General features: G+C 38.7%; 4 protein-coding genes, 1 non-coding gene and 1 pseudogene across 19 annotated transcripts in view; 4 read left to right on the top strand and 2 right to left on the bottom strand.

Moving 5' to 3' along the window:
- EIF2AK2 (eukaryotic translation initiation factor 2 alpha kinase 2) overlaps positions 1-8,031 on the top strand; it is a 54,350-nt gene extending 46,319 nt beyond the window's left edge. For both annotated transcript variants that reach the window (XM_023216343.2, XM_023216344.2), the window contains exons 15-17: positions 3,904-4,005; positions 5,661-5,714; positions 5,793-8,031. In XM_023216343.2, coding sequence (XP_023072111.2) covers positions 3,904-4,005; positions 5,661-5,714; positions 5,793-5,915 — 279 coding nt within the window. In that variant the 3' untranslated portion in view covers positions 5,916-8,031. The remainder of the gene's footprint in view (positions 1-3,903; positions 4,006-5,660; positions 5,715-5,792) is intronic.
- Positions 8,032-13,021: 4,990 nt separating this feature from the next.
- On the bottom strand, positions 13,022-30,223 carry GPATCH11 (G-patch domain containing 11). 4 transcript variants are annotated; one of them, XM_026454763.1, is made up of 9 exons: positions 30,105-30,223; positions 26,255-26,326; positions 24,831-25,057; positions 23,977-24,018; positions 22,668-22,788; positions 22,449-22,539; positions 19,971-20,084; positions 18,524-18,605; positions 13,022-13,957 (listed from the first exon to the last, which is right to left on the bottom strand). In XM_026454763.1, the coding sequence occupies exons 2-9, from the start codon at positions 26,311-26,313 to the stop codon at positions 13,944-13,946; spliced, it is 750 nt and encodes a 249-aa protein (XP_026310548.1). In that variant the 5' UTR covers positions 26,314-26,326; positions 30,105-30,223; the 3' UTR covers positions 13,022-13,943. The 4 variants fall into 4 exon arrangements, with proteins under 4 accessions (XP_026310548.1, XP_026310546.1, XP_026310547.1 ...); XM_026454761.1 differs by lacking the exon at positions 13,022-13,957 and adding an exon at positions 14,868-17,817; XM_026454762.1 differs by lacking the exon at positions 13,022-13,957 and adding an exon at positions 14,868-15,653.
- Positions 30,224-30,321: 98 nt separating this feature from the next.
- Positions 30,322-138,822, top strand: HEATR5B (HEAT repeat containing 5B). Of its 6 annotated transcripts, none has more exons than XM_023216346.3 (36): positions 30,322-30,419; positions 31,269-31,416; positions 34,874-35,085; positions 37,319-37,427; positions 39,024-39,173; positions 42,643-42,814; positions 44,817-44,974; positions 46,255-46,504; positions 49,261-49,416; positions 50,191-50,441; positions 53,117-53,228; positions 54,413-54,565; positions 56,083-56,182; positions 56,538-56,647; positions 57,952-58,115; positions 58,808-58,983; positions 61,876-61,981; positions 65,611-65,801; positions 74,935-75,094; positions 75,706-75,895; positions 78,542-78,711; positions 83,656-83,800; positions 88,316-88,555; positions 89,064-89,315; positions 96,730-96,911; positions 100,252-100,320; positions 106,138-106,317; positions 112,248-112,485; positions 113,780-114,034; positions 115,642-115,769; positions 117,725-117,869; positions 118,829-119,095; positions 120,809-121,036; positions 128,426-128,577; positions 130,392-130,605; positions 138,031-138,822. In XM_023216346.3, the coding sequence occupies exons 2-36, from the start codon at positions 31,291-31,293 to the stop codon at positions 138,333-138,335; spliced, it is 6,216 nt and encodes a 2,071-aa protein (XP_023072114.1). In that variant the 5' UTR covers positions 30,322-30,419; positions 31,269-31,290; the 3' UTR covers positions 138,336-138,822. The 6 variants fall into 6 exon arrangements, 4 of the variants coding, with proteins under 4 accessions (XP_023072114.1, XP_023072116.1, XP_023072117.1 ...); XM_023216348.2 differs by having other exon boundaries at positions 30,332-30,419; positions 128,429-128,577; XM_023216347.2 differs by lacking the exon at positions 30,322-30,419 and adding an exon at positions 30,453-30,851 and having other exon boundaries at positions 138,031-138,819.
- Positions 138,823-154,212: 15,390 nt separating this feature from the next.
- On the top strand, positions 154,213-285,257 carry STRN (striatin). Of its 5 annotated transcripts, XR_002732433.3 has the most exons (21): positions 154,213-154,598; positions 194,351-194,454; positions 203,247-203,320; positions 214,525-214,603; positions 217,434-217,601; positions 220,281-220,416; positions 225,278-225,413; positions 237,273-237,383; positions 239,817-239,903; positions 240,344-240,487; positions 246,375-246,511; positions 254,405-254,580; positions 256,259-256,306; positions 262,775-262,896; positions 265,989-266,156; positions 268,610-268,750; positions 272,899-273,006; positions 274,176-274,262; positions 276,379-276,437; positions 281,494-281,583; positions 282,171-285,257. XR_002732433.3 is itself a non-coding variant. In XM_023216353.3 (20 exons), exons 1-19 carry the CDS (start codon positions 154,365-154,367, stop codon positions 276,411-276,413), a joined length of 2,295 nt encoding a protein of 764 aa, XP_023072121.2. In that variant the 5' UTR covers positions 154,213-154,364; the 3' UTR covers positions 276,414-276,437; positions 281,494-285,257. The 5 variants fall into 5 exon arrangements, 4 of the variants coding, with proteins under 4 accessions (XP_023072121.2, XP_023072122.2, XP_023072118.2 ...); XM_023216353.3 differs by having other exon boundaries at positions 281,494-285,257; XM_023216354.3 differs by lacking the exon at positions 276,379-276,437 and having other exon boundaries at positions 281,494-285,257.
- On the bottom strand, positions 213,500-214,177 carry LOC111545394 (annotated as a pseudogene). The gene has a single exon (XR_002732435.3). The product of XR_002732435.3 is annotated as a 40S ribosomal protein S8 pseudogene (transcript).
- On the top strand, positions 256,620-256,721 carry LOC111545448. Its single transcript, XR_002732462.1, has one exon. It is a non-coding gene; the product is annotated as a U6 spliceosomal RNA (small nuclear RNA).
- Positions 285,258-288,358: the final 3,101 nt, after the last annotated feature.

Below are 288,358 nucleotides of genomic sequence, written 5' to 3'. Positions count from 1 at the left end.
AATTGTCATATTTATGAATACTTTCTTTATTGCTGCAAGGTTTCTCATTTTTATTTTGGAGGCTTCTACTACAAGATTATGAAAATATTTTTTGGTTTTACTAACATAAAATTAACTGCAATTTGAATTAACTTTTGTGTATGTATGAGAAAGGAATATAACTTGATTTTCCCCCTGTGAATATACAGTTGCTTCATCACTATGTGTTAAGCAGTTCATTATTTAAATGCTATTTTAAGGAAAATTTATAGAGACAGAAAGTGGAACAGAGGTTATCGGGAGGAATGGGAACTTCTTGTTTAATGAGTATAACTTCTGTTTGGGATGATGAAAAGCTCTGGAAATAGATAGTGGTGATGGTTATACAACATTGTGAAGGTAGTTAATGCCACTGAATTGTAGGCATAAAAATGGTTAAAAGGGTAAATTTTATGTTATGTCTATTTTACCACAATATTATTTTATGATATATAAAATTCCCACACATTCATAGGTGTGTTTCTGGACTTTGTTCTGTTTCATTGATTTATTTTTTATTTCTCTTTTTAATATTATGCTATTTAGATTATTGTAGCATTATAAAATAGGCTTTAGTATTCAAACAGCAGGACCTGCCATATTATTCTTCAATTTAAAAATGCTCTTAGCTGTTCACATTTACAATTCCAAATGAACTCTAGAATCACCTTGTCATCTTCCGTAACTGGTTTTGAGGTTTTGATAGCAATTGCATCAAATTTGAGGATTCAGGGGAGGAACATTGATATCCTTATATATTTGAGACTTCTCCAAAATTGGTATTTTCCCTCACTTATTCAAGTCATCCATCAGTCAGCTTTTGCCAGACTATGCTGTGGTAACAAATGACCCCGGTTTCTTAGTGGGGCAAAAAATACCAAGGGTCTATTTCTTGCTCACATGACAAGTCGGCAGCAGTCTGCCTGGCTTCAGTTTTGCTCCGCGTGTCTCCTTCATTCCAAGACCCAGGCTGAAGGAAAAATGCTATCTGAGTCACTGCCATCCTCAAGGCAGAAAGCAATGGCAGAACCTTGTGATGGCTTTTACATGCTCTGCTCAGCGGTGGCATACATCACTAAACATCATTGCCCAGAGCAAAAAGCATGGCCCAGCTCAAGGCAGTGAGTGAGGGTGGGGAAGAGTAATCCTCTCACTAGGAGGCCAGCACAGAATTGAGGGCAATCGTACAACCTACCTCAAAGCCACTTTTATACTCTTCAACATAGATATAATTTATTACGCTATATATATGCTCTCTCTATCTCTCTCTCTCTCTCTATATATATATATGTTTTTTTTTTGTTTGTTTGTTTTTTTTTGAGACAGGGTCTTGCTTTTCACCTAGGCTGGAGTGCAGTGGCACCATCATAGCTCACTGCTGCGCAGCCTCAACCTCCCTGGCTCAGGTGATCCTCCTGCCTTAGCCCCCTCAGTAGCCAGGACTACAGGCGCAAACCACCAACACCTGGCTCATTTTTTTGGGTATATTTTGTAGAGACTGGGTTTCACCATGTTGCCTAGGCTGGTCTTGAACTCCTGGGCTTAAGTGATCCACCTGCCTTCGCCTCCCAAAGTGCTAGGATTACAGGAATGAGCCAGCCACGGCGCCTGGGCATATTGTTTATATTTTTGAAGCTTTCTCCAAATCTGTATTGCATTTTGCTATTAAAATGAGATCCCACGCTTGAATCCGGGAGGTGGAGGTTGCAGTGAGCCAAGATCACGCCACTGCACTGCAGCCTGGGCAATAAGAACGAGACTCCATCTGAAAAAAAAAAAAGAAAAGAAATTCCATATCTCTAATTTGTTATTAGTGTAGCCGTTAATTTTAAAAATATGTATCTTGATTTTTAATTGTGGTAAAATACACAAACATAAAATTTACCGCCTTCACCATCTTGAAGTGTATGGTTTAGTGGCATTAAATGTGTTCACATTGTTGTGCTTTCATCACCACCATACATCCACAGATTACTTTTCATTTTGCAAAACTGAAACTTTACACCCATTAAAGAACCCTATTCTCCCCTCCCTACAGCCCAATCAACTACCATTCTACTTTCTGTCTGTATATTTGACTGTTCTAGATGCCTCATATAAGTGTAATCATGTAGTATTTACCCTTTTATTACTGGCTTCTTTTACTCAGCATAATATCCTCAAGATTTATCCATGTTGTAATATGTCAGAATTTCTTCTTAAGGCTGACTAATTCCATTGTTGTGTACACCATATTTTGTTTATCCATTTATCCATCAATGGACACTTAGGTCGCTTCTACCTTTGGACTGTGGTGAATAATGCTGCTGCTGATGAACATGGGTGTACAGCTGTTGATTTTTAAATATTTGTCTTAGTATAGTCTCACTATTTGAATGTGGTTTTTTTGGGGGTTGATTGCTTTTATTTTTTACCTTTTGGGCTGTTTATCCTATTTTAATTTCTGATTCGTAAATGCCCATTAAAGACTATTTTGCTGATAATACAGCTTTCAAAATACGTCTACTATTTTGTCATCCAAGAATAAATACACTGAGCTATCTGATGGTTTGAGAGTCTAGAATGGAGAAGGCACACACTTTTTCCTTTTGGGGGGCCACTTGACCTAAAAAGTATAGAACACTAAAGAGAGCCAACGGCTCTCTTTAACCTCCCACTGCTTTCGATTATCTCCTGCATCCTATATTGCTGCCCTCACACTATTTGGTTAAAAACATTCATCATTTTACTTTAGTTTTTATTGTGTGTGTGTGTATGTTTTTCTATTTAAAAACCTTTTGTTGGCTGGGTGCAGTGGCATACGCCTGTAATCCCAACACTTTGGGAGGCTGAGGTGGGCGGATCACCTCAGATCAGGAGTTCGAGACCAGCCTGGCCAACATATTGAAACTCCATCTCCACTTAAAAAAAAATACAAAAATACAAAAATGAGCCAGGTGTGGTGGCATGTGCCTGGAGTCCCAACTACTCTGGAGGCTGAGGCAGGAGAATTGCTTGAACCTGGGAGGCAGGGGCTGCTGTGAACTGAGATCATGCCACTGCATTCCAGCCTGGGTGACAGCAAGACTCTGTCTCAAAAAAAAAAAAAAAAAAAGCAACATTTTGTTGAGGAACAATTTATACACCATAAATTGCACAGATCTTAAGTGTATATTTTTCCGTTTTGACAAATGCGTACACCTGTGTAACCTATAAGCCTATAAAGATATAGAACATTTTGCTCTTTCAAGCTCCTTTCCAGTCAATGCCTCCTCTCCACTGATCAGAAGCAACTAGTGTTCTGAGTTCTATCCCCATAGTTTAGTTCTTCCTGTTTTTAACCTTCATATGAATGGAATCAGACAGTAGGTACTCTTTTGTATTTAATTTCTTCATTCAAAATAATATCTTCTAGAAAAACTTTATTTGTTGCTCATACCAGCAGAGAATTCCTTTTTATTGCTGAGTCGTAGTCCATTGTATGAATATGCCACAATATGTTTATCCATTCTTCTGTTGTGGTCTTTTGAGTTGTTTCTAGTTATGAAATATTGTGAATAAATACGCTATGAACAGCTGCAGTGCAAGTCACCTACGGGGGGTGCTATTTTAACTGCTTTATCTGCTGCATCTCATTTACCCTCACAATTAAACTCTGTGGTTGATACTGTTGTTATCCCGATTTTATAACTGAGATTATTCCCATGTTAACCGTTAATTTACAGAGAGGATTCAGCTATTCGGCGGGACAGATTTGAACCTAGGCAGTCGGACTCCACAGATCTTGCTAATAAATAGATGTTGTGTGATGTAAGATGTTTTGGTCAAATAACGTTTTTGGGCTTTAGAAGGCTGGATATTTATGTAAGGAGTGTAACAAAGGTAAATCTATTTTGGTCTCTTTAGATTTCTTTGCAAGACTATGGAAAGGAAGTGGACCTCTACGCTTTGGGGCTAATTCTTGCTGAACTTCTTCATGTATGTGACACTGCTTTCGAAACATCAGAGGTAAAATGATCTCAAAGAAAGAATTAAATAAGAAAAATTATTGACTACTACCTTCAGAGTGCTGCTGCAGACAGTTCTTGGTCTCACGTGAGGATGGGCTTGAGTATATCAGTATCTGACTACATATGAAATATGAACTTTCTGTCTTTCAAGGTTTGGCAAAGACCAAACACTTTGTTAAAAACCAGAAACTTTGATCTTCCCTGGAAGGTAGCACATCTCATAAGACTCGTAAGACTTGTCAGTCAGTAAAACTTTATTGATTGACTGCTTTGTGTAAGACACTGTGCTAAGTGCTATAAGGGTTGCAAAATAAACAAGCCTTGGCCAGGCACAGTGGCTCACCCCTGTAATCCCAGCTTTGAGAGGCCAAGGCGGGCAGATCACTTAAAGTCGGGTGTTTGAGACAAGCCTGGCCAACTTGGTGAAATCCCATCTCTACTAAAAATACAAAAATTAGCTGGGTGTGGTGGCACACACCTGTAATCCCAACTACTCAGGGGGCTGAGGCAGGAGAATCGCTTGAACCTGGGAGGTGGAGGTTGCAGTGAGCCAAGATCACACCACTGCACTCCAGCCTGGGTGACAGAGTGACATTCCATCTCTAAATAAATAAAGAAAGCCTTGTTCTCAAGGAGCTTATTTTCTAAAATTGAAGATAATATAAGAGAATGCCGTAAGCATTTTAGGAGAAGGCATGAAGTCTGTGGAAGCAGCTGGGAGGGAGATCTTTCCAGCTGTAAGGACTTAGGTTTCATGGAGACATCTAAGCTGGGCTCTGAAGGATCTGTTGGCTTCTCATAGTCCAAAACAGAACGGGTGATTCTAACATGGAGGTGGGAATGTACAGAGTGTATTTGGGGACAGCAGGCAGTGTAAGTTGTATTGGAATATATAAGTTACAAGGAAGTAGTAGTTGGTGAGGCTAGAAAGATAGGTTAGGCTACCTTGAGGAAAAAATGTGGACTTTCTTGCTTAGGCAGTGGGGAGTCACCATAGGCCATAGGCAGTAGGCAACCGGATATCCCACTCTTTTTTTTTTTTTTTTTTTTGAGATAGAGTTTAACTTTTATTGCCCAGGCTAGAATGCAATGGCACGATCTCGGCTCATTGTAACTTCTGCCTCCAAGGTTCAAGCAATTCTCCTGCCTCAGCCTCCTAGGTAACTGGGACTAAAGGCATGCACCACCATGCCTGGTTAATTTTCTTGTATTTAGTAGAGATGGGGTTTCACCATGTTGGTCAGGCTGGTCTCAAACTCCTGACCTCAAGCGATCCACCCACCTCGGCCTCCCCAAGTGCTGGGATTACAGACGTGAGCCAATGCACCCAGCTGGATACCCTACTCTTAAGCTCAGGAAAGGGAACTTTCCTGGAGTCAATAACCTTATCCTCTGTAAAACAGTTAGAAGTACCTATCACTTAGGGTTCCAAAACACATGAAGGTAGATTGTGAAGATGATGCACTTAACACTTCACGTCATAATGCAAGGATGGTTATTAGATTGGGGGTAGGGTACGAGACAGGGAATCCTGCTTGCTTCTTGGCTAGAGACTTTCCCAAAAATCTGGAAATATCCTACATTTCAGGTCTCCTCAGCCTTTAGCTCTGTTTGTTTTTCCTAATATATACCTATCTTTTTTTTTTTTTTCAGTTTTTCAAAGACCTACGGGATGGCGTCATCTCAGATGTGTTTGATAAAAGAGAAGTAAGCACTTGAAAATCATCAGAATTTTATTTATTTCAGTGTTTTATTTCTTACTGTTGACTCTCACTGTCATTGCAGAAAACTCTTCTAGAGAAATTACTCTCAAAGAAACCTGAGGACCGACCTAACACATCTGAAATACTAAGCACCTTGACTACGTGGAAGAAAAGCCCAGAGAAAAAGGAACGACATACATGTTAGAGCCCTTCTGAAAAAGTATCCTGCTTCTGATGTGCAATTTTCCTTAGATTATCTAAAATCTGCTAGGGAATATCAATAGATATTTACTTTTTAATGTTTCCTTTAATTTTTTTACTATTTTTACTAATCTTTCTGCAGAAACAGAAAGGTTTTCTTCTTTTTGCTTCAAAAATATTCTTACATTTTACTTTTTCCTGGCTCATCTCTTCGTTCTTTTTTTTTTTTTTTTTTTTAAGACAGAGTCTCACTCTGTTGCCCAGGCTGGAGTGCAATGATCCAATCTCGGCTCACTGCAACTTCTGCCTTTTGGGTTCAAGTGATTGCCTCAGCCTCCTGAGTAGCTGGATTACAGGCATGTGCCACCCACCCAACTAATTTTTATATTTTTAATAGAGACAGGGTTTCACCATGTTGGCCAGGCTGGTCTCAAACTCCTGACCTCAAGTAATCCACCTGCCTCAGCCTCCCAAAGTGCTGGGATTACAGGCATGAGCCACTGCGCCCAGCCGCATCTCTTTGTTCCAAAGATGGAAAAAACACCCCCAAATTTTCTTTTTATGCTATTAATGAATCAATCAACTCATACCTATTTATTAAATTTCTACTGCTTTTAGGCCAAAAAAAATAAGATCGTACTCTGCCTCACATAGCTTACAAGCCAGTCGGAGAAATATGGTACTCATAAAAAAAAAAAAAAAAGTGATGTACAACCACTTTGGAAAACAATTTGGCATTATCTAGTAAAGTTGAATCCATGTATATCCACAAAACTGTCAATTCTATTCCTACATACATCCTTACAAGAATGTCCATAAAACCCTGTTTATAATAGCCAAAAGAACAGGGAACAACCATAATGCCCATCAAAAGAAGAATGGATTAAAAAATTTATATTCACACACAGGAGTACTATATAGTATTGAAAACAATTGAATTACAGTTAAATGTAATAACGTAACACAATACAACTCTCAGGAACATAATGTTAAGCGAACAAAGCAGGTTTTCAGAAAATATATGCAGAATAATTCCATTTATATAAAGTTCCAGAGCATGCAAACCAAATCATTTTGTGTAAGAAACCCAACAAATGTGATGAGACAACAATGGGAAGGAAGGGAATGAGAAATACTAAGTTCTGGATGGTGGTTATCTTTCAGGACGGGGAATTATGTGATTGGGGAAATGGACTTTCAAAGGTAATGGTAACTTCCTTAAACTGGATGGTAGGTCCACTAGTGTTTGCTGCATAGTTACACATTTTATCTTAAATACATTTTGTATCTATTTTATCAACCGCTTTAAAGACAACTGTGCTGTAAGGCAGTGGCTAAAAACAGAAAATAGTCCATCGGGAAGGGTGAGATGGCTTTCTACTGAGCACATTGCTAGAAGTGACAGCCCAGTGGGCCTTCCAAGTATATGCCAGGGTGTTAGATGAGTAGAGAGGAGACCACCCAGGAAGTCTGGACAAGGGGCCTGGCATGAGCTCTGGAGAAGATATATTTGAGGAACACCGGGTGTGCTAGTTTGTTGTCCTGAATTGCTGTAGAGAATGCTGAAAGATAATTTAAATTGCATCTTAGAAGACCCTGAAGGTTAATTTCAACTTAGGGCAATTGTTTTAGTTTGTTTTCTTATTGCCATAAATGGATACTTGAGGCTGGATAATTTATAAGGAAAAGAGATTTCTAAGACTTACGGTTCTGCAGGCTATATGAGAAGCATGGCACCAGCATCTGCTTCTGCTCAGGCTGCTTCCACTCATGGAGGAAGGTGAAGGACAGCGGATGTGCAGAGATCATATAGCAAGAGAGGCAGCAAGAGAGTGAGGGAGAAGGGCCAGGCTCTTTTATAACAACCAGCTCTTGAGGGAACTAATAGATTGAGAACTCCTTGCTTCCCCTCCCCAGGATGGCATTAATCCATTAATGAGGGATCTTCCCCCATGACCCAAACACTTCCCATCACACCCCACCTCCAACATTGGGATCAAATTTCAACATGAGATTTTGGGGGACAAACATCCAAACTATAGCAGCAACCAACTACCATTCTAAAACTGCCATGTGAGTTTAGGATTTTAAAAAAGGGCCACATTTAGGTTAAGCAAAAAGTGAAAATACAGTAAGAGAAAATACTTTCATAAAGGCTTTAAAAAGTGTTCATAAAAAGCAGTTCATACATTTTTCACATAAGATTCATCAATAGATGCTAAAACTATTGGATGAAAATCTGTTGTGGAATAGGAATCTTCACAAGGATTTAAATATAATCCTACAGAAGATATATCAGTTATACAGGGGAAAACGTACCTTTGCAATGATCACCACAATAACCAAGTGATTCAATTTAGCAGCACCCAAGGTGGAACACCCTAACATTATGCCCCTCCTGATGTGATTTAAGAATTTTACCTATTTAGTTTTCTTGCACAAAGTGTTAAACTGGAATTTAATCATGAGGAAATTATTAGACAAATCCTGAATGTAGTCATTGTATAAGATGATTGACTTGGGCTTCTCAAAAAGTCAGTGTCATGAAAAAAAAAAGAGAGAGAGACTTGTAAGATCTAATGACCAAATGCAATGTTTGAATCTTCATTGTATTATGGATATTCAAAAAGACAAAAGCTGGACGCAGTAGCTCATGCCCGTTATCCCAGCATTATGGGAAGTCAAAATGGGAGGATGGCTTGAGCACAGGATTTCGAGACTAGCCTGGGCAACACAGTGAGTTCTCATCTCCACAAAAAATCAGAAAAAATTAGCTGGGCATGGTAGCATGTATCTGTGGTCCCAGTTACTTGGGAGGGTGAGGTGGGAGGATCACTTGAGCCTAGGAGGTCAAGGCTGCAGTGAGCCATGATCATGCCACTGCATTGCAGCCTGGGTGACAGAATGAGATCCTATCTAAATAATAATTTTTAAAAATACAAAGAAAACAACAACCCAGCAAACAGCTATAAAGACATCTTTGGGACAATTGAGAACATTTGAATATAGGCTGTGTATTAGTTAACAATGCCAAATAACTGTTTTCTCAGGTGTGATAATAGTATATGCAGAAAATGTTTTGTTTTGTTTGTTTGTTTTGAGACAGAGTCTCACTCTGTCGCCCAGGCTAGAGTGCAGTGGCGCAATCTCGGCTCACTACAACCGCTGCCTCCCAGGTTCAAGTGATTCTCCTGCCTCTGCTTCCTGAGTTGCTGGGATTATAGGCACCTGCCACCACTTCAGGTTAATTTTTTTCTATTTTTAGTAGAGATGGCATCTCACCATGTTGACCCAGCTGGTTTTGAACTCCTGACCTCAGGTGATTCACTTGCCTTAGCCTCCCAAAGTGCTGGGATTACAGGCATGAGTCACCGCGCCTTTCCAAAACTGTTTATTTTTAGGCAATGCATGCACAAATATTTAGAGGCCAAGTGTGTCATGATGTCTGCAACTTTCAATGTTCAGCAAAAATCAACATGGAGAGAGAAAGAGGACACACATGTGGCAAAATATTAGCTATTGAACAATTGGTAAATCTAGATGACAGTACACAGGTGTTTTTGTATTATTCTTTGAACTTTTCTGTAGATTTGAAAATGTTCTGCGTAGAGAGAAATCTTTTTTTAAGAAAAAAAAATCTGGTTTTAATGAGGCTATATTCAAAAGAAACACTAAATGATGTGGCCAGTTAGTGAGAATATAGCCTTATCTTTACCTGACCTCATTTTAATATTCCTACTCTGTCTGGGCATGGTGGCTCACGCCTGTAATCCCAGCACTCTGGGAGGCTGAGACGGGTGGATCACCTGAGGTCAGGAGTTTGAGACCAACCTGGCCAACATGGTGAAACCCCCTCTCTACTAAAAATACAAAAATTAGCTGTGTGTGGTGACGGGTGCCTGTAATCCCAGCTACTCGGGAGGCTGTGGCAGGAGAATCGCTTGAACCCAGGAGGTAGAGGTTGCAGTGAGCTGAGATTGTGCCATTGCACTCCAACCTGGGTGATAAGAGTGAAACTCAGCCTCAAAAAAAAAAAAAAAAAGATATATGTATTCCTACTCCTATGAAATGAATATAGCATTTCTTAGCAACTTCTATTTATCTGTGAGTATATATTTTCTTGGCCTCAAAATTAAAGTAAAAAATATCCTCTTACTCAGAGGAGGACAGGGGCAAGAGCCTGGGATCTTATTTGCTAATTAAAATGCACACACACACATACACAGAAATTTTGAGAGCCATTTTAATGTAATTGCCTTATTAGAAACATACCTTTTAGGGAATGTTTGTCACTAAACCACATATTATTTAAATATGTACATGTTTAACATAAATACATACATAAAATTCACATGCATACTTAACACTTATGTTAAATATATTCACTGTATGTACATATGTACACAATATATGCATATATATGTGTGGATATGTGGTATGTGTGCATGTGTGTGTATGGCCAGCTACATAATTTGTGGGACTAAGGGCAAAATGAAACTGTAGGGCCCTCATTCAAAAATTAGGTGTGGGATGCTTCTAAGCACAGTCTTGTGTAACTGCACAGGTTGCATGTCCATGAAGCCATCCTGTATGTGTGCATATATGTGTGTGTGAATATATATTTTATATGATACATATATATGCATTTATGTATCTGAGAAGAAATATTTAAAAGACTACATACAAGCTTTTCCAGGTCTCTTACTATCTGTTAACTAACTAGAGACATAACTCACAACATCCATTGCCCGCTGAGTGTTCACCATAATTTGAGATTCTTGGCATGTTAACTTTTCATTACGGAATATTGAATAATTTCAATATTATTCATACTTATTTAATTTTTTTATGTTCAAACATATACAAAAATAGAATAATGAAACTCTACCCATCACCCAACTTCAACAAATGTCAATACTTTACCTTTCTTAATACATCTAACCCCTTACTTTTTGTTTGTTTCTTTTGGTGAAGTATTTAATTGTAATTTTTTTAAAAAAGAAACAGGATCTCACTCTGTCACCCAGGCTAGAATACAGTGGCATGATCACAGCTCCTTGTAACCTTGAACTCCTAGACTCAAGTGATCCTCCTGCTTCAGCCGCTTAAGTAGCTGGGACTACATGCATACACCACATACCCAACTAATTTTTAAATTTTTTGTAGAGATAGGGTCTTGCCATGTTTCCCAGGCTGGTCTCAAACTCTTGGTCTTGAGCGATGCTCCTGCCTTGGTCTTCCAAAGTGCTGGGATTACAGTGTCCGGCCCTACTGGAATATTTTAAAGTAAAGCTCAGGTGTTATATCATTGCACTTGTAAGTACTTTAAAATGTATCTGTAGCAGATAAAGTCTTTTTAACAAAACCACAGCATCATTGTCACACTCAAAAAATTCACAAGATTTCTTTAATTATCATATAATGCTCTGTATTGTTTCTATCTCAAAAATACAATTTTCTTTGTTGTTGAAATATAGATCCAACATTGCATTTGGTTGATATGTCTCCTTTACTCTGTAACATTTACCCCTGCGTTTTAGTTCTTCCTGGCTTTTATTTGTCCTGTGGAATTTCCTCCATTCAAGATTTGACTGATGGTATCCCCATAGTGTCCAGTTAGACCTAGAAGCTGGATTTGATCCTGGTTCATTTATTTTCTCCCAAGAATACTCCATAGGTTATGCTATGTACTTTCTCTTGCATCATTTCAGGAGGAACATGATGTCTGATTGTTCCACTTTCAGTGATTTTAATATTGATAAATGGGTTCTGGTGGTACCACCTGCTACAAAGTTTCTCATCAATCTTTAACCTGATGGTTTTAGCAGCTATTGATGATTGTTGCCTGGATCCATTATTTCATGTCAGGGGTTGTAAAATAGTGATTTTCTGGTTCTGTCAAACCTCTTGCATTTATCAGCTATGATTCTTCTTTAAGAAACTTTCTCTAAATCTGAATGGGAAAGATGGGATAAATATTTACAATTTTTAGAGTGAGTTAGTGCCCTAGCAACCTCCAAAGTTGACAAATGAGTATTTCTTTAAATCAAGGTATGGCCCAACCAATACTTTGAAACCAGCATGTTTAGAATGGAGCAGGAAGAAACTACATTTGAAAGGTCAGAAAGTGGAAAGACTAAGAGGGCCTGAACAATAAGAGGACAGAACCAAGAGGAGTTGGCAACTAATTGGATGTGGGGATTAAGGAAAGGTAAGCATCAAAGATTACCTCCAAGTTTGTTAGAAGGTGAGTAGTAGGATTCTGATGCCATTAAAGTAAATACAGGTCTCAGTCAAATGAACCCCAAGTGAAGGGGTGGCCTGCCCCTCCACACCTGTGGGCGTTTCTCGTTAGGTGGAACAAGAGACTTGAGAAAAGAAATGAGACACAGAGACAAAGTATAGAGAAAGAAAAAGTGGGCCCAGGGGACCGGCGCTTAGCATGCAGAGGACCCACGCTGGCACCGGTCTTTGAGTTCCCTCAGTATTTATTGATCATTATCTTTACCATCTTAGAAAAGGGAAGTGGCAGGATAATAGGATCATCATAGGGAGAAGGTCAACAGTAAGACATATGAATAAAGATCTCTGTGATATAAGTTTAAGGAAAAGTGCTGTGCCTTGATATGCATATGTAAACATCTCCATAAACCTTTTTAGTGCATAAAGAGCAGCATTGCACTAGCAAGTCCCACCTTCAGCCCTAAGGTGGTTTTCTCCTTTCTCAGTAAACAGAACATACAATCGGGTTTTACACCAAGATGTTCCATTGCCCAGGGATGGTCAGGAGACAGATATTTTTCTCTATCTCAACTGCCAAGAGGCCTTCCTCTTACACTAGTCCTCCTCAGCACAGACCCTTCACGAGTGTCAGGCTGGGGGACGATCAGGTCTTTCCCTTCCCATGAGGCCATATTTCAGACTATTACATGGGAGAAACCTTGGACAATACCTAGCTTTCCTAGGCAGAGGTCCCTGCAACCTTTGGCATTGTAGGTGTCCCTGGGTACTTGAGATTAAGAGAATGGTGATGACTTTTCACAAAGCATACTGCCTTCAGGCACTTGTTTAACAAAGCATACCCTGCACAGCCCAAAATCCTTTAAACCTTGAGTCACCACAGCACATGTCTCTTGCAAGGACAAGGTTGGGGGTAGGGTCACAGATTAACAGCATCTCAAATACAGAACAAAATGGAGTCTGTTATGTCTACTTTTTTCTATATAGACACAGTAATAGTCTGATCTTTCTTTGCCCCACACCAAGAGCCACATGTATTTGAGGGGTAATTTATTTGTCTCACACTTTTACCTGTTGCATGATTTTCAGTAATTTAGAACTTAAGCGAGTAGTGGGGCCCCTGTATATCTATCAACGTGGTGAGGTAGAGCACGTTTGGGAGGGAAGACGTTGAATCCCATTTGGTGATGGTGAGCTTGAGGTGCTGCCAGAACATTGCACGGAAGATAGGAGGAGACTGTAGAAAATGCAAGATAGGAAAGGTCTCCACTTACGTGTTAACTGTTTCTCTCTAAATGGCCATCCAGGCCTCAATGTCTGCAGTTCTTGATCTGTGATTATGACATATCCAAATCTTACATTTCTTAAAAATAGTCATAGATGAAGGGATCACAGTAGATAGATATATGGTGACATTATTGGCTTAAATTCTAAATAACTAGAAACTGTGTAATAGGCAAAACTGAGGCAAATAAAATGCTTCTCAAATATGTATGGCTCTTATGGGGTTAATTTGATTTGGACATGTATTAATTTCTTATGGCTGCTATAACTAACAAATTACCACAAACTTGGTGGCTTAAAACAACACACATTTATTCTCTTTCTGTTCTGGAGGCCAGAAGTCTAAAATGAGATTCACCGGGCTGCAGTTCACTGGGCAAGGCCATGCTCCTCTGGAGGCTTCCATGATGCTTCCCATATTCAGTGTTTCCTGAGTAAGCTCCTCCCACGCAGGTCTGCAGTTTTACCTCACCAGGCTTTTGCACTCAGTGGCTCTCTTCTGTGGTTTCTACCTGAAATTCTCTTCATTTTTTTAAAATAACAGCTTTATTGGGATATAATTCATATGCCATATAATTCACGTATACAGTATACGATTCAGTAGTGTTTACTATATTCAGAGTTGTGCAACCATCACTTTTCTCACCCCCAAAAGAAACCCTATACCCATTAGTATTCACTCCATTTTCTCACAACTCTAGGTAACCACTAATCTACTCTCCATCTCTATAGATTTGCCCATGCTAGACATTTCATATAAATAGAATCATACATGTGGTCTTTTTCACTGAGTATAATGTTTTCAAGGTGCATCCCAGCTGTGGCATGAATCAGCATCTCATTCCTTTTTATTGCCAAATAATATTCTATCATATGGATATGTCACATTTTATGTATCCATTCATCAGCTGATGGACATTTGGGTTGATTCTACTCTTTGGCTACTATGAATAATGCTACTATGAACTTTTGTGTACAAACCTTACGTGGACATGTTTTCATTTCTCTTGGATGTATATTCCTAGGAGAATGGCTGGATCATACGGTAACTCTTTCCTCATAACTTTGCATATCAAAATTATATCCATCTTTTTAGAACCCAAATTCAGTGCTATTTCCAAAGTGTTCAAACATCTCCCACTCAAAATGAATCTTCTCCCTAGTACTCCCATTTAGTACCTAATTATTCTTACCAGTTTGTCTTAGAGCTCAGTGATTCATATATAGCACTTTTCTTCATTATACTGCTAATTTCATTAAACTGTAAGAATGGGGACAAGCTGTCACTCTTGTATACCACAAAGCAATGAGTGCACTGCTGTGAAGAAAGCAGGAACTCAAAGTTAATAATTTTGAATGCTTGAGCCTGTAAACTGTGTCTAATAAATAATAATGTTCATTTTCAAATTTCAACAATTAAATGTTTAACAAATAACAATTGAAATAAATGTTTGTTAGAAAAACCAATTTGGTATGTTAAAGTATTTATTTTGAATTTCTGAAACTGCAGTATTCTGGATTTTTAATTAAGAAAATAAGACATTTTAGAATTTCTAGATAGGACTTTGAAAATAGACATAGCACAATATATACAAACGTAAACGACAACAAGACATTTTACATTGTTTTGCAGTTTCAAATTTCATATGAATGTTCTACAACAAATTTTAAAATTCTTTTCAATGTTTTGCTTCCCTCGGTGTTCATTATTGCCTATTTATAAAGTCATAAAAGGCCTAAAAATAAGTTTTTACTCATATTGAAAACCTGATTTTTTTTTTCTCCTTAAGATGGAGGTCTCTCACTGTGTTGCCCAGGCTGGTTTCAAACTCCTGGGCTCAAAGGATTCCCCACCTCAGGCCCCTGAGTAGCTGGGACCAAAGGCATGCACCACCGCACCTGGCTGAATGCCTGTATTTTTATCCTTCAGTGGACAAGAATGGAGGGATATTTCCCACTCTGTAAGCTGGTCTAGTTCTAGTCCTAGGCCTGTAAATGGAGACCACAATCCTGGTGAAGTCATGGGTTCCATCGGTGTTATTCTGGCATTCGCAGCATCATTGTCATGAACATATTTAAAATATTTTAGGCCACTGAGCAGGTGTGGGTTGTCCTCATAGTCAGTAAGAGGAGAAAGGGAAGCCAGTTCCTGTCTAACTCCATTCCATCTGAAATTATCCATTTGGCTTTGGGATTTGGCTGAATGTTGGTATGTTGGCTGAAATGACACCAAAGTATTGACTGTAATTGCAAGGGTAAAATGTACTCCTCTGTTTTATTAATAGCTACTAATAAAATTACATATATATATATGTATATATATTTTTTGAGACAGGGTCTTGCTCTGTCACCCAGACTGGAGTGCAGTAGCATGATCTCAGCTCACTGCAACCTCTGCCTCCCAGGTTCAGGCAATTCTCATGCCTCAGCCTTCTGAGTAGCTGGGATTACAGGCGTGCGCCACCACGCCCAGCTAATTTTTGTATTTTTAGTAGAGAGGGGTTTCACCATGTTGGCCAGGTTGGTCTCGAACTCTTGGCTTCAAGTGAGCTGCCTGCCTTGGCCTCCTAAAGTGCTGGGATTACAGGAGTGAGCCACTGCGCTCAGCCAATTTTATAATTTTTTTTTAAAACAAAAAAGTAAGTATTAAACAATAGCATCCAACCATATAAACTTAAAATATTATATATATATATTTACATTCATAAAAATAATTAGTTTTCTGGAGACTGAGGCCCAGAAGTTAACTAGATTAGTGGCTCAAGCTAGGCTGCATTTTAGAATCAAGGGCAGTGATGCCCAAGTCACAGTGACTAATGGCATCAGAATCTCTTGGGATGGGACCCTTTTATTATTATTTTGTAAAGCTCCCCAAGTTAAGCTTGAAAAGTGAATTAGGTAATATTAAGTCAGAGATTAATACAAGTTGTACTAAGAGATTAATACAAGTTTTACTACTGATTATCTTACCCTAGCAAGTGTAGGTTAGTTTTTGCGATCTTCTTATGTATGCTGTTTCTAATAAAAGGGGTTGTTCTCTTGCTCAATCCAACTAAAAGGTGAGCTATAAAATCACACAGGTGATCACAACTCTATCCAAAGAATGGTGGTGCTCCATACTTAATCTCAGCGCTAGTTCTTATCCTCAGGTGCTTATGACTCATTCTTGGGACTTCAAAATAAATACAGACATCCAGAACCACCTTAGACTAGATGAATCAAAATCAATCACTAGGAGAGACACCTGAGCATATGAACTTTTAAAAACGTTCATGATTTTGATGCCTCACCCTGGATGGAGCTCTTTCATAGTATGCCACATGGTATGTCAGCTGTATTCAGTAAAATTACAGGGAAGCAGATTTCAGTTTAAGAGAAAACAATGAAAACAATTTAGAGCTACCCAGTAATGGAATGGTTTTAAAGCAGTGAGCTCCCTGTGGCTAGAAGAATAAAGGCAAAGGTTGAACTATCACTTGCTGGGAATGCTATCAAGGGGTTTCCAAATTCAGTAAGTACTGGAATCACACGATATTTGAGTTTCCTCACAATTCTTAAGTTTCTCTAGCCAAAACTTCCAACAGATCACATATAATGGATGCAGACATTGTCATGAAAACTCATGATTTTACCAGAAATTATCACAGTTATTTTGTTTGTAAAATGGATTAGAATTTAGTAGTACTGGTGGAACATTGCCTCTGACATCAGCCTTATTGAGGGGAATACTTTTCCCCTCCTCGCCCTTTCAAAGCAAGAAGTGTAGGAAAAAGCTCTCTGAACCCTCATTCATTCCTTCCCAACAGAGAACTGTCTCATCCCACAGGTGATAAAAGAAGGAACTAAGCATCTGTGGTCCAGTCCCTGGTGGTTTCCCTGACCTTGAAAGCTAACTGGTCTCAGAATGCAAAGATGGGCTCTGCTCCAACAAGACAGAGACCCGCTGTTCTCTCCAATCAGGGAGAAATATTAGAGTGTTTAACTGGAGAAAAAGTCAACCTTCTTCTCTATTTCAGTTTATTCACTGATAAAGTGGATATTTTTCTCTTCCTCTGGCTCCCATTTCTTATCTCTCAATTTGTTCTAAAGTGAAGAGGGGAATAAGATGGTTACCTGTTGGTGTCCTTAAACCCCTCATGTATCACAATACAGCAATAAATTGTAACTATCCATCTCTATGATACTTGTGTTCTGAAATGCCATTGCATTATTTTTTTCAAGTCAGTGAACACTCATATTCTAAGGTACAAAAAGAACAAAACATTATATAAAGTCCCTCTTTCTTTACTGGCATAAAAAAATTCTTCTGCTTTATTGGGGATAATCTTAGTCATGATCTGCAGAAGTTGGTCCTGGACAATTTGAAGATAGGTCTTCTTTATCTGTAAGTTATGTGGGGGAAATGAAAGATCAATACAACTTCTCCAGTAAACTATTCTAGAATATTATTTCAACGTAACATGCATTTTTTGATCTGATGTTTTCTACTTATTCTGCTAAACAAACCAGAAAAGATAAAAACAACAATAACCAAAAATGCTTCACTCTCAAGTACAAAGTTCTTAAATACAAGTTAGCAAAGGTAGCTGGGGAAAAGGTGTTAGAAGGAGAAACACTTGGCTCTCTAAGACACCTAGTAAGTGTAAACCATTTCTATCCTTACAATGGAAAAATAAAATAAAAAAAGGAATGGATTTCAACATATCTGATTTCTATGGTTTAGGGGTAATATTCTATCTGACCATATAAACAGTAGCTCTTAAAAATTTAATATAAATTCTTTCAAATATCTGTAGCCAAAGAAAGAATCTTTAAAAATAAAGCACAAAACATTCATCATCCTCAGGTTATTCTAAAATTATTTCTTTTGAAACAAAACACTGAAAAATTCCCTTCCACACATTCAGTTTAAAAGTTAAATGCAATTTTCATAAAGCCTCAATTATTTCTATATCCACTATTTAAGACATTGGACCCACATTGCCATCTGAATGGAATAAGAAATTTCCATTGTCAGTGGGGGAATGACTTTAACTAAAAATTGGAGAGTATTCATCTATTTTTAAAAAGTATAAAGCATTTTCTTACCTTCATAGGCTGTTCCACACCAAATACAATACAGATGTTCTTCTCTTAAATAACTAGTCAATATTTGTAATTTTTCCAGTACCTAGATTTAGGATACAAGCACATTAATACTTTACATTGAACAGAACCTTGGTTTTCTGGCTCTTAGATCATGCTGAATTAGCTCAAGGCTGTAAATATTCTGCTATACTCTGGAATAGTTATCAGAAATGTCAAGGGCAGAACTGATATATTTGAATGTGTTCCAGTTCATTAGCCACCCTGAGATTTTCACAAGTCTGCCAGACACAATAGAGACTGCTTGTTAACATTGAGAAAATAGTTTTTGGGTGGCCTTATTATCAGCATCCTTTAAAGGCTTTTTCTACTTTCAAGGCATCTACCTCCCCCAGATAAGGCGAAGGTGAATATTGCCTCCTTTTGCCATAAAAGTGGTCTCAATTGCCATCAGTGGTCTCCCAATTAAGTGGAATATAGATTTTTCAAATTGTGAATGTTTTCTACAAAATTATTACACTCAAGAGAAACCCTATACATTAGTATTCACTCCATTTTCTCACAACTCTAGGTAACCACTAATCTACTCTCCATCTCTATAGATTTGCCCATGTTAGACATTTCATATAAATAGAATCATACATGTGGTCTTTTTTTTTTTTTTTTTTGAGACAGGGTCTTCCGTTTTTTTGTTTTTTTTTTTTGAGACAGGGTCTCGCTCTATCACCTAGGCTGGAATGCAGTGGCATCATCTCACCTCACTGCAACCTCTGCCTCCCACGCTCAAGTGATCCTCCTGCCTCAGCCTCCCAAGTAGCTGGGATTATTGGGTGCCCCACACCTGGCTAATTTTTGTATTTTTAGTAGAGACTAAAATACACCACCATGTTGGCCAGGCTAGTCTTGAACTCCTGACCTCAACTGATCCACCAGTCTTGGTCTCCCAAAGTGTTTGGATTACAGGCGTGAGCCACCGCGCCCGGCCTCCATTTCCTTTTGATTGTGTTTTTTTGTTGTTTATAAGTAGGCGAAAAAAGTACACATTAGAATCACTTGTAGAAGTTTTGCAGGAAATAAGGTATAAATTAAAATAATTTACATTTGTTGCTAATTCATCATCCAAACTGAAGCTGAGATGAGAGGACAAATGGAAGCTAAAGGGAAAAATTATATGTAAGTTTTCATTTGGGGTTAATAAAATAATCCTGCAATGCAGTACCTCTCAACCAGGGGTTATTTTTCCCCTCGGGGACATTTAGTAATGTTTGGAGAGGGTTTTGGTTGTCATAAGCAAAAGTGCAACTGGTATCTGGTGAGCAGAGGCCAGAGATGCTGCTAAACATCTTGCAATGAACGGGACAGCTCCCCACAACAGTGGATTACCACAACTCAAAGTGTTAATGTTGCCAAGGCTGAGACACCCTATGAAGGAAATGGTGCCAAAGCATACGCTTAAATCTTCACTCTTATATTCATCTTCATCCTGTTCTTTTTCTTCTTCATCTTCTTCAGTCTCCTCTTCAAGCCTCAACCAGTACCATGCTTCCCTGGGAACCTGAATATTCTGAAAATACAGAAGTATTCTCAATTAAACATACTAAACATAAGAGCATGACAAATATGTTCATGTCAACATGAATTCATTCTTTCAATACGTATTCACCAAGTGTGGCCTTAAGAGTAAAAACACTGGGCCGGGCATGGTGGCTCACACCTGTAATCCCAGCACTTTGGGAGGCCAAGGCGGGTGGATCACAAGGTCAGAAGATTGAGACCAGCCTGGCTAATACGGTGAAACCCTGTCTCTACTAAAAATACAAAAAAATTAGCCGGGCATGGTGGCGGGTGTCTGTAGTCCCAGCTACTCGGGAGGCTGAGGCAGGAGAATGGTGGTGAACCCAGGAGGCAGAGCTTGCAGTGAGCTGAGATAGCGCCACTGCACTCCAGCCTGGGTGACAGAGTGAGACTCCGTCTCCAACAACAACAACAAAAAAAGAGTAAAACCACTGGCTGGGTGCAGTGGGTCATGCCTGTAATCCCAGCACTTTGGGAGGCAGAGGTGGATAGATCACGAGATCAACAGATCAAGATCATCCTGGTCAACATGGTGAAACCCCGTCTCTACTGAAAATACAAAAATTAGCTGTGCGTGGTGGTGCGTGCCTGTCATCCCAGCTACTCAGGAGGCTGAGGCAGGAGAATCGCTTGAACCCGGGAGGTGGAGGTTGCAGTGGGCCAAAATCACGCCACTGTACTCTAGCCTGACAAGAGCGTGAGACTCCATCTCAAAAAAAAAAAATAAGTAAAAACATTATATCATGAACTATGGGGATGCCAAGTCCAATTCTTTAGAATTGTCCAGTTGTCTCTAAGTTCCTCCTGACAGTCTAGCAGAAAGATAGGCTATGGGTACAAAATAATATATATATGCTACAAAATCATAAGTGCCATGAAATACATTCAAAGTAAAGTAATACGTAAGAACAGGAAAGTGAGAGATTGATTCCAGTAATCAATACATAATGGAAATTTTACAAACCTTTTTGAGACTTCAAATGAAGTCATTTTATTTATTTATTTATTTATTTATTTATATATTTTTTGAGATGGAGTCTCGCTCTGTCGCCCAGGCTGGAGTGCAGTGGCCGGATCTCGGCTCACTGCAAGCTCTGTGTCCCGGGTTTATGCCATTCTCCTGCCTCAGCCTCCCGAGTAGCTGGGACTACAGGCGCCCGCCACCTCGTCCAGCTAGTTTTTTGTATTTTTTAGTAGAGATGGGGTTTCACCGTGTTAGCCAGGATGGTCTCGATCTCCTGACCTTGTGATCCGCCCATCTCGGCCTCCCAAAGTGCTGGGATTACAGGCTTGAGCCACTGCGCCCAGCCCTCAAATGAAGTCATTTTATTGTTATAGTACTTGAACCACTAAGATAAAAGCAAAGATAGAATTTATTATTATTTTTTTTCTTTTTTGTAGAGATGGGGACTTGCTATGTTGTCCAGGCTGGTCACAAACTCCTGGACTCAAGCAATCCTATGGCCTCGTCCTCTCAAAGTGCTGAGATTACAGACATGAGCCACCATGCCCAGCCAGAGACAGAATTTTTTAAAAAACCATTCAAATTTGAACTAGATAGCATTCCACCTTGATTTTATTTTATTTCTGAGACAGGGTCTCACTCTGTCACCCAGGCTGGAGTGCAGTGGCACGAACATAGCTCAATGCAACCTCAACCTTCTGGGCTCAAGTGATTCTCCCACTTCAGCTTCCTGAGTAGATGGGACTACAGGTGTGTACCACCACATTCAGCTAATTTTAAAATGTTTTGTAGAGATGGAGTCTTGAAACGTTATCCAGGCTGGTCTCAAACTCCTGGGCTGAAATAATCATCCTGCCTTTGCCTCCCAAAGTGCTAGGATTACAGGATTGAGCCATCACCTCTGGCCCACCCTGATTGTAATAGTTAGACACATATTAGATACTGAATAGGAACTGAAAATAGGCTATTCTTGTTAATCAAATATTATAAAGAACAGAATTTCTGCACATAATAGTCGTAATTGACATTCAAATAAGCAGAGAACAATTAAATGTAAAATTTCATTTAACCCTTTTTGTTTTACTATAGTTACTATAAAACTATACTTACTGTAAAACCCTCGGTTTCATAGTAACCTAGACAACTCAGGTTACTATAGTAAATAAGGCATTTTTATATAAATTATCACAGATCAGAAGTGCACATTACATGAAAGCTTTAATGAGTAGACAAACCAGGCTTGGAGTTCTTAGTTTTTAAAAAAATATATATATACGCAAATATAAATATATATACGTGTGTGTATATATACACACACACACACATATATATGAAATCACAGTGGGTACAAAAACACTTTACTAAACTGAAAGCTGGTAAAAGGCTTACTTTCTGGGCATCCAATTGTTGACAGGCTCGCTGGCTTCTTCTGAGATCTCCTTCTAGCTTCATTTCATCTTGCTTATTTTTAAGTCGCATTCTAATTGAAAGGAAAAATTTTACACTGAAGGTCTACATTCTCTTTCACCATTTTATATGCTCAAGTACCAGAGAACATACCACAATAAAGAGGAAATAAAACCAAACCCAGCTCAAAAATAGCTTTACCGAAACTGTTCTGCAGCTTCTTCTTCAGCTTGGTTTTTCATGTGTATCTTTTTTCTGTAGCTTTCCAATTTTTCCTCTGCTTTCCGTTTTAATGATGCCTCGTGACCAATGCCACTTTTCCCTATTCAAACCGAAAATTCTGATGAGAAACATACTGACTTTGTGCTTCAAAACAAGACAATGTATGTACAGATTAAATGCAATTCTCACTTGAGTACTATCACTCACAAATCATCTGAATACACTAATAGTAGAAAACACTAAGGTTTTTAAGCCCAAAACATAATCTGATTTTTACAAAGATTATTAATCTTATAAGATAGTAATACTAGAAACAATTTTTCAAATCAGAAAAATAGTATTAACGGTTATAGTTTTATTTAAGTATGATGAATAAAATATATCTTTTTCTCTTGAATTCATCCAATGTATTAAGCAAAACATTTGGTAGGTAAATCTGTCTCAGAACACTTTTATTCTATTTTATTTTTATAGAGACAGGCTGGTATGTAGTGGCACAATCATGGCTCACTGTAACCTTGAACTTGTGGATTCCAGGAATCATCCCGCCTCAGCCTCCTGAGTAGCTAGGACTACAGGTGTGTGCCACTACACCCGGGTAATTTTTTAAATTTTTGGCAGAGACGAGGTCTTGCTATGTTGCCCAAGCTGGCCTCAAACTCCTAGCTACTTTTTTTTTTTTTTTTTGAGATGGAATTTCACTCTTGTTGCCCAGGCTGGAGTACAATGGTGCAATCTCGGTTCACCGCAACCTCTGCCTCCTGGGTTCAAGTGATTCTCCTGCCTCAGCCTCCCGAATAGCTAGGATTACAGGCATGTGCCACCATGCCCGGCTAATTTCGTATTTTTAGTAGAGATGGGGTTTCTCCATGTTGGCCAGGCTGGTCTTGAACTCCCAACCTCAGGTGATCTGCCCACCTCAGCCACCCAAAGTGCTGGGATTACAGGCGTGAGCCACCATGCCCAGCCAACTCTTGGCTTTAAGCAATCCTTCTGCATCGGCCTCCCAGAGCCAAACAGTTTTAAGACATTTCAATGGACAAAAACAGTATTGCACATTCAATGGTTATAATGATTTGTTCTTCCCACATTTGTGTAGTTTAAATTTTATTTTATACTCACTAAAACTTATTTCTTTTCTGGTTGAAGATGTTTAGAAATTTAACAAAATTTTACTGAACTGTAACAGTACCATCATTTCAAAAAAGTATTTATTGAGCAAATATATGTGGTAGATCTAAGGGTAAGTTATTATTACTGGCAAATATGCTCCAAAATAATTACCTACCTGTTTTGATATTGAGAGGAATCGGTTCAACAATACCACCCCCTGAAAGAGAATGAAATACAAACTACTTTAGAAAATCTTCCTCAAACTACAGGACAGTATAAGTATGCAACTTTACAATGCTCTATGCATATGCCCTCCTGTTTCAATGATATTCAAAACTGAAATCTGAACATCAGTATTCTATATATAATCAATTACTTCCCTTGTCTTCAAATACCTGCTCATCAAAAAGGCTGATTCACAGCCTCGTATGCCACCTGAAGGTGGAGTTTTAAGAAGGAACAACACTGATATTATTGCTGCAAGAGGGTTATAGCCTTAAGTGAAAGCAAAGCAATTACGATAAAGGAAAGAAAAACTGTTTACAGAGGTTACTATAAATATATAGCCTCTCTATCTTAATAAGCAGTTTCACTTCCTAGAAAGAGAGGTGAGAATTGAGCCTCTCCAACTGGACTGTCACTCAGATGGCTGCCACAGGTACAGAGCAAGCAGGGCAAAGTCTTGCCATCATCCTCAGTGTTGTTTCAATGTCTTTAGCCATTGCACTTCTCAGCCCATCATTTATCACCATTCTCTGTTGCTTCTGTTGTAAGCCACATCCATCTCAGTTGTTAGTGCCTTCAAGGCTAAGCTGGGCTGATAAGCAGCTCTTGATGGCACATGTGGTATCTAAAATGGATGCGGGATGATGAAAGTTCTCCATAAGGCTTGTTAATACATAATAGACTAAAAAGCCTAAGTTGTCTTAATTTCTACGTAGATAAAGATTAAAGCATCAGCTTTGGTCCTCATCCATAAGTCACAATTAGGTGTTAAGGAATACCTGTCTATTTCCACTTGTGACTTACCACTCTTGCCAAGTGCCTGACCACTTTTATAGCCCATCTTTTGCAGCAACGCAAACCCTTTGTTTTCACAGCCTAGTGCGTTCTTCAACCCAATGTCACGTCTTTCTTGTTCTTCTTCTTTTAAACTCTTCTGCCTGTTTTTCAAATTGGCTTCCTGTTGCTTTTCTTCTTTTCGACGGGCTTCTCGGATTTGCCTTAGCATTGGCAATCCTGGTCTGATATCTTCTCTGAATAAGGGAAAAGTTTTTTTAGATGACTCCATAAAGTTTTCTTTTCTTTTAATTTTTTGAGATGGAGTTTTGCTCTTGTCGCCCAGGCTGGAGTACAATGGCATGATCTCAGCTCACTGCAAACCCCACCTCCTGGGTTCAACTGATTCTCCTGCCTCAGCCTCCTGAGTAACTGAGATTACAGGCGTCCACCACCATGCCTGGCTATTTTTTGCATTTTTAGTAGAGAGGGGGTTTCGCCATGTTGGCCAGGCTGGTCTCGAACTCCTGACCCCAGATGATCCGTCTGCCTCGGCCTCCCAAAGTGCTGAGATTACAGGCATGAGCCACCACTCCTGGCCAAGTTTTCTCATAACTCTGTCACTTACTCACCCGACAACAGTTAATATTTCGGCACTACCTATATGATCATCTTTGTTATTATGACATTAGAGCATAATCAGTGACCTCTAAGAATGGCTGTTTTAGTAGAAATGATGAAGGCTGGTGCCAGATCATAGGAAAATAAGGAAAGCACAAAGTTGAAGAAATCAGATATAGTAAGTTTAGACTTACTATGTTTCTAGGATGTTGGCAATAATGAAGAACAAAGTTGTATATAATAAAGAACAAAGTTGTCCCAACTACTAGAAGAGACAATATGATGAAATAAAGGAAAAGAAGTAAATTTCCTTGGAAGAAGGCAATAAAAAGGATCATGGGCAAAAGTAAAATGGTTAGCATTAAAAGGAGGAAGTGGCTTCTAGTATCTTTGTACGGAGGCATAGGAGGTATTTCCATAAAGCAAGAAGACTGACTTTCCAACCGCACATTTAAACTCAATGTCAGGCCGGGCACGGTGACTCATGCCTGTAATCCTAGCACTCTGGGAAGCCAAAGTCTGACCTCAGGAGTTGGAGACCAGCCTTGGCAACATAGTGAGACCTTGTCTCTGCAAATAATGAAAAAGAAGACTTAGCTGGGCACGATGGTGCAGGCCTGCCAGTCCCAACTACTTGGGAGGCCGAGGCAGGAGAATCTCCTGAGCCTGGAGAGTTTGAGGCTGCAGTGAGCTATGACTGTGCCACTGCACTCCAGCCTGGCTTACAGAGTGAGACCCTGTCTCAAAAAAATAAAATAAAATAAAATAAAATGTCATTGCTTAATCTACACATCTTATACATATCATTGCACTGGGTATGCACATTTACTTACTGGACATTAATGAAGGAATCAGACATATAGTCCTCTTCTTCTGCCATGTTCAACTTCATATGGCTATAGTATCTACAAATAAAGTAATAATTACTTTTTTTTTTAGTTTATCAGAATGGAAACAAACCTTTCTGTATCTGCAGCCACGAGCTGTCTCTAGAGCTCTACTATATATTCACGTGCCCTTTGGACATCTTTATCTGTGGACGTTTCAAACTCAACAATCTAAACAACTCATTTCTTTCCCCTCTCCCCAGCCTTCTACATCCCCTGTATTTCCATATTAATGTCATCATTATCTCCTTCTTCCTGACCTCTTATGAAGCTCTGTCAAGTCTTCCTTCATAAAACTCCTCACAGATGTTTTTTCTACAGTTGCGACCACTGCTTTAGTTCAGGCACTTTTTTTTTTTTTCCCTCACCTGAACTATTACAACAGCTTCTTAACCAGCTTCTTAGTTGGTCTCCTCTTCCAGTCCATCCTCTGCACCCCATCCAGAGGTTTTTTGTTTATTTGCTTGTTTGTTTTTAAATACAAGTCAGGTCAGGTTACTAGCCTGTTTCAAATCCTTCATTAAACCTGACTCTGTAGGCAGTGGGGGACCAGTCACTTTTGCAAAGCATGAGATGTCCTTCATAATCTGACACAACTGTCCCTAAGGATTCATTATTCAAGCCCCATGGCTTCTCACTGCCCTCTGAACACAGCATAGACATTTCTTCCCTGTAGGCCAAGGCTACCCTCCCTTCAGAAACCTGTCCTGACCACTCCAGGCCTTTCTCTACAGCACTTTATGTCCAAGCTGCTCATTTGGAACTCGATATAGTTAACAACTCACTTATATGGAAATATTTTTGAGGGACAGTTTCTATCCAAAATAGTTAAAATCATGTAATTACTGGCCCTTAATGGGTTAAAGTAATTATCTGCAAAAGTACTACTCAAACTTTATTGTGTATACAAATTGCACTGAGATCTTCTTAAAATGCAGAATCTGATTCTGAGGCTGGAACCTGAGGTTCTGCATTTCTAACAGGTTCACAGGCAATGTCAACGTTGCTAGTTCAGTTGCTTTTAAGACAAAAGTGTAGTCACTTGTTGTGGTGCATATATACTGTTTTTTCCTGCGTACCATCTTTTCCTTTGGGAACCCAACCCTCTGCCCTTCATGTGGTTCTAGTAGAAGGTGGCAATGTCAGCATCCTGTATTTCCTTGGGCACAAAGATGGTGAATTATAGTACCCCATGTCCAGCAACAGGGGACGAGATGACCCAGGCAGGGAAATAACCATCTCTTTCCTTACATTATATGAATATACGGGTTGTCGGGGAAAGAAAGTCTTTTACGGGTGTTTCTGAACTGGGAGAATGTGAAGCTGGGCTGTGGATGGCCATCTTCTTGGCCACATGAAGGGATCTTGTCTGAAGAATGAAGCCAGATAGAGAAAATGAGCCTAGTTTTCAAGGCCGTGGATTCTTTGATGCTGCGACTTAGCATTCTACCCCATTACATAGACTAATACATTTCTGCATTACCTAAGCTTGCTGAAGTAGAGGTTCTGTCAACTGCAGCCAAGTGTCTAGAAAATTACACTGGATGAAAAAAGGATTACTATACTAATTTTTGATGGTTTTCTTTTTTGTTTTTTGAGACAGAGTCTCACTCTGTCACCCAGGCTGGAGTGCAGTGGTGTGATCTCAGCTCACTGCAACCTCCACCTGCTGAGTTCAAGCAATTCTCGTGCCTCAGCCGCCCAAGTAGCTGGGATTACAGGCATCCACCACCACACCCAGCTAATTTTTGTGTTTTTAGTAGAGACAGGGTTTCGCCATGTTGGACAGGCTGGTCTCAAACTCCTGGCCTCAAGTAATACACCTGCCTCACTTGGTCACCCAAAGTGCTGGGATTACACGCATGAGCCACCATGCCTGGCCTGATTTTTTATATTTTTAATGTATATCTTCTCAACTAGATAATGTATGTCTTGTGTTAAACACAAAAATAAGTCCCCTATATCATCCCTATCTACCACTGCATCCCAAACATAAATGCTTAATAATTGTTTAGCAACAATGAGGACAAAAAGGGTCTTTAATATTTGTGATTTTGTAACTTTATCCTATGTCAACATGTCATTTTTAAACACTTTTTAAATAAGTACAGAAAACACATAAAACACACAGCTTAATACATTTTTGTGAGTCAAACATTCTTGTAACCATGTGGTACCCTCCAACATGGCTCCCAATCATTCTTGCTGCTTGGTTTTCTACATCCTTAGTGTAGTCTCCTTCCACAGTGAACAGGATTAATCTGTGTAACCAATAGGATTTTGTGGAAATGATGGAGTTGATTTATTGGTCATAACTGCAGCTCTTGGGTCATTCTAACTTTGAAGTTGGATGACTCACTTGAAGGAAGTCAGCTGTCACATAATAAGGATACTCAAGAAGCTCTATGGAGAAGGTCACACAATTGGAATCAAGTCCTCCTATTAAAAGTCAGCACAAACTCATGAGCCACAGGAGTGAGCTACCTGGGAAATGGATCCTCTTGCTCCAGTCAGGGAGGCCTTCAAATGACTCAGCCTGGGCTGGCATCTTCACTGCAACTTCTTAAGAAAGTCCATGCTAATAAACTAAGCCAAGCTGCTAACAAATTCCTGACCCATAGAAACTCTGAGATAACAAATGATTGCAGTTATCTTAAGCTGTTACATTTGGGGATAATTTGTTATGCAGCAAAAGTTATCAGGAGGTAGAACCTTATCAGGCACCTGGGAGCCCTCGTCCCCTACCCAGTTGCACCTCTCTTTTGGTTCTAAGAATAGTCACTATTCTGGTTTTTATGGCAATCATTTCCTTCATTTTCTTGGTAGTTTTGTCATCCATGTATGCATCTTTAAACATTACAGTTTAGTTTACCTATTTTTATTATCAGTTAAAAATGTGCACTATTATGTACAGCATTTATGATAATTCACCCACTCCCTCTAAACCTCAGATTCTTCATTTGTAATAACAGCATTTTTACACATAATGGTTTAACATTTACCCAGTATGTCACACATTTTTATCACACTTAACCACCACCAACAACTCTACAAGGCAGGAATTGTTTTTCCTATTGGAGAAATTAAGGTTCAGTATGGCTAAATGACTATTTCAAAACCACAAAGAATCTAGGTCACAGTGCCTTGCAAATAGGATTACATTGTTTTTAAGAGACCTATTTAAAGTGCCAGGCACATCTGAATGGGGTTACAGGTTGCTTTTAAAGCTCTCTTTCTAGTGGTAAAATATACTTCAGCATTATCCATTTCCATCAAACATAAGCATAAACGTCACAAGGCGATACCCTGGCAGAGATGATGGAGGCTTGGACCAGAGTGATAGCAATGGAAGTGGTCGCATTTGGGGTATACCTGAAGGTAGAGCTTACAGGATTTGCTGATGTTGTAGGTAGTATGTAAAGAATGATGTCAATATAACGCTAAGTTTTTGGCCTGAATACGTGGAAGGAGTTAACATTTTTTGAGAGTGGGAAGACTGTAGGAGTAGGTTTGTTTTTGGTTTTTTTTAGCGGGGGTAGTCAGGAAACATATTGAGAGTACTATTACATATAAAAGTGGAGAGATGGACCTACAGTATAAATGTGACAAGAAATGTCCCACTCTCAACACTACGCTCAGGAACCGCTGATCCCTACCCTCCCGCGTTCCTCCTGGCTGCAAGCGCCCCACAGACGCAATCACCCACGGATGGAAAGGTGGCTGACGGTATGATATGGCAGTCACGGCCAGCGCACGCTGCCTTTTATCATTCTACCGGCGCTCCCCAGACCCTTACCTGACAGCTCTCTTATCTGACAGCTCTCTACTCGCCCGGGTTCAGCTCCGCGGAGAACGCGCTGCACATGCGCTCACCAACCAGCATCGGACTTCCGGGCCTCGGCTCACAGCAGTTTCGGAGCGCAGACTCAATTGGAAACTTGCGGTGGGTGATAGGAGGACCTGGTGACTGCGCTTGCGCAAGACCAGCCCTCCGCGCAAGCGCTGTTCCCTTGCTTCCTGCAGGCAAGAGTGCGGGAGGTGGGGCATCCGGGTCTCTTGGTGGCTGCCTCGGCCCCCGGGGCTCAGCTGATCTGCCTTTCCAGACTAGGAGGTGAGGTCGCCGAAGCATGCATGTTGACAGGCACGGATTCCTGTCCCACGTACATTTTTAGACGGGTGGGGAGGAAATTTGAGTTCGTACTGAACATTTTCCCTTCTCTGGCTCCCTGCACAGTTCCGAGCCGCCGCCTCGTGCTATTGACAGCCTGCGGAACCCCACGGAGGCTTGCGGCGGCCTCTTGCGTTTCCCCGGGGCCGCCGCTTTCGGTTTTTGGAGTAGCCGGGTGAAGCCAGACCCCGAGCGCGCGAGGCTTCTCGGGTGCATTCCTGACCGCCCGGTGTTGTCACTGAGGCTTTGGCCGCCGGGACCTGGCCGCCCCACCCATCCCCTTTGGAAGAGTCTTGGAGACCTGCAGTTCGGGATGTCTGTGCTGGGTGTTTTGACCTCAGTCCCCCTGATCAGATGCAGCGCGGGAGGGTAAAGGTGCGATATACCGAGCAGTGGACGAGAAAAAGAGGAGGAGGGTTGTCAAGCCCGGCTGGGGTGTTTGATCTTAGTGCTTCAGTTTTCTCATTTATTGAACGGGTAAATGACATATGTGTTGCTGGACATATTTTTTCTGGAATAATGCTTCTTTTTTTGGGCAATAATTTATTTTAATTTTCCTTTCACTCCATGATTCATTCTTCCTTATACCAAGCAGTTTTCTTTCGCTTTTTTTTTTGTTTGTTTGTATTTTTGTCCTTTAAAAGTATGTTTTCAGGTTTTGCCTCAAAGAAGTTGAGTTTTTCCCCAAAATAAAGGAGTAGTCATACTTTTCTTAGTGGGTATATTCCATAAAGCTTGACTTTCAACATTAAAAAAAAACTTACAAGTATTTTTTACTCTGTTCAATTTAAGGTGTGGATTTAAAACTTCAGTGATGGAGTTAGCCCACAGTTTATTGCTAAATGAAGAAGCTTTGGCTCAAATCACTGAAGCAAAAAGACCGGTTTTTATCTTTGAATGGTTGCGATTTCTTGATAAAGTCTTGGTTGCTGCCAACAAGGTATGGTATTGCTCTTTTTTCCCAGTTGCATTAATGTAAAGAGATTATGTGGTCATGATTCTTAAGAAAACATACATTATGTTTTGGAAGGTTTGTGGGTCACTTATGGAACTTGAGAATATTGCACGAATGGGAATTTAGTGGCAAAACTCAAACCTCGTTTAAATCCAGCTCATTGCCTACCTTCTTTATATCTCTACCTGAGCAGTTCATTGTAACTGGAGAAAAACATGGCTACATGATTGGTGTCACTTTAAATTTATCATCACCCACTGCAAGTGATCTCTCTATGCAGCCTAACAATCCCAGTGTCTTCACTTATCTCTCTGAGGAGTCAATAATAGGCTTTTTTTTCTTTGTTTTCTTCCTGCATAGTCTCGATTCAGCTTATTTTTTATTGTCTGTGTATTTTATATTCTGTCTTTAAAAGTAGATATGGTCCGGCGTGGTGGCTCACGCCTGTAATCCCAGCACTTTGGGAAGCCAAGGTGGGCGGATCACCTGAGGTCAAGAGTTTCAGACTAGCCTGGCCAACATGGTGAAACCCCGTCTCTACTAAAAATACAAAAATTAGCCAGGCATGGTGGTGGGCGCCTGTAATCCCAGCTACTCGGGAGGCTGAGGCAGGAGAATCACTTGAACCTGAAAGGTGGAGGTTGCAAGGAGCCGAGATCGCACTATCGCACTCCAGCCTGGATGACAAGAGTGAAAACTCCATCTGAAAAAAAAAAAAAAAGTAAATGCTTCCCTCAAATGTCTGATGATCTTTGACTGCCTGCTCAAATTTAAAAGTGAGTAGTAAAAACTTTTCTCAGCAGGGCCAGTCTTTTAAACTGGACTTCACTGTAGGCTGGTCTGGTTCCTGACCATAGTATTTCAGGTTTCTGTAGGCTGGTTATTCCCCAGAAGATACTTTTCTACTCTCAGGTCTGAAGAGTATATGGCTAGCTGGCTATGTTCTTGGAATTGTGGGAGAAGAGTGGAGACTTTAACATTCAGTATGTGTACTTTCACTACATATCTCTGTTTTCAGTGCAGTTTTCCCAGACCGCAACTGTGCCTGGGGGCTCCTAGTCTAGACATAACGGTATTTCACTCTTCCCAGAGAATAAGGTTTCAGTCTGCTTCCATAATGGAGAAGAGGAGTCTTACTGCTTCTTAGACTCAACCATTCCCTCTCTCTCAAGGTACAACTTTACTCCCACCTCCAAAAGCACCTAGGGCCTAAAAATACCACGATCTCTTAGGGGGTCCTGTGTAGTAAGTTAGGTCATTTCCTAGCTTTCCCTGTTGGGAACACTTGGTTTCCAAATATTGTGCTGATTCTTTTTCCTATTTTCTTTACCCTTTGGATTTGTGCTTTGTTGTTATTGTTCCTCTTGTTGCCCTTTAGTATGGTTTTAATGGAGGTTCTATAGAAACAGTTAATGCTTGACCTGATGTAAATGAGTTAATAGGTGCAGCACACCAACATGGCACATGTATGCATATGTAACAAACCTGCACTTTATGTACATGTACCCTAGAACTTAAAGTATACTAATAATAGCAACAACAACAAAAAGAAACAGTTAATGCATGGATTCACTTGTAATCTTTAACTAGAAGTATCTGTTTTCTCTTAAATCCCCTGCAACCGGGGATTTACTTCCATTCCACTGAAACAGCTCTTGTCCAGCCATCAGTGGTCTGGGCAATCAGTGGTCAGTATTCTGTCTTATTTGATCCATCTCCATCTTTTCACCTCGAAACACTTAAAACATCTTTAATTTTGTTGTGAAATTGATAAATACAAGAGTATATAAAACATAGTTACGAAACATAATATGAATATCTGTACACCCTCCACCCAAATTAGAGAATAATATTGTTTTCATTGCTTTGCACAGTTTGTGTGAAGTTTTCTTCCTGTTCGTGGCTTCCCAAGACACTGTTAGGTTTTGGTTCCTCTCCCACTTCACTAACTACTACTTGTTCTTTTTTAAGTCTTCCTCAGTTCAGGGCATTTTTTAAAAATCTGTACATATTGCCTCAGTGATATCTAATTGTATGATTTTTACTATCATCTATAAAATAGTGATTCCCAGGATAATGTTTACTCTACTTCTTTCTTACCTAAGTGGCATCCCAGAGTTTACATACCCAAACCAAATTCTTGATTTCTCCTCCCAAACCTGTCTTTTCCCCTATGTTCTCTATCTCAGGGAATGACCATTTCATCCTTCTGGTTGCTCAGGGGGAAAAAATCATAGAGTCATTTTTGACTTCCCTCTTTTTCTCAAATTTCATGTCATATTCACCAGCAAATCCTATGGTTTCATCCACAAATAAATCCAGAGTTTACTTGTCTCCATGGTTACCACTATCATCTCTCATCTGGATTATTGCATCTGCTTCCTATTTGCTCATGATGCTTTCCATTTATGGACCTTATAGAGTATTCTTAGAAGTCAGAGTGAGCCTGTTAAAACATTTAGATCATGACCCTCCTCTACTGCAAACTCTTACTCAGAGTAATATACAAAGTTCTCTTACTGAGAGTAACATACAGAGTTCTATAGTGGGGTACAAGAGACTACCTGATCTGGCCCCTTCTATCCTTCTGACTTCATCTCTTACTACTTTCTCTCTCTTACTCCACTCCAGTCAAACTGGCCTTCTTGCCGTCTTCACGGATGCTAAGAATGCTCCAACCTCAAGGCCTTTATGCTTGTTCCTTCGGCCTGGAATGTTCTTTCCCTGGGTATCTGCCTGGCTCACCCCTTCACTTCTTTTCAGAGAGAGGCCTTTTCTAATTAATCCACATAAAATAGTAAGCACCCATACTATTCATTTGTTTGTTTGGTAAACTCTATCCCTCCCCACTAGAATGTAAACTTCATGAGGGCAGGGACTTGTCTATTTTGTTCACTGTTGCACCCTAGTACATGGCATACATTAGGTACATAATAAATATTGTTTGAATAAATGAATGAATTCTAGGTATTGATTATGGGTAGAGCTGGGTATTTTTTTTCCTGTTGCCTAGGGCTCTTCAGTTTCTTTTGGTTTCATTTGCTGGCCTATAACTTTATGAACTGCTGACTTTGCTTTTACATGGGAAACCTATCTGGGTTATAAGACATCTGTTGTCCATACACCCAATATTTTGCATCCTTCGGCTGCTGGTTTATTTCTCAGTAAGTTGATCTCATAACTTTTTGAATCAGAGTCTTCACTTTTATTGGAGCTAATCTTTTGGCTTTGGAAGAGAATGAAGGAGAATATTTAATGTAGGAAGGAATGGCTCATTTCTTACTGAACTTTTCCTTAACTTGAAAATTCTCATGGTTTATGTTTAATACAATACAGATTTTTAATTATTAGAGTGCCTTAAGCGTTAAGTATTTTTTATTTTGATTAAAAGGTAACAAAAAAATTTTTTAATGATGTTCTTTTAAAACTGTTTTTGTAACAGACCGATGTAAAGGAAAAACAGAAAAAACTTGTCGAACAATTAACTGGATTAATAAGTAGTTCACCTGGACCACCTACACGAAAATTGTTAGCTAAAAATCTCGCAGCCCTTTATAGCATTGGAGATACTTTTACAGTTTTTCAGACACTTGATAAATGCAATGACATTATCAGAAATAAAGATGACACTGCAGCCTACTTACCAACAAAATTGTAAGTACTTACTTTAACAGGGGCACTTGAAGTTTTATTTTTTCTTTCAAGGAAACTTAGTAGGAGACTATGGACCACAAAAACCCCCAGGTGGGTAGAACCTGTGACATGCTGCTAACAATGAGAGCTCTAAGTGGATCGGGTTGTGATGGGAAGAAAATGAGTTACATTTTAGGCATGCTGATTCTGGAATACAAATGGGAATGTCCAAATGACAGTGTATAATAGATAGTTGGAAATTCTTGTTGGGATTTTAGAGATTTGTTGGGAATGTAGTTTTGGTGAGTAGGCTGAATCCTTTGATATGAGTAAAGTTACCTTGGAGGAGGAGTATATTTGAGAAGAGAAGAGAAGGAGTATATTTGAGAAGAGAAGAAGGAGTATATTTGAGAAGAGAAATTCTTGTTGGGATTTTAGAGATTTGTTGGAAATGTAGTTTTGGTGAGTAGGCTGAATCCTTTGATATGAGTAAAGTTACCTAGGGGGAGGAGTATATTTGAGAAGAGAAGACGGCTAGGGATACAACTCTAGAACGTCAACATTCAAGGGGCCATGGCCAGTGTAATAGCTTACAGAGGAAATAGAGAGATTATTCACAACCTGGATTCTAATTTTTAGGTCTACTTTTAGGTAGTTACCTGGTATCACTAGGTAACTACCTAGATACATTGTGATTAGATTTTGTGTTTTGTTTAGGATAGATGTAAACCTCAAAAGTTTTAGAGGAGATTAGACAGTTCTAGTACTTCCTAGTTTATTTTGAAGTTTGAAGCTATGTTCACTGCTACTTAGCAAATACACACATAATTTTATAGTTCTGGTTAAGTAGAATTGATTATACATTCATATGTATTTCCAGTGGATCCATGGGTCCTATTTAGGAAATCTCCAATGTATGCTGGCATGTGATGCCAGTCATTTAAAATTTATTATCAGCCTACAGGGTATCAAAAAGCATGAGATTTGGAGTTGAAGAGGTGAAAGTTGATTCCCTGATGCTACTGTTTATTATGTGTTTGATTGTGAGCTAAATTTAGTTAACCTCTCTTATCTGTAAATTGCTCAGATCACACAGCTTTTATTTATTTTTATTTGTTGGAGTGGGAGTGGCTTGCCTCATGGTGGACCACCTGCCCACTTCCAAGATCCAACTACACATAGCTATTAGATGATGGGTTCTAGGATTTAGGCACAGGTCTGCCAGACTCCAAAGCATCCGCTCTTAACCACCATGTCCTATTTTTGCGTTTAAGCTAAACCCACAGCTATTCACTTACTATTGACCTAAGTGACAGTGGGGTCATTTCTTGCTCCTGAAGAATGTGTTGCTATTAGTTTATTCTTCTGAGTGTTCTGTTAATGTAATTTAGATTAAATTTTACAGGTTTACAAATAGTATAGTAGTATTTGTAAATTAAGAGGCAGACACTGTGAGCAATGCAAATGTGTGAGATATATTCCCTGTTTCTGGAGTTTACATTTCCACTGGCAGGACAAGATAGAGACATATAAAATGGTCAAGTTACAACACAGTAAATGATATAATTTTGTCAAAATGAGTGATTGACATTAGTGTTATATATAATGAAAGAAGAGAGGGATTGTTGAGGATTGACATAATTTGGAAAGTCTTCATAGAAGCAAAGCTTAGGGGCTGGGCGCAGTGGCTCACGCCTGTAATCCCAGCACTTTGGGAGGCCGAGGCGGGCAGATCACCTGAGGTCAGGAGTTCGAGATCAGCCTGGCTAATGTGGTGAAACCCCATCTCTACTAAATATACAAAATGAGCTGGGAATGGTGGCACGCACCTGTAATCCCAGCTACTTGGGAGGCTGAGGAGGGAGAAGGGCTTGAACTCAGGAGGCGGAGGTTGCAGTGAGCCAGGACCATACCACTGCACTCCAGCCTGGGTGACAGAGTGAGACTTTGTCTCCCCCTGCAAAAAAAAGAAAAGCTTGGATTTCTTCCCAAATAACGGGTATGATTTATTATGTAAATATGTAGATTCTTTTGTATTTTAACAAGAATACAATTTATAGTATTTAACAAGAATACAGTGTAAATATAGTATTTGTTGCAGTTATGAAGGATAAACAAATTGTTTTCGATAGTTGAAATTAAGGATTATAGCCAAATGTGTCCTAGACAAATGCAGATTGATTTCTGAAAATGAGAAAAGTATAATTGTATCATTAACCTGAACGATGACCAGTGAAATTGTCACTTCTCACAGGGCTGCAGTGGCTTGTGTCGGAGCATTTTATGAAAAAATGGGGAGAATGTTGGGCAGCGCATTTCCAGAAACAGTGAATAATCTATTGAAATCTCTGAAAAGTGCAGAGGTAAGTTTTACAACCAATATTATTTGAATATTTGCTTGTGGCAAGAGTTAGATGTCAGCTAAAATATGTTTGTTTCTTTTTCTGTCACTGTGGTACTCATACTGCTTAACAAGGAGGTAATTTCAAATTATTGTCCCTTCTTTTAACATACATCGGGGGAAGAGAAAGAATGCTTTTCTTTGACAATGAATAGGTTTACGTGTTATTTTTTATTTAGTCCTGTGATACTTTTGGATTGGCCTTTTTTTTCTTCTTTTTTTGGTGCCATAGCTAATGTGTTAATTTTCTGGTTGCTGTAATAAATTACCTTAGACTGGGTGGCTTAAAACAGCAATTTGTGGCCGGGCGCGGTGGCTCAAGCCTGTAATCCCAGCACTTTGGGAGGCCGAGACGGGCGGATCACGAGGTCAGGAGATCGAGACCATCCTGGCTAACACGGTGAAACCCTGTCTCTACTAAAAAATACAAAAAAAAACTAGCTGGGCGAGGTGGCTGGCGGGTGCCTGTAGTCCCAGCTACTCGGGAGGCTGAGGCAGGAGAATGGCGTAAACCCGGGAGGCGGAGCTTGCAGTGAGCTGAGATCCGGCCACTGCACTCCAGCCTGGGCAACAGAGCGAGACTCCGTCTCAAAAAAAAAAAAAAAGAAAAACAGCAATTTGTTGTCTCACAGTTCTGGAAGCTGGAGGTCTGTGATAAAGTGTCAGCAAGGCCATGTTTCCACTGAAGGGTCTAGAGAAGAATGCTTCCTTTCCTTCTTACCTTCTAGTGGTTGCTGGAAATCTTTGATCTTCCTTGGCTTATAGATGCATCTCTCCCATCTCTGCCTCCTTTGTCACATAGCCTTTTCCCTGTGCCTGTGTGTTTTGTGTCTAAATTATTTTCCTGTTCAGTGATACCTGTCACTGGACTAGAATTGGATACCTCTTCTGGGAACTATTTGTCTATTCATTCACTAAAAAAGAATTGATAAAATATTATTTGTCAGGCATTAAGCATACAAAGAGGGTCCTGACCTCAAAGAACTTACAATCTAGTGGAAGAGATCTAAGTGTGAATAAGCATTGTGATACTCTGTGATGAGTACACTGTTAGAAATAACAATAAGCACTATGAGAATATGAATATAAGAGTTTGAGTTAGTCACAAGAAGATGAAGGTTTGCTGTATTTCCGACACTTTTTTTAAATGTGTTGTTTTCTGCTTCCTCTTTTGTATGGTTTATATATTTTTTTCTTAACTATTTTATACTTAATATTTTATATTCTGAAAATATTTTATATTCTGAAAGTTTGGATCGTTGAGCTGTATTGAAGCTTTTGAGTCTGTCTTCATGTTCTCAGTATATTGTATGTACTTCAGTAAGTCATAGAAACATTGGAATATATTTACTTATCACCTAATTTTTAAGAAATATATTATTTAATGGAATAGTCTTACTTTCCAGGATACTTAATTTTGTTGTACTTTTCATTATTTACTGTTTATAATTTGGAGGTAAGACCATTAGACCCAAAGAACTTTTGTCTTGGTATGTTCTTATTTAAATATGGAATTTATTTTACAAAATCTTTTTTTTTCCCCCCTATACATGTCTAGTCTCAAGGGCGAAGTGAAATCTTAATGAGTCTGCAGAAAGTTCTAAGTGGCCTGGGTGGGGCAGCAGCTTCCTCTCATCGTGATATTTATAAGAATGCCAGGTCTCTCTTGACTGATAGGTCAATGGCTGTTCGATGTGCAGTGGCCAAGGTTAGTACTTAACCAATTTAGAATGCTGCTCCTTATCCTTCTTGCTCTTAAACAGTCAATGATTTTTTTTCTTTTAAAATTTTAAATTATGTTTTGTGTTCCAATGGATTAGTTTAATTTTCTAGAATTATATATAATAGTATCACATCCTGAGATACACTTTTGTGCGTATGTGTATTCTGGCTTCTTTCAGTTGGTATAATTATTCTGAAATTCATTTATGTTGTATATGTATCCATAGTGCATTCCTTTTTATTGCTGAGTAGTATTTCCTTGTATGGATATGTCACATTGGTTTGTTCACTCACCTGTTACAAACATTTGAGTTGCTTCCAGTTTTGATTATTACAAAAAAAGCTTCTGTGAACATCTGTATATAAGTTTTTGCAAGAACATATGCTTTCATTTCTCTTCCGAAAATACCTAGGGATGGAATAGCTGGTTCATAGGGCAGATTTAGTTTAACGTTCAGATAACTACAAAACAGTTTTCCAAAGTACTTGTGCCATTTTACGTCTCTACTTGCAGTGTATGAGAATTTCACTTCCTCCATGTCATCACCATTGTTTGTTACTGACAGTCTTTTTAATTTAAGCCATTCTAATGGATACATATCTCATTGTATCTCATATCTCAATGGTATCTCATTGTGGCTTTAATTTGCATTTCCGTAATGATGAATGATAAGCATATCTTCAGGTGCTTATTTGCCATCCATATCTTCTTTGAAGAAGGATGTGCTCAATCTTTTGTCCATTGTTTTACAGGGTTGTTTTGTAATTACTGACTTTTGAGAGTGTTTTATAGATTCTTTATCAGATATGTGATTTACAAATATTTTCCCAATTGGTGGCCTGTCTCTTTATTCTCTAAATAGTGCCTTGTAAGGAAAAGACGTTTTGAATTTCATCCAATGTATCTGTTTTTCTTATATGAATTGTGCTTTTGGTGTTGTATCTAAGGAAACATTTTGTAAACCAGGGTTTGTCCTGTGTTTCCTTCTAGAGGTTTTATAGTTTTATACTTAGATATATGATCCATTTTGAGTTAATTTTTGTATATGGTGCAAGGTTGGAATCAAATTTTTTTGTTTTTTGTTTTCAATATGGATATCCACTTCTTCCAGTGCCATTTCAAAAAGCCTGTCTTTTCTTTGCTAACCTCCCTTTGCTCCCTTTGTTGAAAATCAGTTGTGTGTATATGTATAGGTATAATTTTGGACTCTATTCTGTTTTATTGATCCATTTGTCTATCTTGATGCCAACAACACTTTTCTTCATGACAGTACCTTTATAATAAGTCTTGAAATCAGGTGCTGTTAGTCCTCCAACTTTGTTCTTTTTCAAAATTGTTTTGCCCAGTCTAGGTTTGTCAATGTCTACAAAAAGACCATGCTGGGATTTTGATTCAGGTTGCATTGAATTTGGAGAGAATTGCCAATATCTTAACAATATTAAGTCTTCCACCCTATGAACATACGTGATAGATCTCTCCATTTATTTTGGTCTTTAATTTCTCTTAGCAAAACATCTTGTAATGTTAAATGTACAGATCTTGACAGAATACAAATAAGACTGGGAAAATATGAATAAAATCATGAATTATATCAATGTCAACATCTAGGCTGGCGTGGTGGCTCACACCTGTAATCCCAGCACTTTGGGAGGCCGAGATGGAAGGATCAACTGAGGTCAGGAGTTCGAGACCAGCCTGGCCAACATGGCAAAACCCCATCTCTACTAAAAATGCAAAAATTAGCCAGGCGTGGTGGCATGTGCCTGTCAAATCATTTTTCAGCACCTGTTGAGATAATGATTTGTTTTTTCTTTTTTAGTTTGCTACTGTGGTGAATAACATTGATTAGTTTTACAATTTTAACCAATATTGCATTTATTTATTTATTTATTTTTTGGAGACAGAATATCCCTCTGTCGCCCAGGTTGGTGTGCATTCTTCTGCCTCAGCCTTCCGAGTAGCTGGGACTACAGGCACACACCACCACACCCGGCTAACTTTTTTTTGTGTTTTTGGTGGAGACAGGGTTTCACCATATTGGCCAGGCTGGTCTCGAACTCCTGACCTTGTGATCTGCCCTTCTCGGCCTCCCAAAGTGCTGGGATTACAGGCGTGAGCCACCGCACCCGGCCCAATATTGCATTCTTAAGATAAATCTCACTTGGTCATGATATATTATCCTTATTATATATTATTGTATTAGAGTTGCTAGAAGTTTGTTTAGAAATGTGTATCTGTGTTCATGAGGGATATGGGTATGTAGTTTCTTTTTCATGTAGTGTCTTTGTTAGGTTTCACCGTCAGGGTGATACTAGCATTATAGGATTAGTTGGAAAGTTCCCTTCAATATTCTGGAAGAGTTTGTATAGAATTGGTATTATTTCTTACCTGAACATTTTGTTGAATTCACTGGTATAGCCATCTCCTAGAGTTTTTTTTTGAGGGAAAGATTTTGAAGTACAGAATCAAAATTTAACATAGATATTGGGCTATTCAGGTTATCTGTTTCTTGAGTGAATTGTCTATTTCCTCTAAGTTGTCAACTTTATTGGCATAAAGTTGTTCACATATTCTCTTTCACTTTTAAAACATGTTGAATCTGTAGTGATTTGACCTCTCTCGTTTCTAATTTTGGTAATTTGTATTTTTACTGTTTTGTTTTTCCTGATCAGCCTGACTAGAGATTTATCAAATTTATTAGTCTTCTTAAAGAAGCAGCTTTGGTTTCATTTCTATTATTTTTTAGTTTCCTAGTCATTAATTCCTTTATTGTTTCCTTTTTCGGCTTACTTTGTTGAATTTGCTCTCTTTCATCTAGTTTTTTTTTTTTTTTTTGAGGCAGAGTCTCGCTCTGTCGCGCAGGCTGGAGTGCAGTGGCCGGATCTCAGCTCACTGGAAGCTCCGCCTCCTGGGTTCACGCCATTCTCCTGCCTCAGCCTCCCGAGTAGCTGGGACTACAGGCGCCCGCCACCTCGCACGGCTAGTTTTTTGTATTTTTTTAGTAGAGACGGAGTTTCACTGGGTTAGCCAGGATGGTCTCGATCTGCTGACCTCGTGATCCGCCCGTCTCGGCCTCCCAAAGTGCTGGGATTACAGGCTTGAGCCACCGCGCCCGGCCTCATCTAGTTTTTTAAGGGTGAAGCTGAGATTATTGATTTGAGACCCTTCTTCTTTTCTAATGTGGTAGTTTAGTGTTACATGTTTCTTCATAACTGGAAACTCTCTCAAAGCAGTAGGCTGGGACAATTGTAGGGTTCATCTTGTTTTTTCCTCATCTCTTAAGGGTACCTTAAGATGCTTCATTGCCTGAGGTCCAGTGTCTTGAAAACTTGTTTCATTTATTTTGTCAAGTGTTTTGGTTATCTCAAGAGAGGCGGTGAGTCTGGTTCTTGCTATTCCATCTCTGGAAGCAGATGTTGTAGGATGTTATTTACGTTTTTGTTTTTAATTCCAGTGTCTACTAGAACTACAGAATGAAGCTGTATTTATGTGGACTGCTGAACTAGAAAATATAGCCACTCTCTGCTTTAAGGCTTTGGAAAACTCAAATTATGGGGTACGAGTGGCAGTGTCTAAACTTTTAGGAACAGTCATGGCCACAGCATTAATGCCAAAACAGGCAACAGGTATTGTGTTTGCCCTTGATTTAGACTATAACAGACCTATTTAGTTATTAACATATAGGCAGGTCACTGTAATGGATTTAAATTTTTAGTTATCTTTGTCTACTTTTTCATAAAATGAAAGAACCTGGCTGGGCGTGGTGGCTCACGTCTGCAATCCCAGCACTTTTGGGAGGCCAAGACGGTTGGATCATGAGGTCAGGAGTTCAAGACTAGCCTGGCCAAGATGCTGAAACCCCGTCTCTACTAAAAATACAAAAATTGGCCGGGTGCAGTGGCTCACGCCTGTAATCCCAGCACTTTGGGAGGCCGAGGCGGGTGGATCACAAGGGCAGGCGATCAAGACCATCCTGGCTAACTCGTGAAACCCCGTCTCTACTAAAAATACAAAAACTTAGCCGGGCGTGGTGGCAGGCGTCTGTAGTCCCAGCTCCTCGGGAGGCTGAGGCAGGAAAATGGCATGAACCCGGGAAGCGGAGCTTGCAGTGAGCCGAGATTGCGCCACTGCACTCCAGCCTGGGTGACAGCGCGAGACTCTGTCTCAAAAAAAAAAAAAAAATACAAAAATGTGCTGGGCATGGTGGTACGTGCCTGTAATCCCAGCTACTCAGGAGGCTGAGGCAGGAGAATCGCATGAACCCGGGCAGCAGAGGTTGCAGTGAGCCGAGATCGCGCCACTGCACTCCAGCCTGGGTGACAGAGCAAGACTCCATCTCAGAAAATTAAAAAAAAAATAACAACAAAAAACCCAAGTGGCATTTTCCTTGATATAGTCACATTTTTTGTGATGATAATGTACAGGATATCTAGCAATTATGCTGGACATATAAGCAAGATTTATGAAATGATTTTGGATAATGTATAAAGTACTGGAATCTGGTACTTTATTTGCTATTTATTTTCAGTCTCTGATGAGTAGATCCCCATTTGTACCACAGTATTAATTTTTAATTTTTCCTGATTATCATTATAAACAGAATCAGAGGCAGCACTGAGTTTTCAAATTACTCTTGCTTTGCTTCACAGTTCCATAGAGATATCTCAGGGATGCCTGGGAGCAGATGCTGAGTGAACTTTGCCCCAGTCTTGTCCTCACCTCTACCCCACCTCTGTATCATAGAAACAGAACCAGATGTTTTAGGTTCAAGTCCTGTCTCTTGTATTTATTAACTGTGAAACCCTATTTCACTTCTTTGAGCTTTGATTTCTTCATCTTTAATGATAATTATTTCAGTAGATTATGATGATGATGTAATGTTTTAAGGTGCTGACTATGTGCCGGGCACTGAATTACGTGTATTACAAAATTTATGCCTCCTAAAAGCCCTGTGAATTATATGTACTGTTGTTATTACTGTTTTATAGATGAGGAAATTGAAACTTAGAGAGATTCTGCAACTAATTTTCTAAAAACTGTTCTGTGTTGGAAATGAAATTCATATCCCGGGCAGCCAAATACCAAAGCTTGCATTCTTAGCCATGAGCTTTATACCTCCTCTGCAGAAGTTTTGTGAGGATTGCATTTGCTACTATATGTGGAAGGACTTCATAAAATGTGAAACTCTATACCAGGGATGCTGATTCAGTTGCATTCCCAGTAACATTTTCATCTATTGGTAACTGCTGTGTAGAAAGCACTGTGATGAGAAAAGTTTTTTGTGTCCACCTCAGACAGGAATGAGAACTGAGATCAGTTAGTAGTATTTGCTGTGGGTACGCTTTGTCCTTATTGTGTTACACATAGTATTGTTATTATTATTAGACTGTTTTGCATAGATTTATTGAATTGCTTTTATTTCTAGCTCTTTCCATTTTTCTGAGCATTTTTTGCTTTGGAATTGAATTCAGGTTCACAAGTACATTGAAAGTTTTAAGAAAAAAATTATAAGGAAACTAAACCATTTCCCCATTGTAGTAACATATCCTTAAAAATAATTACTTGAATTATTAAGCTAGAGTGCCGCAGAAATATATTTGCTCATACTTTTATTTTTCTTCCTGAAAGTAATGCGTCAGAATGTGAAGCGAGCAACATTTGATGAAGTCTTAGAACTCATGGCCACAGGATTTCTGCGTGGAGGGTCAGGTTTCTTAAAGAGCGGTGGAGAAATGTTAAAAGTTGGAGGGTCCGTTAATCGTGAAGTGAGAGTTGGAGTTACGCAGGTTTGTAACATATATGTGTAAAATAATTTTGGCTGGGCGTGGTGGCTCATGCCTGTAATCCCAGCACTTTGGGAGGCTAAGACGGGCGATAGCCTGAGGTCAGGAGTTTGAGACCAGCCTGACTAACATGATGAAACCCCGTCTCTACTAAAAATACCAAAAAATTAGCCAGACGTGGTGGCACACACCTGTAGTCCCAGCTTCTCAGGAGGCTGAGGTAGGAGGATCACTTCAACCAGGGAGGTGGAGGTTGCAGTGAGCCGAGATCATGCTACTGCACTCTAGCCTGGGTGACAGAGGGAGACTCTGTCTCAAAAAAAAAAAAGATTTTGTTCATATCACTTATGAAACTTCATGGAAGACTGTTATGAAGTAACAGCTAATGGAGAGATTTTTAATATTGTCTGGTTTCTTTTGAAATGTTTGTTTTACCAAATGAATGAGTTACATTCAAATTCCAAATTACATGCTTATATGGAAATTCAGTAGATATTTAATGACACATAAATAAACCTGTGTCTACTATATTTGTGTAAATATCTTTAAAGTTCCTATGTTTTGCTTAACAGAAAATTATATATAAAATAACTCAATTTTCATTGAAACTGTATTCAGGTAGCTTGAGCATTTAGATTTTAATATTCTCCAACAACCCTGTACCTAAAAATATTGGTTAAGGCTTTGATTGGATTTTCTATCAGTGTTTAATCACCAATGTAATTATAAGATTATATCTGACTTGGAATTATAACTTTTCAAATAGCAACACCAGATACGAGGTTATGGTTAATGATCTAATAATACTTAACACCTAATAAGATGAAATGGTGATCATAGTCAAAATCATGATTTCAGTCAAAATCATGACTGTACCTTGATCCCGGAACAAGTATAAAATATTAGTAAACAATGTTTTAACTTACAGAGAAAGTTGTAAGTAAGATTTTATAGCTCTTTAGGATGTTAAGGTTTTCTTGTTTCTGTAACCTGTTACCTTCCCAATCACTGGGGTAAATTCAGCTTCCCTTCCCTCTCACTGCTGTCCCTTTGTGTTCTTCATGAAGTTGTTATCTTAAGAACTGTTTTTTAGTCAAAGATACTTCACTAATAATTCCTATTCCGGAAGTAGTAAAAAGATCTCAAGTTTAAATTTTCTCTGTTTTAGTCTCATGTATAATTTATTCTGCATGCTGTTATCATTTATTTTTGTAGTTGCTTTATCTTTGATTTCTGTTCAGTAATGTAAGTATATCTGAAGTCGTCCCTTCCTCTATTTATAGGCGTACGTTGTTTTTGTGACAACATTGGGTGGTCAGTGGTTGGAGCGCAGCTTTGCCACGTTCCTGTCCCATGTACTTGATCTGGTTTCCCATCCTCGGGCAACACAAACACATGTGGAGGCTGTGTATTCAAGACGATGTGTTTCCTTTATCCTAAGAGCTACTGTGGGCAGTTTGCTAGGTGAAAAAGCCCAGATTGCAGCTGCCAAAGAAATCTGCCAAGCTATTGGAAAACAAATGAAAGCCGTAGGTAAGAATTGGTATCATTATGTGTGTTGATTACCTTAGTCATTTAGTTCTTTATTATTCTTCTTAATAAATATCAGTGGACTGATTAGTTTATCTTTCTATGTGTTTTCATACTTATTTTTATTGACTACTCTTATTTGATATTAAAATCACATAATTACAGTGAAATAGACTTTTTAAAGATTTGGGTGGCATGTTGGTAAGATTGTGTTTTCTGTTTTATTTCTAGCACCTTTGCTGATTTTATAACTTTCCTGGCATGCAGCAGCACAATGGTTGCTGTCTTCAAAGAATAATTATTGTGATCTTTCTGCTTTTAGAGCTGTTGTTTTATAAACATGTATTTTTATTGTTTCTTTTCCTCCCCTCATAGGCTTAATATGAAAACTTAGAGAGGAACAATTGCAGATGGTTATTAGCCCCCATAAGATGCACTGTGAAACCTCGGTTATACATAATTACAAGAAATTCTTTTCTAAAAAGTATCAATTTTATAAATTTTTCAATTTAACAAGTAGTTACTGAGTGAGATTTGCAGAGCAGTAATTTGGGGTTTCAATAATGAATGAGATAAAGTGTCTGCCTTCATGGAGCTTTTAATCCAGTTATAAGCTAAATATAAAAGCAAGGCAAAATATAAATTCTAAAAGACAGTTTAATTTTTTCACTATTAGAAGTGTATACTAACTTTAATAAGGCAAATTATATTGCCTAATAGAGGTCTTTTGGAATAAGGATTTAATGAGTAAATATCGTCAATAATTTATTTTTCAGATATATATGTATTAAATGTTTTATAAAATTAGTGAAAAAAACACATAAATAGTTGTAGTTTTTGTTGTTGATAATAGCTTACTTAGTAAACTAGTTTTATTTTTTGTTTTATATGATTTTATTTGAGACAGAGTGTAGCTCTGCTGCCCAGGCTGAAGTGCAGTGGTGCGATCTCAGCTGACTACAACCTCCGCCTCCTGGGTTCAAATGATTCTCCTGCCTCACCCTCCTGAGTAGCTGTGATTACAGGCATGTGCCACCACATACCCTGCTAATTTTTGTATTTTTAGTAGAAACAGGGTTTCACCACATTGGCCAGGCTGGTCTTGAACTCCTGACCTCAAGTGATACACCTGCCTTGGCCTTCCAGAGTGCTGGGAGTACAGATATGAGCCACCATGCCCAGTCAGTAAACTAGTTTTAAATGTATAGAGCTAACTGAAAATTATGAATTGTGAATTAAAGAGTGTTTAAATTAATGAGAGATCATTCCTTAGATATGCTAAAATAGTCATCTGTCTTAGATTCACAACTTAAAGAATAATTTGCACGTTGATTCACTGAGGAAATGTTTAGTGCCAGAAACACTGCGCAAAATGGAGTAAAATAGCAAGCCAGATGCATACAGCACCCGTCCACAGGGAGCTTAAACTTTCGCAATCAAAAGCTAGAGTTTATGCTTTTCCAAGTCCAGAAATACCTGAAAATAAAGGAGTTATTTGGTCAGGCATGGTGGCTCATGCCTATAATCCCAGCACTTTGGGAGGCTAAGATGGGTCAATCACTTGAGGCTGGGAGTTCTTCGAGAACAGCCTGCCCAACGTGGTGAAACCCTGTCTCTACTAAAAAATACAAAAATTAGTTGGGCATGATAGCATACCTGTAGTCCCAGCTACTCAGGAGGCTGAGGTGGGAGGATTACTTGAACCCAGGAGGCAGAGGTTGTAGTCAGCTGAGATGGCACCACTACACTCCAGCTTAGGCAACAGAGCAAGGCTCTGTCTCAAAAAAAAAAAAAAAAAATTTAATTACAGTCCTCAATTTATTAATCTGTTATATATCCTGTTATTCTGTATTACGTATTTTATAGTCTGTTAATTCATAATGATGCAAAAAAGAAAGTTTTTACTATCATTTAAAGCTTCTTAATGTTAAGGTCATAAATTTGTTATTTGATTTTTTTTTAAGTCCCGAAAGCAGAATTAAATATAATGATACATATTGGGGATTTGTGGGCCAGAATGTATTCTCAATTAGTAATTTGGCAAGGGATCTTTAATTATCTCTTGTCAAACACATTTCAATTCTAGTGGAAGCTGAAAGGTTGGGTTAGCGGGCAGGAAGGCTAATGGAACTTTCAGAAGCATTCCAGTAAGAAGTTCTTAAGTCATTTTCCTTATAGATCCGTTTTCTGGTCAGTAATTTGACAGATACCTCCAATATATTGGAACACTTAAAGTAGCAATGGTAATAAAGTAATAATAGCTGCTAACATTTATTGAATGTGTATTATGGGCAGCATTGTGTTAAATTCTTTATATGCACTGACTTTTTAATCACCACAGTACCATTTGAAATAGGCATGTAAGCCCATTAACAGATAAGGAAATTGGGACAGAAAAGTTGAATATCTTGCCCAATGTCACAAAACTAATATAACTAGTGGAATTGGGATTTGAACCCGAGTCTTGTTTCTGCAGTATCTGTGCTTTTGTACAAACTGGATTGCTGCTGCTCACTAAAATTAGGTTGTATTCCTGGAAGCAAAGGTATATCTCAGTATATATTTTAGCATTATTATAAAGCCATTAAACAGTGTTTTTAAGTCACTTCAGTGTTTAGTTCTGCAAGTTTTCCGCTGAGAAATAACTGCATTGTTTTTAACACTGAGACATCAACTGGTATGGCTAAAATCATAAATTGTGTAGACCAAAAAAAACCATTCAGTTCTCCTATGTCAAAGACATGATTTTGTGTTTCCAGAAGCAGTAGTGAATGACACAAGTGGAGAAAACAAATCTGGTGCAGCAGACATTGCAGCAAGCCAGCATGTGATGGTCTGTGCCCTCCAGGAACTCGGGAGCCTGGTACAGAGCTTGAATGCCACTGCATCCCCTCTTATTCAAGAAGCGTCTATAGGTTTGACATTCAGTTACTTCCTAGCATGTTTTTTTCACTTTTTTCAGTCGTAAGTGTGATTGATATTTAATTCCTGATTAGTTGCTTATCATCATCATTAGCACTTCAGATCATCAGGTTTTACTTAAATTAAGATTCATTGTGATAGGCTGGGCGCAGTGGCTCATGCCTGTAATCCTAGCACTCCTGATCACTTGAGGTCAGGAGTTCGAGACCATCCTGGTCAACATGGTGAAGGTCTGTCTCTACTAAAAATACAGAAATTAGCCAGGTGTGGTGACATGTGCCTGTAATCTACTTGGGAGGCTGAGGCAGGAGAATTGCTTGAGCCCAGGAGGCATAGGTTGCAGTGAGCCAAGATCATGCCACTGCACTCCAGCCTGGGGGACAGAGCGAGTCTCAAAAAAAAAAAAAAAAAAAAAAAGATTCCTTGTAAAGAATATTGAATTAAATGGTTAAATAAAGTTTTGGAACAGAAATCAAAAGCAATTGTGGTAGTTTTTTAATAAAAATTGACTAAAATTTGTTGAAGACTTCTATTAAATTTTACATCAACATTGGATATAATTGTACTGTGTTCTTCTTCATAGAAAATGTTCCTTTGAAGTGCTCTACTATTTATGAATAATAAATGTAGTTTTAGGCAAAGTTATGGATCTATATGGGTGAAATCACGGTGATTGTGATTTCAGTTACTGTTTTTTAGATAGTCTTTGAGTTTCTGAAATCATTTGGCTTTATTAAAGAGTAATATTTTGAGCATTTCTTTTTTAGGGCTTTTGGAGATTGTGACTTCAGTGCTTCTTCATCCAAGCATGGCTGCCCGACTTGCTGCTGCATGGTGTTTGCGCTGTGTGGCTGTGGCATTACCTTTCCAGCTGACACCATTTCTAGACAGGTGTGCAGAACGGCTCAACAACTTGAAGACCTCACCAGAAGCTGTTAGTGGATATAGTTTTGCAATGGCTGCTTTGTTAGGTGGAGTACATCAGTGTCCTTTGGGCATTCCTCATGCCAAAGGAAAGGTATGACAGAGATCCTAGATTTGTGAATGCTGTCACATGGGCTTTGGTCTTCATAGGAATGCTGCTGTGTTTGATGTTGAATGGGATGGTCAAATAACAGTTTTACTATATTAACATAAAACGTAGTGTTCTTACTATAGGGTTAGCAGACCCTAATTATAATTTGATATTTAATTCTGATGTAAGGATAATAGATTTTGTTTAAGTGTAGTAACATGTTATAATTTATTTTAGAGGGAAAGAATAAAAAACAGCCTAGGCAACATAGTGAGACCCCTTCATTACAAAAAATTAAAGTTAGCCAAGCTTCGTGGTCCTAGCTGCTGGGGAGGATGGGTTGGAAGGATCACTTGAGCCCAGGAGTTTGAGGTTACAGTGAGCTATGAACATGCCACTGTCCTCCAGCCTGGATGACAGACTAAGACCTACCCTGTCTCTAAAAAAAAAAAACCCAACCTTATACTAATATAGTAATTATTTGAAAGTCAGAGCTTTTCTTTCAGCTTTTCACATTGCTATATATTCAAAGATGTTAGGAGAATATGCTACTGTCATATTTAGCATTTTGATAATGTTTAATAAAAACTGAGTGGTTTTAATAAATCGTGGCTGGACATGGTGGCTCATGCCTGTAATCCCAGCACTTTGAAAGGCGAGGCAGGTGGATCATTTGAGGTCAGGAGTTTGACACCAGCCTGGTTGACATGGTGAAACCTTGTCTCTACTAAAAATACAGAAAAATTAGCCAGGCATTGTGGCCCATGCCTGTAATCCCAGCTACTTGGGAGGCTGATGCAAAAGAATCGCTTGAACCCAGGAGGCGGAGGTTGCAGTGAACTGAGATTGCACTACTGCACTCCAGCCTGGGTGACAGAGTAAGACTCCGTCTCAAAAAATAAAATAAAATAAAAATATGAGTAGCTTTTTTTTTTCTTTCTTCCTATTTATGCTACTATCACGGTTTTCTTCTCAGTAATCTTAAGTGTTTATATAAATATGTGAAACTTTACATAGGCAGATTGGGGCTAGAGTTTTAAATTTTTATTTTTTTTCTGAGACATTAAGCCCAGGTCCATTCATAGGAGTTACATAGCTACCGATGAAATCCAGACTTCCCTCTCACTTTGTCAAACAGTTGCTTCCTCATTCTCATTTTACTTAGACTTTCTGTCTTCCCCACACCTGCCATCTTCCTCACACCACTTTCATATTTTACATTTGCCTAGAGACCCTTAGGGACTACCCAGTACTCAGAGAGTAAAATATAATCTCCTTTGTCTGATAAACTGCTATCTTATAATTTGACTTCATTCCGTCTGTTCATTCTAATTTCCTGTTGCTCTGATTAGACTAGCTATCTTGCTTCCTTCTATGGCCTTTTTCAGCTTAGAAGGCTTTGCTTTGCTAACCTTGTAGTTTCATCTCCCCGCTTATTCAGCTGTACCAAATTTAAGTCTATACTAGCCATTCCGTGCGGATGTATACAGCAAAGCACTCAGAACAGGTCTAGCCCATGTGGCCACTAAATAAATGCTATCATTATTGGCACTATTATTCGACATTCAAAGATTTGTTGAACTCCTATTATGCATCTCCCATTGAGCTAACCTTGCCTGGGCGTGGTAGCTCAGACCTGTAATCCCAATGCCTAGGGAGGCTGAGGCTGGAGGATCACTTTAGGTCAGAAGTTTGAGACCAACCTGGGAAACATAGCAAGACCCTCTCATACAAAAAAAATGCAATTTTTAAAATTAGCCAAGTATGTTGGCATACACTTGTAGTCCTAGCTACTCAGGAGGCTGAGGTAGGAGGATCCCTTGAGCCCAGGAATTCCACGTTACACCAAGCTATGATTGTGCCACTGCACCCCAGCCTGGGTGACAGAGTGAGACCCTGTCTCTAAAAAACAAACAAATAAATAAACTAATCTTTTGGAGCTTACAGTCTTAGAAGACACAGGAAAAATGAGAAGTGGATTTGTCGCATGATGAAATGACGAAAGTAGTAGCACAGATGCTGTGTTAACTAACTTATTTTATCCTTGCAAGGCTGAGATAGGCATTCCTATGATTTCTGTTTTTACCAGTGATGGAACTAAGTTGTTTTAGATGAGAATGCGAGTAAATGGCAGAGATGGCATTTGGCCCTGGAGCTTGTCCTTAACTACTACACTGTTCTGGGTCTCTTCAGAGTCATCATTTCAGTCAAGACTGACCAGGTCTTGATGTCTTCGAAACATGCTAATAACATGAAAGGACAAAGTCTTCTTTTGTGTGGTTTTTTTTGTTTGTTTGTTTTGGAGGCAGAGTCTCACTCTGTCATCCAGGCTGGAGTGCAGTAGTGCGATCTTGGCTCACTGCAACCTCTGCCTCCCCAGTTCGAGCAATTCTCCTGCCTCATCCTCCCGCATAGCTGGGACTACAGGTGCCCGCCACCATGCCCAGCTAGTTTTTTTGTATTTTTTAGTAGAGACAGGGTTTCACCGTGTTGCCCAGGCTGGTTTTGAACTCCTGAGCTCAGGCAATACGCCTGCCTCAGCCTCCCAAAGTGCTAGGATTACAGTCATGAGCCACCGCGCCTGGCCAACTTCTTTTAAGTAAAGTATGCTAGTTATCTGTGTCCTTATTTAATTTAACTTCTTTGAATTAAAATCCAATTCTAAACTTTTCTTGCAGATGGTAGTTAGTATTGCTGAAGATCTTTTACGAACTGCTGCCCAAAATAGCAGGCTATCTTTACAGCGCACCCAAGCTGGCTGGCTTTTACTTGGAGCACTTATGACTTTAGGTATAATTATATTTGAGTAGGATTTTGTCACACTATAACCGTCAGTAGCCTGTAAAGTAAATTTAATTTAAAAGTATTAAACTTCACATTCTAGATTTTCATTGAAGTTGTAAAAATGGTAAAGCTGTTTTCCTCGTCATTTGCTAGTGGATTTCTCTTTTTGGTAATTATTGCTTAAGTACATTTAATGAAAAAGTTGTTAGCAAAGTTTCACTTTTACCGTCAGAATAACCTTTGTCTACCTGATGAGTTTAGTGTTTAAAAGAGACGAAAATAGGAGGAAAAATTCCATCCCCTAAGTGAAAGCAGCAATGTGATTTTAGTAGAGTGGTAAAGTCACATTTAATTGGTATTGGTATTTTCTGGGGTAACGCTTAATGTGTTTCACTCTTAAGTAGTATGACAGATCTGCAGTACAGGCAAAATTTAACTTGTACATAGTACAAAAATACCTATTATTGTGATGGGGCATGTTCACATTTTAGTTCATATGTTTAGCTGCTGCTGTAAAAAGTGTGTGCATATGTGTACTACAAAGTTATGATACAGATCTAAGCATCTGTCTATTGGAAATTATAGTTTGACCTACTTTTCTCTTCTGAAGAAAATAAAAAGTTGCAACTCATTTCCAGAAGTTTATGTTAAGTGGTATGTTAAATGAATTATTTAGCAGTGTAAATATAGATTCCTAGGTCTGAATTTATTACTTCTCCATGAAACTAAATTGACCATATAAATTACCCCCAAAACTGAGGAATATGTATATGTATGTGTGTGGGAGTGGGTGTATCTGTTTATATACATATATATATGAAAAAGACCTCATAGAATGTGTCCCAGATATATTTTATTGATAATATGCAATCCACCATTCTCAATACAGTTGGGTAATCCTTTAAAAATTGCTTTTTGTGTATTTTATGTTTGGATCCCAGAAGTATTGATAGTTTAAGGTGAATTTTATTATGCTTTGATCTATATTTTAATCAGTGAATAAAGTTTGAAAATAATGTAATTTTAGAGATCAAAATAGAGTGAAATGACAGATACTGTTAAATATCAGTATTTTACTCTATTTTCATCTCTAAAATTACGTAAAGTTTGTGTTGGGCTCATTTTCTTTGACACCTGTTTGTAAGGTTTGTTACATATACATGGTTTTGTATTCTCATTTTCTTGGTTAGGACCATCTGTTGTTCGTTACCATCTGCCCAAGATGTTGTTATTATGGCGAAATGTTTTCCCACGTTCCTTAAAGGAATTGGAAGCTGAGAAGGCCCGAGGCGATTCTTTTACCTGGCAGGTAACTTTGGAAGGTCGTGCTGGAGCCCTATGTGGTAAGAACTGAAAGGATTGTGCTTTCATAATGTTAGGATATTACTAAAATATTTGTAAAGTAAAAGAAACTAGGTCATGATAAATTCATAGGCTTTTAGATTTTAAAAAAGCTTTATAAATGATCCACTTCAGTTTGCTAATTTTGTAATAAAATTGAAGGGACTCTGAAAAACCGAGACTCTGAAAAAGTGTTTAGACCCGGTGGTTAGACAGGAACTAGAACCCAGTCCTCTTATTCCCACTTGTTGCTGTCTTACCTGTCAAAGAAGCACTGAGTCACCATGTGAAAAAAAAAAAAAAAAAACCCAGCAGCTATTTAAAGAAAAAGAAACTCAGAGTTACCAAAGTGATTGCATTTGCAGTTAGTCTTTTCATAATGGAGAAACAGCTGTTTTTTTACATCCTTATCAAATCTCCAAACCTTAATATATTTTTCAGATACCAACATTACAAAAATTACAGATACAGTTGTTTTTGTCTGGGAGTTACAGGAAATGCTAAGGTTTTGTTTCATTTGAGAACTAGAATGACATTGGATGTCCCAGTTCTTTTTTGGTTTATCCCAGGGTGAAAACTACTTCTTTTTCCAAACTGGGAGAGAGATACATGTTTAACCACAAGGGCAGCCAGTCAAGGGGGCACCTTTACTCACACATCTAGGAGGTGTTTTAGTCTTGGCTCTATTGCTGAAGGGCCAATAAAAATATTTTTTCTCACTGGACCATTTTTGTTTGTATACATATATATTTATGTAAATATATGTAAAAATTCAAAATGCAAAAATATATGTAGTGGCCGTGTGTGGTGGCTCATGCCTGTAATCCTAGCACTTTGAGAGGCCAAGGCAGGTGGATCACTGTCAGGAGTTCTAGACACGCCTGACCAATATGATGAAACCTCATCTCTACTAAAGATACAAAAATTAACCAGGCGTGGTGGCGGCCACCTGTAGTCCCAGCTACTCGGGAGACTGAGACAGAATTGCTTGAACCTGGGACATGGAGGTTGCAGTGATGTGGAGGTTGTAGTCAGCCGAGATCCCGCCACTGCACTCCAGCCTGGGTGACAGAGCGAGACTCCGTCTCAAAAAAATATATATATACATATACACATGTATACATATGTATCTGTAAAAATTGCAAAAATATATGTAAAAATTCATGTAAATTTTAAGGCATTGTTTATACACATAAATGGATATGTTTATAAACAGTGCCTTAAAATTTCTTTCTTTGTAGTCATCTGAATTCCTATGGGATTATAGTCCTCTGAATTTCCACCCACAGAAATCTCTCTAACCAGTACCTTCTCTTCCTCCATTTTTCTGTCCACCTTTTTTCTAGCCTTTTCCATGATTTTTCTTTGTAGTTGTTGCAAGTTTTCCTTTTGGTTCGACATGGTTTCAGAACCTTATATGTTGTAATAATTAAATATTATAACTGCCTTTATATTTATACAATTTTGTAAATTCATGTTCACAAAAGCTACCCCAAATTTGTCCTTTTAAACATTTTAGCCATGAGGAGCTTTGTTGCACATTGTCCTGAGCTCCTAACTGAAGATGTGATTCGAAAATTGATGACCCCTATTGAATGTGCCATGACCATGATGTCACAGTAAGTAAGCAATTAGGACAAGTTCACATCCTATTTTATATATTAAATATATAACAAATTATAATATATAATTAAATGTAATACTTCTCAGCCATGTTTTGTTCTTCTAGAATCATCTAGGAAACATATAAAACTGTATTTTTGTAATATAACTTTACAAATTACAGCAATGATGTGGACTGAAATGCAGTTGTATCTTAAAGTGTTTTTGTTACAGTGAAGATCACAACGTAAGCCAAAATGAAAATGTTTACTTATCAATGTACTTTGACAGTACATTGATACGTTGCTAAAAAAATGTATAAGTAATACTTATTCTGGTAAGCCAATACCAACTATGTTTTTGATATTTTAGCATTCCGTCTGTAATTAAAGCCCATGGAGCTCATCTGAAAGCCAGTGCTGCAATGGTCCGTTTAAGACTTTATGATATCTTGGCTTTGTTACCTCCAAAAACTTATGAAGGTAAATTAAAAATTTGTGGTATCTGATAAAAATTTTTCTTTACAGTTCTTCACTGTGTTATAAAGTCTGTCCAAGGCTTTCCCGCTGACTTACTTTGCAAAGGAAGGTCACCATTTTATTTTTCTTCATGTAGAGTAGCTAACGCTTGTTGACTGCTTACTGTGTTCTGGGTCTCATTTTTATCCGTTTGCATGTATTAGCTTCTTTGACTCTATTGCAACTTATGAGGCCATTAGTCCTATTTTATAGATGAAGAATCTCAGATTGAGAGACTTAAAGAAACTTAACTTACCCAAGACTTAGAGGTAGTTAAGTGGCAGAGCTTGGATTCAAATCTAGCTGGTTTATCTTCAAAGTATGCACTTTTTTTTTTTTGAGACGGAGTCTCGCTGTGTCGCCCAGGCTGGAGTACAGTGGCCGGATCTCAGCTCACTGCAAGCTCCGCCTCCCAGGTTTATGCCATTCTCCTGCCTCAGCCTCCTGAGTAGCTGGGACTACAGGCGCCCACCACCTCGCCTGGCTAGTTTTTTGTATTTTTTTAGTAGAGACGGGGTTTCACCGCATTGGCCAGGATGGTCTCAATTTCCTGACCTCGTGATCCGCCCATCTCGGCCTCCCAAAGTGCTGGGATTACAGGCTTGAGCCACCACGCCTGGCCCAAAGTATGCACTTTTAATGCTTCCTATATATTGTAATATAGCCAATATGCTTCCTGTATATTATAATATAGCCAATAATTCAAGGATCTGGAGGGAGAAATCAAATATTATATAAAACATTAATAGTAAGTAAACCATTGATTTCTTTCTAGTATCATCATGCCTAGGAATTTTGGTGTGCTATGGTTCATTGTTTATACATTATTGGGCAATAAATAGTAAATAATCATCATATCACATTTAATATATTTAAAATAAAGTATCTTTTTGTGTGTGTATGTTTCAGACAGGGTCTTGCTGTGTTGCAGAGGTTTGTCTCAATCTCTTAGGCTCAAGCAATCCTCCCGCCTCAGCCTGCTGAGTAGCTGGGACTACAAGCATGCTATGGCGCGCGCCTCTCTTTCCTCTATTTGAGTTTTTTGGTTATTTTAAATAATTTGGGCAAAAAGACACAATACAGTATATGAAAGGAAGTACCATTATTGTATATTAAAACCAGCATTTAAATAATAGATTTTTTTAAAGAAGAGAACAGAGACTTAATTATTTTATTCCTGTTGAACATGTTGCAGCTCTTTGTGGGCAATGATTATAATTTTCACAAAAATTATTCTTTTTAATCTGATCTGAAGTTCTGTTTTTTAGGATCTTTTAATGCACTTCTTAGAGAACTGGTAGCGGAATTCACTTTGACTGACAACTCAGCCAACACAACTACTTCCCTCCTCAGATCCCTCTGCCATTATGATGATAGTGTTCTTCTTGGTTCTTGGCTTCAGGAAACTGATCATAAATCAATTGAGGACCAGGTAATAAACCATACAGGGAAATGAAATACTGACTTAATCTGAAACAATGGTCCTATTATACATTATCACTTAAAAACAAAATAGTGTATAGAAAGGTTTAATCCTTCAGTGTTCTTAGACACTTACAGATGGCATCCTGATGGTAGTGAAAAAAGCTAAACAGGAAGAGTTAGAATTTGGCAAATTGTCTTTATTTAATATTCTTTGTATTTAGATACCTTGTGGTGGCTATGATAAAGATGAGTTTTAATTGGCTTTTTGGTTTTTGGTATTTTGTTTAAGTTTTGTTTTGGAATAGGTTGGAAAGGAATAAGTTAGTAGGTTGAAGATTTAGAACTTTTGCCCACTGAATATATTATTTGTTATGTACTTTTTTAAAAGACTGATTAAAGCCCCGTTTAAAATAATTGTTTGTGGGATTAAGTTATTGCTTATATTGTTCACGCAATAAGGTGGGTAGTGTAAACATGTTTTCAAATGAATAAAGCTTTTCTTAAAATTGTAGAAGGTGTTACTGATGATTTTTTAATGACCAAATTAACATTTTGGTCTGTTTTCAGATGTTCGGATCCAATCATTCTTTTTTTGTTGCCTTTTCTCCTTTTTCCTCTGCTGTAATCCTCATTCCTAATGTTTAATAAGTAGATTTCCTAAAGTAGATTTTGAATAATTTTTATTTCACTCTTTTGCAGCTCCAGCCAAACAGTGCATCAGGAAGTGGGGCTCTGGAACATGATCCTTCCTCCATTTATTTACGGATACCTGCTGGAGAAGCAGTACCTGGTCCCCTCCCTCTCGGAGTCTCAGTCATTGATGCCTCTGTGGCCCTTTTTGGTGTAGTGTTTCCTCATGTTTCTTATAAACACCGGTTAGTATAAAGGCAGTCAGGTAATTTTTGTTAAATACATATTATATTAAACAAAGAGTAGATTTTCTCATCCCAGTTAACTCTGCAATAAAGTGAGTTATTATAATACTTAAACAGTACTCTTACAGATTTACTAACATAAGTGACACATACATGATGAAAACAGTTGCATGCAAATTCCATATAATTTGAGACTGTATGTAAGATTTGACCCTGTGAACTAGCATCTGATATCCGTTCCATTGTGAACTGTGTATTCCTTAACAAAATTTTCATTATATATGCTAGAAATGACAGCTATTGGCAAAAAAAATGCATTATAATAGTTCGTTTGATAGTTCATAAGTAGGTCTTGACTATATCTTTAATTAAAGACGTCAATTTGCTAAGCCTGTTGACTTTGTTGTTGAAGAAGTAAATGGGTGAAAATTCCACTCCCTAATAGCATTTGTGAGATGATTCAAGTCTAGAACTTGGAAACTAACATAATTGGTTCTTTTTGTAATAGAAGCATTTTGGTTTGCTATATTCTATATCCATAGACACTATTCCTAGCTTTAGTAGGCAGTTTGCATGTTGTGATTTTCCCAAAAGGAAAACAGAAATGAATTAATACAAGACCATCACAGATAACTTAAAAGCTTTACAAAATTAAAATGCCTTAGAAATATTGTTGAGTCTGGTGTGGTGGCTTATGTCTGCAATCCCAGCACTTTGGGAGGCTAAGGCAAGAGAATTGCTTGAGGCCAGGAGTTTGAGACCAGCCTGGGAAACATAGTGAGACACTCATCTCTACAAAAATTACAAAATAAAAAATGTTTTTAATATGTAGGTTACTTGATTAATTGCTTTTTCATTTGAGGAGAAAAAATATATCTTTAAATATGTAGGTTACTTGATTAATTTCTCTTTCATTTGAGGAGAAAAAAGTTTAAATATGAAACTGTACCCTACCTAAATATCTTTAAGAACATTTGGTTGCCACATAAATGTTAAATGATGTTAAAGGTGGAAGAATCTTATAAAGCATCTATTTTAACATTTTGGTTTTAAATCTTAAGGAACTCCATATCTAAGAGTTTTTGGTTTACCCAAGGTTATACAACTAGTTATGAAAGTTATAACTGAAATCCAGGATTATCTTAATTCTATATGATTGCTTTTATAGAATAAGATGAAGTATAAATAAATAAATTCTATTAAAAATATAAACATAATAACATAAATATCCAACAGCAGGATAAGTGAATAAATAATAGAAAGTCCATTTGTGTAGAAACAATGTTTTGATAGAAGATGCTCATGATACAATGTAAATTAAAAAGGTAAAAAGCTATAAGTGATCCTACTTTGGTTTTTAACCAGCAGGCTGTGCAGCTTAATATATTTACTGCTGTTCTTAGTGCACTAAAGGTACTTACTTTTAAAAGTTTTTTAAAGCACATCAAAATGTGTGTGTATACACTTACATCTGAACCTATATCTTCATGTGAGTTTTGAAGAATGCTTTGACCTGAGACCTGTGGACTATTGTAAATTGAGCTTTAAATCCATAATTACAGCGACCTCAGGGAGATTTTATTACCAACTTTAGGTCATAATTGTCTTAGTACTAAATCCAACTTCCTTGGATTCTTTTGTTTCACATCATTTCTTTTTAGAAGAATACTATCTCACTCTCTTTTTATCAAAATCTTCTGAAATGGGCCGGGTATGGTGGCTCCCACTTGTAATCCCAGCACTTCGGGAGGCCAAAGTGGGTAGATCACCTGAGGTCAGGAGTTCAAGACCAATCTGGCCAACATGGTGAAATCCTGTCTCTACTAAAAATACAAAATTAGCTGGGTGTAGTGGTGAACACCTGTAGTCCCAGCTACTCAGGAGGCTGAGGCAGGAGAATCATTTGAACCCAGGAGGCAGAGGTTGCAGGGAGGCAAGATTGTACCATTGCACTCCAGCCTAGGCAACAAGAGGAAAACTCAGTCTCCAAAAAAAAAGACAGGGCGTGGTGGCTCACGCCTGTAATCCCGGCACTTTGGGAGGCCGAGGTGCTCAGGGCGGATCACTTGAGGTCAGGAGTTTGAGACCAGCCTGAGCAACATGGAGAAACCCGGTCTCTACCAAAAATACAAAATTAGCCGGACGTGGTGGCACATGCCTGTAATCCCAGCTGCTCGGGAGGCTGAGGCAGGAGAATTGCTTGAACCTGGGAGGCAGAGATTGTGGTGAGCCAAGATTGTGCCATTGCACTCCAGCCTGGGCAACAAGAGCAAAACTCTGTCTCAAAAGAAAAAGAGAAAAATCATCTAAGGTGGCCATGGATTTTTTTTTAATAAACCGATTCTTTTTTTTTATATTAATACAATGAACAATTCACTTCTGGTTTTTTAGATTTTAAAAAGTTAGCCAAAGCTAAATCTTTTTTGAACTTTCTCGAAAGCTTTGGAGGCTAGGACATGAGGTACTATTCTAAGAGTATTTTTAAAAAAGGAAAAAGAATTATACTACATTAAAAATTTTCTAACTTAAAAATCTTCCACAGAGTTACATAATTAATGATTGTTATCTGTACAAGAAACCTTGAGCATTTACTAGATGCCAGGTGCTTTGTTGGACACTGCTGTTAATGTTGAGGACCACTGCAATTATGACCTTATTTTGTTAATTGAAACTTAATATCTAGTCTCTTGTCTTGTTCCATTTAATAACCGCATGTCTGTATAATAATTTGGGAGAAGGAGATCTGGTTTGGACTAGCTGTGGGAATGAAATAGAAAAGAGATAGCGTGGGGAATTATTTGCTAAACAATTAACTCGTACTCTTCTTATCGGTTTTTGAGCCATATTGGAATAAAATTTGTCTCTAATGTGATTTTTTTCTTCTTGTTATAGATTACAAATGTTGGATCACTTTGCTGAATGTGTTAAACAAGCTAAAGGTGTTCGCCAGCAGGCTGTGCAGCTTAACATATTTACTGCTGTTCTTAGTGCACTAAAGGTATTTACTTTTAAAATGTGCTATTCTGAAATAAGATTTTAATTAATGCATTTAATAAGCCAGATATAGCAAGATTATTATAATGTTTATATGTATATCACTTGGTAACTATGCCTTTATATTAGCTTAATTAAATTACTTGAAACTTTATGTTAAGGCTCGGTGTAGTTAAATAAGCGTTTTATATTTTAATGTTGTTAAAGTTTATGTTTCAGTTTGAACTTCAGATTTTACAAGTGCCAATAAATTCTTTCAGAATTTTCAAAGATGTTTGATGAATGAAATCTGATATTCTACTGAAGGTTAACTAAATAGAACTGAAGCTTGATTTGTGGTTTAGGCCATAAATCATGTGAGGCAGTGTTATATAGTTGAAAGAATGTTGCATTTAGAGATTGTGTTCTAGTTAAGCTGCTGTAGGTTTGTGTCCAGAGTAATTTCCTTAACCTTTTTAAACTTTTTTTGAATTGTAGTTTCTACAGGTATGAAGTAGAATACAGTAGTCCCTTCCTTATCCACAGTTTTGCTTTCTGCAGTTTCAGTTACCTATGGTCAACTGTGGTTTGAAAATACTTTAAATGGAAAATTCCAGAAATAATTTATAAGTTTTCAGTTGTGCAGCATTGTGAGTAGCATGATAAAATCTTGTGCAGTCCTGCTTCATCTTGCCCTGTCCTGCCTAGGACGAAAATCATCTCATTGTCCAGTGATTCCACACTTTCTGCCCTACCTGTCTGCTAGTCACTTAGTCACCATCTGTCTCAGTTATCTGATGGGCTGCTGCGGTATGGCAGCACGTATGTTCAGGTAACCCTTATTTTACTTCATACTGGCCCCAAAGTGCAGAAGTAGTGATTCTGGCAGTTTGGATATGCCAAAGGGAAGCTGTAAAGTGCTTCCTGTAAGTGAAAAAGAGAAAGTTCTCAAGAAGGAAAGAAATAATATCATGTGCCAAAATTGCTGAGATCTACAGGAAGGACAAGTCTTCTGTCTGAAATTGTGAAGAAGGAAAGAGGAATTTGTGTTAGTTTTGCTGTCCCATCGCAAATTACAAAAATTACGGCCACGGTATGTGGTAAGTGCCTAGTTAAAATGGAAAAGGCATTAAGTTTGTGAGTAGAAGATGTGAACAGAAACAAGTTCCCATTGACAGCAATCAGGTTCCTAATCCCATGGTCAGACATCCAAGGTGGTCCTTGGAATGTGTCCCAGAGGGGACCACTGTTACAAATATTTTGCCTATCTCACGGAGTTCATGCATCATATTAGGCACTCTATCATAACATATTTGAATACTTTTTATATTATTTAGCACTAAGCTTAAAGTATTGTTTTAAAGTAAAATGGTAACAAATACGTGTTTGCATGAGCATGTCTTAAGCCTGACTTAAGTCATGTTTTGTAAACATCAGGGGAAAAGGGACATATATAGGCATTGATTATAGAAATAAAGGTTTGGGGCCAGGCATGGTGGTAATCCCAGCACTTTGGGAGGCCAAGGCGGGGGTATCACCTGAGGTCAAGAGTTTGAGACCAACCTGGCCAACATGGTGAAACCCCATCTCTACTAAAAATACAAAAATTAGCCGGGCATGGTGTCAGGCACCTGTAATCCCAGCTACCAGGGAGGCTGAGGCAGGAGAATCACTTAAACCTGGGAGGCGGAGGTTGCAGTGAACCGAGATCATGCCATTGCACTCCAGCCTGGGGGACAGAGCAAGACTGTCTCTCAGAAAAAAAAAAAAAAAAATACAGGTTTGGACCATTTATATAACCATTAGTATATACTCTATGAAGAGACCGTCAACTAATTTGGACCTGTGAGTTTTTTAAAAAAGGAATGGGGTGGTCATGATCTCCTTCAGTGATTGGGAGAATGGTGAACCAACTGTAATGTTGCTGTACCGATTACACTTTTCTTCATAGATATGCTAATGCCTCTGTTGTAGTTAACATTTTCCCCATGCAATGTGACATAGATTTTTGGTCTCAAATAAGTAAATTAAGTTCCAGGGTGGTAAGTACAGTGAGAACAAAGAGAGTGACATTTAATATGATGAACAAACTACTTCATTCAGTTACTGATTATTTTTTTTTTTAACCATCTTTTTTTTTTTTTTTGAGATGGAGCTTCACCCTGTTGCCAGGCTGGAGTGCAGTGGCGTGATCTCGGCTCACTACAACCTCCGCCTCCTGGGTTCAAGCGATTCTCCTGCCTCAGCCTCCCGAGTAGCTGGGATTACAGGCACGCGCCATCATGTCCAGCTAATTTTTGTATTTTTAGCAGAGACGGGGTTTCACCATTTTGGCCAGGATGGTCTCAATCTCCTGACCTCATGATCTGCCCCCCTCGGCTTTCCAAAGTGCTGGGATTACAGGCGTGAGCCACTGCACCTGGCCACCTCATTTGTTTATTTTATTTTGTTTTGTTTTGTTTTGTTTTTTTGGAGATGGAGTCTCGCTCTGTCGCCAGGCTGGAGTGCAGTGGTATGATGTTGGCTCACTGCAGTCTCATCTCCGCCTCCCAGGTTCAGGCGATTCTCCTGCCTCAGTCTCCTGAGTAGCTGGGATTGCAGGCACATGCAGCCACACCCAGCTAATTTTTTTTTTTTGTATTTTTAGAAGAGACAGGGTTTCACCATGTTGGCCAGGATGGTCTCGATCTCCTGACCTCATGATCTCCCCACCTTGGCCTCCCAAAGTACTGGGATTACAGGTGTGAGCAACCACGCCCGGCCTCATTTTGTTTTTAGATATATGTTGATTACACTGTTTAAGTCATATAATTGTCTTCTGTGAAATTTTTATATAAACTATTCGAAGTTTCATACTCATCAAGAGTTTTCCTCTTTCCAAATATTTGCCGTTGATTCTGAAATCACTTTTTTGTTAAAGATGTCTTAAAAGATAGAACCAATCCGTTTAATGGTTTGTGCTCTATTTCATAACAGGTGAAATAGGAGAATGTTTCCTTAGAGTGATAAATTTCAGTTAAATAATGGTTGATTTAGTAATACAGTGTCCTTAATATATGTAAGCAACTTTTAAGTACTAGTCTTTGAATAGAGACACTCTTTGTAATTAGGGAATGTTTTATAGATCATATTCTGAAATCGTATTTAGGAAAGTAATTACCATGAATTTAACAGTTACAGATTCTAGGCGTTAGTACATACATGTGAAAATTGACTGAAGACAATAACTTATGAAGATGTATGTATATTTTAGAAAGATTGCAGCATATATTTTTCCTTTATTTGATATGAATTGCAACGCCAGGTGTGCCTATAATCCCAGCACGTTAGGAGGCTCAGGCAGGAGGACTGCTTGAGCTCAGGAGTTTGAGACCAGCCTGGGCAACATAGTAAGACCCTGTCTCTACAAAAATTTTTTTAAAATTAGCCCAGCAGGCTAATTTTTTGCAGGCACGCACCTACAGTCCCAGTTACTCAGGAGGCTGAGGTGAGAGGATTGCTTAAGCTCAGAAGGTCGAGGCTGTAGTGAGCAGTGATTGTGCCACTGCACTCCAGCCTGGGCAAGGGAGCAAGACCTTGCTTTAAAAAAAAAAAAAAAAAAAATCATGAATTATGAATTGCTGTCTTTTTTTTTTTTTTTTTTTTTTAATGTAGGGCTTAGCTGAAAACAAAAGTACTTTAGGACCTGAGGAAGTTCGTAAATCTGCTCTAACACTGGTTATGGGTGCTCTGGACAACCCAAACCCCATCCTACGTTGTGCGGCAGGGGAAGCTCTTGGAAGAATGGCTCAGGTGGTTGGAGAAGCAACTTTTATTGCTAGAATGGCCCAATATAGCTTTGACAAGTAAGTGAGTTTCTTTACTAACAAGTTTCATATGTAGGCAAAGATGTCTTTTAAATAATAATTAACTGGAGTATATGTTTTCCACATGGTATATAACATATGCTAATATTTTGTGGGTTTTTTTGTAATGATGTCAATTTTTAATTTAGCAGTTGATTCAACTCTAGAATCTGGGAAAGTTGTAATATGTTAAATACTTTCTGTGTGGAGAGGGCTTCTAATCCAGCTCTTGAATGTTACTTAATGGAATCAAGAAAAATGTTAATAAGGACTTCTCTTAGTTACGTGTATTCACTGAAGAGGTCCTCTGAAGTCATTGTCTCTTCTCCCTGCCTTTCCTTGTCCCTCTTTATTCTTTCTGTTAATTATCCACTTTTTGGGATAAGCCATTCTTTTTCTAACTGCTACCAAGTTTTCCTCTTAAATTATGACTGAAACAGAATAGTTAAGTATCAAGTTTTAAGGATTTACTTACATGTTAATTATAAAGAGTGATCTCAGAGACCCAAATAAGTATCATTAAGGTGATGAGTTGCAGTTATTAGTGACTGTCGAGTTGTTAATCAAGTACATAAGTAGAGAAATTAAAAATCAAGGATTGTCAAGAATTAACACTGTGTTATGTAAATTATATCATTCTTAGCTATCGTGTATATTGAGTATTAAATATACCAAACTACATCATGATCATTAATAAAAGAGAAAGAGTATGAAGCAGTGGCTATGAAGTAGTAGTTCTGAAGAATATGTATTTGCTGAATTATTGCATATCTGTAAATAGCTTTCCTTGTCTTGACTTGTGAATGGCAGTTTGATTGGTTATTCGATAATGCCCTAATGCACTAAGGATAATATGAGCAGGCAGAAAACAGTTAAAATATAACCAGACACTTAATCTTCTGCAGAATGATTGCTGCTATTTTCTAGCAATAGATTAGTTTTCCTCTTTCCAAATATTTTCCATTGATTATGAAATAGCTTTTTATTAAAGATTTATTAAAAGATAGAAACAATCTTAGTTATCCATTTAATGTTTTGTGCTCAGTTCATAACAGGTGAAGTAGGAGTATGTTTCTTTAGAAAGCTCTTGAAGGGTATCTTTTTTTTAATTACAAGGAGTTTTATTTTGTATGTCCTTGGCCTGGCGCATTGTCTTCTGCCTGTAATCCCAGCACTTTGGGAGACTGAGGTGGGTGGATCACTTGAGCCCAAGAATTCTGGATCAGCCTGGGCAACATGGTGAAACCCTGTCTCTACAAAACATACAGAAACTAGCTGGGCATGGTTGCCTGTACCTGTAGTCCCATCTACTTGGGAGGCTGAGATGGGAGGATCGCTTGAGCCTGGGAGGTGGAGGTTGCAGTGAGCCAAGACCATGCCATTACTCTCCAGCCTGGGTGACAGAGCAAGACTCTGTCTCAAAAAAAAAAAAAAAAAGTATGTGTCCTCAATATCTGTAGGATACTGTATTTATTTTGTACTTTGAAACACAAGGGCATTTCATTTATTCATACCTGCCCAATTTAGTGGTTTACAAGTATTATCAGTGCTTGCCTTCATTATCTTTTTCAAATCCTTAATTGTGATCTAAAATAATTATTATGAAGATTTTGTTACTCATTTTTTCACATTTTATTTAAAACTGGGATTTTTCTTAAATTTTGTATGAAATGTCATAATATTTGGCAGCATTTTAATTCTTTTATACTGCTATGTAAAGTAATGGTACATTTTTAAAAACTATGGTGTCTTAGATTTGGCAGAATCTGGCTGTATTTTGGAAAAACTTGTCTTTCACAGCCTCATTATATTAGACTGTTTTCATCAACAATCATCTCTTGCTGATATAATATCTGACTGTGAAACGCTAAAATCACCTATCGCTACAGGTCTGTCATCGATATTTGCACATTGAAATCTTATGCTAACTTAGCATTAACACAGAAATTCACAGAAATTAAAATAGGAATCATTCTGTAAACCATCCTAAGGAAGTCAATAGGGAGTACCTTTCAATTGCTTAAGACCCAGTTCGGATAAAAATAAAAATCTTTGATAGTTGAATTTATTTCCATTCAACTGAAAGTCACTTTGAGACCTCTGAGAAATGTATATTCTTATATCTCAGATTATTTACTGTGAATAGATGATTATCACTGTGAACATTGATTCTACTTTGTAGTTCACTAAACTGTTACTTTTTGAGAAGTAATAACACAAAGGTAACTTTCTAATCTATATAATGTTTTAGAATTCACAGATTGCATTTATTCTTAACTTCTTTATTCCTCAAAACAACTGCTCTTTAGTAATAATAATAATTTCACTTAGATAAAGAAATGGAGGCTTAGAGAGGTAAAGATTACTTAGCCGAGGATAGATATATGTTAGAAATACTGTTACGGATAGACCTAGTTTACTTCATTCATTGCTACTTTTCTTTTTTGGTTTTTTCTTTTTTTTTGAGATGGGATCCTGCTGTGTTGCCCAGGTTGGTCTCAAACCCCTTGGCTAAAGCAGCCCTCTCACCTCAGCCTCTTGAGTAGTTGGGATTTCAGGAGGGACACACCACACCCAGCTTCATTTTTTTTTTTTTTTTTTTGAGATGGAGTCTGGTTCTGTCACAGGTGCAATCTTGGCTCACTACATCCTCTACCTCCCAGCTTCAAGTCATTCTCTTTCCTTAGCCTCCCATGTAGCTGGGATTACAGGTACACACCACCATGCCTGGCTAATTTTTGTATTTTTAGGAGAGACAGCATTTCACCATGTTGACCAGGCTAGTCTTGAACTCCTGACCTTAGGTGATCCACCCACCTCGGCCTCCCAAAGGGCTGGGATTACAACCATGAGCCACTGCACCCAGCCTGCCACATTTCTTAACATCTGTTCTGTGACAGCACTTAGAATTTTCTGTTGTTTACAATAGGCAAACTGGCCAACTAGAGTCTTGGGGATGATGATTCATCTCTCGATTTTTTTTTTTTTTTTTTTTTGAGACTGAGTCGTACTCTATTGCGCAGGCTGGAGTGCAGTGGCGCAATCTCAGCTCACTGCAACCCTCTGCCTCCTGGATTCAAGTGATTCTTGTGCCTCAGCTTCCTGAGTAGCTGGGATTATAGGCGACCGCCACCACGCCCAGCTAAGTTTTGTATTTTTAGTAGAGATGGAATTTCACCATGTTGGCTAGGCTGGTCTTCAACTCCTGACTTCAAATGATCCACCCACCTTCGCCTCCCAAAATGCAGCGATTACAGGCATGAGCCACTGCGCCTGGCCCATCTCCACCTTTTTTTTTTTTTTTTTTTTCCAGTAGAGATGGGATTTCACCATGTTAGCCAGGATGGTCTCGATCTCCTGACCTCGTGATCCACCCGTCTCGGCCTCCCAAAGTGCTGGGATTACAGGCTTGAGCCACCGCGCCCGGCCTTGACTTTTATGAGGTTGTCAGAAGTATGGTTGTGGATAGCTTATTGAGAGTTTTAATAAAGTTTTGAAAATACAACCAAAATTGCTTTTTAGGCTGCTTTGTTAATTTAGTTGCTTTATTCTTAGTAGTAGTTTGTTCTGTTTTCTAATAGTAGTTGACTGTACTGGTGCGTGATTATGAGTCATAGTATTTTATGGCTTAAAAAAGTATTCCTTCATAGCTCCTTTTATTTGCTCCTTTCCATTGTTTAAAATGAGGTTTATATGTTAGCTTCATTTCAAATCTCTACATTACTAGTTAAATATGAACAAAATGATGAAATCTGTTCTTTCAGATACACATTAAAAGAACATACAGGACTTTCACTGCCATTAATGGTGGAGAAACAGGGACTATATTTACCCTTGTGTCTTAAACTGCTAGAAAAACAGATAAATAAAACAACAGTTTTGAGACATTGGACAACAGCCAGCATAGGACAGTGATTCCTAGGGATGGGAAAGAAACAAAGGGAACACTAACATTGCTCCAGATTACTGCTTGAAGAAAGTTTCCAGCCTTAAGTACAGAAATAGGAAACCCAAACTTGAGGAGAGAGCATTTGCAATTTGGGGAGGCAAGGTAGCTAGAACGTGTAAGGTGGAATAACAGAGAGGAGAGAGCTGCACAGGGAGAGAGCTGTGAACGGAAGGGTCATCTAAAGTCTTTTCTGAATACTGATATGTGCAAGAATACAAGGAAACTACCCAAGACCAGGGAAAAAACCACCAAAAGGGAATAGGTGAAACAGTGTTCAGAACTCACAGGGCTGAGAATATTTTGTGTTCCCACTATTCAGAATAGAAAGACCTCCTGAGGTGAAGCCCTCAGAACGATAATTGCTTCAGTAATGGGAGCAATGTCCCTGACCCACCCTAAAAAAGCTTAAAAGCAAACCTTGAAAAAATGAAACTGATTCTTAGTAGTAGCTTAACTATATCCCAGAACAAAACTCAACAATATTTAAAGGAATACAATAAATGGAGCAACTCAGCATTGTAAAATTCATAATATCCTGTATCCAATCAAAAATTACCAGACACATAAAGAAACAGAAAGATAAGAACTCTTACTTGGAGAAAACATCAATCGATAGAAACAGGCCCAGAAATGGAAAAAAAAAAAAAATGATGAAATTAGCAAAAAATATTAAAAGAGCTGTTATAAATATGCTTTACATTTTCAAGGAAGTACAGGAAAACCTAAGCATGATATGAGAAAAAGAATTTGTAAGAACAGCCCAAAGGAAACTTCTAGAAGTGTAAAATGTGTGTGTGAAATGAAAAAATACGGCTGGGCATGGTGGCTGACGTCTGTAATCCCAGCACTTTGGGAGGCCGAGGCAGGCGGATCACAAGGTCAGGAGATTGAGACCACGGTGAGACCCCGTCTCTACTAAAAAAAAAAAAAAAATTAGCCGGGCGTGGTGGCGGGTGCCTGTAGTCCCAGCTACTCAGGAGGCTGAGGCAGGAGAATGGCTTGAACCCGGGAGGCAGAGCTTGCAGTGAGCCAAAATAGCGCCCCTGCACTCCAGCCTGGGCGACAGAGCGAGACTCTGTCTCAAAAACAAAAACAAAAACAAAAAAAAGAAATGAAAAAATACACTGGATAGGATTTACAGAGGATTAGACAATAATGTAGGAAACAGCAGGTCAGTCAGCTGTATTTGTGTATTGACATCTTACACCAGCTTAGAATTAAGACTGAAATTCACAGAAATTGAGAAAAGAATCATTCCAGTAATGTTGAAGACATAGAAACTATCAAAAATGTGGCACAGAGAGAAAAAAGACTGGAATTAAAAATGAACAGAGTCTCAGTGACTTCTGGGACCAATATCAAGCTGTGTAACACGCATGTAAGTGAAATCTCAGCAAAGGGTAGGTCAGAAACTCTCAGACATTGCCAGTAGAAATGCAGAATGACACTTTGGAAGATTGTTTGATGGTTTCTTATAAACATAAATATACACTTCTGTTTCGCCTAGCTGTTCTACTTCTAGGTATTTACCTAAGAGAAGTGAAAATGTGCGTGCATACAAACACTTGTACTCAAACTTTTATAGTAGCTTTATTTATGAGAGCCAGAAACTGGAAAGTATCCACAATTATCGATGGTTGAATAGATAAATAGTGATGTATTCATAAATGGAATATTGCTCAGCCATATAAAAAGAGCAAACTACTTATACAATAAATTGGATGAATCTTAAAAGCATTATTCTATGTCAAAGAATCCAGACCCCAAAGACTAGGTACTGTCTGATTTCATTTGTATGAAACTGTATAAAAGGTAAAACTATAGTGATAGAAGACAGATCAATGGTTGCCAGGATGTTGGGGGAAGAAATATGACAACAAAGGGACCTAAGGCAACTTTTTGTGGTGATGAAAATGTCCTATATCTTGTGTTGTCAGTATGGCAACCACTACCCACATACAACTGTTGAGCAATTGAAATGCATTTTGCCCAAATTGATACAAGCTATGAGTGTGTAATACATACTGGATTTTGAAGACTTAGTTCAAAAAAAGAATGTAAAATATCTCAATGATTTGGTATATTGATTACATCTTGATATTTTAATATTTTGGATATATTGAGTTAAATAAAATTTATTGAGATTGATTTCAAGACAGGAGGATCACTTGAGGCCAGGCGTTTGAGACCAGCCTGAACACTAAAATTTTCAATTCTGTTAAAAAATAATAATAATTTCACCTGTTTCCTTTTTGTCTTCTGGAGTGTGGTGACTAGAATATTTTGAATTACATATGTGATTTCTATTAGGGACTTCAAAAAGTTCTTGGAATAATAGAATGAAAAGGTACAAGTAAAAAATATAAACTTTTTTCTTGACATAAGCTCCATCAGGTTCAAGACACTTTTGTAAGTGATGATACCAGCCATTTAGTTCATCCTAAATAACTGAGAATCCTGGGAATTTAACCATGTCAGTGAAGTCTTTTTGGCATTATTAGCTGAAGAAAAATGAGCACGCTTTGAATATTTTTTTTAAGATTAGGAGACAAACAAACAAAAAGTCATAAGAAGCCAAATCAGGACCATAAAGTGGTTGTCTAATGACTTTCCACTGAAACTCTTGCAGAATTGCCCTTGGAGAAGAACTCTCTAGTGAAGCTTTCCCAGTCATTTTTCCGCTAAAGCTTTGGCTAACTTTCTCAAAACACTTTTATAATGAGCAGATGCTATTGTTCTTTGGCCCTCCAGAAAATCAAGCAGCAAAATGTATTAAGCATTCCAAAAAACTGTTGCCATGACCTTTGCTCTTAACTAGTCCACTTTTGCTTTGACTGAACCACTTTTACCTCTTGGTGTCTGTTGATTTGATTGTGCTTTGTGTCAGGTTCTTACTGTTACAGTCATGTTCCATCTCCTGTTAACAGTTCTTGAAAGAAATGCCTCAGGATCTTGATCTCACTTGTTTAAAATTACCATTGAAAGTTCTGCCTTGTCTGCAGCTGATTTGGTTAGAACAGTTTTGACACACATCAAGTGGAAAGTTTGCTCAACTTGAGCAGTCAGAATTATGTTAGCTGAACCAGTTGAGATATGTATGTTGTTGGCTGTTATTTCTGCTGTTAATCATCAATACTCTTCAGTTAGGGCACAGATAAGATGCATTCTGCATTATTTTCTCTCAAATTGATGGGTGTGGTCTTCAGCCGTTGGACTTCATCTTCAACATTATCTCATTCCTTGTCTTCTTTTTTTTGAGACAGAGTCTCACTCTGTCGCCCAGTCTGGAGTGCAGTGGCGTGATCACGACTCACTACAACCTCTGCCTCCTTGGTTCAAGTGATTCTCCTGCCTCACCCTCTGAAGTAGCTGAGATCACAGGCACAATGTGCCACCATACTCAGCTGATTTTTTATTTTTAGAAGAGATAGGGTATCACCATGTTGGCCAGGCTGGTTATGAACTCCCGGCCTCGAGTGATCCACCCGCCTTGGCCTCCCAAAGTGCTGGGATTACAGGTGTGAGCCACTGTGCCCAGCCTGCCTCATCTCTTCTTAAAACGAGGTATTCATTTTCATTTGCTGATATCTTTGAGAGCCTTGTCCCCACAAACTTTCATAAAGCATCGGTGATTTCACCATTCTTCCACCCAAGCTTCACCATAAATTTGATCTTTGTTATTACTTCAGCTTTAGCAGAATTTATGTTTTTCTGATAGGGGCACTTTTCAAACTGATGTCTTATCCTTCTTAGTGCCTAAAACTGGATCCTGTTCAAATGTGTTATAACAAGTTAGTACAAGTTTGTTTTGGTACCCCAAAATATTGAAATCCATGTATACTTCTTGCATAATGCGTAGTTTCCATGAACTTTTTGAAGACCCCTCATATTCATCTTGAACATCCCTGTTCTAATGATTATGCCGTGGTTACATACTGTATACTTATCAAAACTCATTAAATTGTATATTTTTATATACATTTAAAATGTAATTGTATACCTGAAGTTGGTGCATATTGTATATGAGTCTCAAAGCTTGTTTTTTAAAGTAATGTTCATCTCCTTTTATGTATTTGAATTCATTTAAAATATATTTCATGGGCCGGGTGTGGTGGCTCAAGCCTGTAATCCCAGCACTTTGGGAGGCCGAGATGGGCGGATCACGAGGTCAGGAGATCGAGACCATCCTGGCTAACACGGTGAAACCCCGTCTCTACTAAAAAGTACAAAAAACTAGCTGGGCGAGGTGGCAGGCGCCTGTAGCCCCAGCTACTCGGGAGGCTGAGGCAGGAGAATGGCGTGAACCTGGGAGGCGGAGCTTGCAGTGAGCTGAGATCCGGCCACTGCACTCCAGCCCGGGCGACAGAGCGAGACTCCGTCTCAAAAAAAAAAAAAAAAAAAAAAATATTTCACAAAGAAAAAAGATTGACCTTTTTAAAAGAGGTTCAAATCATAATTATAGGGTATTTCTTAACTGTAAAATATTTTATGTAATACTGTGAATACAAATACCTTTTTACTATTTTTAAAACCAAACCCAAAAGTTATTATTTTATTTTTTAAAAATATAAAAATTTTTCAAATAAGTCTTGGCTTTTCAAGGAATAATTAATATTAAAAATGAGTTGTCAGATTTTCTCTGAAATTAAAATAGGCTTTATTCAGTCAAATGTATGTTTTTAACCTATTATTATTATTATTATTATTATTATTATTATTATTATTGAGACAGGGTCCTGCTCTGTCACCCAGGCTGGAGTGCAGTGGCGTGATCCCAGCTCACTGCAGCCTCAACCTCTCAGGCTCAAGCAGTCCTTTCACTTCAGCCTCCCTACTAGCTGGGCTTACAGGCATGCACTGCCATGCCTGATTAAGTTTTTAATTTTTTTTTGGAAATGGGATTTTGCCATGTTAGCCAGACTGGTCTCCAACTCCTGGGCTCAAGTGATACACCGGCCTCAGCCTCTCAAAGTGCTGGGATTACAGGCATGAGCCATCACACCCAGCTGCAGTTATTTTAAATGGAAGTTCTAACTCCTGTTAGGGAGTACAGAGAGAAAGAAGTAATTGATTGTAATCTTTTCTTATTTCCCCAATAATTCCCTGTTTCTGTGTGACTTATAAGGTTGTTGTTTTTATAGGGAAATAGCAAAATCAGTTCTTGAAGCATAATCTTTTTTTCAGGTTGAAATCGGCTCGAGATGTTGTATCTAGGACTGGTCATTCATTGGCTCTTGGTTGTTTGCATCGTTATGTTGGTGGAATAGGCTCAGGACAACATCTGAAGACCAGTGTCAGCATTTTATTGGCTCTAGCACAAGATGGGACATCTCCTGAAGTCCAGGTATAATATTAATTGATTTTTTTATTACAAAAGTTTAGAAAATTTTTGGAAAAGTATTTGCTCTGTAAAATAAAAATGACTGTGGTAAGTTGTTAGGACAAATGTATTAGGGTTTGTTTTTGTAATAATGCACAGCAAGATTTTGTTTATCAGCCTAGTCTTAAAGTCTGTCTTATTCTGAGAGTTTCACCCATTCACGTACATTCCTTCAAACATGTTTTCTTTTTATTATTATTCTATGTACTTGTTTCCTCTTTTTTTTGAATTTCCTTAGATTTGTTAGATTGATCAAGTTATTTTTTTAAATAACCATCCTTCTCTGTCTTCCTGTAGTACTCCAACCTAGGTCCTGGGTCATTGGCTGAATCTTCATGTGGACCCTTTGAATATTTTGTTTTTGTTGTTTCTTTTTAGACATTATTATATTTAAGTAAATATAACTACAGTGAAGATGGAGAGTGTGTGTGAAAATATCCTACAATCTTGATTTGCTACTTCACATTGATGTGCCTCAAAATATTAAGAGTATACCCATGTAACAATTCAGTATACTCAATTCAGTACATTCGAATTCTTCCTTACAACTAAAATGAAATTCTATTTTATTCTAGACTTGGTCTCTTCATTCACTTGCTTTGATAGTGGATTCTAGTGGTCCGATGTATCGTGGCTATGTGGAACCAACATTATCTCTAGTTCTTACCTTGCTGTTGACAGTTCCGCCTTCACATACAGAAGTTCATCAGTGTTTGGGTCGATGCTTAGGTGCTATAATAACTACTGTTGGCCCTGAACTACAAGGTAAGTAAATCATCTGAAATTAAGGAACCTAGACAGATAATCACTATCTTTAAATTTCCTGACTATCACCATCACATTGCTTGAAGAAATTTTGTAATAACAATTGCTATGTACTGAATACTTGGATTTACTGAAAGCCTGGTGCTCAGCTTTTCACATGTGGCATTTTGTTTAATCCCTATGAGAAACCTATGACATGATAATGTTTGTTGGAGTTTTGAGCAGAGAAAACATTTTAAATGAAATTTTACTTGGAGTCCCATGAAAACAAAGTTAAAAATGGAGTTCCTTTGGCCTAGAGTGCTATCCACTTGTCTTCATGGACTTTTGCTTCACTTTTTTTTGAACTCTAAGGATTAGGAACATAGCTTGAAAAACCACTGTCGTAAGGTAAATATTATCTAAATTTTGTTTTCTTTTTGTTAGAGGAAAAAGCTATTAGATAATTTTCTATGAGGAAGTAAACTGGGAGAAGATAAATAACTTGCCTAGAGTTAGTCAACAATGAGTGGCACATTTATGATCCTAAAGCCTATGTTTGTACCACTTAATTCTACTGAACTAATTCTACTAATGGTTAAACTCCCAAGTCAGCAAGTTATTGTAAAGATATCGTGCATACATAACCCCCTTTCAGAGTTTTCCTTTTCTCCTTTGTCATTTATTATGTATGTTTTCAGAGGGTTGAGCTTTTAACATACATTATTTAATTCTGTTAACAACCCAGACACTGATATTATCTCTGTTTTATAGATGAAATATTGAAGCTGATAGAGGTTAAGAACTTTTGTTGTGGGTTTGTTTTTTTTTTTTTGAGATGGAGTCTCACTCTGTAGCCCAGGCTGGAGTGCAGTGGCGCAGTCTAGACTCACTGCAAGCTCTGCCTCCCGGGTTTATGCCATTCTCCTGCCTCAGCCTCCCTCCCGAGTAGCTGGGACTACAGGCTCCCGCCACCATGCCTGGCTAATTTTTTGTATTTTTAGTAGAGACCAGGTTTCACCATGTTAGCCAGGATGGTCTTGATCTCCTGACCTCGTGATCCACCCGCCTGGCCTCCCAAAGTGCTGGGATTACAAGTGTGAGCCACCGTGCCCAGCCAAGAGGTTAAGAACTTTTACAAGGTTTTGGAAACTAGTGAGTGGTTGGAGTAAGAAGTGAAGCCCAGATCAATCAATTTCCGATGCTTGCATTCTTTTTTTTTTGTTTTTTTTTTTGAATCTGTTACCCAGGCTGGAGTGCAGTGGTGTGGTCTCAGCTCACTGCAACCTCCGCTTCCTGAGTTCAAGCGGTTCTCCTGCCTCAGCCTCCTGAGTAGCTTGGATTACAGGTGCCTGCCACTACACCCAGCTAATTTCTTGTATTTTTAGTAGAGACGGGGTTTCACCATGTTGGCCAGGCTGGTCTCGAACTCCTGACCTCATGATCTACCCGCCTCGGCCTCCCAAAGTGTTGGGATTACAGGCCTGAGCCACCATGCCCGGCCTTTTTTTTTTTCTCTTTGTTTTGTTTTAAGAGATGGGGTCTCGCTATGTTGCCCAGGCTGTTCTCAAACTCCTGGCATAAGCAATCCTCCCACTCCCATCTCAGCCTTGCAAAGTGCTGGGATTACAGGCACGAGCCTCCCCGCCCAGCCCGTTGCCTGCATTCTTAATCCCTATGCTGTGTTGCCTCCATCTTGACAGGTATTTTTAAAAAGAGAGGAAAAAGAAAAAGACTTACAGAAAATGCTAGAAATTGAAAAATATGTGATTTTTTTGTTTGTTTTTCTTTTCAGGGAGGCAGAGTCTTGCCCTGTCTCCCAGACTGGAGTGCAGTGGCATGATCTCGGCTCACTGCGACCTCCGCCTCCTGGGTTCAAGCAATTCTCCTGCCTCAGCCAACTTTTGTATTTTCAGTAGAGACGGGGGTTTCACTATATTGGCCAGGCCAGTCTCAAACTCCTGGCCTCAGGTGATTTGCCGCCTTGGCCTCCCAAAATGCTGGTATTACAGGGAAAAATAGGTGATTTAAATACGCCTCTTTCTAAGACCCATTGTCCTCCTTGGGAAAGTGAGGATAGTTCTTCCTGTGAATATCACAGGGATATGAAGAGGATAAATATGTGCCTTTTATTAAGCATAGGTGTTTATCAAGTATTTTCTAAAGTGATAATGATAAAGCAATGCATATAAACTAGAATGTAGCTCTTAATGTGATTTTTATGATTTTCTTGCTTACATATAAAGATATGCATATAGGCCAGGTGCGGTGGCTCATGCCTGTAATCCCAGCACTTTGGGAGGCCGAGGCAGGTGGATCATTTCAGGTCAGAAGTTCAAGACCAACCTGGCCAACATGGTGAAATCCCTAAAAGTACAAAAATCAGCTGGGTGTGGTGGCACGTGCTTGTGACCCCAGCTACTCCAGAGTCTGAGGCAGGAGAATTGCTTGAACCTGGGAGGCGGAGATTGCAGTGAGCCGAGATCACGCCACTGCACTCCAGCCTGGGCGACAGAGCGAGACTCCGTCTCAAAAACAACAGCAACAAAAAAAAACTGAATAATAATTGGATAGAATGGTTATTTAGAAGATAATTGTTTACTAGGAATATTTTTGGTGGTACTAATAAAATAATTATATTTTATATTTTCTTTCAATTTGCACTAGGAAATGGAGCAACAATTTCTACAATTCGTTCCTCTTGTTTGGTGGGTTGTGCAATAACACAGGACCATTCAGATTCTCTTGTTCAGGCAGCTGCCATATCTTGCCTTCAGCAACTTCACATGTTTGCACCACGACATGTCAATCTGTCTAGTCTTGTTCCTAGCCTTTGTGTAAGTATAGAGCTATTTCATTCATTGATTTTTAAGTTCTATTTTATTTTACATTTAAAATATTTCTATGGGTACATAGTAGGTATATATATTTATGGGATACTTGAGGTATTTTGATACAAGCCTGCGGTGTATAACAATCACATCAGAGTGAATGTGGTATTCCTCACCTCAAGCATTTATCATTTATTTGTGTTACAAATAATCCATAGTTATTTTAAACTGTACAATTAAAATTATAGTCACCCTCTTATGATATCAAATACTAGATCTTTGTTTTTTTGAGCTTCAGTTGTCATTTTATGACTTCATAAATTCAGAAATATCTTGATGAACTGTTTATTTTCTCGCTAAGAATATATCACATTTGGGCTGGGTGCAGTGGCTCATGCCTGTAATCCCAGCACTTTGGGGGGCTGAGGCAGGCAGATCACGAGGTCAGGAGTTCGAGACTAGCCTGGCTAATATGGTGAAACCCCATCTACACTAAAATACAAAAATTAGCTGGGCATGGTGGCACGCACCTGTAGTCCCAGCTACTCGGGAGGCTGAGGCAGGAGAATCAATTGAATCCAGGAGGCAGAGGATGCAGTGAGCCAAGATCGCACCACTCCACTCTAGCCTGGGTGACAGTGCAAGACTCAGTCTCAAAAAACAAAAAAGAATATATCACATTTTTAGTTTTTCCTACTCAGAATTTTATTTGCTAAAACTTGATTGATACTTCTGAGTATCTGTTGCTATCATTATAATTGTTAATTTATTCATTCATTAAATACTTACTGATAGCCTGTTATATGTCAGGAACCATGCAACATACTGGAGATAACATTTGTGGATGAGACAAGATCAAGTCTCTGTCATAGTAAAGTTTATAGTTTACAAAGGAATATGGAAAAATATTATTTACAAATAAGTACTATAAAAGCCTGGAGGAAAGCATAAGAGAGCATATAGCAGGACACCTATCGTAATCCTGACATTCAGAAAAGATTTTCATTAAAAAATGGTATTTAAGGCCAGGCGCAGTGGCTCACGCCTGTAATCCCAGCGCTTTGGGAGGCTGAGGTGGGTGGATCACCTGAGGTCAGGAGTTCGAGACCAGCCTGGGCAACATGGTCAAACCTCATCTCTACTAAAAATACAGAAATTAGCCAGGGGTGGTGGCAGGTGCCTATAATCTCAGCTACTTGGGAGGCTGAAGCAGGAGGATCACTTGAACCCAGGAGGCGGAGGTTATAGTGAGCCGAGATCACGCCATTGCACTCCAACCTGGGCAAGAAGAACGAAACTCTATCTCAAAAAAAAAAAAAAAAAGATATCTAAGGTTTGATTTGCAGAATAAATAGGAGTTGGTTTGCAAAGGGCATGATATTGAAGTAGACAGCATTTACTTTTAGACAGGAAGAAAAATATGTGCAAGGCCCTAAACTGGGAAGGGCTGTCAATACATACATTTAAAGAGCCAATTAGTTAGTGTGGTTAAGGCTGAGATTGAAGAGGGAGACGTGGGGTCCAGAGGAAATGATGAGGCTGGACAACTAACCAGGTGACATACTGCACAGACTTTCTACATGTATAAAACCTTTGGACTTGATTCTACAAGCAGTGGGAAACCATTAGAAGGTGTTCTCTGCAGGGGAGTGACATAATCAGATTTGCACTTTTTACATTTTGTTCTTCCTGCATGATAGAGATTAGACTCTACAGGGTAAGAATTGTGGTATTCTCAGAAGTTAATATCTATTTGTCTAAGTAGTAAGTGAATGAGGAGAAATCAGTGGATTTGGGTAATATTTAGGATGAAGTATTTGTTCATTAATTGGCTCTCAGTGGGGCATAGTTGAGGAAGAGGGTTAGAAGGATATGGCCTAGGTTTTTGACTTGAGTATAGTAATGTAATTTCCTGAGATTGGCAACATTGGAGGAGGAGGGTTGGGAAGAGTGGATATCATTAATTCAGTTTTAGACACGTGGATAGTTAGTTATATGGGCCTGGAGCTCAGAAAAGAGAGGTCTGGTTAAAGAGGTAAATTTGAGAGGCATAAGCATTTATATGGAAAACAGAGACATAGGAGTAGATGAGATCACCAAGGAGAGAGTCCTGATTGAGGAACCCAACTTAAAAAATTTAGAAAAGAGAAAAGGAGTCAGCAAGGAATATGTAGAAGCAGTTAAGAGAGATTAAAGAAGAAATAGAGGTTGTGTTGTTCACAGAAGCTAAATGGAGTAGAAGAGTGGTGTTTTTGGAAAAATTGACAAGCTGGTTCTAAATTTAATAGGGAAATGCAAAGTGCTGATAAAGATCAATGAAGTTGGAAGATTTACTATACTTACTATCAAGATTTACCATAAGCTCCAATGAGAAAGACAGGGTAGTATTGCAAGTATACACAAGTAGACAAATGGAACACAATGGAGTGTCCAGAATTGAATTCACACATACACAGTCATATAACTTACAACTTTGGCACATGTTACCACTACAGTGTGGATAGGATTATCTTTTCAATAAATACAGGGACTGAAAGATACCATTGATTGTACTTTACAACTCTAATATCACAGATGTTAAAATGAAAGAGAGAAGTACACCTGAGAATAACTGCAGTGGAGTTTTTGAAAACACTTTGTGAAGTGTTTTATTTCTTTCACTTAGGCTTTGCCAGTCAACATTTGTTGAATGTATTTTCTGAGCTACAATTCTCTGTAATTGTTACTAAATTAAAATTTTATGATGTTCTCCATATATGTTTTATCACTGGATTCTTACAGCAGTTGTGTAAGATGGGTGGGTTGGATGTTGTCCCCACTGTAAAAATAAAAAGGCAGAAACTTCAAGAGACTAAGTGACTTGTTCTTCCCATTTGATATGACCATGCTTGAGCTTTCTAATTAATTATGGAGTGTTTGAAATTTCCAAAATGTCTTTATTTTCAGGAAGAAGAGTAAATAAAATCCCAGTGCTTTGGGAGCCCAAAGCGGGCAGATCACTTGAGCGCAGGAGTTTGACACCAGCCTGGGCTATAATACAGTGAGACCTTGTCTCTACAAAAATCAAAAACTGAGGCGAGAGGATTGCTTGAGCCCAAGAGGTTGAGGCTGTAGTAAGCTGTGATTGTGCCACTGCACACCAGCCTGCGTGACAGAGTGATACCCTGTCTTAAAAACAAAACAAGCTCAAGCCTGTAATCCCAGCACTTTGGGAGGCCGAGACGGGCGGATCACGAGGTCAGGAGATCGAGACCATCCTGGCTAACATGGTGAAACCCCGTCTCTACTAAAAAAAATACAAAAAAACTAGCCTGGCAAGGTGGCGGGTGCCTATAGTCCCAGCTACTCGGGAGGCTGAGGCAGGAGAATGGCGTAAACCCAGGAGGCGGAGCTTGCAGTGAGTCGAGATCGCGCCACTGCACTCCAGCCTGGGCGACAGAGCGAGACTCTGTCTCAAAAAAAAAAAAAAAAACAAAAAGACAAATAACCCAACTATTTTGTTGATAAAAATCTGTCAGATTTTTTTCTCCTCATTTATAGTTTATTTTTATTAATGCTTGGTATAAATTTCATGGGCTATGATTTTATGCAAGTATATCTTGAGTTCCAAATGCTCTATTAATAGCCTAAAAATATACTATCTGGCATTGTGAAAGGAGGTATATTCCATACACCTGTTCTCCATCCCCATCATTTGTGTCTGGGATTCTTTCTAAAAGATTACTTCCTTGCTTAAAAAGCAGCACATGGAACATAATTTAATATTTTCTTCATGAGTCAGATTTATAGTAACAATTATAATAGCTTACATTTACTGAGCAGTTACCATGTGCTAGCCAGCATTGTAAGCATTTTACTTATTTACACCGTATTCCTGTGAAGAGTTAATATTCCCACCGTACATGTGGGCAAATCAAGGCACAGAGGGGCTAAGTAACTTGTGTAAGGTGTCACAGGAATAAGTGACAGAGCCAGGATTCAAACCCAGTTTGGCAGCTGTGCCTGAATTCTTAACTTTTATGCCATGCTGCATCTTATACTTTTATGTTTTAGAGTGTACTATATTCGGGGACCTTGCAGATGAAAAAAAAAGTCTGTAGCAAAAGGCCCCATTTTGCAATTTTTTCAGGTGATTATGTTTGCTTGATTTGGTTTTTTCACTTTACTAAATAACCTCCTTTGCTTTCAAGTGTTATGGTGTGCTCTGCCCCTTAACTTTTCATTCACTACATCTGATCTCTATATACTTAAAACATTTAGATGACAAAGTTGAGTAGGACCATGTGTAAAATAAGATGTGCAGAAAGTCCTTCTGGATTTTTCATCTAAGTATATTGTATGAACTTTAGAGCAAAGATCTTGGGACAGTTATTTTGGCAACTAACATATTTTTCGTATATTTTATTAGTAGTAGTATTTTGTCAGAAGGCCATCATTTGACTGTATTTTAAACAACTGAGGTTGTTAAATTAAGAGCATCTTCAGAAGTAAGATGTTAATATATATTCATTAGGGCCGAGCACGGTGGCTCATGCCTGTAATCCCAGCACTTTGGGAGGCTGAGGTGGGTGGATCACGAGACCAGGAGTTCGAGACCAGCCTGGCCAACATGGTGAAACCCCATCTCTACCAAAAATGCAAAAATTAGCCAGGCGTGGTGACAGGTGCCTGTAATCCCAGCTACTCAGGAGGCTGAGGCAGGAGAATCTCTTGAAACTGGAAGGCAGAGGTTGCAGTGAGCTGAGATCACGCCACTGCACTCCAGCCTAGGCAACGAGTGAAAATCTGTCTCAAAAAAATATATATATATATATATGTGTGTGTGTGTGTGTGTGTGTGTATGTATATATATGTGTATGTATATACATGCATATACATTCATTAGACAAATAAGGTTAAAGAATTACAGCTTTTTTAAGAGAAATTGCCTAACATTGTTATGGTTTACAGGTTCACTTATGTAGTTCCCATTTGTTACTTCGACGAGCAGCTGTGGCATGTCTTCGGCAACTGGCACAAAGAGAAGCAGCTGAAGTTTGTGAATATGCCATGAGCCTGGCAAAAAATGCAGGGGACAAAGAGAGTAGTAGTGCCAGTAAGTTATATTATTGGTCAATATTCTTTTTTGTTTAAATACTTCTACATTTCAAATAAGTACTGTTTATCAAATAACATTTTTGTGTTGAGATGTGGCCAGATGTCTTATTCTTTGAAATAAAACCATTACCACTTTAAAAATTCCAATGTGGTTTTCTTGGTAATTTTGCATTTTTGCTTTTTAAAAATTTTTGCAAGTCGGGCATAGTGTCGTGTACCTGTAATCCTAGCTACTCAGGAGGCTGAGGCAGGAGGATCACTTGAGCCCAAGGGTTCAAGGTTACGACGAGCTGTGATCACACCACTGTGCTCCAGTCTGGGTGGTAGAGTAAGACCATGTCTCCTAAAGAAAGTGAGTAAATAAGTAAAAAGTTGGGTGTGAACGACTGGATTTAGAAAAAAATTATTTGTAGCTTAAACTGAGTAATATTTAGTATCAGAGTATTTCTGCCATTTCTTGAGGATGTTTTAGGGGCACTTGAAGGTTTCCAGTTCTGGATGGTAGTTAGCCTTTTGTGATGTAATTTTTCCTCTAAGAAGGTAAGACCAAAGTAGCCAATAAAGCTATGAAATATCAGTAGATGTTTGGTAGCAAAAGGTTGATTTTTGCTTCCTTTAGTTCTTTCTGCTTTTTGGACGGTTTTAGGTATAGCTTAATTTCCTAGCTGGTCTTCTGATATCTGGGTGTAGGTCGTTTGGAAACTTTTTAAGAGTTTAATTGACAGAGGTATTTCCCCGATTATGAGGGAAAATTTTTACTTATAAAAGTTTTCTAATGCCTAGAATCCACTTGGATACAAAGAAGCAAGATACAAGAATAACTTCAATTTTAGCATAGCATAAGAACTTTATTAACAGCCATACAGTATTGTAGAATATTAAAGAAGTTTATTAGGCTGGGCACGGTGGCTCACGCCTGTAATCTCAACACTTTGGGAGGCCAAGGCGGGCGGATCACGAAGTTAGGATATCAAGACCATCCTGGCTAACTCCTTCTCTACTAAAAGTACAGAAAAATTAGCCAAGTGTGGTGGCGGGCGCCTGTAGTCCCAGCTACTCGGGAGGCTGAGGCAGGAGAATGGCGTGAACCCGAGAGGTGGAGCTTGCAGTGAGCCAAGATCGCACCACTGCACTCCATCCTTGGTGGCAGAGCAAGACTTCATCTCAAAAAAAAAAAAAAAAAAATTTATGATAAAAATCTAACAGTAGACATTATTGCTTTTTGGAGAGAAAACATCACCAAAAGTAGTTACAGACCTCTTCTGAATACATAAAAATTTTCAGAACTTCTACAAGTCAGTTGCCATAAACAAAATTGAGACTACTTGGAAGACTGAGACAGATCCCTTGAGCCCAGGAGTTCAAGTCCAACCTGGGCAACATAGTGAGATCCTGTCTCTTAAAAAAAAAAGAAAAGAAAGACAGCTAAGATAGGGAAAAATATTTGCAAAATATATTTTTTATTAACTAATTTTATTTACTAATGTGCTTATTTATAAAAGTGTTTAGGCCGGGCGCGGTGGCTCAAGCCTGTAATCCCAGCACTTTGGGAGGCCGAGACGGGTGGATCACGAGGTCAGGAGATCGAGACCATCCTGGCTAACACGGTGAAACCCCGTCTCTACTAAAAAATACAAAAAAGTAGCCGGGCGATTTGGCCGGCGCCTGTAGTCCCAGCTACTCGGGAGGCTGAGGCAGGAGAATGGCCTAAACCTAGGAGGCGGAGCTTGCAGTGAGCTGAGATCCGGCCACTGCACTCCAGCCTGGGTGGCAGAGCGAGACTCCGTCTCAAAAAAAAAAAAAAAAAAAAAAGAAAAGTGTTTAAAGCTTTTACAAATGAGTATGTTTGGAGTCCCCAAGATCACCTCCAGGTTTGATGATTTCCTGGGTGGACTCATTGTATAGGCATTTTCCTGGCTGTGTTTATTATGACAAAAGGAAGAAAAGGTGTGTAGGATGAAGTTAGAGGAAACCAGGCACAAGCTTCCCAGAGCCCTGTCCCCATGGAGTCATACAGATTGCAACCCAGCAATGGGTTGTGACAACATGCGTGTAATGTATTCTCCCAGAGAAGCTTATTAAAGACTTAATGCCCAATGTTTTTACTGGGGGCTGATCCCATAGGCATGGCCTGCCTGGCACATACCAAAAGTTCAGACTCTCAGAAGGAAAGCAGATGTTCAGCAGAAGCCACAGTTTAGGTACAGCAAACCACTTTTATCAGGGAATTAATGGGAAACCTCTAGAAACCCAATTCCCAGATACTAGCCAAGGGCTAACCTTGAAATTAAGTCTTACTAAGGTAGTGTTAGGCCTGCAATGTTAATTTGTCTTTGCACCTTGTAAAAACCACTAGAGCACATTTTATAAAGAAAAAATAACAAGTATCTTTAACCTCCAGTGATTTAAAAATTGTATTATACTCATAAGATAGCATTTTTCTTCTATAAAACTAATCAAGATTAAAAATAATAATTATAACCAGTGTTGGGAAAAATAGGAATAGATCTTTCTTGTACTACAGATAGAAATGTAAAAAATCATGCACGTTTCCTGGAGGGTTTTTTGGCACTATGTCCTTGAAGTTTTCAAAATGTGCTTACTCTTTGACCTAGAAATTCCCTTTTAAGGAATTTGTCCTCTAATCAGTTAATTTTCTTTTAAGGAATTTGTCCTCAGTGATTAATCAATTAATTTTATCCTAATTTATTGGTTTGCTGTGTAGCCATTAACATTCATACTATAGAAGTGTAATTACTGAAATGGGAAAATATTCACTATGCACTGCTAAGTGAAAGAAAAGTCTCTGTGCCTAATCTCTTTCTAATGTTCTCTTTTCTTGGAACCTTTTCATTTAACTTTTTCTATTGTTTTAGAATTTCACTCACTATGGCTATTTTCTTCAAACCTCACTGTATTCTGTATTTGGGGTGATACAACAAAAATAGTTACCTTTCAGCTCCATTCCTCTGTCTTACTCCCTTCAGGGTTCAGAGGGCTCTAGACTTCAGAGGGCATAGTAATACTCATTCTTAAAGCCACCAGTTATATACTACTGCTGTTTACAAGAATGAAAAGATTGGCCGGGCGCGGTGGCTCAAGCCCGTAATCCCAGCACTTTGGGAGGTCCAGACGGGCGGATCACGAGGTCAGGAGTTCGAGACCATCCTGGCTAACACGGTGAAACCCCGTCTCTACTAAAAAATACAAAAAACTAGCCGGGTGAGGTGGCGGGTGCCTGTAGTCCCAGCTACTCGGGAGGCTGAGGCAGGAGAATGGCGTGAACCCGGGAGGCGGAGCTTGCAGTGAGCTGAGATCCGGCCACCGCTCTCCAGCCTGGGCGACAGAGCGAGACTCCATCTCAAAAAAAAAAAAAAAAGATTTTCCGGTGAAGCAAGAAATTTAACTAATATTTCATGACATTACTTTTTGGTTGTTGTTAGTCTTTGAATTTTCCCACTTTTTATTTATTTTTTATTTTTATATTTATTTATATATTTATTTATTTATGAAACAGAGTCTCACACTGTCACCCAGGATGGAGTGCAGTGGCACGATCTCGGCTCACTGCAACCTCCGCCTCCCAGGTTCAAGTGATTCTCCTGCCTCAGCCTCCCGAGTGGCTTGGATTATAGGCACCTGCCACCGCACCCGGCTACTTTTTGTATTTTTAGTAGAGGCAGGGTTTCACCATCTTGACCAGGCTGGTCTTAAACTCCTGACCTTGTGATCTGCCTGCCTCAGCCCCCCAAAGTGCTGGGATTACATGTTTGAGCCACTGCACCCGACGGAGTTTCCAGGCTGGAGTGCAGTGGCACACTCTCGTCTCACTGCAACCTCCGCCTCCTAGGTTCAAGAGATTTTCCTGCCTCAGCCTCCCGAGTAGCTGGGATTACAGACACCCGCCACCACACCCAGCTAATTTTTGTATTTTTAGTAGAGACGGGGATTCACCATGTTGGCCAGGCTGGTCTCGAACTCCTGAGCTCAGGTGATCCACCCACCTCCGCCTTCCAAAGTGCTGAGATTACAGGTGTGAGCCACTGCGCCCGGCCTTGGATTTTGCCAATTTTTAAATGAACTGTTAGGATACAGTCCACTTAGAGTTTGGGTTCTGACTTTATAAAATTTTTAAAATCTGAACTATAAGACTAAGTTTCAAATTATTCTTCTAACAAACAAAACAGTTTTTTAGTTTGTGAAATATATTTAGCTGTATATCTCTTTCCCACACTTTTTCTTATTAGAATCAAATGTTTATTGAGCGTTCCCTGAGACTTGTTTACAATATCTCAGAATAATCAGTTTTACAGTTCAAGGTTTTACTCTAATTGCCAGATTAAATTATGATTCCAAAGATAAATAAACTAGAGGCCATAGTTAAATTGTATATAGCTAGCTGGTTTTGTGGCTGTTGTGAATTTATATGTAAGACTTGATCTTTATCATAATTGTTACCTATAGCATACACCAAAAATCCCATACAAATTCATTTGTAAAAATTATCTTTCAGATGTCAATCCTTTTGCACCTGGGGTTAGTTCTCGAAGTGATATCCATTGCCGGCACCAAGGTGTTAATATAACAGAAACTGGTCTTGAGGGACTACTTTTTGGAATGCTAGACCGGGAGACAGATAGAAAATTGTGTTCTGATATTCATGACACTTTGGGACATATGCTTTCTTCGCTGGCAGTAGAAAAACTTTCTCATTGGCTAATGCTTTGTAAAGATGTCCTGGCAGCTTCTAGTGGTAAGTATTTAATATGTGTTCTTAAAATAATGGAAATTGTTTTACTTCTGATATATACATATAGATATATGTATAAAGATACATACATGTAAATCTGAGCTTATGTTTAAAAGTAATAACTTTTGATCTACAAATCCCTGTCAAAATGTTGAAGGTTAAATTATGTTATAAACAAATGAACTTTTTTATATTGTTGGGAAAATGTATTTCAAAATTTTTTGGAACTTCAAACTAAATTTTCATACATAAAAATCCCGAGTTACTCTAGAGTAACACATAGTATGTAAAACTATTGAAATATGTAAATGTAGTTTACATAAAAGTAATTTATGTTATCCTTTCCTTGGCTTTTGATTGTTTAAAAAAAAAGTTTGCTAGTTTTGCTGTTTTCCAGAAAGTAAGAATTTAGTCTTTTTTTAAAATTAAAAAATTTTTAATAATAATAACTTTTTAAAGGATCATTTTTGCTTATGTAAGGTTATTATGATATTCCTTATTCTTGTTATAGATATGAGTACTGCAACTCTCTTAAGTAGTGGAAAAGATGAAGAATCTGAAAAGAAGGATGAGATGGATGATGATACCATGTTTACCACGTTAGGTGAAGAAGATAAATCAAAGCCTTTTGTGGCCCCTCGCTGGGCTACTCGGGTATTTGCTGCCGATTGCCTGTGTCGAATCATCAATTTGTGTGAGAATGCAGACCAGGCTCACTTTGATCTTGCCTTGGCACGTTCTGCTAAACTTCGAAACCCTACAAGTAAATTTAAAATCAGTACTTATTCTCCCCAAAGCATTTTTACAGCTTGAGATGTTTTACTGCTATGAGATATTTTACTGCTATGGATATAGTGTGCTTTAGAATGTGCCATTTATTTCTTGTAAGTTCTCTTGCATTTCATCTTAGTATTCTGTCCCCTCTACGTACTCTTCATCCTATTCATCTTCTGATTCCTATTGGGAAGATAAGTTGAAGAAGGTGGTCCACAAGATAGATTGATCTGTGTGTCTGTCTCTTTAATCATTTGCCCAAAGGATAATCATGGCAGTTACTTAGATTTTCTTAGTACATTGTCCTGGATTTTAGCATTTCAGCAGAAAGGGAATGGTAAAATTTTAAGGCATATAAATAAAGTGAGCTTTGCCATCCCCAGCCATGGAGAATGTCAGAATTCATGAATGCCCTGGTAAGAGTGCAAACTCTCAAATTTCAGAATTGCTATTAGGTATTTTTGAAAAGGTGAAAATTGTTTATTATGGAAACAATTTTTATCTCATTATTTTTTATCTTTTGTAAACTTTTTATACCGTGAATCCCCTGAATCTGATATTATAGGGAATTTACAAAGAGACCATTAGACCCAGTACCTTCATTTCATAGTTGAAGAGACCCAGAGAAATTGAGAGGTGATAGAGTAACAGATTCCTTATCCTATAGTTTGTTGTCTCTTTATCACCCAATCATTTTTTAAATATCTGAAGACAAATTATATGTATTAACAATATTGACATCTATGAATTGAAAATGCCTTTTAGGTTATTTCATTGTGTATAAGAAGCAGCAGAGCTCACATTCATATTTTTAAAACAAACAGGCTGAGTGCAGTGACTCATGCCTGTAATCCCAGGACTTTGGGAGGCTGAGGCGGGTGGATAACTTGAGGTCAGGAGTTTGAAACCAGCCTGGCCAACATGCTGAAACCCCCATCTCTACTAAAAATACAAAAAATTAGTGGACATCCTGGCACGTGCCTGTAGTCCCAGGCACTCGGAAAGCTGAGTCAGGAGAATCACTTGAACCCGAGAGGCGGAGGTAATAGTGAGCCAAGATCACGCCACCACACTCCAGCCTGAACAACAGAGCAAGACTCTGTCTCAAAAACATACAAACTGTAAAATAGTAGTACAACGTGTATAAAATGAGACTCTGAATATAGAGTGTCAGCAAAGCACAATACATCATGAACACAGTGTTTTGTTCATGTCATTATTCAGCAAATATTTACTGCATCCTATTTTTTGGTATACAGTGGGGATACAGAGAAGAAAAAAAGATAGTCCATACCCTGGAAGAACTTATAGCCTAGAAGACAGAGAGACAGACTTCTAGGTCAAATGGTTGTGGCGTGTCCTAATAGTATGTTAAAGTACTTTGAGAACATTAAAAAACATATAGTATTCGTTTCCTATAAAGCCAGGGAAGACATCACAGAAGAGGTTATTTTGAAGTTTTAAAGGCAGAGAAAGGGTTAGAAGAGACTGGTGGCATTAGTTTTCTATTGCTGCTATAACAAATGCCCACAAACTTGGTTTAAAATCACACAAGTTTATCATCTTACAGTTCTGGAGGTCAGAAGTCTTCGCTGGGGTAACATCAAGGCGTCGGCAGGGCTGTATTCCTTTCTGGAGGCTCTAGGGGGCATCCCTTTCCTTTTCTTTCCAGCTTGTATATGCTGCCTGCACTCTTTGGCTCACGGCTCCCTTTCTGTCTTTTCAAAGGCAGCGGCGTTAAATCTTTCTGTGATGCCTCTTCAGTCCTCACATGTCTCTGACTGCAGCCAGGAAAGGTGCTCTGCTTTTAAGGACTCATGTGATTAGATTGAGTCTGTCGTGATAATTTAGGCCAGTCTCCATGTTTTAAACTCCATAACCATAATCACATCTGCAGAGTCCCTTTTGCCCTGCAAGGTAACATAGTCACAGGTTCTAGAGATTAGGAGATTTGGGGGTGCCAGTATTCTGCCTACCACACTGGATTATTAGAAGTGGAGGGATTCAACATGAAAAAGCCGATTGCCAAAAAATAAATAAATAAAAAGAATCAGAGGAAGTAAGAGAATTTGTAAAGCCATGGAATCATAAGTGTGCGTACTACATTTAGCGAATAGTGAAAATCCTTAGGTAGGCCTTTCTTTCTTTGTAGATCTTAACTGTTGTTTTTCTTCCTCATTGTGTCTTGTCCTTTTTACCTTAGTGCTCAGAGATCCTCACAGGTTTTTTCTTTATACATTGATGTTTTGCTTTTTTCAGCCTTCATTAATAATCTTAAGTCTGCTTTAATTTTTTTAATTTTCCTGTAATTTGTCTACATTTCTCCCACTTCCATTGTATCATATCCGTTTTACTCTCTAAGATTTTCTGTTTTTATACCATAGCAGCTATGATTCTTTCCATCCTGTTGAGGATGCCACATGATTTTTTTTTTTAATTTTATTCTGGTTTTTATAGAAAATTGTTTCCAGAGAGTAGCCATTTCTCTGAATCTTCAGAATCTTTCTTTTCCCTGGTTGCATTTTTCTTTAATAAACTTAATTGTTTATATATTCTTGAAAGAGAAGAATCCATATTTGAAATTTTCTCTCAGTGTGGAGGTGGATTGCCCGTGTTCTTTGTTGTTCATGTATTTCCCATCTGTAGTTGGATGGTAAGCTGCTATAACAGCTCCCACCCAGATTCCAGTGTCTGGCATATTTTGCTCTGGATCCTTTCTAACAGGATGCTTTCTAACATCACCGCCTGCCATTCTGATTCCTAACAGTCATGGCAGAGTATATGAAAAAGTATAGACCCAGTAAATGTGCTCTTCAGGCTCTCCTGTATCATCTTCATCTCTTCATCTTCCTATCTCCTCTGCTTTAATTGTAGAGAATTACTACTCCCCGCATATAATAAACCCCCTAATTATCTTTCTACTTTGAAGTTTTTGTTCAGTCCCCTTCTCATACCCACCTTTTCAAGAGTTCATTTCCTGGGATTTAGAAAAAGACAGAGGTCTTGCTTTGGAAGGGTAGACATAGAGATGGGCAGAGAAGCAGCAGCACTCTGGTCGTTGGGGAAAGTGGCACCCTCGTTACAGAAGCAATTGCCTAGATTTTGGTTTGGTAGATTGATATAGTCCTAGACGTTGTAAATTAGGTGATAGAGTGCAGGAGGAATAATAGGTCTTTTTATTTACTTTCAGGTTGGCATAATATAAGTAGACCCATTTTAATCTACTTCCTATTGCCTTGGGAATTTTCTCCCAAATTTTGGCAATAGTTTATTATACCTCATTCTTGTTTGTTTGTTTCTCAATTTTTTTGTTGCAGTAAACTACATGTAACATAATAATTATCATCTTAACTTTTTAAGCTTATCACATGGGCAAAATTTGTTTAATTGACTTACAAATATATATATATATATATCTTGTACAACAAGATGTTTTGAAGTATGTATACATTGTAGAATAGTTAAATCTAGCAAATTAACAAATGCATTACCTCACCTAGTTATCATTTTTGTGTGAGACCACTTAACATCCACCATCTGCATTTTTCAAGAATACAGTGTATTGTCATTAACTATAGTCACCATGCTATAGAGTAGATCTCTTACACTTATTCCTCCTATTTAACTGTAACTCAATATACTTTCACTAACATATCCCCATCTTACCCTTAACCACCCAACTTCTAGGTAACCACCATTCTACTCTCTACTTCTGTTAGATTAACTTTTTTAGATTCCACGTATGAGTGAGATCATGTGGTATTTTTCTGTGCCTGATGTATTTCACTTAACCTAATGCCTCCGGGTTCATCCATGTTGTCTCAAATAATAGGACTTTATTCTTTTCTATGATTGACTAGTATTCCATTATGTATTTATACTGCATTTTCTTTATCAATTGATAGATACTTAGGTTGGTTCCATATCTTGGTTACTGTGAATAGTCCTGCAGTAAACATGAGAGTACAGATACCTCTTCAACCTACTTAGTTCAAAACCTTGCTTTTGGCCAGGCGCGGTGGCTCAGGCCTGTAATCCCAGCACTTTGGGAGGCCGTGGCGGGTGGATCACGAGGTCAGGAGATTGAGACCATCCTGGCAAACACGGTGAAACCCCCGTCTCTACTAAAAATACAAAAAAAATCAGCCAGGTGTGGTGGCGGATGCCTGTAGTCCCAGCTACTCAGGAGGCTGAGGCAGGAGAAGGGTGTGAACCTGGGAGGCAGAGCTTGCAGTGAGCCGAGATTGCGCCACTGCATTCCAGCCTGGGCGACAGAGCTAGACTCTGTCTCAAAAAAAAAAAAAAAAAAAAACCTTTTATTGGTGGTATGTTTTTGCTTCCTTTAGGTGAGGAAGCACTGTGGGCTTCTAGCCAAATGTTTTCCCTTCTCTGCTTGCCTCCCACCCACAAAGCAACAGATATTCTTTTATTTTTATTTTATTTATTTATTTTTTTCTGAGACAGAGTCTCGCTCTGTCGCCCAAGCTAGAGTGTAGTGGTATGATCTCGGCTCACTGCAGCCTCAGCCTCCTGGGTTCAAGTGATTCTCCCGCCTCAGCCTCCCGAGCAGCTGGGATTACAGGCACCCGCCACCATGTCCAGCTAATTTTTGTATTTTTAGTAGAGGTGGAGTTTCACCATGTTGGCCAGGCTGATCTCAAACTCCTGGCCTCAAGTGATCTGCCCGCCTTGGCCTCCCAAAGTTCTGGGATTACAAACATGAGTCACTGCACCTGGCCAGATATTCTTTTTAAACTCAAGATTCTAAAATTAGTTTTTTTGGTAGGCACATGAAAAAAAATTGAAGGTACACATCTTGTGACTTTGACAACAACAATAACAACAAAAACTTATTTAAATAGGAACTGTTTGGAGATCAGGCTGAGCCATAGAATTGTCACTGCTTCAAAAAGACTTTGTGGGTTTTGAAGCCTCCTGAAGAACTTTATAAACCTTGAGCTTAATAATTTCTTTAGATAATTTGTGTTGCTATGTCTTTTAAGTTCACTGATCTGTAGTATTTAATCTCTATTAATTTTATCCAGTGTAGTTTTCATTTCAGATATTTTACTTTATATCTCTAAATTCCCCTTTGTGGTTTTTTCTACCTTTCGTTTCTCCCTTCATTATTTTCGTGCTTTTATTTTCCTTTTTTTGAACATAGGAAACATATTGATAATAGCTATGTAAAGTTCCCTGTCTAATTCTCTTATCTTTTTCATTTCTAGACTTGTTTCTATTCATCGTTTTTTTTTTCCTCTCTCTCTCTTTGTTGTGAGACATATTTCCCTACTTTTTACATCCTTGGTAATTTTTTATTAGATGTCAGACATTGTAAATTTTATGATATTAGTGCTGGATTTTGGTGTGTTCCAAAATAATTTTGGACTTTGTTCTGGGATGTAGTTAAATTACTTGGTATCATTTTAATTATTTTGAGACTTGCTTTTAAACTTGGTTCTTACAGATCCAGGACAACTTTTACTCTAGGTCTAAAAGGAAAAACATTTCCCTTTTCCACATCTTATTCTTATAAAAGTCTTTTCCTTCTTATTTTGTAGATTTAAGTTTCCTGACAAGGGTTTTTCTGAAGTAGAGATTGGCAGACTATAGCCTACTGTCCAAATCCAACCTACAGTCATTTTTGTAAATAAAGTTTTACTGGAGCACAGCACACTCATTTCTATGCGTATTGTCTGTGGCTGCTTTTGCACAGTAACAGTGTAGCTAAGTAGTTGCAATGGAGATAATATAGCCTGAGACCAGGCACACTGGCTCACACCTGTTATTCCAGCACTTTGGGAGGCCGAGGTGGGCAAATCACAAGGTCAGGAGTTTGAGACCAGCCTGGTCAACATGGTGAAACCCCGTCTCTACTAAAAATACAGAAATTAGCTGGGCGTGATGGTGGTCACCTGTAATCCCAGCTACTCAGGAGGCTGAGGCAGGAGAATCACTTGAACCCTTTGGGGGCAGAGTTTGCAGTGAGCCAAGATCACACCACTGCACTCCAGCCTGGGAAACAGAGCAATACTCCATCTCAAAAAAAAAAAAAAAGATAATATAGCCTACAAAGTGTGAACCAAAAAGTGACTGAAGCAGGTATCAATTGATAGAGGCTTATTAGCCAAGGTTGAGGATTCACCTGGGAAAAATCATGGGTAACAGGAGCATCTGTGACCCATGTTTTTTCCAAATTGGGTTTTGGGAACTTCGTTATTTAAAGAAGAAAGAACAGCAGGAAGGGAAAAAAAGGGAAGGGAGGCTAAGCAGTGAGGTAAATGGTTATTATCTTCCTGTGAGGCTTTGATTAGCCTCAGTAAATGGTTTTTTTTTTTTTTTTTTTTTTGAGACAGGGTTTCACTTTGTCACCCAGGCTGGAGTGCAGTTGCATGATCTCGGCTCACTGCAGCCTTGACCTCCCAGGTTCAAGGGATCCTCCCACCTCAGCCCCCTGAGTAGCTGGGACTACAGGTCCACACCACCACGCCCAGCTAATTTTTGTATGTTTTGTAGAGATGAGGTTCACCATGTTGCCCAGACTGGTCTCGAACTCTTGAGCTCAAGCTATCCACCCACCTCAGCTTCCCAAAGTGCTAGGTTTACAGGCTGAGCCACCTCACCCTGCCTAGCCTCGGTAAATCTACATTTTATATGTGAAAAGGGGGAATACAGGAAAAAGTCAGTTATGCACTGGCCTCAGCGTAGAGAGAGGGATGATTTCTCATATTGTCTTTGTCCTATACCTGTGAAAATAAGCTGGTAATTGACATTGTCAGGGTGAGATTCAACAGAACTTGGTTTTAGTGCTGGTTCTTAGCAGGTGATATGTATTTGGAAAGATGCCTTGTGAGCAATTTGTGAGAGGAGGCCATTTGGGAAGATTTTTGGCCTTCTGTCATTGTGGGAACGTGGCTTAAAATGAGGCAGTGACACACAGTTGTGAAATTACAGCTACCTGGGAGCAAAAGGAAGGCAGTATTGCAAGACTCAGTCCGCAAGCTTCACTTTTTCTTTGGCGTAGTGAGTTTGGGGTCCCAAGATTCTATTTTCTTTCATAAAGTCAAAAGTATTAACTATCTGGTTCTTTACCTAAAAAGTTTGCCAAGCCTTTGTTCTTAAAGAATTAGAATCTGATTTTGGGAAAGTTATGTTAAAAGTATTTTGCATCAAATATCATTGTACATCCTATAACATCATCAACATTACTGTATTGTATATCACTATTCTTGAAAGATTGATATGGAAGTTGTCTTGAAAGAATATAGTATCTTTGCTATTTTCAAAGTCATGAAATATATGGATTGTGTTTTTTATCAAAACTTTATTTCATTTCATATTTTTATGTTATTACACTTATTTTTGCAAGAGTTTTCATTTTTGCATTCTATTTTTATTTTTAGATGACCTCTTGGTACTTCATCTCTCTGACCTCATTCGCATGGCATTCATGGCTGCAACTGATCATAGCAACCAGTTGCGAATGGCTGGGCTCCAGGCACTTGAAGACATTATCAAGAAGTTTGCGTCTGTGCCTGAGCCAGAATTTCCAGGTCATGTGATACTGGAGCAGTATCAGGCCAATGTGAGATTTTCTATTTGTTTAAACACTTAAAATTGATCTTTTGAAAGACGACTGAAGAAGTGCAGACTTCCTGAAGGACTGCATTTGGAACTGCCATCTGTTTATTTCTGTAGAATGCGTCTCTTTATCTCCATTGTCTGTTACCTAGTTTTAGTCACCTCACAAATGAAGAAATAAGTGTCAAGCTGTTGTCACTATTTTTAAGTTGTGATAACATATTAGTGATAAAACTAGAATAGAAATTCCAGCTCAGTTTTCCAGTCTTGTGTTTAGATATTTAGCCCTGCCCTTTAAGAGATAAAAGGAACCTTCAAAAGAGTGTTGTGGATTTGCTGCCATTATTTTTATATGGCAAACTTTCATAAGCATTTTTAGAAATAGATAGCAGTTGCCCCTTGTATAATAAAGGATAAATTAACTCTTAAGAACAACAGTTAAAAGTATTACTGAGGTCAGGCACAGTGGCTCACAACTGTAAACCTGGCACTTTGGGAGGCCGAAGCAGGTGGATCACGAGGTCAGGAGATTGAGACGATCCTGGCTAACACGGTGAAACCCCGTCTCTACTAAAAATACAAAAAATTAGCCGGGCCTGGTGGCATATGCCTGTAGTCCCAGCTACTTGGGAGGCTGAGGCAAGAGAATCCCTTGAACCCAGGAGGCAGAGGTTGCAGTGAGCTGAGATCACGCTACTGCGCTGGGTGCAGTAAGATTGCCTGGGTGACAGAGTAAGATTCTGTCTCAAAAAGAAAAAAAAAATGTATTGCTGAAAGAGTTAGACACTTTCAAAGTTTTTTGTTCTGTTTTGGAGACAGTGTCTCGCTGCGTCACCCAGGCTGGAGTGCTGTGGCGTGATCTTGGCTCACTACAAGCTCCGCCTCCCGGGTTCATGCCGTTCTCCTGCCTCAGCCTCCCGAGTAGCTGGGACTACAGGCACCCACCACCACGCCTGGCTAATTTTTTTGTTTTTTTAGTAGAAACGGGGTTTCACCATGTTAGCTAGGATGGTCTCGATCTCCTGACCTCGTGATTCACCCGCTCGGCCTCCCAAAGTGCTGGGATTACAGGCGTGAGACACGCCCGCCCAATTTTTTTTTGTTTCATTCAAAAGAGGGATCTGCTTGTTGCTCCTGAGATTTATACCTGTACTTATGTTATTCAAATGAGGCACAGCAAACTAATCCTAGCAGTGGGGGGTTATATAAAGGATAAAAAAATTTTGTTAACAAGGAAATAACAGTTTTTTTTTTTTTTTTTTACTGTGATTATGGCAAAATCTTTGCTTCAGTACACTATACCTCATCTAAAAGTTGTGCTTAAATATATAAAAAATTTAAAATGTGAATAATGTATAATCTGTTGTTTTTACATCTTAAGTGAAGAAGTTATAGCTTCTAGCCCAACTGGCTATAGAAAACCTGTATACAATTGTTTACTCCCAAATACCCAACCTATTGGAATGGTGGGTTTTTTAAAAAACTTTTTATTTAGAAATGATATCGCCAGCTGAGGGTGGTGACTTATGCCTGTAATCCCAGCACTTTAGGAGGCCTCCATCTCAAAAAAAAGAAAAAAAAAAAAAATGCTATTGCTGGGCGTGGTGGCTCACGCCTGTAATCCTAGCACTTTGGGAGGCCGAGGCGGGTGGATCACCTGAGGTCAGGAGTTCGAGACCAGCCGTCTCTACTAAAAATACAAAAATTAGCCAGGCATGGTGGCACACACCCATAATCCCAGCTACTTGGGAGGCTGAGGAAGGAGAATCACTTGAAACTGATAGGTGGAGGTTGCAGTGAGCCGAGATCCCACCACTTCACTCCAGCCTGCAGGACAGGAGAGCAAGACTCCGTCTCAAAAAAAAAAAAAAAAAAAAAAAAAAAGAAATCAAATTTACAGAAAAGCTGCAAGAATAAAATAAAAAACTACCTTACAACCCATATTCATATTTGCCAATTGTTAATTTTGCCTCATATGCTTTAACAATGATTCTCTCTCTCTTTCTTCCCCCAACACACAGTTTTTTTTCTAAATCATTTAAAAATAAATTATTTAAATCATGTGCTTTTACCCTTGAGCATTTTAGACTATATTTTCAAAGGACAAGAACATTGTCTTATATGGCTACAGAATAGGTAACCTCAAGAAATTCAACATTGATATACTACTTTTACATAATCTGTCATATTCCAGTTGTGTCAGTCAACCCAGTAACCTATTTCATATAGTATTCTTTCTCTACCAGTACAGAATCCAATACTGGCTCACATATTGTGATCAATTACCATCTGTCTTTAGTCATAGAGAGGGAGTCTCGATTCATTTCCTAACTACTATCGATACACCTGACCAACTGGATCTCTGTTATGAGGGAAGAATATCTCAACGTAGGAGCTGACTACATCTTACTCCTGTATTCAACTTATACTTGTTGTATCTAATATAGCTAAGAATCTATGACTGATGTGGGCTTATTTAAAACAAAAGCTCATATTCCTCTACTTATTAATATAACAAAAATGCATAAATTAATATTTTTGAGCAGCTTTTTAAAGCATCTCCTTTTGAGGTTAAATGACCTCTAGGGTCATGGAGTGACTGTAAATCTTTAGTACTACTCAGTTATTTAAAGAAATTGATCCAGATAGGAGATTGACTCATAAGGTAAATACTGTTAGAAATAGGTTTAGAAAAATATAGACAGAAAAAAAATCTAACAATAGCAATTTTTGGTATGTCTGATAACATGACTTTGTCAGAAAATCCTGTTTAGTATGAAACAAAAACGAGAAAAAAAACAAGATTATTGTCTACTTGATATAACATTCATATAGATTTGATAATGATAACCTCCTGGAAAGCAAAAGAAAAAGGGTATGACTGAGTTTATTATAAATGAAAAGAAATAAGGGAGAGGTCATAAAAAGGAAAGGTACATAGAAGTGTTTTTGTGTGTTTTCATCTCCAAACACACAAGAGGCTTTATGTTTACTACTTACCTTTAAAAATAAAATGCCTTGGGCCAGGCGTGGTGACTCACACCTGGAATCCCAGCACTTTCGGAGGCCGAGGAGGGTGGACCATTTGAGGTCAGGCATTCAAGACCAGCCAGGCCAACATGGTAAAACCCTGTCTCTACTGAAAATACAAAAATTAGCCTGGCAGTAGTGGCACATGCCTGTAATCCCAGCTACTCAGGAGGCTGAGGCAGGAGAATTGCTTGAGCCTGAGAGGCAGAGGTTGCGATGAGCCAAGGTCGCACCACTGCACTCCCGCCTGGGTGACAGAGTAAGACCCTGTCTCAAAAAATAAAAATAAAAAATAAAATGCTTTATTTTTCTAGGTGGGAGCTGCTCTAAGACCAGCCTTTTCACAAGATACACCATCAGATATAATAGCGAAAGCTTGCCAGGTAAGGAGAAAAATGGGACTTTGTATAGTTGTCTTCTATAAATTCATAGATATCTTAGAATTTAACTTGTATGAAAGAATAGAGAAAAATTTGAGAGACCAACATGGGAGGATCACTTGAACCCAGGCGTTTGAGATCAGCCTGGGCATCATGGGGAAACCCCATCTCTACAAAAAAATACAAAAATTAGCTGGGCATGGTGACATACACCTGTAGTCCAGGCTACTCCGGAGGCTGAGGCTGGAGGATATCTTGAGCCTAGCAGGTCAAGGCTACAATGACCCAAGATTGCGCCACTGCACTCCAGCCTGGGCAACAGAGCGAGACCCTGTCTCAAAAAAAAAAAAGAGCAAAACTAAATAATATTTTTATCTTGGAAATACCACAGTGGCAGTTTTCCTTTTTATTCTGTATGAAATGATGAAATAATAATTAGGTAATAAACATTGTGGTTGAAACATTGTTTTTGACCAAACATTATGAAAATTTTGCTAGTTTGTGGGTATTAAATCATCCTAAAGAGAATTTCACAATATAGACATTTCATTGCAAAATTAATCCCAGGGAATTATTCTCACCTTATTATATCTGAGGAGGCTCAAAAAAAATACCACCAAAAAATGACACATTTTCTTTTTTTTTTGGAGGCTGAGTCTTGCTCTCTCGCCCAGGCTGGAGTGCAGTGGCGTGTGATCTCGGTTCACTGTAACCTCCTCCTCCCGGGTTCAAGCAGTTCTCCTGCCTCAACCTCCTGAGTAGCTGGGATTACAGGCGCCCGCCACTATACCCAGCTAATTTTTGTATTTTTAGTAGAGACAGTGTTTCACATGTTGGTCTGGCTTGTCTCAAACTCCTGATCTTGTGATCCGCCAGCCTTGGCCTCCCAAAGTGCTGGTATTATAGGCATGAGCCACCACACCCAGCCCCCAAAAAACGCGTATTTTCTTATGCCTTTAATCAGTTTCTCTTTTTCATATGCTTCATTTTGAAAAAGGATTCATGTATTAAGCTCTATTCTTTTAGGAAATCAGGTTATTTGTCTGCTTACCTAAAGACAGAAGAGAAACAACTGTCTTCTTCCTAGTTTTCTGGAGCGCAGTGCTGTGGTCCATCATTTTTGCTTAGAATCCATGGCCAAGCTTCATGTAACCTCTATGCAGAGAAGATTCTGCAATAATAGGTTTAAAATTCTGACTTTATTCTCTCTGTAGCTGAATAGGAGTTTGCCCCTTCCTTCCAGTTTTGAGATTGATATCTCTGAAACCTTAATGGTAGGCAGTCTTCAGAGAAATTAACTCTTTTCACTGACAGGAGACCAGAGAGAGAAGAAACGTTGTTGATAAGAGATAGGTCTCTGGATCATGGTGCACACCTTCAAGTTCGACTAGGTAATTTGGTTTGGGATACTGCCACACAAATATCAAAATATTACTGTCCATATGTAAATAAGCGTATCGTGATTATGTTTCAGAGCACAGCATTTAAGCAGACAAAATCTCCTACAATGCTCCTGACCATTAGAAAAGCAAAGGCTATTAGAATTTTATCTTGTATGTGAGTATTGAATTTGCCTTAAACTTATTTCTTTTGTGGCCCTAGCTGCGTTTTTTTATAAGAAGTTTCCTTTTTTCTAGTGGCAGGCTTAAATTTGTGACCTCCTTTCCTTCTATTGCTGGGAGGAAACCTGGTTTCCTAACAGGTAAAGCTGTAGGTTACAATTTCCTTTCCTTAAAGGAAAGTAAGGAGTTGGGCTACATGATATCCTCGCCTGTTTGTTAGAACAAATGTCATGTTAAGAAACGTTAAAATCAGGGTAACTCTTCAATTATAGGAAGGACCTTCAGTTGTCACACAACCGGGTACAGTAATCAGTGGATCAATCAAAAATTATTTAAAGTAGGGTCAGATCATGAACATAATGCATACTTAAATATTTCATTTCAGCATAAAACTTTTAAATGTACATTCATTCAGCAGTCTTTTGATGTAGGGCAAAGTCTTTTCTCTGAATATTATTTTACTAATTCAGTGCTATTTTGTCATTCTTCATAAACAAACTCCATAATGCATTATCTGTGATTCTAGTTTCAGATTTTTTTTTTTTGAGACAAAGTTTTGCTCTTGTTGTCCAGGCTGGAGTACTGTGGCTTGATCTTGGCTCACTGCACCCTCCACCTCCCTGGTTTAAGTGATTCTCCTGTCTCAGCCTCCTGAGTAGCTGGGATTACAGGTGTACCCCACAATGCCCAACTAATTTTTTGTATTTTTAGTAGAGATGGGGTTTTACCATGTTGGCCAAGCTGGTCTTGAGCTCGTGGCCTCAAGTGATCCACTCACCTCAGCCTCCCAAAGTGCTGGGATTACATGTGTGAGCCACCGCACCTGGCTCTTTTTTTTTTTTTTTTTTTTGGAGACATAGTCTCCCTTTGTTGCCCAGGCTATAGTGCAGTGGTGTGATCTTGTCTCCCTGCGACCTCCACCTCCTGGGTTCAAGTGATTCTCCTGCCTCAGCCTTCCAAGTAGCTGGGATTACAGGTGTGTGCCACTGTGCCCAGCTAATTTTTCTATTTTTAGTAGAGATGGGGTTTTGCCATGTTGGCCAGGCTGGTCTCTAACTCCTGACCTCAGGTGATCCACCCACCTCGGCCTCCCAAAGTGCTGGGATTACAGGCATGAGCCACCGTGCCCGGCCTAGTTTCTGATTCTTTAATATGAAGAAAGTACTTAGGTTTTTGCAAAAAAAGGTTAGTGCCAAATTCCTAATCTTTATAATTTTCCCCAACTTTTATATTTCTACCAAATTTCACAGAAATATTTATCAAATCTTCCCCATATGTTCTTTAGTTTCCTTAGGAGTAACAACTCTTTCTTTTCATATTCATATTTAATTTCTTTTCACTTTAAATTTAATTATTTTTCAGCAGTTTTGACTGGCATTTTAAATTTTGCCATCAGTATGTCCTTAATTGGTAACAATCAGTTAAAAATGTCCTTATTAATTTTATTAAAATTAGTTTTGAATTCTTTGAGAATAAAATTTGATATAAATACTTACTCTTAACTTTTAAAACATTTTCAATGTAGGAACTCAAGTCCATTAGCCATGATTTGAAACCCAAGCGCTGTGAAAACCAAAAGCTTCTTTTTTATCATTTATTTGGCAGCAAAACCTGAGCTGACTTGTACTCATTGGCTCTGATGTGAAGCTAGTGAGATTGTAGCATTGGTTGGTTAATCTTTCTTATTGTGATTTGTAATACATTTTGTTGCAGATACATCTATGTGCTAATTATGGGGTGCTGCCACACATCTTGCTAGGTGTATTCTTTAATGAGGTTCAGGTACCTTATTACCTTTTACCCAAAAGTTGTGAACTCTGAAAAAAATCTTGGTCCAAGGATTTCAGATAAGAAAGTAAGGGCATGTAATTATTGTTGATAAAGTTGACACTATGAGACCACCCCTTCCTTCCTGAAATTCTTCCCTTGGCTCCATTGGCACTGCACTTGCCTGCTTTTTCTTTTGTTTTTCTGGTGTTTTCTTTTCAATTTCTTTATTCTTATTCTACTTGTCCCTTAAGTGTAACTATATTCCATCTGGTCTGGCTTTAAGGCTTTTTTTTTTTTAGACCTGTCCTTGAAAAAAAATTAACTAATAATACTTTAGTTATCACCTTTGTGTGGGAATTCCTAGGGTTATGTAATTACCTTTGAACTTGCTCCTGAAATCCAGACCCAAGTTTTTAATTGCCTGCTGAATATCTTTTCACAAGTCTCTTAGTGGCACTTTGAACTCAGCATGTAAAAATGTTCAAAATTAAAATCATGCTCTCTCACTTCTCATCTCCACTTAGTTTCCTTTGTTCCCCTATCATCCCCGTAAAGCAGTAGTATCACCTTCCTTCCATTCAAGTCAGAAGCTTCAACAATCAGCATTTGGCAATTGTTGATTCCTTACTCTTTTTGTATCTCCTTTCACCCTTCCCCTAAAATAGCTAATTGGTTTCCATATCCTGGGATTTCTAACTACAAGTCTGTCTCAGATGCCTCTCCTTTTTTATTCCATTCCCAGTTTGATCCATATCCTCTCTGTTCTATGGTATTGTTGAAGACACTTAACTGAACATATTACTTACTATCTATATACATTTTTTCTTATACATAAGTACTGGAACAGTTTTCCTAAAGCACAATTCTAATAATACGATCCTCCTGTCCAGAAGCCATAGAAACTCACAATTGCTTACAGAATGAGTGTGAATTCATTTTCCATGGAATTTAAATTTTACCTTAATCTAATCCCAGTTAACTTTCCTAATCACATTTCTTCCTCATGTAACTGTCCTATGTCTATACACACAAACCCCCTTAACACCTAAACATTCCCATTTCTCCTGCTAGAATTAATCTCTCCCTTGTCTGTTTTTAAGTGTCGTATTACAGTGGTAAAACATTCCCGTGTGTTCATTCAATCTGTGTTTTCTTACTTGAGGGTAGGGACTAGATTTTTTTTTCCTCTTCCTTTTTATTTTTTGAGATGGAGTCTCACTCTGTCACCAGGCTGGAGTGCAGTGGCGTGATCTCGGCTCACTGCAACCTCTGGCTTCCTGGTTCTAGCGATTCTCCTGCCTCAGCCTCCCGAGCAGCTGGGATTACAGGCATGCGCCACCACTCACACCCCCAGCTAATTTTTGTATTTTTAGTAGAGACAGGGTTTCACCATGTTGGCCAGGATGGTCTCAATCTCCTGACCTCGTGATCTGCCTGCCTCGGCCTCCCAAAGTGCTGGGATTACAGGCGTGAGCCACCACACCCAGCCTCTTTTTTTTTTTCTTTTTTTTTTAAGTCCCCTTCATAGCAGCTAGCATAACCCTTTGCCTGTGGTAAGCAGAAATTTTGTTGAAGAATTATTCAAGACTGAACTGCTTTGGGTGGAAAATTATTTCTGTTAACATTTTTGTTAAAGTACACAGTGGAAACATGTTAAGTAAGTACTATTTTGTTGTCTACATAGGAGAACAATAAAATCTGTGCTTACCATTGATATAAAAATATCAGCCGGGCACGGTGGCTCATGCCTGTAATACCAGCACTTTGGGAGGCTGAGGCAGGCAGATCACAAGATTAGCAGATCACGACCATCCTGGCTAACATGATGAAACCCCATCTCTACTAAAAATACAAAAATTAGCCAGGCGTGGTGGTGGGTGCCTGTAGTCCCAGCTACTGGGGAGGCTGAGGCAGGAGAATTGCTTGAACCCGGGAGGCGGAGCTTGCAGTGACCCGCGTCACTGCACTCCAGCCTGGGTGCCAAAGCGAGACTGCATTTCAAAATCATCATCATCATCATCATCAAAGCATAGCATTGGGTAGTTTATTTTACTTCTTTCTTTGGTTTTCTTTTGTGTTTTATCTGCTAGGAAAAAAATTATTTATTCCATTTTCTTATACAGTGTTAATTTTTTTTTTTTTTTTTTTTTTTTTTTTTTGAGACGGAGTCTCGCTGTGTCGCCCAGGCTGGAGTGCAGTGGCGCAATCTCGGCTCACTGCAAGCTCCGTCTCCCGGGTTCCCGCCATTCTCCCGCCTCAGCCTCCGAGTAGCTGGGACTGCAGGCGCCCGCCACCACGCCCGGCTAGTTTTTTTTGTATTTTTAGTAGAGACGAGGTTTCACCATGTTAGCCAGGAGGGTCTCGATCTCCTGACCTCGTGATCCACCCGCCTCGGCCTCCCAAAGTGCTGGGATTACAGGCTTGAGCCACCGCGCCCGGCCAGTGTTAATTTTTTTTACACAGAAGTTTTTGAATTCTCTTTGTCTAGGTATGTAGTACATGGATTGGAAGTGGAGTTGTCAGTGATCTCAATGATCTCCGTCGAGTACACAATCTTCTTGTTTCTTCTCTGGACAAAGTTCAGGCTGGAAAAGGATCTTCCAGCCAGCTGTACCGAGAGAGCGCCACAACCATGGAAAAACTGGCTGTTCTCAAAGCTTGGGCAGAGGTAATGACTAAACCGCAACCTGTTGTTTTTGACCCATTTATTCATCCATGAGAAAATGTTCCCCTACTTCTGTTGGTAAAAAAAAAAATTTGTTTTTTAAAAATTAACCGGCTGGGCGCAGTGGCTCAAGCCTGTAATCCCAGCACTTTGGGAGGCCACGACGGGCGGATCACTAGGTCAGGAGATCGAGACCATCCTGGCTAACACGGTGAAACCCCATCTCTACTAAAAAATACAAAAAACTAGCCGGGCGAGGTGGTGGGCGGCTGCAGTCCCAGCTACTCGGGAGGCTGAGGCAGGAGAATGGTGTAAACCCAGGAGGCGGAGCTTGCATTGAGCTGAGATCCGGCCACTGCGCTCCAGCCTGGGCGACAGAGCCAGACTCTGTCTCAAAAAAAAAAAAAGAAAAAAAAAAATTAACCCATGATATGGAATACATTTTGAAAACATATTAATCAGTTTACTGAAAACCTCTGTATTGAGGAAGGGCTGTCCTACATAATATGAGGAAATTAGGTAGGAAAAACTCAAAAATATAAATAATAGAAAATATTTTATGCCAAAAATCTTTTCTTTGATTAAATTTCAGGAGACTTGCCACCTTGATATTGAGGCCATAGGGGTTTTGTTTGTTTTTTTTAAAGGTAGGGTCTTTGTGGTCCAGCCTGGGCTTGAACTCCTGGGCCCAAACAGTCCTCCTGCCGCCGCCTTCTGAGTAGCTGGGACTGCAGGCACGCACCACAGTGCCCAGCTTATTTTGTTTTTTAATAGCTAGTTTTACCTTTTTCATTCTCACAGTCACTTTAAAAAATATATAATTACATTGTTTTAAATTCACTTTTCTAAATTCCTTCTGCCAGTTGCTATAGAATTCTTATCATCTGCCCTCCAGTGTTGAAGTAACTAATTCCTTCCTCTACCAGCTCAGTATCTCACTTCCCTATTTTCGTGGTATTATTCAGCAACAGGTAACTGAAACCACAGAAAGTAAAACCACGTTTAAGGGAAGACTATTGGAATCATAATTATTTTAAGCTTTTCCGCTAATCTAAGACTAAACTTTTCTCATTCCCTTACTTCCCACCCTCTGATTCATTCAACAGAGTGTTATTTAGCTTCAGCTCTGTCTGGTTAGCAGTTGAGAGTACGGGGGTGAGATATACTACATTTGCTGAGCAACACAAACTGGTAAACAAGTAGATGCAACAAAGGGTAAGGAGTATTATCATAGGAGAAATACGAAGTGTTTTGAAACACATAGCAGAGGCACTTACAATAGACTGGAGGCTCAGAAGTAGTCTTTTTGGAGAAAACGATGTTTACACTGAAACATGGAAGATAGGAGGAGATACCAGTTAGGCATGAGGGTGAGGAGGAGGCTGTGTGAAGCTCAGTGCTGTCAGCTCTTCCTCTTTGAATCTTCAGCACCTTCCTCTGTACATCCTCTAAAACTGCATACATACGCCAGGCACAGTGGCTCACGCCTGTAATCCCAGCACTTTGGGAGACTGAGGCAGGCGGATCACCTGAGGTCAGGAGTTTAAGACCAGCCTGGCCAACATGGTGAAACCCTGTCTCTACTAAAAATAGAAAATTAACCTGGCATGGTGGCACATGCCTGTAATCCCAGCTACTTGGGAGGCGAGGCAGGAGAATTGCTTGAACCTGGGAGGCAGAGTTTGCAGTGAGCTGAGATCGTGCCATTGCACTCCAGCCTGGGCAACAAGAGTGAGACTATGTCTCAAAAAAATTAATTAATTAATTTAAAAAACTGCACACATTTGTCGACGACTTTATTCTCAGGAATATTTAAGGATATGCACAAAAGTTCTGCTACAAGGGTATTTGTTATGGTGTTATTATTCACAAAAAAGTGGAAGTAACCTAAATGTATTTCTTGATCTTGAAAGATGATATTAAGTGACTAGAAAATTGGGGTAGGCCGGGCGTGGTGGCTCAAGCCTGTAATCCCAGCACTTTGGGAGGCCGAGATGGGCAGATCACGAGGTCAGGAGATCGAGACCATCCTGGCTAACATGGTGAAACCCTGTCTCTACTAAAAATACAAAAAAAAAAACTAGCCGGGCGAGGTGGCGGGCGCCTGTAGTCCCAGCTACTCGGGAGGCTGAGGCAGGAGAATGGCGTAAACCCGGGAGGCGGAGCTTGCAGTGAGCTGAGATCCAGCCACTGCACTCCAGCCCGGGTGACAGAGCAAGACTCCGCCTCAAAAAAAAAAAAAAAAAAGAAAAGAAAATTGGGGTAGAAATTATACACACACACACACACACAAACACACGCATTATTATGTAAAAAACTGTGAGTATGTTTACATAACTGTCTGGACTGTTAACAGTATTGTATCTGAGTAGTAGGATTATGTGTGGTTTTAATTTTCATTTTGCTTAGGTTTCTGATTTTTCTCCTTTTTTGTGTAATATTTATAAGAAAAATAAGCCTAAAATTTATTTTAAAATAGATCTGAAAGATATATTCTCATATTGCAGGTAGCAATGTAAAATATAGAACCTTTTTAGAAAGCATTTGGCAATGTCTATTCAGAGTCATAAAAATATTTGTAAACACTGACCCAGTAATTCCATTTCTGGGCCTATATTCTAGTGAAAAATATCCAAAATATGGAAAAGAGGTAAGTTTACAAAAATGTTTACTTGCAACAGTATTTATAACATGAAGAAATGAATATCTTTTGTCTTCAAAAGCTGTATTTCATCTTTCTAAGATTCCCAATGCTAAGTATAGAATGAGAAGTAAATATAAAATTTCAACTGTGGGAAAACTGGTGGATACATCATGGGTCATCCACTGTAAGTCATTAAAATAATGATTATGGACCAGGCGCGGTAGCTCAAGCCTGTAATCCCAGCACTTTGGGAGGCCAAGACGGGCGGATCACGAGGTCAGGAGATCGAGACCATCCTGGCTAACCCAGTGAAACCCTGTCTCTACTAAAAAATACAAAAAAATAGCCGGGCGTGGTGGCGGGCGCTTGTAGTCCCAGCTACTCGGGAGGCTGAGGCAGGAGAATGGCGTAAACCTGGGAGGCAGAGCTTGCAATGAGCTGAGATCCGGCCACTGCACTCCAGCCTGGGCGACAGAGTGAGACTCCGCCTCAAAAATAATAATAATAATAATAACGATTATGAAAACTGGTATTCACGTGAGAAAACCCTGTGACATGTTTATCAGTAAAACTAAATACGGAATCTCTACACAAAATTACAACTTACAAAGATAGAATATAAAAACCCAGAAATTGAGGTTATGAGGCATTTTTAACTCTTATTTTCCCAACTTTTTATAGCATGATTATTAAAATAAAATTATGTTGAGGAAAAATGCATACATAGACCTTAAAGTCTTACAGTGACACCCTTGCTTCCCCATTGCCTGCAGAGTAAAAACTTCAACTACTTCCAGCTTATAACCTGTGCTCAGTCTATATGAGAAACTTGCTCTTTACTTAGATTACCATGCAGTTTCCTATTTCTGTGCACTTGCTCTGGCTATCCCTCTGCCTGTAAGCTCCCTTTCCATCTTTGCCTGTGAGCAAGTGAACTTCTGTCCTTAAAAACTGTCTCACCTTTCTGACACTCCCAAGGCTAAGATGTGTTTATCTGTGATGTTCCCTGAGATTCATGAATTCATTGCGTAAACTGCCGAGTGTTCATTAGGTACCAGACACTGCCTACGCACTGGGTAGAGTATACTAGAAGATAAATCATTAAAAAGATTATCTTTATAGAAGATAAATAATTAAAACCAAGTATTTAAAAGTTTCTTCTTTTAAGCACTTTTTCACTTCCCTCTCATTATAGTATTAGCCTGTGAATTCATGGAAAGCAAAAACTATGTATTATTTGTTTTTGGTTTTTTTTGCTTCCAGTCTTAGAACAATAACAAATTCAAGGCAAAAGGTGCCTACCTAGTAAGGATTTGATGAGTGAATGGCTGGATATACTTAAGAGTGCTTATCGTGACATTTTCTTAAAAATGTTAGTGTTTGGGCACTTGGGGAGGCCGAGGAAGGTGGATCACCTGAGGTCAGGAGTTTGAGACCAGCCTGGCCAATATGGTGAAACCCTGACTCTACTAAAAATACAAAAATTAGTCGGGCGTGGTGGTGTGTAATCCCAGCTACCCGGGAGTCTGAGACAGGAGAATCACTTGAACCTGGGAGGTGGAGGTTGCAGTGAGCTGAGATTGCGCCACTGTACTCCAGCCTGGATTACAGACCGAGACTCCATCTAAAAAAAAAAAAAAAGTGTTATAAAAAATTTAGGGGGGAAAACAAGCGTGTAATCACTAGAAGATATGACTATGATATATTCATAACTTTGGAGAGCCAAAGTCCCTATTTTAGAATTTAGTCAATTACTGTATATTTTCTCTGTGCTATAAGTCTGCTCAGTGTAGGAGTAGGGGTAAGACACAGTGCTTCTCATCAAGAAACTTGCAGTGTGCCTATACGGATACTGTACTTAGGCTTTCTCGTTAGATACAATGGACATAACACTGTGGAGGGAAGACAGTTTTCTCAAGATGTTTATCTAGCGTAATTCTTTTCTTGCTTGCTGTCATTCCTTTGTTTTTTGTTTTCTCATTAATACGCTATTCAGCTTTGTATGTGCCAGTTGCCAAAGCCTAATGTATTATAAAAACAAAGGAAAATAAATATGATTCAACAAAGAAGAATCTTTGAAATTATATTTTAGGAAAGTTGCTTTAATGTCTTTTTGGCTCACAAACTAGAGAGAAAGGATATATGTATGTGACTAGCAGATTATATTGGCCAGGCTATCTGTTGTAAAGGCTAGATTGCAAAGTATCATTTAAGGCCTGTGTAAGGAGGAGTTTAGAAGGATATTTATGGAAATCCTTTCTGATGTCTCTTTTCACCTCTCAGCTGCTTACTTTGAATGCCTGGTTGTCTAATAAGTCTAGGAAGGTGGAGGCAGAAAAAGAGTTATACCCTGTGGCAAAAAAAAAAAAAAAAAAGTTGGGGGGTTGCTTTGTCAAGTAGAATGAGGGAAGCCAGAAAAAACTCCGAGAAGCCTACTCAAGGAACATGCCATCAGAGGAAGTCAGAAGTCAGATCAGTTTTTTAAGAAAAATACCTCCAAAGCAAATGGAATTATTCTTTTGTGTTTATCAGGAAATCGTGGAGTTGTATATACTTTTTTTTTTTTTTTTCTTTTTTTGAGACAGGATCTCAAATCTGGTGCCCAGGCTGAAGTGCAGTGGCATGATCATAGCTCACTGGAACCTTGAACTCCTGGGCTCAAGTGATCCTTCTGCCTCAGCCTCCCACGTAGCTGGGACTACAGGCATGTGCCACCATGCCTGGCTAGTATTTTTGTTATTTTTTGTAGAGATAGGGTCTTGCTATATTGCCCAGGCTGGTCTTGACCTCCTGGCTTCAAGTGATTCTCAGCCTCTCTAAGTGCTGGGATTACAGGCTTGAGCTACCATACCCAATCAAAGTATATACTTTCTTTTTTTTTTGAGACGGATCTCACTATGTCGCCAGGCTGGAGTGCAGTGGGGCGATCTCGGCTTACTGCAGCCTCCACCTCCTGAGTTGAAGTGATTCCCCTGCCTCAGCCTCCGGAGTAGCTGGGACTACAGGTGCCCACCACCATGCCCGGCTAATTCTTGTATTTTTCATAGAGACAAGGTTTCACTATGTTGGCCAGAATGGTCTGGATCTCTTGACTTCATGATCCACCCATCTCAGCCTCCCAAAATGCTAGGATTACAGGCGTGAGCCACCGCACCTGGCCAAAGTATATACTTTCTAATATCTATACCCAGTTATCTTTGATGATTTAACTGTATTTTTATAATAACTTAAAATATCTTACTGTTTTATCTTATGCCTTGTTATTTTGTCCTCCTAAATATCATCTTAGGTATATGTGGTTGCTATGAATATTAAAAAGGAAGCAGAGTCAAAACCAAAAAGAGCAATTAAAAATACTGATGATGATGATGATGACTATGGTACCATCGATGAACTGCCACCAGATAGTTTAATAACACTGGTACAACCTGAGCTGCCAACACTCAGTCGCCTGTGGTTAGCAGCATTAAAAGATTATGCACTCTTGACTTTACCAGCTGAATTTTCTAGTCAGCTTCCTCCAGATGGTAAGTATTACATTCTGAGTTTACTTTTATGGAGTTCAAAGTAGTAGTTAAACAAAATAGAGACGGTATAGGCTAGCAACAACAGTTACTATAGTAACACTTTAAATTCTGTGACTTAAGTTTGATGTCTCAGAGTACGTACTCTATATTGAATTTGTAGATGGAAGATATAGCATAGAGCTTTTTTGTTGGCTGAAGCAAACATATTAGCAAGCACTGTTACAATAATAGCTGTGTGAGCTAGGGTATTCTAAATAGCTATGGATAACAAGTCATTATGCATAACCATAGATGTATATTGCTGTACTGTTCAATGTGTGTATTTTCATATTCTATTTCAGATTCCTAGTGTGCCAATAAATTATGTTCCTAAAGTGCTTTGCAAATTGTACTTTAGTTTTCTTATTGAAATCATTATAGAAACCATCAACATTTTTTTCTGTTTAGAAAGTGTGTTATCAGTTCCTACTCGAAGAACCCCTTCTCCTTCCTGTATATTAATGATAAGAATAATGGAGTTTCCCCTACCCTCTTTTTTCCTTCCTTAATCCATCATAACAGCAAGGAGTGATGAGGAAGTCCTCAGTGTTAGTAGTGGAAACAACAGGAGGTGGAGAGGATTAGCAGAAGAAGAAAGAAACAGAAGGAAAAAATGGAGTTCCCTGGTTATGGTAGAAAGAGAAGACGATAGGGTGTTAGGAGCCACTGGTAGCAATGCAGAGGTAAATTCTGTGACAATAGGGTAAGGAAAGGTAAGAATACTTAGTGAAATCAGCAGTAGCAGAGGAAAGGCTGGAAAACTAGCATCAGTGAGGAAGAGACAGGTATTCCAGTTCATCAGCTACAGAAAAGGGGTTACTTTTGGTGACTTTATAAAGAGGAGAAGCCCTTTGGCTAGATTTCTCTTTTATATGTAATAGGTATTTTTGTTAGTGGTTCATAAATTAGCAAACATTTATATTAGTAATGTTTTGGCTGGGCGCAGTGGCTCACACCTGTAATCCCAGCACTTTGGGAGTCTGAGGTGGGTGGATCGAGAGTTCGAGACCAGCCTGGCCAGCATGGTGAAACCCCATCTCTACTAAAAATACAAAAAATTAGCTGGGCGTGGTGGCGATGCCTGTAGTCCTAGCTACTCAGAAGACTGAGGCAGGAGAATTGCTTGAACCCAGCAGGAGGAGGTTGCAGTGAGCCAAGATCACACCACTGCACTCCAGCCTGGGCGGCAGAGCGAGACTTCTTCTCAAAAAAAAAAAAAAGGTAATGTTTTTAATTGATTTGATTGGTTTTACAGGTGGAGCATTTTATACCCCTGAAACTATTGATACAGCTAGACTTCACTATCGAAATTCCTGGGCCCCAATTCTCCATGCGGTGGCACTTTGGTTAAATAGCACAGGATTTACGTGCTCAGAGTCTACAGAAGCAGCAGCAATATCTGGTTTACAAAAACGTTCTACATCTATCAGTTTAAACCAGGCATCAGGAGCAGTGGGTAGTGCTAAATCTTTGCCAGACATTAACAAAGACAGAATGCATCTGATTTTAGGTAGGTCTGTTATATTAATATATTTCAAGATTTATCACTTCTGAAAATTAATATCTTTCATTTTAAAGCTATGGAAAGATTTTGTACAGTATTGCACAGTTCAGAGAACGAAAAGTGAAAGGATTTTTCACCTCACCTTATAAATTGTTAATTGAATTTTTAACCTAAAAATTAAATTATTAAACACCACTGAAACTACTTAGCTGTCTTGTTCATTCACAGAGCAGTATCTAATAATTTTCAGTAAAAAAACTTAATATGTTTTTTATTCAACAACTCGTTTTCGTTTTACTTGGCACTTAACCGGTTATCCTATTAAGAAAAAAACGTTTAAGCAGATTTCACTGAACCCTAATGTAAAATTGCTTTATAGATGCTTTTGTTTGTTTGTTTGTTTGTTTTTGAGACAGAGTTTCACTCTTTTGCCCAGGCTGGATTGCAATGGCATGATCTCGGCTCACCGCAACCTCCACCTCCTGGGTTCAAGCGATTCTCCTGTCTCAGCCTCCCAAGTAGCTGGGATTATGGGCATGCATCACCACGCCTGGGTGATTTTGTATTTTTAGTAGAGATGGGGTTTCTCCATGTTGGTCAGGCTGGTCTCGAACTTCTGACCTCAGATGATCCGCCCACCTCCGCCTCCCAAAGTGCTGGGATTACAGATGTGAGCCACTGTGCCTGACTATAGATGCTTTTTTAACATTTAAGAATTTATACATCGTAGCCGGGCGCGGTGGCTCAATCCTGTAATCCCAGCACTTTGGCAGGCCGAGACGGGAGGATCACGAGGTCAGGAGATTGAGACCATCCTGGCTAACACAGTGAAACCCCGTCTCTACTAAAAATACAAAAAACTAGCTGGGCGAGGTGGCAGGCGCCTGTAGTCCCAGCTACTCGGGAGGCTGAGGCAGGAGAATGGCGTGAACCCGGGAGGCGGAGCTTGCAGTGAGCTGAGATCTGGCCACTGCACTCCAGCCTGGCCGACAGAGCGAGACTCTGTCTCAAAAAAAGAAAAAGAAAAAGAATTTATACATTGTAATGAAGCTTTTGGTGATCTTATGTTTTCTGGGGTTGAAAAGGAACACAATTAATAAAGTGTAATTATGGGATTCATCAGTAGGTCTCATAAGTGAAAATGTGAAAAACTTCCAAAACATTAACTTTGCCCTTATGTAAATTAAAAGCAGTTGTTTCCTATGATACCCATTGTGCCTCTATAACTTGCCATTTAAAAACTTTGTATACATGAAAAATTATTTGGCTACCATTTAATGAAAAGCAATTTTATAATGTTTGTAAATTTATTTTTTTAATGTATTATTTTAAAAGTCCTAGAAATAAAAACTTATTATCTTCATAATCAACTTGATGGCACGGGAATTCCTTCTTTCACACATAGCTAATTTGAATATTAACCTAATCGCAAAACTACAACCTTGTGTTGAGCTTGGCTGCTTAAGTTGGAAACCATTTTGAACTCTAAGGCATTATTACATAAATATACGTTAAGGTAATCTGTAAAAACATAAATAGAGAAGAAATATGGGATCAAACAACATAAAGTGTTTTATAAGTGAAAAAACATGTTTTTATTTTGTGCATTTCAGGTGTGAGTATACAGTTTCTTTGTTCCCCTAGACCTGAAGAGCCCATTGAACATGTTACAGCATGCCTACAGGCCTTACATACCTTGTTAGACTCTCCTTATGCTCGAGTCCATATTGCAGAAGATCAGGTACAGTGTATTGCTATGACAGATAATTGTGTGTTTTTTCCGAGTATTGCTTTACAATGGAAAAAAGGATGGAATTTTTTTCTGTATTGGATCCTATTTTAACATGATATGAGTACACTGACTCCCTGTATTTATTCACCCAGTTACTTGTACTGTGTGCCTGGTCTGCCCCAAACATGGTTTGAGGTTATAGATAGTGAAAGCAGTTTCACTGTGCCTGAATTAGGAGGTAAGTACAGTGTGATAAGTGCTATTTTAGTGCATGTAAGGCTGAGAATAGAGAGGAGGAGCCCGATGTTGTGATAGGAAAGCAAAGGATGGTTTCTCAGCGTGGGCAATGGTTGAATCAAATCTTCAAGAGGAATTCGTGAGGCAACACAAGCAGGATGGGTTTTCCTCTCAGAAAGAATAGCGAATACAAACACTAGGAGGCATGAGAGAACACGGCACGTTCAAGGGCATTGCCATTTACTATGACTGATATGAATGGAACATGAGGTTGTTAGATGAGGCTGGACAACAAGGTGAAGACCAAATCATGAAGGTTTCTCGATGACGTGTAGAAGAGTTTGAACCCTATCCTGAAAGTGATAGGGAATTATTAAAAATGTTTAAGTAGAGGAATGATGTCACTAACTTTATATTTCAGAAGGATCATTCCGTCAACCCGTAGAGGTACGTTGCTTTGTAAGAGATGCGAAGGGTGACAGAGGCCAGCTCTGAGGCTTTTTTCATAATTCCAGAGAAATAACAAGTACATTAGCCTAGGAAGGCTGAATAAAGGAAGAAGAAAAGAGGACCAGGATTGGAAGCTTGAGGATAAATAGCATTTAAAGATTGAGAAGAAGGGAATAAATCAACAGTGGAAACTACTAGAGAGGTTGGAGGAGAACCAAAAGAGAACAGAGTTATCAAAGACAAGGGAGGAGTTTCAAGAAGGGTAGACAGTCTCAAAAGAAAGAATAGAGTAAATAAGCACAGAAATGAATCTAGAGGAGGCTATTGGTGACCTCCCGCAGAGGATTGTTTGAGGTGACTAGTAGCCAGATAGTAGGAGGATCAAGGAGTGAATAAGACAGTAAAGGAAGTGGAAGCATCTAGGCTGGGGAAGGAAGGAGCAAGATACATAGAGGAGGACATGGGGTAGATAAAAGGATCTGGAGGCTGGGAGTGCAGGGGGGACATTAGATTAGAAAAACTTGAGCATTGTCATTATACTGAGAGAGTAGCCTAACTAGAGAGAGAAGTTGAAAATATTTGAGATATGATCAGAGCCCTTGAAGAATCCCTAGGAAGTCAAATAGGATAGGATAGGAAATAAGGAAAGATTAACCTCAGATTAAGGAAAGATTAACCTCAGATTAAGCCCCAGATAAGAGGCTGAACACATGATCTTAAGGAAAGAGGTAAAGGTGGCTTTGGTTGCAGTTAAGCATTTTCCCCCTCTTTGAAATTTCAGTTAGGTTCATTGGATGGATTTGATGTGTAAGATTGTGAGTAGAAGCTTAAGGTGGGTGGTGAAAGTTTGTAGTAGTTACTGAAGTGAATAGAAGAGGAACTTACCAAAAATTTCTACAATCTCTGGTAAGCAGAGGTTGTAGAAATTCTTGGATATTCAGCTCATTTTAGAAATTATAAATTTTAGCCGCATTGGACTCTGCAATACTGTTTAGCTCAATTATTTCCTTCCAATACGAGAATGATCATCTTTGAATATAAAGCATATTTAAATATGTAGATAATAAATCATTTGTTGCTTGAAAATATACATCGGGGTAAAATGTGACCATTTCTCAAGATTTTTACAATGTTCTTATTTGTTACATAGTCCTATATTTTAATTTTAGCTACCCAGTTTCTTTTTTTTAACATGTGTATTTTCTCAGATTTTAACAATATAAATTTATCCTTTGACATTGAAATTAATTAAATGTATTTGTATTTATTTGTATTAGCTAATAGGTGTTGAGTTGCTGAGTGTTTTGCACCGCCTCCTATTGACCTGGAATCCATCATCTGTCCAGCTGTTGGTTACTGGAGTTGTACAACAGATAGTAAGAGCTGCTCAGGATTATTTGCAAGAAAAAAGAAACACTCTAAGTAAGCAGTAGAAATTACACGAACTTGAAGTAAATCTTATTTTATACTGAAAAAAAATTTTTTAAATATTAATGCCAGGACATATTTCTGTAGTTTTTATTGTCTTTTTTAGAGACGGGGTCTCATTCTGTCACCCAAGCTGGAGCGCAATGATGTGATTATAGTTCAGTGTAGTCTGTAACTCCTGAGCTCAAGATCCTCCTGCCTTAGCCTTCTGAGTAGCTGGGACTATAGGTGCACTCCACCAAGCCCAGCTAATTTTTTTTTTTTTTGCGGGGGACAGTCTCACTCTCAAGAGCCCAGGCTAAAGTGCAGTGGTGCAATCTCGGCTTACTGCAGGCTCAAACTCCCAGGAGCTTCCCACCTCAGCCTCCAGAGTACCTGGGATTACAGACACACACCACAACGCCCAGCTAATTTTTGTATTTTTGGTGGAGACAGGTTTTTGCCATGTTACCCAGGCTGGTCTTGAACTCCTGAGCCCAAGCGGTCCGTCCATCTCGGCATCCCAAAGTGCTGAGATTACAGGTTTGAGCCACAGCACCTGGCCAGAAGTTATTAATTTTAAAAAAATAATAATCATACATTTAGAAGATTTGAAATTGATTTTATTTTCATTAGAAAGGACCAAATGAAATTGCTGAGAGTCGACTGTTTTTCACCTTTTGTCAGTTTAATCTGGTTCAACCTAACATATGTGTTATTTCTATTACAAAATATATACCCAATAAAAATATGTGATAAAGATTTTCCAAGTGAAAAATGAACTGTCTGTTACCTTTAAGGACAATCAATGCACAGAATTCTAGGAAAGCAGAAAATGATACAGAAAAAGACATGTGACATCAGTTAGACATTTGCTTGTAAATTCTTTTGAAGGAATTTCCTAAATATACTTGTTGTGTTGTTTTACGTACTTTTTTTGGTTGGAAATTTCACCAAATTATCTTTTACCTCAGATGAAGATGATATGGAAAAAGAGGCCTGTACTGTATTGGGAGAAGGAGGTGACAGCGGTGGTCTCATTCCTGGAAAATCTCTTGTGTTTGCAACTATGGAACTGCTGATGTTCATTTTAGTACGGCATATGCCACATCTCAGTACCAAGGTGTCAGACTCTCCAAGTCACATAGCGACTAAAACTCGACTATCAGAAGAAAGTGCTCGTTTGGTGGCAGCCACAGTAACCATACTCTCTGATTTACCATCCCTTTGTTCACCCGCTGGTACGGTATTGATCGGTATTTGGAAATGCATTATATTACAATAGGCAAAGATGAGCTTGCCCTTGATTTTAAGCGCTGTAATAACTTAGTTTCCTCTTAAATCTCAAATGAGAAATAAGAAGCTGGTCTTTTTTTAAGGTTTCGTCTACCTTTAGGAGCCTATGAAGATTAAAGATTCAGAAAGTCACAAACCTAAGGTGCTCTTTCCAGGTGTGTTTCAAATAAGACATGGGACTACAGGTTGAGGAAAGACAGTGTCAGCAGATAGACATAAAGTGGAATAACTAAACTCTATTTTCCAATCTGGTTGCTACTCTTGAGCAACACAGAAAAACTCAGGGCTAGGCGCGGTGGCTCACGCCTATAATCCCAGCACTTTGGGAGGCTGAGGCGGGTGGATCACCTGAGGTCAGGAGTTCGTGACCAGCCTGACCAACATGGTGAAACCCTGTCTCTACTAAAAATGCAAAAAAATTAGCAGGGTGTGGTGGCACATGCCTGTAATCCCAGCTACTCAGGAAGCCGAGGCAGGAGAATTGCTTGAACCCAGGAGGCAGAGGCTGCAGTGAGCCGAGTTCGTGCCATTGCACTCCAGCCTTAGCGACAGAGGGAGACTCTCGTCTCAAAAAAAAAAAAAAAATGAAAGAAAAAGAAAAACTCAAGAAGGTCAGAGGAGAATGACAGCCAACTTTAAGGAACACTGAAAAATTATGGCTGAAAAAAAAGTAACAGTTGGCTGCAGATATTGAAGAACTGTTGAATGTAAAAGTAGACTTTCCCTCTGTTTTATCCAGAACAAGCTTGTCCAACCCACCGCCTAGCATGGCTTTGAATTTCACCAACACAAATTCAAAAACTTTCTTAAAACATTATGAGATTTCTGCGTGGACTTTTTTTTTTTTTTTTTTTTTTTTAGCTCATCAGCTGTTGTTACTGTTAGTGTATTTTATGTGTGGCCCAAGACAGTTCTTCCGGTGAGGTTCAGGGAAGCCAAAAGATTAGACATTCCTGATCTAGAAGGTAAAACTGGTATCAGTAGATAAAGAGGTAAATTTCAGCTCAACACAAGGAAGACCTTTCTACCTTTTAGAGTTACCCTACATCTTTGAAAATAATGACTTCTCCATCATTGGAGTTTTACAAGCAGAGGCTACAATGGCTGCAGGTCAGAGTGGTGAAGGGATTTTTTCCTTTTGTGGGAAGTTGAATTTTCATGACCTAGAATTTTTAGTTGCAAATTCTAGGATTATTTCATTTCTTCTTTCCTTGCCGCAATAGTCCTTTTACTTTCCTGGCTTGATTAGGTTGACTTTAGTACACTGAGGATTGAATATATGTCTTACAATTGCTGTAAAATTCACCAAGTTACTCAGATGCTTCTCACAGTATCTGGTAGTGTTTTTTTCCTGTTTTTCTGTCTTCCTTTTTCATTTTCATTGCAAAGGGCATGAAATATTAAATAGGTGAAGTATTAGAAGTAATAAAAACAAGGCTAGCTGAAAAAAGAAAGAAAATACCAATTCTGTCTTTGAAATGCTATGACACTTTCTTATTTTCTTTTTCAAGCATTGAATTATAGTATTAGTAATACAGTAAATTTTGTATAAAGGCAAGGAAAAACCACCATCAAATGCAAAAAATATAAGCAATGGAAACAACTATACTATGAGAACTGAAATAGTTATGAGGTAATCTAATTTGTTTTTCTTTCAGGATGTATGACAATCCTGCCCACAATTCTGTTCTTAATTGCAAGAATATTGAAAGACACAGCAATAAAGTCTGCAGATAATCAGGTTCCTCCACCAGTCAGTGCAGCTCTTCAAGGGATTAAAAGTATTGTGACACTTTCAATGGCCAAAACTGAGGCTGGCGTTCAAAAACAATGGACAGCTCTGATTCGTAGCACGCTTGCATGCATCCTGGAATATTCTCAACCAGGTAACCTATCAGTTTTAAACATTTTAATCAGTTAGGATATCTGTTCCCTAGGTAATGAATTAGTTGAATAAGCTTATCAGAAAACTGCTGTATAACAATCAACTCAGAGAGATACGTTAGTCATATCTTTCAAATGTGACCTTTAATACTCTTTTCTGAATTGTTGACTCTAAATGCCCTTGTGTTAGTACTTATAAACATGTTGGGGCCAGGCATGGTGGCTCAGGCCTGTAATCCAGCACTTTGGGAGGCCGAGGCAGGCAGATACCTGAAGTCAGGAGTTTGAAACCAGCCTGACTAACACGGTGAAACCCTGTCTCTACTGAAAATGCAAAATTAGCCAGGTGTGGTGGCATGCACCTGTAATCCCAGCTACTTGGGAGGCTGAGGCAGGAGAATCGCTTGAACCCGGGAGGTGGAGGTTGCAGTGAGCTGAGATCACACCACTGCACTCCAGCCTGGGCAACAACAGGGAAACTCCATCTCAAAAAATCAGGGCCGGGCCTGGTGGCTCACGCCTGTAATCGCAGCACTTTGAGAGGCTAAGGCAGGCAAATCACGAGGTCAGGAGTTCAAGACCAGCTTGGCCAACATGGTGAAATCCCGTCTCTACTAAAAATACAAAAAATTAGCTGGGCGTGGTGGCAGGCACCTGTAATCCCTGCTACTCAGGAGGCTGAAGCAGAAGAATAGCTTGAACCTGGTAGGTGGAGGTTGTAATGAGCCAAGATCGTGCCACTACACCCCAGCCTGGCAACAGAGCAAGACTCCCTCTCAAAAAAAAAAAAAAAAATGCAGAATTTAGCTGAGCATGGTGATGTGTGCCTGTGTTCCAGCTACTCAGAAGGCTGATGTGGGAGGATCACTTGAGCCCAGGAGGCAGAGGCTGCAGTGAGCCCAGATCACACCACTGCACTCCAGCCTGGGCAACAAAGCAAGACCCTGTCTCCAAAAAAAAAGAAGCATACTCTTTAGCCTTACTGACCAAAAAATTATGTTCAAGGTTATTTATCATCTATTATATCTTACAACAATGAAGATGTGTGATAACTATATCTGGCAATGGGAAGAATTATGAAGTACATGTTCATATATTCATTTGGATAATATATCCATTATATCTAGTAAGTATCATGTTTATAACCAACTATATAAATTAACCCAGACCCAAAGAAATTAAGCCAAAACCTAGTAATTTAATTTAATTTTAAACTATTACTGGGTGGTAGAGTTACAAGTTTTACTTTCTCTCCTATACTCTTTTTATATTTTAAACAATGAATTCGTTTAAGTGAATATGTGACTTCTAAAAAATTATAAGGGATAACTTTAGTTTTATTAATGTTATTAAAATTATTTTAGCTTTATCAAGAGCTGGTATTTTGTTTCTTAAGGTAGATTTTAACGAACAAGAAACATTAAAAGCCATATTTATATGTGTATATGTGTGTATAGATAGGAATAACAAGGGCTGGGCATGGTAGCTCACACCTGTAACCCCAAAGGAGGGCAAAGTGGGCAGATCATGAGGTCAGGAGTTCAAGACCAGCCTGGCCAATATGGTGAAACCTCATCTCTACTAAAAATAACAAAATTTAGCAGGGTGTGGTGGCATGTGCCTGTAATCCCAGCTACTCAGGAGACTGAGGCAGGAGAGTCACTAGAATCCAGGAGGCAGAGGTTGCAGTGAGCCAAGATTACACCACTGCATCCCAGCCTGGGCGATAGAACAGACTCCATCTCAGAAAAAAAAAAAAAAAAAAGAACAAAGAATAACATGAAGAAGAAATACTTAAGAATTTGTTTAAAAATAATTGATTTAATTTTTGTTGAAGGGGTCCAGAGTCAGTATTTTTGAAATTGTTCATTAAGGGAAAGTTTTGATATGTTATCAAGCTAGTTCATTCATATGAGGTGAATTTAAAGGTCTGATAATAGAATTAACTTGCCTGAGATATTCTCTCTGGAACTAAATTCCGAGGAGACACAGTCAGTTATGGACTACAGGAAACACAGTCAGTTATGAAGTAGGGATCAAAGCCACAGGCATATTTATATTTGTATATCAAGGCAAGCAGATCCCTTGGTTAACAAGCAAAGTTTTAGGCCGGGCGCGGTGGCTCAAGCCTGTAATCCCAGCACTTTGGGAGGCCGAGACGGGCGGATCACGAGGTCAGGAGATCGAGACCATCCTGGCTAAAACGGTGAAACCCCGTCTCTACTAAAAAAAATACAAAAAAAACTAGCCGGGCGAGGTGGCGGGCGCCTGTAGTCCCAGTTACTCGGGAGGCTGAGGCAGGAGAATGGCATAAACCCGGGAGGCGGAGCTTGCAGTGAGCTGAGATCCGGCCACTGCACTCCAGCCCGGGCGGCAGAGCGAGACTCCAGTCTCAAAAAAAAAAAAAAAAAAAAAAAAACAAGCAAAGTTTTATAATAGATTATTTCCATTATAGAAATCCTATTTCCTGTTATAAAATCTGTCATCTTTCACTTTAAAAAGTGTATTATGCATGTGAACATGCACAAACAGGTACAGAAATCTTGGATCTAATGAATCACTCTTGATTGCTGCAACATTGTTTTTCGTTTTCAGACCCTTTGACTTTGAAATAAATTTCAAACTTTAAAAAAAGTTACAAGAATAAAATAAGGAACTCCAGCATACCCTTCTCCTAGATTCACCAGTTGTCAGCATTTTGCCACACATGGTTTATTACTTTCTCTGTAATCCACATATCATTATTGTTAATATTATTATTAATTTTGCTAAACCATCTGAGGATATTAAGTCACCATGACTCTATTCCTAAATACTTCATGGATATCCTAAGAATAAGGACATTCCCTTCCATAACCACAGAAGAATTATCAAATTTGGCACTACTTGTCCTGATAATGACCGTCATAGAGCCCTTTTTTTTTTTTTTAGTTATTATATTGCCTTAGTCTCCCCTAATCTGGGGCAGTTCCTCAGCCTTTGTCTTTCATAGCATTAATGTTGTTGAAGAATACAGGCCATCTATTATGTAGAATGTTTCTCAATTTAGAATTGTCTAATTTTTTTTTTCCTCTCAGGTTAGATTCAATGTATGCATTTTGGCAGGAATACTGCATAAGTAATGTTATGTCTTGGTACATCATATAACTAAGACATATTGCTTTGTCTTGTTGCTTTGTCCCATTATTGGGAATCTTAACTTTAATAACTTTTTTAAGAAATTGTCCGCTGTGTTTCTCCACTATGAAGTTGCCATTTTTCCATTTTATAATTAATAGGTAATCTGTGGGGAAATACTTTGAGACTTTCTTACTTGTCTGTTCCCATCAAACTTTCTTTTTTTTTTTTTTAAACAGAGTCTCACTCTGTTGCCCAATGGTGCGATTTTGGCTCACCACAATTCTCCTGCCTCAGCCTCCCAAGAAGCTGTGACTACAGGCGCTTGCCACCGTTCCTGGCTAGTTTTTGTTTTTTTTGTTTGTTTTTGTTTTTGTTTTTGTTTTTGTTTTTGTTTTGAGACAGAGTCTGGCTCTGTTGCCCAGGCTGGAGTGCAGTGGCCGGATCTCAGCTCACTGCAACCTCCGCCTCCCGGGTTCACGTCATTCTCCTGCCTCAGCCTCCCGAGTAGCTGGACCACAGGCGCTGGCCACCTCGCCCGGCTAATTTTTTGTATTTTTAGTAGAGACGGGGTTTCACCGTGTTAGCCAGGATGGTCTCGATCTCCTGACCTCGTGATCCACCCGTCTCGGCCTCCCAAAGTGCTGGGATTACAGGCTTGAGCCACTGCGCCCGGCCAGTTTTTGTATTTTTAGTAGAGATGGGGTTTCTCCATGTTGGCCAGGCTGGCCTCGAACTCCTGACCTCAGGTGATCCCCCGACCTTGGCCTCCCAAAGTGCTGGGATTACAGGCGGGAGCCACCGCGCCTGGCCCATAATTTTTTTAAATTCACTGGGTCCCTTACTGTTACTTCAATGTGGCCCCATTATTTCTTGAGCACTTCCATACTTTCTAGCGCCAAGATACCGCAGACTGAGTATTTTCTGCCTCACTGTTCTAGAATCAGCCCCTTCTCTAAAAGCCTTGATTCCTTTTAGTAGAAAATCATATTTAGATGCTCAATCTTCCTTTTTTTTTTTTTTGAGACGGAGTCTCACTCTGTCGCCCAGGCTGGAGTGCAGTGGCACAATCTCGACTCACTGCAAGCTCCCCCTCCCGGGTTCCCGCCATTCTCCTGCCTCAGCCTCCCGAGTAGCTGGGGCTACAGGCGCCTGCCACCACGCCCGGCTGATTTTTTGTATTTTTAGTAGAGACGAGGTGTCACTGTGTTAGCCAGGATGGTCTGGATCTTCTGACCTTGTGATGATCCGCCCGCCTCGGCCTCCCAAAATGCTGGGATTAGAGGCGTGAGCCACCGCGCCCAGCCCCCAATCTTCTTAAAATCACAGTTTAAAAATAAAATGGGGCCGGACACCTTGGTTTAAACCTATAATCCCAGCACTTTGGGAGGCCAAGGTGGAAGGGTTGCTTTAGGCCAAGAGTTCGAGACTTTCCTGGGCGATATGGTAAGATGCTGTCTCTATAAATTTTTTTTTTTTTTTTTTTTTTTTTTTTTTTTTTTTTTTTTTTTTTTGAGACGGCGACTCGCTCTGTCGCCCAGGCTGGAGTGCAGTGGCACGATCTCGGCTCACTGCAAGCTCTGCCTCAGCCTCCCGAGTAGCTGGGACTACAGGCATGTGCCACCACGCCCAGCTAATTTTTTGTATTTTTAGTAGAGATGGGGTTTCACCCTGTTAGCCAGGATGGTCTCAATCTCCTGACCTCGTGATCCACCCCCCCCCACCCCCCCCACCCCACCCCACCCCCCACCCTCCCAAAGTGCTGGGATTACAGGCGTGAGCCACCGCGCCCGGCCTCTATAAAAAAATCTTTAAAATCAGCCGGACATGGTGGTGCACACCTGTAGTCCCACCTCCTCGGGCAGCTGACGTGGGAGGGTTGCTTGAGCCCAGGAGTTCAAGGCTGCCTGAGTTATGATCATGGCACTGCGTTCCAGCTCTTTCCAGGGGGAAAAAAGAAACAATAATAATTTTTTTAAAATGAAAATAAAATAATTTTTGACAAATTGCTTGCAGCATTGCCAACTCTTAGTAAGAGATTATATTAATTCTACATAGAATAAATTCCCTATGGTGGGGTTTTCAGGGTTTTTTTGTTTTAGGTTTTTTGTTTGTTTGTTTGTTTGTTTTTGAGATAGGGTCTTACTCTGTCACCCAGGCTGGAGTGCGGTGACATGAACACAGCTCACTGCCACCTTAACCTCTGGGGCTAAAGTGATCCTCCTGCCTCAGCCTCCTAGGTAGCTGGGACTGCAGGCATGCACCACCATGCCTGGCTACTTTTTTTGTTTTTTATAGAGACAGGGTCTCACCATATTGCCCAGGCTAGTCTTGAATTCCTGGGCACAAGCAATCCTCCCTCCTCAGTCTCCCAGAGTGCTGGGATTACAGGAGTGAGCTCCCTAGTCTGGGTGAGTTCTCAGGTTTTTAACATTTGTGACTCAGGTTATTATAAACTGGTTAAATCCTTCAAATTTTACATCTCTTGTTTGTTTTCTTGTTTGTTTGTTTTGAGACTGAGTCTCACTCTGTCACCCAGGCTGGAGTGCAGCAGCACAGTCTTGGCTCACTGCAACCTCCGCCTCCCGGGTTCAAGCGATTCTGTAGCCTTAGCCTTCCAAATAGCTGGGATTACAGGCGTGCACCACCACGCCCGGCTAATTTTTGTATTTTTAGTAGACATGAGGTTTCACCATGTTGTCCAGTCTGTTCTGGAACTCCTGACCTCAGGTGATCCGCCCATCTCCGCCTCCCAAAGTGCTGGGATTACAGGTGTGAGCCACCACACCCAGCCGACATAACTCTTTTTAAACTTTATTTCTTTACATTAAGTTAATGGACTTTTTCTAGACTATTGTTCTTAACCCATTATTCCATATTACAAAAAGCTTGTACCCTTATTATGAGATAATGTTAGCATGTCAAATGTATATGTTCGTAATCCTTCTAAAGTACTGATTATCACTGGGTATTTACAGTTGCCAAAATAGCTCAGATTTACACAAAAGGTGGGGATAAGTTTTACTGAAGAAATGATAATCACAAAATGTTTGGAACTCCTATTTTATATGTTCAGAAGTATTGTTCTTTAGAATAACTGTTCATATTTCTAGTATTTCTTTTTTTTTTTTTTTTTTTTTGAGGCGGAGTCTTGCTCTGTCGCCTGGACTGGAGTGCAGTGGCCGGATCTCAGCTCACTGCAAGCTCCACCTCCCGGGTTTACGCCATTCTCCTGCCTCAGCCTCCCGAGTAGCTGAGACTACAGGCGCCCGCCACCTCGCCCAGCTAGTTTTTTTTGTATTTTTAGTAGAGACGGGGTTTCACCGTGTTAGCCAGGATGGTCTCGATCTCCTGACCTCGTGATCCGCCCATCTCGGCCTCCCAAAGTGCTGGGATTACAGGCTTGAGCCACCGCGCCTGGCCATTCCTAGTATTTCTAATTATGTACTGTATTTCTGTTCAAGTTGTATCTATTCCTGAATAAATGTAATGGAAAGAAATTCCTTAAAATTCTTAGAACACTGTCTTCAGGAAATTGTCTAAGTTTATTTTTTTTAATTTATTTATTTTTCTGAGACGGGGTTTCGCTCTTGTTGTCCAGGCTGGAGTGCAATGACACGATCTCGGCTCACTGCAACCTCTACCTTCCCAGTTCAAGCAATTCTCCTGCCTCAGCCTCCCAAGTAGCTGGGATTACAGGCATGCACCACCACACCTGACTAATTTTGTGGTCAAGCTGGTCTCGAACCCCCGACCTCAGGTGTTCCGCCTGCCTTGGCCTTCCAAAGTGCTGGGATTATAGGCATGAGCCACTGCGCCAGACTGATTTTTTTTTTTTTTAATGGTTGTATGGAATTTACAGGTTTTCATATTTACTAAATTGAAAGGAGATATCACTTAAAAAGTACTCTGAATTTTAAAATTAATTAGAATATTTTATAATCATTTAGCATTAAACATAACTGTATACATTTAACTTTATGCATAGAACTTCTTACAGTTGTCTGTGGACTGTGTTAGATTGAGGCAAATACTACTATAAATGTTGCGGGGAGAGAGAGATGATTGTTCAAGATTAAAATTCTGGCTGGGCGCAATGGCTCACACCTGTAATCCCAGCACTTTGGGAGGCCAAGGCAGGAGGATCACCTGAGCCCAGGAGTTCAAGACCAGCCTGGACAACATGGCAAGACAACATCTCTCTCTACAAAAATAAAAAAATAAAATTCCAAACGTTTTAGAAACAGCACACTTCTTTCATTTTTCATTTTCAGAAGACTCTGTACCTACACCTGATGAAGTCAGCATGCTAACAGCAATTGCACTCTTCCTGTGGTCTGCTAGTAGTGAAATAATAGGAGTCCAGTCATTACAGAATGGCTGCATGAACAGATTTAAAAATGCATTAAATTCATGCGACCCATGGGTAAGTTACACTTTTTAAACAGACATAAATAAAAACATTTCCCTTTATCAGCAAAATGTCAGATTGATTCATTAAAATATGTGATACATAATTAAAAGCTAAGTATTTGCACTATGGCTTTTAAATGGAAAAACCAAAACAAATCACTGGGTTTAAGCACTAGAGCACATGTATGTGTTTATTCACATATGTAGAAATTCTCCAATATCTGAAATATTTGATTAACCCTGGGGCATACTGGTAGAGACAAGAGTCTATGATTATGTTTTCCAGTGTTTATTTAAATGACACTAAGGACATTAAAGGGGAAGTTTACATTATTAGACATTTTAATGAACCTACTAGAACCTCTAGTTTGTCTAGAAAGTAAGATTTTTTATTTTACAATGTCAAAGTCTAAACTTGTGATTCTCAAGCCTGCTGCACGTCAGAAATTTTAAAAAGCAGAAAACATTCTTGAAGGCCAGGCGCAGTGGCTCACACCTGTAATCCTAGCACTTGGGGAGGCCAAGGCGGGCAGATCAGGAGGTCAGGAGTTCAAGACCAGCCTGTAGTGAAACCCCATATCTACCAAAAATACAAAAAAATAGCCGGGTGTGGTGGCAGGCGCCCGTAATCCCAGCTACTTAGGAGGCTGAGGCAGGAGAATCGCTTGAACCCAGGAGGCAGAGTGAGTCAAGATTGCGCCATTGCACTCCAGCGCAGGCAACAGTGTGAGACGCCGTCTCAAAAAATAAATAAACAACAAAAAAATAAACATTCTTGGACTCCACCACTGTCTTCCTGAATCTGAGTCTCCGGATTGGTGGCTCCAGGATCTGTATATTTAAAATGTTCTTCAGGTTTTTCTTGTGTCTAGCCAGATTTAGCCACTTGTGTTCTACCAAAGCACTGAAATAGTTTTATTCCACTCTGTCCCATATATTGATGGGTCTTCCCTCCCTCTCTTCCTTCTTTCCTTCCTTCTTTTTTTTTTTTTTTTTTTTTTTCCTTTTTAAATGTTAATCTGAAGCCTTTCTAATACAAAGTGGAGCCAGTAAGACTTTATTTTCTAAGTCTGGAAACCTTACATTGTTAACAGTCATTTCCAGGGAATCAAATGGTTTTGAGATATCTAAGCAATGTATTCTCATAGCTTTGTTTCAGATATTCAAATATTAACTTTCCTTGCTAAATATATTTGGTTAAAATGGGAGGGACAATTGTACGTTAAAGGAAGAGTTAAAAACAGAAGTGGGAATAACTGATTTCTAACATATTTCACAGTATAAAAATATGAGAATGGGCCAGGCACGGTGGCTCACACCTGTAATCCCAGCACTTTGGGAGACCAAGGTGGGCAGAGCACGAGGTCAGGAGATTGAGAACATTCTGGCCAACATGGTGAAACCCCATCTCTACTAAAAATACAAAAATTAGTTGGGTGTGGTAGTGCGTGCCTGTAATCCCAGCCACTCAGGAGACTGAGGCAGGAGAGTCGCTTGAACCCGGGAGGCAGAGATTGCAGTGAGCCCAGATGGCACCACTGCACTCTAGCCTGGCGACAGAGTGAGACTCTATCTCAAAAAAAAAAGAAAAAAAAAGAAATACAGGAATTGTATAAGCATGGTGATTTGATCATTAAAATATATGAACATTTTTTACTAATTTTTGTCAGAAAATTCTATTCTACTCCATTTCTCTAAGTAGAAAATGTAATTTCCATTTTCATCCTGCAGTATCACTTCTTTTCAGTACCTAGTAAGATGCAATGTGATTGTACAGCAAATAAGAACTATACACATGTTAATTGATAATATATTCTTCTTGTACAGGTTCAAGCCAAATGTTACCAGCTTCTCCTCTCAGTCTTCCAACATTCCAATCGTGCCCTTTCAACTCCTTATATTCATTCATTAGCTCCAATAGTGGTTGAAAAGCTAAAAGCTGTTGAAAGAAACAGACCAGCCAGTAACATAGAGCTTTTAGCAGTTCAAGAAGGAATAAAAGTTCTTGAAACATTGGTTGCTCTTGGTGAAGAACAAAACAGTAAGTATATTCTTATAAAAAGCTACTAGTTCAAAATGAAGATCTGTATTATATATAAATCTTATTTGATATTAGAAACAGGCCTGCTGGGCGCAGTGACTTACACTTTGGGAGTCCCAGCATTCTGGGAGGCCGAGGCAGGTGGATCAGGAGGTCAGGAGATCGAGACCATCCTGGCTAACACGGTGAAACCCCATCTCTACTAAAAATACGAACAATTAGCCGGGTGTGGTGGCACGCGCCTGCGGTCCCATCTACTTGGGAGGCTGAGGCAGGAGAATCACTTAAACCTGGGAGGCAGAGGATGCAATGAGCTGAGATCCCGCCACTGCACTCCAGCCTGGCAACAGAGCGAGACTCCATCTCAAAAAAAAAAGAAAAGGAAGAAAAAACAGACCTTTGCTTATGTTATATAATGTAGTGAGTTGATTTTTTTTTTTTTTTTTTGAGCAGGAAGTTAAAATGAATTGCCAGTGGCATTTCAACACACTGATTTTTTTTAATTTTCTAGGAATGTAGGCATCCCTTAAGATCTAGGAAAAATATAGATGTTTAATAGGGCTTTTTTTTTCTTTTTCTTTTTCTTTTTTTTTTAAGACAGAGTCTCGCTCTGTCACCCAGGCTGGCGTGCAGTGGCACCATCTTGGCTCACTGCAACCTCCGCCTCGTGGGCTGAAACAGTCCTCCCACCTTTGCCTCCCAAATAGCTGGGAATGCAGGCACATGCCACCATGCCTGGCTAATGTTTGTACTTTTTGTAGAGACAAGATTTCGCCATGTTGCCCTGGTTGGTCTCTGACTCCTCCTGGACTCAAGTGATCCACCCGCCTTAGCCTTTCACAGTAGCTCACACCTAGGATTACAGGTGTGAGCTACTGTGCCTGTTTCATAGGGTTTTAAAATAATAACCTTCTAATCTTCGTATCAGAGGAATAAAAGCTTTATAACAAATATCACCAGTTAAGTATTAATACCAAACATCATTATTAAAATATCTCAAAACTTGTTATTTAGAAATTTTTTTAAATTTAATGAAAAATTTAATGCATACATCCATTTAACCAGAGACTTATGCAGTTTAATATATATTTTCTTTATTCCCTTAATACTTAAGCTTTGATTTTATCACAATATAATATTTGTCCTTCAAAATATGATTTTTAATTGTAGAGAGACTGTACTTTTTAAACTAGTATCTTATGATTGAACATTAAGCTGTTTTTAATTTTTCAAGATCAGAATGAGCATTTTTTTTTTTTTTTTTTTTTTTTGAGACAAAGTCTTGCCCAGGCTGGAGTGCAGTGGTGCGATCTTGGCTCACCGCAACGTCGCCTCTGAAGTTCAAGTGATTCTCCTGCCTCAGCCTCCCGAGTAGCTGGGATTACAGGCATGCGTCACAATGCCTGGCTCATTTTTGTATTTTGAGTAGAGATGGGGTTTCACCACATTGGCCAAGCTGGTCTTGAACTCCTCACCTCAAGTATTCCACCTGCTTCAGCCTCCCAAAGTGCTGGGATTACAAGCATGAGCCACTGCACCTGGCTGAGATGAGCATCTTTATTCTTAAATTATTTCTATCAGATTCCTAAGAGTGAAATTACTGACAAGAAGGGAATGCACATTTTAAGACTTTTAATTGGCCAGGCACAGTGGCTTATGCCTGTAATACCAACACTTTGGGAGGCCAAGGCGAGCAGATCACTTGAGATCAGGAGTTTAAGACGAGCCTGGCAAACATGGTGAAACCCTGTCTCTACTAAAAATACAAAAAATTAGCTGGGCACGGTGGCTCATGCCTATAATCTCAGCACTTTGGGAGGCCAAGGCAGGCAGATCACGTGAGATCAGGAGTTCGAGACTAGCCTGACCAACATGATGAAACCCCATCTCTACTAAAAGTACAAAAATTAGCCAGGGTGGCATGTGCCTGTAATCCCAGCTATTCGGGAGGCTGAGACAGGAGAATCGCTTGAACCAGGGAGGCAGAGGTTGCAGTGAGCTGAGAGTGTGCCATTGGACTCCAGCCTGGGTGACAGAGCGAGACTCCGTCTCAAAAAAAAAGACTTTTAATCTATATTGTCAGATTGCTCTCCACCTCTATAAACGGTACCTTATTTTCCTCTTCTCTTAAAAACATTTCATAGGAAATTGGAAAAGTAGTAGAGATTTTTGAAAAGCGATTGCAGTAGCTCCTTTATAAAATAATAATCCAGAACTACGCCAGTAGAAGAAAAGAATGCAGAGGAGAAAGTGGAAGAAAGGTTTATCTGATTTGATGATTAACTGGTTATGGAAGGCAAATGAAAATAAGCAAATATTACTGTGTGGCATGAAAACAACATCAAAATTGGGAAAGTCAGAAAGGGCAGTGTTTGAAGAAGTTGATAAATTTAGTTGAAATTAGTAACAATATATGTTATTTAGGCAAAAATTTTATGACTGACATGGCCTATGTTTGGCAAATCAAAATTTTATTTGTATTTTTATTTTACTAATTGTAAATTCCATAAAGATGAGGACTGAATCTTATTCACTTTGTAATCCCAGCACTAAGTTTTGTTGCCTTCTAGTATTTAAAATATTTTTGAGTTGACTCTTGGGATAAATTCCTGTACAGGCACCCTAATTTGGAATTAAATTTAGCATGAGGACAGATAGGGAAGGGAACCTTTTTGTTTGTTTTTTAATTCCATATTTTTTTTTTGACAGTAAAAATATATATGTCTTTGTATAATTTAGTTTAATAGCTAGTTAGACTTTAACAATGGCCTTGAAATAAATGACCCTTTTTCAGTTTAAGGTATAAAACAACCAAAGCATTGTAATTTCAACTATCAACCAGACCAATTTGTAGTGTTATTAGTGAGGTGTATCAATGATCAGCACCATCTGTCAGGCATGGTGGCTCACGCCTGTAATGCCAGCACTTTTGGGAGGCCAAGGCAGGCGGATGATGAGTTCAGGAGTTCAGGACCAGCCTGGCCAATATGATGAAACCCTGTCTCTTCTTAAAAAAAAAAAAAAATTTTTTTTTTAATCTCAGCACTTTGGGAGGCCAAGGCAGGCAGATCACGTGAGATCAGGAGTTCGAGACTAGCCTGACCAACATGATGAAACCCCGTCTCTACTAAAAGTACAAAAATTAGCCAGGGTGGCATGCACCTGTAATCCCAGCTACAGGCGCTTAGGCAGGAGAATCACAGCTACTCAGGATGCTTAGGCAGGAGAATCGCTGGAACCCAGGAGGCAGAGGTTACAGTGAGCCGAGATCGCACCACTGCACTCCAGGCTGGGCAACAGAGTGAGACTCTGTCTCAAAAAAAAAAAAAAAAAGCACCGTCATGATTTCTTCATTTTTTTAATGGACTGCTTCACTCAAATAACAGATGTTTTGCACTCTAATAAGACTTTTAAGAGGTAGAATAAGCAGTTCACCTGTTTTTAAAATTAAAACTAAATCTAAGGCTAAATGCCATGCAAAAAGTAAAGGCAGACAAATCTTATTAGTGAAATAAGATGACATTCATTAGGAGGATACCATCAAATAAATGAATGGATGTAAATCATATTCATTTGATGGCAACATTTTTATACTTCATATTTTATATGGTTACATGATTCCAAGAGGGTAAATTTTCAGCTTTTGAATTTTAAGTCACTCAACTTTTTTCATCTCATTTACAAGTGTTAATTTTGTTTTCAACTTTACAGTATCCAGTATAAGAATGGGCCGTATATGTTTTCTCACCCTGCATGACCAAGGTTATAAGCTAAAAATATTAGAATTATATTTGACTCCTTGTTCATCATCTTTATTGACTCTATTATTCAAATCTTCCCTATCTCTTTCTGAAATTTCTCTAGGATTCAAGAGAAACTTGTACCTTAGTCTTGTATCTAATCACCTCCTAAATGGATAACTATAATAGTTTTCCTAGCTGATATTCCCCATCAAATTTACCTAAAGTAATTTTATCTCTCCTTTGCTTAAGAATTTGGAAAAGTTGGCCGGGCACGGTGGCTCAAGCCTGTAATCCCAGTACTTTGGGAGGCCGAGACAGGCGGATCACGAGGTCAGGAAATCGAGACCATCCTGGCCAACCCGGTGAAACCTCGTCTCTACTAAAAAATACAAAAAACTAGCCAGGCAAGGTGACGGGCGCCTGTAGTCCCAGCTACTCGGGAGGCTAAGGCAGGAGAATGGCCTAAACCCTGGAGGCGGAGCTTGCAGTGAGCTGAGATCCGGCCACTGCACTCCAGCCTGGGCGACACAGCAAGACTCCCTCTCAAAAAAAAAAAAAAAGAATTTGGAAAAGTTTACTCTTTCCTTACAGCATCAAGTCTGAACATCTCTGCTTGCTTTTCAAAATGTTTTTTCTGCTCCCCAACATGTACCTACTAACCTGACCAGATCAGTTTCCTTCCTGTGCTTCTTTTAATCGCTTTACATTGTTCATACTATTTTCCCTTTCCTCAGTTGTTGTTTCTCTTCTTCTTATACAAATCTATTAAACCTACATTAGATCTTTTCTTTGAGGAATATTGCCTAGTTACTTCTCACTCTGATCTTACCCTTTATATAATTTATTTGGTATTTGTAACCAACTAAATAAAATCTCAAAGTATTCTTCAGCTTCATGAGTCTCTTGGTGAATTCTATACTGAAATGCTACCCACGTTTTTTAGCACTTAGTACTCTAATTGTTCTATGTGCTGTCTACCGTTTTCATTTAGATAACAAAAGTGTCCAGGTAGAAACAAATTATATAACATTTGCTATAATACTTGCGTATTTCTCGATATTTGATGAATACTTAAATAACTTATAATTTTTCCAGTTATATTTTAAAATTGTTAAAACCCAAACCTTAGTTTTCAACCTACTATTGAAAACCTATTGAAACCTCTTCCGATTAGCAAGCCAGTACACTGAAGATAGTTTTACATATACTTTATAATTCTCCACTTTATTTTTTATTATGAAAGCCAGCTTTTATAATACTATTAACATTTTTTTTTTTTTAACATTTTATTTTGAAAGGGAGTCTCGCTTTGTCACCCATGCTGGAGTGCAGTGGTATGATCTTGGCTCACTGCAACCTCTGCCTCCCGGGTTCAAGCAATTCTCCTGCCTCAGCCTCCATCGTAGCTGGAATTACAGGCATGTGCCACCACACCCAGCTAATATTTTTGGGTTTTTTTTTATTTTGTTTTGGTTTGTCTTGTTTTTTGAGACAAAGTTTCGCTCTTGTTGTCGAGGCTGGAGTGCAATGGTGCGATCTTGGGTCACCACAAACTCCGCCTCCTGGATTCAATTGATTCTCCTGCCTCAGCCTCCCAACTAGCTGGGATTACAGGCATGTGCCACCATGCCCGGCTAAGTTTTTTTTTGTTTTTTTTTTGTATTTTTAGTAGAGATAGGGTTTCTCCATGTTGGTCAGGCTGGTCTCAAACTCCCGACCTCAGGTGATCTGCCCGCCTCGGCCTCCCAAATTGCTGGGATTACAGGCATGAGCCACCGTGCCTAATCAAATTTTTTGTATGTTTAGTAGAGACAGGGTTTCGCCCTGTTGGCCAGGCTGGTCTCAAACTCCTGACCAAGGGATCCACCCACCTTGGCCTCCCAAAGTGCTAGGATTACAGGCATGAGTCCACCGCACCCACCCCTATAATACTATTAAAATTCTACATGAGGCCGGGCACGGTGGCTCAAGCCTGTAATCCCAGCACTTTGGGAGGCCGAGACGGGCGGATCACAAGGTCAGGAGATCGAGACCATCCTGGCTAACATGGTGAAACCCCGTCTCTACTAAAAAATACAAAACCTAGCCGGGCGAGGTGGCGGGCGCCTGTAGTCCCAGCTACTCGGGAGGCTGAGGCAGGAGAATGGCGTGAACCCGGGAGGCGGAGCTTGCAATGAGCTGAGATCGGGCCACTGCACTCCAGCCCGGGCGACAGAGCAAGACTCCGTCTCAAAAAAAAAAAAAAAAAAAAAAATTCTACATGAGGGAAATTAAACTAAATCTAGAAGATTGGAGGATTTACCTGGGACTTTAAAAATAACCTTTTTACCTTTCTTCTGAAAACTTAATATGGAAAAAAATCCAATTAATTGGAAACTTCTGGGTAGCTGCCAAGAGAAAGAGTGTGTGTTTATTCATTCAAAGGATAGTTATTGAATGCCTGTGTACCAGGTAGTGTTCTAGGCATTGAGAATTTAGCATGAAATAAAACAGGCAAAGGTCCCTGAGCTCATGGAGCTTCCATTTATGGTAGGAAAACACTGACAGTAAACATTTCTCGTCCCCTATACATGTGTGTGTGTGTGTGTGTGTATATGTGTGTGTGTGTGTGTCTATATGTAGACATAGTCTTTGTATAATTTTATATAGTGATGAAGATGGATATATCAATTTTAGATGTAGATATAACATCTATAGTTAGATGCAGAAATTGATAGGAGCTGTGAAGAAAAAACATACAGCAGGGAAAGAAAATAGGCAGTAAGGTCCAGGGTGGCACTGGGATTCTGGAAAGGCTTAGCTGATTTTTATGACTGTCCTTGCTGACATCAGTGAGTGTCACACATTCTCTACCAGATGCTACCTGCTGCCTTACAATTGCATCAATTGTCATTCTACAAAAATTAACAGTAATGAAGGGGGGAGAAAACATAATTCTCAATGTGATTATAAGAGATGTTATACACACACACAATTACATATAAAGGTTAATTGTTAGAAAAACATCACCTTTAATGAAACTTACATCTCAGGATGGAGTTGCTAATAAGTAAAGACAAAAGACTGACAAAAGACTACCAAAAGGAGATGAAGCCTCCAAATAAATCTTTTTTTAAGGACTTGAAATTTATATCCGTCAGACATAGGTTCTTGTTTTTTTGACCCTAAGCTTATGTATTCCCTTAGTTTTGAGGAATTTCCCCTCACTGTGAGTTCTGGGGGATGATGAAATAGGAAAAAAGTTGTATTGTATTTCTACTTAAAGAGGAAAGAAACAACTAGTTTTAGTTAAATAATGGTAAATAGATGCTTTTCAGGTTTCTGTTCCCCGCGCCAATCTCCTGATTCTAGAATGCCCATACAAATTTTATAATCTTACTCTGAAGATACATTCTACCAGATGGCAATTGTAAAGTGTTTTATTACTTTTTAAACTTTGGCCCATTTTTTATTTAAGTAAAGCAAATTAATGTAAATGTAAAATATAATTAACAAACCTGGTTTCCAGCTTGGACATTTAGTAAATATTTCATATTAATTATGAGTTATTGAGGTCTAAAGTAGGCTGTGCATGTTTACTTATATTTTATTATAGTTCAATCTTCCATGGCAATTGCCTAGTTTTTAAAGTTTATTATAATCTTTATGTTTGTGATCTTTTTTCATACTTTATTATTTACAGGAGTCCAGCTACTTGCTCTTTTAGTTCCCACTTTGATATCTTATCTGCTGGATGAAAATTCTATTGCCTCAGCAACTTCAGCTTCCAAAGATCTTCATGAGTTTGCACTCCAGAATTTAATGCATATTGGACCTCTGTATCCACATGCTTTCAAGACAGTAATGGGAGCTGCTCCTGAGTTGAAAGTGCGTCTAGAAACTGCCGTTCGAGCAAGCCAAGCAAGCAAAGCTAAAGCGGCTGCCAGACAGCCAGCCCCCGCCATACATTCTGCACCAACAATTAAGCTAAAAACAAGTTTTTTTTAATTTGTACTTTCATTTATTTGTATTTATATTGTCACCTAGCACCTAAATAGTGATGGCCTCTGTATCATTCCAGGCGATCTGTGGGTTCTGTTGTATTTGTATTTTGGTATTATAGTGCTTCCAAGTAGGATAAGTGAAATAATGCTAACCCCACTTATTGATTTTTAAGGAGTGATTTTTTTTTTTATCCTGTGGTGAATATGTTTTCTTTTTCCTCTTAATAATGTTTCTCTTTTGTTAATTTATTTATTTTTCAAACACTGAGCCATAGTCTTAAATTTAAATGCTAAAAACATAATTGTGTCATGTAGTCGGGCAGCCTATTGATATTGTCAGGGCAAAAAAATGAGTCAGAACTCAGCATCTGTCATGAAAAAAAGTGATTTGAAAAACAAGCAGATTTTAAATTTTGAAGTAACCAAAATAATGGAAAGTGTCTGTTTTGTGGTGTATATACTATGAATAAAATCACAGCATTTTCTAAGCATTTCCCAAAATGTCCTTACCTTTCTGATGGATCTTTTAGCTTTCATATCAAATTACTAAATTGTGCTATGTATATTTTAGTTGTTAGCAGAATTAAAATTCTCATTTAAAGGTTCACTAAAATGTTTTAAATGTAATATTCTGCTTTTTTAATGGCTAAAATTTGGCTTCAGTTATGTTTTGTAATTACAGAACCTCAAGTTCTGGCTATGATGGTTAGTTTCCTTCATCAAATATTTATTGAATGCCTACTCTGTATAAGGCATCAAGCTAAGTGCTGCAGGGGATACAAAACTGAATTGGGCATAATTACTGTGATGCCATTCTCTCATGTAGTGGACATTTTACCATACAAAATAGATAATTCACAAAATGAATGTTTGCCAGAGCATTTAGCAAATTTTAAACACCAGGTTTTACACCACATAGTGTAACAGACTGAACAAGTATGATCAAAAGCAAAGTCACTTTTCTGAACATTTTCTCTTCTTTTCCCTTTTCCTTTCTTTTCTTTTTTCTTTTAGAGACAGAGTCTTACACTGTTGCCCAGACTAGAATGCAATCATAGTTCACTACACTTGAACTCCACTCAGCCTTTTAGATACCTCAGATAGGTACTTTGTCTTGCCTGTTTTCTCACTGACTTTTGGGTGGTTTTTTTTTCTTTTTTTTTTTTTTTAGATGGAGTCTCGCTCTGTCGTGCCCAGGCTGGAGTGCAGTGGCGCGATCTTGGCTCACTGCAACCTCCGCCTCCTGGGTTCAAGCGATTCTCCTGCCTCAGCCTTCTGAGTAGCTGAGATTACAGGCACCCGCCACCACGCCTGGCTAATTTTTTGTATTTGTAGTAGAGACGGGGTTTCACATGTTGGTCAGGCTGCTCTTGAACTCCTGACCTCAGGTGATCTGCCCACCTTGGCCTCCCAAAGTGCTGGGATTATAGGCATGAGCCACCGCGCCCAGATTCTTTTCCTTTTTTGTTTGTTTGTTTGTTTGTTTTGAAGCAGGTCTCACTGTTGCCCAGGCTGGAGTGCAGTGGCACATGACCATGGCTCACTGCAGCCTCAGTCTCCCAGGCTTGAACAGTCCTCCCACCTTAGCCTGCCAAAGTGCTGGGATTACAGGCATGAGCCACCACACTTGTCCCTGGTTGTTTTTTCATTTCAGGTTTGCATTGCCAAAATTATTCTCCTTGGTTTTTGTTTTTGGTAACAACTTCATGGAGATCCAGTTCACATACCATATAGTTCAATTCAGTTTGGGCATGGTGGCTCACACTTGTAATCCCAACACTTTGGGAGGCTGAGGCCAGGAGTTTGAGAGCAGCCTGGGCAACACAGCAAGACCTCATCTCTACGTTAAACAAAAAGAAAATTAGCCAGACACGGTGGTGCACTCCTGTAGTCCCAGCTACTCAGGAGGCTGAGACAGGAGAACTGCTTGAGCCCAGGAGTTTGAGGCTGCAATAAGCTGTGATCATGCCACTGTACCCCAGCGAAGTGTACATACAGTTCAATGGTTTTTAGTGGTGCCACCATCACCACAATCGATTGTGAACATTACCCCAAAAAGAAACCTTGTACCCTTTATCCTCCTACAATCTCCCCATTTCTCCCCAACTTTGGCTACCACTAATCTGCTTTCTGTCTCTTAGATTTTCCTCTCATGGACATTTCATATAAATGGAACCACTTAATATGTGGTTTTTTGTGACTGGCTTCTTACTGTAATGTTTTCTGTTTGTTTGCTTGTTTTTGAGATGGGATCTTGCTTGTTGCCCAGGCTGGAGTGCAGTGGTGCAACCTCAGCTCACTGCAACTTTGGTAGAAGTTCCTGGGCTCAAGCAATCCTCCCACCTCAGCCTCCTGAGTAGCTGGGATTACAGACGCACACCACCATGCCCTGTTATTTTTTTTTTTTTTTTTTTTTGAGATGGAGTCTCGCTCTGTCATCCAGGCTGGAGTATAGTTGCGCGATCTCGGCTCACTGCAAGCTCCGTCTCCCGGGTTCATGCCATTCTCCTGCCTCAGCCTCCTGAGTAGCTGGGACTACAGGCGCCCTCCACCACACCCGGCTGATTTTTTGTATTTTTAGTAGAGATGGGGTTTCACCATGTTAGCCTGGATGGTCTCGATCTCCTGACCTCGTGATCCGCCTGCCTCAGCCTCCCAAAGTGCTGGGATTACAGGCGTGAGCCACTGCGCCTGGCGCCCTGCTAATTTTGTATATTTTTGTTAGAGGCAGGGTTTCACCATGTTGCTCAGGCTTGTCTCAAACTCCTGAGCTCAAGTGATCCATCTGCCTTAGCCTTCCAAAGTTCTGGTATTACAGGCATGAGCCACCAACCCACTGTAATGTTTGTTTGTTTGTTTTTGAGATGGAGCCTCACTCTGTCACCCAGGCTGGAGTGCGGTGGCACAATCTCGGCTCACTGCAACCTCCACCTCCTGGGTTCCAGCGATTCTCCTACCTCAGCCTCCCCAGTAGCTGGGATTACAGGTGCACGCCACCGTGCCTGGCTAATTTTTTGTTTCACCGTGTTGGTCAGGCTGGTCTCGAACTCCTGAGCTCAGGCAGTCCACCTGCCTCGGCCTCCCAAAGTGCCGGGAATACAGGCGTGAGCCACCACGCCTGGCCCACTGTAATGTTTTTGAAGGTTCATCCATGTCATAGCATGAATCTGTACTTCATTCCTTTTTATGGCTGAATAATATTCCATCTTATATATACCACATTTTGTGAATCTATTCATCGGTTGAAGGACATTTGGATTTTTCCACCTTTTTCTTGCCTGTTAGGAATAATGATGCTATGAGCAATTATGTACAAGTTTAGGGGTGGACATATGTTTTAATATCATTTGAGTATACCTAGGAGTGAAATTGCTGGTTCAAATAAGTCTAACTTTTTCCTTAAATATGGACTTTCTGACTCATGTTTAACTTTCTAAGAAACCACCAGACTGTTTCTAATCTCCTTATTTTTTTGCACACATGCATGTACACATGTAACCCCTTTTCTTTCATCTATTTATAAAGTATGTTTATTTCTGCCTTGGCTATTTTTTGCTGTTCTTGGCTTCTCCCATCATTTCCCACTTTAAGGTAGACTGCATCATGCATTAGCAATGATCCTCTCCCTCCCTGTCTCCCTCCCTCTCTCTGTCAGTACATCTTTATGCTTTCTCTAGACCCTTCTTTTTTTTTTTTTTTGAGGCGGAGTTTCACTCTTGTTGCCCAGGCTGGAGTGCAATGGCACGATCTCAGCTCAGCTCAACCTCCACCTTCCAGGTTCAAGCGATTCTCCTGCCTCGGGATCCCAAGTAGCTGGGATTACAGGCATGTGCCACTGTGACCGGGTAATTTTGTATTTTTAGTAGAGACGGGGTTTCTCCATGTTGGTCAGGCTGGTCTCGAACTCCTGAACTCAGGTGATCCACCCGCCTCGGCCTCCCAAAGTGCTGGGATTACAGGCATGCGTCCCCATACCTGGTCTTCCCTAGACCCTTCTAAGTCACTGACAACTTCTACTTTTCTGTGATCGTATCTATAAAGGGAAGATCTGTTTGAAGACTAATATTTATTTATTTGTTTTTCTGCCCAACCCATGAGATTTTTCTCAACCTAAACGATCTTATTTATTTGATTATGAACATCCAGTATCATGAAGCTAAAAGGAGAAGCATCATTATAGCCAGTAATTCTTTCTGAAGCATAATCTGAGCAGTTTTCATAGTTGAAGAAATAAAGTATCCTCTGTTTGCTAAGTTCTTATTAATCAATATTATACATTTGAATAATATTATTTTTTGAGACAGGGTCTTGCTCTGTCATAAGGGCTAGATTGCAGTGTTGTCATCGTAGTTCACTAGAGTCACAAACTCCTGGGCTCCAGCGATCCTCCCTCCTCAGCTTCCCAAAGTGGTGGGATTACAGGCATGAGCCACTGGTTTTTTTTTTTTTTTTTTTTTTTTTGAGACAGAGTCTCACTCTGTCACCCAGGCTGGAGTGCCGTGGCTTGATCTCAGCTCACTGCAACCTCCGTCTCATGGGTTCGAGCGATTCTCCTGCCTCAGCCACCCAAGTAGCTGGGATTACAGGCGCCCGCCACAATGCCTGGCTAATTTTTGTATTTTTAGTAGAGATGGGGTTTCGCCATGTTGGCCAGGCTGACCTCGAACTCCTGACCTCAGGTGATCTGCCGGCCTCGGCCTCCCAAAGTGCTGAGATGACAGGCATGAGCCACCATACCCAGGCCTGAATTCTTAATTAGAGAAAACTCAGCCCTGATGAGGTCAAGTATCCCTGTTTTAAATAGGTTCTGTCATCAACTAGGAATAGAAATTTAGACAATCTAACCCTTTGGGGCTTCAGTTTTACGACAGAATTTAGTAGATATCCTGTCTCTGATCTTTTACACATTAAAAAAAAAAAAGTACATATAGCTGAATATTTGTCCTGCTTATTTTTATCAAGCGAATCTTTGGCCAATCCTTTAATATTGGTACATAACATTATTTAGTCTGACAAGTAGTCTTTACATGTGTGTAGAACTACTATCACAGTATGACAGTGTAAAACACAGTAAACAAGGCTGGGCATGGTGGCTGATACCTGTAATCCCAGCTCTTTGGAAGGCTGAGATGGGAGGATTGCTTGAGGCCAGGACTTTGAGACCAGCCTGTGGAACATAGCAAGAGCTTGGGAGACTGACACAGGAGAGTTCAAGTTTACAGTGAGCTATCATCACACTACTGCACTCCAGTCTAGGTGACAGAAAGGGACCCTGACTCAAAACAGCAACAACAAAAAACCCACTAAACAGAATCCAGATATAGAAGTTAAAATATTGGCCGGGCGCGGTGGCTCAAGCCTGTAATCCCAGCACTTTGGGAGGCCGAGACGGGCGGATCACGAGGTCAGGAGATCGAGATCATCCTGGCGAACACAGTGAAACCCCGTTTCTACTAAAAAATACAAAAAACTAGCAGGGTGAGGTGGCAGGCGCCTGTAGTCCCAGCCACTCGGGAGGCTGAGGCAGGAGAATGGCGTGAAACTGGGAGGCGGAGCTTGCAGTGAGCTGAGATCCGGCCACTGCACTCCAGCCTGGGCAACAGAGCCAGACTCCGTCTAAAAAAAAAAAAAAAAAAGAAGTTAAAATATTACAGATTGGTATTGTCAGTAAGAATGACCATTTCTGTTGTGTTCCAAGCACTGTACTAGACACTTCATACCCATTATTTATTTCAATTTAAACAATATTGAATGATGGATATAATTATCCCAATATTGAAGACATTTAATTATACAAATTATTATCCCTACATTTTCTTTTTTTCCTCTGGTTTATTTTCGATATTAGAATTCTTAAATCTCAGTTGGAATTTTTAGGTTAATGTCAGACATGGCTAGAGTAGAACTATAAATAAATTTCTTGCCTCAGTGCTTTCCATTAGATGGATTATTTTTTATACCTGATTTAATAATTACAAACTCATTTCTAGTTCTCTCATATCTAAAAGCTTATGAAAGTATTATTTATGGGCTTCACAGAATTGTATTAAGAATTTCACATCTTAATTAATTAATTTTTTATTTGTTATATTTTTTTGAAACAGGGTCTCACTCCATCGCCCAGCCTGGAGTGCAGTGGCATGGTCACAGCTCACTAAGCCTCAGCTTCCTGGGCTCCTGTGATCCTCACACCTCAGCTTCCCAAAGTGCTGGGATTACAGGCGTGAGCCACAGCGCCCAGCCTGCCTCAGCCTCACAAGTAGCTGGGACTATAGGCACATGCTACCATGCCTGGCTAAATTTTTTTGTATTTTTTGTTTGTTTGTTTTTTGTAGAGACAGGGTTTCGCATGTTGCACAGGCAGGTCTCGAACTCCTGAACTCAAACAATCTGTTTGCTTCGGCCTTCCAAAGTTCTGGGATTACAGGCGTCAGACACAGACCCCGGTCCCTTAATCATAATTTAGAAAAATTATACTGAGCTAAGTTTTGTTTTGTTTTGTTTTTGTGAGACAAAGTCTTGCCCTGTTACTCAGGCTGGAGTGCAGTGGCGCGATCTCGGCTCACCGCAACCTTCACCTCCCAAGTAGCTGGGACTACAGGCATGTGCCACCATGCCCAGCTAATTTTTGTATTTTTAGTAGATACGGGGTTTTGCCATGTTGGCTGGGCTGGTCTGGAACTCCTGACTTCAAGTAATCCGCCCACCTCAGCCTTCCAAAGTGCTGCAATTACAGGTGTAAGCCACTGCCAGTAGTAATCATTTTTTGATGACTACTTAATAATGGATGTACCATTATTGACTTAGTCATTACCCTAATCTTAGGTAATTTACTTCCAGTTTATGTATGTATATACAAACTGGAAACTATACTTCCATATTTCCAGTATATATATATATACACACACACACACACGTATATACAAAGTGTGTATATATAAAAAGTGTATATATATAAAGTGTGTATATATTACATATATTTTATATATATATATATATATATTTTTTTTTTCTTTTTTGACACAGAGTCTTGTTTTGTTGCCCAGGTGGGAGTACAGTGCCATGATGATGGCTCACTGCAGCCTCAACTTCCCAGGCTTAAGTGATCCTCCTGCCTCAGCCTCCCAAGTAGCAGAGATGACAGGGGCATGCCACCATGCCTGACTAATTTTTGTGTTTTTAGTAGAGTCAGGGTCTTGGCATGTTGTCTAGGCTGGTTTCAAACTCCTGGGCTCAAGTGATCCTCCTGCCTTGGCCTCCCAGAGTGCTGGAATTACAGGAGTGAGCCATTGGGCTGTGTCCAGTTTTTATATTTTTATAAATAATGTTGCATTTGGGGCCGGGCACAGTGGCTCACGCCTGTAATCTCAGCACTTTAGAAGGCCGAGGCAGGCGGATCACGAGGTCAGGAGATCAAGACCATCTGGCTAACACAGTGAAACCCCATCTCTACTAAAAATACAAAAAAAAATTAGCTGGGCGTGGTGGTGGGCACCTGTAGTCCCAGCTACTAGGGAGACTGAGGCAGGAGAATGGTGTGAACCTGGGAGGTGGAGCTTGCAGTGAGCCGAGATCGTGCCACTGTACTCCAGCCTGGGTGACAGGCAAGACTCCATCTCAAATAATAATAATAATTATTATTATTATATTGCATTTGTGTTTTAAAAAATAGAACTTTGTGGCCAGGTGTGGTGGCTCACTCCTGTAATCCCAGCATTTTGGGAGGCCGAGACAGGCAGATCACCTGAGGTTGGGAGTTCGAGACCAGCCTGACCAACATGGAGAAACCCCGTCTCTACTAAAAATACAAAATTAGCCGGGTATGGTGGTGCACACATGTAATCCCAGCTACTCGGGAGGCTGAAGCAGGAGGATCACTTGAACCCAAGAGACAGAGGTTGCAGTGAATCAAGATTGTGCCACCAAACTCCAGCTTGGGTGATAGAGTAAGACTCACTCTCAAAACAAACAAACAACAACAAAAGAAAAACAGTAATCGTTATTACTTTCATGTTGCTCTTTATGTGTCGGCCATATTGGAGTTCTTTCAACATATCAAATATACCGTGTACTTTTCTCACTCGGGGTATTTGAATTTTGCCAAAAATGCTCCGCATCCCACCCTCATCTTCTAGCTTATTTATACTCTTCCTTTAGCATTTTAATCTGGCTACATTCTTATAAAAAAAAGTTGCAGCATTAATTTGGTTATTGCCATATACTAAAAACCATGTTATTTAATTTATCTTTTTCCACTACAATGAATTTTTATGTATCGGCTCCCTAAGCTTGAATACAATCAGTTTATCAGGAATAATGTTATGTATTAGAGTTCATGTGAAAGTGTATATAAGCTGGTTCCAACCACTCCCACTCTTGTTACTTCATGTCCTGCAGCTGAGGGGAAATCTGGGAAAGAAGATAACATAGATAATGATAGAATTTTCCATTACAGAGAACAACTGCAAGTACTATAATTAACACATATTGAACAACAGTAGCATATGAAGGCCTGGAGAGTAGAGGGAGAGAAATATAGCAAAAGCGAAATAGGTTAAATCCCGTTTTAGAAAATCTAAGGAAAACAGTGTTCAAAACGTAACAAAATGTATTGAATTTCTTCAACTTCATTCATTTCTCTTGTTTTTCTTGCCCAGTGCCAGATTTTGTTCTACCTCCCCCTCGCCCATCATATTTGTAAAAAATATTGTACCACATTTGAATTTTTTTTGAGGATCAACTTAATTTATGTCTAAGCACTACCAGGTGGGAGCTTGGGAAGGCAGTGCTGTTCCGAGCAATTCAAGCCTAAATGAAAATTGAGTGTTGTCTGCTGAGAAAGTGGCTATACCTGGAAATGAGTGCATCTCAGCTGCAGAGTTGACAGGAATAGCAAGCTCATAAAAAATGTTCTTTTTCTATACACCACACATACACACACAGTTATTTTTATGTAATGAAGTAGACGTTAATTGTTCGAAATTCAGTTTCTGGCTTAGAAATGAGGACACCTTAGTTACTAAAAGAAAACAATCTGTTGAATAGAGCTTACATTCATTGGAAATTTTGAAAGAGAAAAGGAGTAGGGAAGGAAGGCATGGGATTGATGGGGAGAAAGGAAAAGAATGTCTTCAAAAACCAGTTTACCTTTGCTTAGAGAAATAGAAACTGAAGTTGATCACCATTAATATTCCAAGAGAAGTCTTGCTACAGCTTCAGAGCTGTATTATTATTTCAGTCTCCCATGTGTTATTTAGATTTGTCAAAGTAATCCTAATTTTAGATTTGAAGTATCTGTTTCTCTAAATATGAGTCACTACAAAATTAACTTTAACATTAAATTAAGTTTTATTTCATTAAACTTATTCAATTTAACAAAATGAAACATCAATTTAGAAATTAAAATTAGGCAACTCCCTAACTTCAGTCATACTATTACAAAAGAAAATAATAGTAACAATAATGATAACAACTGATAGAAGCTAATTTCTCATCCTATCACAAGACTGAATATAGATTTAATTCTTGGACTCCAAGAGAAATTTTAGATGCTACAGTTCCTTCATTTCTAACGTATTATTGGCTGTTTCCCCAACCCAGCCATTACCAGACTTCAAGTTTAGGGAATAAGTTTGGCTGGAATCTGAGAAAGGTTGAAACAGAGACTGGACCCCTGAAGCACAGTAGGCAGAAAGAAGAGGTGGGAGAGATTAGGGAGTGAGCAGGTGGTAGAAGAGGTGGATAAACAATGGGTTATTGCATATTTCTATTCCCTAAAGTTCTTTTTTTTTTTTTTTTTTTGAGACGGAGTCACGCTCAGTCGCCCAGGCTGGAGTGCAGTGGCACGATCTCGGCTCACTGCAAGCTCTGCCTCCTAGGTTCATGCCATTCTCCTGCCTTAGCCTCCTGAGCAGCTGGGACTACAGGCGCCTGCCCCCACACCCGGCTAATTTTTTGCATTTTTAATAGAGACGGGGTTTCACTATGTTAGCCAGGATGGTCTCGATCTTCTGACCTCGTGATCCGCCCACCTCAGCCTCCCAAAGTGCTGGGATTACAGGCGTGAGCCACCATGCCCGGCCAATTCCCTAAAATTCTCTTAATCCTTGGGGAGGCCTTTCTCCTGTCAATTAAGCAGTCCTTTTTTTTTTTTTTTCTGGCCATAATTCTGAAAGAGCCATCAAGTTCAACTTAAAGATCTTTCTTTGAGCAGTTAGAGTCAGAGCCCTAAATAACTGGTCATTTTGAACAGTGTTAAAAAATAGACTGGGCATGGTGGCTCACACCTGTAATCCCAGCACTTTGGGAGGCCTAGGTGGGCAGATCATTTGAGCACAGGAGTTCAAGACCAGCTTGGCCAACATGGCAAAACCCTGTCTCCATGAGAAATATGAAAATTAGCCGGGCGTGGTGGTGCACCTGTAGTCCTAGCTACTCGAGAGGCTGAGGCAGGAGAATCGCTTAAATCCATTAAGCAGAGGTTGCAGTGAGCTGAGATGGTACCATTGCACTCCAGCCTGGGCGACAGAGTAAGACTCCATCTCAAATACAAGCAAACAAACAGAAAACATTACAGTAAGAAGCCAGTCACAAAAAAATACATATTAAGTGATTGGATTTGTATGAAATTTTTGTCCATCTCAAAAAAAAGAACCATTCATTTTAATGACAAATTTTATTTCTTTATTTATTCATTCATTCATTTGCTTACTTATTGAGAAGGACTTTTGCCTTGTCACCAGGCTGGAGTGCAGTTGTGAGATCTCAGCTCACTGTAATCTTGCCTCCCAGGTTCGAGTGATTCTCTTGCCTCAGCCTCCAGAGTACCTGGGATTACAGGCACCCACCACTAGGCCAAGCTAATTTTTATATTTTTAGTAGAGAACAGGGTTTCACCATGTTGGCGAGGCTGGTCTTGAACTCCTGACCTCAAGTGATACGCCTGCCTCTACCCCCCAAAGTGCTGAGATTACAGGTGAGAGCCACTGCGCCTGGTCTGACACATTTTTCAGAAAAGCAGGTGAATTATTTGTCATTTTATAGATCTATAATCCTCATCCCACAAAGCATACACATATAAACTGAAAAATAGTAAACACTCGGCAGGACAAGGTGGCTCACACCTGTAATCCGGGCACTTTGGGAGGCCGAGGCAGGCAGATCACGAGGTCAGGAGATGGAGACCATCCTGGCCAACATGGTGAAACCCTGTCTCTACTAAAATACACAAAATTAGCTGGGCGTGGTGGTGTGCACCTGTAGTCCCAGCTACTGGGGAGGCTGAGGCAGGAGAATTGCTTGAACCCGGGAGGCGGAGATCACAGTGAGCCGAGATCGCGCCACTGCACTCCAGCCTGGTGACACAGCGAGACTCTGTTTAAAAAAAAAAAAAAAAGGGCTGGACGCGCGCAGTGGCTCACACCTGTAATCCCAGCACTTTTGGAGGCCGAGGTGGGAGGATCATGAAGTCAAGAGATTGAAACCATCCTGGTCAACATGGTGAAACTCTGTCTCTACTAAAAATACAAAAAATTAGCTGGGCGTGGTGGCGCATGCCTGTAATCCCAGCTACTTGGGAGGCAGAGGCAGGAGAATCACTTGAACCGGGGAGGTGGAGGTTGCAGTGAGCCGAGATCGCACCACTGCACTCCAGCTTGGCGACAAAGCGAGACTCCATCTCAAAAAATAAAAATAAAATAAAATAAACACTCCTATTATCTAAACAACCTTTCAACATTTCACAATTTTCACCATAAACTCATTGTAGTGATATATGAAATCAATATTTTGACAATTGCTCTGTGTACTAGGAAAGGAACCCTTATTTTCTGTCATTTTGGCTTTATTAATTATAAAATGATCACAACACGTTGAGATCTGAAGCTTAATGATTAGGCATAGGCGTTAGTTTTTTTGGGGGGGTTGTTTTTGTTTCCTTTTTTTTTTTTTGGAAACGGTGTTTGGCTGTTGTTGTCCAGGCTGGAGTGCAATGGCACGATCTTGGCTCACCGCAACCTCCGCCTCCCGCTTCCAAGAGATTCACCTGCTTCAGCCTCCTTAGTGACTGGGACTACAGGCGCACACCACCATGGCCGGCTAATTTTTGTGTATTTTTGGTAGAGATGGGGTTTCACCATGTTGGCCAGGCTGGTCTCAAACTCCTGACCTCAGGTAATCCACCCACCTCTGCCTCCCTAAGTGCTGGGATCAAAGGCGTGAGCCACCGCCATCTGGCCCGTTTTTTTTTTTTTTTTTCTTTTTTTTTAAGGCGGAGTCTCCCTCTGTCGCCCAGTCTGGAGTGCAGTGGCAGGATCTTGGTTCACCGCAACCTCCTCCTCCCGGGTTCAAGTGATTCTCCTGCCTCAGCCTTCCAAGTAGCTGGGATTACAGGTGCCCACCACTACGCCCAGCTAATTTTTTGTATTTTTAGTAGACACGGAATTTCACCATGTTGGCCAGCCTGGTCTCATACTCCTGACCTCGTGATTCGCCCACAAATCACGGCCTCCCGAAGTGCTGGGATTACAGGCATGAGTCACCGCACCCGGCCCTGTTTTTGTTTTTTAAAGATTATTTTAACTAATTTAAAGTTCTGAATAGGGGAAAGGAAAGAACAATTATTGAGCCCCTAGAATTTAACAGGGACTGTTTCCTTCACATATTTTGTTTCAGATACTCTTGTGAACTAATATACCATATAGTAGGCACTATGAGAGGGGATTTACTTTTTTTCTTTCATTTAACTTTACAGCAACTTTATTAGGTGCCTATTATTCCCATATTAAACAATGAGTGAATTGAGCTGGGATTATAGGCACAAGCTATAATTTTTTTTTAATTAGCCACGCCCGGCTAATTTTCTTTGTTTGCATTTTAGTAGAGACGGGGTTTCGCAGTGTTGCCCAGGCTGATCTTGAACTCCTGAGCTAAGGCAATCCACCCGCTTCAGCCTTCCAAAGTGCTAGAACTATAGGCATGAGCCACCGCGCCGGACCCAATTAAAAGTATGGTATTTGGCCGGGCGCGGTGGCTCACGCCTGTAATCCCAGCACATTGGGAGGCCGAGACGGGCGGATTCATGAGGTCAGGAGATCGAGACCATCCTGGCTAACACGGTGAAACCCCGTCTCCACTAAAATACAAAAAAATTAGCCGGGCGTGGTGGCGGGCGCCTGTAGTCCCAGCTACTCCGGAGGCTGAGGCCCAATGGCGTGAACCCGGGAGGGGGAGCTTGCAGTGAGCCGAGATCGCGCCACTGCACTCCAGTCTGGGCGACAGAGTGAGACTCCGTCTCAAAAAAACAAAACAAAAAAAACAACAAAAAGTATAGTATTCATACTCCTATAGTTTTTTTTTTTTTTTTTGAATCAGTCTCGCCGTATTGCCTAGGCTGGAGTGCAGTGTCATGATCTCGGCTCAGGGCAACTTCCGCCTCCCGGGTTCAAGCAATTATCATACCTCAGCCTCCCTAGTAGCTGGGACTACAGGCAGGTGCCACCACACCAGGCTAATTTTTGTATTCTTAGTAGAGATGGGTTTTGCCCTGTTGGCCAGGCTGCTCTCCAACTGTTACCGGTGGAGGGTGTCCAGGTTGTTGAAATATTGAACAAAGAATTGGAAAAAACGTACAAACAAAGCAAGGAAAGAATGAAGCAACAAAAACAGAGATTTGTTGAAAATGAAAGTAGGCTCCACAGGGTGGGGGCAGGCCCGAGCATAGGGGCTCAAGAGTCCCGTTACAGAATTTTCTGGGGTTTGAATACCCTCTAGAGGTTTCCATTGGTTACTTGGTGTACGCCCTATGTAAATAAAGAGGATGAAGTAAAGTTACAACGACATTTACTTGGTGTGCGCCCTATGTAAATGGAGAGTATATTTCCTGTTATAGCTGAAGTGTTTCCATTTGATTCAGTTCTAGGAAGTCAGCGTGAATCTACTTTATGTTCCCTGCCTCCAGACCCTATTCTCCTGCCTCCTGCCCACAACTCCTGGGCTCCAGTGATCTACCGCCTCGGCCTCCCAAAGTGCTGGGATTACAGGCGTGAATCATGGCGCCCGGCCAAAATGTAAATGAGTTCTCGTAAAGCAAAAAGAGGTATTGTGAGTAATAAAGCTGAACTATGAATTAAAATAGTTTTTGTATATGTGTGGTAGTCCAGATTATCTATAAATTTAATTACATTTTGTGGTCTGCTATGAATTGACTTAAAGGAATTTTCGGATATGTCGTCTCACTCAAGGCCTAATTGTTGACAAGTCTCAATTTTTTGGAATTTAGTTCCTTGAGCTATAAATGAGAAGACTGGGCTGTATCTCAAAGGACACCGACAGCCAAAATAAGTTATGGCACAGGGAATTTGGCCAGGCCTGGATCAATCTTTGATGATAATAAAGAAGGAATTCATAAAGCAGAAACATTAACCGAGAGAAGAGAGTTCTCCATCTTTATTTGCAACCAGAGCATACACAACGTGTTTCCTGTCCTTTCCGCAAGTAGCCATGCGAAAGGGGGGAGGGGACAGAGGACAGGGACAGGATGTCTTTCCCTGACATGTCACTCAGCAGCCTAGATCTTTACATTTTTTCATGGCCATCAAGTCTGATAGCCCAGAAGTACGTCCTACAAAACGTAAGAATTCGGTAACTTGTTAGGGTGACAAAATAAGTGCTTAATTTCATTTGCATTTATTAAATTGTTTTCAGGGGCCTTCCTTTCTGCCACTGTTGTAGTGTGAATTTATAGTGACATGTTACCAGACTTCGGAAAAGGAAAATATTTACAGGGAGTCACTTAAAAGGAAAGGACTTTGGTGTACCTTTGGTAGGCGGATGCTGTTGCCAGTTGGCAGGTGAATCGTGAAACTGGGAACAGGACAAGTGAAAAAGGAGCGGAGCCAGGATATCTAAGACCGCGCTAGGGAGCAGAAAGGGAACTTGCTTTTTCAAGGGGGTGTAGCTACTAAGGCCTTGTGATATTTGATTATATGCCAATCTCTGATTACAGAAACGACGTCATTTATCTTAATATTCCCAGCGCGGGAGATAACTGATAATCAAAATATTTGTTCCATTAAGTGGAGTAAAAATGAGCGGGAGTAAGATAGGAAAAATGAGACAGAAAAAACAGAATTATCTGTTATTGGATGCTAAAACTTTTACAGGATTTACTGCAGGAGGACTGCAAAGGGAAAGAAACTTCAACAGAGCCGTTTTTTCAGATGGACTGTCAACAAATCACAATTTGGAAGCAGCAGTAGAAAGCTGCGGCGTTGTCTTAGAGAGGTGATCGGCGTTCCTTAGAAATGAAAACTGGTCAGGCAACAGGTTTGAGCCCCTCCAGTCAGAAAAGAAAGGCAGGAGCGACAGCGACCTGCAGATTGGCAGAATGGAGGAGCGTCTAGGATGAGAGAAACTCCGAAGACTGAGCCCAAGCGAGAGCACGCAGGGCAGCTGGAGGGAGAACCCCCGTCCAGCGCCCGCACCGGGTAGCTCGCTTTGAGCCTGTTTCTTCATAGAACAGCCAGGAAGCCTTAAAAGATGTGCAGCTCGGGCTGGTATCTTAGCGTGATAACTTCCGCGTGTGTGTGTGTGTGTGTGTGTGTGAATGCAACACGGAGCGCCGCCCGCGAACTTCCGCGTGCGAGGAAGGCTGGAGAGTTGCCAGCCCGCGCCCAGCTGGCCTCAGAGGAAACCCGCGCTCCTCGCCCAGCCGGCCCCCTCCGCGGCGAGCCGGGGCGGGGCGGGCCCGAGGCCACGCCCAAGCTGAGGCGCAGCCCTACAGGCCGCCCGGGCCGCGCTCGTCCGCGCTCCGCCCCGCGACTACATTTCCCGGCAAGCCCCGGGCCGCCAGCGCGCCGCAGTTGACCCATTTCCCGGCCCGTCACGGGCTCGGCCGGCCCCCGCGCCCAGGCGGCTGCTCCCTGCTGACTGGGGTGTGGGCGGGAGCGGCGGAGGGAGGAGGAGGCGCTGCTTGCCGCCGCTGTTGCCTCCGCTGCTGGGCGCCGGGGCAGCTTCCCGGGTATCTGCAGCCGCCATGGACGAGCAGGCGGGTCCCGGCGTTTTCTTCAGCAACAACCACCCGGGCGCCGGCGGTGCCAAGGGGCTCGGGCCTCTGGCGGAGGCTGCCGCGACCGGCGACGGGGCGGCCGCGGCGGGGGCGGCCCGAGCCCAGTACAGTCTCCCGGGGATCCTGCACTTCCTGCAGCACGAGTGGGCCCGCTTCGAGGTGGAGAGAGCCCAGTGGGAGGTGGAGCGGGCGGAGCTGCAGGTAAAGACCCTCCCGGCCTGGCCGTCTTCATCCCGCCTCTTTGCTCCCTTCCGCCCCGCCCCGGACCCTTCTCCCCCTCCCCCAGCCTATTCGCGTCTCCTCCCCCTTTGCTGCCGCCCATCCCACCCGGAGCCCAGTCCCCTTCTCTTCGCCTTTTGCCTTTCACTGACCCCATCTCGACCCTGTTCTCACTCTCGCTCCTGGTGCGTTGTTTACCCTCTCCACGCCTGTTCGTCCGCACCATCCCACTCTTTAACTCCCAGGCTCATTTCAACTCTCTGGCCATCCTGCATCTCAGGGCTGCCCTCTCGGTTTACTAATTGGGCTGGCAGTAGTTTTGAGAGACGCAGAGCAGATCGTCCGCTGTCCTGGTGTGCCCCATCCTAGGTCTAGAGACAGTCTCCGCAGAACGTGCCGGCTTTGGCCCCTCTCTTCAAGGAAGGTGATCAAGAAGACAACAGAAGTTGTGTCAGTGAGGCCTTGACTCGAGACGAGAAGTTGACGTTGGGCAAAAGTGTTATTCATATATCAGCTCCCTTTTTTATATATGTAAATATCTCTTCCCCACTTTCTTCCGATCCCCCGGCCCCTTCCCACGTTTCTTTTAGGTATTTCCAATTAATGCATTTTGAACGAAGGACTTACGTGATTGCAGTCAGAGAGAATGGTTAAGAGGTGGTTCCTGTTCTCAGAATCTGAAACTTCCCACGGGTTAATTTTATGTTCAGTGTTTTGGGAGATTTTCTTGTACTTTAAAAGGAACTAAAGGGGCTTTGAAGTTAGTTACATTGCCTTGCATAATCTGCAAGATAAAGTACATCCAGGGAGGAGATATTGTGGGCTCTGAAAAGAATGAAAGTGAGGCTGATACTTTACAGGCCATTCAGAATTGGTGAATAGGTTTTCAGTGGTTCTTCTTAAAACTTCCAGGGCATACACACCAATTTCAAAAGGAACTTAAAGAACTATGAATAGTTGTGCCTTTCTGTTTTCCGGCCAAGCCTGTATACTTATGAAATTTGACTATAGTTTTAGTTGGCGAAACACTTGAGTTTAAAATGCTACCCAGTGTGTCACTTTTTTTGGTAACATGTATTTTCTTTGGCACTTAAAAAAAAAAGAAGAGGAGAAATCTGTTAAATAGAATCATGTGCTGCAACAGGCTCTGTGGTGTAGTGGAAGTGGCTATGGAAAGAGCGAACACACAGGTCTATAGTAGACAAGGTTATAGTAAGGGCTGTGTTTGTTGCTAGCTCTGTGACCTTGAGGAAATCCTTTAACCTCTCTGGGTTTCAGTTTTATCATTTATTTATTCAGCACCTGTGTATTTAGTGCCAGCTCTGTGTCTAGGCCCTGTGATTTTAAAAAACCGACTAAGCATCTGCCCTCATGGAGTTTATGTTTTAGTGGAGAGGCAAACAGTCGAGCAAATGCGCCTGTAGAATATAATGGCTTATAGTGGCAACTGCTGTAAGGAAGAAACAAGTCAGAGTTCAGGAATAGAGTGTGATAGGGGCAGCTATTTTAGATGGGGTGGTCAGGGTAGGCCTCTGAGAGATGACAAATGAGCAGTTGAATGAAGTTAGGGAGTGGCCGGTAGTTCTTATGATTCTTTGTAAGTCTGTAGTTATATGTTTATATTATTTGGCAACTTTTTCTTCCCTACTGTTACGTTGCTGTAGTATTTAGTCGATCTAGTCTATCTGATATTTGCAAGTCTTCTTTGACCTTGTCTATGTAGTTTCCAACAAATTGGAATACTTACAGATTGATCTTTATTAGCAGTACCTTCTAGAAAGGTGTGGATTTCAGGCTTCAAGGAAATGTTAAAGGCAAAGTTTAATGTTGTGCGCTTGTGGGGAATGATTTTTGTATTAGCTACTTAAAATTTAATTTATTTTCCAGTTTTGGGAATGGAAGATAAGTCACACTAATTTGGTAAAAAAAAAAAAAAAAAAAAAAAAAACCGCACCAGAAAACAATGCTTACTTTTCTACCTGTAGAAGCTGGAGAATTCCAACCCATCCTCCCCTCCCCACTCACTTTTCAATTTACCGGCAGCTGTAGTTGATCTTCAATTTTTATGCACACATCCACAATTGTTTGTGGCAAATGTTTATGAATTTAAGATAGCTTTCCCATGGGTGCTTATCATATTAAAGAGACTCCTGTTTTGTTTTGTTTTTTCCTTTTATTGGAGAGAGGGTCTTGCTCTGTTGCCCAGGCTGGTGTGCAGTGGCACAGTCTTGGCTCACTGCAACCTCCGCCTCCCAGGTTTAAGCAATTCTTCTGTCTCAGCCTCCCAAGTAGCTGGGATCACAGGCATGTGCCACCATGCCTGGCTAATTTTTGTGTTTTTATAGAGATGGAGTTTCACAATGTTGGCCAGGTTGGTCTTGAACTACTGACCTCAGTGATCTGCCTGCCTCAGCCTCCCAAAGTGCCGGGATTACAGGCGTGAGCCACTGTGCCCTCCAAGGACACTGCTTTTTTTTAACAGTATCTTTTGTTTTGTGCTCAAATTAAATTAATCTTCCACAGAGAAACTTTAAAAATGTATCATTTTCCTAACAGAATGAGCATGATGTATTTTGAGGGGAAGAGTTTGCAGTAATCTCTGGTCTTTGTCCCCCCTTATTAGTGTAATTGGAAAAAAAATTATTTCTTTACCGTCATTTCTTTGAATCTTCTTCATTTTTCTTTTGCTACTGGAATTTTCTTAGAGACACAATAGGAAGTAAAATAGTTGAATGCATTGTGATGAAATATGAATCAGTTGGTGTCTTCCTTTTAATTTTTAAATCTCTTCCTAAGCCATTAACACCAGAGTCAACACAAATACCTTTACGATTAAGTCAAATTTGCCCCTTCAAGAACCTGTCAGTCCTGCTCTTTCAGGTTGCCAGGGAAGAGTTGTGAAAGGCAATCCCAGCTCTCATCTACCTGGCCTGCCTTTACCGCTTCCTCCCTCCTTCAGATCTTAGGAGTAAGGAAACAGCCACGTTTTAGCAAAAAACCTATTTATTTGTCATTTATTTCACTCTTGCCCACCTTAGTTGATAAATTCTTTTATTTTTGGTAATGCTCCCCTCCTCACATCCAGTTGAGATTAGGCATCAGTTCATGGGGGGAAAAAGAATGATTAAGATTATTAGTGAGCTTTACATTTGTGAAAGGAATTGGAGAAGGAATACTAATAATATTTGAGAAAAATTTCTGTACGTGAGGTGTTGTGCTAGATGACCTCAAAGAAACATGCAGTCTAGTTATTAGTATGATATAACTAGTAGAAGAATCGAGTGTTTATCATTTGGGGAGAAGGCTAATTTCTTTAGAATAGTGAAGGAGAGGCCGGGCGCGGTGGCTCACACCTGTAATCCAAGCACTTTGGGAGGCCAAGGCAGGTGAATCACGAGGTCAAGAGATAGAGACCATCCTGGCCAACATGGTGAAACCTTGTCTCTACTAAAAATACAAAAATTAGCTGAGTGTGGTGGTGTGTGCTGGAGGCTGAGGCAGGAGAATCACTTGAACCTGGGAGGCGGAGGTTGCAGTAAGCCGAGATCGTGCCACTGCACTCCAGCCTGGCGACAGAGTAAGACTCCATCTCAAAAAAAAAAAAAAAAATAGGTGAAGGAGAGAAGAGCTAGCAGTGAATGGGGAGAATAGTAGCAAGAGGAAAGAACTTTATGAGGTCATGAGAACCTAAGGCTCAGTATTTGAAGATCTCTGACTTATGAGAAAGCAGGCATGTAAATAAAAAATAAAAAATGTTGGCTCCAGATTTTGATATGTGTGTGGTGTGTGATATAGGAGAGGCCCTGATATTTACCTGGAAGTGTTAGAGTTGTATGGAAAAGGTGGCAAGATAGAGTAGCTTAGGGCATGTAGTGTGGAGGCTGTATGCTGGAGTTTTGGCATTAATAATTTGTATTTTCTGGGTTTTGGCATTAATAATTTGTATTTTCACTCCCCACATATTTTTCAAGCGTCTACTTCATGCCAGGCCTTGTTCTAGACACTGGAGATACAATAACAAAAATACAGATCTTGCCCTTATGAGGCTTAAATTGTTGAGGCAGGCAGACAGTGATAAATACATACATAGAATGTTGAGAAGGAAAATATGAGGGTTTCAGAGGGTGGAATGGGGAAGAAAGGATTCACTGATAAGATGCCATTTGAGCTAAGACCTTTAAAGGTGATATCTAAGGTGAGGAGAGAGCTTTCTAGACAGAAGGAACAGCTCGGGGAAGGGAGCATGCTTGGAATATTTAAGGAGAATCAAAGAGGTAAAAGTGGCTAGAGTAGAGGAAGAGAATGAAAGAAGTCATGTCAAACAGGTAGTAATGGAAGAACTTGTGTCAGACAGGGTCTTGCCCATTGTAAGGACTTTGGCTTCATACCTCAGCAAGATGAGCAGCCATCGGAATGTTTTAAGCAAAGGAGTGAAACCATCTTTAAAAGGGACCCCTTGTAAGGATTCAGAATAGACTTAGAGGGAAAATAAGTAGAAGCAGCAGGGGGACTAGTTAGGAAGCTACTTTAATAAATCCAGGCAGAAGATGAACTAAGGTGGTAGTGATAAGATATGTGAATATGTATTTTGATACATATTCAAAATACAGGATTCTGAATACATTTTTGAAGGTAGAGCCAACAAGATGTGCTAAAGGATAGAATGTGGGGTTTGAGAAAAAGGGGAGTCAGAGATGACTCAACAGTATTTAGAGGGCCAGGCACAGTGGTTCAAAACCTGTAATCCCAGTACTTTGGGAGGCTGAGGCAGGAGGATCACTTGAGCCTAGGGGTTCAAGACCAGCCAGGGCAACATGGCAAAACCCCATCTCCAGAAAAAGAATTTTTTAAAATTAACTGGGTGTGATGGTGTTCACCTGTAGTCCCAGCTACTTGGGAGTCTGAGGTGGGAGGATTGCTTGGGCCTGGGAGGTTGAAGCTACAGTGAGTCATGATCACTCCACTGCACTCCAGCCTGGGCAACAGGAGACCCTGTCTCAGAAAAAAAAAAAAAAATAAGTGCTGCCTGGGCAACATGGTGAAGCCCCATCTCTACAAAAAATTCAGAAAATTGGGTGGGTGCTTTGGCATGCGTCTGTGGTCCCAGCTACTTGTGAGGTTGAGGTGCGAGGATTGCTTGAGCCCTGGAGATCAAGGCTGCAGTGCGTTATGATCGCGCCTCTGCCCTCTAGCCTGGGTGCCAGAGTGAGGCCCTGTCTCAAAACAAATCAATCAAACAAACAAACAAACAAAAATATATGTATATAGAGAGAATGAGCAGCCTCATGGGACAGCTGAGAAGATTTACTGAGTTTTTAATGGAAAACATACATACTTAAAATGAGTTTGTCTTTACTATTGTGACTATTATTTATAATTATCACAAAAGGCAGTATGGCAGAGACTTGGGCTTAAAATTCTTGCTTTAAAACTAACTATTGTATTTTATGCCTAAAATACATATTTGCCATGATTCTGATCTCTCAGAGCCTTAGTTTCCTCATGTGTAAGATGAGAATAACAAATTACCTTGTGAGAATTAAATTAAGATAATTTAAAGTATTTAGCAGAGGAATGGTACATAACATAAAGTAAGTGCTTAATAAATAAATGGTTGCAGATGCATGATGCTAAACTTTTGCTCTCGGTTATCTCCTCATCCCCAGAGAAAAGCATAATCTTCAGTCATGAATTTTTCTGAGGCTAGAGCATACAAGTGCCATCCTGAGGCCATGCAGTATAATGTTCTGGGACTAAAAGATATTTAATGGGAGTGAATGCTTGCCTTCAGTGTCAGCCTCAGAACATTGAGGATATACTTCAAGAGTATTTGCTTTCCTTAATAACCTAGTAGGTATCTGTTACCTTGGAATTCATATAAACTTTTCTGAATGTGTTTATCTTAACTTTGCATTACGTCATGGGTAACAAATTGTGTAAATTTACTAACCACATTATAAAATGAATCCTATACTTTATTTGGCCCTTTAAACCACTTCCTTTACATTTGGAGGAGGCGAACCCCATTGTGGTATGGTATAATTTTGTCAGCGGGTTCGTTTTTCATTCTACTCATATTCTTAATAATTTCATAATCTTTATATTTTAGAAAGGTTATAGAGGCTTTAATCTTTTAAAACATATCCTATTATATGTCTCTTCAGTTCAGTGTTTCTCAACCTTAGATATAATATTAGAATAATCAGAGGGAACACTTAAAAATACCAATGCCCTGGATTGTACCCCAGATCAATTAAATCAAAATCTTAGGAATGAGGTCCCCTAACAGTAGTATTTTTTGAGTTCCCCAGTATGCAGCAAGGGTTGAGAACCACTGCTTTAGTTGTTTTTTCTGTTTTTACATATCTATAAAAGTTTGGGCCGGGCGCGGTGGCTCAAGCCTGTAATCCCAGCACTTTGGGAGGCCGAGGCGGGCGGATCAAGAGATCGAGACCATCCTGGCTAACATGGTGAAACCCCGTCTCTACTAAAAAATACAAAAAAAACTAGCTGGGCGAGGTGGCGGGCGCCTGTAGTCCCAGCTACTCGGGAGGCCGAGGCAGGAGAATGGCGTGAACCCGAGGTGGAGCTTGCAGTGAGCTGAGATCTGGCCACTGCACTCCAGCTTGGGCGACAGAGCGAGACTCCGTCTCAAAAAAAAAAAAAAAAAAAAGTTTGGTGATTTCAACACTTCTATTACTATTCCATATATGGTTGGCTTTTTATAGAATTTGGGATATAATTTCTTTTTCCATTGTTCTTTCTGATGATAGCTAGCATTTTATTTTTAGGCAGTAGAATATTATAATTTGAATCACCTCCTTCTGACTGAGATGTACTGACAGAGTAATCTTTGAGCTGGAATGAACTTTGGAAATAATCAGGTCAATTAGGTAAAGTGAGGTTCAGAGAGAGGCTGAATGACCAAGAATGAAATAGGTTTTGTACAAGCTGTCACTTACATCTCCAGATACCTTTAGTTTTATTTTTTCATATTTTTTGTCTAGGGGCCAGGCTAATCATCTGTATTGTTCCAATTTGAGTATATGTACTGCCACAGCCAGCACTCTTTACAGTTTTCTTTAAAGCCCTTTTAGATACACTGTATCATTTAATCTGTACAACCTTCTGAGGTAAGCAGAGCCACATTGATGATGATTTATTTATTTATTTTAATAACAGACATAAAGATGTTACTGTGTTTTACTGCTTTCCAGCTTATTTTATTGGTTTTATTTGAGATTTTCTCTGTCTTTGGTGTTCTGTAGTTTCATTATGATGTGTCACAGTATAGATTTCTTTTTTTTTAAGGTAGAATCTAGCTGTGTTGCCCAGGCTGGAGTGCAGTGGCACGATCTCGGCTCACTTCAACCACCACCTCCCAGATTCAAGCGATTCTCCTGCCTCAGCCTTCTGAGTAGCTGGGATTACAGGCGTGCACCACCACGCCCAGCTAATTTTTTGTATTTTTAGTAGAGATGGGGTTTCACTGTGTCAGCCAGGATCGTCTCGGTCTCCTGACCTCGTGATCTGTCCGCCTCAGCCTCCCAAGTGTTGGGATTACAGGCGTGAGCCACCACACCCAGCCTAGATTTCTTTTTATTTTGTTTGGGACTTCATTAGACTCCTTGAATTTGTGGATTGACTTCTCATTAGTTCTGCACATTTCTCACTTGCTGTCTTGTTAGGTTTGTCCTTGATTGCATTTTCCTTTCTTCTCCTTTTGGGTTTTTGATTACATGATCTTATGGTTTCTCCGTTATCTGCGCTGTATTTTCCAACTTTTTATCTTTCCATACTTTATTCTTGATAATTTATTCTGACTTATTTTCCAGTCTGTAAATGACTTATCTTCCAGTCCATTAGTTTTCTTTTCAGTTGAGTCTAATTTCTTAAAACCATCCACTGAATTTTTAGTTTTGGTTATTGTTGAAGTTCATTTTGGTTTCTTTTCAAATCTGCTCAGTCATTTCTTAAAAAAATATTGTTCTGTTCTCTGCAGATGTTTTCAGTGTCATCTTTAATTCTTTAAATGTAGTAAGTAGTTATTTTTTAGTGTCTCTGCACTTCTTTTATCTGAGGTCTTAGAGGTGCCTTTGTGTGGTCTGTTGTTTCTGCTGGTTCTTGCTCATGATGACTTGTTCCCTTGAATCCTTAGTTTATCTTCGTGTGCTGTCTACTGTCCTTGAAAAACTGTGAGACTGGACAGGCACAGTGGGTCATGCCTGTAATACCAGCACTTTGGGAGGCTGAGGCAGACGGATCACCTGTGGTCCAGAGTTCGAGACCAGCTTGGCCAATGTGGTGAAACCCTGTCTCTACTAAAAATATAAAAATTAGCTGGGGGTGGTGGTGGGTACCTGTAATCCCAGCTACTCAGGAGGCTGAGGCAGGATAATTACCTGAACCCAGGAGGCAGAGGTTGCAGTGAGCCAAGATTGCACCCCTGCAATCCAGCCTGGGTGACAGAGACTTCATCTCATCTCAAAAAGAAGAAAAAGAAAAACTGTAAGACTAATCTGAGGTCTCAAATAAAGGTATCTTCTTCAGAAAGGTTTTTTTTTTTTTTTTGCATTTGCTTCTGGTGGATGTCTAGAGTTATTACCAGTCTAGAACCACTTTATTTTTCTTGTTTTTTTGAGACAGTCTGGAGTTTGCACCCAGGCTGGAGTGCAGTGGTTTGATCTTGGCTCACTGCAACCTCTGCCTTCCAGGTTCAAGCGATTCTCATGCCTCAGCCTCCAGAGTGGCTGGAATTATAGGTGTGCACCACCACACCTGTCTAATTTTTGTATTTTTAGTAGAGACGAGGTTTTACCATGTTTGCCAGGCTGGTCTTGCCAGGCCTCAAGTGATCTGCCTGCCTCGGCCTCCCAAAATGCTGGGATTACAGACGTGAGCCACTGCGCCCGGCCCAGAATCACTTTAAAGTAAATGCATTACTTTAGATGTTTGGGCCACCTAGCCGATGTGAGTTTTGGTTGTGAATACATTTGAGGGCCAATATACTTCTGTTTCATCTTTGCTTTGAAGACATAAGCCCTTTAGGGTCCTAGCTAAATGTGAGGTATATCACCTATTAGACTGTACACTCTGGAGGAGTGGGCTGTTTGATTTTTGCTCCTTGGGTCCTGGCTGTTTGTTCTGATTGTCCAATATCCTAAGGGCAAAAATGGCTTTTTGTTCCCTTACCTCACTGGGTTCCCATTTTCCCTTTTATTTTGGCCAGATAATTCCTTGCTATTTTTGTGTTGCTTTTAAGAAAATTGTGAAAATATTTTGTCCAGAATTTTTGGCTGTGTTCAGTGGAAGAATTGCTGTCGGGCACCGTAACTGGAAACTGAATTCTCTTATTTTACTTTCAAAATCTGACAAATAAGAATGGCCCTACGAATTTTTTGGGGAGAAATAATATTGTCAGCACTTCTTTATCAAGACATGTACCTATTTAGTCCTGAACTTTATTTCTAAATCTACGTTTTTTTGAATGGTTAAAAAAAAAAAAAAAATCTACTTTTTTTTGAAGGGAGACCTACAGTTTTTCTCCAAAGTCTTGGTAACTGAAGCAGAGTTTAAAACAAACAAAACCCTTTGCTATGCAGTCTTTAAAAGGTGTTTGAAAGTTCAGATAATCTGGATAGATTCCCCTTTGCCAGCCTGCTGTCTCCCTGATGTCAGCTATACTTTTGATTTACTAATGTACGTAGCATCCAGGTTTCAATTCTGGGCCATTAGAAATAAAGTTGTCCTTGGACCTCTGGAGTTTCTTGCCTTGGTGGCCAATTTGACAGAACAGTCCATTGACCATCATAAATTGGATAGTGGAAAGTATGGGTGTCAGAGTCAGACATCTCTATCACTTTCAGTTTACAATTTTTCTAGGCCTCATTTTTGTAAAATGTGGGTGATAATTTCCCTACTAAGCAGGATCACTGTAAGGTTTAAAAAAGATAAACTATGTAAAATATGTGATATATGATGGGTATCCAATAAGTGGTTTGCTTTTTTGTTGGTTGAGATTTCTATGGACAGAAGGCATTAGATTTATTATTTATATAAGTCCGTAGAAGCCAAGAACCAGTTTCAGTGATCCATTTATCATAGTAGTACTTACATTCCCTTTGTCCTCTAAGTACGGGTTGAGCATCCCTAATCCAAAAACCCTAAATTCAAAATGCTTCCAAATCTAAAACTTTTTGAGTGTTGACATGATGTCATAAGTGGAAAAATCCATACCTGACCTCGTGTGGTAGGTTGCAGTCAAAAAGCAGGTGCACAACAGAATTTAGTATCCTGTAGGGAAAAATAAAATTACCTTTAAACTGTGTGTATAGGGTATATATGAAACATAAATGAATTTTGTGTTTAGACTTGGGCCCCAGGATACCTCATTAGGTATATGCAAATATTCCAAAATCTGAAATCCAAAATACTTCTGGTCCCAAGCATTTCATATAAGAGGTACTCAATCTGTAGTGGTTTGAGGACAATGAATTGTGTGTTGGAAGTAGGGAACAGGCTAGAGATGGCAAAAGTAAAGTGGTGATAGCTTGTAGACATTAAGGACTGGACGTAGTAATCAAGGCAGATTTGGAGTTCAGGAGAGAAGCTCGAGGCAAGAGAGAAACTGAGGAAGGGGTTAGAAGGGGAGAACAGACAGAAGAAGGGAGGAGAGGGGTGGAAAGAGCAGAGGCAGAGGAGAAACTGCATACATTAACCTGTTTTTAACTCTGCAAGGATGTCTTACCTTTATTTTTCATTTCAGCACTTGTAGAATCCTAGGGCTGGCAGGGATACACACGCATACACATGCGCATATGCACACATGTGCACTGCCCTCCTCCCTCGATTTTCTTTCTTCATTAGACTAAGAATATTTTACCTCAGTGGGACCTTAGAATTTAAGTAATCTCATCCCCTGTTTCATCAGTTAGGGCTAGAGAAAGGAAGTGACTTTTCTCAGGTCACTCTGTGAATTGGTTTAGTCTTAGTTTAGAACCCAGGAGTCCTAGTAGCCAGGCCGGGGCGTTGCTCCCTGTACCATATCCTCTCCTTTTGTTGGTCCTTCACTCTGTGTAGCTGCTTCTGACCTGAAGGAGCCAAGTGAATTTTAATACTTAGATGATTAAGTATGGTTTGAATAGCTGTCATAATTTAAATTCTTATCACTTATTATTTGAAGTTTTTTTTCAAGTAAAATAATTTAGTGAAATAGTATAGTAAGGGGTTCAGAAAAGTCTAACAATTTGTGTTTCTCAGAAGTGTTTAACAGTGTTGTTAGGCCGGGCACGGTGGCTTATGCCTTTAATCCCACCACTTTGGGAGGCCAAGGCGGGCGGACCACCTGAAGTCAGGAATTTGAGACCAGCCCAGCTAACATGGTGAAACCCCGTTTCTACTAAAAATACAAAAAATTAGCTGGACATCATGGTGCGTGCCTGCAATCCCAGTTATTCGGGAGGCTGAGGCAGGGAGGATCGCTTGAACGCAGGAGGCAGAGGTTGCAGTGAGCCGAGATCAAGCCATTGCACTCTAGCTTGGGCAACAAGAGTGAAACTCTGTCTCCAAAAAAAAAAAAAAAAATGTAGTTCTCTCATTTCTTTAAATAATTTTATTTTTGTGTAGGGTTTACTGAAATAAAATCCTTACTTCATCTTAAAAAATCTACAAATTTGGAGCTCTTTTTTTTTTTTTTTTTTCTGGTTGAGACAGGGTCTTACTCTGTCGTCCAGGCTGGAATGCAATGGCGCAATCTCGACTCACTGCAACCTCTGCCTACTGGGTTCAAGCAATTCTGCCTCAGCCTCCCAAGTAGCTGGGATTACAGGTGCCCATCACCACACCTAATTAATTTTTTCTATTTTTAGTAGAGACGTGGTAGGAAGGTTTCACCATGTTGGCCAGGCTGGTCTTGAACTCCTGACCTCAAGTGATCCATCTGCCTCAGCCTCCCAAAGTGCTGGGATTACAGGCGTGAGCCACCACGCCCAGCCAAATTTGGAGCTTTTTTAGCTTGCTCCAAGGGTAGCTTGGATATACATTTCTGTATATACATTTTAATATAGTTTGTGTTTATTGATCATATGTCAAATATTGTGATCTTTGATACATAAAAGATCGGGCACTTTGATTTGATTTTTTTTTTTTTTTTTTTTTGTGTTTTTTTTTTTTGTTTTTTTTTTTTTTTTTTTGTGTGTGTGTTTTCTTTTTGTGTCTTGCTGTGCCTCCTGGGCTGGAGTGCAGTGGCCAGATCTCAGCTCACTGCAAGCTCCGCCTCCCGGGTTTTACGCCATTCTCCTGCCTCAGCCTCCAGAGTAGCTGGGACTACAGGCGCCCGCCACCTCGCCCGGCTAGTTTTTTGTATTTTTAGTAGAGACGGGGTTTCACCGTGTTAGCCAGGATGGTCTCGATCTCCTGACCTCATGATCCTCCCGTCTCGGCCTCCCAAAGTGCTGGGATTACAGGCTTGAGCCACCGCGCCCGTCCTGATTTGATTTTTTAAGTCATTTTTAATTTTATGTTATTTGATGAACCTAAAAATTTGATTTTTAGTTTGTTTTTAATTTTTATTTTAAAGAGACTGGGTCTCTGTTGCTATGCTGCCCAGACTGGAGTACAGTAACTGTTCATAGGCATACTGATAGTTCACTGCAGCCTCACACTCCTGGCTCAGTTGATCCTCCTGCGTCAGCCTCCAGAGTAGCTGGGATTACAGTCTTGACCCATTACATCTGGTTATTAGTCTATTTTTAGGCTGTTTTACATATGCTATGGTAGAACAGAATAGTATGTTATTGGGAGAACCTGCTCCCGATGTTTAACGTGGGTTCTTTTCTATTTCCTAAGTGTCTCGGCTGGTTTGAGAAATAAATGGAAAGAGCACAAGAGAGAGAAATTTAAAGCTGGGTGTCCAGGGGAGACATCACATGTCGGCAGGATCCGTGACGTTCCCCAAGCCGTAAAACCAGCAAGTTTTTATTAGCTATTTTCAAAAGGAGAGGGAGTGCATGAATAGGGTGTGGGTTACAGAGATCACATACTTCACAAGGTAATAAGATATCACAAGGCAAATGGAGGCAGGGCGAGATCACAGGACCACCGGATGAGGCGAAATTAAAATTGCTAATGAAGTTTCCGCAGGTACTATCGTTGATAACATCTTATCAGGAAACAGGGTTTGAGAGCAGACAACCAGTCTGTCCAAAATTTATTAGGCGGGAGCGCTACAGGAGACCGGGGCTTATTTCATCCCTTTGGCTTCCACCATAAAAGATGGCACGTCTTAAAGGGGCCATCTATAAGCCTACCTTCAGGGCACATTCTCTTTCTCAGGGATGTTCCTTGCTGAGAAAAAGAATTCAGCGATATTTCTCCTATTTGCTTTTGGAAGCAGCCAGTTCAAAGTTACCTCTCTTGTTCCCTGAACATCGCTGTTATCCTGTTCTTTTTTCAAGATGCCCAGATTTCATATTGTTCAAACACACATGCTCTACAATTTGTGCAGCTGATACAATCTTCACAGGGTCCTGAGGCTACATTCATCTTCCTTAGTTTACGAAGAAGATGACGAGATTAAGAGATTAAAGACAAGACAGGCATAGGAAATCACAAGGGTATTGATTGGGGAAGTGATAAGTGTCCATGAAATCTTCACAATTTATGTTCAGAGATTGCAGTAAAGACAGGTGTAAGAAATTATGAAAGTATTAATTTGGGGAACTAATAAATATCCATGAAATCTTCACAATTTATGTTCTTCTGCTGCGGCTTCAGCCGGTCCCTCCCTTTGGGGTCCCTGACTTCTCGCAGCAATATGTCAGCTGTGTATTTGCTCTTATGCAGAAAGTTATTTGACAAAATAAGATCACTCCGGTAGACTTAATGCTGTTTTTTGTTAAAAATAAAGTACCTTGGCCGGGCACGGTGGCTCACGCCTGTAATCCCAGCACTTTGGGAGGCCGAGGCAGGCGGATCATGAGGTCAGGAGATTGAGACCATCCTGGCTAACACGTGAAACCCCGTTTCTACTAAAAATACAAAAAATTAGCTGGGCATGGTGGCGGGCGCCTGTAGTCCCAGCTACTTGGGAGGCTGAGTCAGGATAATGGTGTGAACCCGGAAGGTGGAGCTTGCAGTTAGCTGAGATTGTGCCACTGCACTCCAGCCTGGGTGACAGAGCAAGACGCCGTCTCAAAAAAAAAAAGTACCTTATCTGAATAAGATAATGGAATATTATAAAACATTGATATGTAAGAAGGAAAATTTATTATAGAATTGACTGGAAGCAGTGTGGCAGAAGACAGAAGCAGTAGGTATTTTGTTTTGTAGATGAGATGGACAGAAAAATAAGGGAATAGGAACCCTGGAATTAAGGTGAACTGGGGAAGTATTGAATAAGGTTGGGTGAAATAGGTATTTTGGGTGTGGCAAATATGCATCACCACCAGAAAGATTCAAGGAAAGGGCCGGGGGAATGTTTCATTACTGAACACACAGGTTTCGTTAGCATTCATTTAAATGTGAGAGAAATCAGATCCAATACCAGTATATCTAGTTAGGAGAAATAAACACCATGTCAGATTCCACAATGGTGATACCAGTTTCACCTAATGGAAAATTACAGCCCAGATCTGGGATTTGTTGTTTTTTTGTTTGAACTTCCTAAATGAGAAGGTTAACCAGTGAGCAAAACAGCTTAATTTATAGGCACAACCAAAACCTGCTGAGGAATGTGGATTGGTGTAAAGCTGAAAGGAGGGACCAGGGAGGAGCCTGTGATCTGGGTCGGTGCACTTGCTGAACTTGAAAAGTAGAGTCATCCGGGGAGAAGGTATCCATGGCCCTAGTAATTCAATCCAGTACTTTATCTGTTGTTTCTTCTTTCTGTTCTTCATCTGCCAACATTAATAATAATTTCATTTATTGACATTTTCTGTGTGCCAGGTACAGTTTTAAGTGCTTTACATCTACAGTCTATTTTAATCTTTGTAAAACTGTGTGTGGTAGATATTAATCATTCCCAAATGGATAGGTGAGAAATTTGGGAAGAAAGGTTAAATAATTTGCTGTAGAAAAGAGCTCAGTGATGGGTCTGGGCATGGTAAGTAGGAGGAGATATTTTGGCTTTTTTTTTTCTCTCATGCTTCAGGGTCACTGTGCAGGGCTGGAATGTTTTCTTTCCCCCTTGTTTGCCTAGTAAATTTCTAATCATCTTTCAATATTCCATTAATTCTGGGGAACCTGTCTGACTTCCAGGCACAAGGAAGCTTCGTGCTTCCCTGACAGCTTGTATTATAAAGCAGAAGCATTGTTATCCAGCACCATCCAGACTGGTGGTTGATCAGTTAATTGGAAAAGATGTCAAAATAGTATCTTAAACAATTTGTTTTAGGTTAACAGTATATAGATGTATAGTCCTTTCCCAGTGTAAGACAGGCCTACCCACCCTTCACATTTTTGTTTCTTAAAATTAGAATGCTATTTCAAGTTTTGTATTGTCATTCTTGAATAAGCCACAATTGTGTGTGTGTATGTGTGTGTATTTTTGGGATGAAATTGTTCCACCTTACATCGTCAGATGTTAGAATCTTGGAAGGAGTGCCGCATAACCTAGATCCTTTGCACAGGCAGTTCACAGTAGGGTCCACGCTCCTGTGAGAATCTAATGTTGCCTCTGATCTTATAGGAGGCGGAGCTCAGGCGGTAATGCTGGCTTGCCTGCTGCTCACCTCCTGCTGTGCCACCCAGTTCCTAACAGGCTATGGACCCATATCGGTCAGTGGCCCAGGGGTTGGGAACCCCTGTCCTATCTCATACTTGGTATATTTGTTTCATAGTAGACTCTGAGTCACCTAAGGGCGTTTTTATTTCTCTAAGGCCAGTAGAGTGACTGGCACATAGTAGCTGCCTAACAAGTGGTTCTTAAATGAATGAATCATATATTAGGTTACACTGTTACTCAATATGTATTAACGTGTCTATATATGTATATCTTGTCTGTCAGCTAAATCCTGTCCTTAAGGGCAGTACCTGCTTTTCAGACATCTTTGATATTTACCATGTTTGCTACAAATTTAGTGAATGTACAGTATATATTGGTTTTAGGGGAGCAGTGTGTCTGTCCCTTTTGCTGCTTGCTAGTTCTGCCTTATGACTTCCACTGGAAAGAGCTTTTTAGTGCAAATAGTGTCTGCATTTTATTGTATAAAGCATTGCCTGGGCCATACCAAATCATTTTGAGAGAGGTCATTTCAGGGATGCCACAGGCTTCATAATTGCTACTTGATGCTAGTTGTAGCAAATTGCGCTTGGGTTTTGGTAGTTATGAGTATAGTGTTGTCTCCTTCCACCCCTCTTGTGTGTTAATCACTGACTGCCAGGAAATGTCTTTGGCATAACATCCTAAAAAGTTTTTATCAGCAGGGCCCTGTAACAGTTTTTTCCTTTTCTAAAGCCTATGCCCTCACATTTTTTACAAGTGTCTTATTCCTTCTAAATTGAGAACTAATTGAATATTTTTTCCTTGTAGATAAATCTTATTTTAAATATCTGGTTATCATTACTTTGCATTCTCCTTTTCTGATTTTGTTTATATGTTACATTACCAATGTCTTACGATACTTAAATTTTTCGAACTCTGCTTTTTAAAATAAATAATATAAATGCCTCAATTATCTGGAACTTAGACTGAAACCCTGTAATCTTATCTTGAGTCTGCTTCCTCTCAAAAAACTTAGATTTAGCTTTTCAGATGCTTATAGCTAGCCAAGTAAGTGAGAACAAACACAAAGAGGCTAAAATACGCAAGTTCCAGAGTTGCCAAAGCTTCATATAAAATGTGTCATTGTGGAATTTAAAAAATTCTATGCTTTTTCATCAAGGTTTTTGGTTGGGGCATTAGACACTTCCTGAAATCTGGCATTCTCCTAGGCACTGGGGATACCATAGAGAAGAGGCAGATATGGTCTCAGCTCACATGGAACATATAATCAAGCAGTAATTCTTAACCTTGGACAGACTTGAGTCCATTATGCCAATGGTCTTCTCCACTTTGCCATGCCATTTTAGTTTTCCCTAATTCAAAACCACTCCTGTAATCCTAGCACTTTGGGAGGCCAAGGCAGGCAGATCACCTGAGGTCAGGAGTTCGAGACCAGCCTGGCCAACACGTTGAAACCTCATCTCTACTAAAAATACAAACATTAGCTGGGTGTGGTGGCGTGGGCCTGTAATCCCAGCTACTCAGGAGGCTGAGGCAGGTGAATCACTTGAACTTGAGAGATGGAGGTTGTAGTGAGCCAAGATTGTGCCACTGCACTCCAGCCTGGGTGATAGAGTGATACTCAGTCTCAAAAAAAAAAAAAAAAAAAAAAAACCCAACTGACCAGTAACAACAAAAGAAACCCCTTTCTCAGCTCCCTTATCTGTTAGTACTGCCATCGTATCCCTCATTCTCCTTCTCTGAATTTCTCTGAACAACCACATTTACTACCTTCAGTTTTTTACTAGTCTCATCTTTCTCTCTGTTCCTTTGCTGTCTTTCTTTTTCTGTTTTTGATTACTCATTTCTCAATCTCTTGTGTTCTCGCTTCTGATCCTCTATTCAGATAATTGATTACCAAATTACATATTTTTTTCAGCAGTTACTCTTTGACGTCCTCCCACTCTACCTAATTACTTTTCTTTGGATAATTTACAAAATTATCTCTCTAATTAGTCTTGATACTTTTTTGCAGTTAAAAGTTTACATGTCCAGTTTTTGCTAATGTCTTCATCTGGATGACCTACTATAACTTGAAACTCAATCATCCTTTCTAAAATCCTTTTCCCAAACCTAGTTGGCCCTTTTCCTTAGATCTAGCCCCCAGTTTACCCTTTCTAGAAACCTAGCCTCAGCTTTCACTCAACCTTTCACTTTCTTATAGTCACTCTTCTAGCCATGTTGTAAAATATGTAGTTTAAAATCCATGTTTGATCATTTAATTCCTAATACTACTTCTTCCATGGTTACCTCATCACCTCATAACGGGGTGACTGAAGTGGAAGTCTTCCCGAAGATTTCACTTCTGGATTCTCCCTTGACCAAAGTAGTTTACATAGTATTGCCTCCCAAGCTTCTAAAAATTGATTTGTTCAACACATTCTTTTTATTTTTTATTTTTGCCTGTTATAGGTTTTAAATCTCTCCATGATTAGACTGTTTATATTTCCTACATATTAGAGCACAGTCATGAATTACTTAACAACAGGGGTATGTTCTGAGAAATACATAATGAGACAATTTCATTTTTGTGTAAACATCGTAGAGTGTACTTACACAACCCTAAATGGTATAGCCTGCTACATACCTAGGCTATATGGCATAGCCTATTGCTCCTAGCCTGCAAACCTGTATAGCATGTTACTATATGGAATACTGTAGGCAGATGTAACACAATGATGAATATTTGCGTATCTAAACATATCCAGGCCCTAAACGTAGAGAAGGTATAACCTTATGGTTATGGTTATGGGACTACCATCATGTATATGTGGTTCATCATTGACTGAAATGTTGTTGTTCAACACATGACTGTACTCTTTCTAAACCAAAATAGTGTTATCTTGCTTTGTACATAAATCATACCTGCTTTTTCTGTCATTGCTCAAAAGGTTTATTCTGGAATGTCCTTTTACCACCTTGTAGATTTATATATTCTTTATTCAAATTTAGCTCAAGTCCCATTTCCAACACTAAGATTTTTGGATACCCTCAGCTTTTAGTGATGTTTCTTTTTTAGTACTTGTTTTGTCATTTGGCACTTAGGGTGTGCTACTTTATACTGTTTTTTACTAGCTTCTTATGAATCTGTTCAGTCAATTTAACAAATATTTGTTGAGCTCTACTACATGCCAGTAACTGTTCTAGGAATTGGGGATATAGCAGTCAACAGCACAGAGAATCTCATCTCTTTAGCAACTTCCTCTGTACCTTTAAAAACAATTATCTCCAATACCTATCACAGTATATGTTGTTAATGATGTTAAAATTGTGTCCAAATTAACAGGTGGCCAAATTTAACATTGAAGTCCAAATTTCTTGGCTAATAATGCAGGTAAAAAAAATAGATCACACACTTTGGCTGATCAGAATACACTGGTAACTGGCTGGATGCAGTAGATCATGCCTGTAATCCCAGCGCTTTGAGAGGCCGAGGTAGGCGGATCACCTGAGGTCAGGAGTTTGAGACCAGCCTGGCCAACATGGTGAAACCCGTCTCTGCTAAAATACAAAAATTAGCCAGGTGTGGTGGCACATGCCTGTAATCCCAGCTACTTAGGAGGCTGAGGCAGGAGAATCACTTGAATCTGGGAGGCGGAGGTTGCAGTGAGCCCAGATCACACCACTTTATTCCAGCCTGGGTGACAGATTAAGAGTCTGTCACAAAAAAAAAAAAAAAATAGAGTACACTGGTAACTGTAGAGGAGAGGATGATCATTCTACAGGATGAGGGGAAATGTTTTAGAAGATGGTTATTTTGTTTTTGATTTAATAATTAATTTTTTAAAAATTAGCCAAAGTAATACTGCCTTGGAAGACGTTACTTTAACTGCATACCCTTCGTGTCCCATGAAAAGGAGACAAATAAGCAGAATGCAAATAAATAAATATAAATATTTTTAAAAAATACTTATTATATTGGGATCAGTACTTACCTCAATTTTCCACATGTCATCTTTAGTTCCATATCATCACAGAATGTTAAACTCTTTAATTTGTAGTTGAGGGAACTGAGGTTGCTCAGAAAAGTTAAGTAACTATAATAAGGTTGCATATATTTGTGAGAGAACCAGGAGTAGGAATTTCCCAACTGCCACTCAGTACTTTCTCTGTCAAAGGACATTGAATTTTTGTAGAACATAGTTCAGTGATTATATATATATTTATAAAATATATAAAAATAATATATATGTTCCCAAGTTGTCAAGAAAAATTAGATTATATTCACTGGGTCTTTTTTTTGTAATAAAGGTAGGAATTTGTAGGTTCTTGAGATTTAATATACTTAGTGGTTAAATGATTTAATTTATTTTGAATATTTTTACATATATCTAGCATTTTATAGTATTTACTTTGTGATGTCTTTTGTTTTCAGACTGAATAAAAACATTGACATTTCGATTTAATTTTGTATATTTTTAGCAGGAAGTGAATATTGATAGTTGAAATTCAGGTAGTTATTAGTAAAGGTTTGTTTTACTAAAACTTACCCTTCCTAGTTAAGGAATTTATTTATATTGACTTTTTTTTTTTTTTTTTTTTGAGAGGGAGTCTCACTCTGTGGCCCAGGCTGGAGTGCAGTGGCTGGATCTCAGCTCACTGCAAGCTCCGCCTCCCGGGTTCACGCCATTCTCCTGCCTCAGCCTCCCGAGTAGCTGGGACTACAGGCGCCTGCCACCACGCCCTGCTAATTTTTTGTATTTTTTTTTTAGTAGAGATGGGGTTTCACTGTGTTAGCCAGGATGGTCTTGATCTCCTGACCTCGTGATCCGTCCGTCTCGGCCTCCCAAAGTGCTGGAATTACAGGCTTGAGCCACCGCGCCCGGCCTATATTGACTTTTTAAAAAATGTTTTTGTGGCCAGGCGTGGTGACTTATGCCTGTAATCCCAGCACTTTGGGAGGCCGAGGCGGGCGGATCATGAATTCGGGAGATGGAGACCTTCCTGGCTAACATGGTGAAACCCCGTCTCTACTAAAAATACAAAAAATTGGCCGGATGTGGTGGCATGCACCTGTAGTCCGAGCTACTCTGGAGGCTGAGGCAGGAGAATCGCTTGAACCTGGGAGGTGGAGGTTGCAGTGAGCCGAAATTGTGCCACTGCACTCCAGCCTGGGTGACAGAGCTAGAATCCGTCTCAAAAAAAAAAAAAAGTTTGGTATAATGTGAATTAGGGAAAGATTTGGAACATGGATCATTGACTAGAAACTATCAACTTTTTTACAAAAAAGAAACAGTTTTAGTTATTATTTGGAATTGAGTTAAATTTAGATTTTTAGAAGCTGTCTAAATTTTACATTAGAAGAAATGATTTAATGAAAATAAGAATACATGTATATACAAAAACACAGGATGCACAGAAACATATAAAGTGGCAAGTACCCCCAGCCTCTCTCCATTCCTTTTTACAAACCTACTGTTTAGAGATAAATTCTATTAACAATTTAGTGTATATCAGATTTTGTGTATACACACACACACGTGGGATCTTTACGGGACTTGCGTTTACCTTGGTAATAATTGGGATGTTTACATTTCAAGTCTTCTCAAACAGGATTTTTCTTAATTCCTTAAGTAGAGACATCCTATACTTAAATACCTAGGAATAAAGTAAAGAATTTATAGGTTTTATTACTAGTGTGAGTGGGATCTTTTTTCTGTTTTGTCTCTAACTGGTTATTTCCAACACATGAGAAAGCTCTGCTTCTGTGTGCAAAGTCGTTTGGTCACCTTGCAGAAATATTTCGTTCTTCCTCTTCTTTTTTTTTTCTTTCTCATGTTTGGATGTTTTAGGTAGAAAAAAAATCAACTGGAAATATTTCCGATATTTATACCTCTCTTTTTCTAGTATTTTCCGGTATTTATACCTCTCTTTTAATAGTACTGGCTATTAACTCTAGAGCTTTGTATCATGATGGTCATGCTACAGGGTTTTTCCTTAAAAAAAAAAAAGTTTATTTTAAAGGTACATGAAAAGTGTGTAAAAGTGTAGTATTTATTGTTTTCTAGGAATTACTATGTGGCATGTTAAAAATGTTTCTAGTTTTCTGAGAGATGTTAACACTAATAGATGTTGAATTTTGTGAATTGATTTTTTGCATCTAAGATAATGTGTGTTTTTTCTCATTTAACCAACTAATGAAATAAAGTTGGTTCTGCAGTATTTTTCTTTTGATATACTGCTGTATTTGCTTTGTTAATATTTTATTTAGGATTTTTACTTCTGCATTCTTCTTTTTTTTTTTTTTTTTAAGACAGAGTCTTGCACTGTCACCCGGGCTGGAGTGTGGGTGCGATCTTGGCTTACTGCAACCTCTGCCTCCCAGTTCAAGTGATTTTCTTGCCTCAGCCTCCTGAGTAGCTGGGATTACAGGCGCATGCCACCACACCCAGCTGATTTTTTGTATTTTTAGTAGAGATGGGGTTTCCTTATGTTAGCCAGGCTGGTCTCAAACTCCTGACCTCATGATCCGCCTGCCTTGGCCTCCCAAAGTGCTGGGATTACAGGCGTGAGCCACCATGCCTGGTCTCTGCATTCTTAAGTATAAAGTCATTATGTATTTTTGATAATGTTATTTTGAACTCAGGTACACAGAATTAAGTTCTCCTAGTTAGACATTGTTTGGTGTGCACATGGTCCCTCTGTTTAATTTACTTATCCATTTTTATCTCCATTCCTCTCATATTTATTTCTTTTTTTAAAAAAAATCTTTATAAAATATTATTGTTTTTCTACACTTTTTTTGTTTATAAAAATCAAATTGTACCTTTTTTCTCTCTTTTTTAAAAGATCCAGCTGTGATATTTCATATATATTAAATCCATTACTTTTAATCATTTGAGATTTTCTTTGACATATTACTAAATATTGGAATTGCTGGTTTGTTGGCTGTGTATACACTTGATTTGACTAAGTACGGCACATTGCTTTCCAGAATGACTGCTCTGGTCTATGTTCCCATTTCAGTATGTGATCCCATATTGCTGCTAACACTTGGCATTATCTAGCATTCTACTTCTTGCTAGTCTGATACGTTTAAAGTTGTTTCTCCTACTTATATTAATTTGCATTTCTCTGATTATGACTGAATTTAAACATCTCTTCCATAGTGTGTTAGCCTTTTGGGTTTCCTCTCTGAACTGCTTGTTTTTATCCTTTGTATTCCATCTAAGGAACATGGAATGTTTTTCTGTCCATTTATTGAAGTCCTCTGCTATGTATATTTACAAGTGGGAACAGTTTTCTTTTTTTGTTCTACAATTTATTTTTGGCAATTTTTCAGGTTAGTGTTACAGTTTTAACAGAAAACAATGATAATTTTATTAAAGATAAGGTCTATATTTGTAAGTTAAATGAAGTCATTGGAATTTGTGTTTATACTAGGAACATTACTTAAAATAACAGACATTGGCTTATGTAATGGATTTAATCTTTAAAATATTTTCTTTGTCTTATTATCTTACACATTATTTTGTTTGTATGCACACAAACTTTAATTGTTTATATGAGATTACCAAATATCCTGAAAACTCTTGGAACTGCAGCCATATATTTCCTCCTGCCTGTAAGGAGTGTCCACCTTGATGGTAAAATCAACAATGTGTGATCTTAGATATCAATCTTTCCTTCTTTATAACCTTTTTTCATTATATCTACATTGCTTTTGTATATTAAGACAAAAACAACTTAATACAAATTTAACTCTAGCATCTATATTTTCAACTGTCTGTTAGTGTTATATATTTGTTTTAAATACGAATTTTTTGTTTGTTTTTTTGGGGCAGCGTTTCGCTCTCGTTGCCCAGGCTGGAGTGCAATGGCGTGATCTTGGCTCACTGAAACCTCCACTTCCTGAGTTCAAGCGATTCTCCTGCCCTAGCCTCCCAAGTAGCTGGGATTATAGGCGCCTGCCACAACGCCCACCTAATTTTTTTGTATTTTTAGTAGAAACAGGATTTCACCATGTTGACCAGGCTGGTCTTGAACTCCTGACCTTAGGTGATCCACCCACCTCTGCCTCCCAAAGTGCTAGGATTACAGCCGTGAGCCACTGTGCTCAGCCAAGTTTGTTTTATTTTAACTGTTTTGTTTTTTTTTGAGACAGAGTCTTACTCTGTCTCCCACGCTGGAGTGCAGTGGTATGATCTTGGCTCACTGCAACCTCCGCCTCCCAGGTTCAAGTGATTCTCCTGCCTCAGCCTCCCCAGTAGCTGGGACTACAGGTGCATGAGTCCACGCCCGGCTAATTTTTTGTAGTTTTAGTAGAGACTGGGTTTCACCGTTTTAGCCAGGATGGTCTTGATCTCCTGACCTTGTGATCCGCCCGCCTCGGCCTCCCAAAGTGCTGGGATTACAGGTGTGAGCCGCTGTGCCTGGCCTGTTTTAACTGTTTTATGTCTTCTGTTTTTGTGTGACAATGAAATGAGTTAATAAATATAATACTTAGAACAGTGTAACATAAGAGCTTCATGAAAGTTTTTATTAATCTTATATATTTTAACATATATATAATTGTAGTCCCTGTACTTAGTTTTAATAATTGTATAACCAAAATAGATGTTTTTGCTTATCTTTCTGTCACTTCATACAAGAAAGTTCAGAAGGGAATTCAGCAGTTGTTCATGCTGATTACCTCTGGGGAATGGGATGAGGTTAAAGAGGTGGATGTCTCAGTTTTTGCTTTATATGTTTATGTACAGTTTTTTTTTTTCTTCTATGTTACATTTTTAATGACTAACAAGAATTTAAAAAATCAGTCTGAACTTTCTTTTTGAGCATTGGGGTGGTTTTTTGGTAGGGCAGTAATATATGGCAGAATAGTATTAATAATAATCATCAAAGAAGCATACATTAAAGCAATATGTATTTCTATTAATTAAAAAAAAAAAAAAATGGACCGGGCACAGTGGCTCACACCTGTAATCCCAGCACTTGGGGAGGCCAAGTCGGGTGAATCACTTGAGGTCGGGAGTTCGAGACCAGCCTGGCCAACGTGGTGAAACCCTGTCTTTACCAAAAATTCAAGAATTAGTCGGGTGTGGTGGCGCATGCCTGTAATCCCAGCTTCTCAGAAGACTGAGTCACAAGAATTGCTTGAACCCAGAAGAAGGAGGTTGCAGTGAGCTGAGATCACACCCCTGCACTCCAGCCTAGGCAACAAAGCAAGACTCCATCTCAAAAAAAAAAAAAAAAAAAAATTGATGCTAACACCCAGTACTGGGGGAGATAGATATGTTAGAACTGTACCCTCATACCTTGTTCATGGTGTTGTCAATTGGTCAGTATCTATTAAGAGATATGAAAGTTATATTTTACCTGTTGATCCCACTTATGGTAGTCTATCCCTGGAAAATCTTTTTAAAAAGCATTAAAATTCTATATGTATCAAGAGCAGTGTTGGCAAATGATTTTGTAATAGGGAAAAATTACAAACAAACTAAATATCCAATTATAGTGGAATGAATATCAGGAATGCTTTTGACTGCTGGTAAACCCTTTTAACGGTGACTTAACAAGTAGAGGTGATATTTTTCTCATTTTTACATGAGAAAAATATGGGTAGTCTAGGACTGGTGCAGTGGCTCAGCAATGACGTAAAGAAACTAGGTTTTTTTCTTTCTCATCTGCTATCCTTCATTGCCATTGTCCTTTTTGTTACGTTATAAGATTGCTATAGCTACAGACATTAAGACCACAGTGAAAAGCAACAAAAAGGTTTGTTTGGGTTATTTTTGGAGTAAGTCTCCTTTGTCAGTGAGTGATAAGCCGGAAGTGTCTTCTCCCCATCCCCAGCAGACATACATGTGTCACTCATTGGTCACATAGCCATGTTTGGCCACAGTAGAATCTAAGAAAACAGGTCCTTGGCGTTCCAGATTCTGTATTGGGAGGCTACAAGTTAGAAGGGGCTTGGGAATATGTATTTCGAATAGCCAGCCCACAACATCTACCACAATGGTTAAGTAAGTTATGGTAAATCAACTTGAAGACTTGTAATACAACCAATAAAAATGATAGTATAAAAATAATAGAGAGGGTCGGGTATGGTGGCTCACGCCTGTAATCCCAGCACTTTGGGAGGCCGAGGTTATGGGGATCACCTGAGGTCAGGAGTTTGAGACCAGTCTGGCCAACATGACAAAACCCGTCTCTGCTAAAAATACAAAAAAAAAAAAAAAAATTAGCTGGGTGGGGTGGCGGGCGCCTGTAATCCCAACTACTTGGGAGGCTGAAGCAGGAGAATTGCTTGAACCTGGGAGGCAGAGGTTGCTGTGAGCCGAGATCATGCCGTTGCACTCCAGCCTGGGTGACAAGAATGAGACTCCATCTCAAAAAAAAAAAAAAAAACAATGTTTACATAAGAAAATAAGTTATAAAATTTTGCACCATGATTCTGTTCATGTTGAGAAATGCATTGAAAGGCAAATTCAAAGGAAATAATTCAGATGGTAAAAATAGAAGCTAAAATAAAGCATGCCATTTAACAGCTTTGAGCATTACTTTTTTATGGGTTGGAGAGGGATGTGAAGAAAGAGGCTGCTAGTGTTCTTGGGTTGTATTTTCCAAGGCAAAATGACCAAATAATAGAGTCTGCACATAGCTTTATAGTCCCCTTTTGCAGACTAGATTGAACTAATTTGCATTGCCACCAACAATATATAAATCTTTATATGTAATTCATCTAATATCTGTACTTCATCTGCCTGCGAACATTGGGTTTTATCTTTTTAATTTACTTTCTTTGTTTTGTTTTGTTTTGAGACAGAATCTCACCTCTGTTGCTCAGGTTGGAGTGCAGTGGCAGGATCAACTGCTCACTGCAGCCTCAGCCTCCCTGGACTCAGGTCATCCTCCCACCTCAGCCTCCCTAAGTAGCTGGAACTACAGGCATGTGCTACCATGTTCAGCTAATTTTTGTATTTTTTGTAGAGAAGAGGTTTGGCCATGTTGTTCCAGGCAGCCCTCAAACTCGATCTCCAGCAGTCCACCTGCCTTGGCCTCCCAAAGTGCTGGGATTACAGGCGTGGGCCATTGTGCCCAGCCTAATTTACTTTTTTTAAGACAAAAACATTTTCAAATTTACAGGAAAGCTTCAAGAGGAATACAGTAAACTTTTTACTCAGCTTTACCAACTATTCATATTTTCAACTGTGATAATTTGTATTTTTTATTACTAATTAGACTCTACAGTTTTCCATGTGATGATTCATCTATATATATTCTCATGGTTCTTCATCAATCTCCTGCCATTTGTTTCTGAGTAGAATCTGGTTATTTTGTTTATTAATATTGACTAGTATTCACCTTTTAAGAAGGTAGCCTTTTTAAAATTATTTCTCTTACATTTTTTCTATTTTCCTTTGAAGTACATCTTATATAAAATGCCTCATTTGAATATGTTTACTACATATATCTTAACTCTGATTATAATCTTCATTTCTTCACTAATCAGAAAGGGTTATACTATTTCTACAAGAATGCAAAAAGTACTTTAAAAATTAAACCATCGGTATTTTATGTGGATTATAAGTTCAATGAAAAATTGGACTATGTCTATGGTGGAAATATGACCCAAACGCTTAAAGTTTTGGTACATGGTAGGTACTCAGTAAATGAATGAATGGATTTTATTACAGTATATTGGTTAGAATATGAATGGATTCAAGTTCTTTCCAGAATCATTCCTTTTTGTCCTAATAAATACTGTATCATGATCTTTTCCTACCTAGTATTATATTACTTCTGATTTAATATACTTTTAGTTGTTACACTATTTTGAATCACTTTTTGAAACCTGTTTTATTTACTTTTGTTCTGTTCAGCAAATGCTTACAGAATAGTGATTTTGTGTCAGAAACTACTTCCACTATTAAGTGGCAAAATGAACTTTAAAAAGACTAGATGCTGGCTGGCTGGGCACAGTGGCTCATGCCTGTAATCCTAGGACTTTGGGAGGCTGAGGTGGGAGGATTGCTTGAACTCAGGAGTTTGAGACCAGTCTGGGCAGCATACTGAGGCCCTGTCACTGCCAAAAAAAAAAGAAACAATAGATGCTGAATTTTGCTGAATACCTTTTTTGAATCTATTTTTGATTCCTACCTCATGTTACTGCTGTGAAGAATTAAGATACATAATGTGAATAAGATAGGTATATAAAAGTGCTTTGTGAGCCACAGTAGGAAAGCTAGATGTTATCATCACTTCTAATTAATGTACCTGAGATAAGGTATGGTGTATAATATATTAGGCAATTGGTCTGTAAAAGCAACAGGAGATACCTGAGTGGCTTCGGAAAAATAATGTCAGTACAGTGTACCCCTATGCAGTACTTTGATTAAAACAAAAAACAGGCCAGGTGCGGTGGCTCACGCCTGTAATCCCAGCACTTTGAGAGGCTAAGGCGGGGGAATCACGAGGTCAGGAGATCAAGAGCATCCTGGCCAACATGGTGAAATCCTGTCTCTACTAAAAATACAAAAAAAAAAAAAAAAATTAGCCGGGTGTAGGGGCATGTGCCTGTAATCCCAGCTACTGGGGAGGCTGAGGCAGGAGAATCACTTGAACCAGCAAGTTGGAGGTTGCAGTGAGCCGAGCTCACACCACTGCACTCCAGCCTGGCGACAGAGCAAGACTCAGTCTCAAAACAAAACAAAACGAAACAAAAACCAAACAACTTGACACACTTAGAAAATGAAGGTTTGTGCTATTGGTTTCCTTTTATTTTAGAAAAATAAAGCATTGTTTAAATGTTTCTTGCAAGTACAAATGTAATTTAAATTAATAAATGTTCAAAGATACCTGTAATTAAATTTCATTCAGCAGACATATATTATGTCTAATAGAGAACTTGCTGAGTAAGAGATAAAGGATGATTACATAAACAGTCATAAAATTGTCAGTAAGAGTCCTAAAGGTCAGTGATAGGACAATAGTTAAAAGATATCAAATAATTATTTATTCTTAAATATTAAACAGGATGTTAATAGTTTTAATAACTTTGAAGTTTGACAACACCATAAAAACATTACAGACCACTTTTATTTATGAAAATACATGCAAATAGCAAACACCAGCTAGGCTTAAACCTGCTACTTAATTACCCAGTAAGTGACAAAGCTGGAATTCAAACCAGATTTGAGCTGTACTAGTACTACCCTCGAAAAGGGTTCCTGGCCGGGCACGGTGGCTCAAGCCTGTAATCCCAGCACTTTGGGAGGCTGAGACAGGCAGATCACAAGGTCAGGAGATCGAGACCATCCTGGCTAACATGGTGAAACCCCGTCTCCACTAAAAAATACAAAAAACTAACCGGGCGAGGTGGCGGGCGCCTGTAGTCCCAGCTACTTGGGAGGCTGAGGCAGGAGAATGGCGTGAACCTGGGAGGCGGAGCTTGCAGTGAGCCAAGATTGTGCCACTGCACTCCAGCCTGGGCAACACAGCAAGACTCCGTCTCAAAAAAAAAAAAAAAGAAAAGGGTTCCTTACACTCAGGTTTCCTTAATTTCTTAAACTCTTTTTTTTTTTTTTTTAATTGAGACAGAGTCTTGCTCTGTTGCCCAGGCTGGAATTCAGTGACATGATCTTGGCTCACTGCAACCTCTGCCTCCCAGATTCAAGCAATTCTCGTGCCTCAGCCTACCAAGTAGCTGGGATTACAGGTGTGCATCACCACACTTGGCTAATTTTTGTGCTTTCAGTAGAGGTGGTGTTTCGCCATGTCGGCCAGGCTGGTCTTGAACTCCTGACCTCAGGTGATCCGCCCACCTCGGCCTCCCAGGATGCTGATATTACTAGTGTGAGCCACCATGCCCAGCCAATTTCTTAAACTTTTGATTATACTAAATATGTTCCTTCTGCATGATAACACTGTTTTTATAAAATTAATCTCTTAAAATACTTTAAAATTCAAAATATACTTTTTAGATTCTTTAAGATACTCATTGCCGTGTTCATGGCTTTAGATGTGTGATCATAGCCTATTTGTTTTTCATTGACTTATTTTCATATTTCTTTGCCTTTTTCCCCCTACTTTTTCTTACAGCACTATTTACTAGTAATGAAATAATTTTAAAGAATACACTTTTTCTTCCTCCTGCTAACTGTTAAGAGAATGTTTTATAACCACTCTCATAGCTTGTAAGTTTCTTTTCTAAACTACCTTTTCAGGATACATATTTATTAACTTGCTTTCAAATGAATATGGTCATGTCTATGCAGCAAGTTTCTTTTCCTTTTCTTTCTTCCTTCCTTCTCTTCTTTTTTTTCTTTTTATTTTCTTTCTTTTTTAAGGCAAGATTTCGCTCTGTAGCCCAGGTTGAAGTGCAGTTGTACAAACATGACTCACTGTAGCCTCAACCTGTCTGGCTCAAGTGATCCTTCCACTTCAGCCTCCCTGCCAAGTAGCTGGGACTACAGGTGTGCACCACCATGCTCCACTAACTTAGTTTTTTATAGACATGGAGTCCCAGTGTGTTGCCCAGGCTAGTCTTGAACTCCTGGACTCAAGCCATCTTCCTGCCTTGACCTCCCAAAGTGATAAGATTACAGGCTTGAGCCATTATGCCTGACCTCTTTTTTCCTTCCTTCCTTCCTTCCTTCCGTCCGTCCGTCCGTCTTGCTCTTGTTGCCCAGGCTGGGGTACAGTGGCATGATCTTGGCTCACCGCAACCTCCGCTTCCCGAGTTCATGTGATTTTCCTGCCTCACCCTCCCGAGTAGCTGGGATTACAGGCATGCGCCACCACGCCCAGCTAATTTTGTATTTTTTAGTAGAGACGGGGTTTCTCCATGTTGGTCAAGCTGATCTTGAACTCCCGACCTCAGGTGATCCGCCCGTCTTGGCCTCCTAAGGTGCTGGGATTACAGGCGTGAGCCACCCGTTCCCGGCCCTCTTTTTCTTTTTAACTGAGCTTATTTTTCTCTTCCCCAGCTTGTGTCTGGAATCCTTTACGCTCAGGTTGGAGCATTTGCTAAATTAGTTCAGTGATTTTTGATGGTGGGGTATAGAACATTTCTGTTCTCTTTCTCGTTAAGAGCTGCCATTTTCTTAGTGCTTACATTTTTCTTTCTTTGTGGGGGCAGAGGGCATTTTACATCAATAGATTTAGTTTTTTTTCTTTTTTGAGATGGAATTTTGCTCTGTTACCCAGGCTGGAGTGCAGTGGTGTGATCTCTGCTCACTGCAAGCTCCACCTCCCAGGTTCTCGCCATTCTCCTGCCTCAACCTCCCAAGTAGCTGGGACTATAGGTGCCCGCCACCACACCCAGCTTTTTTTTGTTTGTTTTTTTTGTAGCGATGGGGTTTCGCTGTGTTAGTTAGGATGGTCTCGATCTCCTGACTTCATGATCCACCTGCCTCAGCCTCCCAAAGTGCTGGGATTACAAGGTTGAGCCACCGTGCCCAGCCTAGTTTTTTTTCTTAAACTGTTTAGAGTGATTGCCTTTTAACAAATGCTTGGCTGGGCATGGCGGCACACACCTGTGGGCCCTGTTTCTTGAGAGGCTGAATGAAGCAGGAGAATCGTCTGAGTCTAGGAGGTCAAGACTACAGTGAGCTATGATTGTGCCATTGCTCTCCAACCCTGTCTCAAAAAAACTTCCAAAGACAAATGCTTGGTGTTAGGCTACACTGATGCTTTTAACCTCTAGATTGGGCTTCTAGCTTCTCCATTGCCTTAACAAAGTATCTTCTGGGTAGCTCTTAAAACAGTGGTAAGCATGAATGTTAAATCTATGAATGTCATACTGTCTCATACTGTAAATCTGCAGAATTCCTCCCTTGATTGATACCTTATTCTCTCTTTTCTTCTACATATGTGTATATGTACATATACAGTTATCCTTCGATGTCTGTAGGGGATTGGTTCCAGAAACTCCTCCCCCCAATGCAAAGAACTGTGGATGCTCAAGTTCCAATTTTCTTATATAAGGTGGCGTAGTATATGCATGTAAACTATGTACACCCTCCCATATACTTTAAATCATCTCTAGATTATTTATAATACCTAATGTAAATGCTGTGTTATACTATATTTTTAAAATTTTCTATTTATTGTATTGTTTATTGAATGTTTTTGATAGATGGTTGAATCTGCAGATAGAACACATGGATATGAAGGGCTAACTGCATGTATGTCTGTGTGTGTGTGTGTGTGTGTGTGTGTGTGTGTGTGTAAATTTTTAAAAAATGGAATTTCTAGTCCTTTGAGCAAACATTAGGAACATTTATAAAGAGTTGAAAGATAGGAAGATGTGCTGAGGGAATTTAACTGACTGATTCGAGTTCTGAGGTAGCCTTTGGGATCTCAGAAAACCTACTGATGTACATTTATTTATATGCTGCCATAAGGTGACAGTGTGGGTGTAATTAATTTAGTGCTTTAAATGAGAATTTGGGTAATTGAGGGTTTTCTGTACACAGAAATCTGTATTTGTAATCTTACATTTAGGGATGGAGAGATTGCTTTTGAAAGAATATACCACTGTCTCCTATAGCATTTCAGAGGTAAAATGTTATCTAGAAGGATCACTTGAGCCCAGGAGTTCAAGGCTATAGTGAACTATGATCATGCCACTGCACTTCTAACCTGGCAACAGAGAGAGACCCTCATCTCTAAAAAACATAAAATGAAATGTGTCTTTATTTTCAATATAATCCATCAGTTCACATCTTATCTTTTTTTGAAATGTAACGAGATAAATAAAATGGTACAGTATTTTATTTATTAGGGAATAATAATTCAGGAGACTCACTAGTTTGTTAAAGTGTAAAACTAGGCCGGGTGTGGTGGCTCACGCCTGTAATCCCAGCACTTTGGGAGGCTGAGGCGGGCGGATCACCTGAGGTCAGGAGTTCGAGACCAGCCTGGCCAGCATGGTGAAACCCCGTCTCTACTAAAAATACAAAAATTAGCCAGACACAGTGGCAGGCGCCTGTAATCCCGGCTACTTTGGAGGCTGACATAGTAGAATTGCTTGAACCCGGGAGGCAGAGGTTGCAGTGAGCCGAGATTGCGCCCCTGTTGTCCAGCCTAGATGACAGAGCGAGACTCTGTCTCACAAAAAAATAAATAAATAAATAAATAAATAAATAAATAAATAAAACTAGCTGTAGAGTAAATACCAGACTAGAATACAGTTTTTAGGCCTGGTGCAGTGGCTCTTGCATGTAGTTCCAGCACTTTGGGAGGCCAAGGTGAGAGGATTGCTTGAGGCTAGGCAACAGCCTGGCAACATAGGAAGACCCTGTCTCTACCAAAAAAAAATTAAAATTAGCTGCGTGTGGTGGTGTGCGCCTATAGTCCCAGCTACTTGGGAGGCTGAGGCAGGAGAATTGCTTGAGTTCAGGATTTTGAGGCTGTGGTGAGCTATGATTGCACTCCAGCCTAGGCAACAGAGCGAGACCCTGTCCCAAATAAACAAACAAATACATGAATAAGCAAGCAAGCAATTTTTAAGTTGAACATCAGTTCTGTACTTGACTCCAGAGTTAAATAGGCATCCAGTTGCTTTTTGTGTGTGTGTTTTTTTTTTTTTTTTGAGACGGAGTCTTGCTCTGTGGCCCGGGCTGGAGTGCAGTGGCCAGATCTCAGCTCACTGCAAGCTCCGCCTCCCACGTTTACGCCATTCTCCTGCCTCAGCCTCCCGTGTCGCTGGGACTACAGATGCCCGCCACCACGCCCAGCTAGTTTTTTGTATTTTTTAGTAGAGATGGGGTTTCACCGTGTTAGCCAGGATGGCCTCGATCTCCTGACCTCGTGATCCGCCCGTCTCGGCCTCCCAAAGTGCTGGGATTATAGGCTTGAGCCACCACGCCCGGCCGCTTTTTGTGTTTATTTTTATATTGACTGCTTTTGCCTGCAGCTGTGTTTCTGGTTCTAAGTAAATATAACATATGCTGCTGGTACACATATATCTTAGGCAGCATATGTTTCAACCACTGGATTGTTAGCTCTGTTTTGTTTTGTCACTACTTTAGTCCCAGTGCCAATAACTGCCTAGAATAAAATAGGTGTTTAGTTAATATTGTTAAATGAACAAATACGAATATTTGACTGTATTACTTGAATCCTCATTTATTAATACTGCACTATCTTTTCTTAGCTGTTTTTGTGAACATATGTGTGCTGGTCCTGTACCCTAACTAGATTGGAAGTACATTGTGGGTAGAAACTTGGTTTTATTTGTTTTTCCTATATTCTCCTTTACAACAGTTTAGACCTTGATGGGAAGTAGGTATTTCCCAAACATGTGATTGAACTGAAATATATTGGTAGATTTTATTTTTTCAGGAGACTGCTAAAAGTATAGTCATAAATAAGGAATTTGGAAGAGAATCAAAAAGCTAGTATGTACTCGTCTGTCAACTTGAAGGCCTGTATAAGACTCCATATTTCTGTGGAGTAAAAAGGTAGGGTTCTGGGGCTGGACGTGGTAGCTGACACCTGTAATCCCAACACTTTGGGGAAAAAAAGAGGTAGGGTTCTGGTACTGTTCTTTGCTTCTTTTTTTTTTTTTTTTTTTTTTTTTCCGAGTTTTGCTCTGTCGCTCAGGCTGGAGTGCAGTGGCATGATCTCAGCTCATCACAACCTCTACCTCTCAGGTTCAAGCAGTTCTCCTGCCTTAGCCTCCCGAGTAGCTGGGATTACAGACGCTTGCCACCACACCTGGCTCATTTTTTAATATTTTTAGTAGAGACGGGGGTTTTACCATGTTGGCCAGGCTGGTTTCGAACTCCTGATCTCAAGTGATCCGCCCGCCTCAGCCTCTCGAAGTGCTAGGATTACAGGCGTGAGCCACCACGCCTGACTTCTGGGACTGTTCTTTTCCTTGCTCCTCAACAGACTGTTTCCTGCTTTGTGTTTTGTTTTGTTTTGCTTTGTTTTTTGTTTTTGGCCTTCTAACTGTGTTACAAATGGTTTAAGTTCGTGATTCTCCAAGTGTGGTCCCAGATCAGCAGCATTATCACCTGGGTACTTACTAGAAATGGAAATTCTTGGGCCCCACTCCAGACCTACTGAATGAGCAACTCTGAGGTTAGAACCCAAAAAAATTATGTTTTAACAAGTCATCTGGGTGATTCTGATGGTAAAGCTCGGTGTCACCAAATGATAATGACACTTTTTTTTTTTTTTTTTCCCGAGATGGAGTGTCTCTCTGTCACCCAGTCTGGAGTGCAGTGGCGTGATCTTGGCTCACTGCAACTTCACCTCCCAGGTTCAAGCAATTCTCCTGTCTTGGCCTCCTGAGTAGCTGGGACTACAGGCGCACGCCACCATGCCTGGCTAATTTTTGTATTTTTAGTAGAGATGGGGTTTCATCATACTGGTCAGGCTGGTCTCAAACTCCTGACCTCAGGTGATCCACCTGCCTTGGTCTCCCAAAGTGCTGGGATTACAAGCGTGAGCCACAGTGCCCAGCCTGATAATGATACTCTCTTTAAGAGAGAGGAGAGGGCTGGAGGCAGTGATTATGTGCCAGAGAAAACTAGCAGCCTAGATTTAAGAGCATAATATAATCCAAAGCTTTTCAGAGGGAATAGTTATAGTTTATAGAAGACATTAAGACATAAAGCAGATTATTGAAACTTCATTGTGCACTGTAACCATATAATTGACTTTTACTTATATATTTCCTCTTTTACTTTGAAGTTTGTGTTCATATCGAAAGATGAGAACCTTAATCAAGTTTTATAATATTTTATTTTAGATTTTTGTAAAAGTGAGTGCTCTTTATGTTCCATAGCAAGTAACAAGTAACTGAAAAGCTACTGAAAGGTGTCCAACCCAAGAATTTTGTGTATTTTTAATTTTGAATATACTTCTCAGTGATTTCAATTTTGAATCCTAGCCCTTTTAAATTTAGTTTAAAATGGCTTCAATAAGACTGGGCGCGGTGGCTCACGCTTGTAATCCCAGCACTTTGGGAGGCCGAGGTGGGTGGATCACAAGGTCAGGAGTTTGAGAACAGCCTGACCAACATGGTAAAACCCTGTCTCTACTAAAAATACAAAAATTAGCTGGGCATGATGGTGCATGCCTGTGATCCCAGCTGCTCAGGAGGCTAAGGCAGGAGAATTACCTCGACCCCGGGAGGCTGAAGTTGCAGTGAGCCGAGATCACGCCACTGCACTCCAGCCTGGGCAACAGAGACTCCGTCTCAAAACAAAAGAAAGGGGGGGAGGGGCTTTAATAAATTTAGTGGTACATTTTAAATATTTTAATTGTTTATTATATATTATGCATGCAGATAAACCTGTTTAGATATAGAAGATTTATATTCCTATTTACATATATCCTTTTGACAAATTAGAATTGAAAATAATATAAAAATAAATTTTCTTTTTGTCATGCAGACTTAAATAGTAAAATATCTACCTACTATTATTTGTATCTTTTTTGTTTATAATGGTTAGGAAGTGAATATCTGATTTTCTATACTGTGAAAAACATGTATAAAGTATGGAAGTTCAACATTCATTTTCCTTGAAGATAATTCCAAAGTTTTCTTCTCCAGAAATATATGCTGTTATCATTAGGTTTAGTTGTACAGATAAATGGCAGTATGATGATTTGTAATTTTTAAAATATATTTGATTCATAACCCTTTTTATTTTTTTAAGATGGAGTCTCACTGTGTCACCCAGGCTGGAGTGCAGTGGTGCGATCTCTGCTCACTGCAACCTCTGCCTCCCAGGTTTGAGCGATTCTTCTGTCTCAGCCTTCCGAGTAGCTGGGAATACAGGTGCCTACCACCATGCCTGGCTAATTTTTATATGTTTAGTGGAGACAAGGTTTCACCATGTTGACCAGGCTGTTATTGAACTCCTGACCTCAGGTGATCCCCCTGCCTCAGCCTCCCAAAGTTCTGGGATTACAGGTGTGAGCCACTGTGTCCAACCTATTTTCCTTTTTTTTTTTTTAACCTTTTTTCCTTCCCTTTTTTTCTTCCTTTCACTGTTTTTGTCTTTTATGTCTCTCACCCTCGCCCTTCCTTTTCAATGAACTCAATTCAAAGAGCAATATACTGCCATATCTGGAGAAGTTTTAGCTGGATTTTAATCTTTATTGTTAAAGGGTAAGAATTTATACCAATTACTGTGTTTTCGACTGAGTTTGTTTTACAGAAGGAATTCTTTTTTTAAATAGGAATGTGTTTTAAGACTTTTTGTTTATAAGTTTCGTAGAGAAAAAAAGGTAAAAGATTGACATTATTCTCATACTCTTTTACTCTTTTCTCAAAGGTCTTGGTTCAGGTCCTAATTTTCTTTCAATTATAGTCATAATTTATTTAACCGGTCCCCTTCAGATGGTCATTTGGGTTGTATACATATTCTTGTCTGTGTTTTATCAGTCATGTATTATATAATTTCACATATGTGCAAATATATATTTGAAGGATAACGTTCTAAAATTGCTGAGTTAAAGGGTATATGCATTTACAAACTTGACATATTGCCAGTTGTCTCTATAAAGTGGAACTGGTTTATACCATCACAGCTAGTATATAAATGTCTCTTTTCTACCACATTATTAAATTACTGAACTTTATCCGTTTGATGGAAAAGGAGGAATCTGATTGTAGTTTATTTTTTATATTTTTAATTTTTTTATGAGATGTCTTGGTATGTTGGCCAGGGTGGTCTCAAACTCCTAGCTTCAAGCAGTCCTCTCACCTCAGTCTCCCAAAGTTCTGGGATTACAGGCATTAGCTACCATGCCTGGCCCTGATTACCCTGTCCACCCCCCCCCCCTTTTTTTTTTATTTTGAGACAGGGTCTCACTCTGTCACCCGTGTTGGAGGGTGGTGGTGTGATCACTGCACCCTCAAGACTGCTCACTGCAGCCTTGGCCTCCTGGACTCAGGTGATCCTCCTGCCTCAGTCTCCCAAGTAGCTGGGACCAAAGACACATGCCACCGTGCCTGGCTGAGTTTTTAAATTATTTGTAGGGACGTGGTCTCGCTATGTTGCACAGGCTAGGCTCAAACTCCTGACTCAAGTTATCCTCCTGCCTTGGCCTCCCAAAGTGCTGTGATTACAGGGCTGAGCCACTGTGCCCAGCCTCTGATTATACTTTTAATTGTAATTTCTCTTATGCTCGAAGTTGAACATGTACAGTAATGACTTTAGAGTATTATAGGCTGAAGTTTCAGAATCATCCAGGACCAATGAGGGTAGCAGAAAGACAAAACTAGCCGAGGAGTACAGTAAAGACTTTAGAGTATTATAGGCTGAAGTTTCAGAATCATCCAGGACCACTGAGGGTACAGAAATACAAAACTAGCCAAGGAGTATCGAGAGGACAAAATTGATAATTGATATTGTTATTACTTTCAATGTTTGATTGCATTGATTAGCTTGAATTATCTTCAATTCAGAGCATGTTTGGCCTGACAAGTTGGGCTGTCATTTCCTTTTGACAAGACTTTCATTTTTATCAGCTTTAAATGCATGTATCATTACAATTCTGGTTAGGTAACATAATTATCCCATTGCAGAATGTGTAATTTCAAAAGAGTATTGTGGATATTTGATGCTTCTCCTCAGAAAACAATTGAATTGTTTTCAGACCACTTTTATTTCAGTAAGATAAATGTAAACTAAGTTTGAATGAGATTTAAGTTTAATGGCTCACTTGCTAAACCTGAGTTGGACAATCCTCGCAGTTCCTTACGGATGTGGCAAGGTCATCCTTAAATGTAAAGTTACTGCTTACTTAATGGAAAGTACTGTAGATACATAAATAACATTGTTACCTGTCTTAGTGGGTCAGTATAATAGACAGGGGGTGGTGGTACATGTGAGAATAGTGAAATATATAGCTAGTTTTGAGGCCCTTATGACTTTTAAGAGGTATTATGAGTCACTTTAACAAATTAGTGTTTGTGACATAGTTTCAGTTTCTTATTGGAAAGATAGTATTTCAATTATAAATGTTCTTTTAATATTCTGGAGGGCTACTCTTTCCTAGCCCCTCTGTTTTACTGACTTTAAAAGTTGTTTACAGTTTGTTTCATATTCAAATATAGGGTTTTAGTGATTCCTTGGGGTGGGAGGCAGGAATAGGCAGAAGGCCTTGTCTCTGATTTTCCTTTTCCCAACTTTCACTTTCTTTTTTCTGTGGATTACATTCCAAGGTGAGTGAGGAAAAGGGTGGGGATTGAGAAAAGGGAGCAATTTATTGTTTGCTGGGGAGGTCCAAAATAAAGTCATTTAAGGAATCTGTCATAAAATTTAAATATATGATGAAGCTTGTGCAAGGGGATTATAAGAACTAGTTTTACTTTAACCCTCTCTGGTTTATAAAAAAGAAATCCTGTTGATGGCAAAAAGACAAACACATTAGCCAACTGTACTGTACACCTTGCATTTGTTTGCATTAATATTAGTTGTTTTATTTTATTTTTTGAGATGGAGTCTCACTCTGTTACCCAGAATGGAGTACAGTGGCATGATCTCGGCTCACTGTAACCCCCGCCTTCCGGGTTCAAGCAGTTCTCCTGCCTCAGCCTCCCAAGTAGCTGAGATTACAGGTGCCACCAGGCCTGGCTAATTTTTGTATTTTTAGTAGAGACGGGATTTCACCATGTTGGCCAGGCTGGTCTTGAACTCTTGACCTCAAGTGAGCCGCCTGCCTCAGCCTCCCAAAGTGCTGGGATTACAGGTGTGAGCCACCACACCCAGCAATATTAGTTGTTTTAGATTGTAGACTCTTAAATGATATGGACTATGTGTTGTAAAATCCCTAGCCTGTAGTAAAATGCATTTGGATGTCCCTACCGCCCTATTTAACCTAAGTCCTTTTTCCCCCTTGCAGTCAGTGCATTTTTATATTTGTACATACTTTGTGAGAAATAGGTAAAGGAAATTTTTTTGCATCTAATTGTTCTAACTTCCTAAAGTTCTTTACTGAGTTAAAATAATTTTTTTTTTTTTTTTGGTCTAAACTGAATTTTGTCTGTCTTTCCCCTACTCAGGCCCAGATTGCCTTCCTACAGGGAGAAAGGAAGGGCCAAGAAAATTTGAAGAAGGATCTTGTGAGGAGGATCAAAATGTTGGAATATGCTCTTAAACAGGAAAGGTAATTCAGTAAAATGAAAAGTGGTGTTCTTTTTTTTTTGTTTGTTTTTGAGATGGAGTTTCGCTGTTGTTGCCCAGGCTGGAGTGCAATGGTGTGATCTCAGCTCACCGCAACCTCCGCCTCCTGGTTTTAAGCAGTTCTCCTGCCTCAGCCTCCCCAGTAGCTGGGATTACAGGCATGCGCCACCACACCGAGCTAATTTTGTATATTTAATAGAGATGGGATTTCTCCATGTTGGTCAGGCTGGTCTTGAACTCCTGACCTCAGGTGATCTGCCCACCTTGGGTCTCCTAAAGTGCTGGGATTACAAGTGTGAGCCGCTGGGCCGGGCAAAAATGGTAGTCTCTTAAATGTTGGAATAATTTTTTCATCATTCCTAAAATAAATTTAAATGTTAATAATACTGCTTGGATTCAGGAGTATCTGTAGTAAACATTTGTATGAATGGTTGTAATATGTTAATTTTATGAATAGTTTAATAATGATCAAAAAACTGATTTGTATGATTTTTTAAAAATTAGCAACATGTTTTTCCTACTCTGCCTGTTTTGAAGAAACAGATGTGCTCCCTGAACTGTCAATATCCATTCATTTTAAAGTTGAAATCGTTTCTGATTTTTAAACGAAATTTCTATAATGTTTACTCTTTTTCCTGTCATTTAATATTACTCAATTTGATGTATTTTCTTTAGAAAAAAATTGTTCCAGCAGACTATGTTAAGATTCTATATAGATTTTTTTTTTTTTTTTGGAGATAGAGTCCCGATCTGTTGCCCAGGCTGGAGTGCGGTGGTGCAATCTTGGCTCACTGCAAGCTCCACCTCCTGGCTTCACACCATTCTCCTGCCTCAGCCTCCCACGTAGCTGGGACTACAGGCGCCCGCCACCACACCCAGCTAATTTTTTGTGTTTTTAGTAGAAACGGGGTTTCACCATGTTAGCCAGGATGGTCTTGATCTTCTGACCTCGTGATCCACCCATCTCAGCCTCCCAGAGTGCTGGGATTACAGGCGTAAGCCACCGTGCCCAGCCTATAGACTTTTTGTGTGTGTGTTTTGTTCCTTTGCTGTGTGCCGTTACAATCTCTCCAGAAGCTTATCTTACCTTTCTATTTTGCTAGTGTCTAAGATACTCAAGTAACTAAATTTGGGTCACAAGTAAAGGAAAATAGGTCATGCGTGAGAGTTTTGGAAGTTATATGAGCTATTTATTTGCTTTAATGAATGGGCCTTGGATTTTTTTGTCAACAATCTGAGCCAGTTCATTTTTTTAGGTAACTGAGTATGTATAGGTAATATTGGAATTATCTCTTTTGCTACTTTTTTGCTTTATTTTTAATGATGCTTGTTTTGTTTTTCTCTTTTTCAAGTTGGTGAATGGGATATTTGCAATAAAATAGCATTTAGATACAATTGGCTAAATAGATGATATTTATGAATAATGAGAAACAGATAAAATTTTATTGAACTTGTGTTCCTCATCATGTAGAATCTTTAAATGGCATAAGAGATTGAAAATAGGTTGACCTCTTAGTGAAAAATATGTATTTCTTTTCATACTTCAGGAAAGTTGGTGGAAAGCTGTATTAGGGACATGGAAAGAATAAAAACATTTTTAAAAGTACATAATTTGGGAGTAGTGAGATTTTTTTTTTTCTTTTTTTCTTTTTTTTGGCAGAGTCCCGCTTTGTTGACTAGGCTGGAGTGCAGTGGTGTGATCTCAGCTCACTGCAGCCTCCGCCTCCCAGGGTCAAGCAATTCTCCTGTCTCAACCTCCCAAGTTGCTGGGACTGCAAGCACATGCTACCATGCCTGGCTAATTTTTTTGCATTTTTAGTAGAGACGGGGTTTCACCATATTGGTCAGACTGGTCTTGAACTCCTGACCTCAGGTAATCCAACGCCTCAGCCTCTCAAAGTGCTGGGATTACGGGCATGAGCCAATGTACCCGGCTGAGTATTTGAGGTATTTTTTTTTTTGAGACGGAGTTTTGCCCTGTTGCCAGGCTGGAGTGCAGTGGCACCATCTCAACTCACTGCAACCTCCACCTCCTGGGTTCAAGCAATTCTCCCGCCTCAGCCTCCCGAGTAGCTGGGATTACAGGTGCTCGCCACCACACCCAGCTAATTTTTGTATTTTCAGTAGAGACGAGGTTTCACCATGTTGGCCAGGATGGTCTCGATCTCTTGACTTCGTGATCCACCTGCCTTAGCCTCCGAAAGTGCTGGGTGGCATGAGCCACCGCGGCCCAGAGTGGTTATTTTCATCTGGAACATGAAAGTAGAAAGGAGAGCAGAGTAAGAGGAGGCGAGGCTTGGATAGCATGAAATAAGAAGGTGCTTGTCAGACAAGGTTCACGACGTAGAGAAAACATGTTTGGAACAAAGCAGTTTGGTGTGTTCAGAAATTTGTAATCTTTGTGTGTGGAGAGTAGGATGTTGGTTTTGGTCCTCCCCTCAGTTGATGACCGATAATGGTAGAGGGGGCAAGAGTCAGATCACAGAGAGCCTAACTAAGGAGTTCAAACTTTTATCTTACATGTAACAGGGAATATGGGAAGTTTAATTTTTTTTTTTTTTTTTTGAGACAGAGTCTTGCTCTGTCGACCAGGCTGGAGTGCAACGGTACAGTCATGGCTCACTGCAGTGTCAACCTTCTGGGCACAAGTGATCCTCCCACTTCAGCCTCCCGAGTGTCTGGGAATACAGATATACTACAGTCCACACAGATAAATTTTTTAGTTTTTAGAGAAACAGGGTCTTGCCCTGTTGCCAGGGCTGGTCTGGAACTCCTGGGCTCAAGCAGTCCTCCTGCTATAGCCTCTCAAAGTGCCGTGATTATAGGCATGAGTCACCATGCCCAGCCAAAAAAATTTTATCTAACATGATCTCAAACTAATAGAGGAGTTGCAGGAATCTTGTATACCCTTTACCCAGATTCACCAATTGAAAAGTTTTGCTGTGTTTGCTTTATTGTGTTTGCTATCTCTATAGGTATCATTTTTTCCCCTAAATCATTTGCTAGTTTGTCCCTAACTACCTCCGTGTATATTTCCTAAGAGCAAGGACATTTCCTTATATAATTATAGTACATTACCAAATTAAAGAAATGTAACACTAGTATTTTATTATCTGATATAGTCTATATTCAGATGTCCTAATAATGATCTTTGTAGCATTTTTTCCCCCCTGGTTCAGGATCCAGTCTGGAAATATATACTGCATTTAGTTGTTAAGCACTTGAAAGTTTTAAGCAAGATAGAATATGAGATACATTTTTAGAAAGATCTCCTGACCTCAGTGTGGGGGGTGGACTGGAAAGATCTGTAAACACAGGCAGAAAGATTGTAATAGTTTAAGACAAGAAATGATAACATAGTAGCTGCTGAAATGGAGACACATCAACTATAAAAAATTGTAAGTAGAATCCATGAAATCTGAAGATTATATAAAAATTTGGAGATGGGACAATGGGTGAGTGAGAAAGATAATTTGAGAACGACTCCCAGGTTTCTGACTTGAAGGACTATCTGAATTATGAGAGACTTTTAGAAGGTATCAAATGAGTTAAAAAGAAGAATTAAAGATCAGATATGTGAGGGGGACTCATGATGATAGATATATACTTGGGAATCATCAGTATTACTGTGAGTGAAGTGAAAGGAGTAGTTGGTAGAAGTATTGTGGAAACAGAAGAGAGAACTAGAAGGAGTGACAGAAAGAAATATTTGAGGAGAAGACAGAGGAAGAGCCAACAAAGAAATAGAGAAGGAAGGAGGAGAGAGTAGTATTTTGGAAGTGAGTTAAAGGAGGGAGTTCAGTAACTGAAGATGCTAAGTAGACCCCAAGTAAGTTGTATACTGAAAATAGTCATTTGGAGTTGCCTGTTGGAAGCTTATTGGTACCCTTCCTAAAGCATCCTTAGTAAGGCAGCAGGAACATGAGCCAGATCACAGAGGATCGAGGGCTGAGAAGGATGAAGTGGGGAGAGAGAGAGTTGCTTATTTATTTTTTTCTTTGAGATGGAGTCTTGCTCCGTCACCAGGCTGGAGTGCAGTGGCATGATCTCAGCTCACTGCAACCTCCGCCTCCCGGGTTCAAGCCATTCTCCTGCCTCAGCCTCCTGAGCAGCTGGGACTACAGGCGTGTGCCACCATGCTGGGCTGATTATTTTATTTTTAGTAGAGGTGGGGTTTCACCATGTTGGCCAGGGTGGTCTCGATTCCTTGACCTTGTGATCCGTCCACCTCAGCCTCCCAGAGTGCTGGGATTACAGGCGTGAGCCACTGTACCTGGCAGAGTTGCTTATTTTTTTTAAGAAATTTGACTCTGAAGGACAGTTGAGATAAGAAACTGGCTGAATGTCTGGAAAAGAGTTCCTGGTTTTGTGTCTTTTTTTTTTTTGAGACGGAGTTTTGCTCTTGTTGCCCAGGCTGGAGTGCAATGGCACGATCTCAGCTCACTGCAGCTTCCTCCTCCTGAGTTCAAGCGATTCTCCTGCCTCAGCCTCCCCAGTAGCTGGGATTACAGGCATGCGCCACCACAGCCAGCTAATTTTGTATTTTTAGTAGAGATGGGATTTCTCCATGTTGGTCAGGCTGGTTTCGAACTCCCGACCTCAGGTGATCCACCCATCTCCCAAAGTGTTGGGATTATAGGCGTGGGCCACTGTGCTCAGCCTGGTTTTGTATCTTTTGAAGTATATGGAATGATTTGGGATTATTCATGATGTTATAGCACTATTTATATAATAAACTAAGAAATTTTTAAAAAGCTTTTATTTGTGGCTTGAATTTTAAATTGAATTTTTAAAAAAATTATTGAGGAAAATGTGAAATATACTCATAGAGAAACTAGTATCTTTTATATATACAGCCCCAGATTTTAACAGTTAATGTTTTTGTCAGTCTTTTTCACCTTGATCTATTTTAATACAATTCCAGATATCTTGTCATTTCACCTGCAAATGCCTAAGATCATGATTTTACATGATTTTCTTTGCATGATTTTTGCACATTTTCTAAGCAGTCCCACTTTAAGATCCGAAAGTAAAACCAAATCGTTAATGTTACAGAAGAATTACTTACCTAGCAGTGGATTTATCAAACCATTCCTTAATGTGTGATAAAATTTACTATAAATTTTCAGGATTACATAGTGTATAATCTGAGGTTGACTTAGGAACATCTATGCTGAGAAACCTCAAATACTATATAAATACAATTCTGAAAAATTTCTACCATTCTAAAAATTTCTCTCTACTGCTTTTATCTACCCTACTGTAGTAACTTAACTGTCCTCCTCGCTTCTAGTATTTCTATATTTTAATTCATCTTCCATATCTATAGAATTCATTTTCTAAAACACAAATATGATAATCCTGCTATATCCCTGTTTAAAAATATCTAGCTAATTTCAGGTTCATAGTAAAGTTCTTCACAACCAGGCCCTTTCTGTTCCTTCTCTGACTCCATTCCTTCCATACCTTTTGGGTGTAATTATTCTGTTTGCTGTTTTTTGACCCACTTTGTGTGTGTGTTTTTTTTTTCCACTTAAGATGTCCCTTCTGACAGAAATGCCCTCTCCATCAATCCATTTTCTGATTGGAAAACTCCCACTGGTTTTTTGAGATGTAGCTAAAATCTCACGTGTTACCTTCTTTTTGGTAGCTTTCTTTGACACGGATTTTGACCAAATTAATCTCTTATCTGCATTCTTGTAATAGTTGTTAATAGCCCTTATAGCTCTTACACAGTATGCTGTAGTTATTTACATTCCTGTCTCTTACACATACCCTCGCCTTCCACCCTTACCTAACTACGAACTGTATGTTGTCCCAGCAGCCAGCACAGTGCCTGTAAACCAGGAATTCAGTAACAGTTCATTGAAATTAATCAAATTATTTTTAGCATCCACATTTAAGATATAATTGAGATGCTATGTTATACTCCTAGCATAATATGTATAATAATAGGCTTTGAAACAAAGCTAAAATTACTCTTCTTTAGTGTATTATAGTTATTAAATAATTTTTATGCTATTTTTATCCAGTAAAGATCATTTATGGAGGGTCTACCTGTGTATCAAACATGGAGTTGCTAGATATAAGATCTCCTTTTTTATCTTACAGGCAGAATTAGACAGAAAAGGATAGCAAACAAGAAAGATTGGTTAACACAGTGAGCTGAGTGTTAAAACAGTGGAAAACGGTATGAGTGAGAAGGTATTTTCACATATTGACTTCAAAAGGAGGGTTCTGTGAGAAAAATATATTTTAGCGAATGTAACAATTCAGTAGGGAAACCTTGATTTAAGGGACCATAGCTTGTGGCAAACACAACAGTTCTTTACATATTTTGCCTTTGTCTAATTTTTAAAATGAAAAGTTCATAATTTGTCACAATTTTTGTTAGATTTATTTTCGTAAAATATTTTCTATTCCCTTTTTGTAGGTTCTGTTGTAGTTTTTCCTGAGACCACTAGACTGCACTATAATACAGTATTTTCTGTTTGAAAATGTTTTTCTATATATATATATAAAATATAAACTCCATAACATTTTATTGCCACTATTATTTTAAAAGCTTTAGTATAATCTGTCTTCAGGCTACATTCAGTTGCTATTTTGACTTCTAGCAGGTATTACTACTTTGTCTTATGGTAAATGAAGTGTGTTTCTGGAAAAGTAAGAAATTGACAGTTACATTTAGAACCTTGTTTACTTTCTATTAACTGCAAGTCAAATTAGTGTCTGTAAATCTTACCTTCTGATGATCAACAGTATTACAAATGCATTGAACTACATGGGCAAACATTTAGTCCAGTGACAAAATCTTTGTGGTTAAGAAATACATTGAGAATAGATGTTCGAAATAATTTGGACCAAACATACTTACTAAAGTTTAAAAAATATGTATATATATATATATATAGTTAATTAACCAAATAACAACAAAAATTGTCTCCTTTCTGCCTCAGTTGATTGATTTCCTTTCCCAAGGAAATCAACTGATATCTTACGTATTATGTATCCTTCCAGAAAGATTCATGTGCATAGGCTAATGAAATAGATATATATTTTTTAAAAAATGTACAGAGACATACATAGTATTTTGTACCTTTTACTTTTTGCTTAAGAGATCAGTTCATTGTCATATGAATATTTTTTTCTTCTAAATGTGTAAATGTTACTATAAAACATTTCATACATACGTATAAGATATAAAGACTATTGTAAAAAATACTCATGTACCCATCACCTACCTTAAGAAATAGGACATCAACTGCCTATAATTTTCATAGGTTTTCTTAGAATTCCCAACTTTTTTTTTTTTCCTATTGTGACTGCAAAATGATTATTGCAAAATAAGAAGGATTTCAGTATTTTATACATTTGAGCAAATAATTTTTCATTTCCTTTCTACTTTTCTTTCTTTCTTTCTTTTTTTAGACAGGATTTCATTCTGTTACTCAGGCTGGAGTGCAGTGGCACCATCTTGGCTCACTCACTGCAACCTCTGCAAGCGGGTTTAAGCTAATCTCCCACCTTAGCCTCCCTAGTAACTGGGATTACAGGTGCACCACCATGCCTGGCTAATTTTTATATTTTTTGGTAGAGACAGGATTCCACCATGTTGGCCAGTCTGGTCTCAAACTCCTGACCACTGGTGATCCATCTACTTCAGCCTCCCAAAGTTTTGGGATTACAGGCATGAGCCCCCGTGCCTGGCCACTACTTTTCTTAAATTGTGAAAAAAACCTAATGGTAAGTGCTCAATTAGGTTTTTATTAAAAACAAAAACAAAAACAAAAACAAAAAAAACTTTCAAATTTGGCTGTTACACTTTTCTTCCTTTATTACTTTATTTTGGTTTTTCAGATTATTATTTTGGTTTTTCAAATTGTTGTTGTTTATATTAATATCCCAGTCCTAACACATTGAATATTTATTATAAATAGCCTCAATATTTTAGGGAGCTGACAAGTGAAAATATACAAATAGATTAAGCAGATATGGCTATTTTTAGTCACCCTTTAAAAAATTTCTACATTATCTGGGTTATTTATCTAGTCTCAAATGGTTAAATCTGAAATATTTAAATCAGATGGTTAAATCCTATTAACCAGAATGATAACATTCTGTCAACTTTGAAAAGAAGATAAGATAGTATTCCCATTCACAGTTCTTTTTGAGTAAAAGACAAAAGATATCTTGACTAGTTTAGAAAAAATTCATTTCTAGTGGAATATCTTACTCAACATTGATGATTTGGGTTTCCCCCCTTGGATTGTACAGTATAACGCATATTTGGCAAATCATGATTATCTGACAAGGCACATAATATTGTAGATGGCTTTTCTTTTTAAAAAGCTCAATTTTTAAAGAAAAGTCTTCTACAAATTTATTTCACAATCCAAACCTTTTTTTTTTTTTTTTTTAAACTGTTTTTGATGGTAAAATTTTACTTCGGCAGTCCTCAGGAAAATTTGAATACTACAGAAACTAGGATATTATATGGTTCATTTTGTTATTACAGAAAGAAGAGTTATGGTTCCCAGAGTTATTCCTTTATTTTGTTAAAAGGATACTTGATGGTATAACAACAACAGCAACAACGAAAAAGGCAAGCACTTTTGTATTATAACTTTGACACCATGGAAAGCTATGAGCCTTTGAAAGTTCTAGGAGTGTTCAGCTAAGACTACTGAATTCTTGTAACTACTACTATTGTGTATGTTAAAATTAATTTAAATACATTTTAAGATGGTCTGTGTTTTCTCATTTCTTTGTTAGAGCCAAATACCACAAGTTGAAATATGGGACAGAATTGAATCAGGGAGATATGAAGCCTCCAAGCTATGATTCTGGTAAGCTAATTTTAAAGGAAGTTAAGTGTTAAAAAGAAATAATTAATGTCTACTATTTTCTAGCAACAACGTTTACAACTATAAGTTTCTAATTATTTGCATGTTAGTTATTTTTTCTGACCTGCTTGTCTTTTGGCACCAATCATTTAATGTCATTTAGATCATTTTCCACCACCTTCCTTCCTTTTCCCTCTTCCCCTTTCTTTTAGTTTCCCATTTTCTGCTTATGTTTTACACTTACTGGAAGGATCAGAGTTCATGGGGTAACATGCACCAGCATAACCTTGTCTTGCTGGGTCTGTCCAATTAATGGGAACTTTGAGATGTGCAGTACAAAGTACATCATGCCCTTGAAATCCTGAGAAAGAGTAGGAAATATGGAGGTAAGAGATTTCTTCTTAAAGCACAGAGGAATTCCTCATCCCAAAAACATAATTCTTCGGTTTCAGATGGAGAACTGTTTTGGTCTTTCTTGCCCACAGGAATTTCTGTAACTAGAACATGTTTTAACAACTGAAGCATTTATTATAATTTTGAGTTATTTCTTCTTTTTGTCCTACTTCTTCATACCATCAAACAATATAACATGTTACTTGTAAATAATCAGATATTAAGAAATATAGATTTCACTTAGTAGGTATTAGGGAAGAATGACAAAAATTAATCAAAAGTTATCAACCATATTTCAGATAGGTACGTTTTTGGTGTAATTTCAGGTTAAATTTCCCAGTCAGATATCTGAAGATGTTAATGTTCATTTATATCATTTACTGAAATACGTACTTTATGCTAGAGGCTTTATATATATATATATATCTATATTTATGTATATATCACTTTAAATTTTAAAGTAGTTATTCAGTAAAGTATCTTCAGTAAAGATAATGTTTATTTGGATTTTACATATGTGAAATTTAAACTCAGAGAAGTGGAAAAACTTGCCCAATGTCACACAGATATTAAGTAACGATAGAATATGGAGCTGAACCCAGGTCTTTCTGACTCCAAAATTCATATTCTTCCCATTTTATGGTATTGCTTCTATATTTGACAATGTATGAAAGAACTTTCCAAAATGAGTTCTAAATGTACTGCCAATTTTATAGTTACTTCAGTGTAGTAGTGTATTAATGCGTTTCCTCAGCTGAATATTGAGTGCTTGAGATCTAGAGCAATGCCAGTTGATCACTGGTGTGTTTTTTTCCCTTTGTTTTTTCATATTCTGTCTTTTACTTGAGTGTCTGTTCTTGTGACCTGAGTTGTGCTTATATTTCAAAATAAATTTTTTTTTTTTTTTTTTGAGGCGGAGTCTTGCTCTGTCGCCCGGACTGGAGTGCAGTGGCCGGATCTCAGCTCACTGCAAGCTCCGCCTCCCGGGTTTACGCCATTCTCCTGCCTCAGCCTCCCGAGTAGCTGAGACTACAGGCGCCCGCCACCTCGCCCAGCTAGTTTTTGTATTTTTAGTAGAGACGGGGTTTCACCGTGTTCGCCAGGATGGTCTCGATTTCCTGACCCCGTGATCCGCCCGTCTCGGCCTCCCAAAGTGCTGGGATTACAGGCTTGAGCCACCGCGCCCGGCCTCAAAATAAATTTTTAAAAAATCTAGGCTATTTGTTAGAAACGTTCTAATACTATATTAACTGACTCAAAAGAGTGATTTTAATTAGTATTGTATTAAAAGGTTTTCATTTCTTAAGTTTTAGATATCAATTTAGGAGAATAGAAGCCTAGATGCAATATACTTTTTAAGTGTTTGTAAGTAAACATGACTGGCTGCAGTGGCTAATGCCTGTAATCCCACTTTGGGAGGCCAAGGTGGGAGGATTGCTTGAGGCTAGGAGTTTGAGACCAGCCTGGGCAACATAGCAAGACCCTGTCTCTACAAAAAAATTAAAAAATTAGCTGGGGATGGTGGCACATGCCTGTAGTCCTAGCTACTGGGGAGGCTGAGGTGAAAGGATCACTTGAGCTCAGGAGTTTGAAGTTAGGTTACAGTGTGCTAAGATTGTGCCACTGCACTCTAGCCTGAGTGAAAGAGTGAGATCCTGTCTTTTAAAAAAAAATTGTAAAACTTGTAAGTAAACAGCACAGCTCAGTAGAAGGGGCTTGTGCTTTAAAAGCAGATAGATGTAAGTTTGACTCTGCCCCAACATTTTAAATTCCCGTGATCCTACTTAATTTCTCTATGGTTACTCCATTCCTGATCTGTAAACTAGGAAATATTCTAGGAATACTTCCTTACTCAAATGTTTATTTTCTTAGCATACAATACCTAGTTATTCTCAGTGTATAATACTTAGTACCTAGTATCATTTCTTCTATCTATCTTTCCAACCATCCACTAATCTTATAAATATTATATATATAATGGTTTTGAGACCTAGTACCAAATCCAGTGAATAAGACAACAATGCCCTGTTGGATTTTTATAGGGAAGATAAAGAAGCGATTACAATAACATATGACATGTATAATGGAGAAATAATAAGTGTTACTGAGCGCAGTAGCACAAACTTAGTCAAGTGGTCAAGAAAGCCTTCTTGGAGGAAGTGATATTTAATTTTGACATCTGAAGGACAAGTAGGAATTAGCCAGGGCAAGTAGACTGACTAAATATTTGTTGAATGGGAGGTGGGAGAAAGGCAGAGTATTAGCAGCAAAGCTTCTGAGGTAAGACTATGGCACATTTGAGAAATGGGATACCTGGATAGTAGTGGGAGAGAGGGAAGGAATGTTTCCAGAGGTAGATAGAGAGTTAGCTGGAGGGTAGAATAGTTACAAGGGCCTTGTGAAACATGTTAAGTAGTTCATGCCTAGGAATATTCTGAGCATTTGAAGAAGGAAAGCATTTGAAGGATCTTAATTAGGGGTTTATGATCAGATTTGCTCTTGGATTACATGGACTGTAGTGTGGAAGATGGATTAGAGAAGAGCAATGTTGGAGAGGGGGCGACTGGTTAGAGGACTGTTGCAGCAACCTGGGCAAATGAGTAAGGTTTCCTTGACAAGGGTGTGTTCATGAAATATTTAGGAAGTAAAATCTGCAGGAACTAGTTCTTTTTATGTATACATAAATTTGGTTTTATGCTGATCTTCTCTGTATTATTCTAATTTTAGTATATGTGCTGCCAAGGCAAGCACAGGAACTGCTTCTTGATTGGATGTAGGGGGTGAAAAAAGGATGAGTCAGAAGTGACTCCCACATTTGTAGTTTGAACAACTAGACCAGAAGTAGGTTTGGAAAATGGTGGGTTCACTTTTGGATTTATTTCTTAGATAACCAAGTGAAGATGGCTAGTAGACAGTTGAGTATATGGGTCTGAAGCTCAAGCCAGAAATATGGATGTGTTAGAGATATAAATTTGAGAGGTATCAACATATGGTACTGGTGGCATTTACAGCCATTGGAGTTGAAACGATCACCCAGGAGCTGTATGTGAGGTAAGATTGCATAAAATGGAACCCTGAGGGATGACATTTAAAAGACTGGTAGAAGAATGGAAGCCTGAAAAGGAGTCTGATACAGAGTACGTTAATGGTAGGAGGAAAACCAGGAGACCAAGGAAACCAAGAGAAGAGATGGTTTCCAGAAGGAAGGGACTATTCAACACTACTGGTTAATTCCCAGAGGGCTGAAGAATATCTGTAGGACTTTGTAACACGTGGGACACTGAGAACTTTAGGAGAGAGGTGAGGGCAGAAACAAAGTGGGTATAGTTAGCTTTCAGGAAGCTTAGGTTGTGAAGGTGAAGGAAAGAGATTAGAGAGCAATAGCTGGAAGGACACATGGGGTCAAGGAAAGTTGTATGTGCGCGCACATGTGTGATGTGTGTCTTAGAGGAGTAACCAATAAAAGGGAAAGAGTAGAGGTACTCAAAATAGGAAGATAATGTGAAGAAGGTGATAGGGTTTGGATTCTGAGCATAGCTGGAGAATGGCAGGAGGAGCATGTGTTTTATCATTACCAAAAGAGAATGTAGGAAATTAGGTTAACAGGTTTATAGATTTGGATTTCTGTTTGGTGGTAGGTATTTGAGGGAACGTCCACAAATGATAGCTTTATGTATGAGAGAGGATTATCTGCTGAGAGTGGGTCAGATGTTTAAGAAAAGTAGAAAAGGTTTAAAATGCTAGTGGTAAACAGGAAGACTAACTTTCTAGGGAATAGTAGGGTCGAGAAAAGCTGAGAGTCCAGTTGAGGTGTGTGATCATGAGTGTATGTAGAGGCACTAAGCTACACATTTGGTAGCCTGGGTAAAGTCAAAGAGAATGCAGATAGTTAATAGTTGAATTCACGGAGAAACAAAGGGACAAAAAAATTTGGCAAAGGAGTGATTGAAGTGATAAGCCATGAACTAAAACTAGAGGGAAGGATATGAAGACACAAGGAAGCTGGCTAATGGGTGAATTAAAAGTAAGGGGGTAGATTCTGTTCTAGGGCAGGTCAGCAAACTTTTTCTGTAAAGGGCTGGATAGTAAATATTTTGGGTTTTGCAGGCTGTTTCAGCTACTCAACTTGGCCACTGTAACGTGCAAGCATTCATAGACAGTACATAAATGAATGGATGTGTCTGTATTATAAAAATAGGTGGTAGGCTGGATTTGACATGCAGGCAGTAGTGTGCTGGCCCCTGGCTAGAGGTCCCAGCTAAGTTAAAGAACTAGTGAATTTAGGGAAAAAAGAAATAAAAAAAGAACTAATGAATTGGGAGTAATTGAGCCTGACGGGTCTGCTCAGAGAATCAGTTTGCATCTATGATAGTTCTTCATGATGACAAGACCTAAGATATGACAGCTAGAGAGGGTGGTGGCTATGGAGAGGCAGAAGTTTATCACCTACATGCATATTGATTTCACTCAAGATAATGTAGAATTTTGGTGGCAGAAGCATGTGAGCCAGATTTGGAGGGTTACCTTGGGATTTATAGATGACAGTGATAAGGACTAGGAGGTGGCAGAAAGGGTATACTCAAATAGCATAACCCTTAAAGAAGCAGGGATTTTTTTTCCATTCTTTGCTCTTTTATATATTTACCATATTTTCCTAAAACTGATAATCCAAACATTTTCTGAAACATTTTTCACTAAAATTTACTTTGCCTTTCTGATTTTTTTTTTTGTCCCACTTTCAGACCTTCATATTTCTACTTTAGGAAAATTTTATCTCAGGTTATGTTAAAGTGTATTTATTTTTGATATTTCAATCTCTCCTATTTAATATTAGAAGCCAGGTGGTTATTGAAAGTTGAATATATCCAGTGTGATAAATTCCATCTTTTAATTGAGAAATTTAGACCATTTGCACTTACAATTATTGATATGGTTAGGTTAATGCTACCACCTTTGTAATTTGTTTCGTTTTGTTCAGTCTATTCTTGTTTCTTTTCCTTCTTTTTCAGTCTTCTTTTGAATTATCAAATATTTTTTATGATTAAATTTTATCTCTTTTGCTGACTTATTAGCAGTAATTCTTATTTTAGTAGTTGCTTTAGGAATTACAAGGCACATCATTAACTTACTACAATCTATCTTCAAGTGATAATATACCACTTCATGGATAGTACAATAACCTTATAATAGTGTACTTCCGTTTCTCCTCTTCCCAGTCTTTGTGCTATTGTTGTCATGTATTTTACTTCTATGTATGTGATAAACCACACACTACATTGTTATTTTTTTTCAGCAGTCTTTTGTCTTTTAAAGATGTTTAAATAATAATATGAAAAAAATTCCTAATACTCATTATTCCTTTGTGTAGATCTGCGTTTCCATATTATTTTCCTTCAACCTTGAAGTCTTCCTCTCACGTATCTTGTAATATGGAATGCTAGTAATGAGTTTTTGCAGCTTTTGTATGTCTGAAAAAGTCTTTTTTTTTTTTTTTGAGACGAAGTCTCACTCTTGTCCCCCTGGCTGGAGTGTGATGGTGCGATCTCAGCTCACTGCAACCTCCACCTCCCAAGTTCAAGCGATTCTCCTGTCTCGGCGCCCCAAGTAGCTGGGATTACAGGTGCCTGCCACCACACCTGGATACTTTTTGTATTTTTAGTAGAAATGGGATTTCACCATGTTGGCCAGGTTTGTCTAGAAACCCTCCTGACCTCAGGTGATCCACCCGCCTTGGCCTCCCAAAGTGCTGGGATTACAGGCATGAGCCACCGCGCCCTGCCTGAAAAAGTCTTTATTTTGCTCATAGGCATTACTTCTGATGAGATATCTCCTGTTGTTCTTATTTTTGTTCCTCTGTATGTAATGTGACCTTTTTCTCTGGCTGCTTTTAAGATTTTTCTCTTTACCATTGGTTCTAAGTGATTTTATTATGATAAGCCCTGGTGTAGTGAGCCCTCCCTGCATGTTTCTTATGCTTAGGATTTGTTGAGTTTCTTGGATCTATGGGTTTATAGTTGTCAGGGAATTTGGAACTTTTCAGCCATTATTTCTTCATATACTGTTTTTGTTCCTCCCTGTGCTATGATCTGGAAACTCTCTCTAGGTGGTGTCTGGGACAATCATGAGGCTTACCTGTTTGCTTCCCCCTTCTCTCAGGTATTACTGTCCTTTGTTGCGTGACGTCCAGTGTTTAGAAAACCATTGTTTCATCTGTTTTGTTTTATAATTGTTTCAGCAGGAGGGTAAATCTAGTGTCTATTACTCTAATTTGACTGGAAATAGCAGTCAAATACTTTTGATATTACTGAGAAATTCAACTGTTATCTATATTAAAATCCTCACTTTTACATAATGTCACTTTTTGAACTTGCCAAGGCAAGAATGAATGTGATAGTTGATGACTACTTGCTAACCATGGAAGGAACTGCGAGCTTAGCCTGAATAAGGAAATATAAGAGCTGTTTGACTTTGGGTTTCTTTTTTTAACCTCAAATTTTTTTTCCTTTTTTTTTTTGAGATGAAGTCTGTTGCCCAGGCTGCAGTGCAATGGTACAATCTCGATTCACTGCAACCTTCGCCTCCTGGATTCAAATGATTCTCCTGCCTCAGCGTCCCTAGTAGCTGGGATTACAGGCATGTGCCATGTTGCCCAGCTATTTTTTTTTTTTTTTTTTTTGATGGGGGATAAAGTCTTGCTCTCTCACTCAGGCTGGAGTGTAATGGTGTGATCTTGGCGCATTGCAACCTCCGGCTCACTGCAGCTTCCGCCTCCAAGGTTCATGTAATTCTCCTGCCTCAGCCTCCTGAGTAGCTGGGATTACAGGTGTGAACCACTGTACCCGGCCTCCAACTAATTTTTGTATTTTTAGTAGAGATGAAGTTTTACCATATTGGCCAGACTGGTCTCAAACTCCTGGGTATGAATGATCCGCCTACCTTGGCCTCCCAAAGTGGTAGGATTGCAGGCATGAGCCACTGCAGCCCAGCCATAACCTCAGATGTTACTTAGAGAGTCAGATTTTATCTCAGTATAAGAATACACTTTTTTTTTAAAGAGGATAGGGTACATTCTTATTTGATTCTTATTAAGATATAATTTACATATCGTAAAAGTCACCCTTTTTAGTGTTTTCACAAATCTCTCCCTCCCTACTCTAATCCCCTGGCAACCAGTAGTCTGTTTTCCATTTCTATAGTTTTGCCTTTTCAAGAAAGTCATATGAATTCCAGAATCTTACAGATTGTAGCCTTTTGATTCTGGCTTATCTCACTTAGAATAATGCATTTGAGATTTATGTATGTTTGTATCAGTAATTCATTCCTTGTTCTTCTTGAGTCATATTCCATTGATTTGCTGTATCACACTTTTGTAGTATCACTGGCTGCCAAAATAGGCACAAGTAGTTGAGTATATTTGAGGATGGCATAGAAAGGATTTAGCCCTATTCTGATGGGAGATTTAATGATCTCAAAACTTCATTTCATATCTGAAGTCTTGAAATGACAATGTAAATGTTTTTACTTGGCAAGTACAGGTTATTCACTTGACTTAAGAAGGAGATATGTTGGAACATACTATGTTACATACACAGATCCTGAATTTGTGGTCAGTAGAAACAAGATGTATTTGTTTTTCCTTAGCTTGGGGACAGCGTTTTTGCCCCCTTCCTTTTTTTTTTCTGTTTTTAGACTTATACCCTCTTTGAAGTTACCACAAAGTAATTAGCTTCTTTTTGGAACTAATTTAATTCCCCTTATTTTCTACCTGTCTCTGTGGTCTACTCTACTTCTGTTTCTTTCATATGTCACAGAACTAAGCCTAGTTATTTTAGAGTTCTTTTAGGAGAAAAACAAACATGCAAGATTTAATTCTTATTTTTATTCATATATTTCTCTAATTTCCTATTGTAGTGATAGCATGTGAAGGAAAATGCTGGGGCTCTGGAGTGAAACAGAAATTCAGCACTTACAACTGTGTTTCTAACTAAAAAACCTGAAAATTACTTTCCAAAACTCAGCTTTCTTAGAATCTTTAAAATGAGGCTAAGTACCTACCTTTGAGGTTGTAAGGAATAAAAGAGATAATATATGTATTTTTAACAAAGTATGTAGTAAATACTTAATTTCTTTTTTTCTTTTTTTTTTTTTTGGAGACAGAGTCTTGCTCTGTCACCCACACTGGAGTGCAGTGGCATGATCTCGGCTCACTGCAACCTCCGCCTCCCAGGTTCAAGCGATTCTCCTGTCTCAGCCTGCTGAGTAGCTGGGATTACAGGCATGTGCCACCATGCCTGGCTAATTTTTTGTATTTTTAGTAGAGACGGGGTTTCACCGTGTTAGCCAGTCTGGTCTCAATCTCCTGACTTCGTGATCCGTCCGCCTTGGCCTCCCAAAGTGCTGGGATTACAGGTGTAAGCCACTGTGCCTGGCCCGTAAATACTTAATTTCAAATATTACCAAATAAATTTTTCCAGTCCCTTTTGTATCTCCACTTGAATACGAGCCTATAAAGATCAGTAGTTTTTTATAGAGTTTGATCAAGAGCTGAGGAAAGTATGCACTTTTTTTGTACTGTTAATATAGAACCATAGTGTAGCTTAGAGATAGATTGTACAGTCCAGACTTACCATAGGGAAAGCTCTTTTTATTTTACCACCTTCTAAAAAGGATTCTGCTTTTACCTAATGATGAATTTAAGGTTTAAAATATTTAGGAGATTTTCATTCAAAGAATGTTGTTAAAAGAATACTTGAGGTTTTTTTTGTTTGTTTTTTTTTTGTTTTTTGTTTTTTTTGACAAGGAGTCTTGCTCTGTCGCCCATGCTGGATTGCAGTGGTGCAGTCTCGGCTCACTGCAACCTCTGCTTCTTGGGTTCAAGGGATTGTCCTGCCTCAGCCTCCTGAGTAGTTGGGATTACAGGCACCCACCACCACTAATTTTTGTATTTTTAGTAGAGATGGGATTTTGCCATGTTGGTCAGGCTGATCTCAAACTCCTGACCTCAGGTGATCCACCCACTTCAGCCTACCAAAATGCTGGGATTACAGGCATAAGCCACCACGTCTGGCCTTCCTGAGGTTTGTAAATATAATAACTAATGAAGGAAACAGGTTTGGATTGAGGTTGTTACATATCTGCTCTTTACCAAATTGGCTTTTCTACCATTATTCCTCAGTACTTTGTTCTAATTCGTTTTTTTAAAAAATTATGTATTTGTTATTCGTTCATTCATTCATTCATTCATTTTTTTTTGAGACAGGGCCTCCCTCTGTTGCCCAGGCTGGAGTGCAGTGGCACGATCACAGCTCACTGCAGCCTTTACTTCCCGAGCTTAGGTGATTCTCCCACCTAAGCCTCTCTAGTAGCTGGGACCACAGTTGCATGCTACTGTGCCCAGATAATTTTTTTTTGTAGAGATGGGATTTACTCCTTGTCGCCCAGGCTGGTCTCAAAGTCTCAAACTCCTGGGTTCTAGAGATCCACCTGCCTTGGCCTCCCAAATTGCTGGGATTATAGATGTGAGCCACCATGCCCAGTTATTATTAATTTTTAATTTTTAATTTTTGTGGGTACATAGTAGGTGTATATATTTATGGGGTACATGAGATGTTTTGATAGAGGCATGCAATGGGTACTAGTCACATCATGGAAAATGGGCTATCCATCCCCTCAAGCATTTATTGTTTGTGTTACAAATAATCCAGTTATACCCTTAGTTATTTTTAAATGTTCAATTATTATTATTATTATTGACTTGTTCTAGTTCTGATGTGCTACTTTTTTTTGGGGGGGAACAGAACAATAAACACCTGTATTACACGGGTGAAGACAAAACGAGGATTTATGTGCCTTTCCAGGCCTTGATTTTCCTAAGATAGAACTCCAACTCTTTGCCCTCTAGCACATAGCCATCTCCTCGGCCACACTGTCCCGGCCTGGAAGCAATGCACGCAAGAAGCTTGCCCTGCTGGAACTGCTCCTCCAGGAGACTGCTGATTTTGGCATTCTTTTTCCTTTCATCATATTTCTTCTGAATTTTTTTAGATTGTTTTTTGGTTAAAATCTCTTCTTCCTCAGGAGTCAGCTTGGCTCCCTTCTTGCGGCCCAGGGGCAGTGCGTAGTGGGACTCGTACCACTGTCGGTACAGTGTGCTGTCGATGAGCACGATGCAATTCTTCACCAGGGTCTTGGTACAGACCAGCTCATTATTAGATGCATTGTAGACAACATCGATGATTCTTGTTTTACGAGTACAACACTCTGAGCCCCAGGAGAAATTCCCTACGTCCAGCCTCAGGGCATGGTGTTTTCTGTTACCTCCCCGCACACGGACTGTGTGGATGCGGTGGGGGCCGATCTTGGTGTTGGCAGCCGGGCGCCCCAACTCATACTTCCGCTTCTTGTGGTAGGGCTTTCTCTTGTCCCTGGTTTTGTGCGCTTGTGCCAGTTGTCCCGAGAGATGCCCATCACTCGGTGCTGGCTGGAAAGAGCAATGTGCTACTTTATAATACTTTTGTTTGGCTCTCATTTTGTGACTTGATTGGATAAGTCTTTGTTCTGCAGAAAAATTCTCAGCCTAGTTAAAGATAGGGAAAATGTATTTATTTTAGTTCTCATACTCTTAGGGAAATCCAGTAGCAATAATTTATATTAGAGTTTTGTTATAGAAATTACAGTTAAAAAACAACTTGCATTATCCTAACACATACCTTACATTCATAATCTTATAAATGTTTATTGGACCTTATTAATGAATTGAGATGCCCTCTAATATGTAAAACAAGTCAGTTTTATTATGACCTAATGTTTTCTAGATGAAGGTAATGAAACAGAAGTGCAGCCACAACAAAACAGCCAGTTAATGTGGAAACAAGGTCGACAACTACTCAGACAGTAAGTGCCCCAAGGTCAAACTTATGTGAACGGCTGAAGACGCGAAACAGTTTTATGAAGTTATTTTTACTATGTATTTTCAAATCAGATGAATATTTTATCTCTTATTATACAGATGCTGTGAAAAAGCTTAACTGTATTACTGTTCCTTTTTCATATTAAATACTTTTTCTGTGTGGTAGAACTTATATAGTTAAAAGAGTTTTATACCTTTAAAGTTATTCTTTTCATTGCATATTTTGTGTATGAATATATAACATTTTAATATATGTGCAGTTGGTCAGGCACAGTGGCTCACACCTGTAATCCCAGCACTTTGGGAGGCCAAGGTAGATGGATCACTTGAGGTCAGGAGTTTGAGACTACCCTCACCAACATGGTGAAACCCCATCTCTACTAAAAATACAAAATTAGCCGGGCGTGGTGGCACATGCCTGTAATCCCAGCTACTTGGGAGACTGAGGCAGGAGAATTGCTTGTACCCGGGAGGTGGAGTTTGCAATGAGCCGAGATTGCACCATTACTCCAGCCTGGGCAACAAGAGCCAAACTTCATCTCAGAGAAAAAAAAAAAAAAAAAGTGCAATTGGAGTTTACATGCAATTTTGTTATGTTTTAAAACTTTTAAATAATTGGAGAACTTTTTGAATTCTCCAAATTCGCAAATACTGCCTAACATGTATTTCTTTCATTCATTCATTCATTCATTCATTCATTTATTCATTCATTCATTTGTTTATTGAGATGGAGTCTCACTCTGTTGCCCAGGCTGTAGTCCAGTGGCACAATCTTGCTCACAGCAACTGCTGCCTCCTGGGCTCAAGTGATTCTCTTGCCTCAGCCTTCTGGGTAGCTGGGACTACAGGCGTGTGCCTCTATGCCTGGCTGATTTTTTTGTGTTTTTGTAGAGATGGGATTTTGCCATGTTGGCCAGGCTGGTCTCAAACTCCTGACTTCGAGTGTTCTCCCAGCCTCAGCCTCCCAAAGTGCTGGGATTACAGTTGCGAGCCACCACGCCCAGTCACCTTTCTTCCGTAAAATATTAATATGTATTTGAGACAATAAAGAGTAAACAAAGATGGGTTGAGGTTCTGATATCAAGAGGTAGACTAGACTCACCAGCTCAGTGCCTGGTTCTTGAATACCACCTTTGAAGCTCATATTCAGATTTGTGCCTCAGTAAAATGAAATTTGCTACCTGGTTTTTTGGAGGTTGATGATAAGTTGTTTAAACCCAACGTTTCTAAAGAGGATATATAGCAGCTATTCCTTTTGACTATGGAAGGAGAATCTTAAAATGTCTTTACGTATCTATTTTTTAATCTCGATAGTTACAAGAAAATGAGATATTTTCTGATATTTAATAAGTGGATTTTTACTAATGCCCACACTTTGATCTTAAATATGACTTACACATCTTCCTTTTTAAAACAGATGTGTTCTTAGAATGCTAATCTTTTTTAAAATGAAAAATGGTTTCATAATGAGCTACCCAAGAGATATTTTCAAAAACTTCAAAGGACCCGTAATCTGTTCTTCAGAGTAAAGGTATCATTTTATCAATGAATGGGGAAGTAACTGTTTAGTAAAACCAGCTTATCTATGGCAAGAGCAGTTTTGAAACAGGTATTTGTAATGTGATTTTGTTGCCAAAGTGAGATATGTCTCAAATATTATTTGTTAAAAATGGAAAAATACAACATCTTTGAAGCAGTTTTCAAGAACTTTAAATTTAGGAAAGTTAGGAATTAATTATCCAAATTTTAATCGAGACCTTTCTGTAAATATTGGATGGGATTGAAAAACGGGCATCTTGATTTGGTAAGATACACTTAACTCCCTTTGATCACATATGTTTTTGAGATAACTCTTTCAGCTACTATAACTAAGACCAAATCTTCCAATAAACTGAACTTAAACTGGTTATCTCGTCAACCTTTGTTTTCTTCTTTCATCCAGTAGACTCGGTGCCTACTTATAAGTTAATGTCTGATGTTTGTCTGTCATGTTTATTAATGGCATTTACCTTTTTCATGGTCCTGCCACTGCCACTTTTGGTGTCTTTTGGTTAACTTTGGTGTTACTAGGCCTTGAGTGCTTTCTATATGCCAGGTACAATATTAGGTGTGTCTGTTTTAGGGATTAGAAAACTGAGGTTCAGGAGAATTAAAGTTATGCAAGTAAGTGGCAGAAATAGGACCTAGATCTAGCTCTCAATACAAAGCCTTTGCTCTTTTTTTGTGCTGCTGCCTTTCAGTAACGTACACACATGTGTGTATACACACCCCCTACATTCTACAATTTAATTGCCCTCTATTTTTATTTTAAAGTTGTCTCAGGATAGAAGCTTCAATTCTGCAGAAGTGACTCGAGAAATACTGCTTTCATGTGTGTAATGAAGGACTCCATATATGCTAGGAACATTCTGTCTAGATCACAAACAATTGATCCATGATGAATGTAAAAAACTACTGAAATAACTATTATAAAATACTGATTTGGTAGAGTCTGGGAGTGAGCTAGCTCCAATCCAGCCTAAAGGAAAGAATGTGCTATTAGATATATTAAAGACCAGCTTCTTCTTATAGTAAATGTAATGAATGGTGTATTGTATAGTTCTCTCATTTTTCTCAGTGACTGTAGAGGCTGGTACTGCAAGAGACAGCTCCATCTGCAGCTGGAAGATTATTTATTAACAAGTCTTACTAGCATAGTACTGTACTGTTAAGTCTTATGCAGGCTATGAGCATAAATAAATACTTTTGTTTACATATTAAATTATAGAATACTGATTCCAGTATGACTGAACTCTAAGGATTCTCTTCATACAGGTATCTACAGGAGGTGGGTTATACAGATACTATTCTAGATGTGAAATCTAAACGAGTGCGAGCTTTGTTGGGCTTTTCAAGTGATGTCACTGACAGGGAAGATGACAGAAATCAGGACTCAGTTGTAAATGGCACAGAGGCTGAAGTTAAAGAGACAGCAATGATTGGGTAAGTATTTTGTCTGGAAGTGTTTTAGCTATAATTAGTTCTTATTAAATATTTTTGGTTTTATGGGCATTACTTGTTCTTTTAGGTAGTGACATAGAAGTAATTTAATTATAACTTAATAAAAATTCTAAAATTTTATTTGGTTCGAAGGTAACACAAGGATTGGAGTTATCATTTATGACTTTTAATTCAGGAATATTATTTATGATATTTATTTGCTTGAAATGTCTGTATTTAATACAGATTTTAGTATATTGACTTAAACACTAAGTAAAACTTCAGAAAAGATTTTATTTGGAAATTCAGTACAAATCTGTAAGAATGACATTTCATGATTGGTGATCCAGAAATTGTAAAAATACCTCAAATTCTTTAGAACTAACCCTGTTTTTTAACTGCTTTTGTTTATCTAATAATGTTGTAATTTATCTTTCCTTTGATATAAAATATCTATTTTAAGTAGCTATTTTGAAGTGACAGTGTAAATGTGAAAAATTCATTAGCTATTTGAAATATTTTATTTTCCATTTTGGATTGTGTAGCATATAATTATATATAATTCTACTCAAAATAAGCATAAACAGTTCAATAAAGAGATTCTTATTTATTGGGAAAAAATTTCCATAATTGTTAATTGAATAAAAAACCGAAAATTCTGTGAATGTTTAAGTATGACTTTTATTTTGACACTTGTTTAGGAAGGAAGAATGGTTTTAATTGAATTCTATAAATTTTCTAGCAAGAAGATAGTTCCTATTATTTGGAATATAAATTAAAATTATGGGATTAGGTAAAGGTTCATTGTAGGATTTTTATAAACAAAGTTTCTTCAAGCCTTAAAATGTATTCATTAATAATTAAGAATACATTTCCAACTTTGTAGGCTGCATTAAAAAATACATTAACTTATATTTGTAAATGTAAGGCATGGTATTTCTCTGTATAGACATAGACTATGTGGACATTATCTTTAGTTCTGTTTTTACATTATGGGTTTAATATAAGTCATCAAGTTAACTTAGATAGTATAATTTTTTATTTTATTTTGTTTATTTATTTATTTATTTTTTGAGACAGAGTCTCATTCTGTTGCCAGGCTGGAGTACAGTGGCGTGATCTCGGCTCACTGCAACCTCCCCCTCCTGGGTTCAAGCGATTCTCCTGCCTCAGCCTCCCGAGTAGCTGGGACTACAGGCACCAGCCACCACGCCCGGCTAATTTTTTGTATTTTTAGTAGAGACGGGGTTTCACCGTGTTGGCCAGGATGTTCTCAATCTCGACTTCGTGATCTGCGCACCTTGGCCTCCAGAAGTACTGGGATTACAGGCATGAGCCACTATGCCTGGCCGATAGTATAAATGTTTTTGAAAACTATAATGCATACTTTAATAACCTTCAGTAAAGACTTTCAGGGAAGACCACTCTTGTGCATTTTGGCCTTGACTTGTCTTTTAAGAATGACAAAGATACTGTTGCTAATCTGTCCGATTTCAGTAGGGATAAAGAGTTAGGGGAGGGTGATACCAAACACAAAGCTGTAAGCAGATTTGAAATTTAAAGTAGATCTCTTTTGAAAATTTTGTCCATAGTGGTATATATATATATATATATATATTTTTTTTTTTTTTTTTTTTTTTCCGGGAAAATCCTCTCTGTCTAAAAGATTACCTAATGAACTGGAAATAAATCTTTCTGTACTGGCCATTGGAATCTTTACTAAATTTATTTTGAGGGAACTAAATTCAAGTCATATATTTGAAAATTCAACCATTTTTAAGAGATTAATGGCTTGTTAATCAACAGAGTCAAGTCTAGTAGCAATGTTAATTTGACTAGTGTATTGCTGTTAGTAACTTTATGTACACATTTTCTCTTTTACTTTAGCTGTTAAGCAGAAATACAAGATTGCATCAGAGAAAAATGACTATTTGTTATTTTTTTAGTTGTGGAAACTTATGTAAGAGGTCAAAGGGAGAGTTGCAGAGAGGATAAGAGTAGAGAAAAAAGGAGGTAGAGATAATGAAAATATTAAATATATATATATATATATTAAGGTTGGTGTAAGGATCAAAATAATAATGAATCAGAAATGGGAGTTTTTTACATTAGATTACCACTAATCTAAATAGATATGAGTAGCTCACTCCTGTAATCCCAGCATTTTGGGAGGCTGACTGAGGCTGAGGCAGGCGGATCACTTGGACTCAGGAATTAGAGACCAGCTTGGACAACATAGTGGAACCCTGTCTCTACTGAAAATACAAAATTATAAGGGCATGGTGGCTCATGCCTGTAATCCCAGCTGCTCAGGAGGCTGAAAGTGGAAAATTGCGTGAACCCAGGAAGCTGAGATTGGAATGAGTTAAATCATACTACTGCACTCTAGCCTGGGCGACAGAGCCCAGAGACTTTGTCTCCAGGTAGGTAGGTAGGTAGGTAGGTAGGTAGGTAGGAAGGAAGGAAGGAAGGAAGCATGCATTACAAAGTACTTAAAGAGTATCCACTTCATGTATTGCTTTTTACATTTGTGGGAGTGTAATTGATAAGAATCAATGTAGATAATGTGATTTGGGATTTATAGTTACCATATAAACAGAAGTTAATGCAACATGTCATGGGTTAATTCTTTTGTCGAAGTTAAAAAGATTAACTAAGCAGTATGTACATGTTTTACACCAGAAAATCAGAGTTAACAGATTCTGCCTCCGTGCTGGATAATTTCAAATTCCTTGAAAGTGCAGCTGCAGATTTCAGTGATGAAGATGAAGATGATGACCTTGATGGAAGAGAGAAAAGCATCACTGATACTTCAACAGTGAGTTAGATAACTCATACGATATAAATATTTTTAGGGACTATAATACATACTGTATAATGCATAAAAGAATCCATGTTCTTTAATCTTCACCCCTAGCTTTTTCTTTTTCATGAATTCGGAGACATTTATGAGAGTTTGTAATATTGATTTCAAGTTAAGAATATTTTTAGTATAGTAGCTTTCTCTTGAAATTCCTCACTTTTTGACTTTTTGTTCATTCATTGAACAGGACAACTTTTCTGTGGGGCAGATGAATATAGTAAATATTGTGTGTTAAAACAATGCAGGGTTATTGGTTGTTATAAAAGAATAGAATTGACAGACACATCATGGTGCCTGATGGCGACTAGCATCAGCTCTAATATATGCAGTTTTTGTCTCTCTTGTCAGGATTGTTTTGGTAGACAAATTCTGTAGACTTTCAGAACTCTTCCATTAGATTTCTTCAAAATTGTTTAGGATTCTTCTGAAGTTTTGTTCAGATGTTTATAAGCTTATTGACTTTCCCACGGTAGTTTCTTGGAATGAGAGATGTCTCTAAGTAGCTACTTCTTTCTCTTCCCTTCTCTATTTTTGTCTCTTTTTCCCTCTTTCCCCTTTTCTTCTCTCTTCGCTTTTCTCCCCTTCTCCCTTCTCCCTCTTCTTCCTTCTTCCTCCTACTCCTTTTCCTTCTTTTTTAAGTAAGATATGAGGACATGTTTTGCTTTGTCTAGGAAAATGTTTGCATTTTTTCTTTCACGTTAATTTATGAATAGAGAGGAGGAAAGTAAAGTAATATAAAGCAGATTGGACCTCTAAATAAAGACTTGGGTTTAAGCTCCAGTTTTGCCACTATTTGTGTTTCTTAATGCTTCAGGCTTAGTTTTTTTCATTTGTAAAATGAGGATCGTTATAAATAGCCATTTTAACCATGGAGGATTTTGTGAGGAACAAAGAGACAATATGTGCGAAAATGATCTGTTTAACTATAAAGTGCTTTCTAAGTGTAACCTCTCGGTGTTTTATGCCTTCTGTTTCTTGGGCGCCATCAGAGACTCAAATTATTACTGCCAGATTATTGTTTTCCCTCACCACTATTCGGTAGTACTCTACTGATAAAGCCCTGCCATGGAAATTATTTGAACTTCAAGTAGTAACTTCCAATTTTTCTTATCCAAACAAGCAGTAGTAGCATATGTCTCAATTTACCATAGTACAAGGAAAAACCTAAATTTCTGTGACACTTTTTCTGTGTCCTGATCATCTGGAAATTATGTAGCCCCTTGTGATTTCTATGGGATGCTGGCATTGAGATATTATTTCCATCAAAATACTTTATTCATAGCTCAGTATTAAATAATGCCTTGAATCATGATGCTATATGTTTCTGTTAGTAATATCAATTTAAATATTTAAAACATTCATAAACTAATTATTAAAACTATTACATATGATCTTACTAGAAATTCCTAAACCATAGACTGTTATCTTTTTAAGTAAGCAACATAATAAATATACTGTCTTTTAATTAGTGCAGATCATAGTAGTTCTGTGCTGGGTGCAGTGGCTTGTGCCTGTAATCCCAGCTACTCAGGAGGCTGAAGTGGGAGGATCAGTTGAGGCCAGACAACATAAGCCTAAGCAACATAGCAAGACCCCATATCTAAAAAAAAATATTTTTTTAATTAGCCATGTGTGATGGCACACACCTGTATTTCCAACTACACAGGAGGCTGAGGAAGGAGGATCGCTTGAGCCCAGGAATTTGATGTTGCAGTGAACCATGATCATACCACTGCACTAAAAAATTTTTTTAGTTTTGGCTGGGCGCGGGGGCTCACGCCTGTAATCCCAGCACTTTGGGAGACCGAGACGGGCGGATCACAAGGTCAGGAGTTCAAGACCATCCTGGCCAACATGATGAAGCCCATCTCTACTAAAAATACAAAAAGTTAGTGGGGCATGGTGACATACACCTATAATCCCAGCTACTCAGGAGCCTGAGGCAGGAGAATCACGGAGGCAGAGGTTGCAGTGAGCCGAAATTGTGCCACTGCACTCCAGCCTGGGTGAAAAGAGCAAAGTTCCGTCTCAAAAAAAAGAATGAATGCACGAAAGAAAGAAATGTAAAAGAAGGTGAAGAGGCAGATAATGAAGAAAAAGAAGAAGATGCAGAGGTGGAAAATAATCCCACATGTAACCTGAAGAACAAACTACAAAGATGGCAAAGAGAAAGAAGAGGATATGAGGCTCTTCTTTCTCATATGAGGCCGACCCTTGTCGGCCTCCCAAAGTGCAGGGATTACAGGTGTGAGTCACTGCACTTGGCCCTTATTTTTCTTTGCTGTCATTATTGTTAGCATTCTCATCATCACCAGTTAAGTGTAATAACAACCTTGAGATTATACATGCATGTAAAAAGTGATGAATTTCAAACTGTGTGAAGGCTAACTTCTGCAGCAACATTTAGTCTCCACATTCAGGAACTTTAGGAGGAAAAAGAATGGAACTAAGAGCTGTTAACTCTTTTTTTTAGCCACAGTATAAAGAATCCCATGTCCCTTTGTGTCATGGCCCTCCTAATGGTTTTTGAAGTGACAGTTTATTCATTTTTCTAATCTGCTTAGGCATCCTATGCAACCCATAACGTCTTTGGTTTTCTCTTAATTTCTTAAATTGGTTTATAAGCTGATTGAAGGTAGAAGTGGAGTGGAACCTTCTATGTCAGGAAGAAAAGTAATATATGCTTATTATTACAAACTGTACCGCTTCCTATTCTAATCCTGTTCTCCAGTGGTAAACACAATTCATTTTTCTTCTATACCTAAACATTAAAAGCAGAGGACTTTTGGTTTATTTATTTAAAGTAGGGTACTTAGTAAATAGTAATCTGCAATGACAGTAATAAATATGTCATTTATCTTTATTCTTCGTAAGGTTATACTGAGGCGATGAGACTAGTAACAGGTTTTCTTCCCCAAGAGTTGCTTTTGTTACTTAATACCATATTTAATGTTGAAAATACATTCAGACTTGCAATTTGAAGTTCCACATACTTCTTATGGATTTTCCCTGGTCTTTCTGTCAGGCAGTGAGAACAAGGACTCTGTCTGTAAGATGTTGGTGATGGTCCCTCTGAATTACAGCTGGCAACTCATCAGAGTCTAGAAGAGGGAGACATTAAGCCTCTAGGGTAAAAGAAGATAGATTAGGCAATATATTTATATGTAGAACTCTGAGAATTGGGGTGTCCTGTTGGCATAACTCTTCAGATACACCTTTCTTTTTCTTTTTCTTTTTTTGTGATGGAGTCTTACACTGTCACCAGGCTGGAGCGCAGTGGTGCAGTCTCGGCTCACTGCAAGCTCCGCCTCTTGGGTTCACGCCATTCTCCTGCCTCAGCCTCCCAAGTAGCTGGGACTGCAGGCGCCCGCCACCGCGCCCGGCTAATTTTTTTCTTTTGTATTTTTAGTAGAGACGGAGTTTTCACTGTGTTAGCCAGGATGATCTCGACTTCCTGACCTTGTGATCCACCTGTCTCGGCCTCCCAAAGTGCTGGTATTATAGGCATGAACCACCGTGCTCAGCCCAGATACACCTTTCTACCTTAGACTGGCTACCTAGGGAAAATTAGAACAGAATATTAGAATATGGTTTGTATTTATAAAAGAATACACATTCAGCATGGGTTTTCTGTCCCAGTCTGCCACACTGATCTTGCTTTTTTTGTTTGTCTAATAGATTTGCTAGATGTTAAGAGTGGGAGGTGCTGTAAGCATAGAAGTATTTCTTGATTTTAGGAAAATATCCCAAATAGTTAAACAAATTATTCTAGCGTCATTAAATACTCCTTTGATTTCTTCTATCCAGTTTTTATATGTACCAGGACAGTTAAGGCCAGATAGGTTTTATCTATGATGCCACCTTTGTTCTGTTGGTAGTGGTTTCTTGGAGTGCTGTGCTGAGAAGGATTTCTGAGGCTGTATCTTGTCTTTGATGACGAATGCTGTGATTGATGAATGATACCAATTATCAGCATGGAAACAGGGCCATACAAGTTACGTGTTTGTCATGTCTTGGGGTCTACTTCTGAACTCTCTAGTCTATCCTGTTGGTTTGTCTGTAAAACTTTTATATTTTTAAGCCACTCATAATAGTCCAGTGATAACATTTGATCATATCATGCTATTTCTGTTTCGCATGAAGTGAAGAAGCTGAAGTCGAGAGAAACTGAGATATTGAAATTTTATTCAAAGAAAATGCAAACCTAGCATCCTAATTTATTTATGCCCATGTTGGTAAAGGTGATTGAGAAGGAGATAATTCATAAAGAGCGTAGGCGTGTAGATCAAAAATTGTCTTTGCATATATTAAGCTTAAGTTTTAGCCCTTCAACTGGATTTATGATTCCAGAGTTATTTCTAAATATAGAAAAATGAAACATAGCAGCCTTTACCAATTTGGTATTAAATCTAAGTTAGATGCACTCTGAAAAATCAACATTTTAGGGAAAAAATTAAATACACGGAGAGCCACTAGAGAAAACTGATGCAAGGTTGGGACAGTAGAAATAATTATGGGAACCTAACAAAGTACCTTGTAAATCAACTAGCTGCTGTTTCAATACATGTCTTATATTTCAGTATGTGGTTCCATTGGTTTACTTAAAACAAGCCGTAATACCGTTGAACAAAGTCTAAATTACTGCTTTAAAATTTATAATGTACATCTTTTTTAAAACTATGTGATTTTCACTGAGTTAGATCGTACAGTTATTTAACACAACAAAGGTACACTTTCTGAAGAAAATAATTGAATTTTCTTATTCAGTGGTGAAGGGAAACTATCTCTTATTTAATTTAGCATGTTTTTTCATCAGATTGTTAGGAAAAAAGCATTGTCTGACAGCAGTGAAGATCGAGATACAAAAGAAGCTCTAAAGGAGTTTGACTTCTTGGTTACATCAGAGGAAGGAGACAATGAATCTAGAAGTGCAGGCGATGGAACAGACTGGGGTAAGGAAGCATACTGGATCCAACCAGAGATGTTAAGTAAATAAAAGAAATTTATATTTTACCAGGAGGGCAACATCTTAACTATAATGTTGAAATATTGAACATTCTGTGAACTTGTTACTACTAGCACCCTTTATCCAGGGTGTTTGTGTGTGTATGTTTAAAGAACATTGTATAACTACCTCATTTAAAAAGAAAAAAAAACAACAACAATACAGTATAAAAATAATTTGAATTACTAAATAGAATATTCTGTTTTCTGTTTAGACAGTAGAACTTGCAAATCTAGATTTTTGTGGAAATTGATTATGAGACTTTAGAGGATTTTTGGAGATCTCATTTCTGACATCTTACATGCAAAAAGAAGTATAAGTTGAAAAATTGTAGTCAGTCAGTCATTGCAGTTTAAGATTTGACAGTTTGTACAAGGCATAGAATTTTTATTCTCAAAATGTTCTAAAAAATCGAATATTTTAAACATCTAATAAGAGTTAAAACAAGTATTTTGGGGAAACTTCCACAGCATAGGTCATTCTAGTATGGAGACATTATCGCTATCAAGTTATTTAACAGAACAAAGGTACACTTTTTTTTTTGAGGTGGAGTCTAGCTCTGTTACCCAGGCTAAAGTACAGTGGGGCGATCTCGGCTCACTGCAGCCTCCGCCTCCCAGGTTCAATCTGTTCTTCTACCTCAGCATCCCAGGTAGTTGGGATTACGGGTGCCCACGACCGTGCCCAGCTAATTTTTGTATTTTTAGTAGAGACAGGGTTTTGTTATGTTGGCCAGGCTGGTCTTGAACTCCTGACCTCGGGTGATTCGCCTGCCTCGACCTCCCAGAGTGCTAGGTTTGCAGGCATGAGCCACTGTGCCTGGCCCAATGGCACACTTTCTGAAGAAAGTAATTGAATCGACTTAAGGTAGGATTGTGATAAATCCTTCAAAACAGAAGTGATTAATTTCATCAGATGTATGTATATTTGTGTGTGAGAGAGAGAGACAGAGACAGATTGAAAATGAAAGAAATTTTCTCTTGAGATTGAAGAATTTCATTATTTAATTAGTTTACACTCTGTGTACTTATTTTCCTTGGAGCTTTTCTTTTTTTTGGGATAAAGTGTCACTCTGATACCCAGACTGGAGCGTAGTGGCTTGAAAACAACAAACTACAGCTTCAACCTCCTGGGCTCAAGTGATCACAGGCGTGCACCATTACGCCTGGCAACTGTTTTTGGTTTTTAGTAGAGACAAGGTCTTGCCATGTCACCCAGGCTGGTCTCAAAATGGGTTTAAGTGATCCTCCTACCTTGGTCTCCCAAAATGCTGGAATTATAGATGTGAGCCACCACTCTCAGCCTCGTTGGAGCTTTTCTTTGGGGCCAACTTAACTATGTTGAACTTTAAACTTTGAATGTTTTATTCTTTAAAAAAATTGATAAAGTTGGCTGGGTGGCTCAGACCTGTGATCCCAGGACTTTGGGAGGCCGAGGTGGGAGGATTGCTTGAGTCAAGACGTTCGAGACCAGGCTGGGCAACATGGCAAAACCCTATCTCTACAAAAAAATACAAAAATTAACTGGGCATGGTGGCGTGTGCCTGTAGTCCCAGCTGCTTGGGATGCCAAGGTGCGAGGATCATTTGAGCCTGGGGAGGTTGAAGTGAGCCGTGATCAAACCACGCCAGCCTGAGTGACGGAGTAAGACCCTGTCTCATAAAAAAAGGATAAAGTTATTTTCACACTTGTAATTTTTGTCTGCTACACCGTATAGTTCTGCTGATTACCTAATATAACTTCCTACTTTCAAGATTTTCTTTCAACCCTAAAGCGAAATTTTAAGGATATTTCATCTTCGATTTTGAAGTTATATTTTTATTATGTGTCGTATACATTTCACTTAAAACAAGAGCACACATTTTTCTTATGAAGGGTTTAGGAAACTAGTTTTCAAAAAAACTAAATATATTGGGAAAAAGTAAGTGACAAAACCTTTCTTTCTGTTTGGCTATTCTGGCACATTAACTGTTGGTCTCCTGCTCTTTAATTGACAAATCTACAAATTAGATTACATTAAGACCTGTTAAGGGAGGACTAGGAAATTTTTTGCTTCTTTGAGGAAAAGGAATGGATAATTGGTTTCTCTGTTTTTATTTATTTATTTCTTTTAGAGATGGAGTTCTGCTTTTGTTGCCTAGGCTGGAGTACAATGGCACTATCTCGGCTCACTGCAACCTCTGCCTCCCGGTGTGGCTTCAGCCTCCCTAGTAGCTGGGATTACGGGCACCTGCCACCATGCCTGGCAAATTTTTGTATTTTTAGTAGAGATGGGGTTTCGCCATTTTGGCCAGGCTGGTCTCGAACTCCTGACCTCCGGTGATCCACCCACCTCAGCCTCCCAAAGTGCTGGGATTACAGGCGTGAGCCACAGCACCCAGCCGGTTTCTCTGTTTGTTTGTTTATCTATTTATTTTTGAGATGGAGTCTCGCTGTCTCCCAGGCTGGAGTGCAGTGGCACGGTCTCGGCTCACTGTAAACTCCACCTCCTGGGTTCACACCATTCTTCTGCCTCAACCTCCCCAGTAGCTGGGACTACAGGTGCCTGACACCATGCCCAGCTAATTTTTTGTATTTTTAGTAGAGACGGGGTTTCACTGTATTAGCCAGGATGGTCTCGATCTCCTGACCTCATGATCCACCTGCCTTGGCCTCCCAAAGTGCTGGGATTACAGGCGTGAGCCACTGCGCCCAGCCTGCTTTCTCTGTTTTTAAAGTGTGAAGCATATTTTGCATTTATAGGTAGGTAACTTCTATAGTATTCACATATCCACAAGGTAAATATGACTAACATAGTAATCTTTCACAGTTCATGACAGTTCATGACAGCAAGAATTTACTAAACCTTGTGAAAAACAATTAATTTGTATTTAACACATTTTGAAATTAAACATTATTTAGCATTCTTTAATGCTTGGCTGAAAAATTTTTCTTAAGTTTTTCTGCCACTGAGAAGTTAGAGTCCTTATACAGAGGAAATAGGATTACATGCTATAATTTGGTATTGTAATTTACTTTTTCAGGATTGTGCTTTGGCATAGGGGAAAGGTGAGAGGCAAACATACAGAAGGTTACCTTATTTCCATTTCCCTGTTTTCAAATAGTTTACAAGAGTCTTTGGTTTTGAATCTGCAAAAAGTTGTTTGCAATTTTCTGACACCTCACAATGAGATTTTAGAATGTATTGATTTGTTAAATGTCAAATTATATTTATTTCAATACAAATTAATGGCGTAGAGATGTGATTGTATAGAAGACTTAGCTAAGACATGCTAAAGTATTAATGAGAAAATAGTTGGATTTTTTTGTTTTTTTGAGACAGAGTCTTGCTCTGTTGCCCAGTTTGGAGTATAGTGGCGCAATCTCGGCTCGCTGCAAGCTCCATCTCCCCGATTCACACCATTCTCCTGTCTCAGCCTCCCGAGTAGCTGGTACTACAGGTGTGCACCACCAAGCCCAGCTAATTTTTGTACTTTTAGTAGAGACTGGGCTTCGCCTCCTTGGCCAGGATGATCTTGAACTCCTGAACTCGGGTGATCTGCCTGCCTCAGCCTCCCAAAGTACTGGGATTACAGGCGTGAGCCACTGTGCCCGGCCGAGAGTTGGAATTTTGACATTAAAGTTTTCCAACTTATGTTAAATTTAAATAAGGCTGGGCGCAATGGCTCATACTTGTAATCTCAGCGACTCCAGAGTCTGAAGCGGGAGGATAACTTGAACCCAGGAGTTCCAGATGAGCCTGGGAGATATAGTGAGACCCCATCTCTGAATGAATGAATGAATGAATGAATGAATGAATGACGTATTTTTGCCCATATTTGAGAATTTTAACTAAAACGGAAAATTACACTAAATGATACTATTGATGAATATTGCTTTTATTTATTTACTTATTTATTAATAAAAAAATAGAGATGGGTTTCACTATATTGCCAGGCTAGTCTCTAACTCCTGGGCTCAAGTGATCTTCCTACCTCAGCCTCCCAAAGTGCTAGAATTACAGGTTGAGCCACTGTGCCCAGCCAAATGTTTTCTGGTTGATCGGTTGGTTGGTTTGTTTTGAGACAGAGTCTCACACTGTTGCCTTGCTGGAGTGCAGTGGTGCGATCTCAGCTCACTGCAACCTCCGCTTCCAGGGTTCAAGCAATTCTCCTACCTCAGCCTCCCAAGCATCTGGGATTACAGGTGCCCGCCACCACCCCCAGCTAATTTTTTGTAATTTTATTAGAGACGGGATTTCACTGTGTTTGCCAGGCTGGTCCCAGACTCCTGACCTTGTGATCTGCAAATATTCAAATACTCTTAAGTTTATATTTAGATTTTCATGAAGATATTTAGGATAAGATTTATGGTTTGTGTTGCTTTTTACCCACTGAAATTTAAGAACATTTGCTAGATTGAAAAGACCTTAATGGCTTAATATTTGGGCAAGTATTTATTTGTTAGGAGAATGTAATGTATCGTTTTGATATTATTTTTTATTTATCTTTATATGAAAACTTCCACTAAGTTTTCTTAAAAGATGAACCCATGTTTTTTTATTTGAAATAGATGTTCCTTTAAGTTAATATTTCATCCATAAAGATAAAAGTAGCTCCAAACATGATATAAAATTGTTTTATAGAATTTATTATTTAGATGTAGATATACCACATTATGAACTTTTCATCTACTTTTATTTAAACAGCTATATTAAATAGATATTTTTTCTTTTCTTTTTTACTGTTCTTCACCATAGGATATTTATACATTTTTATGACCTTAAAAAAGTTGTTGGCCAGGTGCAGTGGCTCACGCCTGTAATCCCAGCACTTTGGGAGGCCAAGGCGGGCAGATCACGAGGTCAGGAGATCGAGACCATCCTGGCTAACACGGTTAAACCCGTTTCTACTAAAAATACAAAAAAATTAGCCGAGCGTTGTGGCACACGCCTGTAGTCCCAGCTACTCGGGAAGCTGAGGCAGGACCTCAGCTTGAACCTGGGAGGTGGAGGTTGCAGTGAGTGGAAGTTGCACACCACTGCACTCCAGCCTGGGCGCGAGAACGAGACTCTGTCTCAAAAAAAAAAGTTGTTTAATTTTTCCTGTAAAAATTTTGTGCATAGATCATTAAAAGTACTTTTAGTTTTTTTGCTATTCAAAGCAGTGCTATATTGAAATTATATTTTTAATTGTCTGTAGCATATGTAAAGAAATCTTACTTAGAGTTGTACATTGACTTTTTATACAGGCATTAAGGCTTATAGCCAGGACAGATATCCCACTGAGTTGCAGCAGCAGGGTCTGGCTATGTTTATGCTTTATTACTGGCACCTGACATTTTTCATTGTTTTTCTTTCTAAGCTCAGCAGTGTGTTTACTTTTTTTTTTTTTTTTTTTCTCTGATACCAAGTCTCACTCTGTCACCCAGGCTGGAGTGCAGTGGCATGATCCCAACTCACTGCAACCTCCTGGGTTCAAGCAATTCTCATGCCTCAGCCTCCTGAGTAGCTGGGACTACAGGTGTGCGCCACCACGCCCGGCTAATTTTTGTATTTTTAGTAGAAGCAGGTTTCACCGTGTTGGCCAGGCTGGTCTTGAAATTCCTGACATCAGGTGATCTGCCCGCCTCAGCCTTCCAAGGTGCTGGAATTACAAGCATGAGCCACTGCTCCCAGCCTTGTATTTACTTTTTTAAAGTTAAGTTTTATATTATGTTCTTCCCAGAAGAGGATAGGGATCTGTTGGTTTGGGTCCAACCTTTCATGATGTTTGAACTTGAATTCTCCGTATGAATTTTAAAATCATTTCTTCATGTTGCATGAATAACTGAAGATTTGATTTCAGTTTCCCATATATGTACATAATTTGCAGCCGATTGTTATCTTTTCAATATTGAGTGGTCTCCTCAATAAAAAAGATTTAAGTCCCAAATTATACAGATTACCCTGTTTATGAATAGTATTTTTTTTGGTTGTTTGTTTGTTTTTTTCTTTTTCAACTTTTATTTTAGTTTTGGGAGTACATTTGCAGGTTTGTTACTTGGTTGTATTGTGTGATGATGCAGTTTAGGATATGAATGATATCGTCACCCATGTACTGAGCATAGTACTCTTACTTACCAGTTGGTTTTTCAGCCTTTACTACCCTTCCTGCCTCCCGCGTCTAGTAGTCCCCAGTGTCTTTGTTGCTGTCTTTATGTCCATAAGTACCTACTGTTCAGCTCCGAATTGTAAGTGAGTATTTGGTTTTCTGTTTCTATGTTAATTTACTTGGGATAAATACAGATTCTCATATACCTTTAAGAACTAGAACACAGGCTATAAGACTGGAACATAGGTATTACTTCTGTCCAACTGTTACTTAGTGTGTTTTGCTTAAAATGAAGAACTTCTTTTTTTTTACATTTTTAGTTATACACATTAGAAATACTAATTAAATCCCTGTTTTTTTGGTATGTTTCTTCTCTGAAGGAAAAATGAAAGAATTCTAAAGCCAAAATGAAAAAAAGTAAGATATCTTTTCCTTCTCTCATTCATTTAAAAATTTTGTTGAAATTTTTCCTCCTTCACAATTGCTTGGTTATTATATGTAGTGACTGATAAGAAAACTGTTAGGTAAGTTCAAGGAAAAGGTTTCCTAATGTTTTTAACAAACTAAAATAGATTTTTTTGTAACCTTTTTTTCCATCTGAGACATTATACAATAAAATTGATTTGTGCTTGCCTCAAGGAGATGTTCTTCCTCTGTAAATATTGAACAATCCCAGTAGCACAAGGTCTAGAAGAGATATTTTGTTATGTTGCTAATTTTTCTGCCTTGCATTCAGGGTAGACTTCAATCTCCCCCTCCTCCACCCCCTGCTTAGTTATCACAAACCATTATAATAAGGGCATTTGTTGAATCTCTTTTTTTTTTTTTTTTTTTTGACGGAGTTCTCACTCTGTCACCTAGGCTGGAGTGTAGTGGCACGATCTTGGCTCACTGCAATCTCCGCCTCCTGGGTTCAAGCAGTTCCCCTACCTCAGCCTCCGGAGTAGCTGGGATTACAGGTGCCTTCCACCACGCCTGAGTATTTTTTGTATTTTAGTGGAGACGGTGTTTCACCTTGTTGGTCAGGCTGGTCTCGAACTCCCGGGAATGATCCGCCCGCCTCGGCCTCCCAAAGCTGAGGGATTACAAGCATGAGCCACCAGGCCTGGCCCATTTGTTGAATCTTTTAATGACTCTTTTTGTTGAGGTGTTAAGTAAGTTACTTAAGTAAGGTTGTCTATCGCTGATGTGAAATTTGAAATCCGAAATGCTCTAAATTCTGAAACTTGTTGAGCACTGACATGATACTTAAAGAAAATATGCATTGGAGCATTTTGGATTTTGGATTTTTGGATTGGGGGGTGCTGAACCAGTATAATACAAATATTCCAAAATCCAAAATAATTTGAAATCCGAAATACTTCTAGTCCCAAGCATTTCGGGAAAGGGATAGTCACTTTTAGTGTATTATTTTGCTTTTATATTGGAGCTTCTTATGAGAGCAAGTAACTGATTGTATTTCTAAGTCCAGCTGACTTCTTCTTGCCCTTTGGATTCAGTTGAAAATTACTTTCTAGGATGATTGGTAGGTTCATTTGCCCCAGAATCATTAAAAAATAGTTTTCTGGGCCGGGCGCAGTGGCTCACGCCTGTAATCCCAGCGCTGTGGGAGGCCAAGGCGGGTGGATCACCTAAGGTCAGGAGTTCGAGACCAGCCTGGCCAACCTGGTGAAACACTGTCTCTGCTAAAAATACAAAAATTAGTTGGGCATTGTGGCGGGTGCCTGAAATCCCAGCTACTTGGGAGGCTAAGGCAAGAGAATCACTTGAACCTGGGAGGCAGAGGTTTCAATGAGCCGAGATTGCACCATTGCACTCCAGCCTGGGCAACAGAGCGAGACTCTGTCTCAAAAAAAAAAAAAAAAAGTTTTCTTGTGCATTGATAATATCGACAATAGTAACTTTATAACCATAACACACAATAAATTTTTTTTATGCCTTTACTTTTCCTTAAACCGTGTAAATTTTCCATTACCTTCAGGGACTCTGTCATGGTACCAATGGCACTTCTTTTCCTTTTTTTGTAGCAAATAATTGAAGAATTATCTAAGATACTTATTTAGTCATTGAAGAATACAGTGGCTATCTAGTGACTGGCTTTTCTTTCAAGAAAGCAGGTCTGGAAACCAAAGGGAAGTTAAAGTGAAACAGGCCTCTATTCTGTCTTATTCCCTGCTGAGCTTGTGTATCAAGTTACTCATATTTTAGGCAAGTCCACCAACATAGCTGCATCTGCCATGCCGCACTGAGGTCTTTCTGTGAGGTATCACACATCTGCATAGATATACTTGGTTGTTTTAATTGTGAATCATATCGCAAGGGTACCGGAGGTTGGTTTTTCCCAAGGACAGCTGCACTGTTCCTTGTATAACTTCCTTTACTTTAATGTATGAGTCATAGCTCAGTGTATTATATGATACATGTGTGTACATTTTACTTAGCCTACTATATGAGTCACATGTGTGACTGTTCTCACAACTGAGTTTTCTGGATAGTTCTGTTAGTGAGCATGAGTAAATGGAATCTTTCAGTTTACTGGAGATTTCTTTACCAGTCGTTTGACTTGTGTGTTTTAGAATTTTATAATTCAGATTCAAAGGGTTCACTTTTAACAAATTAACAAAGACTAGATTGCAAAACTTGTCTAATTGAGTGAACATTTAAACCATTTTAAGGGTTCACTCCATCTCTCTTCTACTGTACTCCCTCCCCGCTCCACCAAAAAAAAAAAGAGGAATATGCTTAGGTTCAGAATCTGGCTAGATTCTCGCAAGCAGAAAGATTTTACCGTACATCTTCCATGATTATTATTGTTTTTATGAGTCTAGTAAGATTATAAGGCTACATTTTAACTTCAAAAACCTGAAGACATTCTGGGGACCCAAAAGCCATCTAGTTCAATTTATTATTAAGACTTGATTGATGAAAATTAACATTTTTAATTGTTACGTCTTTCTGGGAAGATAAAGAATGTTTCTCCTATTGATAGATTATAGTTAAGTGTGTAAAAATGTTGTTTAAAGTGATTTTTAATAGTATTATATTCAGAGGCCCAGGAAACAGTTGTCTAAACTGGATTGAAACTCAAATTGTTAAAAACAGATTTCTGTTTATTATGATTCACTTTGGTTTACTCCGATCATTCATTCAACAAATACTGATCAAGTGCTTTCTATTTGCCAGGTTTTCTAGGTAAAGATCCTTATTCTTCTGGTGCTTACATTCAACTAAGAGGATATAGTATGTCAGAAGGTGATAAATGCTTTGGAAAGTAGAAAAAGTACAGAGTAAGGGAGATAGGGAGAGCTCAGGTCAGTGTAGGGTAGAGAGGGCAGTTTACAATTCAAAATAGAGTGGTTAGCTGGGTGCGGTGGCTCATGCCTGTAATCCCAGCACTTTGGGAGACTGAGGTGGGAAGACTGCTTGAGCCCAGGAGTTTGAGACCAGCCTGGGCAATGTAGCGAGACTTCATCTCTACAAAAATTTTTTTAAAAATTAGCTGGGCATGGTGGTACACACCTGTTGTCCCAGCTACTTGCAGGGCAGAGGTGGGAGGATTGCTTGAGCCCAGGAGGTCAAGTCTGCAGTGAGTTGAGATTGTGACAGTGCACCCCAGCTGGTTTGATAGAATGAGATCCTGCCTCCAAAATAAATAAATAAATATGTGTGTGTATATATATATATTTAAGTTAAAAACCTATAAAATATAGTGGCCATGGGAAGCCCCATTGAGAAGGTAACAACTGAGTAAAAGACATGATGAGGGAATTGGCCGTCTGGGGAAGAAGTGTTCAGGAAGAAGAAAGCCAGCACAAATGCCCTAAGATAGCAGCATCCCTGGCATGCCTGAGAAATTTAAGGGAGCCAGAGTAGCTACAGCAGAGTGATTCTAGGGAGAATGTAGTAAGAAATGACCAGATCATCTTGGGCCATGTAGACCAGTGGTGAGATGGGGAGCCATGGGAGGGATTTGAGCAAGAAGGGTGACATGATATTTTTTTCTAAACCATCACTGGCTGCTACGTTGAGAATAGACTACACAAGGAAACCAGTGTTGATAATAGACTTGGGGGAGGGGAAGCAATTATTGCAGTAATCCTAGCAAGAGATCATAGTGGTCAGAGAAGTATTAGATGTGCTGAGAAGCCAGATTCTGAAATTTGTGAAGGTAGAGAAAATAGTTTTTCCTGATATATTTAATGTGGTGTGGGAAAGAATGGGTATTGCTCTGAGCAAGTGCACATATAGAGTTGTCATCAAATAAGGTGGGGAACGCTTTGGATGGAACAGATTGGATGGGGAGAGAGGTTGGGTGTTTGGTTTTATATGTTTGCTTTGAGGTATCTGTTAGACTTCCTAATGGAAATGTAGAATGAGCAGTTGGAGATATCAGTCTTGGTTCAAGCTAGCATTCTGAGTTAACATTTACATAGCATTATATAGTATTTATGTTGTTTTATAGTAAATATAAATATATAACATTCTTTAAATTTTCTTCTCTTGAAATAGCGACAATTGATTATTGATTTTCTTTACTACTAGAAGCTGTTTCCTGTTTTAAGAATGTATAAACTTAACATCACTTAAATTGTAAATTTTAAATGAAGGGTGATTAATACGTTTTTAACAAATGCTATGTATTAAGCCTGTAAAATAAAAATTATCACTTTTTTTTTTTTGAGATGGAGTCTCGCTCTGTTGCCCAGGCTGGAGTGCAGTGGTGCAATCTTGGCTCACTGCAACTCCGCCTCCCGGGTTCACGCCATTCTCCTGCCTCAGCCTCCTGAGTAGCTGGGACTACAGGCGCCTGCCGCCTCACCCGGCCAATTTTTTGTGTTTTTAGTAGAGACGGGGTTTCACTGTGTTAGCCAGGATGGTCTCAATCTCCTGACCTCGTGATCCACCCACCTCGGCCTCCCAAAGTACTGGGATTACAGGTGTGAACCACCGCGCCCGGCAATTACCACTTATTGATGAACACATGGCAAAAATATCAGATTCTTTAAAAGATCATTAGAGTTTATTTTGTACAATCTCTAAATAATAATTTTCTCTCATCACATAAATTAATACAAAGTGTCTTTTTGTGTTAGTCCTAGTGGAATTCTGAAAACGAGAAGTTCTGTTTTTGTTTGTTTGTTTTTTGAGACAGAGTTTTGCTCTTGTTGCCTAGGCGGGAGTGCAGTGGCACAATCTCAGCTCATTGCAACCTCCGCCTCCTGGGTTCAGGAGAGTCTCCTGCCTCAGCCTCCCAAGTAGCTGGGATTACAGGCATGAGGTACCCATGCCCGGCTAATTTTGTATTTTTTTACTAGAAATGTTGTTTCACCATTTGGTCAGGCTGGTCTCGAACTCCTGACCTCATGTGATCCACCCGCATCGGCCTCCTAAAGTGCTGGAATTACAGGTGTGAGCCACTGCGCCTGGCCAAGAAGTTCTTGATTGTAAAGTGTTTGGGCTTAATTTACTAAAAATCACTAAAATCTTCCAGGTGTGTGTGTGTGTGTGTGTGTGTGTCTTTCAAGAGAAACTTATTATTCTAGGAAATCACACTGACCATTTATTCTTAGTGATTATATTTTTTTGTGTGACTTATATATATAATGAATAAACAGTGACTTTTTTTAAGTTAGTGATACTATAAAGAAAATGGTTGTTATGTCATTCAGACATATTGACTCAGAGTGTTCAATATTTTATTGAAAAAGACTGTTTCATTTGTTTCACTCTGTTTAGAAAAGGAAGACCAATGTCTCATGCCTGAAGCCTGGAATGTGGACCAGGGAGTAATTACCAAACTCAAGGAACAATACAAAAAGGAGAGAAAGGGGAAAAAGGGGGTGAAGAGTAAGTGGAAAACATTGTATCTGTAAATCATAAATCTTGCCTCTTTACATCCCCCAGTTTTTTTTTTCAATGTTTTCCTAAAACTACTTACTCTTTTTCATTTCTGCTCCTGACCTCTTTCCTTTTCACCTGCTCTCAGGGGTTGAAATTAAATGATTAGCTATTTAATTATGAACTTAAAACAACCCACATGTACTTATGGAATCATGTATACTGTATCCCAATAATAAATCCAGAGCCTCATTAGTATTGGGCTGTGTATTCAAACACAGTGATAATTTGGTTTTTAAAAGTACCTGTGCTTGTATTAACAGTGGTTTTTTTTTTTTAGTAACAATTTATAACTAATTTAGTGTGAACCTCTGGCAATCCACCAAAATTATTGCTTATAATTTTAGACATTGGTGACAGAAAGAAAGTTAATTTCTACCCCTGAATGTTCTATGTGTTCATAACATGCAGTTCATTTACTCATAGCACTATATGCTATACAGGGCACAGAGTCAAATATGTAACTTCTAAAAATATTTCTTTTCTATTTAAACATTTTTGACCGGTTTTATTTATAACATTATTACCAATTACCTTTTTTCCTTTTTTTTTTTTTTTTTGAGACGGAGTCTCGCTCTGCCGCCCAGGCTGGAGTGCAGTGGCCGGATCTCAGCTCACTGCAAGCTCCGCCTCCCGAGTTTACGCCATTCTCCTGCCTCAGCCTCCCGAGTAGCTGGGATTACAGGCGCCCGCCACCTTGCCCGGCTAGTTTTTTTTGTATTTTTTTTTAGTAGAGACGGGGTTTCACCGTGTTAGCCAGGATGGTCTCGATCTCCTGACCTCGTGATCCGCCCGCCTCGACCTCCCAAAGTGCTGGGATTACAGGCTTGAGCTACCGCGCCCGGCCTTCCTCTTTTCCTTTTTAATAAAATATGTGCCACATCAAAAACAAAAGCCAGAAGGAAATTTCTAGCCCTGTGAATCATATATGTTTAATTATTTCATTATGCAAATTGTTTAGCAATGAATCTAGTTAAGAATGCAAAATGGAAATACAAAAGCTTGCAAACCATTCCTGAAAACAGTCTTAAATCATCTTAGGGGAACAAGGCTAAACTACCTCCTTGTGTTTCTACCCTCACTGATAATATGGGCCTCCCTTTTGTGGCAATAGGAATTTGATTATTTGAGATATTAAGGTAGTATAAAGTGAGATTAAAATCTAACTTAGCGAGAAATGTATTTAAAGTTGCGAAACACTGGAAAGATGTGCTTTTTCTTTTTCTCTCTCTGTAGTGATGCTAAAGACCATCATTCCTGTTAGGACATTCTTTTAAACTTAAAACATTACTTAAAAGCATTTAAACCTTTATTTAAAATATTTTAGAATTTACAAGTGTTTAGCTTGATTTGATAAAAAGTCAGTGTCTGTTATTGATGTTAAAACATAGTATCAGCCATTACATAATGAGAGATGATGTTGTTTAATGCTATCTCAATATAGATTAAAATCAGAATGAGAAAGATTGATATTAAAACATAAGCACATTTCGTACCTTTTAGCCAAATATACTTACTGATAGACAATTTAATCTTAAAAAGCATAGGGAGATGATTTATCATGGCTTTTGAGTCATGTCAAAAAACCACTTAAACTGAAATTTTGAGGAAAATTTGGATATCATATGTGAGAAATAATTTCCAGATTAACTTAATGTTGATATATTTCTTTAGGTCATTATGCTACAAAAATGAATGTCTTGAAATATAAAAGATCTTTTAGTTGGAAAGGTAACCAGGACTTACGCACAATCCATCTACTTTTCCATTGATTATTCAGTTCTTGTCAAATACCAAGGCATTGCTGTAGTTGGAATTTAGCACTTAACTGAAACTGTACCATTTGACTGGAACAATATTCCTACTAATAGAAGCAATTGGATTTCTTAAATTGGGAGATTACAGTGTGTTCAGACATCTAGCATATGGTTTTAGTATGGTGAAGAAAAATGACACTGTAAGGGAGAAATTTTAACATCTTTCATTGAAGAGAGAGGGACTACACATTTCAGCACATTTTGTTTAATGTCTTCAGTTCATGTTATCTTGATAAAAATAGCAGTCTGGGAACAAGTAAAGACTTAGGATGAAAATAGAACTGAAGCCATGCTTTGAATTGATATAAAGCATTGACTTATAAACCACCATGAAGTTGTTTTTTTTTAATTGAGCTAGTACTCATTGGAAAAGTTTGAGTCTTTTCAATGTGGTCTAGTAGAGATATTTCCTGTCAAATCATGTACTCCAATCATACCATCTTGAAATACATTTCTAGGCATTAGTTTAAATTGCTTAAAAATAGTTATATTCTTTGCTGGTATAGGAAAAAACCGTAACAGACTTTGGGTAAGATTTTCCCATTCTTAATTAAACTTACAACAGGAAAAACTACTGAAGATCTGTTTCAGCCTCTATCCTATATAAAACAGTCAAAACAGGGATGTGGGAGAATGAAGAATCAAAGTTCAGGTAAGTATTCAGTAGGGCATGAGACTTCACCTCGGGTACCATAGCTTCAGGATGTAAGGCAATTAATGCAACTTAATGTAAACAAACAGGGATGTTATTGTTTAATTCAGTGCACAGTAGGTTCACAGTCTGTATCTGGCTGCATTTAGAGCAATATTCAGTGGTTAAAGAATTATTTTTCATGGTCTAACTGGACATGAGCATTCTTTTTTATGTGAATAGTGATATTATCCCATTTGCTTAAACAGTATAATTCTTTTCAAGAAATAATAAACTTTTACAATAATTTGAAAACTTGAAAATACTTATTAATCTAGTAGAATATTTTTAAAGGTAAATATTGATGGATGGAAAATAAGGCTTATGATACCATTTTGAGGCAGTTGGATAATTCTCTTTTTTCTTTTTTATCTTCCCCTCCCCCCACTTTTTTGGGCTAGGGCCCAATAGGTCAAAACTCCAAGATATGCTTGCTAATTTGAGAGATGTTGATGAACTTCCTTCATTGCAGCCATCTGTGGGTTCACCTTCCAGACCCAGCAGCTCCAGGCTTCCTGAACATGAAATTAATAGGGCAGATGAAGGTAAGTATTTAAGATACTCTGGAGCACAAAATGCACTTGGATGTATATCTTTAAATTCATTCATTAGAAAGGACTCTCCTATCAGAGAGAACTTTATTCTGCAGATGTTTGATCTGCATAGTTTTCCCCACATGCAAGCTTTCTTACATTCAAGGGAGTTTGATTCCAACTTCAATATTCAAGACTTGAGAAGGTGCATACACTTGAAAACCAACTCTAAATTCTGGTTTAAAATATCTGCTGGCTCCACTGATGCCCATGGCCCTATATATACCATTCCAACACTGAGGAAATTAACAGTCTATAAATTGGTAGTAAATGTTTACTTTGAAACTCACATAAATATTTAAGCAGTTTATTAATGATAATTGAAAAAGGAGATAAACTCACTTAAAAGTCTAGTCACATATTCTGCTATTTTAACTTGTTCCCTTTCAGTCCTGGTTCACGTGTGTGTGTGTGTATATGTGTATATATGTGTGTGTGTGTGTGTGTGTGTGTATATATATATTTGTTTTTATTTATTTATTTTTTGTATGCCCAGGCTGGAGTGCAGTGGTGCGATCTTGGCTCACTGCAACCTCTGCCTCCTGGGTTCAAGCGATTATCTTGCCTTAGCCTCCTGAATAGCTGGGATTACAGGCACCTGCCACCATGCCTAGCTAATTTGTTTGTATTTTTAGTAGAGATGGGGTTTTGCCATGTTGGCCAGGCTGACCTTGAACTCCTGACCTCAAGTGATCTGCCCACCTTGGGCTCCCAAAGTGCTGGGATTACAGGCATGCGCCACCATGCCTGGCCTCACATATATATACTTTTTATACAGGTATAGAATATACCTGCATAAAAATATGCATTATTTTACATCATGTATAATAATTCTATTTTGTGTTCTTAAAATCATACAAATGATTTTCATAATGATAATTTTAAGATTGTATATTATATTTTAGACTTGATATGAAACTATTCCTTTTGGATATTTAGGTTGTTTTTAGTCTTGCAGTATAATCCTATGGTATATAAATACAGGTCTTTCTTTTAGACACAAGGTCTGATTTATCTGTTTATAAATGTGTAAAATGTTTATATGTGGAAATTGATTTTAAAGTACGTATTTAAGCTGAGCATGGTGGTCCCCTGGGAGGCTGAGGTGGGAGGATCACTTGAGCCCAGGAGGTTTTTTTTTTTTTTTTTTTTTTTGAGACAGGCTGTCACTCTGTCACTCAAGTTAAGAGTGCAGTGGCTCAATCACAGCTCACCGCAGCCTTGACCTCGCAGGTTCAGGTGATACTTCCACCTCAGCCTTCGGAGTAGCTAGGGCTACAGGCACATGCCACCATGCCCAGATAATTTTTTGTATGCTGTTTGTAGAGACATGGTTTTGCCATATTGTTCAGGCTGATCTCAAACTCCTGGACTCAAGTGATCCAACTGCGTCAGCCTCCCAAAGTGCTGGGATTACAGGCATGAGCCACCGCGCCTAGCCCCTGTTCAGGAGTTGGAGACTGTAGTGTGTGATGATTGAGTCAGTGAATAGCTACTGCACTCCAGCCTGGGTGACATAGTGAGACCCTGTCTCTTAATCAATCAAATATTTATATTAGCTGAAAATTCAACATGACATAAGAGTAATTATGGTTAATGTATATTTTAAAATATTTTTAAAAATTAATCCTGAATTTAAATACTGTATATGCACTTTCTCTTCAAATTATTATTTATTGATCAACACAGCCTGAGAAAAAGTCACAGAATGATCATATGGTTTTCTTGTTTTTTTAATCCATTACATTTTAGAGAGACATAAACTGATAACGATTTTGATGTATATAGATTTTCATGATTGGAATACTTTTTCAGTGAAATTTTTGACCAGTACATGGTTAATTATTTGTTAGAGTCAATAATAGCATACTTGGAATTTATTACCCATACAAAGAATCAACACATTACACACTAGATATAAAATTTATTTGATGTCTTTTGAATTACAGATGTGAGGTCATGGTCCTCAGTAGGTATGTTGATCACCAGGAGATGCATTCTGTTGACATTATAGGTATGAGACTTTAATCAGTTGCATTTATCCCAAGATCAGGTCTAGATAAGGAGAAAAGTTAGTTTTTCTCTTATTCTCATAATTCAAGAAGTTCATCAGATTTCATCTCGGGCCATACATGAATTATGCAGAATTCTAATAATAGGGGCAGGATATATACTATTTACTAAAGGACAGATGTACAAAAGCATTATATAAGCCACAGAAGATGTCCTTGATAAAAAAACATAGTGAGGAACTTTAAAACTCAAGCATTAAATGTTTGTTTAACTTGCTATCTGTAGCAGTTGTCCTAAGCCTTCCCCCTTGGTGCAGGTTTTTCGGAAAAAGAAAAAACATTTAAGCGATAGATTGTATATTGAATTGTCTATAACTGATACTTCCTGATCTTCAGTCCACTTTCAGAAAGAACGTTCATGTGCTGTGTGTGTGCTATAATTTTGTTACTTTATTTTTATTTTAATAATTCAGAAGGCAGGGCTGGGTGCAGTTGCTCACGCCTGTAATCCCAGCAATTTGGGAGGCTGAGGTGAGCAGATCACTTGAGGCCAGGAATTCAAGACCAGCCTGGCCAACATGGCAAAATCCTGTCTCAACTAAAATTACAAAAATTAGCCAGACATGGGGGCGTGTGACTGTAAGTCCCAGCTACTTGGGAGGCTGAGGCAGGAGAATCACTTGAACCCAGGAGGCGGAGGTTTACATCACACCACTGCACTCCAGTCTGAGCAACAGAGTAAGATTCTGTCTTTAAAAAAAAAAAAAAAAAAAAGGCAGTGTCACACTTAAAGGCACAGGGTTTTGTTTTGTTTTGTTTTTTGGTAAAAGCTGATTAGGGCTATTAAGGTTTAGTTGCCAGATGGAAATGTGACCTATAGTCTTAAGTTCTAAGGCTCCTTAGGAACAATCAGGTAACAGTGATGCTTATTATTGCTCTCCCTCTTCAGTCCTGGAGTGTCCTGGCTATCCACTGGTATGTAAGGAAGGAGTTGTTACTTTCTTTGTTTTCAGGTTTTACTTGGCCGTTTGTAGAGGATTAGTTAGAATTAGCTTACATAATGTATATGGTCTATCCTAGGAATCTTAGTCTTTTACACCTGCACAAAGTTATCTGGAAATGTTAGAAATGAAAACAAATCAAACAAAAAACACCTGGCTGAAGACCTACCATCATAGTCTCACATGAGTCATTCGACTGATATTTTTGACCTGAAAATTGCTGTTCTAACTTAAACAATTCCTTTTCTTCATTAGTAAATGTTTAGAGTTGTTTGAACTTCTCAGATGATATATGGTATTTTGGGTAAAACCTATTTTTATTTTTGCTACTGTATTGTATGGTGGTTTGATAATGTCTTAATTTATGCTCTATTTTGTTCTGATGAGGATTTTAAGAGTTTGTCACTACTGTTTTTAAAAGCAAGTAACTATTTAAAAATTTTTTTTAAAAGACATGGTCTTGCTCTATCGCCTAGGTTGGAGTGCAGTGGTGCAGTCATAGCTCACTGTAGCCTCAAACTCCTGGGCTCAAGAGATCCTCCTGCCTCAAGCCTTCCAGGTAGCTAGGACTAGAGGCATGCACCACCGTGCTTGGTTAATTGTTAAAAAAAAAAATTTGTAGAGGCCGGGCGTGATGGCTGACACCTGTAATCCCAACACTTTGGGAGGCCAAGGTGGGCGGATCACTTGAGGTCAGGAGTTTGAGACCAGCCTGGCCAAAGTGGCAAAACCCCATCTCAACTAAAAATACAAAAATTAGCCAGGCATGGTGGCATTAGCTACTTGGTAGGCTGAGACGGGAGAGTTTGCTTGAACCTGGGAGGCGTAGGTTGCAGTGAGCTGAGATCGCACCACTACACTCTAGCCTGGGTGACAGAGTGAGACCCCTGTCTCAGATTTTTTTTTTTAAGAGATAGGGGTCTCGTCCTGTCATCCAGGGTGGTCTCAGACTCCTAGCCTCAAAGGGTCCTCTCACCTTGGTATCCCAAAACACTAAGATTACAGGCATAAGCCTCCGAGCCTGGCCAATTCTTTCATTTATTCAATGAGTATTTATTATTATACATGATTGAATGTAAGTCTGAAAAATGTCTTGTACATGTACTAGTCAATACAGTTGACTTGTTTTTTTTAAGAAAATTAATTTACCCCTTTAGCAGCTGGCGTTTGAACTACTAAATTCATCTTATTGAATCACAAATGTTTGTCATATATAACCACCTCTAGGAAACTACTCAAAGACCATCTCTGACGTTTGTCAGAACAATTTGCATTTATAAAGAGTGACATTTTGTTATTGACCAAATTAAATAAAATCATTAATTTGACATTTTGCTTTTGACTGATTTTTCTATGATGGTTGTGAAGGAATTGGATTGGTATGTCCAAAATGTTACAAAATAGGATATTTCAAGTTATTCACAAAGTAAAACTGACATCTTTGAAGTACACAGTTCACAGCTAATGAAAGTATTCAAATGAACACTTTAAATTTTCTCATCAGGTGCGGTGGCTCATGCCTGTAATCCCAGCACTTTGGGAGGCTGAGGCGGGTGGATCTCCTAAGATCAGAAGTTTGAAATCAGCCTGGTCAACATGGGGAAACCCCATCTCTACTAAAAATACAAAAATTAGCCAGGCATGGTGGCAGGCGCCTGTAATCCCAGCTACTTGGGAGACTGAGGCAGGATAATTGCTTGAACCCGGGAGGCGGAGGTTGCAGTAAGCTGAGATCATGCCATTGCACTCCAGCCTGGGCCACAGAGCATGACTCCATCTAAAAAACAAAAAAACAAAAACAAAAAATTTTCTTTACCGCGTGCGGTGGCTCACGCCTGTAATCCCAGCACTTTGGGAGGCCAAAGCAGGTGGACCACTTGAGGTCAGGAGTTCGTGACCAGCCCGGCCAACATGCTAAAACCCCGGCTCTACTAAAAATACAAAAATAAGCCAGGCATGGTGGCACTCACCTGTAATCCCAGCTATTCGGAAGGCTGAGGCAGGAGAATTTCTTGAACCCAGGAGGTGGAGGTTGCAGTGAGCCAAGATGTCACCACTGCACTCCAGCCTGGGTGACAGAGCGAGACTGTCTCAGAAAAAAACATAAAAAAAAAAAAAAATATTAACTGAAGTAAACATTTTTAGATGAACTATAATATACCTACAGAAGAGTGCTGATAATACAGCTCAGTGAACTGTCATCAAGGTAGAATTATTACCCTCCCATGTCACCACCCCTTAGGTCAACAAGTAGAACATTACCAGGGCCCTAGAAGTCCTGTTGTTGCTTCTTTAATCACTACCCCTCTCCTGCCCGGCAGAGGTAATCCTGACTTGTAACACCACATACTGATTTTGTCACATAAATAGGCACATTTTAGAGTTTGACCCATTTTCATTTGAAATTTTCTATACTCTTTTAGGTTATAAAATTAATGAATTGTATTTTGAATGAGACCAGCACTTGTTACATATATTTAGTAATTAATAGACATTGTTTAGGTAATTAGCATGAAATATCAAACAAGGAAAACTTACTTTCCTATAGTCATTATTTTTTATATAGTGAAAATGAAAGGACAGTGGATTCTTAGATTTGTTTCCTGTTTTACTTTTCTAATTAGTTGATGGCTTTACCTGTGGTTAAGATATGGAAAAAGCAATAAATTATTAAGGATTTTCTGCTCACTGAATTTTATTGTGTTTAAAAGCATTTAAAAACAATTAAGTGTATACGTGCACTATAAGAAATTTGATGCAAGCAAATGAAACTAAATGTTGGCTCCTTAGAGATTTTTAAATGTTTCCTTTGTCTTCCCTCTTCAGTGGAAGCATTGACATTTCCTCCTTCTTCTGGAAAGTCATTTATCATGGGAGCAGATGAAGCCCTTGAAAGTGAACTGGGACTTGGAGAACTAGCAGGCCTTACGGTGGCCAATGAAGCAGACTCACTAACTTACGATGTAAGTAGTAGTTTTGTTTTTGATGTTTTTACTTGGTTTTTAAAAATAAAAACTTGCGCTGGGCGCAGTGGCTCACGCCTGTAAATCCAACACTTTGGGAGGCCAAGGCGGGTGGATCACTTGAGGTCAGGAGTTCAAGACCAACCTGGCCAACATAGAGAAATGCTGTCTCTACTGAAAATACAAAAAATGAGCCAGGCATGGCGGCAGGTGCCTGTAATCCCAGCTACTCAGGAGGCTGAGGCAGAAGAATTGCTTGAGCCCAGGAGGCAGGGGTTGCAGTGAGCCAAAACCACACTACTGCACTTCAGCCTGTGCAACAGGGTGAGACTCTGTCTCAAAAAAGTAAAATAAAATAAAAAGTTGATTTTATAGAAAATGAAGACAATGGTAAAACTTCTTTACAAATATAGAACTTGGTTCAGTTTCCATTGAAAACTTTGAAAGATACATAAAGAGAAACTAACATTTTTCCATAACCTGGAGATTAAAATTATGGGCTTTACCTAAATCCATAATTTAGTATGATTTGTTCATTGGTTTTTGATAGGGGAAAGAATTCCTTTTTCCATTACCAAATTTGGATTTTGTTTTCTGTCTTAGGGCACCAGCAGTTTGTTGTAATTCATGCCTACCTAAACAATATTTGTCTTGCTTCTTTAGTACATTAGTCAATATCCTATTGAGAAGAGATTTTAATTATTAGTAGGCATGGATGTATACAGTGTGCTTTTCAGATGTTAAGGCTGACCCATCAGAGATTTGGACCAAAATTGATATCTTTGTACCTTTGTGCATACATTTACTTAATTCCAAACAATTGTTTTATAAATGTATTTACAATTCCTCATCACAATAAATGATTTATTAGAAAAATAGTTGCTTGTGTCATAGGTAAAGTATTTATAACCTGCCTTATTTCATTAAATTCCTCTCACTTTGATAGTTTATGATCTCTGTTGGAAAACACAATGTATCTCTTGCAGCACACGCACCATATAGGGGATGTAGGGTGGATGCCTAAGCAAACCATAGGTATGGTAAAGAAGCACTCCAAAGAGGAACGCTTACCACCCACTCCTCTTCATACAGATAAAAAACTCCCAACCTCTTTGCTAAGCCCATTAGTAAGTCTTTTGGGTTCTACCTCCAAAAACAGTTGAAAATCCATATACTACTTTTCACTTTCTATCCTCGTCCATTTTTTTCTTAGAGCTACTGCAATAACCATCTAATCTAAACAGGCTCCTTGCACTCCATTCTTCACAAATATGATACAGATTTACAATTTTTTTTTTTTTTTAAGGCAGGGTCTCACTCTGTCACCCAGGCTGGAGTACAGTGGTTTGATCTCAGCTCACTGCACCCTCCGCCCCACCGGGCTCAAATGATCCTCCCATCTCAGCCTCCCAAGTAGCTGGGACCATAGGCACGCACCATCACACCCAGATACTTTCTTTTATTTTTGGTAGAGACAGGCTTTTGCCGTATTGCTCAGGCTGGTCTCAAAATTCCTAAGCTCAAACAGTTCACCTGGCTCAGCCTACTCCAAAATGCTAGGATTACAGGCCTGAACCACCATGCCTGACCTGATACAGATTTTTAAAAAATCATTTCTAAGCCGGGCACAGTGGCTTACGCCTGTAATCCCAGCACTTCGGGAGGCCGAGGTGGGCATATCACGAGGTCAGGAGATCGAGACCATTCTGGCTAACACAGTGAAACCCAGTCTCTACTAAAAATACAAAAAAATTAGCTGGGCGTTGTGGCGGGTGCCTATAGATCCAGCTACCTGGGAGGCTGAGGTAGGAGAATGGTGTGAACCCAGGAGATGGAGTTTGCAGTGAGCTGAGATCACACCACTGCACTCCAGCCTGGGCGACAGAGTGAGACTCCCTCTCAAAAAAAAAAAAAAAAAATCATTTCTATTTCCAATGTTTTTATTGCCTTATATTTCACATTTGTCTTTTTAAAACACCATTGATTTTTGCTTTTTTTTTTTTTTGGTAATCTTTGATAACCTTTGTCTTTTATTTGGAGCATTCAATCCTTTTTTTTTTTTTTTTTTTTTTTTTGCAGAGTCTCATTCTCCTGCCCAAGATGGAATGCAGTAGTGTGATCACAGCTCACTCTAGCCTTGACCTTCTGGGCTTAAGCCATCCTCCCACCTCAGCCTCCCAAGTAGCTGGGACCATAGGTGTACACCACCATGCCTGGCTTTTTAATTTTTTGTACAGACGGGATCTTGCTATACTGCCCAGGCTGGTCTTGAACTGCTGGGCTCAAGCGGTCTGCCCACCTCACCCTCACAGAGTGCTGGGATTACAGGCGTGAGCCATTGTTCCCAGCTGGGGTGGTTTATTTTTTATTCAACTTTCCACCTTTCTACTACTTGGAATTTCTATACTCTTTCGCTACTCTTCAATGAATACCCTAGAGAGTATCACATACGTTTTTATCAAAATTTTCCATGCAAAGACCTTACAATGCTTTTAATTCTTAATTCCCACCCTACTTACATGTCATTCTTGTTACACATTTCTGAATATGTTTATCTTCTATAAGAAAATTGTTTTGTACACTCTACATTCAGTTAGGATTATTTATTTTACATTTTACATTATCCTTTAAACATTTTGCTTTTTAAAATTCTTTTCTGCATGTCTGTCCATCTGGGATCACTTTCCTTTCATCTGAGGACATTTAGTATTTCTTTTTAGTGAAGGTCTGTTGGTGTCTGGTTCTCTCCGTGTCTTGTTTTCTGAAATATCTTTGTTTAGCCTGAGTGGGTCAACTGTTATTGCATATTGAATTCTAGTTGGCAGAGGTGGTTTTGTTTTTTTTTTTTCCCCACTCTAAACATAGTATTTTACTGTCTTTGTTTTATGTTTTCTGCTTAGGTTAACTATCATTTCTGTTGTTGGTCGTTTAATGGTAGTCTGATTTTTGTCACTAATATTATCTGTGTCTTTTTTTTTTAGCCAAGGTTTGTTTTCCTTTTTTATTTAAGTTTCTTGAAGTTCTTAAATCTTTATGACTTGACATATTTTCATTACTTTTGTAAAGTTCTCAGCCATTTCTCATCGAGTACCACTTTTGCACCTCTATCTTTCTCTTCTCTTTTTGGAACATAGTTATATGTGTGTTATACCTTCTTCTTCTTCCTGTGACCTCTGTCTCCTGTTCCCTTTATTTTTTTTTAATGACTCATCTTTCAATTCACTAAATCTCTCTTCAGTAATCTGTAGTCAGTAGTTAAGCCCATATATTGAGGTCTTACAGTTTTTTGTTTTGTTTTTGTTTTTGTTTTTGTTTGAGACAGAGTCTTGCTCTGTCGTCCAGGCTGTAGGGCAGTGGTGCAATCTCGGCTGACTGCATCTCCACCTCCTGGGTTCACGCCATTCTCCTACCTCAGTCTTCCAAGTAGCTGGGGACTACAGGTGCCCAGCACCATGCCCGGCTACTTTTTTTTTTTTTTTTTTTGTATTTTTAGTAGAGATGAGGTTTTCACTGTGTTAGCCAGGATGGTCTTGATCTCCTGACCTTGTGATCTGCCCGCCTCGGCCTCCCAAAGTGCTAGGATTACAGTGCTGGGATTATAGTGATGCACCTGGCTAGTTTTTGCTTCTTGAATTTTTTTTTTTCTTTTTTTTTTTTTTGAGACAGAGTCTTGCTTTGTCGCCAGGCTGGAGTGCAGTGGTGTGATCTTGGCTCACTGCAACCTCTGCCTTCTGGGTTCAAGCAATTCTCCTGCCTCAGCCTCCCGGGTAGCTGAGATTTCAGGCACACGCCACCACACCCAGCAAATTTTTGTGTTCTTAGTAGAGACAGGGTTTCACCATGTTGGTCAGGATGGTCTTGATCTCCTGACCTTGTCATCCACCTGCCTCAGCCTCCCAAAGTGCTGGGATTAGAGGTGTGAGCCACTGCACCCGGCCAAATTCTTTTTTTTAGATTGTTTACAGATTTCTTCCAAAATTTTCAGTCTTGTCTTTTATCTCCTTGGACATAATCAACGTCATTATTATTATTATTATTATCATTATTAAGACAGAATCTTATTATTTTACCCAGGCTGGTGTGCAGTGGCGTGATCTTGACTCACTGCAACTTCTGCCTCCTGAGCTCAGGCTCTCCTCCCATCTCAGCCTCTTGAGTAGCTGGGACTACAGATGTTCACCAGTACGCCCAGCTAAAGCATGATTATTTTAAAGTTGAATTGGAAACTCTGTAGTTCTTTTATTGTTATGTGTTGTTTCTGCTCATTTTCAGTTATATTGTCTTACATCCTTATGTACATGATTATTTTTATTTTCAAGAAACTGTTATTTGAAAAGTTGTCTGTAGAAATAACTTCAGACCAAATGCTATAATTTAAATTGCTGTTCTCAGATGTATGCAGCCACTACCTCTGGGATCTGGGATCGATTTATTTCATTTTGAATTTTTACAGTCCCTGCAAGGCCTTGGCTTCTTCTAGTTCACCCTTATGTGTAGGATGCCACCCTTTGAAATCATAACCCAAAGCAAAGTGGCTTACTGAGCCCAACTGTCATGGCAGGTTCATCAATTTGTATCCCCGTGACACTTCAAAACTGTGAGAAAAACTGCTCAGCCTCTCGAGCCACCCCCTCTGGAATCAGTAAACAGCGTCTGGGGGAAAACAGCCCAAATACTGGACTCACCTTTTAGGCCTCTCTTCTTCTCTGGATTTTGGCCTGGTTTTTCTTCAGTATTTTGTTCTCTGTTTTTTATATTTAATTCTGCTTTTCTACTTGTCCTCAGTGCAGAGGTGGTCCAAATTACCTGACTTGTCATGGCTAGAAGCAGAAGTTCCCATTAGATACTTCTGTTCTCTCTATTCTAGCCCCACAAAGAGTTTATCCAGTATGTAATGTAACTTAGTCCTCTCTCCAGATAAAGCTCATTCTTTTTTCATAGTTTTTGTTAGAAAACTTTGTGTTAGGTCTGTCACTCAGTTTTCAAAAGTAGTTCCTGGTTTCATAATAATACCAGTAATCTGTGGCTATGTAACAAATTATGCCAAAACTTAGCAGCTTAAAACAAAAAACATTTATTATCTCATAGTTTCCATGGGTCAGGAATACAGAAGCAGTTTAGCCAGGTGATTCTGTCTTAGGGTCTCTAATGTAATTGCAGTCAAGATGTTGGCAAGGGCTGCAGTATCACCTGAAGACTTGACTTGTGGGGTGGATCTGCTTTTAAGCTCTTCCTGTGGTTGTTGGGAGGCCTTGGTTCTTTGCTGGCTATTGGGGGAGACTTTAGTTCCTCACCACATAGGTCTCTCCATGGGCCTTTCAGCATGGCAGCTGGCTTCCCCCAGTGTGAGTGCATGTGAAAAGAGAGAGAGCAAGAACACCCAAGATGGAAGATGTTATAACTTAATTTTGGAAGTTGTTATCACTTCTGCTATATTCTGTTGGTGACAGAGACCAACCCCATAATGTGGGAGGGAACTATATAAGGTTTACCTATAAGGAAATGGGGCTGACTGGGGCCATCTTAGTGGCTGCCTACCACATTAAGACATTCAGAAGGAATTTGATTGCTCTTTCACCTGAAAGCCTTTCAGGTGCTTAAAAAGAGCAGACATGATTCAACTCAGCTTTTCTTCTTCCAGAATAAACAGCCCCAGTACTTATAGTAGTTCCTTGGATGATGTGTTTTATGTTCTCTTATTATCCTAATTTGACAAGTTCTATCCATTTTTTTCTACAGATGTTTTATTGAGGGTAACTTCTAAATTCCGATGGCTTGAGTTTGAATCCAGGCCCCTCCACTTACTAGCAGGGTTCTTTGGGCAAGTCACTTCTCTTTTCCTGGTTTATCTAGTCTGGAAAGTAGAGATAATGTTATTTCCTTCTTCATAAAGTTATTTTGAGGATTAAGTGAGTTAATGCATATAAAGTATTTTCAGTAGTGGTCAAAATAATGAATAATGCCCAAAATAATAGCTATTGTTAGTATTGCTGTATTTTTGTCATTTGTAAATAAGTAGTGTTTCTCCAGTCTTTTACCAATACAGTCATACCTTGCTTAATGATGGGGATACATTCTGAGAAATGTGTTCATTAGGTGATTTCATTGTTGTGCAAACATCATAGAGTGTACTTACAAGCCTAGATGGCATAGGCTTTACAAATCTATATAGCATGTTACTGTACCGTAGGCAACTATAACACAATGGTAAGTATGTATCTAAACATGTCTAGACATAGAAAAGGTGCAGTAAAAATACAGTATAAAAGATTTCAAAATGGTACACCTGTATAGGACACTTATCATGAATGGAGCTTGCAGGACTGAAAGTTGCTCAGAATGAGTCAGTGAGTGGTGAGTGAATGTGAAGGTCTAGGACATTACCGTACACTGCTGTTGACCTTGTAAACACTGTACACCTAGGCTTTACTAAAATATATATAAAAAAACTTTCTTCAGTAATAAATTAGACCTAGCTTACTACAATTTTTTACTTTATAAACTGAATTTTTAAAAACATTTTGACTTTTATAACACAGCTTAAAACAAACACATTGTGTAGCTGTAGAAAAATATTCTCTTCCTTTATATCCCTCTTCTATAAGCTTTTTCCTATTTTTAGAATTTTAATGTTTATTTTACTTTTTAACTTTTTTGTTAAGAATGAATACACATACACGCATATTAACCTAGGCCTATACAGGGTCAGGATCATCAGTATCACTCTCTTCTACCTCCACATCTTGTCCCACTGGAAGGTCTTCAGGGGCAGTCACAGTCATGGAGCTGTCATCTTCTGTGATAACAGTGCCTTCTAGTAGAATACTCCTTAAGGACCTGTCTCAAGCTGTTTTACAGTTAACTTTTGAAAAATTAAGTAAAAGGAATATACTGTAGAATAAAAATTATAATATATAAACCAGTAACAGCAGTTAATATCATTATCCAGTATGTGTTCTGTACATAATTATACATGCTAGACTATATACCACTGGCAGCCCAAATAGGTTTGTTTATACCAGCATCACCACAAACATATGAGTAATGTATTGTGCTACAGCATTAAAACAGCTATGATGTTACTATAGGAATTTTTCAGCTCCATTATAATTTTATGGGACCAGCATCATATATGTGGTCCACTGTTGACCAAAATGTAGTTATGTGGCACATGATTGTACTTTTGCTACTCCTACTTAAACTTAGTCTGATTGCTAGCCTTGGAGTGTGAAGAATTCGTACCCTGTGGTGCTAGTGTAAATTCAAATATAATCTACCTCTTTAGCTTTTCTGTTATATGATTGGAATGAAAAAATAGTACTTTTTTTTTTTTCGTTTTTGAGATTGAGTTACCACAGAGGGAGAGAACATGTGTGTGTTTTACCAGTAGAATGCGTTCTTTGAGTTATCTCTTCCATTTTTAACATTTTATGTTTCCAGTTTATAAACTTTGTTTCCAGTTTGATGAAGAAAATTTAGCTATTAGAAAGTATTTAAAATCTCAAAAGTACGGTATTTTAAAATGTTAGCAGGTTTAAAGATAACTTAGTTTTTCAACTCTTGCCCAAAATTATATTTGTATAGTATAATTTGTGTTAAATTACTTGGTCTTATTTAGCATCCTAGTAAGATCTATTTTATGTAATTTGATTCACTTTTTATATTCAATTATGTTAATTGTTTTTGTAATAATACACCTTTCATGTTTCTTCAAAGAAAACTAGTGTTGGGTTATTGCTAATTTTGCTTCTTGGTTTGGTTAAAAATTACATTGTTTTAAAAATTGCAAAGTGATGGTTTATTGACAAATCAGCAAGAATTAATGTTGAAATGCAATTTTTTCCCCTATCCTGAACTAAGTGTATAGATATCTTTGTTTTGTTTCTTTAATAGATAGCAAACAATAAAGATGCATTGAGGAAGACATGGAACCCTAAGTTTACATTGAGAAGTCACTTTGATGGCATCCGAGCCCTTGCTTTCCATCCCATTGAGCCTGTTTTGATAACAGCATCAGAGGATCACACATTAAAAATGTGGAATTTACAGAAAACAGCCCCAGCCAAAAAGTGAGAATATTCTACTTTGACATACTTGAATATTTTAATTAACATTTTCAGCAGAAAATGACATATTTTATTTCCATTAAATTTTCCAAATATTTCTTCTAGTTCTTTCTGCCATGTCATGTAATTTATTGTGTTTTTCCGTTTATATGACCTAATGGTAGGTTAGAAAACTGATGCTTAGGAAGATATGGTATTATCTGTTGGTTTCACCAGGGTTTGTGAATACTAATTACCATCCTTATGTATAACAGTATTTTTAAATGGCTGCTATATTTGGGGAGCCCCTTATCTGTACTGAAGGTTTTGACTGTTCCTATAAACAGGTATATGCATCTTTAAAATAATCAAATCTCCACCTCCACCCATTGTTTAGTAGATTAGACTTATGGGGTGGAGCAGAGAAAAGCCTCACTGGAGTAAGTGGAGGGTCTTGATCTTGTCTTTTGGCCTTGAGACTTTATGTACTTTCCATACCCACCAGTATGTCTAGACTCAGAGGCTAACTTAACTGCTAAAGTGCTTGCCTTGGCCCTTTAGTTCTTGTCTAAGTATGGATAGACATGAGTTAGTATAAACCCTTTAAAAGTCACATAGCTAAACCTGATTCTGCTTGCTTGGGTCCTTATTGGAGCTCCACTCCTTTGGGTCACATGTCAAAAAAAAACCCGCATCTGCCAGCAAAGACCCTTTTGCATTGTTAGGCACTTTGTTATTATAAGAGTCATCACTGAACATCAAATAGAGGAGGTTACAAAAATTTTACTACCAATAGAGGAAATCTATTGCCTGGTTTAAGAGAGATCAGTGTCATTCATTCTGTGTCATACGTAGGGTAGATGAAATACTTCATTTATCAGTTTGCCTCAGATAGCTCAACCAGATATTGCTAAAACCAGATGGACTTTCATATAGATTAGGTGTTTTCAGAAGAGAAAAATAGTTTACTGGCTATACATTGTGAGATAACATGTCTGTACATAACTGCAATACAGTGTAGAAATCGGTAAGTATGTGACTTTAAATCCAGTTTCCATCAAAGTCATAGCCAGTATTAGGGTGTAGTGTACCTATAATAATGGTGTTCTGAGTAATGAATAAACTGATAATTTGGACAGTCTCTTCAGTATGGAGGATAGACATATTAACCTTATTGGAAAGGCAAGGAAATAGAAGTACCATTTGCTGATATCCTACTATGTGCATGATTGTGTCCTGGGGTGTTTTTTAAATTGTAGAATCCTATTTAATCCTGTGATTATTTGGTGTCATTCCCATTTTTTTGTTGTGTTTTAAACGGTGTAATCTGAAATTGTGAAAGATTAAATAATTTGCTTAAAGTTAGCCAATTAGTGACAGAACTGGAAATTGAGTTCAGAAATTTATCTCTTCAAAGCCCATGTTGTTTCCATTGAATGAAGCTGTCTTTCCCTTTAGTCAAATAGATTATGACAGGGCTAAAAATACTGTAACAAGATATTATTACTAAACAAGAATCTTGTTTCTTGATGCCATGAAAGTATAGTTGGTGTTAATAAGTAAGCTTTCTTATGTATGATATAGTTGAGAATGGTATATTCCCATAATGTTTGTATTTTTAAAGGCAATTTTATGACATATATTCAATTATACTGTTTATTACTGAAACTTAGAATGGTAAAGTCATCTCTCTCTGATTTAGGAGCACTTCTCTTGATGTAGAACCTATCTATACATTCAGAGCCCATAAGTAAGTATATGTTCTTTCTTTATTTTAAACCAATATCTTTGTAAAACAGGCTGGTTAGGATATTTTATTTTCTTTCACTTACTAGGTATTCTTTGTATTTAGGAGTTTTTTTTAATGTAAAAGAATTTGGCAGATAATATAATGCTAAAACCAAGTTCATCGCTACGAAATAGGGATTTATGCTTAAATTAGATTTTATTTACATGATGTTTAAGTGAGGTACATATTTATATCTTTAAACTAGAGCCAACTAGGTTTAAATATTAGAAATTCCAACTTTTTTTCCTTATATAACCTGGATTAAAATATTCAAGTACCTTCCTTGCCAGTACCTACCCTACAACTGGAAAGATACAGAGATCAGCAAGGCCTCAGTATAAGGATGACACAGATTCACGAAGGGTTCCATATTTTTCTTTTCTTTTTTTTTTTTGAGATGGAGTCTCGCTCTGTTGCCCCACCTGGAAGGCAGTGGCATGATCCAGTAGAGACAAGGTTTTACACTATTGGCCAGGTGGTCTTGAACTTCTGGGCTTGAACTCTTGACCTCAAGTGATCTGCCCACCTCAGCCTCCCAAAGTGCTGGGATTACAGGCGCCTGGCTGAAGGGTTTTGTATTTTTCTAAACGTGGAAACAAAAGAATACTGGCCTGGCGCGGTGGCTCACACCTGTAATCCCAGCACTTTGGGAGGCCGAGGTGGGTGGATCATGAAGTCAGGAGATCGAGACCATCCTGGCCAACACGATGAAACCTTGTCTCCATTAAAAATACAAAAAATTAGCTGGGCGTGGTGGCAGACGTCTGTAGTCCCAGCTACTTGGGAGGCTGAGGCAGGAGAATGACGTGAACCCACGAGGCGGAGCTTGCAGTGAGCAGAGATCATGCCACTGCACTCCAGGGTTGCAGAGCAAGACTCCGTCTCAAAAAAAAAAAAAAAAAAATAGAATATTACCAGCTACCACAGCACAATTAGTTACATAGACCATTGACACTTTATAGCAACTACACAATCAAGTATGTGTAATAACCAGCTAACAACATGATGACAGGATCAAATGGGCACATATCATTGTTAACCTTGAATGTAAAAGGGCTAACTGCCCCAATTAAAAGGCACATAGTGGCAAGTTGCATAAAGAAGCAAGAGCCAACTGTATTCTATCTCTAAGCGACCCATCTCACATGCAGTAACACCCATAGACTCAAAGAAAAGGAGTGAAGAGCAATCAACCAAGCAAACAGAAAACAGAAAAAAGCAGGAGTTGCTACTCTAATTTCAGACAAAAAGACTTTAAACCAACAAAGATCAGTAAAGACAAAGAAGGACATTACATGACAGTAAAAGATTCAATTCAAAAAAAGTCTTAGCTATCTTAAATATATATGCACCCAATACAGAAGCACCCAGATTCATAAATTCTTAGAGACTGTCAAAAAGATTTAGGTAACTATGCAATAATAGTGGGAGATTTTAACACCCCACTGATGTATTAGATCATCAAGGCAGAAAACTAAGATATTCAGGACCTGAACTTGATACTTGACCAAATGGACCTAACATATATCTACAGAACTCCCCACCCCAAAACAACAGAATATACATTCTTCTCATTTGTACATGGCACATATTCTAAAATCAGCCACCCTCCTGGCCATTAAACACTTCTCAGCAAATTTAGAAAAACTGAAATCATACCAGCCACACTCTCAGAACAAACACAATAAAAATAAAAGTCAATGGCTGGGTGCAGGGGCTCATGCTTGTAGTCCCAGCACTTTGGGAAGCTGAGGTAGGCAGATTGCATGAGCTCAGAAGTTCTAGACCAGTCTGGGCAACATGGCAGAACCCCATATCTACAAAAAATACAAAAATCAGCCACTAGTGGTGACGTGTTCCTGTAGTCCCAGCTCTTCAGGGGGCTGAGGTGGGAGGATCACTTGAGCCCGGTAGGTGGAGTTTGCAGTGAGTCGAGGTCATGCATTTGCACTCCAGCCTGGGCAACAGCAAGCGATAGCCTGTCTCAAATAAATAAATAATAGAAGTCAATACCAAGATGGCTCAAAACCATACAGTTACATGGAAATCAACCAGCTCTTGAATGACTTATTGGTAAATAATGAAATGAAGGCAAAAATCAAGAAATTCTTTGAAACTAATCAAACCAAAGCTACAACATACCAGAATCTTTGGGAGGCAGCTAAAGCTGTGTTGAGAGGGAATTTTATGGTGCTAAACACCCACATCAAAAACTTAGAAAGATCTCAGCCAGTGCAGTGGCTCACAGCTGTAATTCCAGCACTTTGGGAGGTTGAGGCAGGCAGATCACAAGGTCAGGAGTTTGAGACCAGCCTGGCCAACATGGTGAAACCCCATCTCTACTAAAAATACAAAAATTAGTTGGGTGCGGTGGTGTCCATATACGCACCTAGTACAGGTGTAATCCCAGCTACTCAGGAGGCTGAGGCAGGAGAATTGCTTGAACCCAGGAGGCAAGGTTGCAGTGAGCTGATATCCTACCACTGTACTCCAACCTGGGCAACAGAGTGAGACTCCGTCTTAAAAAAAAAAAAAAAGAAAAAAAAAAGTTAGCTCTCAAATTAACAACTTAACATCACACACACGAGAAAACCAACCCCAAAGCTAGCAGAAGACAAGAAATAACCAAACTCAGAGCTGAACTGAATGAAATAGAGACACAAAAAACCGTATAAAAGATCATTGAAACCAGAAATTGGTTCTTCAAAAGAATAAGATAGGTAGACCACTAGCTAAACTAATAAAGAAAAAAAGAGAAGATCCAAATAAACACAACCAGAAATGATAAATGTAATTTTACTACCAACCCCACAGAAATACAAAAACCATCCAGAAACTATTATGAACATCTCTGTGCACACAAACTAGAAAACATAGAAGAAATGGATAAATTCCTGGGAACAACATCCCAAGACTAAACCAGGAAGAAATTCTGTGAACAGACCAATAATGAGTTCTGAAATTGGATAGTAATAAAAAGCTTTCCAACAAGAAAAAGCCCAGGTTGAGATGGATTCACAACTGAATTCTACCTAGCGCATAAAGAAGAGCTGGCACCATTCCTACTGAAGCTATTCCAGAAAATTGAGGAGGGGCCGGGTGCAGTGACTCACACCTGTAATCCCAGCACTTTGGGAGGCCAAGGTGGGTGGATCACCTGAGGTCAGGAGTTCGAGACCAACCTGGCCAACATGGTGAAAACCCCATCTCTACTAAAAATACAAAACAAATTAGCTGGGCATGGTGGCAGGTGTCTGTAATCCCAGCTATCCCAGCTACTTGGGAGGCTGAGGCAGGAGAATCACTTGAAACCGGGAGGCGAAGGTTGCCGTGAGCCAAGATCGCATCCATTGCATTTCAGCCTGGGCAACAAGAGTTATGAAACTCCATCTCAAAAAAAATAAATAAATAATAAAAATTGAGGAGGAGGGACTTCTCCCTAACTCATTCTATGAGGCTAGTGTCATCCTGATACCAAAACCTGGCAGAGATATAACAAAAAGGAAAACTTCGGGCTAGTATACAAAAAGGAAGACTTCAGGCCCGTATTCTTGATGAACATAGATGCAGAAATTTTCAACCAAATACTAGCAGACAGAATCCAACAGCACATCAAAAAGCTAATCCACCACAATCAAGTAGACTTTATCCCTGAGTTGCAAGGTTAGTTCAGTATACACAAATCAATAGATGTGGTTCATCACATGAACAGAACTGAAAACAAAAATCACATGATCATCTCAATAGATGCAGAAAAGGCTTTCAATAAAATTCAGCATCGCTTTATTAACCCTGAACACACTAGGCCTTGAAGGAACATACCCCAAAATATTAAGAGCTATCTATGACAAGCCCACAGCCAACATCACACTGAACAGCAAAATCTGGAAGTATTTCGCTTGAGAACTAGAACAAAACAAGGATGCCTACTCTCACCACTCCTATTTAATAAAGTACTGGAAGTCCTAGCCAGAGCAGTCAGGCAAGAAAAAGAAAAGGCATCCAAATAGGAGGAAAGACAGTCAAACTATCTTTTTTGCAGACAGTGTAATTTTGTACCTAGAAAACGCTATAGTCTCTGCCCAAAAGCTCCTAGATTTGATAAAACAACTTCAGCAAAGTTTCTGGATAAAAAATCAACGTATGAAAATCAGTACCATTTCTATATACCAGTAATACCCAAGCTGAGTACCAAATCAAGAATGCAGTGTCATTCACAATAGCCACAAAAAAGGTAAAATACCTAGGAATATTGCTAACCATGGAGGTGAAAGATCTCTACAATGAGAATTACAAAACACTGCTCAAAGAAATCAGAGATGACACAAAGAAATGAAAAAAATTCCATGCTCATAAGAATCAATATTGTTAAAATGGCCATACTGCCCAAAGCAATTTACAAATTCAATGCTATTCCTATCAGACTACCAATGACATTCTCACAGAATTAGAAAAAACGTTTAAAATTCATATGGAAACCCAAATAGCCAAGGCAAAGAACAAAGCTGGAGGCATCACATTACTGACTTCAAACTATACTACAGGGCTATAGTAACCAAAACAGCATGGTACTGGTACAAAAACAGAAACATAGACCAACGAAACAAAATAGAGAGCCCAGAAATAAAGCTGCACGCCTACAACCATCTAATCTTCAACAAAGTTGACAAAAGCAAGCAATGGGGAAAGAACTCCTATTCAATAAATGGTGGTGGGATAGATGGCTAGCCATATGCAGAAGATTGAAACTGGACCCCTTCCTTATACCATATACAAAAATCAATTCAAAATGGATTAAAGACTTCAAGGTAAAACCTAAAACTATAAAAAATGTTGAAGAAAACCTAGGGAATACCATTCTAGACATAGGCCCTGGCAAAGATTTCATGATGAAGGCACCAGAAACAATTGCAACAATGACAAAAAAAAAAAAAAAAGACAAATGGTACCTACTTTAACTGAAGAGCTTCTGCACACGTTAGAAACTATCAGCAGAGTAAATAGACAACCCACAGAATGAGAGAAAATATTTGCAAACTGTGAATCTGACAAAGGACCAAATCTTGAATCTATAAGGAACCTAAACAAATTAACAAGCAAAAAACAACCCCATTAAAAAGTCAGAGGACGTGAACACATAGTTTCCAGAAGAAGACATACATGTGGCCAACAGACAGGAAAAAGTGTTCGACATCACTTATTACAGAAATGCAAATCAACACACAATGAGATGCCATGTCACAGCAGTCAGAATGGCTGTTATTAAAAGGTCAAAAGATAACATGCTGACAAGGCTGTGGAGAAAAGGGAATACTTAAATGCTGCTGGTAGGTATGTAAATTAGTTCAGCCACTGTGGAAAGCAGTTCGGTGATTTCTCAAAGAAGTTAGAACTACCAGTCAACCCAGCATTATTAGGTATGTTCCCAAAGGATATAAATCATTCTGCTATAAAGACACATGCATGCATGTGTGTTCATCATAGCACTATTCATAGTAGCAAAGACATGGAATCACCCTAAATGCCCATCAGCGGTAAACTGGATAAAGAAAATGTGGTACATATACACCATGGAATACTATGCAGCCATAAAAAATGAGATCATGTCCTTTGCAGGAAAATCATGGAACTGAAGGCCGTCAGGTTAAGCAAACTAATGCAGGAACAGAAAACCAAACACTGCATGTTCTCACTTATAAGTGAGAACTGAACATTAAGTATACATGCACACAAGAAGGGAACAAGAGACACTAGGGCCAACTTGACTGTGGAGGGTGGGAAGAGGGTGAGGATTGAAAAACTACCCATTGGGTACTACGCTTTTTTCCTGAGTGATGGAATAATATGTACAGCAAACCGCCAAGGCATGCGGTTTATCTCTAGAACCAACCTGCACATGTACGCTTGAAACTAAATGTTAAAAAGTTTTTTGAGAATTGTTTGTGTGTGTGTGCGTGATGATGCATTTCATTTTTTTTTTTTCTGTTTCTGTTTAAGGAATGTGCCTTTTCTCTTGATTTAGCGCAGAGATTGGCATACTTTTTATATAAAGAGTCACATAATAAATATCTGACTTAGGCTGTTAGGCTTTTTAAAATATTTTAGGATTTGCTGGTTATATAATTTCTGTTGCATATTCTTGTTTTTTGTTTTGTTTTATAACCCTTTAAAAATGTAAAGACCATTCTTAGCTTGAGGACTGTGCAGAAACAGACCAGTGGTTGGATTTGACCTGCAGACCATAATTTACCAACCTCTTACACCAGAGGAAGAAAAATTAACAGTGTTTTGATAGTACCTGAGTTTTCATTTTTTATAAAAAGCAGAAAAATAGCCATTTGGGTAATTAAACATGCTTGTTTTTAACAAGTCATATTATCAGGTTGGTTTTTGAGAACAGCAATTGATTTATTTTTTTTAATCTCCCAGAGGTCCAGTGCTTTGTGTGGTAATGAGCAGCAATGGTGAGCAGTGTTACAGTGGTGGTACTGATGGACTGATCCAGGGCTGGAATACCACTAATCCCAACATCGATCCCTATGATTCTTATGGTAGGTGATTTCCCAAAGATCTGAAGGAATAAAATTGATTTTTTAAACACATTTTTTCATAGAATATAAAAGGAAGTGTAAGAGATTTTTGAAAATAAATAAGTAAAGAGAACCACATCTTTATTTTGTTAAAAAGGACTTCTGTATTTAGGAATTAACTTGATATACAATGCTAAAAGAAGAAAAGAAAAAAACATTCTTCTTGAAAATACAATTCCCACTTCTCCAGAGTCTTATTTATTGGAAATACAGGCTTGATTGACAGTTGTTTTCTTATTTTAGGCATCTGTAGAGTTCTTGGTACATTATTACTAAGCCATAGTAACATTTCATCACTATTCTTGTCAAACAACTTTTAAGGAAAATGAATATTGGTGTCATCCCCTTAGTCAATTATTGGAGGGCTGTAGAAAGTAATAATTTAAAAAGTCCATGACACCAAAATAGGTAAAAGGCCTCAAAAGTTAAGAAGTGCCCTTTAGTTTTGGGAACAGTACCATACATCATAAATACATATTATAATCTATCAGTAGATATTACCATAAATTCATTTGTAAAAACTGTGTAGGAATTGGCTATGTTGGTTTTCTGTTAAGTTCTAGAGTAGTTTGAAGTATCACATTTGTCATAAAAGCATTTTAATTCAATCATCATTTTAGATTAATTTTACCACCAAACTAGAGTAAGGATAAGAAATTCAATAAACAAAATTTTTTCCCAGCATTTATTTAATAAGCATTAATATTTTGTGGAAAGTAGCCCCACTCTCCCCCAATTCTCTTATAAGTTATTTGTTCTATGCCTTTCCTTACTTCCTTTACCTCTCTGCTAGAGGATCAACTGTCCCTCATTCTGTCCTAGGCCAGTCCTTCCCATTTTGACTTTATTCATTTTAGTTTCTTTTGGGACTGTACTCGAATCTGTCTCTCTTTGCGACTGCATTCTGATCTTTTGCTCTTATGCTTTCGTTCTCTTGCATCTTAATTAAGCCTTACTCTCTTTGCTTCCTTTGCATCCCCTCAGCAAATAAGTAAATTCGGGTACCTTCCATTCTGAGCAAGGAGAAGCCTTGACCCTGTTTCCCTCTCTGGCTTCTGTTTAGTTCCTCTCATTCCCTCATGATCTGTTTCTTTGATGGTATTGTCTAGAAAACATAATTACCAGTTACTAATTTCATGTTTTTTCTCTGTGCTTCATCCTTCTGCATTCTGGCTTCTGGCTTTAACACTTACATATAACAAGATTGTCAGTAAGTAATTGCCTGATCCAAGAATATTTTACAGTCCTTATTTTACTCGATGTATTGGCTGTATCTGAGATTGTTAACAACTCCATCCTTTTTGAAATCTGTCCATGCTGTTGGCATTTTGACACTTTGTGACAATTTCTATTCTCTGTCCTTCATAAACTGCTTTTATTTTTCTTGCCTTAAATATTGACATTTATCAAGACCCAGACCCTAACTTTTTGCAGTGTACAAACATTCCTTGAGAGACTGAATCTACATCTGTGCTTAAATCTTTGAGCTTCAGATTGACTACAGGAATTTCAGGATGACTGTTGAATGGTCTGTAAATCCTAGCATGTTCTGTGTTTCTTCTCCTGTATATTCTTTTTTAGTTGGTGGCACTATGAGAATCACCCAAACTAGAAACCTCAGAATTATTTTGGATTCCCTGTTCTGTCACACTGTCCCCACTTACTAATTACCTAGTTTTTTGATAACGACTCCCTAAATATTTCTTGAATTTACTTTTTATGCTCTGGCCCTCTCACTGCTTCCCCTGGCCTTAGGTCTTTGTCACTCTTTTTGTCTGCTGAAACAATCCCTTGCCTTTGTCTTGATTCTATACAATCTGTCTTCTGTACTACTACCAAGCTTACCTTATTAAATACATACTTGATCCTGCTGCCCCTGGAGACAGATTCCTTGTTGCTTTCAGGATAATTTCCAAGTTCCTTCATATGTAGTAGAAATCACATCGTAAACTAGATGCCCTCATCCCATCTCCTTCCTACTTCAAAGTCCACACTCCAGTAATACTGAATTGCTTATACATTTCCTTGCATATCATGCTGTTTCTTTTTTCATGTGGTTTTGTGGGTGCTGCCTCCTTGTCAAGCATGCTCTCCCCTTCATCTTCAACTAACTGACATCTGTAAATTCTAGATTTCACTCTCCAGGTTTTCACTCATTCCAATTACTCTCTGTGCTAACTGATGTCTGTCACTTTTATTGTACTTTCAACCTTGTCTGTTGAGGACTGGGATAGAATTGGGTCTTAATCATATATTTGGCTCCATCATTGAGCATAGTGTCTGACACACAGTGTGTCTTCAATAAATATTTTATGGTATGTGTGACAGAGTATATAAGACATAATACCATTGACATTTCCAGACTTAACATTTGTGAGTCTTCTTGAAAGTACCACTTCATAGAATCATTGTGAAGGTTAATAAAGTTTCCAATTTGACTTTTATCATGAGACTGTGCTTACTTAACCTCCCCACTTCCCTCCCTCTTTCCCTGCATACACTATCACCACATCTCAGTTACTGCTATTTGAGAATTTGGGATTCCTGTAGATGTCATTCCTGTCCATTTTGAATGCCATATTTTCAGGAATAACTGCCGTCCATCATATAGTAAGATAAGTGGACAGAAGGAAGTATAGCCAAAGTGCTAAGGGATTTCAGAGAGGGAGAGGACCTCTCTGTTCACTTCCTCAGGGAGTATGAGTTGTGGTTTCTCCAAAGACGAATGAAATTCAAATGATTTTATATTAACATGCTTTAAAAATATTTAGACAAATGGAAGGACAAAAGGAAGGGGGAGGAAATACTCACATTTTTTAAGGGGAAAGATATGTGCTTTTAAATTTTAATTTAAAAATTTTAAACTTTACATTTGTATATTTCCAAGCCTGTTTTGATTTGCTGTAGCCTGTCAGAAGAATTATAGAAACCAAGAGTCATATTTTATACTGTTATCAGGTGCTGTTGTTTATTTATTTTACTTTCTCTGAAATCTAAGTACCTTTGTGAATTTTTTTTTCTTCCTGATTTTGCATTTTTACTGTTTTGTATAGATCCTTCTGTTTTACGAGGCCCTCTGCTAGGCCACACGGATGCAGTCTGGGGTCTGGCTTATAGTGCAGCACATCAGCGTTTGTTGTCCTGTTCAGCAGATGGCACTCTGCGTGTATGGAATACAACTGAGGTTGCTCCAGCACTAAGTGTATTTAATGATACTCAAGGTACATACTTTAAAAAAATCATTTTGCTGAATCCTCTGTAAAACAGTTTATTCTGAAAACAAGCAAGCAGATAAATGATTCTCTGAACGCTTTATATTTAATTTGAAAGTTTTTGAAGCAACGAAAATGTATTTGTTTGAATTTCCAACCTATATATAGTTTTGTTGTTGTTGTTTTGTTTTGTTGAGATGGAGTGTCACTCTGTCGTCCAGGCTGGAGTGCAGTGGCGCGATCTCAGCTCACTGCAACCGCCGTCTCAGGTTCAAGCGATTTTCCTACCTCAGCCTCCAGCACACACCAGCACACTCAGCTAATTTTTGTATTTTTTTTTTAGTAGAGACAAGGTTTCACTATGTTGGCCAGGCTGGTCTCAAACTGCTGACCTCAAGTGATTCACCTGCCTCAGCCTCCCAAAGTGCTGGGATTACAGGCGTGAGCCACTGCACCTGGCCTGTAATTTTTAAAGGAATGGTTTTTGGTGAAAGAACACACAGATTTTAGGTTTTAAAAAATTAAGATATAATTTATGTATAGAGAAAAACAGGTATCAAGGATACATTTCAGTGAGTCTGATAGATAAGTACACCCATGTAACTCATACATCAATCAAGACTTAGAGTCCGGGTATGGTGGCTCACACCTGTAATCCTAGCACTTTGGGAGGCTGAGGCAGGAGGATCACTGGAGGCCAAGAAAAGACTGTATTTGCCCATTCTCATACCACTATAAAGAAATACCTGAGACTGAGTAATTTGTTTGTTTGCTTTTAAAAAGTTTAATTGGCTGACGGTTCTGTACAGGAAGCATAGCAACCTTTGGCTTCTAGGGAGGCCTCAAGCAATTTACAATCCTGGCGGAAGGCAAAGGGACAGGAGGCATGTCTTACATGGCCAGAGCAGGAGGAAGACGGGGGTGGAACACACTTTTAAACAACCAAATCTTGTGAGAACTCTATCACGAGAATAGCACCAAAGGGGAAAATCCGCCCCATGATCCAGTCACCTCCTACCAGGCCCTATCTCTAACCTTGGGGATTACAGTTTGACATGAGACTTGAGTGGGGACACATATCCAAACCATGTAACAGATAGAGCATTTCCTTTGTCTCCCCAAAGTTCCTTCGTGCCTTTCCAAGTCAATCCCCTCCTCTCCTTATTCCTAACCAGAGGTACCCACTGTTGTGATTTCTTCCATCATAGATTAGTTTTATCTACTCAAACTTCATGTAAATGGAATAATACAGTATGTGTTCTTTGTATCTTGCTTTTACTCTTCATTATAATGTTTTTGGAATTCATTTGTGTTATATCAATTACTTCTTTCATTTTTATTTGATAGTATTTCATTAAGCCATAATTTGTCTATTCATTTAATTTGTCTATTCATTTACATCTTGATGAATATTTGGGTTGTCTCTAGTTTTTTGCTATTTTGAGTAAAGCTGCTGTGAACATTCGTATATTTTCATTATAGGTGTGTAGAGACTTAGAAGTAGAATTGCGGGACTTTCTTTGGATGTTTATTTTACTTTATGTGAAATCACTAAAAATTTTTTTAAAAATTTTGTGGTTGTACCATTTTACACTTTTGATAGCAGTGTATGAGCGTTCCAGTTGCTCTGCATCCTTACAAAAATTTGATGTTGTCAGTCTCTTTAACTTTAGCCATTCTGGTGGATGTGTAGTAGTATTTCATCGTAATTTATTTGCATTTCTTTGATGGCTAATTACGATGAGCATTTCTTTTGTTTGCTTATTGGTTATTTGTATATCTTCTTCTGCAGTATACACATTTTTGAACTGTTAGCTTGCTGTAGTTAGATTTTGAGCCAAATGAAAAAAATCAGATTATTATATTCACTTTATACGTTTCCTTCTATTTTTTATGTTTATAAATAAGCTCTAAGTTTTAATGTATTCTAGATGGTAAATAAAAATACCTTCTTTATTCTTGAGCTATTATAACTTCTCTCCAGGCTTTGATGAGTTGTCTTCATATGGTATTTGCATGACTCTAACAATAAATAATAATTTTAAAATTTACTTTTTAATTTCTCTATTTTTTGATGAGCTAACATTCCTAATAAGAGATGGGTTTTTTAAAAGGAAGAATTCCCACTATGTCACTCTAAGCTCGAGGTTGAGTGGAAGCAGCAAAATTTGTAATTCATACATGTTTTCCATTTGCTTTCTGAATAAAGGCTTGCATTCCATAAATATATCAGCTGAGTAACAGCGAGAAGATCTGCTAAGCAGGTAAGGGAAATAAATAGACTAGGGCTAAAAGTTAGAAGAAATAATCTCCAATGATTAGTTATGAGCTAATTCTCATTCTTATGGTAAGCCTTGTTTACTTCTTAAGGAAACCATGTCATTATTTGTTTTGCTATATTTTAAGTGCATTGTCAAGTAGGTGGTTTAATTGCCATTCTATTTCAATATGTTCTCTTTCAGAATTGGGAATCCCTGCCTCTGTGGATCTAGTAAGCAGTGACCCGAGCCATATGGTAGCATCATTCAGCAAGGGATATACAAGCATCTTTAACATGGAAACACAACAACGCATTCTCACTTTAGAATCCAATGTAGATACAAGTATGCATACCAATTTTAAATAGTCTGTGTTTATTTTTTTAACGTAATCAGAATTATAACTACTAGAGTCAGCTGTGAAAAATATTTGTCATTATAAAGCTTTCTGTCTCTTAAATCTCAGAACACAGTTACTTAGAAGGATGTAATTATTTACTTTTTAAGAATTTGGGTTAAGTTTATGTACATTTATAACTATACTGTTTGAAATAGCATTTGAGCTATTCCAAAGATGGGTCAAGTTTTATTTTATACTAAATGATTAATTTTCAATTCTATTTGAAGAAAGCCATATTTATTCTGAATAGGAAATAAAATCTATTTTTTGTTTCTCATAATTTCATATTTTAAATCAACTTAATTTTATATTAATAGTGTGATTTGGTACAGCTCAATACAGATCATGTTGTGGCACTCAGAATTCCAAACCTGAGGCATCTTATTGGATGCAGGAAGTCAGGAAATAAGTGCTTTTTCAGGTTATGAAGAAGATACTACAGACTCTTTTTTTGCTTTTTGGCTTTCTTTACCATTGCTTTCTGTCTTTAGCCATAATCCAGACAATCACAGTTTAGGTTGCAGTTGATGAAGAATACCACATACAGATACTGTTGTTTTAATCTGAGAACTACCTTTAAAAGTGATTACATGTTGGGTGTGTGTACGTCCATGTGTGAACATGTCCATGCGTATACGTACATATATTCTTGTGTTATTCTCACTCTCTGTCTCTCAAAAAGTTTCTTTATTCCATTGTGTTTTTCATCGTTTTCCCTTCCTAACCTGTTGTTCATTGTTTTCTTCTGATATGCTGAGACTTGTGTGGGGAAGTAAGCATGAATAGAACTTTGAGCTACTCGGATGTAAACAAGAGAGACAGGAAAATAAAAACTGAGATGATAGATTTGGAAAAGGAGAATATCACCAAGAAATTACAGGTTTTAGACTCTCAATAAATTTAAAATCACATTTAAATATATGATCCAAAGCTACAGTAGTAAAATAAAAACTAATATGGAATTAGAAAGGATGAGAACATTTTTGTAATTACCTTCAGAGATTATATGGCCAATTCGTGAACATCCTGAGTGGAAATAGTGCTTTTTAATGACTGCAGGTTAATAAGATGTCAAGTCTGGTAGATAAGATGGATAAAGAGAACTAGGCAAGTGAGTCCATATTTTCCCCCAAGAGATATGACCCTAAATTAATAGGAATTTTTACCTGACACTGGAAATATTTTGAAAAAACTTCCAAGAATGTTTTTAACAAAGGCAACATTACTGGAATAAATGATCATTATTTTGAGTTGTAATATGTCCTGACATTTTCTAAATTATGTTTTTTACTTTTAAAGTTGTATAAAGCAAACTTAAATTAGTCTCTTACTATGTTTTATTCTGAACTACCCCTTGCTATTTATATTTGGTTGTGTTGTTCTGTTTTGGAATTTAGCATTTAAAAAAAAAAATGAAAAGACCAAACAAGCTTCAAGGTGAAAGTGAATTTTATATGGAGTTTAAAGTGATGAAGGATGTTTGTTAGAATAGGAATAAATTACCCTTCTTCTCGTTGATGTCAGTGGTGATTTGACTTTGATAAAGTCAAAGGTAGTTGAAGCAGATATGTCACAAGCTGGGTATGAGTAGTGTTCTTTGCATTCTGCCTGCTTCTCTGATTTGTCATCAAGTGGAGAAGCTTCCTTAAAAGTATTACCAAATAAGAACTTTCTTTTGCCTGTTTCCATGATTTGATTTCAATCATATTTATTTTCTAGCTCTCAAAGCAATTGAGACTATTCTCTAAAACATCTCTCTCAGAATATATGGGATACTTCACTTAAAGTATTTCTTTTTTTGTTGTTACTGTTTTTCTCTTGCTGGACTTTACAACAGGTATTGCTCAATGGAGTATTATCTGTAGAGGAAATAATGCATAGTCTGAATTTTGTGACTAAGCATCTCTTTGTTTAGGATCTAAATCAGGTGTAACTGACTAAGAACTTATTCCACATGGTCAAGTGAGTTTTGTAATATATATATATATATATTTTTTTTTTTTTTTTGGAGACAAATCTCGCTCTTTACCCAGGCCGGAGTGCAATGGTGCGATCTCAGTTCACTGCAACCTCCACCTCCTGGGCTCAAGCAGTTCTCCTGCTTCAGCCTCCTGAGTAGCTGGGACCACAGGCATGTGCCACCATGTCTGGTTCATTTTTGTATTTTTTGTAGAGACAGGTTCACCATGTTGGCCAGGCTGGTCTTGAACTCCTGACCTCAAGTGATCCTCCTGCCTTGACCTCCTAAAGTGCTGCGATTACAGGCGTGAGCCTCCATGCCCAGCCACGTTTTATATTTAAATAACAGGCTGGGTAATTACCTGCCACTAACATTGGGAAGAAAGTATCTTCAGTTTTTAAGATGTCATATTTCTAGGAGCCACATGAAAATTCTGTAAGATTAGACTGTTTTTAGCTGTATTTTCTATTATGTGAATACAAACTTGTAATACCTATTCTAGAGTTCAAAAATTTTTTAAAACACTTTATTTTGAAATAATTTTAAACTTGCAGAAAAGGTACAAAAACAGTATAAGAACTCCTGGCTACCCTTCACACATATTTAGCAGTTTTTAACATTTTGTCACATTTGCTTTTTCACTCTATATATGTGTATAATTTTAACTTCTGAACTGTATGAGAGACATCATGCTCCTACCCCCTGGATCCTTTAGCGTGTAATTCCTAAGAACAAGGACGTTCTCTGATGTAGTGTATTACAATGATCAAAATCAGGAAACTTAACATTGACACAATACTATTATCTGAGTTACTATTTATATTCAAATTTTGACAGTTGTCCCAGTAATATACTTTACAAGGACGTCCCTTTCTCTCCCTGGACCATAATTTAATTTTTAAAACTTTGACATACCTTCAATTAGTGTTTTCTTTTTGTCAGTTTTTCTTTTCTCTTAAAAAAAGCTTAACAGAAATCACTGAGGTTTTAAATTACTGATTTCTTTTTAATAAAAGCCTTTCAGGAAGAATGTGTGATCATTTAGGAACCAATTTTGGCAGTTGTGTGATCTGCATGAACCATCAGGGTGGGAGAGAGTTAGAAGTTAGAATAGGTACTGATATTGTCACCTGATTGTGGAGGAGTCACAACTTTTTCTGAACCTTGATGTGTTCACTGTGATATGGGCTTGATATGTGCTTTCCTATTGCATTGTGTATATAATTGAAGTTTCTTTGGAACTTACTAACACAAAAAATACAGTTAGGATGCTGACTTTTAGGATTCCAAAGCTGGTTCTGTCAAATGATGACCATTTCTATTATGATGAGGAAGAGTGAAAAAGGGATTTAAGGATTAAGAAGCTCTCTTTGTCATATTTATCTTTAGATAATAACGATGTGATACAGAACATTGTGTGCAAAAAGAACTGAGATTTAAATTTGAGAATTATCTCCATGTAAGTGATGATAGAACTTACTTATATTAAAGTAGCAAAATCTCACAGAACATTGTAGAATGAACAGTGTTAGTGGTTCTAGACTAAGCCTTAGGTGGCACCCACATATAGCAGGAAATTGTAATTTATAAGTATTTCCAGATTTATCAGTATAGTATAGCTCAGGCAATTCTCTTTCCTAACATTGAAATTTTGAAAACAATCACAGCATAAATGAACTAAAAACAAATAATAAAAGTCACATTATTTACTTTTTCTTTTCCTTTTCCTTTTTTTTCTTTTTTCTTTTCTTTTTTTGAGACAGAGTCTCGGTCTGACACCTAGGCTGTGGAATACAGTGGCACAATCTTGGCTTACTGCAACCTCTACCTCCCAGGTTCAAATGATTCTCCTGCCTCAGCCTCCTGAGTAGCTGGGACTACAGGCATGCACCACCACACTCGGCTAATTTTTGTATTTTTAGTAGAGACAGGGTTTCACCATGTTGGCCAGGATAGTCTCGATCTCCTGACCTCATGATCCACCTGCCTTGGCCTCCCACCTTGCTGGGATTACGGGCCTGAGCCACCACGGCCAGCCTACTTTTTCAGTCTCTTAGGCAGATAATTCACTTCTTCTTTGTGTGAAAAATATCTTTGACTAAATTGTGTTGCTTTTTAATTTTTTGTTTTTAGCAGCCAACTCTTCCTGCCAAATAAATAGAGTCATCAGTCATCCTACTCTTCCGATCAGCATCACTGCTCATGAAGACAGGCACATCAAATTCTATGATAACAATACAGGTAAGAACTTACTAAGAATTGATTTTTATTAAAGAAAAAAAAAAATCCCTACCACAAGTAGACTAATTTTGGTGTTTGTTGGTGGTTTCGTAGTCAGGGAATAGGCACTGAAACACAAATACTCTCCCGGCTCAGTTTCTCTTCATTCCATCCAAATCTGCTAAGACTAGTACAGAATCATTTTGGTTTATTTACTAGTGAGCAGATGCTATATGTAGGCTTTAGAGCCAAGGTTATCACTAGGGACACCAGGAAAAATTCACTCAAATACCAATAAAAATGATCTGTTGCTGTGATCTGTTGTAGTAGTATATATTGGGGAAAAGTAGAAACATTGGAAATAGAGGCATATGGTCATTATGTTGTTCAGTTATTGAATAGCATTATTCAATATTCAATTATTCTGTTATCAAATAGACTTTTTTTAGTGTTGCAGATGGAAAACCTCAAGGTCATTGTATTCGTTTTTCCATGGACTAATATTTTCTGTGTTATAAAACTGACTAGTTGGTCCTCATTGATTTGAATTGTGCATGGAGACTTGCCCAAGTTTTATATTACTACATTTCACCAGTATAAAGGAAATTTAGGAAGTGTTGTGCTGGGAGGAAAGCACCCTATATTAGCTGCCATATTTATCTAAGTATCTGCCTTTAACATGTTGACTTTTGGTGACTTTGTTTAGCTACTGGTAATGAATGTTTAATATTTAAAATTTTTTTCTATATGTTGTATCCACCAAAATTATGGCCACGTTTTCTTTCTGTCCCTTTTTCCTTGCCTCATTGTTTTCTCTCTGTGAATTTGAATTCTGTGTTTCTGCAACTCATAAGTTGCCAGTAGCTAAAGAATGCAAAGTAGGTGATTAATAATGTCTACGTTCTAATTAACAAATGTGGCTTAAGGGGTGTGTGTAGAAATTACTGACTTCCATATTGTGGCTTAAAAGACAAAAGTGTAATCTAAAATTTGAGCTTTTTTGGTTTTCCGTATCATGGCCATGACTAGAGGCAAGAGGGGAGACATGTTGTTTTAGTTGATGGGAAAAGCTGTTCATACAGTAAGCACACAGAGAGGGATGACTGGAGAAACCAGCATGACATGGTAACTGACATATATTGACGATGAGGAAAGGCATTAATAAGGAATATCCATCTGTTTTTCCAAAGGCAAACTGATCCACTCAATGGTAGCCCACCTAGAAGCTGTTACAAGTTTAGCAGTTGATCCTAATGGCCTTTACTTGATGTCTGGCAGTAAGTACCTCAACTATGGATTATTTATTTGTCCTTACCATTTTCATGTTAATGTAATTTTTCCTTTCAATTTTTTTGGGGTATAGGTCATGACTGTTCAATACGTTTATGGAATCTAGAAAGTAAGACGTGTATCCAAGAATTCACAGCTCATCGAAAAAAGTTTGAAGAATCGATTCATGATGTAGCTTTCCACCCATCCAAATGCTATATAGCCAGTGCTGGAGCTGATGCACTGGCTAAAGTCTTTGTATGACGCAATGCATCATCTTCACCTTCTAGCTGTTTATAAGTAATCAACTGCACAAAAGAGATACAGAAGACGAGGGCAAGAATCAACTCGTCCTGCCCTTTTGTTCTGCTGAAGGAGCACAGAGAACATTTGTTGAAGTATAGTTTTGCAATTCATATACTGTTTTCTAAAACTAAGGTTTGTTCAGGTTGCTGCAAGCTCAGCTGAATCTGTGAGCCTGAGGTCTGTTTCAAATTTCCCCCTAATAGGCGTCTTTATTTCTGAGGTTGTTCTAATTCGCTAGGCAGGCCTGAGCGAATACAAGTTTAGCTTGTCCCGGTTGAGTAAGTAGGGCATGCTACAATTGATAATTAAAAAGCTCGATAACTGGGACTGAATAGAAGAAAACGGGAAAGTTAGACCAAGTTCTCCCCTGCGAAATCTTATTAAACACATTAAATAGTCAAAATAGTAATCTTTATCATATCTGCCTTATTAACCCCTTTGTGTATAATGACCACGCAGTGTTAAGCTGAGTTTTTAATTTGGCTCTCCTTTCAACTGTTCACATAAAGCACCTGGCAAAGTGTTTTACCTGTTAGGGGGAGAAAAATGCAATAATATGTTAAATATATTATTATTCAGAAATGCTAAACAAATAGTTTGCAAGCAGATTTCTATATTGTATTACAGTTTTGAAAATAGATTTGGTATCATTCTGAAGTTTAGCTATCAAGCATTCACCATTGTGAAGAATAGTTGATTGACTCTGCTTTTACTAACAGATTTAACTTATTCAGGTTTGAAATTCTGTTTATTTTTAAGGGTAAACAGGGCATATCTCTTTAATAATTTCTATTTAAAATTCACTTTATTCATGTGACATTTATAGTACCAGAGTGATTATTTCATACCAATGAAATCTTACTTTTCAGTGACTGAAAAAATAGAAGTTATTTGCTAATAGTCATTTATCAGCACCCACCTAATCATGCTTCAGATGATCTGTGCTCTTTCTTCTTTGTCATATTCAAGTTATCTGACATCTACCAAGAATAGTTCATAATTATTAAGAGTCCAAAGAGTATGATTAACTTCACGCAGCTGCTTTTGCAGAAGTACTAATAAAAATAAATGTTTTGTACCCAAAAGTCCTCTATTAATCTCTCTAAGAAGAATCTCCTGGAAATCTGGATGAAAGAGTTTAATGCCAAATATTGACTAAAAAGTTCTGTCTGTCTCCCTATTCCTCCCCCATTGTTTAATTGAGATATACATGTTTTAATGGGCAGTTTATCTGTATTGTTTCTAGGGAAATCCACACCTTAAAAGGCGAGGCTTCCCCAGCCCAACTTACCTGTGACCCACCTACATGTGGTCAGCTTTTGGGATTCTGAGGACCCCGCTATCTAGACCTAGTCCTCTGTCATACCTTATTTCTGTAGCCGTTATGTCTCTCTTCATACTCTTTCTTCTTTGTCCCAAATAACAGAGACCAATCTAGAAATTAGAAATAAATTATTAATGTCCAACTTGCCACCAAAAATATAGACTCTTAGATTTTAAAAATATTAAATCTATAAATATTTTAACCAGTTAAAACAATTTCTACATATTCCATTCCCTACATTTTCCATCGTCACAACAATGATGCTTCTATGATATGTACATCTTCTTCAGAAAGTATTCTGGTGGTGATGTGGCTAATGATTGACAGTATTTTTGTAAAATTTCTGCTTGTTTGCCTCTGGAATTCTGCATTATACAGGCAGATTTTCTTTAAAGCTAAAGACCTGTGCTAAATTTGCATGATTTTCATACAGATAGGCTGTAGTATTTTAATACAGCTACCTTTTCATTGCATCTTTGTGCTTTGGTTAACAGGAAAGCTCAAGAGACTCCATTGTGTACTTAAATGAATTGACCTACACATGGGCTATCAGGTGAATACTTATATTTCCATGCAGATACAGAATTCCATATTATGTTCAGTAAATTTGTTTTGGTTCTTCACAGTGAAGAAAGAATGTTTCTAACCCAACATTTGTAGAAGGATACTGGAAAATTCCTTCGAGGAAGGAAGGAAGGAAGTTGCCATTACTTGGTGTGTTTATGATGGATGACCATAAAGCTATTGTTCTCAGTTATTGTTTTAATTACCTTCTAAGATCTTCAGTACCTGCTTTACTAATGTCACTGAAATTCTAAAAACCAAGACATTCTTCCCCTGTTCATTTTATGCTTCATGGTTGAAATTTTTCTGTCAGTGAGTGGAAAATAACCATGAGATACATTGACTGTAGTGCAAATGGAACTGTTGAAAGTTCCTTAGAAAGCCAGTGCTGTGGCATTGGAGACTATAGAGAGAGTCTTCTCTACCAGCAGTGCATGATCTCAGCCTAGAAATGAGCCAAAGCTGTCTTCCAACCAGAGTAGCATATACATGTGTCTGACTTTTCCCCTAGCCTGTTGAACATTCAATGAAAATTCACGGAATGAACAAATTCAATGTTTAAGCAGCCATTGAAATGCTTTCGTAGAGCTTCATTTGTAAATATCTTGTTTGAAATGTATTGGAATAGTATGAAAATTAGCAGGAGGTTTGGATCCCTGCCTTATTTTCATATGCTATGGATACATCTCTGGGAGCTTGCAGCACCCTTCTCAAAACTCAACTGTCATATGGAGCTCATTTGCTACTCAAACCATAGACAGATTATTTAACAGAAGTGATATAATGACCTTCAGTATTTTTCTATTGAACAAGTTTAACAACTTTTGCCATTAAACAAATACTTAGTTATGCAAAGTATTTAGCTTTTATAATCATTTTAGTTATGACTAAAAGGGGGGAAATTGAGCTGCATCACTGATGATGAACTTTGTGAGAAATTTTTTTTTAATCTGACTTTCATTCCTTCAGTATTCTTGCTATAAATTTCTTTTGGAGATAATGATGAAGATTTATTTGAAAATGTCTAAAATGTATGTATATTTTATAAGTATATATTATATATATTGTAAGAATATATATAATATATAAACTATATATATATATATATATATATAAACCATAGGTGCATTTTACTGTTTTGTAATTTCATTTTTGGAGGTAGTATACACAGCAGATAATGATGAGTATGATGAGTGTTGTACTGTTTGCTTTTGCAGTATAATATATAGTTCTAAATGTTTAAATTACTGTATATACAATATTCATTATAGGCTAGCATGCTTGTTTTAAAGACTGTCATTCTAGTGTATTAAAATCTGAATGTAAGAAAACCTGGCTATTCAAATGTGAATTGAAAAATATTTCATTCTCAGTACTGAACTATTTCCATTGAACATTCAGGCTTTTTAACAAAAACAAGTATCATCAAGAAGGCAATAGCTAGAAAATGAGAGGTGCCTTTAAAAAAAACAAACAAAAAAAAACAAATGCAGCCTTACAGTGAGGATGAAGATTGAGTTGGGGGCGGGGGTGGGAGGGGGGGCACAGAGAGAGAGATTGTTAATGTGTGTGCGCATGCATGCGTGTGTGTGTGTGTTTACCAATCTGTGAAGGTCCTGATTTGTGACCATCAATGTCTTTTTAATGTATCTGCTCAACTTCTAGGACTTCAGGGGACATTTCATGCGCTTTGTGCTCTTGAGCACCATATATACTTTCCAAGAATTTTGAATGTGAATTCCTAGAAATTTCAGTAGAGAAAAAAATAGCTATGCTTTAATTATAGTACAGTTCAGGTAGAAGGAGAAATTATTGGTTCACCAAAATTATGGGATCTCATTACTGTTGGCTGAGTAAATGCAACTTTTTAAAGGCTCACTTTTTAATACTTCATGTATTTCCCTCTTACAAAACTGCATGTCATGAAGTTCTTATGTGATAAAGATTCAACTAGTAAATATTTTTAGGTTAATTACCTGAACTAGTTAAAATTCCACCTAAAAAGAGTCTTAAAATATTTAAATGGCATCTCTCATATCTACCTCTTTGTCATTGCTGCCATTTTAACTGAAGCAAATCTTTATGACATCTGAAATGACGGTTGGATGCAATTTAAAAAAATCTATGTTGGTGCTTTTCTCAGGCTTTGTCATTTAAGTTATATTGTATTAAGGTGTCACAAATCAGATTGAAAGGCTCAGAATTAATTTTGTTTTTCTTTGAAAGAATTGCTTAAAATTAACCATCAATGTTGTTAGTGAGTGGAGATACTGCCTCGTTGGTGTATGTCTGTGTGATGTTTTCAACCAATAGCCAAATAATTATTGAACTTACATGAAAAAGAGTTCTGAGTATAATTTTATTCAGATTACTTTATTCTTTGAAAGTGACTACAAGACTATTAAGTACATAATCATTCATTTTATTTACTCAGAAGTTGCCTCTCCATTACTGTTAACTTGTTTAGTTATTTATATAATTGCAGTACTTTAAGTGTTGGACACTGGGATTCAGGTTGTACAAAGTAGTAGCTGACAAAAAATATGTATATTTTTGTGAAATGTATCAAACCCTAAAGTTCATTTTAGAGAAAGGCCCAGAAAACATATCTGTGTTTAAAAACAAAGGACAGGTCATTCGTCAATAATTTGAATCATTTTTACTTTTGCCAGTACAAACTTTGTAATTGGCCATATCCATCATCCAACTGGATCTTCATGTCAGTGTAAGGGATGCCAGGTTGACAAAGTATTTAACAGATCCTTTACATCAGTTTTTGTTTTTTGTTTTTTTTTAATTCTATAGAAAGCAAATGTTTGGCCAAACAGATCCCTAAATCCCACTCATTGATTCTGGCAGTATTCCTAAAGTGGTGCTTAGGGGGTCGGAATTTTGTGGATCTTTGCTAATCCAAGCTTTAGATTTAATTTAACCGGGACCACATGCTTGTCATCCCTCTGATGCAAATTTTCAAAATCATTTTAATTTAGATTCTAATGTCTGCCTGGGTTTTTAACAGGCTGTGAACCAGTGAGTGCCTTGTTAATGTAGAATGATTTTTTTTTTCACCCTGGGTGGGTGTTAGTTAGCTCCTCTCTGAAAATGTCTCAGAGAATGGTATTTTAATTGACTTGTAGAGAGCTGCTAAATTTGTTATTATCAGCAATCAGAAAGTCTTTGGTCTACCACACATCTCCCTCCCTACTATCTCTTCATTGTTTGGCTGAAGTTTGCCTCTTGTGAGAAAACAATACAACTCCCTTTCTCCACACACTTTTTTTCTAGCCCAGATTAATAGGTTTCCCCTACCCCCATCCCAACTCTATGATCTAATACCTGTTTTTAGGAGGAACCTCTTCTTTTTAATAGTGAAATATGCTGGTTATTTTATGTTTTCTCAAGTTCAGTTCACTAGAGCTGGCCACAGGGTGTCATCAATTCAGATTCCTAAATAATCCTTTCTCTCCACACCCAATCATCCAGCTGGTGAGCCCTGGGCCAGATTGTTTGATCTTCAGGTATTTTAAATTTTAGTTACATCAATTAATGTAAATTAATCCAAATGCTAAGTTTTGTGGTGCAAGAAGTTTCTTTTGTAAATTCAGGGTATGGATAAGCTCATTAAGATATCCATCTTTGGTGGCTCTAAGTGTATTATTTGTTTTTAAATAAAGTGTACAAATATAGATAACGTGCTATAGGTGTCTCATGAATTGGAATATTTGTCAGATTTGGGATCTAGCTGTGACTTTACAGTGAATCAGTTAAATTAACATAGTCTCATCTGGGGCTTCTGGGGGAGGAGTCGTAGAGGCGTGCAGAGAAATAAAAGGATATTAGACAAAGTATATCTGAGTCCAAAATTAATGAAACGGTCTTAATTACTGATTGTGAGGAAGGAGAAGTTTATAGAGAATTTGGGCCTCTGAAAAGCCAGTCAAATTAAAATACCTTCTAGAATTGGGTCAGTGATACTTTCAGAGACACATATGTTTAATGAATAGGTTTTATGTTTTTCAGATGTTCAGTTTAAATGGCTTTTAAAATTTATACACATATATAAATACAGTGTTTTTATTTTTTCTTTGGCTACTTAACAGACACACACAAGCCTTCCACATTCCTTGCCCCTTCAAATCAACATTATTTTTCAAGGCTTTTGGCCTGCCCAGAACTCACAATCTCTTTGTTCCAGTCTGGATCCACAATACAGTATGAAATATAAAAGGCACTTCTGGTGTCCTTGAAACTATCCACCATTGTTGGTGTTCTGTATGCTGGTATATTAATGAGTATTATATCCTTTGGTATGTACACACATTTTCAGTAGTGTTGGAAACGTCTCTTTTATCTTTTTAATGAGGACTGAGATTAGCTTGAGTAATTTTGGAGTAATCTATCTCAGGAGGTCATTAAGACTCCAAAAATTATTCATGGATTGATGAACCCCCTGGGGTCAGCCTAAGATTGCCAGGTAGTATTTTGACCTCCTCTGGGTATCCCAAGATCACTGATGTTTTGCAGGGTCCCAGCATTGTCCTGGCATGTAACATATTCCCAGAACACCTGGGGAGTCGAGCATACCTTTTGACCTAAACATTATAATCGTGGAGCATCCCTCCGCCTGTTACTTCTCAGGACGACCAGAACACTCCAGTTCTGTAAAGAAGCACTGACATACAGCTCTGCAACTCTGAAAATTGGAATCCGTTTTCTGAAATACAAATTTTAACTCAGTAAGTTTTGTATACTTTCAAAACCAAACAATTCAAAATCCACCAAACAAAATGACTCGTTTCTAAGTATCACTCAAACCCTACAAAACCTAACCCTTTCCTTATTCCTAATTGATATTTCACTAAAAGTAATGGTGGTTTCAGTTAGATTGGAAGTCATTTGGGTGAGCAAAATCTGCAATAACCTACTGATAAGAAGGACTTATTTCATAGAAAAGTATCTTGTCCTTGGTGATTTAGCCATTCACCTTAGATGAAGACTGGTCCAGATGCCAGCTCCATATTGACTTTTTCTGTGTATCTCTTTAGATACCCAGTGATGTAAAGGAGAGCCCACAGTGAAACATCCATTAAACAGCACTTGGAGTACTATAGTGTTATGCCATCAGAAGATCTCATGTATGTACCAGGTTCCCAATTCATTGCCTCAAACCGAAGATTTTTAAAAATTCTAATAGCATCGTCAAATTAAGGGTAATGGTAGGGAAATCCACCATCCACAATTAAGTATGCCCAAACTGAAAACTTGAAGAAAAACAGCACATGGAAAGCAACATTTTACAAACAGCTTGTGGTTTGTATATGTGCTGAAATGTTAAAGTATACTGACATCCAACTACTTCCCTTTGGAAGTGGAACCAAGACAGTAATTTTTCATGCATAAACAAAATTAACTTAGAGCAAAAGTAATTTTATCAGAAACAGTTTATTTTGGGTGCTGGATAACCTAGGTGAGAGTGTGGGGAAAGAAGTACCTTGCCAAAAAGGAGAAGCAGCTGGCCGTGTGGCTGGAGCCATATTGTCTTCCACTTCAACTTCAATGGGCTGGCAAGATTACCATTTCTGACCTCAAAGAATGAATGGTTCCAATTCTGGCTTGTCATTAGTCCTTGTTAACTAAATTAAATATTTTAAGGAAATATATCAAAAGTATCCTAGAGCCCCCTGGCAAAGTGTCAGAGGGAATATTTTTCATTTTATTTTAGGAAGCTGTAAAAACATAAGCCCAAGTATTTTGTGTCGTCTGCATATGTCAGGATGAAGACCAGGCATGTAAGAAATATCCTAAAGTAACCAAGTGATAATCTCATGAAAAAATATGAGAAGAATTTTTACAGAGTGAGTTCTCTTTTGAATGGTTTTGACTATGCTTTTAAAAACATTTTTTAAAATGTACTTACATCTTTTTCTGTAGCCCACATATTTCAGAATATCCTCTTGATAGAATAATATCACTCCGTATGATTTTTAGAAAGAGAAAAACTCAGTGGTCTCATATCTTTTGACAGTTGTTTGTGAATAATACCCTCCCCCACAACCTTCCCAGTACTCAACGGCTATGTAGGAATGCTTTCTTATGTGGTAAATATCTCAGTATTTTGCTGCTTGGTATTTGTTCAATTTCCTTGTATATCTCCAGGTCGGAAGGAATCAGGCTTTCTCCCAACTCTGACACTTTCAGACTTTATTTTATTTCTTTTTGGTCAGCCTTTTGACAAGAAAGACAATAAGCTCCTTTTGTCAGAATCGATTTGATTAAAAAAAAAAAGACTACGCTCCTTATTTCTCATTGCTGTAGAATACTTAGGAATACGCATCTACTAATTACAATTTAAAAGTAAGAGAATCTTTAGAAACATCATTGCTTTCTGGAGGTAGAAATTTTGAACTTGAAGGTCGCAGTTCCAGGCAATTTTGTGCCCTTGAGGTGTCCAATTGATAATATAGCTTGCCTCTGCTAATAAATACACAAAAGTTTTATTTCCTGTGATTTTCAGAAATTATTTTTGGAATACAAAGATTAATAAGGAATATGTGATGTTTATCTCCTGCATTATCTTTCAAAATCTTCTGGATATTTTTTGAGGCACAAGGAGCAGGTAATGAGATTTTTTTTCCAAATGCCTTGATTCTCTCCCTTAACCCAGGTTTTGCATATTATGCATTGCTCATTTGTCACCTACAAAAATAAAGGTTATTGATTGTTTGTTTGCTTCTGTCTGTATAAGCTCCCTAAGGCACAGATCATGTTTGTTTTTCTTACTTTCTTCTTAGCACTGTGCCTGGTGCCTTGCCATATCAAAGGTACCCTATAAATATTTGTTGGCTGAGTAATCAGAGAGCCCATTTCAAAATCTAAATCTATCCAAATCATGAAAGACCAAAAAAAAAAAAAAGAAAATCTCTGACAGCTGATGCTCAAATGCATTTAGTTCTGTAGAGCTTATCCTGAGATTGAGGTCTTCACCTTGACTGGGGAGGAATTTGGACTTTACTTCACAGGTGGCAACAAAATGCCTGAGTAGCAACCTCTTTATACTGCACAGCTCCAGTCCTGCCTGCATGAAAACTGAGCAGAGCATGTTGGGGACAGGAAGGTGTCCCTAAACCCTGTTGATGACCTCCCATCTATCCCTGCACACCCATATCTCCTCTGCTCATCCCCTGTTCCCCACTGGCCTCTGATCAGTTGATGGGGAGCTTTTCTAGCCTGGAACCTGAGCCTAGTTTGATTGTCCTGGGCTCAGAACAGGTCCACTTCCACACTCTCTTGCAACCCACAGATGGCCCTACTGACTGCTTTTGTCCAAGGAGAAAGAAAGAGGAACCTCCCAGTGGAATCTTGTCAGGAAAGGCATCCCTCTGGGGAGCTTTCTTTGGAGATGAAAACTCTGGGACAAAGTCCTCAGGATGCTCTCAGGCTGGTTTTTGTCTTGAAGATTTTATAGTAATTATACCAACGTTTATTAACTCTCCTAGGAACATCTCTGTCATTGGTTTTCTGACAGCACTCCAGCAGGGCCCAGGGCTTTAGCTGAACAGCACAATTGTTTCAGGAATAGTCAACAAGTTAGAGACCAATTTAATGTTTAAATCGTTAAAATAATCATCAACAGCAAATTACATATGAAATATTCAGTGAATAATCTCAATATTAAACTTATATACCATGTAAGAACTATCTGTCATTAAAATTACTAAAAATAATGATTCCTTTAAGATCAGTTCAACACGTAAGAAAGAGCAGGAATTTGGCCTGGAGTTAGGACATTTATTGCCTATTAGATTTTAGATAAGCCTGCTCTTCTAAATTGGCTTCTCATCTATGAAATGGGGATAATAGATCTGCCTAATTAGGTTGATTTGAGATAACGGATGTAAAACACCTAATAAGCATCCAGCAAATAACTATTGTTCACTCTCTGAATACAGACCTCTGGTCATGTAGTTGTGTCACACTCCTGATAGCTTCTGGAACATCAGGGTTTTAGGAGAGAGAGGATAAAATGAACATCAAGAATAGCAGAAGACTACTTTCCTTAATATTTGAGTGCCAGCTATATGCCAGAGAGTTCTAGTTGCTGGCAGTCAGCAGTAAACAAAAACTGTATCTGATGCAGCACATTCCAGGTAGGGGAACAAGTGAAATATATGGAATATTAGTGATAAGTGCAGAGGGAAAAAAAAAAATAGAGCAGGGAAGGGGGATGATTTGTTGTTTTTCAGGTTAAGAAAGTGACACAAATTAATTTAAATGCAGAAAATTAATAAATGCATAAAGATACATAATGACAAAACTAATCATGTCCTGTCATACCCCTTCATTCCTACGTCCCTGATACGTATCTTTCTAATTATTCATACAAATATGTATACCAAATTATTACATATGGGGTTTTATTCTACATGTTACACTGTACTTGCTTTTTCTAATATAATGTGTATCATGAGCACCTTACAAATCTATAAAGGTATCTCAGATTTCTCTCAGTACATACATACAGTCTAACATTAATGAGAAGGTATTTTGGTGGGCAGTTTGCTTTAAATAAATGGGATCATGTACATTCTCTGCATCTTGCGTTTGTCATTTAACAATATATGATGGGAATTTCTCTAAGTCTATCATAGCTCTTATTTCCTTTTTATTATTACAGTAAACATTCCTGTGTATATGTTTGTCACTATGATGGTTTTACATCTGCGGAATAGATTTCCTGGAGTAGGATTGCTGCATTGAGGAATATGTATATTTAAATTTTTAACTAAATATTGACAGATTGTTTCCAAAAGTGGCCAGAACAGTTTGTATTTCCACCAGTAAATGTATAAAAACACTTTTCCCTTAATACTCATGGCAATAACTATTGTAACATTAAAAAATACATAGAAAAAAGAAAAAAATCCTGGCGGATGTAGTGATTTTTCAGTGTTATTTTGATTTCCATTTTCCTGACTACTATAAATGTAGACATCTTTTCAAATGTTTGTTGGTCATTTGGATTGCACTTATAACTGAATTATCTATTAGTATCTCAAAGTTCTGTAAGTTAGAACTCCAGGGAAACTCAACTGGGCTCTCTGTTCAAGGCCCAACAAGTATGAACTGAAAGTGTCTTCCAGGGTGGGTACCTAGCTAAAGCTCTGAGGAGAAATTCACTTCCAACTTCATTAAAGTCAGAGGATGGAGGTCCCTGTCTCCTAGCTGACTGTCAAATCTGATCCCTTAGAGGTTGCTCCATGGTCCCTTGCACGTGGTTCCTTCCACCTTCAAAGCTTGCCAGGGTGCATCAAATTCTTTTTATACTTTGACTCTACTTCTACCAGCAAGAGAAAACTCCGCTTTTAAGGGCTCCTGTGACTAGTTTAAGCACACCCAGGTATGTTAAGGTCAACTGATTAGTAGCTTTAATTACATCTGCTAAGTCCCTCTGCCCTGCAATGTAGCATCACCCATGGAAGTAACATGAGGGGCAGAGTTCATGGTGGCCATCTTAGAGTTCTGCCTACCACAAATATTCTTAGTTATACCTTTATACACATGTTTTAATTTTTATTCTTATTTTTGGTCCATATGTTTCTACTGTTTGTCTTTTTAATTAGTTTGTAAAAGCATTTTGTATATTGTACAATATATATTCAGATTTTCTGCTCTTGGATGCAAACATTTTTTTTCAACTCTTGTAAGTTGTCTGTTGACCACATTCATAAGTACTTTTTCCAAATAAAACTTTACCATTTGAATTTCACTTGAGTGAATTGCATATTTGCATTTAAAATGTTTATTTTGTAATTTATTTTTATTAAAATTTTGCCCATGTTCCCACTGTGTTTTTTAAAATTTGCAGGTGCTCTTTTTATACTACCTGTAAACCCTTTTTCTTATTATTTGCAAGTGTTTTTCTCCAAAACTATATTATTTTTGTTGACCATGTTTATAATACCTTTTCTCATTTAGAACTTTATATTAGGGCTGGGCAGGGTGGCTCATGCCTGTAATTTCAGCACTTTGGGAGGCTGAGGCAGGAGTATCGCTTGAGCCCAGGAGTTTGAGACCAGCCTGGGCAACATAGTGAGACGTCATCTCTACATACAATTTGTAAAATACTAACTGAGCATGGTGGCACACACCCATAATCCCGGTTACCCTGGAGGGTGAGGTAGGAGAATCGCTTGAGCCCAGCAAGTGGAATCAAGATGGCTCCACTGCACTCCAGCCTGGGTGACAGTGAGACCATGTCCCCAAAAAAAAAAAAAAAAAAAAAAAAAAACAGAAAAGCCCAGAAAACTTTTTATTAGTAGATCTTCAAGTATACTTACATATAAAATATAGGCATTTGTGACTATAAAATTTTAGAAGTATTCTGTATTGATTAAGAAGGTTTCCATTCCTGGGTGGCATGTATAAGCCACTAGAATGGCTTCTACATTTTTTGTTTTTTGGTTTTGGTTTTGGTTTTCTACATTTATGTCTTTACTCCATTTGTACTTGTGTGTGTGTGTGTGTGTGTGTGTGTGTGTGTGTGTGTAGAATGCAAGCATTCAACTAAATTTTCTTCCAAGTGGGTTGCCAATGCAGCACTCTATTAAACTACCTTCTCCCAATAAATTGAAACACCAGCATTGTCATATGTTAAGTTTATATATTTAATAAGGTTTATTTCTCAATATGTCATGCTGTTTCACTTACAGTTCTCCTTTCATATGACAACATCATATGTATTCAGTTATTGGTGGCTTTATAATATGGTCAGGGGAGCTTTTCCCCTTGCCAAGCCCCTGCCCACTGTTCTTTTTACTGCCTTTTTTGGCTATCCTCAGCATTTGAAGTATGTGATAATGTAATCCAATTTAATCAAATTAGGAGTTAAAAGTACATTAAATTTACATATGAAGTTCGGGAAGTTTGGCCCACGATACTGTCTTCCCATCTAAGAACATCATATCATTTTCTGTTTGGATCTCATTTATATCTTTAGTAAGATTTGAGAGTTTTCTTTAAATTCTTTGCCTTTAAAACATTTTAAATATGTTCTTATTTTGGTCACTATTGTGACCATTTTCATTTATAAGGGCTTATTACAAAGAAAGAGAGGGGCCAGGTGCATGGCTCATGCCTGTAATCCCAGCCCTTTGGGAGGCTGAGGTGGGAGGATTGCTTGAGCCCAGGAGTTCCAGACCAGCCTGGGCAAAATAGCAAAACGCCATCTCTTTAAAAAAAATTTTTTTAAAATTTAGAAAATAAATTTTAAAATACACAGAGAAAATCTCTTTTTGTATGCTTATATACAAGAAACACTGTATATGCTTACTAAATCTCATGAATTCTAGCACTTTAGAGTCTCTTGAGATTTTTAGAAACACAATTAGGACATTCACGAAAATAATTTGATCTTGTCTTTTTCAATGTTTGACAGATTCCTTTCTGAAATTTTTATTGTCTAGAAACTCCAGTATGGTGTTGAGTCATAATGGTGAAAGTAGGCCTCCCTGTCTGTTATTAACTTTAGTTGAAATGGTTTTGGTATTTAGTTATTAGAGTATTTTACTTGTTATTTGGTAAATATTTTATTTAAATAGGTTCTTTCCTGTTTTGTCAGGATATCTTATTTTAAGAATGGCTGCTGAATTTCATCAAATGCCTTCTTAGCATCTTTTGATGTGATCATGAGTTACTCTTTAAGCTGTTGACTAACCAGATTGTGTGTATGAAGTTGACATTAAAACATGCTTGCCTCCTTGAAATAAAGCCTATTTGGTCATAATATGTTGTTCTTTTCATATAAATCCTTGTTTCCGTTGCTGATCTTTTATTTGGAGCTTTAGCATATTCACAGATTAGTCTTACCGTTTTATTTAAAGGTCTCTACCTTCAACTCTTCTTTATTCCTTC

This window comes from Piliocolobus tephrosceles, chromosome 15 (assembly GCF_002776525.5).
Source record: "Piliocolobus tephrosceles isolate RC106 chromosome 15, ASM277652v3, whole genome shotgun sequence".
Classification (NCBI taxonomy): Eukaryota; Metazoa; Chordata; class Mammalia; order Primates; family Cercopithecidae; genus Piliocolobus; species Piliocolobus tephrosceles.
Note: the sequence above shows the minus strand (reverse complement) of the source record. Positions and strands in the feature narration are given on the sequence as shown.

Bases quoted from the DNA above. Each gene is read 5' to 3' on its own strand.
- GPATCH11 (XM_023216345.2), bottom strand. From the start codon at position 26,313: ATGAAGTTGAACATGGCAGAAGAAGAGGACTATATGTCTGATTCCTTC. The intron at 24,019-24,830 runs GTAAGTCACAAG...ATTCTCTTTCAG, and splicing joins TCAGGCACTTGGCAAGAGTG to GGGGTGGTATTGTTGAACCG. The intron at 22,789-23,976 runs GTAGGTAATTAT...CGGTTTGAATAG, and splicing joins TCCTCTCAATATCAAAACAG to GGAAAAGTGGCATTGGTCAC.
- HEATR5B (XM_023216346.3), top strand. From the start codon at position 31,291: ATGGAGTTAGCCCACAGTTTATTGCTAAATGAAGAAGCTTTGGCTCAA. The intron at 39,174-42,642 runs GTTAGTACTTAA...TTTTAATTCCAG, and splicing joins TTCGATGTGCAGTGGCCAAG to TGTCTACTAGAACTACAGAA. The intron at 44,975-46,254 runs GTTTGTAACATA...CTCTATTTATAG, and splicing joins TGAGAGTTGGAGTTACGCAG to GCGTACGTTGTTTTTGTGAC.
- STRN (XM_023216350.3), top strand. From the start codon at position 154,365: ATGGACGAGCAGGCGGGTCCCGGCGTTTTCTTCAGCAACAACCACCCG. The intron at 225,414-237,272 runs GTAAGGAAGCAT...CACTCTGTTTAG, and splicing joins AGGCGATGGAACAGACTGGG to AAAAGGAAGACCAATGTCTC. The intron at 240,488-246,374 runs GTAAGTATTTAA...TTCCCTCTTCAG, and splicing joins AATTAATAGGGCAGATGAAG to TGGAAGCATTGACATTTCCT.